The following is a 252716-nucleotide window of genomic DNA, read 5'->3' as shown; positions in this document are numbered from 1 at the left end:
CTTAATTGTAGCATTCTATAGTCTCTCTTCTTAGTTGTCCTATTTCGCCTACAGCTCTCTACATTTATAGGTTAAGTATATGTACCTTAATTGTGAAAGTTCTACTTGAAGTTTTAATGAAGATAGACAATTGATTTTTTTGTATGCATAAGCAGTTGGAAAGGGAGAATAAAGAAATATAGATGGAGCAAGAAGAAAAGATAATAGTCTGGTTACTTCAACTTTAACCTGCTCCAAGAATTAAAAAAAAAAATAATAATCAAAATAGTGGGTCGGACACAACTCCAGTTCAAAGAAATAGTCTGATACATTATTTGATTCTGCTAAAATTTTGTTCCACTGCCTTAATATACTTATTTGTATTTTTGTTTGGTTTTCATCAGCCGTGACTGTGCCTGATTTTTACCCACATAAAGTGAAACAATTTATAATAATGAAGAGAAGGTGTTTAAAAAAAATACAGGGTGGGCAAAAACGATACCTTATAAGAGTGAAGAGTAAATACTGTCACTTGTATTTTTCAATTTGACCATTCCAAAGCACATTTTACATGCTTTTAGTAAGACTGAATCATGTTTTAGGTTGTGATGAGTTTGACAAAGCTCCCTGACCTCTGATTTCCATTAGAAGGTGTCCTTTTCTTAGTGATGTCTATGTGACTATTGATGTATTAAGTCATCAATGCAGCTTTCTATGTTATTGTATTCCTCCAAGCTACCAGTATAGAAATCAGATAAGCATACTGAAAGAAATATCATTTCAGGAAAAGCCTAATGTGACTCTAATTAGCTTAAGTAATAAAGTTGTGTGAGAGATCTGTTTTAATGACCACATCTCCTTTTGAGTCTCAGTTTTAAAAGCCTTTTAGCTTATTATTTAAACAGCTCATCATAATGTCTGTGGGGTTTTTTTTGTTTGTTTGTTTTGTTTATTAATTTGTATCTTTTCTGATTTACTGAGTCTTTCAGTGTCAGATATGCTTTCTATTGTCAGGTTATTTGTATGCAACACAACCGTAATTAAGCACATGTCAACCTCTGAAAGAAGATTGATCTGGATTGAACATCAAGTTTTGGATTCATTGACAAGCCATGCATAGCCTCTCTGTATAATGTGAGCAAATCATAAGATCTTACCTTTTTTTAAAAAAAATTTGGAAATGGGGATTATAATATAATTTTCACATGCACAGGGAAACAACATTCACATACAGAAATCCAGTGATTGCTTGGACAGCACAAATGCCCATATTGCCACAGGTTTTATAATGTTTTATAATATCTGCTCTGTGCCAGTGCAGATTCAGATGCAGTCACCGGATGTTTAGAGTAAATAAATAAATAAAGGTTAAAGCATTATACTACAGTTCATGCAAACAAATCCCTACTTAACATATCAGAAAGAGAAATATGTTCCCACAGATTAACAGGCAGAAGTGTGACAGTTTTAATCCATTTTTAACGTGCAAGCATTGAGCACACAGGAAAAGCAAAATTGAACTTGCAAGGAAAATGGGCTAAACAAATTACTAGGTGTTCTGTTGCCATAAACTAAGAATACAGACTATTATACTGCTTCAATGCATGCTCAAAAACTTGTTGAGTGTCTGAGCATGTGTCTGAGTCCTTTGTGCAATTATTTTATACCTCCTGTTGCTCATTAACTCTGACCAAGCAGTTTTCTTTTCTGTTGATTTGTCATGAGCAAAAGTATGTGTTAATTTTTCTGTGTGTTTTATGCTATACTTCTTATTCTTCAGACTTCTTCATTCAAGGCCCATTCTGCCACTTTTTAAAATTTCTGTGCTTTTTTAACAGTGTGTTAGCCACAGCAACAGACTAAAGAAGGCCACCTATTACATAGCTAAATTGGAAAAGATCCCAGAATAAAGAAATTATTAAATAGAGCAGGAAAAAGTCAGCATATGGATGCTATCGATGCAGAAGAAAAATAGCCAACTGTACTGTGGAAATTCCCACTTGGAGGAGATACAAGGAAGCAGTGTTTGTTTAGCTCACACTACTGCCAATACAAAGGACCATCATGACCCATAAAGTAAACCCAGGAGGTGAAAGGATTGTCTCGTAAAGTGAAAAACAAATATTGTGAATTCAGTTTTCATTGTGACCAAATGTACATGAACAATGTATTAAAAACTTAGGCAAGATCTCTCAGTGTTACCATATGGAAGAGTACATAATCAGCCTAAGATCCAGCTTCTTCACAAGGTTGTAAGGCACCTTTAGTAACAGATATCCTCAATCTAGAAATAATTTCTGGAGTCAACAGCTGGTAGGAAGGCAAAATTGTATCAATTTGGGCTGGAAGAGAGACCTGTACACTTAAAAAACAATTAACCATCATTAACTCCCATCTGACTAACCATCTTTAATCATATTTTAATAATACTGCTGCATTTGCATCTCTTTGGGGATCACATTGAGATCACATAGACTCCATATCAAATTTATGAGTGAAATATATAATGATCTCTGCAAAATCACAGTAAATTGCATCTCTGAGTTGTAGCACTATGTCTTTATGACCTTCATGGATGAATGAGGTATAAACCCATGCAGATAGAAAACTCTGTACTCCAGTGCGCAAACTCGAACTTAAAAAAAAATTGCTAAATTGTCCAGAGAAAAGTAAACAGAACAGCCTGTGAAGCAGATAATTGAAGAAGGAAGACTTTTACTATAGTTAACCCATATAAATTAATTTACAGTAGATTTAATTTATTATTATATTACTCAAAAAGCCTACCTCTGAGCAAAGTGCTCTATTGAGCAAGAACATAGATTGCTGGAAGATGATGCAGGAGCTTATTCACCCTGAAAATGTGCATTTGTTCTGAGACGCTGGATTATATAACTCGGTGGCTTGTGTGTTCTCCATTTTATTCCTTCTCTTTCTTAGACAGGCTGAGGATGTTTTGATAACAAAAGATGTACAAGAGAAGAAACATGGTAGCCTGTGACTCGTGAATCATAGGCCATACTGCAGATCCCCTCCCTTGTACTGAGTCTATGTTATTGAGATCTTGAAGAGTCAGCTAAAGATAGATAGAATTTTGGTCCTTTCCACATACATTATCACTTTTAGCCCAAACACTAAATTTAGGAGCTTGTGCTTCTGTTGCAGCACATCTTTTTTTTTTACAACAGAGGACTTTTTGTTCCTTTGTTGAGAAAAAGAACGGCATTAAAGGAATGTTTTGAGCTTGCCTTTGTGTGTTATATTAATGGGGAATATACACACACATTCTAGCATCTTTTGTTCACAGCTTCATAACTAACTCGTGATGTTAAGTAACACTCAAATTCTGTTAGTGAATTAATATTTTAGCAGTATCTTCAAGAAATGTGTCCCACCATTTTCTACATGAAAATTAAATAAAAATGTCACTTCCTTAGCCACTGAAGGAGTAGAAACAGTTTGTGCAAACAGAGGAATACCATGGATCATAAAATAGTGGCAAAAAAAAATTATTTAGCTTTTAATGAACAAAATTAAACACAATCAAGTGAAATTTATCATATGGATTCTTGCCTTGATGATGGCATTCTGTCCTTTCATTAACTGTCAGACTACAAAGGTCATCAGCTGTACTTCCCTGCAGTGAAAAATAGCCATGGAGAGAGAAATCCAAAATGACGCGTAAGCACGCTGCCCCATCCTGCCTCATGGTATCTTATAATCCACAAATCATTCCTGCTGAGCAAGGACAAGTCTGAAACCACTTATGTAATACAGCATATAGATAATGTGCTTCAGTCTTTAGTATTAAAAGAGTTTAGTGTTGAGGAATGATTTTATTAAAATTTGAAGACATCATTTACTCTCTTACAGTTTTCATAATTGTACACAAGAGCTACAACTACATGAACCAATGCATCCAAACAGCATATGGAATGAGTATTGAGTTATCTTGTTTGGCAAGAGTCATATATAAGTAGTATATGAATAGACTGAAAATACCACAATGATTTATATTGTATTAATTCTGCCTGTCAAATGCAGAGCAGTTTTAAACCTATTTTATTAATAGTTCATATTTCTGCTGCTACAACACAAGTTAGCAATTAGGACATGTCTGTGTAAGACTCTGTGACTAAGAGAGCCCTCATAATCCAAGTAGTCAAAGGTTCATGTAAATAATGGAGTTAGGATATTTTAATAAGTTACACAAATAGTAGTTACTATATATCCTTTCTTTGACAGTTGTTAGTGAACTGCATAACATTGTAATTTAATTCCCTTTTCCTGAACTTTATGTTACTCCATTTAAATTCATCTTTGCCACAGTTTTAAATAAATTAAGTGTATCAATATCAGTTCCATACAAACAATGTAAAAATTCAGTTTCTATGAATTTTTTTGGACTTGAAAATTAATTTCTGTTATTCTAGAAATAATAACTTCCTTTCCTGGAGATATGCTTAAATCCCTACTTGAGTAGTCCTAAGTCTTTCTGAAATTGTGTAGGGAAATTCACTTTGGCTGCTTTGGCATTCTGATTTAAATAAATGCCAATCACTATCTGAGGAAGTTTATTTTACTCACTTCCTTTCTGTCAGCTGGAAGTCAAAAAAGCCAACAGTTCTTTGAAAGATGAGATTTAGAATCTGTTAGAATTTAAATGGTTCTGGTTTCACATCCTTTTATTATTTCAGACAAGAATGTTAATGATTAGACATCCATATTAATGTTGTAATAATTGTACTATCTGAAATATGGTCAAAGTTTCAACTGAAAACATTCCATTGCATAATGTAAAATGTATTGATTGAAAAAATATTTTCTTTTAATTTCTTATATTTCTAAACATGTCTGCAATTATAACATACTGTCCCAAATCTATTTTTATCAAACTAGTTAACAGGCTTAATTTGTTTGCCAGAACTGGAGTTCTGACAACTGTTTCTCATTTGGATTCAAATAATTTCTTCCAAAATAACTCTTTAGGGAGAAACATGAAAAAAAAAATGGAAAACAAGAATATTTATATATATATATATATTTAACAAAACCTTTCAGTATTTTAAAACCATTTCTGAGTTTCTGAAAAGCTCTGTTTCATGACACAGTGGTGGCATTAACTCTCTCTCTACCAAGACATTCAAACACAGGAAGATAAAATTTGGTATCTGTGACTGAAACTCAAAGCATATGGATCACTGATGAAAGTATTACAAGGGTTTATTTGTCTGTCTTAATCCTATCCATAAGGTACTGCTCATATAAAAAGTTCCTTGGAGTAATAATAAACCCATTGAAACTGCAGATGGGTTTTCTGTTTATGCCATTGGTGGGGGTTTTTTTGCTGTTGTTGTTTGGAGGTTTTTTTGACATCTTCAAACTGTACTTGTAAAAAACAGCAAGTAGAAAAGAAGATACTTTTCCATGTTAGTGTTAAATATGATGTGGCTGATTTGTAGTCTCAGACTGGAAGGCAGAGCATGGGCTGCTCTAGCTCCTGCTTGCAGGGCCATGCAGAGAATCTACTGCTCATTCATCCTCCAGCCACAGTAATCATTGTTAATGTCAGCTTTTCAGAGCAAATACTGATCAGGAAAGTCTTTCTGCACTCAGCAAGCAAAGGAATAGAAGCATCCTACCTTTTGTCTTTATCATTAAGAGAAGGAAGTTTTTTAGCAAGACTCAGGGTACTCAACACCAGGCATGAGTATCAGGAACATGAACTTGCCTACATCTTATGACCAAACCTGGATCACATCATGCCTTTCTAAGGGAAGTTTTTGCCTTGTCTGCTAAGGCACTGCCAAACCCTCATATACAATATTTAGTGTCCACCTTGCAAAAACTAGCAGGGATAATAAAGTCAATGAAAGATCAGGGCAGGCTATCATTGGTACAACTCTGTCAGAGAAAGATGTTCAAGAGATTTGAACATGAACAAATAAAATGTTATTTAACTGTAGTTAACTCCCACAGAAACATTAAACAAGATGTGACTGAAGCAAAGATTCCTGGGTAGAACCAGGGAGGTGATATTACTTTAAATATTCTTATGGCTGAAGTTCAGTGAATGAAAAATTCAGTGCAGTGTGCAATTTGTTGATACTATTGCATGGAGTCATACAATAGTCTCACAGAGACACAGAAAACTCTGATGGGGAATGAGGCTCACAGTTTCACGTCAGCTGAGCAGCTAGCCAAGCAAACTCATACTAAATAGGCTGATACCACTAGAATCCAGGCTCTGAGGAGATGCAGAAGAAAAATTTTAGGTATCATAACACTGACAAAGCTCAAGGAATCCTACAAGATGCTGAAGAAACAGAGAAGGGAAGTGTAGAGATTTTATTTATTTTCAGAAATTGTGATATTTCTGTTATTGTCCAAAAGTTATTTGACAAATAAAGTGCCATTGATAAATTTGGCATAAACAATAAATCCAGTTGCCATCCCTCTTCCAGTTTATAGTGTTAAGAATTCTGGTAATTCTAGTGGAATCTTCTGGGTATTGCAAAAGGGCTAATCCAGTTAGCATAGGTTTCCTTCAATAAGAATTCTTACACTCTTGTCTCTTATTTCTTCATATCATAAATATACAAAAAGGTGTTCCTTGAATTTTTGCAAAACCCTAAAAATGAATGTTTGCTTCTAAACAGCTGGATTACTTAAAAATCATACCTATGGCTATGTTTATGCCTTTTCAATGTCCCAAAGATGCCAGTTGTAGCCCACAGTGCAGCAGACTCTGACTCAACAGAGCTGAGAGCACACAAACAAGAAAACTAATCATTGTAATGCTTTTCCTTTTCCTAGTGTTCTGAAGGACAAATTGGGAATTTGGTGGTTTGTTTTGATGGTTGTATTTCTTTTGGGGTTGTGGGGCTTTTGTTTGCTTGTTTGTTTGTTTCTTTGTTTAAAAGTCATGTTCTAGTTTAAATAAAAATGTCCTATGGTCTGTGCTAGGAAGAAGGATATACTTTTAAAATAAATCCTTCTGGTCTGGTAATCTATCTTTGTAGAAATAAAGTACAGCATTTAATACTGCATCATTTACCTCTTTCTCTTGACACTTACAAACCTTTGATCTATTAGTTCATCCATTAATGCAACAAAAAGGTATGAGTTTCTAAATAGATGCAGATTGACTTTCTGTTTATTATTCATTATAATTTCATTTTCCTTCCACCCAGCCAGCCTCTTTTCTTGATTCTGAGTGACTCCTGCTGTGCTGTAAAAATACTAACACAGAAAATATGTCATTTTGTGAGTAATATTTTGTAATCCATTGAATCTATGCTTTTTTACAGTTCAGCTACAGCTTCATATTAAATGAAACCTGCACTCTGAGGGGTTCAGACAGAAGAATGATAGATCACTTCCTTTCAGAAATTCTGTATTTAAAATTCTGGCTTAGGTGGTTGTTCACAGATTGCATTTATCTGTGACTGAAAAAGAAAGAACAGTAGCAAATTTTAATTTACCTGTTTGCCAAAGACTTTGAGATCTCTTTTTCCTGGAAAATAGTAATCAGAAACTCATGTAGGATAAAGGTCAATTTGTGACCAATTGTTCAATAAAAAAAAAGTAACTCAAACAGATCAGCTTTCGTGCTTCACTTCAGTGGAAGCACAAAAGTCCCTTAAGCAGGTATTCGTAGTATAATATATTCTAAAAATATCTTTCTTATGAGAAGAGCAATGATCCCATATCTGTTATTTCCTGTCTTCCTGTTTGATCAGTTTTAGGCTAGAGTCAGATTTCATACGCTATGGTAAGCAAATCACTTAAGGGATAAATAGTGGACAAGTCTTAACTAAAATTTCTTGACAGTGAGCACAAGGTGCATACCTTTTGTTTGAACCTTTGCAAATCAGTTCTAAATCTTTCCGTACCTCTCCTGCCTGTCAACAATGTGGAGCACCAACATGTTGCACATATCTTGTACCAATTAAGTGAGTATTGCATGTGAACTAAATTGAGAATTGTTTTGTCTTTGTCATTCTGCTATTTCTTTCACAATTCTGTGACATTGGGAAATTTTCTTGACACCCCAAGCAGTCTGGTCATTCTCTGATCCATAGGAGTCAAAACTCCCACTCCCCTGTAATGTCAAGCAGCATAGTAGCAGGAATTGAGTTATTTCTTTGTGTTCATGCTTGTCAGATTTTTTTCCTAGGATAACATGTACCTCAAAAAAAAATCTGATTATTTCAGGCAGTCTACAAACATTTACTCATAGCTGTCTTGAGGTGGTAACCAGACAGAAATGTAAATCTTGTCTCTTACTGTCATGGAGAATTCATAGTCAGCAAAGGTCTTGATCAACCAGGAGTCCTGTTAGTGAATCAGAAACAGGGGACTGACAAAAACAGCCTTGCAGAGCACTCTTCTATGGGAGGACTTGCTCAAACTACAGTCATTGTTGGTGAGAGTTAGGGTTATGAGGCACCACAGGAACAGATGCCAAATAGGGTGATGCAATGAAGGTGCAGCAAAATTCAAGCTCCAATAAAATCCTACAGAAATTGATTCTTGATTGAAAACAGCAGCTGTCATCTCAAATCTTTAGATGAACAGGATCTCACTGCCTGGAGATACTACCCTGAACTCAAGAACTTCCTATGCTAGAAGGACTGTACTGGATGCAGACTTGTCCAGCTATTTATTCTTTTCGGCCTACAAGGCTTCTTTTTCTATCCTAAGCTCAGTCTGTAAGTAAGAGCATTTCCTACTGAGTGACTGTTTGAATATGTGCAGAATATGAGTATGTCACATTTTCTGTGATGGTGATGTGCTTTATTGTTCTTTGTCATGGAGATATATGGGAAGTGGCTGGTTAGCACAATATGCACTGCAGTTATCATCTGGTTCAACCAGATACTGCTTCAGAGCATCAGGCAATGAAGTAACATATGTTGTGTACTGAATAGTCTAAGTGACTGGCCAGCTGGGAAAATGGTCTTTTCCTGACCATTGGCAGACACATATGTTTTGTCTAGTCCAGAAAAAAAAAAAAGAGAAACAGTCACACTTACCTGTTAATGTCTGACAAGTCACTGTAAGCACCCATCATGGGATGCCTTAATTATGGAAGCATGTTTTTTTCCTATTATTGCACCTGTCCTCCTTTCATCTGTTCAGACTCATTGCAGGGCTTTTCCTTCTGTGGTTGGGTTTTTTGTTGCTGGTTTTGGTTTTTTTTTTCTCTCCCAGTCTGATCTAGCTGGAAAATTCTTTTTTTTCAAGGTTGTCTCTAAGCAACTGGGTATTGAACTGATCAATGCAACAAGTTTGCATCACAAAGTTAAAGCACACAATGAAACCCATTTTTGTTCTGAAACCACTGTGAAAAATAAACCAGCTTTGATACATTAATATTTGTTTAGTTTGGATCCTATTTGTCTTGGAGGGACAACTTTGATCTCCCTGCCTGTTAAAAATAAGGTAACAACAACTGAGATCAAAACAAACAGGCAGAAATGTCAGAAAAAGACTTAGACACAGTTTGAGTGAGTCATGTGGAACTATGGTCACACCACTCCAGCAGCCATCACCTTGCTTTTCTTATGGACCATCTAGAAACAGAGAAATACAAACCATGACAGATTACCAGAGCAGCAGGGCACATAACTAGAAAAATCATCTTTTCAGATGTTCTTCACAAATGTATCAGTACATAAAATGCAAGTATAAAATATGTAGCTATACTCATGCACAGATACAATTTAATCCATAGGTAATATGTATTCCATATAAAACATTTATTATAGATCTCTAGTGTTCATTAAAATGTGCTAACTAAAATTTTTGCAAGTGGTTGTGACTGGGTCAACATTTTTCAGTTTAGTTGTAATAGAACCCATAAATATAGAAAAGGGTGAAGGATTTTTTAATAAGAAATCATTTAAGAGTGCTTTTGGTGCTGTTAATGTCCCCTTTCATTAACATTCTTTTCTGTTTCCTGATACTGATTTACATCTTTAGTGACCCTCATTTGGTACAAATCAGCTATTTCTTCCTGCAGCTGTCACTCTACAGGAACTGTGTGCACATCACAGATGTTGGATCATTTTTCTGTTATCTATACATTGCAACTTAATGTCATATCAGGCAGAGGAGGATAGTCAAGAAATAGACTTCAGGACTCAAAGAAGTCTTTGGATTCCTGTCACTCCACATATCTGTCATGTTGATTTATCTGACACTTTATTTCAGATACAGTGATTTTTCTGCCTGAAGTTTTTCTTCATAAGGTAGCTCAGCTTGATAACTCAGAAAACTCAGGCTGTTTGCACTAAAAAGGGCATAAGATGTTCTAACAAAACTTAGTGTCACAGCAGGAAATGGTGAACTTCAAAATTTTTAGCATTTGGCTTTGATTGAGGTAAGAATCAAAAAGCTTGGGTAGATAACTGAACCAGTCTGACATCCTGAGTTAGTGATGTGAGGTTGAGAGTCTCCATTTTCAAGCTTTCTCAAAATATTTTTAGCTCTTTCCTGTATTTCTGGCAGAAAATTGCAAAAGAACAAATTCTATTCATGCAAGTGACAAGGCATCTGTGATTTCTTTGCTACAAAGTATTATTGAGGCCAAAATATGACACGATTTAAAATGAGACTAAACATTTATATGCAAAGCAGAAAAATTCAGAGCGATCACTCTAATGATTGACCCTAGTGTTCTGAAACATGTCAAAAATTTGTAAGAAAGGTCAGTCTTCATTATTAACATCATAAAAAATCCCTTTAGAAAAAGTGATTAGCAAGAGTTGCCGCAGGAGCCACTAGATAATACCACTAGGTTATATTGTAAATATACCGTAAATAGATCTACTGAAATATTTCTTCTGCTTTTTTTCTCCAAAGTTGTTTATAAAGGTGGTCGAGACTGTTTTCAATTACCTTATGTATGTACAATACACTAATAGAAAAGGAGGGTTGGAAGAGAAGTAAAGAGTTGAATAGGAAAGGACACATCAGCTTCTGAGGACCTTAGCAGATGATCCATCATCAGAAATACAAGTGAACTTGCTCAGATCAGATCCCTGGACAAATTACCTTGGAGAAAATATCAAATATGAAGATATTCAGGAAAAACAAATCAATTTCAGTTAACAGGTATTTTTCAAATAACCTCCCCCTATTAGTCCCTTGTTAGGGCATCCTATAAAAGTGATTTATTTCTTTTCTGTTAAACAGTTTCTCCTTCTTTATACCTCTAATATAGTATGTTGTCTATTGATCTAAATGAGTATATGACAGCAGAAACAAAACTTCAGAAAATCATATGAAATTTAAATTGAAAATTTCAACATTTAGATGGCTTTTACTTGGTCCCTAGGAGCTGGATTAGCAATTAATCTTCTAAAATTTGCACAAAAAGAGCAAGGGTAAACAAGAGAGATCAGAATAGTCAGGTTTGTTTGTCTCGAACGAGAGTCAGCAAAGAAACCAACATTTTTGGTGTAAGATTAGAATCTACATGGGTTTGTTGTTTTTGGTTGGTTTTTTTTTGTGATAATTCAGATCTAAACCAACATGTAGATTCTGCCCTGTGCTGAGCTGGAGTTCAAGGTGAAACTGTTTCTTAAACCATTTTCCACCTGAAGCTGCTGGAAGTGCTGCTGTTCATATCTGTGACAAGCTGTAAACAGAAAACTGGCCATTGGGCCTTTCTTTTCTTTCTTCCTCTAGAGGCATCACCATAGTATGCATGTCTGTCCCTCATGGTAGTATACAGACACTTTACGTTGCTTACCTAGAAGAAAGACAGTGCTTATGACAAATGCAAACACTATTTTTTTCAGAAGAAGGGCTTGAGCTGGAAACTGTTTGTACATGTTGTAAAATAACATCTGTAGACATGCCTGTATGCAAAAATGTCAGACATAAGTGTCCGTACACAATATTCATTTTCCTGATAGACATTTTATTTCCATTTTCTTTCTTCTTTTTTGATTATTAGCCCCACAGTAAAAGTTCTGGTTGGTTTAAACAAGTGATTGGATTAATTTAGGAAGACAAATATTTGGGATGAATATCCAGAAAAACTCCTGAGAGCAAACTGAATGATCAGCAAAGACTCCCAAAAGAAGCTGTAGAAACTCTGTTACTTGGGAATCTTAAATTAAAAGGTACTCTGGGGATCAGTTTTGGGAGATAGGCTTGATAACTAGGACTTTCTTACCATTAAGCTTGGAAAGACAGTCATTATCACCAGAAGTAGGAACACGGTTCATTAAAGTTTGTAACGAAAGCTGAAATACCTATGTGACATGAATGCTGATGAAATAGAAAATAATATTAACAGCACCAGACACTGAGGGAGTCTCAACTCTCCTTGCAAAGATGGGGGAAGAACGGTGCAGTGTGATGTTTTGTTCTTTTCACTGGCCCATGTGTTTCCTGTGTACCTCTCGTACAGATTTGACCTGAGGGTTTAAGCAGTTACATTCCATTCACCATAGTGAGCACATGAGGCTGCATGTCCATATCATTATATTTCTATGCTCCTTAAAAAGAAAAACATATTTTATATCAGGGATTTATAGCCAGCTCAGCAGGCAGAAAGACACATTGCAAAATAAAAATGGGTCGGGGGGAGGAAAAGAAGTTGTGAAAGCAACTCAGTAAGTGAAAATTGCAGAATGGTCAATTATATTTCTGAATTTAGAAGCCACACTGCTCTGACCTACCATCCCCTCTTCAGATTTAGGCTTTTTCATCCAGGACAGCTGAAACTGGGGAGATTAATAACATTTTATGTCAGCCAACAAAGAGTGGCAAGGTCACTTCCAAGACAGAACTCCCTTGTGTTGTCTGCTTTAAAGCACTCTGCAATATTTCTGGACCAAGAAGAGTGGGTAGGGCATTGGCTTAGCTCAGGGTAATACATTCAGTGACAGCTTTTGTAAGACATCCCACAAATCATTAAAGCTTTGGTCCATAAAGACATTTAGGAGCATCACTTCTGTAATTTAAAACACAAGCAAGTGGTTAACACTCTAAAGGATCAAAGACTAGTTTCCTTGTGCCTAATTCTACACACAGAATTGGGATAGGAGTACCTCCCAGCCACAGAGTATAAATGCATCAAGATTAAGACATTTCAGCACTGTGTTGATAGAGCCATAAATTCCCTGAACTAGTTAGTCTGTGTAGCGCATGCTGACACTAACGCAACAGAGAGTCTGGCCCAGGGACTTTAATTCTGCATTGCAAATTGTGATAACAGGTTCATTTAACCCAAGGAGAATTTAACTTAAGCACTGTCATGTACTTAGCATACTACAGAAATATTAAACAAAACTTAAAGGAGATTTAAAGCAGAAAACATTTCATATTGTATGAATAATTTAAAAATTGAAAAATTATTAAAATGTCTTAAAGTAATGAGTTAGTCAACCCTGAATCCTGAACTGATTATAGCTGTCACTACAGTTCCTTCAGTGTCCAGGTACTCTATTTAAAGTACATAAAATCTGTTTGATTTTATCACAATTTCATTTTCCACCTTAATTATATCAGGCAGGGTTAATCTGACAGTTAGAAACTCCTATATGCAGTAATTTTATGTGGGGGATTTAATTAAGCCGAGGGGATGGTGTTTTAATTAGCTACATAAGATTTACTTGAGTTGGAAATTCTTAAATTGCCTAGTGCTAGAAGCGGTGTGACATTTATGTTGTTATTAGCAAAGAAGGCCATGGTACTCATTTTGGCGCAAATCCTCGCTAATGTCTAAAGTAACCTGAAAATCTGTGCAATGCTGGTTCAATACTGGTGCCTAAAAAGATCCAGTTACAAAAAGCTTTCCTAACTGGTGGGACTTGCTTCAGCGAGGAGGCAAGAGAGCAAAAAAAGGGACATCTGGTATGTGAGTCCTTAATTGTTAGCATCCCAAGTGGTGCTCTCCAAGGCAATGTCCAGGCACAATTTAGGGTATAGCTTGCACTAGGGCCTGTTTGCAACAAGTCTGGAAAAAGCTGCTCTGCTGGTTTTAGTTGAAGTGAATCAATCCATAGCCATAAAGACGTACACAAAGATGTGCAGAGGTCCAAAGAACAGTTTTTGGCCCATTTTCCTTACTACCATGAATTTATTCTCCAGCTCTGCTGTCTGCCTCCTGTTTCCTCTTCATTGAGCCTGGAGAAAGGGCTGACAGTAAGATCACATTGCTGAGTGAACACGTCTCTTTCAAGGTCTTGGCAAGAAAGGAGAGAAAACTGGCAGCAGATACAACCCTGACTTCATCGCCTTCATTTTTTCTGGTAGACAAAGAATGCAACCCCCTTCTGACAGCAGCACCCTGTAGATTTGCAGACAGCCCTCCCTGACATATGTCCTCAAAATGTGCCTGCAGGACCTTGCTATATCAGCTTGGTTAGTCACTCATTATTTTCCCAGTATCTCCCCAGTACTGCAGCAGCTGTTCCAAGAGCTCCCAGGAGCCTAATGCAAGTGCACTCATCTCCCATCACTCTTGTGACCTACTGACACTCCCTTAAACAGCTCTTCAGCGAGAAACAGGGCACCTGGAAGACATTAGACAATCATTTTTAACATCTTTCTGTCCAGAGAGCTGGAAAGACCGGTAGTTTGGGTTTATTTGGACAGAGTAAGGGAATTCTTGCACAGGTTTTTTAAAGGCTTTTTTTAAAAAAAAACATAATTGTTTAACAGCTCTGCCTCAAGCTAATGTGAAATACTCCAAACTATTAAACTTATCAGTACGCTTATCTGCTATTACCAGGTGTGTTTTTCAAGTGAAGCTTAACAACAAAACCTTTGGAGACTACTTTAAACTCTCAGTGACAGTCTTGACATGACCAAAAAAGCCACGTTTCTGCTCCAGATGCTGAACTTTACATATAGCAATGGAAAAGGTGATATTTTTTAACTTATCCAAGTATTCTCTGCTTAGTAAACATCCTTCTGTGGATTGTAAAGCCGTGTTTGAAAATACTTTGTGCAATTGCAAAAATCAAATTGTATCCAAGAGAACGTCAGAAACTCTGGGCTGAGAAAGAGAAGAACTTTGCAGCCACATTAATTTCAGCTGCCATCATGGTAGATTTCATAATATAAGAGTAATATTTGCAGGATAAATTTCTAAGATCCAAGTATGTAACAAGAAATTAGAGATTCAGTAGGTATCACTATAATATTTTTTTTGCAGTAGATGCTAGGAAAACATTGGGTTTGTTGTATGTCATCTTTCAGAAATAAAAGGTCTTGACTGAAATATCGGAAAAGAACTCATGGGAAATATTTGCAGAGCCTTTTCCTTGATGACGTAGCTAAAGTAGCTTTGAATGATGACATTCTTCCTATGCAAAATTATCCTGTAATTTCATTGGTTTACATTACTCTCAGTAATGCTGCATAATGTTGATGGCAGAGAGGAGATATCACATTCACTATCCTTATACATATGGAGAAATACATAAAAAAATTGCAAAACAATTTGTGGTTCTATAAAGTGAAAGGTATGTAATAAAAATAAAGTATTTTGTTTTGATGTGATTCTTACAAAATATAACTTCCAAGAATGATGTCACTTTTTTAGCTGAGAGATCTTGGCTGACCTGGTAATGCCATTTCTGGAAATCCATACAAGATTACAAATAATTCAGCAGCATTCAATGGATTTGTGATAAAGCAGATAGGGAATGCATAATTCTGGTCTATTTCCAGCCAAATGTTAAGTCATGCTGATGCTGGGTGAGATACAACAATGGATTTTTAACTCATTGATTCATAGGGTTTTTTCCTGCACTTTATATTTGCACAAATTTCATGTTTATCTTTGCGGTAGATTTAATTCTTGTTAAATGTGTTGCTCTGATCATGTCAGGCATTGTTAGTGAATCCTGCAGTGTCCAAACATTTATAAGGTGATTTTTCTGCTCTATAAGCACACAAAAATGTTTAGGAGCACAGTTCTGTGATATGTTTTTGTGTCTGTATTATATTTAAGTTCTACACTAATGTGCAGGACTTTTCCATGTTCACACAATATACATTATAAATAATAATAATGATATTAAAACAGCCAAGGTGTCTGTATTAGTGTCAGTGCCAGTGACCACTGCTAGCTGCTTTTGTTGATACAATGAAAAAAGCTCCATAGTGAATTATATATAATAATTAGGGAATGAAGAAATTTTCTTCCTAGTTTCCACTGATTTATTGAAGGCTTAAAGATGGTACCCTGCTTCTTCATAGAATCAGAGAATAGTTAGGTTTGGAAAGGACCTTAAGATCATCAAGTTCCAACCCCCCTGCCATGGGCAGGGACACCTCCCACTAAACCATGCGTTGTTCGTTTACTTGGCTTTCATATTATCTGTTCTAAATAAATAGAATGCTTATTTGTATAGTATGTAGAAATATTTGTATAATATGTTTCTACTTTATGAGATGGATTTGTTCCACCATAAGTTAGGAAGAATAATGCAGATACTAAGACTTTGCAGAGGTATCTGAGAAGTATTCTGCTGTAGTTTTAGGCCTTATTTTTATTAGAAAATGTTTTTCTCCTATTTCAAGAAGGTTTTGTCTTCTTCTTATTTGCTTTAGAAGTTTCATATTGTTCTGTTATACAGAAAGGGTAATGGTTATTATTATTATTATTGTTGTTGCTGCTGTTTTTACTCAAAATATCTTTATGAGAAGTCCTCAGAATGAGAAAAATAACTGCAATAAGGTTGCTACTCATTCGGAATACTGAGTTTCTGCTCTCGTAAAAGGCCTCTTTCTTCTAACAGGAATCTTCCTTGAAGAAATACCACCTAATCCACATCAAGAAAAGGGCCTTGAACATATTTCATATATCACTGCTTACAGTCAAAACCATCAGTAAGAACAGACAAAAAAAGTTATTTTCCTAGAAAGTAGACCCTGGGAATTGTAAAAATCCCTTGTGTTTGCTGCAGAGCAGGAATGACAGGTCAAGGTTATCAAATAACCCTTCCTGAGAGAAGTATCCTCCTTCTTCCATATAGTATGCAGCACAGATGTTTGCATGGCTATATCGAGTGTAGATGCGCTTGGACTCTACACTGATGCTCCATGATGACAAGGCTGAAGCTGTTTCTGTGCAGAAGTCTTCCTACTGCAATAAAAGATTCGTGATATTAAAAGTCTAGCAGAAGAGGCAGTGTCCTGTAACAAAATGCTAATGGAGATCTTTGGCTTGGGTCTGCAGAGCTATAGTGAGTGGGGTGTAAGGCAGTGACTCTTGTTGTCACTTTGAATGGGACAGGGCAATATAGGGAATGTGCTGCTCCTAGCTCAGCATGATCCTTACACTCACCAAGCTGGGATCACAGAGAAGGTGAAGCAGTAAGGTAAAATATAGCATCAAAAGTCAACCAGGAAAGGGTTACTGTCTACCTGTCTGGTGTATGACTCATGTCTGGAGCTAAAGCTCATTCTGTGGGTTAAAAAAAACACAAGAAAAGCTGTCTGGAAAACAGTTGTATCATTTTGTTAGAGCAATAAATTGTTTTCTAGGGAAACAATGTTGGATGTAGTACTGATGCCTTCCGAGGGAGTGTCCTTCCACCCAGCAGAGAAAGAAGCAAGAACAAATCACTGCACATTCATGGAGGTCATACAGGAGGTGGACTGAAAGAAGGGAGGGAAGGGAGTTTTCTTTATGCAAAGAACAGATTTATATGTGATAATGACAGCAACATTTTGATAATGTCTGAGCTTCAATCATAAACTTCAATCATAAATGGATAAGTCTGATCATGTATTTGTTCCTCATATGCTTCAATGTCCTGAATAGTTAGTGTCTACACAGTAAAACTCAGCACCTTCAGCACATTTATGCTTCTGAAATCTTGGAAGATTTCAGCAGAAGTGACCATGTCTGTTTTCAGCAGGGGTCAAGAGAGCTTATGTGTGCAACAAAATGCCTTCAGTCTTGTACTTGAGTCTCTTTGGATCTTGTCTAATACTTAGACTTTCTCCCTTACAATGACCAGAAAGGTCCAGGAATTTAGCATTAAAATGTCCCTACCTTGATCAAGTTACTGGATGTCTCTCTTTATTTCCCTTCAGTCTTCCTTTGCACAAGTCTCTTAGTCTCCTTGCCTTTCTCTGTCTTTGTCTCAACCATTAAGTAACATGGTTTGCCCAGCCCTTCAGAAAATCCTACCTGGGTACCTGGCAGCTGCAGGCTCTTTGTTAGTGACCAGATGTTGCAGGGTATGGGGGTAGCTGTGGGTTTTACTGGGCTGCTGTTCTCTGCATCCTCAACATCAGCATCCTAAAACCAGATGCCACCCCTGCAGAAATCTCCTCTTACTGGACTATCCTGACTTTTTGGTTGAGTACCTCCTGCATCCCACCTCCTCTGAAAAGTTCACTGGGCTAACAAATGCATCTTGTGAACTTGATGGGGTTTTTATACTACCAGCTGGACAGCTTCAGTTTATACTATTACTTGTGTTATGTGGTCTAATATTTCCAGAGATTTTGGTAGCATTAATATTATAAGTTATGCTTTCAGAAAGTGCTGAAAATTAGACTTGGCAGTGAAAATTGCCCAAAAATTTAGAGTAAATTCAAAAAATCTTAGATATGAAGAACAGGACAGAAGAAAATTCTTCCAAAAGTCAGGATATCACAGAGGCTAGAAATGAAGCTAGATGAAGTTATTGCCTTAGTTCGTCAAACAAAAAAGAAGAACCAGGAAACCTCCCAAGAGATTAGCTGATGTTAGTGGACACACCTTTCTTTGTGTGGATATAACTAGGCAGATGGGGAGCCTTCTCATTGGAAAGGCCCAACACAGACAGATCTACATTGCTTGTAGAGTGGTAACTACACATGGATTTAATTTTGCGACCAAACCTAATGTGCATCTATAGCAGTTGTTAATGTTATTTACCATATCAATTCAGAGCTCAGGGAAGCAAGTTCCCCATGAAAAATGAATCACCTCTATTTGTTTTGTGTTTTATTTCCTCCACCCTCCTACTCCTTCAGTGGTCTTTATCAGCCTCAGGTTTCAATACCTCTATCAAGCAGCCTGCAGTGTTTCAGGTTTAATATCATTTTACCTTTCAAATATAACTACAGAAGACTGATGTGTTGGGATTAGCTCAGCAGGCTTGTCTGATCTATGTGACTTTAGCTTTGCAAGTATTTAGTCAATCAGGAGCAATGCTAAATGAGGGAAGTAGTGAGTTTTTTATTCTTCCAGACAGTTTTGCTATAAAAAAAGAGAAGCATTCTATTGCATGCAAACTTGTTTCAATACATAGAATCATAGAATGTTTTGGGTTAGAAAGGACCTTAAGATCATCTAGTTCCAACCCGCTACCATGAGCAGGGATGCCTCACACTAGACCATGTTGTTCAAGGCTCTGTCCAACCTGGCACTGAACACTGCCGGGGATGGAGCATTTACCACTTCTTTGGGCAACCCATTCCAGTGCCTCACCAACCTCACAGTAAAGAACTTCTTCCTTATATTTAACCTGAACTTCCTCTGTTTAAGTTTGAACCCATTATTCCTCATCCTATCACTTCTTTCATCTTCTAAACTCCATAAATGGGCAGACAGGCAACAACGAAAACATTATTTATTCAACTTGAGGAAACTGGCTGATTAGTTTGAAGGAAAGAATATGACTTGAGGATTTCCACAGAAAATAACCAAATCCAAAAGTCTTTTATTAAAAAAAGGTTTGAAAGCCTCCAGCTAATTTTTATTGAATGAATTATATTTATACTTTGCTATATGCAGGAACTCAAGTTTCAGACTGCCAAGAACACAGGATGGGGTCATATGGTTATTGGCTGGTCTATGCTTCAGCACAACAAAGTAGTCATTGAAGCATTTACTTTTGAAATGGTTCAGTGTATCTGCATTGACCAACACTGGTTAGAGTAAATGGCTCAGCTTACTCACACACACCACTCAAAAATATTCCAGACACCATTCCTCCCTTTCTATACTGTGCTTGCCATTTTCCAGGATACTACATTTTTAATAGCTTTTTAAGATATAAAAAGAGGGGTGATGTTCTGTGTTTCTTAGTTTGTTATGTTTGTAAAGAAATTCTGAAGCTTCTAAGCAAAAGTCTAAATAGTTTCAAAAGGCATCCAACATAGAAGAATGTATTCTTACTATTTTTTCTTCCCTGAGTTTGACAAGAGCTTAGACATTTTGTTTATGATCTGGCAGATGGAAGTTCAGTTCTCTGCTTTGCTGCAGAAATTTTTGTATGACCTTAAGCAAATCGTTTAGCTGTGGTGAAAAATGAATACACAAACTATAAATATAAAACTAAAAAAGTATAAAGGCAATAAAATGAATTGAGGATAATGATATTAAAGATTGTGATATATCTATCTTAAAAATATTGTAGGGGTTACTAATATATGTCATGTCATATTAAAGAGCATAAGTGAAAATAAAGGTTAGCAATGGGAAGATATTTCAGTATTAATCTTAAAAAAATACCATGCAATCAAATAAGTTGCATCTTTCAATATTAAGTAAATCCAAAACAACTGAATTTTTAGGAAAGCTGCATTGTACTTGGTAGTTTGAATTACTATCTTTGTTACTTGTTGAGACTGCTGTTGAAGGGTAGTCACTGTAAGACCATACAGTGAAGACTGGTTGATTTAGTATTGTTAATTCTTCTGTTTAATGCTGATCAACAATCTCTGCTGGGGCAGACTCAAGACACTGTCAGGCTCCTTCATTGAAATAATGGTGCCTGGACTACTTAGCACCACTGGAGATTTTGAATGTGTGTTAAACATTGGCATCTCCCGTATCTGGATTGCAAGGGTAGGATGTATCTCTCCAGATGTGGACATCTTCTTCTGAGTTAGTCTTGCTAAGCTGCTTTCTGGTTAATGGAAAGACATAGGCACTACCATTTCATGCTATAATAGTTTTCTACATCTTCTAGGACTATTTATCTCTGTTGTCTTTAAGGGATAATGCTAGGCTCCAACAAAGAGCCTACATTTTAGGTACCTAAAGTGCAGCTAATTAAATCCCATGCTTTCCTTTCTTACAGATCAGGAAAGGACAACTGGAGCTTATCCGCAAAAACAGTGTGTAACTCTCCTGCAGAGTTAACAGAGGCTATAGAGTTTATGTACTTGCACTAGTGAAGTCTCATATAAAAGACTTTCAGCTGCTTTAACTGATGCTCTTGGGATATTCTAAGTGGCAGAAATCTTACTGGAGAACAACAGCAAAGAAGTGACTTTAAAAGTGCTACTTGATGCCTTTTCTGTGTCTCATTTCAACATTGCGTGATAAGTCAGTGTGATACTTGTAGCATGTTTTATCTCAAGCTATCATAATAGTCTGTGACAATGGATTCACCTCATTAGGACTGAGAACATGTCTTCCAATTTCATTTGAAGCATCATGTATTTGAAATCACTGTTGTATTAGAGAAAAAACCTATTAGGCAATTGGAGTGGTCTCATGCAGTCTCTCTCTAACAGAATGTCTCTGCAGGCTCCAGGTGAAGGACTGCCAATGTAAGCAAGAAAACCAAATCCATCCAATCCTACAACCATCAGGAGATGTACAGAGACTTCCTCTAACACACCAGGAGGCTTCCTTCCTATCTTTATCCAGTTCTCTAACCAACTGCAGCTATGTCAACTAATCTATAAAGTGAAATTTCATTTCATCACCCTGACCATTTGGTTTATTTTTACCAAAATAGGTTCAACAATTTAAATAGTAGATCTTTGTTAGCCTTAAGGGTTCTTATTTTGTCTCAGTTGAGCTAGTTCAGCTGGCAGTTCTCTGGAATGGATAAAGGGCTGAAGAGATAAGCAGGTTGGAACAGGCTGAAAGTAGCACTTTTTCAGGCACTGTACTTGAAACTGAAAGAAGATAGGAGTAAGTTTTTACTAGCTAGTAATTTCAGCAAAACTCTCTGCAACTCTTTTCCACTCATTTTCAGCCAGAGAGGGAAACCATCAGTGATTCTGGCACCATAAACTCTCAGAAGGATCCCTCAGTGAAACATGTCTTGCAGCTTAATTCTGTTCTCATTGGTAATAGTGTCAGACTGCTACAGGCCTGCAGGGATATGTTGGGGTGGGTTTTCGTTATGCAGATAGCTATTCCATTAACATGTTCAAAACATAACCTCCCCTTGTAAAGTGAAACACTACTGAAGGAAATGTGACATTTTTCTGTAGATTCCAAATAATAAAGGGTTTTCTCCATCTGTCTCCAGTGACTCTCTTCTTTTATGTGCATTTCCAGCCCTTTCTAGAAGTGTGAAGAAAGAGTCATTTTGGCTTATCTTAAATTTAGCTAAGATAATCCCTTAAGGCTTTGAAAGACCTTTGAAAATCTGTACCAAAGTAGAAACATGAGAAGAATTCTGATTCTTGAAACAAGCACAAACAAGGAAATCTTGATTTCTAACAAAAAACTGTTCAACAACATATTCTTGATAAGTAACTAAGTTTTGGGTGTTTCCACTGAATTTCAGTTGAATTCCTTCTTGCTGCATTTAGTAACTTTTGGGGCTGTGTTTGATTTTAAATAATGTGTTGAATATCTCCTGGTTAGTTCTACAGGTGTTAATGGAATAAAAATAATGAAGGACAAGGATAATTACCTGTCATCCCCTAGAAAGTTCTATGAAGCTCATTTTGTTGAAAAGAGCTGTAAATAAATCTCTAGAAATATCAGCCAGCATCCAGAATATGCCTGGGGACTGTATCATAAAAGTAACATTTTCCACAGACTCTTTAGTAAGGTTCTAATAGCTGTTTTCTGTTTTACAGAACACTGCTCCTCTGTCTTCAAAATTAATTCAGCTTTCAGTAAGCCTGAGATTTTGCTTTTTCATTTATTGTCATATTGAAACTGTACTTTGCTTCCAACAGTATAAAACACTGTCATTTAGAATCAGAACTGGATCAGCATTTTCTTACCCTATCCATCTCTAAAACAAATTCCAGTTATAAAGTTTTATGTATGTATATAACTGTGATATTATTTCTTGATCTCATGGGTATAAAGCTTTCCACAGAGCCTCAACATAGCATGTAGCACAAAATCAATTTCTGAAAGTCAAAAATATTGTCTGCAGATACTTAAGTCATTTCAATCTGGCTAGTAAGCCTATCAAACACCTCTAGGTTGGCCTTGATCTGACTATTCTCAACTATGACTCACTTCAATATGGTTGAAGAGATAGATGCTGTGTGTCAGTGCAAGGTATTCCTTTCTCCCACATCTGAATTGTAGAAACATTTGGTCATCCACAAAGTGACCATTCACTGGTCTGAAAGTTGATTTTCTCCCTACGTTACTATAATAGCTCCTAAGCCATATGACAGTCCTGCAAAAGAAAATTATCCAGCTGGATACATTTCAGTTGAAAATGTAGTCTCAACATTTTGTAGAGGATGCTGAATGTTTTGAAAGAAAATGTCTTGTTATTCTGGAAATTAAACTATTTTAAACTACTCTAGGCAATGCCAGTCTCCAAAAATGTTACTATCAACATACGAAGACCAAGGTAATTTGTTCTGTACATAAATTCATGGCGGAGCTTCAGAGCAATTTATAGAGAAAGTAAACATCCTTCCTTATACGCTATACTTCAGCAGTCTCTTGAATCCACAAAGAGTTCTTTCAAGTTTTTTGCCACATAACCTTCTATGAAAATGTCTCTTATCTCATAACTCTATGGATGAATATAATCAATAGAATAACAGTTTTGTTTAATTGGATTTTAAACATTTGTTTTGAGTCCCAACAGGTATATAATTTTTATTTATTTATTTGTTACTGGCACTAAATTAACTTGTTCTCCCAAAGCGGTATAAGCAATATGTTCCTGTCAGTTCTTGCTGCTATTTTGTGTGTCAGTTGAGAAAATATTTCACAGGAATGTCTATTAATGACAATCTACAGAAAGCCCTGGCAGAAACCTGTGACATAAAAATGGTAAAGTCAGATCTAATTTCTACCAAAATCTTTGGGTTACTGTGTTAACGGCTTCAATAATCACATAACTTTTGTGCTTCATTCTTTTTAACACTAGTTAAGCTCCCATCGTATAACCCCAATGAAAAGTGATCTGTTATTTATATCGCTGTTAATCAGAAACACTTTTGGTCATTGAATAAATGCTTCTGACAGGAGCTGTGTTCAGAATCTGCTTTGAACAAGTGGTTGCACTAGATGATCTCTGAAAGAGCCTTCCAATCTCTTCCAAACTTCTGTGATTCTATTAACAGTGAATAAATCCATCAAATTTTATTGATTGCTAGAGCTGGAAATATAAAGAGAAATTCACAATTACCTGTACATCTAATAGGGAAGGAATTAAAAAAAACAATAAAATTCCTACTTTTGAAATTTAACAAATAGCATCATGCTAAAAAAAACATACCTGAAACTTCTTTAAATTTTCTACTTTTTTTCGTATTTTTTTGTTTAATTTAATTTAATTTTATTTAAAAACAAAGAATTAATGGAGAAAAAGCCACCAAACCCACAGCTATGTTTTTTTGTAATATAGGACTGTTTTCAGTACAACATTACTTTCTTCCAGCAAAAAAACAATGTATTTATTGGTCTTAAAATCTTGATTTATAAAGAAAAATATTTTAAATCACTGACTTTAATTTTATATCTTCTTTGCAATATTGCTCTTCTGCAGCAAGATAACAATCATTAGAACAAGTTCTGGAATGCCAAGCTAATTTTTTATATATATATATATGCATACATATATATATATATATATATATTTACACACACATTCTTTTTTTTTTTACCGTTTCAACATGCCTAATGCAGAAAGTAAGCACCTGTAACTTTAAAGAAAGAATACATATATTGCTGATCTGTTTTTTCTTCAGCAGTAATATTTTCTATAATTTTCAAATTGTATAAACTACTCTGGAGCACAAGACTGTGTTTACCAAAAGAAATTATGTTATCAGAAAAAAACCAGAGGCCTTCAATGACATTTTAGTCCTGAAAATAAATAGGAGTATGTAAAATCACTTGTTACATAAGATGACTGAGTCTAAAACCACTGACACATTCAGAAAAGGCATTATTATAAAGCACATTATGCAGTTCTGAGTCAACTACTCTTACTGCAAAATAAAAATCAGTTATTCTGCACAGCATTACAGTATCATATGAAGTCAAAGAGAAAGAATGTTTTTCCTGCAACAGGTTTGGGGTTTTTTTTGTTAATTGGTTGGTTGTTTTTTTTATATTTTGCATTAGTTTAAAAGATTATTACCCTATTTGTTATCGAGTTACCTAAATAATAGGGCACTGCTAAAAACAGTCCAGTCAGACAATAATCTATGGTATTTTGTTCTGTCTCATAATCTGCTTCTCCCTTACAGATGAAGGCAAAAGTGATTGAAACCAGAGCTGTATAAAACATTTAACATTTACATAAGCAGAAACTGATGTGTGAATGTTTTTACCATTATTCTGCTTACTGTCCCTTTATGAACATTCCTTAATTCTGAAAAGGCTTCTTTGAGTCACTTACTGAGCTTACTGTATTTAAAGGATAAAGGGACTTGTGTTAACTCAAGTGGGTAATAAGGGCTGCTACCCTTGGATCCACTCCAAGAGTATATTGCAAAATTGCAAAGGTGTAATCATGCTCTGAGAGAAGTGAAGGAAACTCCTGTCATGTCAGGGGTCCATCAGATGGATTAAATGGGATCTCCAGAAAAACTCATGAATGATTCACTTCTTGATTCACCAGGTTCAAACTCAGAAGGGAAAATACATCCATTTGAGTGGGCCCCTGTCCAAGATATTTCCCTACAGTTTTTACTCAAAGCAGAAAATAAAATTGGTTTTAAGTTCAACAAAGCAAATTAGATAAGTTTCCCAGCATATTGGGGAAGTAAATTTCTTCCTTATTTTCTGAAGGTGTATTTCATTACTGAGAAGTTTGCATTGTTATCATGTTATCATATTATCAAGGACTATGTGTCCCTGCTCGAGGACAGAGTTGGACCAGGTGACCTCCAGAGGTCTCTTCAACCTCAGCTGCTCTGTGACTCTGTGCTACTATACAGGCCCTCTTCTACTCTATGAACACTTATCTAATAAGTAGAGGAAAAACTGAAAGCTATCAGTAGAACTGAGCCACCTAAACAAAACCCTGTAATTTACCTATTCAAGGATTCTACCTATTTTTTCCAGGAGAGCATGTTTCTCCTCAAAACTCTGTACCCAAATGATGGCCTCAACAGACGTCTTAGGTATGCTGTGAGATCTCAATAGCTTAGTTGCCATTCCTGAGTATCACTTGTATTAACCTCACTTTTTTATTTCCCGCAGTTCAGTCTGAATCTAAATAACTATTCAAGATAAACAAGTACCACAAGAGAGTTTGAGAACAAACTGCTGTTAAATAGTTGAGTAAAATCAACACCAGTTATTGAATATATCTATTATTACTTTTACTATGGTCAAGTTAAAATCAATCCTGAAGTAGTTTTTTGATGATTAACTCAGGAGTGGAAGGATAGTTTAAAGTACCAAGTGGTCTTTCTCTCCAGTCTGTAAAAGAGTAACTGTTTTACATCCTGAATCCACCATTTATCTATATTAGTTTTTGCTCTCCAACAATTTTCTTCCTGTCTTTTCAAATCTCCATTCAAATCGGAAGCACTCAAAAGTACTGAAAAGTCATGGAATTATTTTATTTTCTTACTTCTAGAGCAAAAGTATGACTGATATTTAATTGAAGTTGCTTAATAGGCTACAAGGGGATTTTCCACGTGGTATTATTTCTCATTGGCTGAGCATGATGTACAGCATGTTGAAATCAGTAGAAGATGCATATTGGCATCACAGGATTAAGTGTCTCTAATGTGCAACTGCTATTTTAAACCAACTAGTAAATGTACCAACTAGAAACTTTATCACAAAGGAGATTACATTGTGCAACACATTTTATGGGGTTTCAAAACATTTCTTCATAAATAATCTATAAGTGAAATTTCTGTGTTGATTTTGTATTTTTTAAATTACATATCCAAATTTTATAAAAAATAAATAATCACAGTTTATATTGAGCAGGCTTGACTCAGACAAGGCTATCATCAAAAAACAAATACATTGCTTAAACTGTCTTTTATGCTAGTGTTTTTGCTAAATTCTTCTGAGGAAATTTCTAGCTTTCAACTTTCTTCTGCTCTTTGACCTTTTAGGAACAATCTCTGAGATCTACACAAGCATAATCTGAAGTGTTTTTGCTATTACACTACAGAATTAGTCTGAAACTTAGTCACATTGTCTATTTCCTCCAATATACAAATACTTGATATTCCATCATTCAAATTAATAGACCCATAGTAATTAAGTAGCATAACTCTTATAGATTAATCATGCAAAATTCTGGTTTACTTTAGAATCATGGAATAATAGAATAGTTAGGATTGGAAAGGATCTTAAGATCATCTAGTTCCAACCCCCCTGCCATGGGCAGGGATACCTCACACTAGACCATGTCACCCAATGCTCTGTCCAACCTGGCCTTGAACACTGCCAGAGATGGAGCATTCACAACCTCCCTGGGCAACCCATTCCTGTACCTCACCACCCTCACAGTAAAGAATTTCTTCCTTATATCCAATCTAAACCTCCCCTGTTTAAGTTTTAACCCCTTATCCCTTGTCCTGTCACTACAGTAAAATGATATTTCAAATAATATTTATTGATGACACATCCTGCTAGATCTGAAAGAAAAACCCCTATACTCTCAACAACCTCTGATGTCAGTCAGGTGGCATTAGATGCATTAGTTCAGGTTGCAATTATATTTGCTTCTTAAAGGATAGTTACTGTATTAAACGGACTGCTGCTTTCTTAGATACAACTAATTACTCAATAACACAAATGTCAGTATATATAACAGACTATATAGTGTAGGCAATGTGTTAGAGCTCCTGTGTTAAATGGTAAAGACAATCCTACTGTGGGAGCTTAACTAACAATAAGGGAACATTAAATATACCATATATTCAGTAGAAAGAAGTACCTACCTTAACTGTTATTTAAGGTAAATTCATCTTCAGCTCCCAATCATACCCCTATAAATCATTAGCATTTAAAAGTGGACTTCCTTTATTTGGTGTATTGCTCAATTTAGTTCAGCTGTCACTCACTCCTTTAAGCACTAATTAAAAATTATTCTTTACTTCGTTTCCCTTCCTTTTCCTCAAGATGTTAACAGATATGCACATTCATAAAAGCAATTATTAGGCAAATAGTCTGAGGAAAAGAAGGAAATCTCATTAACTGATAGACTAAAAAAAAAAGGAAAAAAGAAAAAAAAAATGAACACTGTCCCCCTGCCCTCTGCATCTAAAAAGCTACTCCAGAAGTGGAAGAAATTGCTTTTACATAATGGTGGATTTGCTGCTAAAGGTTTTTCTTCCTCCATCATTTCCTCTGCAAAGTGAAGACTATTTTACCATCAAAAGCAACACATAGTGTGAGATTTTTCTTTTTTGGCATTCTGAAATAGAGCTTTTACTACCTTCCTGAAAATCTTCCTTTACTTGGCTGCTTCTTTTTTTTAGAGCTGTGAAAAGATTCTCAGTGGCATAGGTTTTATTTCCTTTAGTTTTTTTATATATATGTATCAAAATAATAATGTAAAAATGTGGGAACTTTTATTACTTATCAAGCGATTTTCATAATTAGTATCTTCTGGAGGTGCTCTGGAGGAGAATTAAGGTGCAAGCACTCACAAGATTAAATTTTAGTGTTCAACAATGCTTTGTCTTTTCTATATTTGAAATGACCCTCTTTGAAATTATACATCAAATGAGCTGTTTGGATTCATAATACTCCAGTGACATGGTACCTACACTAGTTGAAATCATTGGAGGCTATGGCATTAAGTCATGCTGGGGAAGAATTAAGGATTAGATCCAAACACAGGCTGAAGGCAGAGCGGTACTGCCCACTGCCAGAGTTTTATGCATAGACCACCCTACTGACTCTGGAAGTGGGAATAATGACATTCCTTACTATGGTGCTGTATTCACATAGATGCAAGCATGCTGCTTTTGGGATATAATTAACTCTTTAGAGTAGTTTTCACTGGAAAACTATTTAAGTTACAGTGTGAAATAACCAGAGAATCTGAGCACGACTCTTATTTGATGGCACACAGAAGTAGCATAAGAAGGAATAAAAACATTTTGCAACTGGGTCCAACAAAAGCTTTACTAAGAGATATCTAATTAGACAACATTTAGAATGCACTTCTAAAATAGTATTACATTTTTCATTATTTCCTTGATTTTTAACTGCCAATACATCTCATCTGCTCTAATAAAATTTCCATGAACATTTTTTTTTTATAAGACCTGCAGGTTTGGTTGAATTTAGCCATACCTGTGACGGAGTGAGATTCTTCCTACCATCTTAGAATGGCACACATGGATATTATAACCCAAGGCTGACATTCCAGGTTGTCTTCTTAGTTAAAGGAAAGAAGTGGGGATCTCCAGGAAGGATTAAACTTTATCCTATAATTGACATGTAAAATTAGCCAGATATATTGCATTCTGGAGCTGCATTTTCTCTCTCTACCACCCTCTGGTCCTAAATTAAATTCTTGTCTACACAGATTCAGCTTGGAAACATGTTCTGGCACTTCTAGGGTGCATTTTATATGATCTGTCTTAGATGTCTTCTTCAGAGTGAGATCAGCCATGCCCTGCAAGTACCTACTTCATTCCATTGACTATAAATAAGATCTAAATGACTCCTTCTGTAGACAGAAACATTTGGCCAAATGATTCCCATACACTGTCTAATGTAGAGCACATAGCTGGAGGCAGAGTTAGATCATTTCAGAATAATGAATATCCCTGGTGGTTTATATACCCCCTCTGGGGCTATATATAACCAAGCATTTGTTGAAGTTGTTCTGATATATGTTGGCAGCCAAACTGGCACTAAGATCAAGGAAGAGAAGAGAAACCCTAAACCACATTTTATATTTCGACTTCTGGCCAGTCCTGAGAACAGGTCACACTCATTGAATCCATACTTCATGAGATATACATCTGAACTCCAATGAAGTTTTATCCAAACCCACATTTTGTCACAGAATAAATTCAGTTATATGCCAGACCTAAATTTCATGGCATTCCAGTCTGCAGAACACAAGGATGATTTTGTGCAAGTTTAGCCAAGTTATATATGAAAGCCTAGACAGTGTAGAAATAATATAAAGTTTGTGGTGCTTTGCAAGGTGAAGGGAAATTTTTGGGCAAATCAGACCGTCTTTTCACAGAATTGCTTGTGAAGACTGTCAAAAAGCAGTCTAGACATTTGCTACTTATTTTCATAATTTAGTAACACTAAGCTGTTTAGAAAGTTTGAGACATTAATGCAATGATTTTTAGCATTATTTTTTTCTTCTCCAACCTCACTAACTTCATCCATATCTCTTAAAGAAGCATAAAAGAGAGCAGTATCATCTTCTTATTAGGCAGATAGAAAACAGAAGGCATCAGAATATTTCCTAAGGATAAGAAACAGGCCACTGGAAAAAAATCAGAATTACAGAACCTGTTTTTCTAAGCTCTAGGCCAGGCTTCTTTACATGAAACAGCACCCTTTACATCGGAACTAATATAAAGCGTGCTCACATGCATTCAAGCACGTCTAAATCATCAGGATGTTGACATGACAGCATTTAATTTTCCAGACTAAATTATATTCCTTTTCCATTGCATGGTGTCTTAAAAGCCAGCGAATAATAGTTCTCAGGCAATGAATTTGCTTTCAGTGACATGGAAACTGAATATATTCCTGTGAATCTGTCACAAGGGCAAACAGATCTCAATACTGTTAGTTGGCCTAAGTTGTTGATGCATCATTTTAATCAGTGTTCCATATATATTGCATAGCGGAAGTTGATGCTGTAGTCTACATCCTGAGTAATTTTTCCTTGATACTAGGTGTGTAGGCACAGATACAAAATAACACAATGTCATGGCTTAACTTCTCATTTTAGTTGGCAGTGTTCAAAAGCACATAGAGGATGAAAACCTAGCTAAAATAAAGTGCATAGAAATTAGTAGTTAATGAGATATAAGTAGGGGGTCAGCTGACAGCATGCTCTGTTACAAACAGGTGGGAAAATGATTACTCTCTGAAGAATAAAATTATTTGTATAAGAAATATATGAATCACGTGGTTATAAACTCAGTATAGTACCCAGTAAAGGAATAGAACTTAAATAAATGCTCTGTATTTCTTGGACCCCAAAGCTGTAGTCTTAACAGCTCCAGAGCTTTGTATTGCACTTTTCAAGACTCCTGAGCTAGTTAAAGGAAAGTTTGGAAAAACATATTTAAAGAGCATTTAAAAAATGACAGCTTGCATATGCCAAGCATTACTCCATGGAGACTTGGGAAGGCCAAGAAATATGCTCTGCAGAGAGGCCACCTTGCACTGTGGATGTTGCACCTTGCCCACACTCTCTGCACACAATCCAGGCTGTGTTCAGTGGCAACTCCACCAATTCTGCTGTAATAGCAGTGTGTCTTGCTTTTGGCTGGGGATGTAATATTTCATTACTTCCATGAGTCTTTCTTGTTTCAGACTTACTAAAGCAATCAGGAGACGTTAACGGTATTTCACTTACCTATATAGCCTGAAGGAACTCAGGTGGGAATAAACAGAGGATTCCCGTTCTCATACGTCTTCCACAATACCAGATTGTCATTAAAAAGTCGTTCTGTCTAAGCTAACTTAAGATACAGCTACACTGTTTTTAAATTGCTCTCAAGGTTTGATTTGAAATTTTAGAGCCAAGTGGTGGGATTATCTTTAAACTTTCAGTCTGTACAGCTAAGGTTTGACGGGACGTGCTTGGCTTTCCCTGAGTAGAGTTAACGTATAAACCAATACATGGGCAGTGGAATAATGAGGAATTTGTACTAGAATGTGAGGTGTAAATTAACACCTAAAATAAAATGATAATAGAGAAATATCCTTACTTCCTCATTATCAATTTTAGATTGATGCATAGTATCATTACACAACTAGAATTTCAACATAATAAATTTGTTATATGGAATCCTCAGATATACATTTCATCAGAGTTATAATGTGTTTGTTCTATAGAATACAAAAGACATGAAAAATATATTTTATGACTTTGAATCGTAGAAACAATCCCCTCTGTCTAATCCAGAGTTTCTATTTGCATCAACTTTAGAAAGACCTAAAGTAGATAAACTAATGTGTAACCTCTCCTTTTCTCCCTCAGCAATGTTGTCCTTAATTGCCCATTTATCTGTTTCTCCATTTTTCTTAGGATTGCCTCCTATATACTGTGCTCTCCAAACACATCTGTAAAGGCCTCATCTCTTCCTCACTAAAGTTACTCCAGCCAATTCTGCTGTCAAACTCAGTGTCACCAATTACTTCCCTTATTCAGCTCTGCCATGCACAAGTACCTGTGGAAAGCATACATAATGGTATCAGTGTTTTTCCTGCCAGGTCCTCCACCCTCTCCTTACTATTTTCTATCCTTCTTGATTTATGGTAGTCTTTTACATAGCTGGGTTGAAGACTTTGTCATTTACAGTATTGCTGACCTCAGACACTTGAAAGGAATGTGTTAGCCCCTGAATAATAATGAGTTTGGTTTTAAAAATGCGTATTTATCTGATCATATTTATACATTTTATTTGCCTTCTGCAATCTTATATGAGACTTTGCAGTTAATGTTTTAACCATGAGGGCTAAGGTGGTTGGGTTTTTTATATGGAAGCTGAGATTCTTATATACAAATAATACCCTATGAGCTGAAGGTGAGAGAAAATATCAGATAACCCAAAAGATGTGATTAAATTGAAGTACAGTATTTATTTGTGTTTCGAAGACATCATTTAAATAAGAAAATTTTATTGCACCATTATTTATCCTCTAGAATCAGAAAGCTTAAAGTTTTTGTTTTGACTAAATTCTTTCTCTAGTGATCAAGAAATGATAGATCCATAAAAGCTGAACCTTGGGTGAAATTCTCCATCCTTTGAGGAGAAGAAAAAATGCCAAGACTATCACCCTTTCAAAGTTATTCTGTACTTTGGCAATTAGATATCAAAGGAAGTGTTCACTGCAGAGGTCTTTCAACCTCTTTTCTCTTATTACCACAGCTGAAACAAGAACTTGAAACTGGATCTGCTGAGAGAAAGAAAGAGGATTCTCAGCTACGACTGAAAATGTTGTTGCATAAAAACTCTGTGATACACTTCTCTTAGGGAGGACCTGGATCTTAGATGTGATATGAAAATACTATTGTATCTAGTGAGAATGAGAGTAAATGGGAAAACAAGTAGCTAACATGCTTAATTCCCCATGAACATAATACTAGCTTGAAGGTGTGTTCCATTAATGTGGTGTATCGCCATAGTATGGAGAGGATTTAGCACTGGGGAATATGATGCTCGGGTGCTACATGAAGTCCAAATCTACTTTCATGGTTTTCTTTTTAATCTGTATGGTGGGAGGGATAGAATATAACACAGCGTGTTTCTGCAGGTGCCTAGCTGAAAAGGGCAGCTTGGTAGATGTGGTTGTAAGCAAATACTAATTTTCTCCCACTCATCCAAATGATAACTGTAAATGTTTAAAATTTAAATTTGGATTTTTCTTTGAAGTTTGTCAAACTAATCTGAAGCTTTTCAAATACTTATGATTAATGCATACAATAATACTGCAATTTAATTTAGTGGCAATATGCTATGCTTAGCATTAAATACTTGCATGATTATGTTACTGATAGGTTATTATCTTATTAGGTACAAATGAATACATATGACAGGTCATATCCATATGGACAGATTTCAGTTCTTGGTCTGAAAAACTTACAGGAAAATTAATGTATCAGGTTTAATGTGATAGAAAATATTCAAAATTTTGTAAAATATATCTATGACCTTGTGTTTTGGACATTGTTGCATTTGCTGCATTAGGCAGCAAATGTAAGTGAAGGACATCAATGTGGTGCAGAGCTTTAGACTAAATCTTTCTAAATAAATATAAAAATGGGCAACTGGTGAAAGTCCTTGAATTCACCCCACCTATCAAGATGGGCAAAAAAAAACATCTGTTTGAGGACTCTAGATGCAGCTCTGAGAACCTATGTGTTATCTTGCATGAGGAACAGTGAAAAGATTGACAGTAGTAGAAAGATTATCTTGATGTAATTTTCAGAGAAAAAATGTCTAGCTGATATTTTAAAAGATGAGATAACAAAATGATTAGATTGAGTGAAAGAAAGTTACTTCCAATATCTGCCAGTGGAATGCAATTGTGATTCAACAGCAACAGTGGTCTTTTGAGATTTGACCAAAGGGGAATACTTGAAAAGCATAAAGATCAAAGCAGGTGGGCTAGGCTGTGGGAATCATATAGATAAAATTCCAAATCTGGATGAGTGGCATCTGTTGCTGCTAGCTTTTTGGCTTCCTTTCATTCCATCCAAAATACAGCTGCGAAGATTTTCTATCTTGTTCTTTCTATACTTCCTTACATATTAAGTTACCTTCTCTTCCTCATGTTCAAAACACTTTACAGGTTCACTTCTGCTTGCAGCTCCTCCTCTCCTCTTCCTACTCTCTGCAGCTTGCCAGCTCTCCTTTTCTGACAGGCCAAATTCATTTCCTCTGCTGTTCTCAAACCCTTATTTGAAAAGCCTTCATGGTGTTTTGATGTGTCAGGGAACAAACTTTCTTTCCTTGATTTGAAGTACAGAGGGATAACTTCCAGATAACTTCCATGCGTAATATCTATCAGCCCATGTCCACATAGGAAAGTAGAAGAGATAATGAGCTAGATTCCATGTAGGAAGGTATAAGGGGTCTTAGTACTTAACAAACCATCACAGATCAGGTAAGGAGGCAATTACATGTGGAGTTAAAGAAAGCTGAAGTGGTGTAGAGACACAATAATCAGGTTGTTTCAGTCTTAATGTTATTTAATTTGAACCATAGCTTTCTTTGAAACCAGAATAAACCTCTCTGATCAATACGAAGGGGACATATAGCAGCTTGTGAAGATTAATAAATTACTCTTTCATAGCACTTTTCATCAGTACATGTGAAAGCACCTTACAGGGAAGACAGCTGTTCCCACTTTGAAGAAGAGGAGAATGAAGTACAAATACCTGAGATCCATTTCCAAGCACACAGCAGTCAGTAGCAAAGAGGCAGAAATAAACCCAGGTCCTCTGAATTTGATCTTTGAGGTTTATCCTTTACAGCATGTGGCCAACTGCCTGTTGTATCCTACTTCCTAGCTAGGGTTTATAAGTGTAGTAGGCAACAAGAGATCAAAATTCAGTGTTCAGACCATGAGGTCAGATTTCCTATCAGGTTAGAACATGTTTATGAACTGGACATAATGTTCAGGAAAGTGCTCTAAAGTAAAGGACACAAAAGCTTTATTCTTTCCTTCCCCACCCCCAAGTAATTGAATTTACATTTTTGTTACATCTGGATAAGTACATCCCATAAATGGGTTCTTCTTCTAAAACTGGGGGAAAAAAATCAGAAATATTTCCTAATAAAATATTAAAAAACCTAAGTATCCTTCTTTTCAAGAAGGAAGAATCATTATTCCCAGTTAGTGGATCATGCTCTTTGCTTTCTAGTTCATCTGGCTGGGTTCAGTAGGAAAATAGTTCTGATTTGAACACTTTTGGAGTCATTAGGACAAAAAAAAAATCTCTTTGGAAAATGAGAAAATCAGGTAATACTTAACTTGTGCATTAGTTTGTACTCATTTATGAATTCCAGTAACATGGACAGAAGAATGAAATGAAAGTATTTATTTTAGACAGTTATAAATAAACTGGAAATATACTCTTGCCAACAGAAAGAGCTCATGGGGCTCTTTATTTTTGGTGTGCCACTGAAGAGAAGCTCTTGACTTTCACATATGCTTTACAATGAAACTGTGTTCAGGCTAGATAGTGCTATAAGGTCAATATATATATTTGGAAAAGAAAACTTGTGGAAGACATATGAACAATTTCCTTTGTTTAATACAGAGGGTGGTGTTAGGATCTCTTAAGAGAATGTATTGGTGGTTTGATTCAGAAAATGAATAAAAACATGACCTTTTGAGAACCAAAGGTTAATCTAACAAAATAGCATTCAGAGGAGATGTTATAACTACTCAGAAGCCTCACAGAACGGCCTGAGGCAATAACTCCCAAACAGTGAAGAGAGTAGCCCAAGTAGGATAAAAGCTTTTTATTTTTGATAAAAAAATACATTCCTAGCTGGAATATAAAGTCAAGGTCACATACACTATCAGCAAGTTGCATATAGGTTCTGTGCTTAGGTCCCCCAGGTTCTCAAGCACTCTGGGAGTAAAACCTAGATATTCTGTGACATTCAGGATTTTTATTAAACTTAAACAAAAATAGTTCAGTCTGCCTTGTGGGTTTTATTTTGGTGTCAAAGACATAGTTATTGACTTTTTCCTGTTGAATGCTAGTTTGTAGAATATGAAATTCGTATCATAAGTCACACAGAGCAGTGTACAAAGTCCCTATAAAATTTGTCAAACCAAAATGTAAGTGCAACAGGTAAATCCAGTGGATTATACTTTTAATTAATGTTAATTAGTTGTATTTTAATTAATGTTTAACAATATAAGACTTGTGCTGTGAAACATAATAGCTCTGCTTTTGGTAATGTGATGATACCAGCTAACAATTTTGTCTTCCTATGCTAACTAGCAGAGATTATGAGTAAGGATAGTATACAGTTTCTTCAGATACTTCTTAAAATTGTGATAATATTTACTTATAAAAAATTTATAATTTTATTTTTAGGGAGCACAAAAGATTTCCTTTGTAGCTCTAGGTGGTTTTGGGTTTTGGTTATTTTTATAAGTTTTCTACAGAGGTAGATTCATTTACTGTAGAATTTTTAGTTACTAATGATTATTGCAGGATCTGTTTTATGCAGCCAGAACAGAAACTATACGTCATATTGGGCAAAACAGGTGGTTTTATAATTATTATGTGATTTTTGCCCTGAAATTTTCTGGGAAAAATCTTAAAACCTAAATATTTCCTGTGCACTTCAGGTAAACCTAGTAATTTTAGTAAACTTTTTAGTAAATATTTTTAGGAAAATTTAGTAAATTTTAGAAATAAAATAAACCTAGATTTTTCTTTGTGTATTACAAAAATTATAGAGATACCTTCTCTGGTATCTTATTACTAAGAAAGCCACCAGTTTTCAGTCACTATTTTGTTCACAGTGGTGTATTCCATAGCCAGGGTGCTTCCATCCCTGCATGGGTTACCTCCATCTATGCTCCTGGCTCTTTTTGCTCTTCTTCAACTCTTGACTGGATGCTTTCAAAAAGTGTCACTATAAGCTGTAGTGTAAAAGAAGTGCATTGGCAAAATGATTAAACCTAAGTAGAGGAGCAGATGTTTGCTCTCTGGAAAAGCTTAATAATTTGGTATTGCATAAACCAATTATTTTGTTTTTCAGTTTTGGTTTGTCTGCAGTTCTTCATGAAATTCTGTGATTATTCTTTCTATGTTATGCTTCCATCAGTAAAATCTTTACTTCCTGACAGATGTTGACAGGAAATACCAAAACATGAATAAAACCTGAAAGTGTCTCCTGATATTTCTAGCTGTGTTATGCACCTGATTTCCCAACTTTTCTCCTTTTCCTTTTTCTTTTTTTTTTTTCTTTTCCTTTTCCTTTTCTTTTTTTCTTTCTCCTTCTCCTTCTTCTTCTCCTTCTCTTTCTTTTCCTTCTTTTCCATTCCCTTTTCCTTTTCCTTTATGGTTTGTCAAATCAAACAGCAGAATGATGTTCAAGAAATAAAGACATGATAGAAAAAATAATTTGCTGTTAACCTGAGCAAACTACTGCCCTTTTCCCCTCTCTAAAATAGGGATAGTGTTAAAGGATTTCTTTGTACAATGCATTGGGATTTACAGATCAAGTGCAATAAGAAAATGTAATACATGATTATGAACTTATTTATTCAAGTGAATGTTGTTTAATGTTCGTAGTATGTCACAGAAGATATTGTGAATAGAAGCAGATGCCTTCTGCCAATATCATCCATAGGCATCCAGACTCAGCAAGCTGGCTGAAAAATGCCAGTACCAAATATATGAAAGGTGTTGCATTGCACTGTTTTAAGATTAACAATTAGATTAACAGTTTGAAGATTAACAATTTTGTTGTTTTGTTTTTTTTTTTTTTCAGCAAGTAGAAGAGCTTAACAATCCAATAGTACTAGTTTTAAGCATGTGTTCCATTGAAACTGCAAAGAATACACAGATAGCCTGACTGGAATAAGCATTGATTAATCATACTGACAAATTGAAATAGATCAGAGCTCTGGATATAAGATGGAAGCTTAATCCTTTTGCCATATGGTTTGGAAACCATATGACCATTACAGTGGGATGTTGGTCTTAAGTGATCATCATGGTTGTCCAGTATAGAGTATGCCCTGCCGCTCATTAATTGGCTTAGAGGTTAGAGAAACAACTGAACTGTTAGAACAAAAGACTTGAGAATTGCTCAAGTAATTGCAAGAAGAGAGATCTGGAAGGAATAAGAAAGAAGTGCCTTCTGAAAGAACTGGTGATGAGACCTAACAACTTGAGAACCATTAGAAAGAATCATGTTCTTTGCTAAGAAAACAAATGGGAACAATTTGCCACAATTTGGCAAGAAGTCATTAATTATACTGAAAAGACAGAAAATGTAAAATAGACTTTATGTGGCTTATACTGCGGTAACTTAAGAATAAAATATTTAAATAACTTTAGGGATTGAACTTAATGAAATAAGAGAATAAAATGATTTGTGTCCAGGGTAAACTTGACATCACAGAACACTGGAGTCTGCTGACTTATCAAGCAAACTTGCAGAATAGAATCTAAAAAGATTTTTTGTCATGTTTATTTTCTGACAGGTGACTCTTAGAGGATTTTGTATCTGTATTATTCAGCGCTCTCTACTTACCAATCTTTCTATTACATACAAATATAAAAGTGATTGTAGTAGCCTCATAAGACACTACACTCTCTTCAACAATGAACTGTGAATAGATATCATTCAGTGAAGCATCAAATCAAAGATATTGCTTATAAGCCAAAATTTATTTTAGCTTGTTTTTTTCTTCACATTTGACTTTAAAGTTTTTAGTTGGTAAAATATATATTTCTACTAATAAAGAATAATAATGAATTATAAGGGACAGTTATCTTTGCAACTGCTCCTGAAAGTAACATTTAGTTTTAATGACACTTTAATACGTTTCCAAAGATGAAGAAGAAAGCACTTTAAGTAAGAAAGGTTGATGTGCAGGATAAATGCATGCTTTTTTAGTGAATTATTCCAGATAGACCTTCTTGCAAGCCTGCAAACTAAGGTATCCACTTTGTGCTTATCTATGAAGGTAAACATTATCCTAAATGCTTGTAACATTAGGACTTTACATAATAACTGCAAAAGCCTGACAAAAACTGTAGAAAAACAAACCATAGAGTAGAAGACAATTTGAGGTAGGAATTCTTAAAACACACTCACAAAAAATTCCATACATTCCAAGGATTATACATAGAATTTATCTAGCATACATGCAAAAGGTTCTACAGCTGAGTCACAAAAAATTATGCCTTTCCCACCCAAAGCCACACTTGTGCATTTGTAAGTAAAGTTTTCTTTTATACCATCAATGAATAATTACAATCTTTCCTTTATTTATTTACTTTTTTATGATTGGTGATTGTGGTTTTATGATTATTTCATAGTAATACGGATGAGAGCAGCTTTATACTATCTTTACATAATGATACAGGAATTATGATTCCAGTGGCTAACCTCCAGTATGTGCCATAGATATTACCACCTTATTACTTTTAATGAGGATTATTTCTAACCTTTTATTCCTGTTCAGATAGACTGGAGAAAAACAAAGGGATATGAAGGTCCCTGTAGTCCTCCCAGTAACATCACAAGCAACAGTGTGTTCAGATTTGACCATGGAACATGGGAAAGCCTTCTGGTATCACATCTTCTCTTCCTAATCAGATCAAGGATATGCTTGTCTCTATTTTTGTTAGTGTTGAAATAAAAGTATGCATACTGAAAGCTTTGTACTTTCTAACCACCACATCCACTGAAACTCAGTTCTCTTTGAAATAATCACTGTAATGACAAATAATTTAATCAGCTATTTCTTTAGAAAATGTCAAGACAGATTTTTAAGTATCTTTGTCGTGGTTTAAACCAAGTCCCCCAACTCCCGGAGAGTTAGGAAGGAGAATCCAAAGAATGTAGCCCCCGCGGATTGAGATAAGAACGGTTTAATTGCTAAGGCATAACACAAACCCCCTACTGCCATTTACTACTACAAATAATAATGATACAGCAAACAGCAAGTGAAAAGAATACAACACCCCACCAGCCACCGACCCATAACTCACTCCACCCTGCCCGGCCGAGCACCATGTGCTCCCTCCTCCATTTTTCTCCAGAGCTCCCCCCTCCAGCCTTCTCTTTCCCAGTATGCATCCTGGGCATCACGTGCTATGGTATGGAATACCTCATTGGCTAGCCTGGGTCAGGTGTCCTGTCTCTCCTTCCTCCCAGACTCCCCCTGGCTGGAAAAAACCTTGAACAAAAACACCCTCAAAACATGCTCAAACCATGACATTATCCACCCCTTATTCCATACCATTCACGTCATGCCCAGATCTCACATTTCCAATACACAATCACTCTTAAGTCCACCCCTCGATCATGAGACATCTCTATGTTGCATCTCTGGACTGATGGCCTGAAGTATCTGGGCCCATCAGGCTCAAAATCATTCACCGTCCCCTTCAGCAGTTCTACAGCTTGCTGCTGGGGACTCCATACAGCTGCCTTCCACCTCCAATGCTTCCAAAGCACTGGAGGGGCCCAGTGGATCAGATACCTGGCCATACTGTCCCACATGCCCTGCCACTCATGACTGTCCAGCCTTGGGAACAGTCTACTGGTGCTCCTATGTACTTGTCTAAACTTAGACAAGACCCAGACCTGACTGCTTAACTTTTGGGATCAGACAAAATGATTGTGGATAGAACACACTCTGTGTGTGTGCCAACAGGCTGATCCCTATCACTATCAGCAGGCAGGTCCCAAGGGCACCCAAAAGCCATTCAAAACCATCAGAACTCTCAGATGATGCTGCTGCACTTGTCACTGGGGCTGATGTAGCTGCCCTGCTTGCCAGCTCTCCCACTATCAGCTTCTCTTCTCCTGAGTCCGGATCTTCCTTCTCTGCCTTGCTGGGAAGTGCTGCGTGGTCTCCTGCATCCTGCTGGGGGTCGGCGGGTGACTTCCGGGGAATATTCTCGGCTGCTGCGGGGTTCGGAACGGCGGCAGGACTCGGTTCCTCCACTGCCTTGCTGGGAAGTGCTGCGTGGTGTCCTGCATCCTGCTGGGGGTCGGCGGGCGACTTCCGGGGGACACTCTCGGCCGTCAGAGGGTCGGGAACGGCCGCAGGACTCACCCTCCCCTCTGCCTGATCCCGCTGCTCAGCTACCGCCCTGCTCCGCTCCTCCCCCGCCTGCTCCCACTGCTCTGCCACAGCCGTTTGGCTCCCCGTGCCGCTCTCCCTGGCAGCCTCAGCTGCTGGCAGCTCCCGGGGCCGCTCCTTCCTGGCTTCACGCAGCTCCACACAGACGACGACGAGGATAAGGACAAGGACAGCGAAGAGCAGCAGGACGGCCTGGTACAAGTCCAAGTCCACGGCCACGTCCATCCCCCCCTGCTGCCGGAGCCCCACCGTATTACAAGCCTCCGACACAAACACAAACACATCCAATCCATACACCAAGTACCCGGTAAAATCCCGAAACAGCGAGATCCAGAGAAAAACCTCTAAGAGCCAATAAATCAGCATTGTGACAAGAGACCATAAATCCGCTCAGATCTGTTCTTATCTCAATCCCTCGTGCCCCACGTTGGGCGCCAAAAATGTCGTGGTTTAAACCAAGTCCCCCAACTCCCGGAGAGTTAGGAAGGAGAATCCAAAGAATGTAGCCCCCACGGATTGAGATAAGAACGGTTTAATTGCTAAGGCATAACACAAAACCCCTACTGCCATTTACTACTACAAATAATAATGATACAGCAAACAGCAAGTGAAAAGAATACAACACCCCACCAGCCACCGACCCATAACTCACTCCACCCTGCCCGGCCGAGCACCATGTGCTCCCTCCTCCATTTTTCTCCAGAGCTCCCCCCTCCAGCCTTCTCTTTCCCAGTATGCATCCTGGGCATCACGTGCTATGGTATGGAATACCTCATTGGCTAGCCTGGGTCAGGTGTCCTGTCTCTCCTTCCTCCCGGCCTCCCCCTGGCTGGAAAAAACCTTGAACAAAAACACCCTCAAAACATGCTCAAACCATGACAATCTTGATAGCCATTTTCATTTTTAGGTATTTAGGGATAATGGAGTGTTCAGTTAGGTGCCCATTTACTTTAATAGTTATGTAAATAGCACAAATCAGGAAGAAAAAAACAGGAGAAACAGTGAAAAAGAGATGACATGACTCTCAAAGGTGTCAGTGAATGACTGAATCAGTAACTACACAAAAATGCTTTTCTCTTGAAAAAACTGCCTTGTGGTTTTTTTCATGGTTTTATTGTTTAAGTATCCCTCTCAGCAATGCCCACTAAGTTCATAGACCTATATATTTACCCTAATTTGTAGTTATAAGCTGTATACTGGAATAGTAATTAGACAATAAGATGGGTACCAGGAATATGTAAACTGATTATGTCCCTCTGAATGTTACTAACTGTACAGTTATTTGTTCCAATTAAATGTGGGCATATGAATAGAAGCAAATTTTCTTAAAGCTATTTCTGCAATCAGTGGAGAGATGCAAAAATATTCCACGGCAATTTAGACTGAGTATCTGGCAGGTCATTAAATTCACATATTAGCCATACTGCTTTCTCAGTTCTCTGAGCACAGGAAGATTTAAAAAGTCATTCTTGTGTTTGTGTTTCTGTGCCTTTCTTTGAAGGCTCACTGCCTTTGTTTAGAAAGTGCTGCATAAAGTATGGGTTTCTGTCAGACTTGTGATCCCAACTTAGGCTTTGGAACTTCACTTGCAGTCAAGAACTTTGTAAGAACCTTAAAATATTTGTTCCAATATTTAGCATAATTAGCCCAATTCGGAAATGCTTGGGAACATATTGTCACTTCCTTAACTGTCACCTGTGACCATTTCATAATATATTTAGTGTGAGGTGTCCCTGCCCATGGCAGGGGGTTTGGAACTAGATGATCTTAAGATCCTTTCCAACCCTAACTATTCTATGATTCTATGATTGTCTATTTGAAGGTATGATTTTGATAAAAGCTGATGTGAGACTGTTATGGAATAAATTACATTTAAGGGTAAAAAATATCCTCTTGTGTAATACATGCTTCAGTATATTTGAATTTACAATTTAAAAAAAATCTTAAAGGTTTTAAACCTTAGCTATTAATATCTGGAAGAACTTCTAATTCAGTCAGCTAAATTTGCCAGTAAAATGAAGTGTCACTGAAGCTTTTTGAAATCTTTGAACTATATTAACCATTCCTTTAAGCTACGTTAACTGTTACCTATATAAACCCAATGAAGGGGCCTGTAGCATCACACAAGAGAATTTCTGCCACCTATCTTTATATAGACTGGAAACAAGCCACATGTAACCACATAATTATTAGTTATGCAAATATGTACAACCTTGATCCAAGGAACAACATTTCCAATGTTTGTACAACAAATAAACATCTGGTCTCCAAACTTCCTGAAGTGGAGAAAACATCCCTATGTAACAGTTTGCTATTTTCTCAAAAATCTCCTGTAAATTTTGGTTCATTACCTTCACAAAACAATTTAACCAACAGCTACTGCAAGCTGAAGTGTGCACACAAAGGCAATTCACTGCTGGTAGCACTGAACAACAATGCTTTTCAAATGACAAAGGGGAATAGGGAAGATTGCAGCACTGGTGGACAGGCAAGACCAAAGACCTTCAATTAGCAGAAGTGTATACATCCTTGCCTCTGGGAAGGCTGTGAAAATTGTATAAATTCGACTTTGAAGACTTGGCACTGTACACTTGGCATTGAATATATACTGTCAAGTATGAAAGGTACAGGCATATGGTAGAACACTCAAATATCAGATGCTTAAGGGTATGGGAAGTAACTACACAGAATTGGTAGCAGATGTTCCTTCAGAATACATTTGTATTTGGGTCCTATGGAAAGGCCCACAGCTTTAATGACAACTACTAATCTTTAAGACATGCAAATTTTCATGAATTCTGCCTTACCTGTACAGCTTGGTGTGTAATCCAGCCATTTCCTCATGACACATCTCAAGATAGTCTTGTCCTTTCTTCATAATTAGACAGCTACAGAAAAGGTCACAAAGCTGATCTAATTCTTTAACCATTTAAAATTACATGGCAAGGAAGGCACACAGCAAGCTTGCTGTCCTGGGCTTCAGGAGAGCAGACTTTGGCCTCATCAGGAAACTGCTTGGTAGAGTATGATGGGATAAAATCCTGGAGGCAAGAGGGACCCAGAAAAGCTGAATAATACTCAAGAATCACCTCCTCCAAGCTCAGGAGAGATGCATCTTAACAAAGAGAAAGCCAGGCAAAAATGTCAGGAAACTTGCATGGATGAACAAGGAGGTCCTTGACAAAATCAAAAGAAAAAGGATGCCTGCAGAGGATAGAAGCGAGGACAAGTAGGCTAGGAGGAATACAGAGAAATTGTCTGAGCCACCAAGAAACCAGTTTGAAAGGTAAAATCTCAGTAAGATTAAATCTGGCCAGGGATGCGGAGGACAGCAAGAAAAGATTCAATAGGTATGTCAGTGACAAAAGGAAGATGACGGAAAATGAAAGTCCTTTTCAGGAGGAAATGGAAGACCTGGTTACTCAAGACATGGAGAAAGCTGAGGTACACAACAATTTTTTTTGCCCCAGTCTTCACTGACAAGCGCTTCAACCACACTGCCCAAATCACAGAAAGCAAAGTTTAGGCCTGGGAGAATAAAGAACCACACACTGGAGATCAGTTTCAAGACCATCTAAGGAACTTGAAGGTGCACAAGTCCATTGGACCTGATAAGATCCATCTGCAGGTCCTGAGGGAACTGGCTAAGCCACTGTCCATCGTATTTGGGAAACCATGGTAGTCTGGTGAAGTTCCCAGTGATTGGAAAAGGGGAAATATAACCCACATTTTTAAAAAGGGAAAAAGGAAGACCCACAGAACCACAGACTGGTCAATTTCACCTCTGTGCCTGGCAAGATCATGGAGCAGATTGTCCTGAAACTATGTCAAGGCATGTGGAAAATAAGGAGGTGACTGGTGACAGCCAGCATGGCTTCACTAAGGGGAAATCTTGCCTGAAAAAAATTGGTGGCTTTTTGTGAGGGGGATATAGCATTGGTGGATAAGGGAAGAGTGACTGACAGCATGTGCAGGCTGGTTGACATTGTCCCACCAACATCCTTGTCTCCAAACCAGAGGGATGTGGATTTGACAGATGAACCACTTGGTGGATAAGAAAATGGCTGGATGGTTGCAATGGATGGTTTAAATGATTTTTCTCAAAACTTTTAGCAAATATTTTCCAGTAAAATTTAGATACTGTATCTGGCTTCAGTCTATACAAGGCAAAAATATCCTGAAGAGTCATAATGAAAAATTAGAAAACTGATTGTCATACTATGGTAAATTTGAAAAGGCTACGATTTCACCTGAAACCATAACCAGCACCTTACAAATACAGGAATAAAATCTAAAGTGTAATGAAGAGATTGTTTTAGAAGAAAACTCTGTTCAATATGTCATATTTGAGTTCTGAGTTAAGTGCAGGGGTCAGAGTGATGCATTCTCATTTCAGTCACCCCTTTGGCTTTCAGCAGTCCTCATTGTAATTTTTGTACAATTTATTGTCAAGATCTGTTTGAGATTCCTTGATCTTTCTCTGTAAGGCCACCTTCATTGTTCCAGTGTGAAGAGCTGTGAAGTCTAAGAAGTGTGATATCAAAACCTGACAAGTGATGAGAAAATAGTTATACTCTCAGACTAATTGATTCACACTAATATGCATTGTTTTTCAGAGAGGCTTTTTAATTACCCCCAAAATTATTATTTGTAGGTTTCTGCTTAAAAAAGTTTTTGAATATTCTTATAAATAACAGAATGAAGCCTGGAATTACAATGATGTACTTTCATTGTACCTCTCGACTACATTTCTTGATTTTTCCACTCCTTGATCTTTCCAGTAATTTAGCATTAGGCAGAGCTAGATATCTGAAGAGAACTATTGTTTCCTGTTTGAATCACTGGGTTTTTTTTGGCTTGCATTTTCTTTCTGTGGTTGTTGAAATCCATGGTTTCTTTCTTCCATTCAAACAGCCTGCTACAAGCTCCTCTGTGTTACTGACACAGCACCTTGCAGCCAGAGGGCCCTCTGTACATTAGTTAGACAGCAAGGATTTTTCTAATTCACCTTCCCTTTTCATCTCCCAGCTGCATGCTGTATTACTGTAATTCCCTTCCAGGGAAACAGAGCATATTGTCTGCACTAGAACTAGCACAGAATTTCCATAAGAATTAAATATGAACTTCCAGCTGTAGAAACACAGCCTTTTATAAATCAACTTAAATAAAAGTTAGGACTTTTCATCCCTGAATTTTTGGCAAAGGCAGAAGTACCAGAATCACTGTGCCACTTGTGTGCACTGGGTAGGAGTCTTTGTGTAAAGGAACTGAAATGATGAATTTGCTACCCACACCTCACTCAGTTCTTTACAGGTTTTTTTCCTGAGGTAGACCACACTGGATTCACAAAAAAATTTCCCTATTGCATAACACTGTTTCATCTTTCAGTAGAAAGTCAAAGACTAAATGGAACCTCACTTTAAATTAAATGCTTCTTAATAAACTAGACCTTTGTGAATGATTTCTTCATGGGTCAGGACTTTGTACCTCTATAGTTTAATATTAGTCCAGAAGAAAACTAAGAGGAGTGCAGTGATGTGATTTGTGTGACAAGCAATAGAAAAAGAATGGAATCTCAAGGATCTTCCTCGTATAAACTCATACTGTAAAAGTAATGCAGTAATACTCCTGTTAATTTTCAGCTAGTTATTTTCCTGACTCTATTTTGGTCTTTGTAGGTAGAATTAATGCCCCAGGGTCAGCTAGTTAGGCACCTCTGCCACATTACAAACTCTAATGAATGTATCCCTAAAATAGACCTTGAAGTTTAGATGTGAGTGCTAGGGGACAAAACGAAGGTGATTTATATAGCCTCAAGAAATCGGTGGCAGAGCTGCAAGCTAAGTGAGAATCTCACCACTTTTTCGCTTTTCTCTATTTGATAGCTACAGGGGGCCAATTTTAATGATACAAAAGTTAAGCAAAGCTGTTTAAACTGCTTATAAATCATTAATATTTTCATCAAAAGGTTTCACAAGGTCATTTTGAATTAATATTTAATTTAGTGTTGCTGTCCATTATGCACTGCATAGTCTAACATTGTGTCTTGTATGTAATACACCCTAGTTCACAGCATTATAGATGTGGCCACCCTCCTTAAGTGTGTCAGAGCTGGTCTAGGTAATGGTGTCAGCCAGACCATGGACTGTACAAAGTAGTTTTTTCTATTCTGAAGCAAAGAAGGATGAAAATGTGTCTTCAGGAGGACACTGGGTATTTCTCTGTGCAGTACAAAGTCAGCATACAGATCTGCACTTTTCATTCCCAGTGAAAGGGAAATGTTTCATGGAAGGAATAAGGAGAGTTGGCTGAGCAGATACGGGTGGTCTCTAGGTCTGCCAGTTGAGATGCTGGCAAACAGACCCTTTCTGTTCCACCTCACTTCTCTCCACCAAGGAATATAACTTCCATGTCTTCACTTGTCATAGAATGGCTTATAAGTGTTTCGGTTACAGTAACTTGCAATCATCAACAGAAGCATAGGCTTAAAATGTAATTATCTTGGTATCTGTGCAACGTTCTCAAAGATTATCATTTTTATATTAGGTAAAAGGAAAAATGTGATTCTGAATTTCCTATAAGAAAGATTTTTCTGTCTTGAAACTGAAATAGTTTGGGAAGTACATTGAGTTAATCATATTTCAGACATACAATTCACCTGTTATAAGTAGCATCGTCATCAGTATGTCTTTTGTAACTACTTTTTCTTAAAGGCTCTACGGCTAACATTCTTAGTTGATGCATTTCTGGAAATAAGCTTTACTTTTTGTTTGACTTTTATTCAAATAAAAGAGAACACATCTCGTTAGATTCCAGGTGCTTTTATGTCTTGAACACTCTTTGTTGCTTGGTTTGAGAAAAGAAAAATACAGACTTATGCTGATTTGATATTGTAAATATTCAATGCATATGTAAAAGACAAACATTAAGATACAATAATATACAAATAAAAATAAAATAAATAAATTAAATTAAATTAAATATAATAAGGAATTCCCAATGTGTTGTGAGGCTAATAAAGGCTGTTATCTTATGGATTTGTGTTATTTAGTATCTGCAGCAGTAACTATGGCAGGACACAGAAAATATTGGGAAAGATTTAACATGTACTGCTGATAATCCAGAAGTACACATGCTTTTTGTTGCCATGTTGGCAGGCCAGCCATCTGTCTCAGTGGAATATATAGTTCTGTCTGTCTGATCTATGAGTCTTATCTGTCTGAATTTGATCTGTTTTTCCAACAACAGGACTGCTAATTCAAATCTCTTTCCAATAGGCAGATGGCTATTTTCACAAAACTTGTAGGATTGTAATTATTTTTGTAGGATTGTAATTTTTTTTGTAGGATTGTAATTTTTTATTTGAAATATTCACAGGTGATTAGAAAGAGAATGCAGGGAACAAAATTAACAGATGGGTAGGGAGACAGCTAATGCTAATGAACAACCTTTGTTTCCTGGGAAAATAGTGCCTGCTCATAAAATGACAACAGAATTGTCAGTCATTAGTAATATTATATATAATATATCACAGATGTAGGGCATGTCACAGTAGGCAATTAGCAAGGCAAACACCTAAAGACAGTTGTGAAGTAAGCGCAGTTTTCAGAATATAGAGTAAAAATATTCATACAATGAAAGTGTCCTGCACTGCATATAAGAGTTCAAAATTCCTAATGTTACAAGTTCAATAATAACATCAAAATGGCATAATCTTTTTCATGTAGATGGGTGGCAAAGTGGAAGGAAATCAGCCCAGTCACTAGGGAAGTGAATTCCAAGGCTTGAGATGCGGGACTGGTTTGTTCTATGTTGGATGTAGCCTGGATGAAGTTTTGATTAGTAGATTCCTTAGGGGAAAAAAACCAACAAACCAGCTGAAGGCAGTGTTCTTGATCCTGCAGATTCCTTATTGTAAAGAATTATGTAAAGGAAGGTGGATAATGGGACACACTGCTGGTATACAACAACTTTCATACATTGCATTCTTTATGAGAAGCCAGAGAACTTCTAGAATTGGAATCATTTGGAGAAATAATGTCTTTTCTCATAGAAGGTAATTTACTGATCTTGCATTCAAAAAATGGGCTCTATACGTTCGCTGGTAGCCTGAGGCAATTAGCCTTGAGTTCCTCAGCGTAGAATGCATGCATAAACATCTAGGTAATGATGGGACTGAGGCTTCTATGTCACAGTGGTGTCTTGCCCATCTTGTCATTAAGGTGATTACTGCTTTCTGGCATTTTAAAATTAAATCCTAGTCCTATTAATTTAATTAAAACTTTACTACCTATATCTGTGAAGCTGTTGCAAATAGCATATTACTCATGAACCATTATTAAAAGTTACTGGTTTTTCCATTCTCTCTTTTTGTTGTTTTTTTTTTACTCACACTTTAATGACATATACAAGATCTAGAGTGAAGTCAAAACGTAAAGGCTAGCACATAATTTTCCAAACAGATCCTCTTCTGTATTTGTTCGTCCTTTCTGTCAGTCGTTTCTTAATGTCTTGGTGGTTTCTGCATCTTATTAACTAAACACTATAATATATTATTAAAACCAGTTTTCTTTTTTTTTAATGAAATAAGATAGTTCATAGGCATAATAAATATGGGTTTCAACTCAGCTTATATTGAAAAGCTTCTATCCTTTTTTAATACTAGGTGCATTCAGTTAGCTAAAAACTGTGCTGCAGTAATGTATATCATCTTTCTAATAAAACAGACTGAAATGTATGTATCTATTTGTTGTATTTATAGTTCCACAGTTTTTGAGAAGCAGAATTTCTCCTTCAATTTCCAGTTGTAGATTTCTTGAGAATATTTAGAAAACTACAGGTTCGATTGTTTTCTGCTCTTCTTGCAGTGGATGAAAATATCTGATCAGATTACACAACTTTTCTTTTGATCCATAGTTTCAAAGCAGATAATCCTTTCAAATTTAAGTGTGGGAGAGAGTACATTCTTCCACATTAATTTTATAGCTCAGGTTAGTTGGGGCAATCAAATTGTCCTTTTTTAATTAGCTTGGTAATGTTTTATGCCTGTGAATACCAAGGTTTGAACAGAAATATAAAATCTAATGTGGTAGGTATGAGCTTCTTAATGTGAAAAATAGCTTTGAGAGATGCTCTTTAATTCAAAATCAAAATCGCTGAAGTTGAATAAGACATATGATCTAATGTAAACAATAACATTTCCTCTTCAGAGAGAGGGAATGTCTCTCCAGTGAGGTCAGGCTGAGACACTTGGGGTTGTTATACCAGGGAGACCTTATTGGAACATTTCAGTACTTATACGTGGCTTATAAGAAAGATAGGAGTGATTTTTTTGTTCAGCCTGTAGCTATAGAACAAGGGGTAATGGTTTCAAATTAGAATCAGGTTTTAAAGTAGAGCAGGGTAAATTAAAACTAGATATAAGAAAGAACTTGTTTATGGTGAGGGTGGTGAGATACTGGAACGAGTCACCCATAGAGTTGGTAGATGCTTCATCCCTGGAAGCATTCAAGGTTAGGTTGGTCAGAGGTCTTAGCAACTTGATCTATTTGAAGATGGCTATGACTTATAGCAGGAGAATTGGACTAGGTGTCTGAGGTCCCCAACACAAGAGGGACGTGGACCCACTCAAGTGAGTCCAGAGGAAAGCCACAAAGATGACAACTGTTTCAAAATTCCTGTCAGGTAGAAACCCAAAGAACACACAGTGTCTTTGCATAGTCAATACTAGTTGCTGGCACTATATCTTTAAGTAATTCATCCAATGTAATACAGAGCAAATTTTAGAAATTCCTGATTTTCTGTCCTACAATTTCCCAAATGCAGGACTTACAGCCCAACAGATGGTATCATGTTTGACACCCAAACACAAAGATATAAAAATATTTTGGTTTAAATACTCCCTTGTAATCAGTTGAAAAATCCCGTATCTTCATCATACAAAAAATATTTTTCCAGATGACCTTTGGTTCTACTGACACATGATAATGGTGTTCTACTTTCAAATCTGTCATTGTACTTCAGAATCAATGAGAATAAGCTCTACCTCCTTCAATTGTATTATATATACGGCTTTTATTTGTATTTGACTTCTTAATAAAGTATTTTTTTCAGCAGTTTTGTAGTGCTCTTTATTTTAATGAAGCTGAATTGACATGAATCCTACCAGCTTTGGGGGAGCAAAGTTAGCAGGATAATAATATCCTCCACATAAACCCGTATAGGCAGTAATTAATATTTTGTTAGATGAAAAGGAGGAAAATTGTTGTCCCTTAGGACAACCCAGGGTCAATACTGATCTCCTTTAATTTCTGAATCCAGAATCTCAGTTATAGACTTCATGGGGAATGCTGTGCAAAATAATGTTGTCTTTTTCTTTAATTAAAAGCTTTCATAACTGGGCATTTGAGGCTTTAGACTTACCATTTACAAGAACTGTCTTTAAGATATTTCAGATATCCTTCTAAATATTTTACTTACTAAGATTGCAGTGACGTTTTGAAATACCATTTCACATTTATTTTATATTTTTTCTAAAAAGAACATATATAACATCAGTGTGGTTCTTAGTTCAAAAGTGTTCCTCCTTTAAAGTTGTTGGGGTTTTCCCTGTAATAATGTAGGGGCTTTTTGAGTAGATTGGGTGAACTGTAAGAATTATTTCTTACAGTTGCTTGGAATAAAATGCTTCTGCAGATTTAAGGGAAGGAAGCAAACCCAGCAACATTTATTTCAGTATTTTAATCTCAGAAAACACTTTCTGCTGTTTTTTTTTAATTTACAGGAATAATGTCCATCTATCATTAGTCTCTTATAGAAAGATGAATGAATCTACAACTGGTAAACCTTTTTAAAGAGAACAGTTCTCATCAGAGGTCAATCAGGAGTCAGAGCAGACATTTTTAAAGCAATTGAATAGGAGAATATTCCATTATAGATGTCAAGATGAGGTGTAAGTAATGTCACATAAGTTAAAGGTTAGGGGCTATTCCACTGAGAAGTCATTCACGGATCATATTTAAATTGCTCCAGACACTTTTTAAAAGTGTATTCACTCATAAGATTGCTGCTGTTCTACAGCAGTTGCAGCTACATTTGTAAGCAGTCTTGATTTGCTCACTACATTAGCATTCAAATTGCTGAACTAGACTTTTCCTTTAAAAGAGAAGACCTTAGTAATTAATTAAAACAAATCTCTTCCAAAATATGCTGTTTTATTAAAATTAATATTTTTAAAAAAACATTTACTCCTTCTAGAAGAAATTAAAAATAAGATTAGAAATTGCAATTAGAAATTAAATTGGAAACTAAAAAACAACCCCATTAAAATGTTACCAATTAAAACAGGTACATGTGAAAGCAAAAGTCTGAATGTTAATGTGGTGAACAAATTCTAGTATAAGAAAGACTGTTTGCTTGTTCATAAGCATACATACATTTAATAAAACTACTTTGAAGAATTTATTTTGATGGAAAATGTTAAGTCATATGCACAATTTGTTTTTTTCCAAATAGAAGCTTTCAGAAGATCAAATTAGATAAAAACTAATGAATTTAATTTATTTTTGGTTTAAGGGGAAAACCCGGAGTGTTTGTTTAAGTGCAGAAGATCCTGATGAAAAACAGTAACATAACAAACGTTTTAGGACCAATTCATGCCTTGGATATCTTTAGCTACATAGATGGATGTTTCAGTGGAAAGAATGTCATTGTTCAAACCTGATTAAAGCCAAAATACAACAAATCTACCTTGATTTCTGTTATAGCGATTTCAGAAAAAAAAATATTGTGATTAAGTGAATAAATGTCTTTGTGGTAGATGTATGATATAAATTATGTTAATTAAATCCCAGTTTAAATTTAAATTACCCAAAGTAATGATAACCACTTTGGATAGGGGTGATGGAGTATTTCAGATGCCTGCCATGGTCTTAGCAATCAGACAGAGCTTTCCTGCCATTCTACAACCTTTGCAAATCTTCCTTATTAAAATAGTCAGACAAAAGACTTTGTGGAGATGAGGAGGATTTAAATCTTAGTGAATATCCCACATATAATAAAGATACTGGAAACTGTTTGATTTGATTTGATCAAAAAAGATAATACCACTGTGAATTATTACAGTCATATTTGGCCAGACAGATGTATGCTGTTAGAGCATATTTGAAATACATGTTTTGAGGCATACCTTTAGAATTTCCATTTGGGAAAACAAAGAAAGCACTTTGCTTTGTGTATTACCCTAATCTTTTAGGAATTTAAAAAGTTTTCTGGATCCATCTGCAGAGACAATCTTTGAGATTAAGTGTTAACAAGACAAATAAATTGAACAAAATGCTTATATAATAATAGCTCTGTGTATTCGATCTGGAAAGGAGGGGGAAATGTCTATTTTCCCTTTGGGGATTTTTTGAACAGCTAACTTTCCAACTATACTAGTATTTGTGACTGTCTGAAATTATACAGATAGGTTTTTTGTTGACTCTCAACTGTTTTGTCAAATATAAGTTAAGAACTCTGTGATACTTCATGTATTTTCGTCTTCAGTCCCAAAAGGTGTCACAGCTGTGTTGGTAATTGCTTGGTTTTCATAGTGTCACAATTATTCATATTAAGTTTATTTAGGCAGTTTATGCCCCTTGTTCCTGCAATTTTATTAACAAGTTGGGAAAGACCTTTGGAATCATCAGGTCAACCTCAACACTCGAAGCAGGTCTAATTTTAAACTATGTAGCTCAAGGTAGCAAAAAGAAATCCTCTGCCTTCTCTTTCTAAAGATGAACAAGAAGAAAATAAATGAAAAGTTAACTTTTTGCTTTCACTGTTCCTTAGATGTAAGTTGGTGAAGATTTCTTAATTACATAGATTTTAATTTCAGTGTACTTCCTCTCTTTCCCTTGGTGATTTCACTGTTTCCGTGAGATGGGAAGCAAAATGAAGAAACAGTTAAGATGCTGGTTCGGGTGAGATTTCTGCCTGCTGCTCTGAGTGAAAACACGTTTTCTCACATGTTCCTACTTGTAATTCTATGTATTTCTTGCACTTTTTCACTTTCACTAGAACTCTTTGGGGTTAGTACTGTTAGTACTGCCTCAGCACCATCTAGTACAATGAAGTTGTGCCCTTGTAATACTGATCTTGATGCTCTGGCATAGCTTTCCCTCCTCCTCATCCCCTGTTGCAAAGGTGGAATAAGTAATGCCTCAGAAATGTGTCCTCTCAGCCACAATGTCTTCTGAAGTTCTTCTGGTCTCCATGCCACACATTCCAAGTGCCTTAATGGACTCCCCAGCCCCAAAGTACGATTAACAAAAGTCTACAACTTGTGCTATGAGAAATTACTGAATCTCTCAGCTCTGTTCATCTGGAGTACCCCACTCAGAGTTTATTAAGACTTGGCTCTGATATCATTTGTTTCCCAGCCAGGAACTATGAGAGTTATGACACAGGAGGAAAACTAAAAAAGCAGAACTGACATTGATTTCCATGTGTGCATGATCTTACTCCAAAGACTAGTAACATAGCAACAAGGGTTGGATTTTTTTTTCCCTCTTCTTTCTTTCCCCCTATTTATATGGCCATATTGATCTTTATATACTTTTTTTAAAAAATTTTTTTTAATTTATGGTTTATTTTGTGTGCTTCCTTTAGGGCACTGTGCTTATATTCAAAATAGAGGGTGAGTTAACAATACCTTGTTCACAGTACTCACTTCCAAATGTATTATGCTTATGATAGTTAAACCCTTATGCAGCATCTGGTTTTGATGGAGTTTCTGCTTTTATTCATTAATGTTGTTGGTCTGACCAGGTCATTACGTGTGACTTCATCTGATATCAAACAACATGGTTTAATTGGTTTATTGTACATCTGAACTTCAACATCTCGATTTCACTCTATACAACAGTTGTGTAAATTTCTTCAGTAACATCAATCAAAAGTAAGCTGATTTTTAGAGATGCATTTTATTTCCACTTTCCATTCAGGATCCCTTTTCATTTCAATACATTATTATCCTCTCCTAACCTTAGCAGTGAAGCAGAAGCACCATGTTATGTGTGAGCATTGAGACACGTAAGATGATAATAGCAAAGTCTTAGCCAAATTTTTGGGTATCCCACTCCCTGGATACTTCCGTATGCTGGGTTGTCATTGGGTCTTATTAGCCCTTGCATGAAGCTACTATGCACGACTACGAAAATTTCCAGATAGCTCAATCCTCAAGAAGCTGAACAGTCAGAAATGATAAGGAAGCATATGGTGGTTTAACATTTACCCTTCTGACAGTTTGGCAGGTACCTGTCTCAGTTTAGAATTCAAAGCTATGAAACCTAAACCTTTCTTTTTCCACAAGGAAAAAGCACAGATCAAATCCTTGACAAGACATGATTTTCTTGTTCTACTGTGTGTTCACAGAACCTTCTGATAGTGAAGCTGAGGCTGAAATTCTTTATTAAAAGAGAAAATGCTCCCATGTATGTTATTTTTCTCACCTAACTTCGCTAAAATCCCTAAGCAGCTTTTACTGGGAAAAAAAAGAGGATGAATCAGAGCAGGAACCTAGTTACATATTGACCTAGTTATTTGTAGCAATTTTGGAATCTGCTTATGAAAAAAATCAGGCTCCTGAAAGAAAAAGACTTAAGTACAAGTGCTCTATCAAATCATACTTGGCTGAAATACTTTTAGTACAAAATTTTAGTCCTCTTCCCTCGGACACACTGTCATGGTTTAAACCAAATCCGCACAGTTCGCTCACTCACTCCCGCCCTTGCTCCCCCAACTCCCGGAGAGTTAGGAAGGAGAATCCAAAGAATGTAGCCCCCACGGACTGAGATAAGAGCCTTTTAATAGCTAAGGTATAACATAGATCACTACTGCTACTACTACTACAAATAATAATGATAAAGCAAACAACAAACGAAGAGAATACAACACCTCACCAGCCACCGACCCATAACTCACCTCACCCTGCCTGGCTGAGCACCGACCGATATCTCCTCCATTCCCCCCCCAGAGCTCCAGCCCTTCCGGCTCTCTCCCAGTTACATCCTGGGCATCACGTGCTACGGTATGGAATACCTCATTGGCTAGCCTGGGTCAGGTGTCCTGTCTCTCCTTCCTCCCGGCCTCCCCTCCTCCCTGGCAGAGCATGAGCTCAGAAAAGGCCTTGAACAAAAAACACCCGAGCAGTAACTCAAAACATGCTCGCTATCAAGCAACTGTTCCCAGCCCAGAAGTCAAAACACAGCACTGCACCAGCTACAAGAAGGAGAAAAAATGACTGCTACGGCTCAAACCACGACACACACTTGCTCAGAACAAAATAATTCAACAGAAGCTCAAAGTATAAATCATGCTCTTTCTGTCAATCTTAAACCCTGCTGGCAGAGCCAGCCTGCCTACTCACCACTCCCCCTCAGCCCAGTTTATAACAGGCTTTTATAAGGACCAGGTGATCTTCAAACTATTATTTGATCCCGTGTCGCACATGTACAATTGTGAAGCAGCTGATTAGTTGCAGATGGAGCTGGTTTAAAGTTTAAGAACTTTAAGAACCGTCACTGTTTATAGTACTTAATACCAGACTTTAACTAACTGCCAGTGCTCTGATTATTTGTTTGGTCTCCAAATGTGCACATATTTAGAAATCGATAATTTCATATTTTCTAACTGTCTCATAAAGCTTTCCTGAACGTGAGCAGGGACCAAAAAGCCATGTAGATATCAGTTAGCTCAATCAGGTGGACAAAAGTTGCAACATGTGCTAGATTTGGATGTTACTGAATTTAAGGAATTTCAGTTGTCAAATGAGACCATCAGCAGTAGGAACTGGCTGAATAATTCTTTCACTTCAGCTTAGTACATATTAGAAAGAAGAGGTTTTGTTTTGCTATTATGAGTGAACAGTTTTTAAAATGAACATATTAGAATTTGCAGGTAGCAAATTTCTGTGTGTCCCGAAAGATAAGGACTACATTAGCATTGCTTAGATCCTGTATATCTGACAGGTGGCATCTGTTATTATGAAGAAACAAGGAGGTAGTAGAACTGATGAAGATTGAATACCTTATTTCTTTTAAAGAGTTGAGGGTTTTTTTTGGCCAGAAATTGTGTTACTACAGCCAGAGATTATACTGTTTGCTATAAATTGAAAATTATATTTAAAAGATTCTTCTACTGTTTTGATTCCTGGGAAACTAGAACAGAAACATATATGAATGAAAATACACTGATAAATTCAAACAGACATTTCAGTGTTCTGAATAATTTATTGATACTTAGAAAAGAACAGATAAATATGCAGGTGGGTAATTTTTAATGTGAGGTTCTCAATGATTTACTAAGAACATCTGCCAGTTGGTTTATATGTGCTCTGTTCAGTACTCATAAACTCATAAAGGAGTTGTCCTGAAGGAATGAGAGGACTGCTTCAGAGCAGGCATGATGTATACAGTGCGACACACATGCCAGTGCTGATAGAGAGATTAGATTTCTCTCAAGGATTGTCAAATACAAATGGACTTTTTCTTTTCCTTTCAGTCAAGTTGAAGTACAGTCAGAGGGTGAAAAATACAGAGCAAGGATTTGGTGGAGATTTTGAGCAGCTGCATAGATCCCCATGGATGAAAATAATTTTATGGGCTAGTAAAACTTTCTTCAACAATCTGTTGCAATTTCAGCAAGATGGCTTTAGTATAGGTTTTACTTTGACTGTATGTGTGGTTCCACTTACTTTGGCTAAATTTAGACAAAACTCATGAATGAACTTAATTCATGATGGGAGTCAAATAAGATTGCAACTCTTAAGTATATGTGCCTGAGGATAGTTCTTATCTAAATAGCTTGTGCACACTAATGTGAGTAAAATAGAGGAGAACTAGACCTTTGGTACAGGCGTATGTCACCAAAGACAGTCTTTATCCTGAAACACATGGTCTTGCAGTGGATTATAGCTGTCAAATGCCAGTGTATCCAAACAGACCAAGTCATTACAGCTAACTATGGGGGCAAGTGCTCCCTGAAATATAGTTGCTAGATGGAGGAGCTCAACAATACAAGCCCTATTCTGCATGATGGCAGGCACTACAGGAAAGGACTTAAATATCTTTGTAACTTAAAACAAGCAGTGCAGTCCCCTGATTTCTAAGGGAGTTCTCCCACACCTTAAAGGAAGACCATGTTTTACCACTTTGGTGTCCTGGGCAAGAGCACCCTGGTGTAGATTTTGAAACTTTCAAACATAATTAAGGTATTTCTAATTTATTTTATTTTCCTTTACTGTTATTCCTCTTTGGATGATTGGCAGTCCATTACAAATTCTAGTACTGGACACAATTAATTCATTTGATATCTTTGTACATATAATAAGTAGTAGCATTTCTCTATTATATGCTAATATTTCTATACTAACTTTCCTGTGCTGAAATCCTCAAAGGATACTTCAGCAAATAATGTAGTTATGCTTGAAATAACTGAAAGATCCCAAATCACTGTAATGAGTTTATTACTACTTAATGACTTCGGTATTTCCCATTATTTTGTTCTGAGCAAAGAACTTGTCATCACTTGGCAAGATAGACATATTTTCATCATTGCATGAAGGAGATTTTGCTTGTTACAGACTGAATCTGAACTCTTCGAAACTGCAGATAAAGATTTTATGCAATTCTCAGCATTCAGCCTGCAGACCCTATGTGTATCATGATCCTTTGTGTATTGCTTTGAAAAGGTTAAACTACCACTGAATACCTTGAAAACAGCAGGGGAAACAAACAATAAACTAATCCACCCACCCACAAGATTCTTCTTCCCTCCTCCTTCAACAAATCCTGGCCAAATCTCCCAAACAATAAGAAAGAAATGTTCAAGAGGAAGGTTGAAAAAAAAAATTCTAAATGGAAGATGTTTGTGTTTAGTGTATCTTTTGTCAGTTTAGCCTACAGCTATTCACTTGACTAAAAGGAAGCAAAGCTACAATGCTTATCTTCAAATCTTCTCATAAGTGTTCTTCAGGAAGATATTCAAAGCAGAATCATTCACAGTTAACAGGGGATGAAAGGATGATATAAATAGGACACAATGACTATGCTTTTGCTTTGTAAGATTCTGTGGGTTCTAATGTGCTTCCACTTAGTAGCTACCTGGCCTACTGTCTTTAGGTCTTTTTACAGTTTATGTCCACATTTAATGTCATTTTGCAGAAAAAGAAAGCCGTCTCATGTATTATAGTATTATCGTTAAGATAGTAGAACAAAGGGGAAAATGCAGTTTTAGTATATAGATCATAACTGACTGAAAACACTGTTACCTTGTATAAATAAACCAAAGTAAGGAAAGTTTGAGCTCTCGATTAGCCCTGGACAGATATTTTTTGTCTGTAGCAGGTGTAGCATTTTAAAATTTTCTTTAACATTCTTGATAAGAAAGCCTTCAATAAAGCACCTCTCAAGCTGAAGTTAAATAAACAAAGAACCATTTAATGGTAGCTCTTAATGCATGTTGACATAGTAGGTAATGGCTAATTCAACATAAAGAAGCTAATGAAAATCAATATGAGGATGATGCACGATCTGGAAAATGCACCTTTGACTTTCTACTGTATAATTTTTACCATGAAATCTTGAGGAACTTTTATTTGCCAATAATTTAGAAAAAAGAAGATTAAAGAGATTATTTTGACTTTAACACTTTGTCATTTGTCTTTATTCTCTAGTTAGACTTTAAGTCATTAAAGCACTTAATCAAAGCCCTAAAGTTAAGCATAATAGTGTTAAGCAGATGTTTCAAAGTAAGCCAGCTTGCCATTGTGTTTTGTTCAATTGGAAATGGATTATCATATAGCATGATGTAATACATCATGACCCTTCAGTTAAGTCACACAGTGTGGGACACTTGTGCCTTTGCTCTATGGGTTAAACAGCTGCTCAACAGAATTTTTGCACCAGCTGCATCACCTGGCAAGAGTGCCCTTAGATGGGGAGACAACTAACACTTCAGCCAAGGCCTTCCTTCCACCCCTCAGTGGTGTCATCAAAGTGATCACTACTGATATAGCCACTAGGTTGAGCTGAATCTCAGTATTTTACTTTTGGCCTATCCTGCCGTCACAGGTATAATTTTGGGCACACTGGGACTGGTGTAAACCAGCTGCCTCATGTACTAATAGCCACGACCTTGTAAGCAGCAGAAAAGTTGAAACACTTTGTGGCTGAACAAATACTGACAGTTCAAGGGTACAGTATTCCACATCCTAGGTGTATGATAAAATCAATTAGAGGTAGTTTTACATATAGTTCACTATACATCCAAGCCGCAGAACAGACATACCCTAAGTATATAGTATTTAAAGGGATTAGAGAACAAACTGCTCCCTAGAAGATGAGAAACATGAGCTGCAGTAATGAAAATCATAGCTTAAATAAAACCAAGCTGTTGTGGGCCCAACCCAGCATCTTTACTCTACAAACAGCCTGTGCCAAAGTCAGTGGGAGAGCTTGCCTTTGCAAATATGGAAAGATCATGTCAATTCCTTCCAACAACAGTCAGTACGCCTTAAAAATATGTAAAGGGTAATAAAAAAGCAAACAGTGTTTGAAAGCTGGTGTTACTTTTACCCCCAATGTAGGAAATTTGGATTCTGTATATTTCTTCAAATAATAAAATTAATCATTTTTTCACTCTATAAAATAATTAAATCACTTGGTAAACTTACATATTTGTTTTCTTTTTCATGTTTCTAACCTGAAAATCTACAAGCTCTTTGTTTAAAAAGCTCCACAACATTCCGTCTCATATTCTTCCATTACTGTGAATTCAGGCACAACAACCTTGTGCTATTTCAAGAGCTAGCACTACAGATACATTTATGTGTCTGCCAGCGTGTCAGGGTACAGATCCTGCCCAGATGAAGATGGAAACATAAAATATAATGTAAACCCATTTCTCTAGGCCTTAAATCTCCATTTATTTTCCACCTTTTAAAGAAAAATTGTTTCTCTCCCTAATGCTTTTAATGGTCTCAAATTTCTTTTGTTAACACAAAATCTACGAATACTTCAGACCTCTGAAGGCTTCCTAAAAGGGACATTTCATTTAACTTCCTAATCATCTCACATTTCTCTTCATAAATTTGTAAAGGTGTAAAACCTGACCTGTTACAAGTCATTGCAAAAATTTGTAATGTGCACATTTACAGCTGCAGCTTTAAACTGTCTTTATAGTTGATAAATATTCCATGAAAGACACTGCATTTACTGGAAGTTGACATATTTGTTGGTACATACTTTTGGTCATTGGTTTCTGTTTTTCAATTTCTTTGTCTTCTAAAGGTGCAAAGTTTGTATTTTAAGCATGTGCTACAGCAGGTGAGGCACCTGCTGTACAAATCTCTAGCACTAACAAGTATATGTGTGATAGTTCTCTCACCTGAATCCTTTCGATCATGTTATACTGAGCAGTACAACTTCAAAATATGATTGGAAACAAAATTGCATACAACTGAAGTATCACTCAGATTTGATTTTCTGTGAAATGCTGGCAGTGAAAATAGATATCTTCGTTATTGTTGTGGTTTAAAACTAAGTCCGCACAGCTTGTTCGCTCCCCCCCCTTGCTCCCCCGACTCCCGGAGAGTTAGGAAGGAGAATCCAAAGAATGTAGCCCCCACGGACTGAGATAAGAACGGTTTAATAGCTAAAGTATAACATAAATCACTCCTGCTACTACTACTACTACAAACAAGAATGATAAAGCAAATAACGAGTGAAGAGAATACAACATCTCACCAGCCACCGACCCATAACTCACTCCACCCTGCCTGACCGAGCACTGACCGATACCTCCTCCATCCCCCCAGAGCTCCAGGCCCTCTGGGTCTCTCCGGGTTACATCCTGGGCATGACGTGCTATGGTATGGAATACCTCTTTGGCTAGCCTGGGTCAGGTGTCCTGTCTCTCCTTCCTCCTGGCCTCCCCTCCTTCCTGGCAGGGCATGAGCTCAGAAAGTCCTTGGACAAACCAAACATTTGAGCAGTAACTCAAAACATACTTGCTATCAGCAACCGTTCTCAGCCCAAAAGTCAAAACACAGCACTGCACCAGCTACCAAGAAGGAACAAAATGCTACTGCTCAAACCAGGACAGTTATCTTTCAATATATATGGATGGTGCATCATAATGTGTGTCCCAGGGTAACAGTTTTGAAACATAATTTAAGCACAGCTATCAGAAGTGTCTCCTAGGCATACTTTTTGAACATGTTTCTTAGGGTGCATATACAATTTGTTGCAATCATTGGCAAGATAAAGTAACCAAACCTTACTGTTGATTTTTCTAGATTTTAACAAGGAGGGGAGAAATAAATGTAAATGTTATAATTTCATTAAGCAATACTAATAGTGATAAAATGATATTTTTTAAACCAAAGCATTATACATTTCCTTAAAAAGCCTCAAAAGAAACAAAAAAGATTTATACCTCAAAATTGTAGAGTCCCTGTATATTCCCATGTGTCACGGTTTGAGCATGTTTTGAGGGTGTTTTTGTTCAAGGTTTTTTTCCAGCCAGGTGAAGGAGGGGAGGCCGGGAGGAAGGAGAGACAGGACACCTGACCCAGGCTAGTCAATGAGGTATTCCATACCATAACACGTGATGCCCAGGATGCATACTGAGAGAGAGAGGGCTGGAGGGGTGGAGCTCTGGAGGAAAATGGAGGAGGGAGCACGCGGTGCTCGGCCAGGCAGGGTGGAGTGAGTTATGGATTGGTGGTTGGTGGGGTGTTGTATTCTTTTCGCTTGTTATTGGCTGTATCATTATTATTGTGTTATGCCTTAGCTATTAAACCATTCTTATCTCAATCCGTGAGGGCTACATTCTTTGGATTTTCCTTCCTAACTCTCAGGGAGTTGGGGGACTTGGTTTAAACCACGACACCATGTTTTAGTAAGATGGAAGTAGATTATCCTTGAAATCAGTGAGATTTACTCCAGGTGTCTTGTGAATTCTGCTTGATCCTGAGAATCTTAGCTAAAGCACTTAGTGTGGGAAATAGAAAACCAAGTGTCATACAACTTCACTATTTTCTGCTTCCTTTTATTGTTCTCTGGACCGAACAATTTAAAGGAGTGAAACACCTTTGGACTAAATTTTACTTTATTAAGATTTTTCCTAGCTCACATATTTGCTAGACTAAACTACCTTGCTTCTAGTGCTTTATTTTCAGAAGAGCTAGTAAATGTGTCTGTCTTCACTTCTATGCTTTCACTTGTGCTATTTTCCAGGTTTACAGCTTGAGCTGTGTCATGGTTTGAGCATGTTTTGAGGGTGTTTTTGTTCAAGGTTTTTTTCCAGCCAGGTGGAGGAGGGGAGGCCGGGAGGAAGGAGAGACAGGACACCTGACCCAGGCTAGCTAATGAGGTATTCCATACCATAGCACGTGATGCCCAGGATGCATACTGGGAGAGAGAGAGCTGGAGGGGTAGAAGCTCTAGAGGAAAATGGAGGAGGGAGCACGCGGTGCTCGGCCAGGCAGGGTGGAGTGAGTTATGGGTCGGTGGCTGGTGGGGTGTTGTATTCTTTTCACTTGCTGTTTGCTGTATCATTATTATTTGTAGTAGTAAATGGCAGTAGGGGTTTTGTGTTATGCCTTAGCAATTAAACCATTCTTATCTCAATCTGTGGGGGCTACATTCTTTGGATTCTCCTTCCTAACTCTCAGGGAGTTGGGGGACTTGGTTTAAACCACGACAAGCTGTTAGGGCCTGAGACATTTTCATGAAGTATTTGTCTTGCTATATCTACTGCTATAAATGCTTTGATATGGTATCATACTTAAAAAAATAAAATTTAGGTGCTATTATTGACTGTAGAACAGAGAGGTTAATGTAAAGAATTCTGCATAAAGTTAAATAGATTATGAAGGAAAATAAAGCTTCACTGTTGGTCAACACCTTAACTGCGGAAATTTCTTACATATTTTATTGTGAATGTGTTCGTCAATTAGTTTCTGTTTTCAGTCATTCTTGAACTGTTGCTATAAGAACAAAAAGTCTTTGCACACAGACCATACAAAATTCTTTGACAACGCAGAATTGCTGCAGCGTGTTTTTATGTAGATTATTTTTCCTTTGGCAGTTTTTCCCTTTTCGATATTTTTCCACTGCTTGTTGAATGTATCTTCTTTTTCACAACTACCATAACATAGGTCTAAAGTGAAAAGCTCTAAAACTTAAGACAAAGAAAAATACCTGCATTTTGCTATAATTCATTAACTTGTTCCAAACATCTAAAATGTTGATGATTGGTAAATACATTTAGGTTCAGATCTTTGCTTTTGGACTAAATTAAAAATTATCTTTCTCTTATTTTCTGCATCCCCTTTTTATGTTAATATATATTTTTAAACTGTGTAGACTTAAATACCTGTAATTAAATGTGATGCATATGTTCTTGTTGACTGAGGACATCTCGCTTTAAAAGTTATGTTCAAAGACCTGTTAGAGAGCTCTTTAAGATCTTATGGCTTTCGTTGGGAAATGGATCATCTTCAGTGGCTTTTGACTTTCAATTTTTTATGAGTTCAAAGCTGAAAATTCAAAAGTTGACATTATATGTTCCCATATAGGGTTTATTTTCACCACAGTCAGGAAGTTCATAATGATCATACAATCATAGAGAACAGTTAGGGTTGAAGATCACTCAGTTGCAACCCCCCTGCCATGGGCAGGGACACTTCAAACTAAACCATGTTACCCAAGCCTCTGTCCAACCTGGCCTGGAGCACCACCAAGGATGAAGCATTCACAACCTCCCTGGGCAACCCATTCCAGTGCCTCACCACCCTCACATTAAAGAACTTCTGTATATCTGATCTGAACCTGCCCTGTTTAAGTTTAAATCCATTACCCCTTGTCCTTTCACTATAGTCTCTAATGAATAGTCCATCCCCAGCATCCCTATAGCTCCCCTTCAGATACTGGAAGGCTGCTATGAGGTCTCAATGCAGCCTTTTCTTCTCCAGGCTGAATGGCCCCAACTTTCTCAGCCTGTCTTTATACAAGAGGTGCTCCAGTCCCCTGATCATCCTCGTGGCCCTCCTCTGGACTTGTTCCAAAGTTCCATGTCCTTTTTATGTTGAGGACACCAGAACTGCACACAATACTCCAAGTGAGGTCTCACAAGAGCAGAGTAGATGGAGAGGATCACCTCCTTTGACCTGCTGGTCATGCTCCTTTTGATGCAGCGCAGGATACGATTGGCTTTCTGGGCTGCAAATGCACACTGAAGCTGGCTCATGTTTGTTTTCTCATTGACCAACACCCCCAAGTCCTTCTCTGCAGAGCCAGAAGTGTAATGAAATGCTAAATGTGTTATCATCCTCAAGTGAATTTCAGATTCTCTATTTAAGTCTTAGGAAATCAATAAAAATAAGAAATAGTTGTTCATATTTATACAGGAATGTTTTATGAGAAAGCTAAAGAGTAGACTCTACAGCATGAGTGAAGTAAAACATCAGGTTGTATCAATTTGATAAAAATGATAGACATTTAATACACTATGAGAGCAACATAACAGATAAAAGAAAATAAAGGAAATGTTAAGATGTTTTTTCTCCTCACATTTTGAAGCACTTTCTTTACTTTAAAACATCTTTCTGGATCACAATCAACAGTATGCACCTTCTCATGATAGAATCTTTACTTCTGATCCCTCTCAAAACTTTTGATTCTAATATTAAAGCATACCAGCTTTAAATCCTTTTAGGAAAATCATGCAAGTTAAAATTATCTTGTTCTGATAGAATATATCACATTATTGCTGAGATTTCCAAGGGATTCCTCTAATTACATTATGTGGTTGGAAGGGGAGGGTAGAGTTTGATAAAGTAAAATGGGTGCATGATTCTGAATGTGGGTGTCTGCTTCAAAAATACTGCTAGTGCCTCATCATTGATCATCATTGCAAGCTGTAAGTATTCAGGAATACCTTATTGAAAATGTTAGAGGCTGCTGAATACACTCTTCAATGAACATGAGGCCATTGTGACTCTATGTCCTTGGTTCTCAATGAGCTTCTCACCAGGGACAAAGGTGTCCATCATTCTTTATGGATAACCTCAAGAAGGTGATTCCAGGTGTCCTTTTCACACTAGTTTACTGATGTTTCTCAGTCTGACTGTTACTCTGTGCGCTGCTAAGCTTCTATGTTTATGGTGATTAGCTTTTAATCATATAATTAATATGCATGCTACAAGTATTTTTTTCCTTAAATTGTAATTAATTGAATTTACAAAGTAATAATTACCATTCATGGTCAACAGCAGAATATAAATGCATGTTTCATCACAGACGTTTCGTGGGCTTGCTTCATAGGGCTGTATGAGCTGTTCCAAGCATATGTGACTATGGCCTTTATATCCAACAGCACATTGTTCTTGTATTTTCTATTCATTTCAATCCTATACTCCACTTATGAATAGTAGGGTTTATTTAATCTTTTGTACATACAGTCATGTTGTACTAGCTTTGTGTCAAAGGTAAAGAGACTTTTTTTCTTTGGACTTGATATGAGACTGATGTAAATTTTGCTCTGTAGAATTCCCTCCATGATTTATGTTTTATCCTTTGATAAACCCTAATGTTCTCAGAAGAAAAATCCTTACTTTTGTGCTTGAGTAATGGAAGTTTTATCAAAATATTAATCATTTTCCACTACAAAATCGTTTAGACTAATTTGACTGACAGTATTGAATAACATAAAAACAGAGGGCCCAAGAGTATTATTTGGTAGTCTGTTAGGATGACAGATTAAAAAGTGAACAGACTTCATATGTTCTTGACAGTCTGTTAGTTAGGAAATATATTTCAACTTTTAAGAATATTTTGAACCTTTTATATGCTGAAGGTTTCATGTCCTGCTGATTTTCTGCTGTATCATTGTTACGTGATGACATCTGTAACTGACCTTGGGATGGTGAATGATATAATGTTGGGACACTCATCTTAAATAACTTTGTTAGGAGATTCTTATCTATCAAGGGAGGCATATAGAGACTTATTTTATATTGACCACAGTTCAGATGGATAGCATCAGAAACTGTTTATGGAGTCAAATTTTTACATTCCTAGTCCATGTAGAATTTTTTAAGGGTAATATCAATTCTGAATCTTGAGTTTTAAGGAAAAAAAATCAAAGTTACTTTCATTTGAATACTGCAGAATCTGATTTTTTCTCTGGTCCAAGATAAGGTAGAATTTGGTAACAAGGTTAATGGGCCCCACAGGGCCAGCCAGATCTTCAAACCACAAACCATGCAGTCTGCAGCAATAAATTAACTTCCCACAAAGAAGTAGCTTTCTTTCACCCCATACAATTAAGTTTTGCAAAATGCTATGAAACCACTATGACTAAAATACAAGAGACAGGAGTCGATTTTACTTTGTGTAAGAATAAATGATATAATTTAATCTTTAGAGGATGAGAGAGCTTCTAATTTCTCCCTTATTGCTTCCCCACCCATACAAAAATGACGTTTTTGTGTGATGGAGATGTTTCATGAGACCATTAGTCTCATGAACTTTAGTAAGCTAAAGTTCATGGTCTTTTAGTAAACTCTGGCAAGAAAAAAAATAAAAATCAAACAGAAAGGTAATAGGGGACTCAACCCTGAAAGTAAGTTCACTGTCCTGTGATGTAGGTGCTATGGTAGGACCATCAGCCTGTACAGTGCAATCCTAATACAGTATTTCAGCACCAGTTATTAATCAATAGACTTTTCAAGTTTGTGGGTCAGGGTTAAGGGAAAAACAGTGATGGGACACATTACTGTGGAGATCTGTTACAGATCACCTGATCAAGAGGAACCTGTGGATGAAGAACCCTACAGACAAATAGGAAAAGCTTCACAATAACAGGTTCTTGTTCTCATGGGGGACTTCAACCACCCTGACATCTGTTGGAGTGATGGTACGGCCCAGCACAAGCAATCCAGGAGGTTTCTCACTTGTGTGGAAGACAACTTCCTTCTGCAAGCAATAGAGGAGCCGAAAAGGAGAGGTGCTGTGCTTGACCTCGTGCTCACCAACAGGGACGGGCTCGTTGGAAATGTGACTCTCCAGGGGAGTCTTGGATGCAGCGATCATGAGATGGTCGAATTCAAGGTCCTCAGGACAGTGAGAAGAGCGTGCAGCAAGCTCACTGCCCTGGACTTCAAGAGAGCAGACTTTGGACTCTTCAGGAACCTGCTTAGCAAGGTTCCATGGAATATAGCCCTAGAGGGCAGGGGGGCCCAAGACACTTGGTTGATATTCAAGGATCACCTGCTACAAGCTCAGGAGTGTTGCATCCCGACTAGAAGGAAGTGCAGCAGGAGGGCCAGGAAACCTCCTTGGATGGATAAGGAGCTGCTGAGAAAAATTCACAGGAAAAAAGAGGCTTATAAAAGGTGGATGCAAAGACAGGTGGCCTGGGATGAATACAGGGATGTTGTCAGGGTAGTTAGGGACCAAGTTAGGAAAGCTAAGGCCCAATTGGAGCTAAACTTGGCAAGGGATGTTAAAGATAATAGGAAGGGATTTTATAGGTATGTAGCGGCTAAAAAACAGACTAAGGACAATGTAGGCCTCCTCTGGAAGCTTTCGGAAGAACTGGTTACACAGGACTTGGAGAAGGCTGAGGTTCTGAATGGCTTCTTTGCCTCGGTCTTCACTGACTGGCAAAGGCTCTGACCGCACCCCCCAAGTCTTGGAGGGCAGACGCAGGGACTGTGAAAATCTAGACCTTAGGCCCACTGCACGAGAGGATCTGGTTCGAGACCATCTTAAGAACCTGAAGTCCATGGGACCTGATGAAATCCATCCGCGGGTCCTGAAGGAGCTCGCAAATGAAGTTGCAAAGCCACTGTCCATCATATTTGAAAAATCGTGGCAGGCAGGTGAAGTTCCCAACAACTGGGAAAAGGGAAATATAACCCACATTTTCAAGAAGGGGAAAATGGATGACCCGGGGAATTACAGACCAGTCAGTCTCACCTCTGGCAAAATCTGGGAGTAGATTCTCCTGGAAGACATGCTAGGGCACATGAAAAACAACAAGGTGCTTGGTGGCAGCCAGCATGGCTTCACTAGGGGGAAATCCTGCCTGACCAGTTTGTTGGCCTTCTATGACAGGGCTACGGAAATGATGGACAGGTGTAGAGTAGTTGATGTCATCTACCTGGACTTGTGCAAAGCATTCGACACTGTCCCACATGACATCCTTGTCACTAAATTAGAGCAACATCAATTTGATAGGTGAACCACTCAGTGGATAAAGGACTGGCTTCATGGTTGCACACAAAAACTTGTGGTCAATGGTTCAATGTTCATCTGGAAACCAGTAACTAGTGGTGTCCCTCAGGGATCACTGTTGGGACCGGTCTTGTTTAACATCTTTGTCAGTGACATGGACAGTGGGATTGAGTGCACTCTCAGAAAGTTTGCCGATGACACCAAGCTGAGTGTTTCGGTTGATATGCTAGAGGGAAGGAATGCCATTCAGAGGGACCTTGACACACTTGTGAGGTGGGCTGATGCCAACCTCATGTAGTTTAACCATGCCAAGTGCAAGGTCCTACACCTGGGTTGGAGCAATCCCAAGCACAGCTACAGGTTGGACAAAAAGGAAATTCAGAGCAGCCCTGCGGAGGACTTGGGGGTGTTGGTGATGAGAAAATGAACATGAGCCGGCTTCAGTGTGAGCTCGCAGCCCAGAAAGCCAACTGTATCCTGGGCTGCATCAAAAGGAACGTGACCAGCAGGTCAAAGGAGGTGATCCTGCCCGTCTACTCAGTTCTTGTGAGACCACACTTGGAGTATTGTGTGCAGTTCTGGTGTCCTCAACATAAAAAGGACATGGAACTGTTGGAACAAGTCCAGAGGAGGCCATGAGGATGATCAGGGGACTAGAGCACCTCTTGTATGAAGACAGGCTGAGAAAGTTGGGCTGTTCAGCCTGGAGAAGAGAAGGCTGTGTGCGTGGAGACCTCATAGCAGCCTTCCAGTATCTGAAGGGGGCCTACAGGGATGCTGGGGAGGGACTATTCATTAGGGACTGTAGTGATAGGACAAGGGGTAACAGGTTGAAACTTAAACAGCAGAGGTTTAGACTGGATATAAGGAAGAAAATCTTTACTGTGAGGGTGGTGAGGTACTGGAATGGGTTTCCCGGGGAGGTGGTGAGTGCTCCATCCCTGGCAGTGTTGAAGGCCAGGTTGGATGAAGCCTTGGGTGATATGGTTTAGTGTGAGGTGTCCCTGGGCATGGCAGGGGTGTTGGAACTAGATGATCTTGAGGTCCTTTCCAACCCTAACTATTCTATGATTCTATGATTTTGACATGGACAACAACATTAACATTTTCATTACACAGGATTTAGTATATATATCAGTGTATATATATACACACATATATACTGATATACACAATAATTATAGAAATAGTGCATCACTATAGGCTAATTTTAGTATTTTTATAATGAGTTTATGCTTTGGGAAGTTTATTTTTCACTGTGTACCATTAACTCTATGCATTACTGTATATGATAAATGTGTTTCATTTAATATGTATATGGTTTCAGTGCACTTTGTGCCAGAATATGGGTTATAAACCAAGTAGCACTTCATAAGATTGAGAAACAGAAAATGTTGCAGAAGCCATTTGCCTTCTGGAGTATATGTAGGAACTTCCATTACATAAATTCTCTTTTGTTCTGAAAAAATATTTAAGAGGACACAGTGGTTATCATTTATAATTTTGTCCCTTTTTTCTTGCAATAAATATGCTAAAGTTAAAAAATCTGGTAAAGTCTGCTAAAATGAGAATTTCTATATACAAGGGGATTCTAGTGTGAGGTGTCCCTGTCCATGGTGGGGGGGTTGGAAATTGATGATCTTAGGGTCTTTTCCTAACTATTCTATGATTCTATGATTGTACAGTGTTTTAATAGTTGCAGTGTGACCTAATGAAGTCCTTCAACAGAGGCAGAAGAGAAGCTAAAAAACATTAGCGCCTATAAACTGTTGGTCTAAAAAATGAGCTGAAGCATAAAAGTAAATAATTTCTCAGGAAGAGAGTAGATAATTAAGAATGTAGAGAGAAAACTAATGACTTCAGAGCAAAAGAGGAATCGGCAGTTTTTGTGATGTTATGAAAAATGAAGTGATTCCTGAAGCAAATAAATGTGTAAAACCGAAAATGACATATAGTAAAGCAACAGCTAATGGAAAGGGCTTGGAAAGCTACAAATAATGTAGAAGAGCAGATGAATGTAGAAAATAAACTAATCAAATTAAGAAATTAAATTATACATGGACATAGTATTAAAGAACAAGCTAATAGCAAAAGAAGAAATATAATTCAAGGGAAGACTGATCAAGGAGATAAAATTTGAGTCCCCTTGATTTTTCCAATATACAACTGTACACAGACAGATTTGGAATGAATCAAAATGCTTCTTCTGAGCTTAAAACACTTCTCACTTTTAAGAAGACTGAGATTAGTTTTTATCTAAGTGGTACAGAAATGCCCTTGCCTCCGGTTGACACTGAGTGTTGCTGAAATCTTGAATCCAATGATCTGAAATTTGGAAAAAGATTATTGTTCAGGTGCTTTTTGTAGATTTTTTTTTCAGTCAGAGAAAATGTTTACTGTTCTATCCTCACTGTTTTTCTTTAATATTTCCTCTGGAGAGCTGACAAGAACAGAATTCCTAATTACCTTTGTTGGCCAAACTTTTGAAAGAGGCAGGCTTTGAAGAGACTTAGAGAGCTAAGAGAGGTGAGTAGAAACATAAAATAAATTAAATATACTGTTAGTCAAAGAATTACAGCAAAAGTTGTGAAAACTGAATCAACAGCCAAAATTATGCAGGATTTGACAGAAAAAAAAGGTTTAAGATCTGCAATAATGAGATTAGTTAGAAAGTTTTATTTCCCATTTTCTCTGTAGAAAAGAACAGAGCTGTGGAGGGGAAAAGTTTTTCATGTTTCTTTTTGATAAAGTGATGAAGAATTCAGTAATGAAAAATTCTCATTTAGGAATTTATGCATAAAAAATTATACATTCTTGTCATGATATTTGGTAGCCAGTATTTCTTCATAAAAAGGAGACAGCAGAGAACAAAGTTTACAAAACGCATATAAAAGAATTTCTAATACAGAGATCTATTTTGATTGAATGAGAAGTAAAACTAATGAAAAAAATTCAAAAGTACATAATTTCTGTGTTTGGAAGATTTATAAACCTTTATTACTTTGACTACATCTATGTAGCAGACCAACTGGAATCTAAACTTAGTAAAATATTGAATTATCTTTACAAACTGGAGCTACTGACCCTTAACATGCTGCATACTCATGGTGAATGTGAGGCTAAGTATGTCAAAAATACTCAAGTTAAAGTTCCTCACCTCATATTTGTGAAAGAATTTGCATTGTTTTTCATCAGCACTTTGTTTGGGCCCTATACTTGTAAAGCAGTTTAACATGGGGTTCATATTCTCTAAGGTTAGCCATTTTATTGGGCTCTATTACCGAGCCATTTCAAGACTGATTCATCCCCTTCTGAAACAGGAATCTACAATGAGTGAAATGAATCACCCATTTTAGCCTTGTCATATCTTCTTCCTTATCTCTCACGGCTACAGGAGCTGGGCCAATGATGATGAAAGTTCAGTGAGGTCTATATTACCCTCAAGCATTTAATGAATTCTTTGTATCATGTTTAACATGGGGTTCTGTGAAAAGTAAAAAGATTCCCTGTGGTTTCTGCACTCTGTTGGGTGTAAGGGTAGGATAGTTTTCTAACAGAGGTAGTGATAATTCAGGACAGCTAACTAGGTTGAGTGTAGAAACACCATCTGAAAAAGCACATCACAGCTTTACACTGGTGGGGAAATTACACAGCCACTCTTTTATAATTATAGATTTCTAGACCTTCCACCAAGTATTATCCAGGGAGAACCAGTAAAGGCAAATAAATTTATAGTAGTTCAGTGGATTAAAATAATGGTAATTTCTGTATTGTGTGTTTACTGAATGTATAAGTCTCTCTTAAAATAAGATTATTAAAACAGCCTCTTACATTTAAGGAAATATCCAGGTTAAATTTACTTGTGTAAAGATAACTGTCTTGTGCATATATATGTGATATGCCCTTTGGCAGAAGCAAAACTAGTCATTTATTTAGAAACCACATCGTATTTCAAATGAAAAAGAATGTCTCTTATTTCCTAACTTTGAGAGATCATAATTTTTTTGCAGTGTGCTATCAACATTTCAAAAACCAGACTGATTAAAATAACAACTCTATTACATTACCACTCTTTTGGCCACTAAGAAGCTTGAGATGTAGATTAATTGTTCAGACATGTCTACCAGCGCAAGCAACCATCTATCAACTGTCTATAATCAGAAGTTATTATTCTGGGGTGATATAAATGAATGCTCATGCATTTTGCCACTGCAGAAAATGATACAATACAAGCACAATACAAGCTCAAACGATGCTCCTCATTTCCTCTCCAACCTTCTTATCTCTTTCAAGGTTCAAGTGGAATCTTTCAGGTCCTGCTAATTCCACTTTATCATCTCCCATTTTTCCCTGTCAGCAAAGCTGCTTAGTCATCAGTCACATTTCCCCTGTATATAGGTGCAATGGCTTTGTTACCACAGCTATCTCTGCACCAAACACAAGTCATATTCTTTTTTCCCTACTATTTTGAATGCTTAAGGCAAGAACTTCTCAAAGGAAGAAATTATAAGAATTTAATATAGTCACACAGAGTTACTCTCAGACTTATTCTCAGGCTGTTAGAGGTTTTCTTTCTGTGTTGTTAATCTGGCCATCTAGGTGTGACTGAAACCTTCAGAGAAATGATACAGTCTATGGCAGACTTGTGGAAGTTCACCCTAAAATACTAGGTTTCTCAAAACTGTAAACAACTAATACAAGGTTCATGGTGGAAATTACATGATGCTCTTAATAAGAAGAAGTGATATATCACCCTTAAATGTGAAAGGATGTGAACTACATTTACACTTTAAAAGTACACTTCCTGAAGTAGCTGAGAAACAAATCTGTTCTTGGGTCACCTAGACCATGTCTGCTTTATTTGGTGCTGAAATTGCTCTGAGAAGTTTCCAGAATCCATGTTTCCCTTTCACCTGACTTCACAAAACACACTAATCTTGCAGCCAGGACTCTGGCCACATATAAGCTGAGATTTATCACCAAGAATATTTTTTCCACCAAGAAACAGTATGTGGCAAACTTCCTGTCTAGTCCCACTGCTGTTGCTATTTTGGACTGGCATAAAAGGTCACTGCAGAAAGGCTCTGCTCATGAGCTGTCTTTTGTCCTACTGCCATTTTCCTTTAACTAACTTCAATCTGAAAACCTTGTTCCATGCTGAATGCTTTATTACCAAGCAGGGCTTACAAAAATAGCATAAAGAGACTATTCTATACAAGGAAAATACACTCACATTTCCAGTGTGCTCTTCATACAATCCATAAGTCAAGATGCAAGTTCTGGAACTATTTTTTATTGTAAATTGAAAAATTGTTATGTTCTTTAAAAGTATCCAGAAAATAAATAGATTCCTTTCACAAAAAAAATTCTATAGCTCTTTGTTTGCACATACCTAACACATAACAGGACAGCATAATCTGATACAAAGAGAAACACGCTGAGAATTTTATCAGATCCTACTCTACCTTCAGGTTGTTAAACAACTTTAGGGAAGAAATTTTCCTTTTTTTATGCTTTAATTTTTCTTCAGAGTTACCTTGAAGAAATTAGAGCTTTATACAAAAATTTGATAATGTTGAATGGTCAAAATGTAAGATTCAAATGTCGCAGATGGTGTATCTCATGTTCAGTGTGTAATTTATCACAGGATAATATTTGCAAATGGAAACGTCTTTAGCTGGCAACAGTCCTGTATTTTTATCTGTGTGAATGAGACAAGAAAAGCAGATATTATTTATTGAACTTCTTTTATTCATATATGAATAGTTTCAATAAAGAATTTGCTCATGATGAGACCCCCTTAAGCCTGATGAATTTACTATCACCTAAGATGAAAAGGGGAGAGAAAGAAGCACTGTTATCTCATTTCAAGAGGTAGAGAGTTACAGGCTTAGACACACAGAAAAGTTCCCACAGAGATAACAAGTTACTGAAGAGCAACCAACATGTTATAACTGTCCCTTTGTGTTCTCTTGGTTTGCAGCAAATGTGAAGTAATTCACAGAATACTTATCCTCTTTCATCACATATTTTGAGGACCAAAGAAATGTAAATCACTTCACACTTGTCACAGGCTAAGAGATTGAAGATAAACATTGCTGCAGATCAGCTATATTGGGTAACTCATTATGGCACCATGACTTGCCATGTGTCTGTGACTTGAGACCTAGATTGACTTTCTGTGCCAAACACTAAATCTACACTTCTTGAGCCTTATTTCCACGTCTAATCAAAAGACAAAATCAATACAACTTGTATATTTTTCCGGTGCCAGCCACGACAACAAGAGTAACTCAAGAAAGTCTCACTCTAAGGTATAGCTGGCCTGACAGGAGAAAAAAAAAGATATTGAATGTATTGAAAGAACTAGACATCCAACCATCATTTACAGACTCCAGAAGCCTGGATATTTGGATAAGCAACTAATGTTTGGAATACTTTTCAGTGAAAATAAAGTTGAAAGTTTTGGAAGCTAACCAGTTCTCCATCACTATTCATTATTATGAATAAGGTGTTATTCCAAACAACAGTCCTTTAGTTGACAAGATTAGCCTTGCATCTAATAATGCATCTTGAGGACAAGAGAAATTTCTAGTAATGCATCTGCAGCAGCTGCTCGGTTTTAGTGTTGTCACTGTGATTTTGAAATCTCTACTTCCATATGCCTTGTGTTCCTTTTATGATTTGTGTGGAATAAAGGCTTTTGGTTTGTATTTTTTGCTATTTGTTTTTTTCATAAACTATTGGAATAGAGTTTGACACTGGGAAGAAAAACTGGGATAATTAATACTGAGTCACAACACCAGCATAATCAATTAAATTTTTTCTTCTTCCATGACTCCTGGACCAATCAGAGGTCCATTTTCTGTGGAAGATCCAAAATACAGTCTTTTATGCATTTTACTGTTTACGATGGGTAAGATTTGTGTCATATTTGTTCTGATTATATATTTTCCTCTTTCAAGAAGATTAGGCAAGATGGAATCACCTGAGGGCCAGCACTACAGACTTCAGAGAGTGACAGGCAACAGATCGTAAATGTAGGACTAGGGAAATATGACTTGGAGTTGATGAAGGTGCTGTGAAAAACAAGGACTGATCAGCCAAGGTTTAGATGAAACAAAATGAGAAACTGCCTAGGAATTAGAGTGTGCACAAAGTTTACGGCATTTCAGAGAACATTGAAGTATTTACAGCATTGTGTGAAAGTCAAGTTCCACCTGCAAAGACACATGGGGGAAGGGGAACTTGCTGCATAAATATTTCTTACTTATTTTCTGTATTTCTTGGATAAAAAGAGTTCTAAAATGATCCTCTATATAAAAATAACTCACAAATTCTAGTTCTCTCTTTTATAAAAATGTAACCTTTATTGATTTTAAAAGCCTTATGGTCTTCTTTGGGGAGCTCATTATAAGAGGAAAGTCTAGATAGGTCTACTTCAAAGTAACAGCTAACTTCGAATTCTGTCAATACTTTTCAAAGCCAAGTCATCTGAAGTCTGTGCACTAGCATTTTGTCTTTCTGTTTGTGTGGATATGTGTCTGTATGCACACATGTATCTCTCCTAGAAGTGCAACTATATGTTTGTATGCATCTATATACTAACATACATAGATATAGATGTAAATATATAAATAAATATATATTCTTAAATACATCTATTACCTCATTCAAAAGAAAGTTGCTTAAAGCAGTCTCAATTTAATTTTTTATTTGCAAAATATCTTTTAAAAATACATTTCGGATGTAAATGCGTATCATACTGATTTAGCAAGAACAAAGACAGTTAAATGATCCCAATTACAATTAATAGAATTTCTTTCCCACTCTTGCTTTTGGAGGTACGCAAAAGTTAAAATTGCACACGTGGCTTAGACTTATATTTGAGTGAATGAGTTCTGTTAGCACAGTCATTAGGGTTAAATTTATGTGAACAGGAGACCAGGAGCAGCCTACTAGTCCCAGTGGATTCCTTCAGTTTGAATTCACAATTTGTGTAAGTCTAATTAGTGCTTTGGAAGTACAGTTTTCCACTTGGCAGGTAGACTACAATAGCTCTTTCAGAAATTCTACTCATTATGTCTTATTAGTATCAGGCAAGACAATATAAATCTTATTTCACAAGAGTTTTATAAGAATGCCTGTTAGGAAGTGGTCTTTTCTCAAATGACCCTTAGGTTTTTTCTCTTTGTGTTAGCTGGATATTTCTAGAATGCAGTCTTTAATATAGAGTGCAGTACATAACAGAATCTAAAACCATCAGTGTCTGAGAAAGTAATATTTCTTCAAGTTAAAGTGCTTTGGGGAAAAAATAATGCTAATAGTATTTCACCCAAAGACTAATGCAAATGAAAGCATTTTAGTAAATGCATCTATAAAATATCTTTGAAAAATTCTAAATGGCTAACTGTAATCCATTCTCATTCAGTCATGAAGTTGCACATCCTGGTTCTGGGGTGGGACTTTTGTTTAAGCTAAAAGAATGATTTTTTGTTCCATTCAGAAATGGTCTCAAATTTATTTTTTTTCACCTGGAAATTAATTAATCACCAAAACTTTACACATCTCTTTTTAGAGAAGCAGATTTTGATTTTTTAATTTTTCTAGAATTAATGTGCGCTCATTTAGATTGCTAGATGTGCTAGACATGCTAGAATACAGCATGTCTAAATAAATTTTGAGAAAGTATTAAAATTCTTAAGATATCTCTATCTTGTATAGTGAAAAAGGAAATTGGAAAATACTGTTAATTCTTCTCTGACAGAGTCTGAGTTTGAACAGTTGTCCTGTGAGCACAAGTTTCCCATGCTGCAAGACTACAGGCTCCTTCTAAACTGCAGCCGGAGGGTGACCCAGCATGTAGCTGGTGTTCTGTTGGGAATCTGAGCCATGACTTGGTAGAAATCCCATAACTAGGTCTGGAGTACAACCAGCTGGACCTGGGATAAGCTGTACAGAGAATAATTTCAGTACAAGGTATGGTAATGGTTCATTTATCATAACTTTGTATAGTGTTATTTTGGGTTTTATTGCTGTAGATGACCAAATCTGAACAGCATTAAATACACTGTATATGCTGTGATGCCATTTGAGTAAGGTTTGTGTGAATGCGAAAGTAATGGGCGTGAAATCACCGCATTGACAGGAAAGTGCACGTGATTTGGCAAGTTCACTATTCATGGAGCATATTCTATATTCAATATGAACTGTACAAGTGCCCAAACCTCCTATGCAGTGAAAAATCCCACAGAAAGCATTTGGTATTTGTTTTCAGGAACAAACATGATTGCTGTTCACTGCAGGACATTATGTAGGTCTTCATTATTGTCCACATTTTTAGTCTCAGCAAAACAATATATGTTTCTGTATGAAAACAGAGGCTAAGATGCCTTTGCTAGGTCCACATGGGTGAATGACTCATGCTGTATTTTAGGAACAGGCCAGTTTTCAGACCTTGATCACTGTCAACTAAGTAATGATGTGCAAAGCCAAAAAAAAAAGTAAAAAAAAAAAAAAAAGATTTCTTCATCTATTAAAACTAAGTACAGTGTACTTAGTAACAATGAAAAATAAATGCATGAGCCAAATTCTGGTTGCATACACAAATTTAACTTGTAATAAACTTTTAAAATGTATTTATGGTAAAGTACATGCAAGCAGACGCACCTCCCAGTTGCTCTGAAAGGGGCGAAAGTAAAGTGTATAAAGTCAATGGACTGCTCATTTTACTGATCACAGGTGATTTAAACCACAGGTCTCAACTGTCCTTATGTCTTGCATATCTTTTACACCCAAATATGATTTTAGCTTCTTATTTCTTTAATTTAGTATTCTGTTACTTTCCTGCTGCATATATGGGAATCATTCTAAATAAGTTCAAATATTTTGCTTCCTGTAGCTTTTTCTAAAGGTTTTCTTAGGTTACGAAACCTATATTCAATATTTCTGTCATATGCTGTAGAAGAGCTGATAAAACAGTATGTATAAAGCAATTAAATAATTGATCAGGCTTGGCTATTAAATTAATTTAGGTATTCTTGCTTCTTACCTGTTTTATTCTTGCAACCTTTGCAGGAATCATTTTGATGCTAACAGCTTTAAGTGGGATATATGAAAAATGCTTGCAATACATTAAAAAATTAGGCTTTATACAGAAGATTTCTTTTTCTTTCAACAAATCATAGAATCATAGAATAGTTAGGATTGGAAAGGACCTCAAGATCATCTAGTTCCAACACCCCTGCCATGCCCAGGGACACCTCACACTAAACCATATCACCCAAGGCTTCATCCAACCTGGCCTTCAACACTGCCAGGGATGGAGCACTCACCACCTCCCCGGGAAACCCATTCCAGTACCTCACCACCCTCACAGTAAAGATTTTCTTCCTTATATCCAGTCTAAACCTCTGCTGTTTAAGTTTCAACCTGTTACCCCTTGTCCTATCACTACAGTCCCTAATGAATAGTCCCTCCCCAGCATCCCTGTAGGCCCCCTTCAGATACTGGAAGGCTGCTATGAGGTCTCCACGCACACAGCCTTCTCTTCTCCAGGCTGAACAGCCCAACTTTCTCAGCCTGTCTTCATACAAGAGGTGCTCTAGTCCCCTGATCATCCTCGTGGCCTTCCTCTGGACTTGTTCCAACAGTACCATGTGCTTTATTATGTTGAGGACACCAGAACTGCACACAGTACTCCAAGTGAGGTCTCACAAGAGCAAAGTAGAAGGGCAGGATCACCTCCTTCGACTTGCTGGTCGCGCTCCTCTTGATGCAGCCCAGGATACGGTTGGCTTTCTGGGCTGTGAGTGCACACTGCTGGCTCACGTTCATTTTCTCATTGACTAACACCCCCAAGTCCTTCTCCGCAGGACTACCATGAATTTCCTTCTTGCCCAACCTGTAGCTGTGCCTGGGATTGCTCCAACCCAGGTGTAGGACCTTGCACTTGGCATGGTTAAACTTCATGAGGTTGGCATCAGCCCACCTCACAAGTGTGTCAAGGTCCCTCTGAATGGCATTCCTTCCCTCTAGCATATCAACCGAAACACTCAGCTTGGTGTCATTGGCAAACTTGCTGAGGGCACACTGAATTCCATTGTCCATGTCAGCGACAAAGATATTAAACAAGACCGGTCCCAACACTGATCCCTGAGGGACACCACTTGTTACTGGAATGAAACTCTTTATTTCTAGGTTGGGGGGGGGGTGTGTGGTTTTTTTTGGTTTTTTTTTTGGGGGGGGGGGGGTTCTAGGGATTTTTTAGAACAAGGACATCTGGTATAAATCTTATTTCCTCAGCATCAAAATTTGACCTAGATATTTTCTGTTACAGATGAGATGTCCTAGTCACAGTGAAAGATTTTGCATACCTGGATTTCATTTGGCAAAGTTTGGAAACACCTGGAATTGTAGACTCACAGAATGGTTTGGGTTGGAAGGGACCCATAAGATCAAGTACTAACACCCCCTCCCATGGGCAGGGACACCTTACGCTAGACAAGGTTGCTTAAAGTCTTGCTCAACCTGGCCTTGAATGCTTCCAGGGATGGGGTAGCCACAGCTTCTCCAGGTAACCTGTGCCAGCACCTCAGCACCTTCACCATGAGAAATTTCTTCCTTCTGTCCAATCTAAAATAACTCTCAGTTTAAAACAATTACTTCTTGTCCTGTCACTACAGGGCCTAGTAAAGAACTCTCTGATGTTCTTATAAACTCCTTTTAAGAATTGAAAGGCTGAAGGTCTCACCAGGGCCTTCTCCAGCCTAAACAACTCCAACTCTCTGCTTTTCTTCACCGGAGAGGTGCTCCAGCCTTTTGATCGCTTTTATGCATCTTCCACAAACCTGACTAAAATCAGTGCATGCACTTACAAGACACTCATAAGATATTTTCCTTATTGAACAGAAAATAGGCTTTCTTACCTCCCTACCAGAGGAGCCCCGATTTAAGACAAAACAGATCTAGTAGCTTTTTGGGGGGTGTACAGGAACTTCGTTGTTTCAAATAAAAACCCAGCTGAAAGAATGTCTCTTCATCTGAAAAGATGGGTTATATTTAGAACTTGTCCCAACATAATTGCACTGGCTCTCTGCAGTACTGTCACTGTTTCACACCTTAGAGTTTTTCCTAGCCTGTCAGGTGGGCTAGGAATCATAAGTACTACCACAGTAGTAGTAGAAAGTACAAAGCACTCATCGGCTTGCAAATGAATTGCACAAACTTTGGGATGTCCATGCCTACAATGACAGTTGTTCTGCAGGAAGAGAAATTAGACAAATACTACCACCACTAGCAGCCTTTACTCTTTGCTCCACTCTCATCCTGAGCGCCCCCAGATTGTTGACTGACTTTGTACTCCTACATTTCTGGACTTCCTTTCAAATGAAAGGAAGGGAAGAAACCAACACTCATTAGAATTTATCTACTAATGGGCACAACTTGGTGGCCCACTGCAGAATATAGCTGGCTCACAGATAATTAGTTGCCTATATTGTACAATGCGGTCTGAGATTACTTGCAAGCAATACTAGAGACAGAAAATTGGCAGTGGTTTTGCAGTGAGCTTTTTATGACTGTACAGAGCTTTATTGACTTTAGGGCTGTTCTTGGGTGCGGAAATCTGGCTTACATGGGATCAAAGTCATAATGAGTTATAAAGAAAGTTAAGAGAACTTTTCCCGTGTTTTACCAGCTGCTTGCAATGCCTGCTGATTCCATGAAAGCTGAATGCAAAATGTCACCTACTTTTTAATTACAAAGCCAAGAATGAAACTATGCTTAGCAAAACATAAAAATAGAAATCTCTGCAGACAAGATAGCATTACCCAACGTCTTGTTAGTAATTTGTATGTTTTAAAAAGAATTGCCAAGAACAAGTCACTGAAATTGCTTAGCAGGTTATATTTACCTTTCACAAGAATGTCAGATGGAATTACATTTTCGAAACCCTTTTTATGAGTTAATCGCAAACTTTGCAGTCTTGTCTAAAAAGGGAAGTTAGTTTTCAGTAAGGTAGGATGTGGTTTTACGGAACACTAGCTATCACACATTAACTCTCCATGTCAACAGTTTAGCTCTACAACTAGGCAGTGAGCCAGATATTTCTATTTTAGCTTTACACACAAAACCTCAGGTGCTTCAGGCACCTTTTCTTCAACAAACCCTTTCCATATTTTTCAGCAAAGTCTTATTTTGCTGCAACATTTCTATGTTTGTAGTACAAACTCAGTGTGTTGAAGCAGTTACAAAGATAAACTTACTGAATAGGGCATCATCTTAAGCTTACTTCTTGAAGAACAGGTATCAGGAATGTAACACCTCCCACCCCCAGTAAACCCAGGACACGGTTCTCAAAATGGTAGAGAAAAGGGAGGAGGAAATCAAATCATCCTCAGGGAATTATATGCACCACCATGAGATCTTCACTATACCAACTATGGCAGCTCTCAGGAAGCTCCTACCTTTCTAGGAATGAACATCTACTTTGACCAAGGAGTAGAAGCAGCATGGATGAGATGGTAATGCCATCACTGTTTCCAGCACAAATCGAAAACACAGCCCCTTACCAGCATCTATGAAGAAATTATCTCTGTCCCAGCCAAGACCAGCACACATTCACAGCAATTCTTTATTTCTTGAAGGAAACACTAGTGAAACATAGGTGTTAGGTTGCACACAATTATTGTACATGTACTAAACAAGAGAATCAGCATGCAAATGGATCTAAAGAAGTCCTTTCCATTTGAAGATTACTTTCACATATCAATACAGTTAATATCACAGCCACAATGAGAATCCAACCAAAGCCTAAAAGGCAATAAGAGTCTGAGAATAATCTATAAAGTTTATGGTGACAATCCAGCCTTATAGATAGAGATTTACATAAGTAGAATTGAAAGACCTTTTTGATTTTGATGTCATTATGTCCTTTTTAGTCAGGGAAACTGATGCTCAAAATTGGGGGCTTGTTTTGGGGGATTTTTTGTTTGTTTTTTTTTTAATTGTTCAGCAGCAGAAATGGAAACTGCATTAGCCTATGTGGTAAGCTAGTAAACTGTACAAATCTCAGGAATTGAGAGTTTTGTGGTTGGAAACTGTCCATTTGATGACACCAAATTGCAGCTAAACTTAGTAGCCCCATGCAGACCCCTCAAGTAGCAACTTTGTATTTTCATATCATTCAGTATTCACTGCTAATTCCTTCTTCTTGCAGCCCAGACAAATATTATTTTCTATTTTTTTTTACGTGAGGAAGAAAGTGGAGCAAAGAAATAATGGCTTTCTTCCAAGCTAAAACAAAATTCTCTGGGAGAGACAGGATTACTCTTGAAGAGTCCTGGTTTCCTGGACTCTGCCCAGGCCACTTTGTCGTTTCCATTACTTGAAAGGATTTAAATACAAGTACTCACCTGTCTGCTTAGTGTGTTTTTTCTAGGTTTAAAGTCAATGGTGTTAACATCACAGCATTGCTGACTTTTTTTCTCCTTTTTATTTCAGCATTAAACTACAAGTCTTCGCAGTAATGCTTCAGGACAGAAGGAGGCCACGTAGCCCTCTGCAGTCATTCCCAGTAACACATTGCTAATGTTTTCATTGCTTCAAAGTGCTTGTCTAGCACTTTTTGAATCATCACAGCTGTGGTTCCTGGTGCCATCTCAGATGATCCTTTCTCCATGTTAATTAACCCTTTGCATTCTGCTGATTGTCATAGTGCCTGATCTTCACTAGTTTGACCTTGTGTCTGTCAGCATTAAAACTATCATATTTCTTAGTTGTATATTTTCTCTTGAACATTTACAGTGCACAGAGAAGCATGAAAAGGGGTTATTAGAGGCCAAATCCATACTATATCTCCCACAGATATTGAAGCAAGATTCTTTTGAGTGTGGCAAGCTGATTCATCGAGTGTTACTTCCTAGCCAGTTGCACCTCAGCAGTGACCCTTTCAATTATAAAAATAATACTCTTAGGTTCAAGGCTCACATCTACATTTCACATTTCACTTCTAGTTCAGTGAAAGGTGGTGGTTACAATCAACCACATATATGGTGGGATTTGAGACCATCTAGTGTAGAATCCCAGCAGGCAATCAGGACTGCAAAGTTAAACAATTCTTGGAAATTTCTCACTGAAGTCTGGAGTACCAAAGACCTCATGAAAATATGAGCTCACAGAGATGATTTTAAGGAGGGGGGGCATCCTGTGATCTAGCTCCTGCTCTAAGTAGTGTGAAGATGCAACAAGGTGATTTGCATTCATGTTTTTAGTATTCCTTTGGGAGAACCTGGCTAAACTTAGAAACTTCTGAAGCTCAGCAGACCCTCTAAGCAAATATCAGCCAACTACATGCCCCTTGTGAGGCATCTGCTTTTGTTCCCATTGCATTTCTATAAATACTGATTAGAAGGCTATTTGAGGAATTATCATCTTTCACATAAGAAAGCACCAGTGACAACATGTTCTGCTGCATCTTGCATCTTTGTAAGGCCATGGCTCCTAGATTCTGGCTTACAGATGCTCTCATCTCTGAGTGAGGAACTTACAACTCTTGTAGACTCTCCCTGTGAGAGGCAGCAGATATAAATCATAAATGATTATATCCTGAAAAGCATTTTCTGCATATACTTCCTGTTATTTTTTCCTAAGCATTTAATATTTACTATTCACTAAATATTAATAGCACATCTATTACTCAAAATTATGTTTTCTCTGTGTATTTTTAGGATAAATATTTTGTGCTGTCCTTGCATACACATTTTCCAAAAATTGTTCATTTTCCCAAGACTTCTTGAATGCTTTCTCCCTAACTTTCAGTATCCTGTTTATCTGTTCTGTTATTTTAAAATATTAGCAATGTGTAAGAGTCTCCCCTTTATTTCAGTAGCCTTTCACTGTCTTTTTCCTTACCTGTATCTCTAGAATTTTTATGTTGTTCAGCAATTAAGTTCAAGCACAATAGACTACCTTTTACTTTGGATGCTTAGTAAAGTCTTGGCACCAGTAAAAAATTATGAAGTTCAAGGAAAAATAAGATTGACTCAAATATATATTTCCTTTTGTTCATTCTGGTTCTTCTCCATATTCAAGTTTTTCTTCTTCTAACTATGATCTGAAAAAGCATCTCATAAGCTGAAAAATAAGTACAGAACAGTTAGCCTACTGTTATGCATCTGCTTTAAAACGTTCAGTTTTAACCTGCTGAGCTTCACAACTATGTATTCTTTTTCCCTTGTTTGCAATCTGCAAACTGCAGAATTCTCTCCTAGTTGTGATCTAATCACCGACTCTTGCTCAGATGAGTTTTTTTCCAGTTTCTGTTTCTTTTTCCTGATTAATACCTTCTTCATCTCCCAGAGGTTTCTGCATTCTGTGGATGCTTTAGAATAGTTTTCAGCTGATCTTTAGATCATGTAGTTATCAAAAATGACCTCTTTTCATGGTTAGATTCAGCTTGGCTTCCACACATCTTGGCCTTTAAAGGCCACAGTGAGCATGTTTAGATGTTATTTGCCATACATTTCTAGATGATGTTTACCTCTAAACAGCAGGGGTAAGCCTGTGAGGCTGACCCTTCCTGTGCTTCAAGCCAGTCCATGGCCATGTGAAAACCAGCTGGCCAAAAGGCAGGATGCAGGATCTCAAGCTTGGGAGAATTTAACTACCCTCCTATGGCTCGCTCCCCTTTGGCTGTGTGTATGAGCAGGCCCCTCTTTGCCTGTTTGCCAAAGACTGTATCAATAAATTCTGTAGGAATACAGTCCTTGTTCTTCCTCCCTGCTGAAGACTACAGAGAACTTGTGCTGTGATATGCCAGCATTACTTGGCAATGCAGGATGGCAGTGCCTATTAAAAATGTGGAGGTCCCTCCAATTCCTCAGGAAATTAGCTCAGGAAATTAGCCTTCTATAACTTATCCATATTTCTCTTTCTTTTTAGACTTTGATAAATTTAAATATCCCTAACATGCTGGTTAGCTTTCAGGCAATGTCCAGTCATTCTCCAGAAGTTAGATTACACACATATCTGTTATTTCTTGACAAACAGTTAGTCTCTTAGCCATCTCTGACAAAACAATAAATTGTGGCTTCCTGACTTAAGGCTGCAAGTGTGTCCAGAGATGACTTACCCTGGTTTGTATCACATCCAGACAACCACATTGTTAGCAGTCATTTTTGAGGTGTCTGATTTGTGCCTTTCCCATCACATATATTACATCTCTTTCTTACATTTTGTTCAATGTGGTTGTAGCCATTGATCCTTTTATCTAACTGTGGTGAGGTGTTAAAAATTAGTGGCTCTATATACCTCTACATACTGTGCTCTGTAGTGGACATTTATCAGTAAGTGAATCTGAGTCTTACTCATTTCAGTGAGAATGGACTAGGTTTCTTCCCCTCAATAGTAGCTGTGGATAGGGAATTGGGCTTGTCTTTAACATTATTTTTTTTATGGTTAAGAGGTTTGGGTTGGGTTTGACTTAGCCTGACACCTTCTTGAAAGCTATTATTCCTGTTCTTCTCAGAGAAGCCATTCTGCCCTGTATAAAAAAAAACCCTGTATAATTTGATCGTGGTTCTCACTGCTGATCTTTTATGCTGAGCCTGTTTCCCCTGCATGACTTTCAGTTGTTGTATAATGTAACTTTTCCTGTCAACTCATAAGAAGCTGAGGAGTCAAACCTAAATAAAGCTGAGATAAAGACTTATATGTGATGTAAATAGCTGTGAACTGGTAGTTTAATATTGGCCGTTCATTTTTCCATACTGTATAGGACTGTGAAATCTGATGTTGACAGAAACTATGCAGTGCTCACAACTACCAAGTAAGCATTAAATTTAAACTTGATAATTTATGTGGGTGCAAGTAGAAGCCTGTGAGTGCAATGAAATAATTTAGTCTAATAGCAGCACAGTCTCTGATTTGAAGAATTTGAAATAACCACTTTAATTGTAATCACTGAAATGCAAAGCAACATACGTTTCAGCAATGGATTAAGAACTAAACTTAACCAAAGATCTATATAAAGAACTAGCAATATTCATACATATATTTCCTATAATAAATATTATTTGAATGATATACTGAAACCATTGGTGAAAAATTAAAATGAGACCTGTACAGTTTTAAACTACCCTCAAAATATAACATCCTGTTACTTCGTGGTTTACAGACAAATTATTAGACCCAAAAGAGGGGAAATTCTTATACCTGTGTCATACAGGAGGTCAGCTTTGATGATCGAATGGTCCCTTCTGGACTTAAAAGCTATGAATCTAGTACTCTTTCACAATGTACACATAAAAGGTCAAATTTCCAAACTGGAATATTTCATTGGAGGACCAGAAGTTCTCTCAGATGTCTTTAAAATAACGAAGGATGTAAAAGGACATAAAATAAGGACAGAAGAAAGAATACAAAGTAAACTAAAGTACGGAATTTCTATCCTTCGCCCAACAAATAGGAATAAAAAGTTAAGCATCAGAGCATGCTATGTGCTTCCAGAAGTACTTATGTGGCAGTACTTGAAAACAACTCCAGCACACAGCTCAAGCTGTGTTTTGCAAGGGATGTTTATGCATAATCACTCACCTAACAAGAACCTGAAATTCTTTCCTCAGGTGGAAAATATTTTGTGAACTGAATGTGTATGTGTCCCCCCATGTAAATACATAAACATAATTAAAGAGTAGCTGTGAGAAATACCAGGTTCAAAATTGCTACTCTCTATCTCACAAAATTACCACAGTCCTGATATTAGCATCCACTCTTCTGTACCCCTCTGCGAGTGAAAGGTTTGCAGATCAACATTTTAATTTTTGAAGTTTATGCTTTAATCCCAGTAGGGATCTCAAGGTTTAGAGAAAGTATCAATGAGGGTCAATCTTAAAAAAAAGGGCTATATGTTTTGGAGGTACCTTTTAGATCTTGTTTCTAACTGTGTCTTACATTATGACATTATACATTTAAAATGTTGTTTTATTATTTTAACACTAAATAGTCTTTTGATGACACAGTAGAAAATAAAACCCACTCCACTGCAAATGGTACAAGCCTATACCGTCTCAACAATCAATACATAATTTAGGTTCCTCTGAATATTTACATTCCTCATAGGTGACTTTTCAAAAACAAACAGAGAATATTCCTTCTCCTTCACCCAGATGAGCTCAGCTTCTTTGCAACATTGAATCCTTTATAATGAGGGGTTTCCAAGCTGTAATAAATAAATAATATATTTTAAATAATACTCATGTTGCATACTAATTGCCTCCATCCATATGATCTTTATGTTGTGCCCCATCAACCTCCACCACCTGATAAGGTTTAATTTCTAATCCATATTACTGTTTTACGACCAACTATCTGTGCCTGCAGATAAAGAAGTAGTTAGACATGATATATGGAAGAAAAACTGTTGAGCTAGAGCTAGAGGTGCTTTATTTAACTGACAGTGTTGCATATAGCATGTCTTATCCAAATATCCAAGAGCATTCAGATTTAACAGGCTGTGTGTTAGATCACGGTATCCATTATTGAAATTCACCTATGGCTGAACATACATCAAGATGACACAGAAGGTAGGAAGGCGATGAGGAACCTTAATAGCAGTGTAAGATATGTATGGGAGCAATTAGTTAAGTGAAATTTAGTCCAGGTACAAGAATTATGGCTCTGTGTCACCTAAATCTAACTTTATTGCATCTTACTCAAAGGATCGTATCTTTCAGAATTTCTGTAGTAATACAATATTATACTTTGATTTAGTATAGTATACTTTGTGTTCCTATACCTTATTTCTATTAATTATTATTAATTATTTTTCTGAATTGTTTATACTCAGAAAGCAGTGAAAAACAATGATGTCAATTTCTTTGTTTTCCAAGGTACCTGAGCTAAATCAATTTGGGTTCAAATTATGCAAAGTTTCAAAAATAAGATGAAGAATGGAACTCTTATTCTGTTTAATGAGAATTCCTATTTTAGAACTAGCTGTGATAACATCATAAAATTTCTTGCTGGGTTCCTTTCTGTAAAAACACAAAGCAGGTTTTATACAACTTTTTTGTACACCCACCCCTCTCCCCAACCCCCTCATACTTAGGAAAAGGACAGAAAGCCCTCATTGGCAATGACCATCTGTCTTTGTGTTCAGTGGTAGGTGCTAATTGGCACGGGTGAAAGGAGGAGGTAATAAACACTTAGCCCAGTGTAGCCAGCCCTCTTTGACTGAAAAATTGTTTGAACTTTACTGGATCTTCAACAAACAGAGCACTTTAGGGTTGCAAACAATTAGATTTTTAGCAATGTTAAGAACACAGTATTTGTGTCCATAGGGATATGGAAAAACATACAGGCCTGACTCATGGCTAGTTTTATAGCAAGAGAAAAAGAATCTAACTACTGGTACATTTTCAGCTGTTAATATAGCTTTTGTTTTAACATCTGCTGCTCCAAAAGATCAGTTTTGGTGCTTGTAACCTACAATCAAAATTATGTTTGAGAGAACAGAGGCTTTGGTGTGTCCTAAACTTTCATGTAATGCCCTGACTTCCCTGGAAGTTTCTCAAAAGTGATAAGGTTTAAAAGTAAGTGAACATCACAGTGTTGCTCTGTATATGTGTTTTGTATATAAGTGGCACAACATGACAGTCATACTCCATGTATGTCCTCAATAGCACATTTCTTTCCCCAGATTTCAAATTAGTACCACTGGATTCAAGAAGCTACCTCAGGGCAGGGAGCAACTGGCAGAATCAGATCCATTTGATATAGTTCTGACTTTGATATATTTTTGTCATTTTTCTAAAAAAGTGTGTCATGGGTTGAGCAGTAGCAGTCATTTTTTCTCCTTCTTGTAGCTGGTGCAGTGCTGTGTTTTGTCTTCTGGGCTGGGAACAGTTGCTTGATAGTGAGCATGTTTTGAGGGTGTTTTTGTTCAGGGCCTTTTCTGAGCACGTGCTCTGCTGGGGAGGAGGGGAGGCCGGGAGGAAGGAGAGACAGGACACCTGACCCAGGCTAGCCAATAGCACGTGATGCCCAGGATGCAACTGGGAGAGCAGGAGGGGTGAAGCTCGAGAGGAAAACAGAGGAGGGAGCACGCGGTGCTTGGCCGGGCAGGGTGGAGTGAGTTATGGGTCGGTGGTTGGTGGGGTGTTGTATTCTTTTCGCTTGTTATTGGCTTTATCATTATTATTTGTAGTAGTAATGGCAGTCATGATTTGTGTTGTGCCTTAGCAATTAAACTGTTCTTATCTCAACCTGTGGGGGCTACATTTTTTGGATTCTCCTTCCTAACTCTCCGGGACTTGGGGGAGCAAGGGGGGGGGGGGAGTGAGTGCACAAGCTGTGCGGATTTGGTTTTAAACCACTAGTTGAAAGTAAAGGTTCTAATTTTCAAGTGGGCAAAGTTTGAATATTATTATTTATTCCCATTTCTGTACCTATTTCACTGGTTCAGTTAAAGAAGTACATACCTTTAAATATTTTCATTTTGCCTAACTTCAAAGCTAATCTGAGCCTTTTTAGGTATGAGTTCTATAAACTAAATTTTAAAATCCCCCAAACAACTCTCTTCAGTAAGAGTAATATATTGAGCTGAAAAAATCACTGTATGATCTTTTGAAACAATTAAATTACAGCAATATTTAGTACTGCTAAATACTAAAACAAACAAAAATATTTTAGAATGTAACAAAAAAAAATATAGACTTGAGTGCTGATTGTTGAAATACTCAGTGTTCAACAGACACCTTGGGATTTCAAAATAGAAGTCTAACTTATACAGGGAAAAATATAGGTGAGACAAAATTAATCACTAGTTTCTGCTTGCAACATTGCTACTACTCCTCTACTTACCCTCACTAAATCCATTCCTGCCTTAATGCTTATGTTTCTCCATGCAAGCTCAAGCCATAAATAAATAGATATAAACTCAAAATTTGTGAGATTTTCTTTCTTTATTTCATAAATTTCAGTCATTACAGGAACAGTATTTCACTAAATACCTGTAGAACACATAGCATAAACAGCACTATGTCTTGGCTCTACTCAGCAATTCCTGTTGCTACTGATATCAAGAGAAGAGCCTGTATTGTTCATTTCTTATCCCAAACTCCTAGCATTCTCAGCTACATCTTGGTCCCAGAAGATTAGAGTAAGAAAATAAATTTCTAAATTTATATATTTGAAAAGTGACACTTGCTGGTAAAGTTGTCAGGATCTTATTATGTTTCTTCAGTTGGAAGGTTTATAAAAGTTACTTCATCCATATTAAATTCTGAAGTAAAATAGATTTATGTGGGAGATAACTTGGTCTCAGTTTAACATCCATACAGTACCCCAAAAGATTACAGTTCATGTCTAATTGAGCTTTTGCAGCACAGTCACAATCACCTACATGAGGAGATAAAAAAGATTCCATAACTCTAAAAGAGACAATACTTTATTCTGTTCTGCTTACTCCTTCCCTCTTGCTTTTCCTTCTTTTCCTTCCATTCCCTTTAAAGCGCAGACACACTGCTATTTAAACATTCCCACAGCAGACAAACATTAACATATTTTCCCAGTGATGACCTTGTTTATCAGTACTTCAAAAACTTAAAATTATATCTGGCTTTAGTTTTATAATAAAAATTATAATGGTTTTTGCAATTACAGTTGAACTCTTCCTATAAAAAAGGCTCAGTTCTGGCAGCTGGGAAAAGCATTGTAACACTATTTGGATAATTGTCAATATGGTTGACACAAAAATTTGATGACGCTTATAGCTGAGTGCATGGACTTCTCCAACTTCAAGTATGAAAGTCAACCTCCACTGTTAGGTCCATAATATCCTCTTGTCATCTGTGGAATGATCAAAAAATGGGATTTGCTACCACCCATTATCTAGCAGCTTACTTTATATTGTCCTGTTATGAAAAATACTCCAGGCCACCAACTTTTTTAGTGATACTAGCTTACCAGTATAAGCAGGGTTACTGGAGGAGCTGTAGCATATTTTCTTTCCCTCTTGTACAGGTCAATAGGAATATCTTAAAGTAATGTGAAATACATGTTACGCTCTAGCAAAATATGGCGTAATACTTCCCATTGAATTCATGGAAATAGGGTGCTCAGACTATATCAAAGTGCTGCTTCTGGTCTTGATGTAGGAACTTTCAGCCTCCCCACCTCTTCCTGATTCCCTGCAGAAATGTGATCATAAATGAACTGTCAAATGGAAATAATGCCTATACTTTTTAGGTAGCAAATGTTTTGCAACTCCACTTATTACAGAGTAGAAGTTGGTGTTACGTGTTTTGCCTAGAAGGCCATGCATTTAATATCTGAAATTACTTGCTGTGTCTTTCTGAAATACAAGGGAAAACCCCACACTTGTTATTTATCCTCATGTCTTCTCTCATTTTCTCTGAATGAATATGTTGAATCAATCCAATTGTTAGAGGGTGAATGAGAAAGAAGTTTAATCAGATAGCTTTTAAGGTAGGAACAATAGGGGATTAACATTGACAAGCAGGAGTCAGTGCCCAAAACCAAGAAGACAGTCCAGATTAAGTAAGAGCAAAGGGCACATTTTTTTTTTGTCTGATGCAATGCAGCATTTCATTCCCAGATTTGGAGCTTAATTATTTATTTTTTTAAATAGTTTTACAAAGAATAAATGAGCAGGCCTTGTTACATAATATTTATGGATCTTGGCTCTCTACTTTCATTCCTTCTTTTTTCTTTCATCGAAAAATTATACTGGGACATAGTTAATATCTTCATGTGCCAAGAGCTTTAGTTAGCTGTTAGCTGATTTTATCAGTCAAGAACAACTTGAGCTAACCTAGTCAGTAAATCATATTAAATCTTAATGCTAAACTGATACTTTTAGAACAAACATTTAGTTTCTTAAATACTAATTAAAATGTTGTCAGTTGTCTAATAGCACAACTAACCTTGACTATGATTATCACACTCACATGTCAACGCTTTCTTAGCTTATTTGACTTTAGCTAATGGCAGCATTTAAAAGATTTTACTTCAACTTTTTAGTAGAGAACATAAATGAGACAAACCCAAGTCACATAAATAAAAGAAGGCAGCAGATACACAGCACTCCACAGAGTGATGCGGTAATACTTTCTTACTGAAACCTTTTTTCATGTCAAAAGTAATCTAACTGATGCTGAGCAGGGACATTGGGGAGCTTTCCACAGAGAGTGGTTATACACTAGTTTGATAGCACTTAGTGCAAATAACAAGTGTCACAAAAGATTCTCACTCCTAGATTTTGAGGGAGCTTTTAGAGAAACAAAGAGTCCTACAACTGCTTGAGAAAGGAAACAGGAAAAAACTGAAATACCAATGTACATGCAAGGAGAAAAAAACTTCTGGCTTTCATCTGCTACGACACTGTTAACTTTGTGATTGATATTCTGTATCCATAGTCCTAAAAATAAATCAATGCACATTTTGAGTGCTGTCTGTTTGAATACACATCATTGTACATTTTTATGGTTTTAAGTCCTGATAGTGAATATTGTGTTTTGATTTTGCAGTTATAATGGGATTCATAGCTTCAGAGTCATTAAGAATAATATCAGTAAAATCAGTTAAGATCTATATTCTGCATAAAATAAAAGTTAAAAAGAAAAAAGTTTTGTCTGTAGTAGAGATGTGTCTTGAGTGTGTAATCATTTTTCTCTATGTTCCATCTGACTTGCAGTCTATTATTACATGTTGCTGGTAGCAACCTTAAAGCCAAAGAATGGCTGTGTGTTCCACAATCCCTTTGGAAGTTAAGCTCCTGAGAAGGATGGCTAGCTGTTACATAAATCAGATTTTACACAAATCACTCTGAATAACATAGCATTATAACTGTACTCTCTCTGGGGGTATGCTATCCATCAGGAAACACACAGCTTTTTCCAGCCACATGTAAGGAAGTGCCAGCCTGTCCTCAGTTCCTCCACAATTGTTTCTAGGGGATCTGATAGTTATAATGCATGGTGCTTGCCAAATGCACCCAGGTTTCCTGGAAAGTAGCTATAGCAATGAAAAAATATGTCAGCTAAGCTGAAGTCCACTGTCATTGCTAACATCAGGAATGTTGCATTGGATAATGTTCATTGATGCAGCAGAGACTTAGCTGAATTCCTCTGTGTCGGTTAGGAAAAAAAAATTAAGTAGGTTTAAATACTGATTTAGGCATAGGCATCATCAAAAGGATTTAACATCCTGGAAAATACCTGGAAAATATAAGGTCTGACAATAGCCTCTGTGCATAAAACTTTGACTCCAGCTTGGTAAGTATTGACATGTTCCTTGAAGGGAACAAACATATGTTATATCATGCCCTGTTACAGGTCTCTGATACAAATGTTATTCATAAACACCTTAAGTATCGTTAACTCATATAGTCTGACCTCCTACATAATTCAGAATATGTATAATTCAGGTATAATTCAATATGAAACATTATCTAATTTTTCCTGTATGGAAGCTACTTCAGGCAACTAAAGCACAGCTTCCAAAATGCACTTGATTTTATTTTGAGGTTTTAGAAATGGGGAATCCAACATGTCCTCCTATTCTGTAACATGATTGTGTTAAGAAAGAATACGAACCTTAATTTTTATTTGAATTTTTCTGTCAATTTTGTTATCATGGATTCTCATTTTGCCTTTCATCACAAGATTAAAGTATCTTTGATGTTTTTATTCTCATGTAGAGAAGGCTGAATCATAGCACTGGAAATCCTAATGATAAACAGCCATATTTTATATGAATCTGTCTTTTTGTCTTGTTTTCTCTTCTTGTTTGTGATGGTATTAAAGAAATGCACAACTCATTAACAGCTTTAGAAGTATCAGAGCAAGTATTGTTAGTCTCTTGATTCAAATTTCATAGTGTAGGTTGAACAACTAAAGGAACCATGCAGGCAATAACATTCCTTTCAGGATCTTTGTTTTCTAACATAAGATACATTCAATCAGTGGATACCATTTCAGGCTTTCTTTATTGGGATTTTCTTAAAGCTGGATGAATTACTTTAATTAGAATGAGTATCACCTGTGTCCAGGAATAGGCTTAGGGAAATAAATAGGAATAGTTGTGAGCTAATTTAGGTCAGAGTGAGGTGACATGACTTGACACTTACTTTGCCAGTTTTAGCAGGCAATACATTTTTGGACTGTTTTTGGAAAGTTTTAAAAATTTCTATCTTTACACAAAGATAGTGTAGGCTTTTTTAAGACTGATCAACAGACCAGAACTGCCTAAGAATGTGAACTCAGTCAAGTAAAATCATGAATATGATAAAAATAAATATAAGGACCTTTCTTGTCAGCAATTAACTCATCCTTTATCATCTTCTGTTCTCTAAAACATCTTTTTCCAAATCTCCACATAATAAGGGAATATCAGTACATTTGACCTTATCAGAGAATGGATTATAAATCAAAAGCAATTTTAATCTTTTGGATGTAAGTAACATGGTCAGGACTATCAGTTTGTGACTGACTTTTCTTCCTTGACACAAGAATATAGATTTCAAGTTATTTTAATCTAGATGGTGATTCTCATCAAAAAAGGAGACAGGAATATTATCCTGTGAAAAGATATTCCATGCTTCCCATTGGTTTTCTCACATCTTTTTCTGAATTATCTAGTTCCCACCACTGCAGAGGAAAAAATTCTAGACTTGACAAGCGTGATTCACTACAATAGTGGTATTTTAGGAGGCATATTAATCACTGACAGAAAATAAAGATGTTCATGATCTTGCACAGCCATGCTCTTGCATTCTCCAGAAAGTATTTACTCCTATGTATACTGGGGATGCTACTCAATTACTTTATCACAAACTTTCTATAACTAGGTGGACCAGGATCACATTACTGTTTTCTCCAAAGGCACTAGTGTGATTCTGCCTCGGTCTAACTCTTTCCTTTAAATTTCTCTTCTTCTGTACCTGAAAGAAATAATTAGGCTGTCCTGAAGACCCAGTTAATCCCGCCATACTCTGAACCTATTTTATTTCATTGCAAGGAATTTAAGAAATGGAATTTTTGTTTTCTAAATGTCTATTAAGTGTCATTATAGCATACACTGCACCTGTTACTTACTGGTTTCATTCATCACTATACTAACTCTGCATAAACTTTGCTGGGTTTTTTAGTTGTGTGGGTTTTTTTTATGAGCAACCACCTATAATTCTTATGCATATAAATTAGATTATTGAGTGAGGTTGCTTCTTATAAATCAAAAAGTGTTTATTTACCAAGGTAGGGAGAAAGATCTTGACAAAATAGGACCTTACTGCCTCTAAATGCCCAGTAGTTACTAGATGCAAATAGATATTCTTCTACCTGCCTCTCTCTCTCCCTTGTTAGTTGACTCTGCAAAGCTCCTGAAAGGACTGGTTGAAACAAGGGAGATCTACGTTACAAAGGAAATGTCCTCTTTATTGGCAATAACTGCATTAATCCGCACTTCTTTTGTGTTGATGATTATATCACAAACCCATGCAGAGAGAGGGAAGGCAACAGGGCATTGCTGTTGGAATTTTATACAGCATAAAAAGCAAATATACTGTTAAAGTAATATTAAATTATACTGACAAAGTGGAACTGAGAAACAAAAAATGTTATGACACTGAATAAATAACACAGTGACATAAAAAAAACAAGGATAAAATATTCCACTAAATGCTAAATATTTATTTATTTATTTATTTGTTTATTTATTTATTCCAATAGCTTAATAAAAGGTTGGGTTATAATTTTATTTAAATGTCAAGAGTTAACACACCCAGACCCGAAATCTGGAGTCCATCTGAGCTGAAAGACACGGGCCAGATAGATAGAAATTAAGCAAAACATTTCAGTTTTAAGGCTCTTCAACATGAAAGTTGAGAAATCTTGAGTGACTCTATGAAAATTTTCTGCCTGCTTGAAAGCTTGGGTTTTCCACTTTCTAAATATAGAAATGATCAGAAAAAAAAAAAACCAACAAAAAAAACCCCAAACAAACAAACAAACAAAAAAACCCACAAAAAACCCAAACAAAAATAAACAAAACCAAAAAACAAACCTATATATTTTTTATTGTAAGTAGCCCTGGTCCATAACCAAGAAAAACCTATTTTGAACTTGCTTCATAGTTTATTTTTCAGACTTTTCTTCTCATTAATTTCCTGTTTCATTCTGATGTAGTTCATTCATGGTATAAGAAAAGATAATATACAAGACTGTTACTGAATGATATTTGCCAAACCTCTGGCTTCATGCTACAGATTGTGTGAAAATGAGACAACAATCTTGCCAAGAGAGGCTCTTGCTAGCTGGAGCTCTCCAAGGCTTTTTGATATCACATTTTCTCCACAGCAAAGAAGCTCTCAAAAGCTCTCCAAGTCTGCCAGTGGGTCTGGTAGACTGGTGACTGTCCTTTAGAAAAGAGCACAGCACAGCATAATTTGGAGAATTTAGTACCTGACTGAATGTTTATGCTCTTTACATGACAGATCTTCTCCTTCCCATTTCCTGTACAAAGAGTGCATGATATATCTTAGAAAAATTGTAAATACGATGTCAACTTACACAGAGCCTTTTTTATTTTTCTTATTTTTCTTTTTATTTCTAAAGTAAAATTTGCTGTGATTATTTGGCACATGATCTGTATTCTGTCTCCTCACTATTTAAACCCTTCCAGGCTACTACCAATGTCTAAATTCAGTTGAATAACTATTTTATAAAATCAGAAATTTTATAATTAATTAATTTATAAGAGTCATTACTCTCCTACCTGTCTACCTACAGATTCTACAAGCAGAATTAATATTCCATGTTTGCAACTAGAAGACCCATGTAAAGCCTAAATGCAAATGATTACATGAATAAAGATTCATGTGAGCAGTAGTAAAACATGTTTAGTATTAAAGAAGTTAATTAATCTACTCATCTGTTTTATAATTTGTCGTGATAATTTTACATTTGAATCTTCAATGAAAAATGATGAAATTAGTTTTGAACTAAATGGTCGTGCAGAACAAAGTAATCATTAAGAAAAATTAAAACATATGGTGATATAATTTATTCCAAATATGAGTAACTCAGCTAAACAGTGAGAGTTTCCAATTTGGGAAATTGAATTCAAAAGCAATGTCAGCAGTAAAATGTTGTGTTAGTTTAGTATTTAGCTGCTTTCATTTTTTTCCTCTGTATTTATCAGAAAATATTTCTGTTTTCTATAGAAATTAATAAAAAAAAAACCCACAGAAGTCCTGTGCTGTGTGAAATTTATTATAATTACAATTATAATTCTTGTATACCTACAGAATTTTACACCTTGCATCTTCCTTGTACTAATGGTCAAAATTTAATACAAAAGAAAGTGTCAAAGTCAAATTTATCACATGATACGTAAAGTATTGTAAATGTAAAGGAGTACAAGTTGGTCTCAGAAATTTAGCTTTAGATGCTGAGAAAAGAAGGAGTAACACAATTTTATTTCAATACATTTGTTATCTTGGGTTTTCCTGGAGATAACTGAGTGGAAAAGAAATATGAAAACAATAGCTTCTGGCTACTTATATGCCAGCATTTGAGGCAGAGGCCTATAGCATTAGCCCACACTCAGGTGTGTCATAAAAGTCTGTCAGCTGAAAAAAAGAGAGGAAGGAAGGAGAAAAACATGACCTTTCTGGGTCATTCAGATTCCCATAGGAAGCCAGTGAGGCAGAACCACATCACATTGACTTGCTGGTCTGTGCACAATTTATCACTCTATTCTAGTGCAAACTTCATCAGTTTTGTACCATTATAAAAGTAGAAATCAATAAAAAAGAAGTTGTCCTTCAGATGAACAATATTAACAGATGTAGTTATACAGAGATTTCTCCTGTAACATCTTCTTTTAAAGGAAAAGTAACATCCCTCTATATTGAATATGATGTTAAAGTTATCACCTCTAACAAAAATATATTTGATTACTATTTAACTGTAGAAATTATCCATATGAAGAAATGTTAAAGAAGGGAAATAAAATGGTGGGGGAAGCCCGAGAGAGACTGAAATACATGCCTAAGAGCAAGTTATTTGCAACAAAAGGCAAATAATTATTAATTAGTCTAAACACTTTAACATTTTGTTTTGATTATGGTTTTATTATGAGGGAATTTAATCCAAAATATCCACTGAGGGTGCTAATAAACATGTCTGGTGTTAATAAAAATATTACCTTTAATAGAAGAAATTCAGACACAAATGCTATATGTCATTTATAATGTAAAAAGAAGTGAGGAATTTCAACCTGGAAAAGTATTTTCAGGCACTTTGGTCAATGCAGCATCACAAATGTTGCTATGAGCCTTATCATAGACAAAGGACAAAGAAATTTAAATGAGCTTTTTGCTACCAACTGGTCAATTAAATTTGGATGGCTGCAGAAAGCCCACGGGAATGAAGGGCAGCCTGAGTTAAGGACAAGATCCAAATTAAAACCAGTTCTCAAAAGTGTTGCTGATTATTTTTTTTATTCTTCCTGAGTGCTTTGTATTCGCTGTGTTCCAACTAAGAGTAAAATTACAAATTTATGAAGAATATGGTTCCAAAATAATATATTCCACAGAATAAAACTTCTAATTCAAATTCAAAACTTGCAGACTATAAAGCATTATAGTGATTTGTTCCAAGCCAAATCCAGTATGGAACATTAGCAGATGCCATATTTAATTTCTAGTTTTATTGTCCAGTGGTCAATGTGAAATATTTGCGCTGAGTCCCAATTTCAGCTGGGTTTAACACCCTAAAATGACGTGACATTTTGTGGCAGCCTCAGCAAAAAAAAGGACAGAGATAGATTTGGTTGTATAAAACCATGTGGTTCTAATGAACAAGACTGATGGTGTGCTTTTTCCCTCATCAGTATTGACATACACTTAAGCACCAAGATGTACACTTTCTCTCTCTCTGTGGTGTTGTTTATAACGTTAAATGAAGATACTTAGGCCCAATACCTGACAAACTCCTTTTTGAACTGATGGCTTTTCCCACTTCTGCGGTAGTGGAGACAAACCTGAAGTGATCTGCAGACATGAACCATCTGTGCCCATCCTTTCCAGAGTCAGACGTTCCTACTGCAGGAGTTTGTGTGTTCTTTATAGTTTCTTTGAAAATTCATAAATGTTAATTTCCTATAAAAATGATAAAGTAATGGTGGTAACTGCTCAGTTAAAGTCTAAAACTAATGAAGAAAGAAACCACAGTTGGTTAATGCATTTCTCATATCATGGGTTTTGAGAGTCATGATTGTGAGTCTTCTATAAAAATAATAAGAGAATAATCATAATAACATCAAAATCTGGAGGGAAATTTACAAAGAAATATTTATCCTAAGACAAATTCCTGAGAATATCTGGAGAAAGGACTGGCTCAATGACACAAACTTAGAATTAAGTCTTTCCAAAAGTTAAGTGCCAGTGAGATGTGTATATCTGAATTTATTTTTAGGGAGATAATTTAAATATATTTTTAAAACAGGATATTAGCTGTGGAAAATTACTGGCCCTTGAACTGAAATAAATAAAATATGACCTTCAGGACCAAATAATTCCTCCCATCTTACAGCTATTCAAACACTGAAGCCAATTGGTCATTTTTTGGGTGTCCAGCCCACAGAGGAATAAGCTCCCATCTATGACTGATCAAAATTTATGAATTTATAAATATATACTTTTAGTTGGCAGGCTTTCTTGATCAAGCACCCCCTTTTTTTAGAAGAAGATGGCAAATTTCCATAAAAGTGACAAGTAATAGTAATTTTTCTCAGACAGGCTTCCATTCTGCTGAGTGTTTTAGTCTGATGATCTGAACATGGGAACTGAGTGCCAGATCTACTGAGGTCCTGTGAATAGTGAATAACAGTATTTCAGTTCTTTAAAAGTGAAAATGAACATTCAAGTTTAATAGAATATGAAAGTCCTTTTCTTTGTCTCAAAAGTATATAAAAAAATATTGTTTCTTTTGAATGAAAGATTACATTGATAGTAAATATCAGAGGAAAGATCCAAGTTGATCTATGTCAAATAATTTTCTTGTCTGAGTTTGGCATGTGAACATACAGGACCACAAATCAACATTATACACTGAATCATTCAGAAAAAAAAAAATCAACAAAACCACAAATCTCCCAGTTTTAGATTCATAGGTTTAAATCAAATTGTGACATAGCCTAAAGCTGGATCTCTCACATCTGAACATTTGATCACTGCATTCTTGCATCAGTATAGGTAAGATGCACACTCTCGCCTTAACAGTTTTATGACTGTAATAATTTCCTTGCTATTTCCATGAAAAGTAGTTGTATCTGCAATAATTCCACCAACTCAATGTGAATTTGTCAGCAGGCAGGAGGCAATAGTCATTTTAATCAGTCTATGATATACAATAAGGAGTTTAATTCTGGATTAATTCTAGTCTGATTCTCTGGACTAGTGCCCAGTAACAGTAAGAGCATGTTGGGTGCCATCCTGGAATGTATTTTCCAGTTTAATTTCATCAGAAAGGAATCTTGTTTGCATCTTCTCCCCCTGCTCACAACATGAACCCAGGTATGGTATGTGAATCAGAAAATTCACTCCAAATAGTCCTGATCAATACAAAAGTGTTTACTTTGACAGATGCACCATTACTAGCCTGTTTTTTACCCAGAAAGTGCTAGTGCAGTCAAAACAGGGTATAAGTTCTGCAAGTTATACAGTTTTCCTAAGTTGAACTGTAGCAGTTTTCTCCTTCCCAGTAGCTGATGCAGTGCTATGGTTTGGCTTTAGTCTGAGAGCAGTGTTGGTTGCACACCAATGTTTTGGTTGTTGCTCAGTAGCACTTACCCTGATCAAGGACTTTTCAATCTTTCATACTCTGCCAGTGAAGAGGGACACACGAAGCCAGGAGGGAGCAGAGACAGGACACCTGATCCAAACTAGCCAAAGAGGTATTCCCTACCACAGTATGTTATTCCCTGTACATAAATTGGGGAAGTCACTTAGCAGGCACAGATTGCTGCTTGGGTCTGGCTGGGTATCAGTTGATGGGTGGTGAGCAATTGTATTGTGCAATACTTGCATTTTCTGAGCTTCAATTTCTTCTTTTGTTGTTTCCTATTACTATTATTATTGATATTCTTTCTATTATCACTATATTTTACTTTCTTTTAGTTATTAAACTGCTGTTATCTCAACATATGGGTTTTGCATTCTTCCCATTCTCCTCCCCCTCCCACCCAGAGGGGGGATCAGGAGGGGTGAGCAAACACTGCGTGGTGCTGAGTTATCAGCTGAGTCTGTACAAGTGGGGTTCTATCATTTCATAACAAATAATTCATGACACTCTCTTTGGATTCATAATTATCCCTTTCATGTAGACTTCAGGTGAATCTTCTCAAACTTGAGCATACTTTGACCTTGAGACCAGAAATTACCTATGGTAACTATTGAATATGGCACTACTTATGAAATAAGAAGGGGGCCAAATGAAATCCCAGAGAGGGAAGCAGTAATTTCAATTACAAGTAGGTCATCTTGCTTCCATTAACACAGTTTGAAGTAGGACAAAGAAGTCCCTTGGATAAGGCATTTTAAAGAAAATTTGTAAGTGGTACACATAAGCTGTACTGAAACCAAAGCTTTGGTCAGAAACTGAAGAATAACTAGTACTGTGTCATGGCAGAATTGGTTAATCTAACCTCCTAATTAGCATTTGTTTCCAGAAAAGTGAAATAACTCATGGGCACTGATCAGAATTTGCTCTCACAAAATAGTGTCTAACTGCTAAAAGCTTGCACTGCATAAACAGGGATAGCGAATTGCCTACAAGTGTGTCCTGCAAGAGGCAATAGACAATCCCCTTCACCTGCAACTGGGACAGGAAGGTGTCTTTAAGCCTGAATGTTTCATAACTATCCATTCAAGCATAGGCTGGGGGAGTCAGGAACACTTTCTTTCTCTGCAGCATAAGTTTCTGGATCCCATGCTGACCCTAACCTTATGAAGAACAGGAAGCTGATCCACCCTCGTTCTATGCATAAGCAGCTCAGCCTTCATGTCAGCCTAAGATACAAGGAAAGATGTGTAGGAGAGGTGTCAGTGAAAGGAAAAAGGGAGAGCACTGGGAGCAGTGTGCAACCAGAGGGTGCTGTAGCAGGGAAGGCTACAGGTGGTCTGCAGGTATAGGGAGAAAGGTATGGCTCCTGTCCCATGGATGAAAAGGGACAACAAAGAGAAAGGTCCCTGTCTTCATTCCTGTCCCTCTAAAATCTCTTGGATTCCATCTGAAAATCTTTTAATTGAGCCAATTCAAGGCTAATTAATATTTTGTTTGCTCACTGACTGCTTTTTGGACTGTTCCACCCATCCCTCTCCAGTCCAGGAGACAATTCACATCAATCACACATTTTGGCAGGGGACACAAAAAGGCTGCACCAATCTTTGTCTTACACAGCCTTTCAACACTATCTCTGTAGGCTTTGCATCCTCAGGAAAGCTCACAAGCCTTCAAAACTCACCTGGTGCCATCCAATTACAGAACCTTATCTTTGTTTCATAAAACGCCAATCTAGTGAATTGCAACACACCTCCCACAGTAATGTTAGAAAGTTTGAAACTAATAAAACACAGGGTAAATATCACAGCTCAGGAACTCAGTATCACAGGGAAACCTTTGGTCCACATTTAGAATGTGGTCAATCTGCACTGTAGTGCATTAACCCTAAGCAGTATGGACACAGGTCAGTTTGTGCCACTCCTGTAGACAGAGAACGTCCCCTAATCCTCTTGGTATTAGAGAGGTAACTTCCAAGTCTGTCCGCCTTTGCCTGCAATCACTTCTCTGGAACTGGCTTTCCTCAACTTACTCTATAAAATCAGTTTTTCACAACCTCAGAACTGATTTTTAACTGTACAGGTCCAAAAATTTGATCTCTATCTGGAAACAAAAATTACCACCTCTTAGAGGGGAATTTCTGAAACAGGAAAAACAAGTCTAAAATTGAGGAACAGTTTGTTCTTTCCTAACACTGTTACTGGGAACAATGTTTGGTTTTTTTTGTTGTTGTTTCATTTCTCATTTTTCTATTACTAAAAAATTCAGGATTTTGAACCCTGACCCAGCAAATCATTTACCATGTACTTAACTTAAAGCACATGAATGCCCCTGTTAAAATCAGTGGGACTGTTTGTAGTTAGAAGAATGAGTCTGCAGTATTGCTTTGGACTCCTGGAACAGAAAAAGTGTATTTTATTTATAGTGCTTTCAGTTCTCTCAAATAGCACTGCAACTGACTTGATGTAATCCCCAAAATCTTGTTACGGGAATTTAATGTATAAAATGGGGGGGGAGGGGGGAGTGTTGAATGAATATTTTTTGCGTATTCGCAGTATGCACCAGTAGAGTTACAATTTCAGGATATTTGGTGTTCTTGACAGTCCCTATTAATAGAAATTGAATCAAGTCATTTTACACAACCAGAAAATAAGGCCATTCTGTTTCTGGCCTTTTTGGTGATGCAATAATTTGGCTCTGAAACTTTAGGAAAATATAACTGAGGGAATAAGAGCTACACAGACTGCTGAAGTGATACACAGGAACCAAAATGAGTAGATTCTGCAGTTTACAGACCACTTTTGTATTCCAGATGATTCAACAACTACCCAACATTTTAGTTACTGTTATTTTTAAAACTTTATCACAGTAACTGCCATGGTAATTATGCTGAGCATCAACTAGCACAGCACCACCAGACTGTATAACTTGCTGTATTGTAAATCAGGCCTTTCCCCAGCAGCCAAAATTTGAGTGTCCTTCTGGTTTTGCCTACTTTAATTTTTCTATTTTAGGGAATACACATGTGCTTTGTGTTAGAGCAGGGAAGTCATAGCAGACTAACCTACAGTCTATGGTGACTTTGCCTTTTGGGTCGTGCCCTCCTTTGGTGTTGGAGGAAGATGGTCACTTCTATAAAAACAAATTATGACTCAGAGAATCCCTACAGAGGGATTAACCAGAGAAATGTTTTCACTGTGCCCTCACCAAGTGTAAAAAGTCCTTATGTAAATAGTCTTGTACTGGTCTAATAAATAATCTCTCTAATCCTTGCCTTGCCCATTACATACAAAGTGGTTTCGTAAATTCAAAATAGACATGATCCTGAGCCACAGCATTTATAAATCATGGCACCTTGGGGTGGAAAACAGCTAATGCCTCATCCGGTATGCCTCCCCAGCAGGGCAGGGTAGCCTAGCTAAAAATGCCCCAAATGACATGGCTTTGACCACATCCCAAGCCAGCCAGTCCTCTGCCTAATTCATCCTGCTGCCACAATGCTTTCCTTGATTTTTCCTTGATACCCTGTTTCATAGCTTCAGCCTCTCACTTTGAATTCAGCTCAGCTATGATGAGTGAACAGCTTTCCACATCCATACAGACAATTGCTTGCCTCCTGATTATGCTTCTGTTTAGTTGTTCTTTTGAATTGGGGGAATTTGTGTATATGAAATTTCTCTCTCAGTCAACACTGTACAGGATTTGTTTTTTTTTTTCTTACATCTGGCAGTTCTACTTCACTTCCATACAGCTATAAAACTGGATTTCTGAGTAGTAATTGTAATGACTGTAACCATTGGTTTTGTTCCTGGGACAATGTCAAATGACTATGAAGACTGCAGTATCTTAGCAGATGAGGACAATTCTTAATAATTATATGAATGATATGAATGATCTTAACAGGCAGACAGCAGAATTCCCTGAGATAAAGTATCACTTATCTAGTTGTAAAATAGACTGACGTTCCTCTCTCATTACCTCCAGGTTGTAATTTAAAGGATTAACTTAATGCTGCTTGATAACCTGTCCAGAGGCTTCTAGAAAGCTGAAGTTGTTGGCTCTTCAATGGAGAAAATTTATTAGTCTCTGGTTTAGGGTTTGGGTTGGGCTTTTTTTCTTTCTTTTTGCTTAAGTGAATGTGTCAGCAGTTTAAATAAATATCTGTCTTGACAGATGTCAAATGAAATACAATGATAATGACTTTATAATAATAATGAAGCAGATAGTAAAAAAAAACAACTAGTGTATGTAGTATAAGGAGCACCCAAGCTCTGAATGCAAAGCCAGATATTTTAACTACCTCACAGCAAAGGGCAGTAAGTCAATCAGAACATAAGCTCTCTTATATAGAGATATTATTGGCTATGAGACAGCATGGTTGTGGGTGTGTGTGGTTTTGTGTGTGTATGTGGTAAAACAGCTGGAAACAACAATGGATTTTTTTTTTTTTGTTTTCTCCTTTGAAAGTGATGATCTAGTTACTACTGGGGTTTCTGAAGACTTCAAGGGAAATATATCGTTCAGTTCCTACAGCACTGGACCCCTCATTACTTTGGGAGGTTTAGTACAGTATTTGAAAGTTTCAAAATCTCCTGTGCTTCCCAAAGCTGCCTACGGCTACAGGGAGATCAACCACTGGTCATCAGGAATTGCTGAAAAATACTGAGGATTTGTACCCTTCAGTACTCAGTGTCATAGTACCTAAATGTTAGCTGCCTGACAACTAGAAAGGGATTAAAAGCAGGATATGTACCTATGAACATCTTTAAACCAAGGAGAGAATTAGTGCTTTAACCACTATGACACTGAAGCATATCAGCTAAGCTGCTTTCAGTATTGCAGCTGAATATAGATAGCTCACTTCCAAGCATAACCCATATTAAATGCCCAAAAGTATGTCTTCAGATTTCATTCATCTTTCCTTCAGTTTCTGAACCTACATTGCTGTCACAACAAATTTAATCCATGCCTGAAAGCAGGTTACATCCCACTGATGCAAATCACAGCACACAGCAGCTCATCCTCTCTGCTTTTGGGATCTGTCATTGTGTATGTTTCCACTAATAGATGTAAGTAAAAATACAATCTAAGTGTAGCTCAGGACTTTTGTCCAAACTGATGATGTCATCACCTTGCTGAAGTAGGAATGTGGAATCCATTAGCAGGCAATAAAACCGGAACTGATTTTCAAATATTTTGCATGAAAATGCATTTGCAGCTTTAAAACCTGCAACTGATTTGTGGTCAAAATGATTTATTTTTTACAAATGCTTTCCATTTCACATTTAAGATGATAATTAAATTAAAAGATGACCACAGGCTTCAGACACGAAATTTGTATGTTACAGCTTTGTGTTTCTCATCAAGGAAAATAAAAATGTTTGTTTACAGCTGTTTCTGACAATGGTCAAAACACTTAATTCTTGTGTAGACAAATTAATAGCTAAGAACTGAAACAACTAAATGGCATCTTTAAGGCATTAAATATCATTCTTATATAACTAGTGTCTTGTTTGTTCTTTTGGTTCTTTTTTAAATAACAAAGAATCAAGAAGCAATCAATTGGAAGCAAAATAATTTAGACGGAGAACTACACAGTTTCATATTGTTCATTAAATAAAACATATTCCTCATTCTGAGTTAATAGGAAATATCTGATAGCCATAATTACTTAATATTAGACTTTTGACCATTATATTTTTATTTCCTGCTCAGTGATCAGTGGAAGATATGACATGCCATATTTAATCTTGATCTCCAAAAAACAACTAAGTGTTCTGTTTTTTTTTGCTTATTCTTTTGAGAGACTTCAGTAATTATTTAGTAGCAAAAATATCATCAAAAATACTTTCCCCTAGAGAAATCAGTAATTTGATTTTCATCCATAACTAACCGTACAGATTGCTGTGACCCATGTATTAATCTCAAGTCAGGCACATGGAGTTGATTTCAGGAATGAGACACACTGATATACTGATACGCCTTTTTTTCAGTACAACCAATAGAGAAATCCCTTAAGAGGCCGGTATTTGAAGAAAGAAGTGTTCCACCTGTTTTTTATAGGTTAACCAAAATATGAAATCTGTGTCCCAGTTAGTATTGACATCCACCTGTAATTAGTCATAGAAATTACATTACTGCAAGCAGCAGTATTCCAAGGACAGCAGTTTCCATATTTACCCATGAAAACCTAGTCTTTCTGGAATTAAGGAAATGTAATTTAATTGAAAATTCTTTTTCTTTCTCCAGAGAATTAATTTAACATGTAAGTTTTGTGGTGAGTTTGAAGTAGAGGTTCATATTCAGTCAAACGCTTTTGCTTAATGAATATTGTCTAAACTTGATCTTGGATCAAAAGGAGAACGTACTGTGTATAAAACAAGAGAAATTACACTTCCCTGTCCTGGAGACATTACCTATAAACACATCTACTTTCATACAGGTCAGGATCCACCACTTGCAGACAAAAGCAAAGACATAAAAAAATTCTAATCTGAAAATTCCATAGAGGACCAAGTTTTATTATTATTGCCTGCTATTCCCTTGTATCAAACAGGATCTGGCAACATTCCTTTGCTATCAGCATATCCTCCCAAGGGTCAGTGGGATTAGCCAGCCACAGTTCTGTTCCTTTCATTGAGAGAGATCCCAGAAGATATTATTGAGTCATTACTCACCTGCTGGATCAGCTTTGTCATGTTCTTGTTGTGTCTTGTCAGTGCTCTTAATGTGCCCACAAAAATTTTTATGAGTTGATTGGGAGTTATGAGGCTGCGGTACCTGCACTGTTCCATGACAAGCAGTTTTGTGATACCGTTTCTTCCACTATTGCTGATGCAAGAGAGCCAGTTACCGGTTTGCAAAGGAGACTGAAGAAGACATGAATTCCACCTCAAAGGCAGAGATTAGACACCAATAACAGTTACATGATATATAGATCATTCCTTCATCTTCTGCATCTGTTTTAAGGATGATAGAATTTGAAAGCTGTGTCAAAAAGAAATTAAATGCCCAGTGATAAGAAGTTCTTTAAATGCCTTTTAAAGTTTGTTCTATCAAATAAGTGAAAATATGATTACCTGTGCAGTACAGCTACCACAGATTACAATACTAGTGAAATGCAGGCATCATTAACTCTAGTGAAGGCCAAACATCTCCTTTTGGGATTGAACACCCTCTTTTGATCTGCCAGCATAGTCCAGTAAAAAAAGAGAGAACTCCTACTGCAGTTCAGTGTATTGTCATCAGAAGAAGGAGGCACTTCTGGAACTTTAAAACCTGGTTTTAAGTTATGGTTATAGCAATTCTTGGACCACCCCAGCTTTACATTTTCTAAACACTTCATTTTGCTTTATAGTTATAATGTTTAGAATTTGTTACTGGTGCTAGTAGCTGCAGATCTACTTATTTATATTGTGTTCCTGAGTTTACATTTCACTCTATCAGTTAAACTTAAACCACTTCACACAATATGTCAGAAGCGTTTGGTGTTAGATTGGTTTAAATTTACAGGCTCAATGACTTCATCAGAATTACTCTGGACCTGCAGTGGCTGTAGAAAATCAAACTGTGATCCACGGACTTTACATAGGATTTGGCAATCAAATTGTAGTTCCTTTAATGGACTTTACTGTACATAAACCATACAAATGTACACAACAACCTTATTTTTTTCCTTTCCTATTATGAAAACCTGTCATCTTCCTCTTTATGACATGTGTGATTATAGTGATTCTACCCCCACAATCAAACACAGGGTTTGCATTTGAAATACCAAATACTCTTTACTTACAGATTTCTCAGCACAATTTTTCACTTAAATGTCACCATTTACTTAACTGGAGATTTCCCTAGTGAAGCAAACTTAGGTTTGACAGAGATCTGTTGTATTTGCCTTATTAACAGAAAATAAGCAGTAAACCCATCTTGTTTACTCTTCAGGGAGCCATCACTGTATTACATGTGGGCTCCATAGCCATGGAACATCTGTGTTTGTACTCATCTGAATCCTAATCTGAATCCTAATCATCTGACTGAATCCTAATGTTTGAACATCTGTGTTACCATCCTTCTACCTACTGTTTAAAATCCTTTAGCAAGAAGTCTCTCAAAACACCCCTCAAGGCAAGACCGCATAACTATTTAATTGAAAAGATGCTGAGGCAAACAACTTGACTGCTTTGCCTGAGGCCACATTTTTCTCTTGACTTGAAATTGTATGTACCTTTCCACTTCTTGCTTTGTATCAAAACATCTTGTGTAAGGGTGGAAGGTTTGAGGTTCTTATACAGCAATTTGAGAATAATAAAGTGAGGATTTATTCCATGAGAAGATTATCAGGAAAATTATCAGTCTTCTGCATATACCAATACATGAATTTTTCCTTTCTCTTCTACCCTGTTAGGTCTCATTCTAGTGCAGACATTTTTCCCTGTGCTCAGCAGCCATTCACTGTTTCCCCATGCTGGCACCTTTTGCGAACAGTCAAAGCCTTAACATCAAGCAGCAGCTAAGGATTCTGCTTCCGTGCTCCATGGCCCTTCCCTCAGCAGGCAAGGGAAGGAGCCTGAGGCACCAGCATGGCCCACCCTGACTGGGAATCAGATTTCAGAGAAGAATGCTTTGTCCTCAGGCACAAATATGAAAATCAGCTTTTCGGGTATTTCTGACTCTACTGGAGCTCCAGCCCTGGGTCACATTGTGTTTGAGGAAGCCAAGGAGATGTGTAATGGCTGAGGATGTGTGGAGTTAGAAATGCATGTGAGAGCATGTGAACTCAGGTTGGTGGGAAATTGTCTTATTTGTATGTATGCTTTGTTTCAATAGGCCTGCTGTACCCTATGTCTTATGCAAATATAAAATAAGGCCCATAGTTCGCAGCAACTTGTTTTTCCCTTCCTCTCCCCAGTTCCCTTTCCCCAGCTGGAAAATTAAACCAGAAATGTAAAGGTTGGTAAATTGGTTTAGACTTGTCACACTAACTTTCTGGTACCACTTCAGGATGCCTGAATTCAGTCTGTTGAGCATCCACTATCTTAGCTGCAGCCAGGGAAAATCAATAAAAAATACCCCACTACGGCTTGGAGAGGAGTTCTACACAGAGGCAAGATTTTGGGGTTTATGCTAATACTTGCTTTTTTCACTGAATATGCTTTTAGTTTTCATAGTGTGAGCTCACATTTGGGTTTTGTGTTCTTTTTGAGAATACATATTAAATTTGAAGGAGTGTTGAGTTTCCCATATGAGGATCCTTCAAAGAAAAAATTCCATTTGGACTATTTCATAATCAGAAATGTTCAAATTTGTCAAACCTATGGTTAGAAAGACCAAGTCTATGAAAATTCTAATAATTGATTTTTTTTTAAGGAAAAATGCAATATTTCAATAAGAACTCATAGAATTACATCAAAAGGCAAATGAAAATCTACAGTCTTCACTAACCTCAGCAGGCACCAGATCGTGCTCCTTTAAAGCAGATTTTAATGGTCAAATGCATCACATTTGTATACCTCAGTACTACAGAAAGGTGCCAATAATAATAATCCCATTGGGTAGATGATAAACTCTTTCATGCTGAGGTCAGTGTTTGGAGGCAGAGCCTACATTACCTTCTCCACTGACAATGTCTCAAGTACACATGCTGAGCTACTGCCAGACAGCTGGCACATCAGCATAAAATTCAACACAACTTGCAGTGGTGTGCAAGAAATGGAGCAAATATCTGTGTGATTTAGCACTTGCTCCTGTGGTTTAACTGCTGTTGGCACAGTTTCTAGCTGATTTAAAGCAAGCCCAGGTATGTGTACGTGACCTGCTGTTGGCGAACTAACAGGTAGATATGAGGACATAAAACTCCCTTGATTTACTTCTGTCTTTTCACCAAAGTTGCTTTTCTTTTTTTCTTCTGACCTAGCAGTTCATATGTTTTATTCTCCTGGAACAGATCTGTCTTCTCCCATCTATGTATCCTGCTATTACAATTATTAGCATTTTACTATATTATTGTACTGCATTCTTTTCAGTTTGCTGGCATACAGAAATTTCTTATTAAAATCTTTTTCTCCAGATATCATTATCTTTTGTTGGCTACCAAATTTGTTTGAGTGTATTATTGTCAAATGCATATATTAATTTGAATTTTCCTTTCTTTGAGATTCTTTTTCTGTGTAAGACAATGATGTATAAAAACTCAGCATGACTTTAATGCTCCATTTCATTAAAAAAGTACAATTGTTAATGACTAAAGTGCACCTCACAAAATTCTAAGTCATTTTATGCTTGAGATCTTAATTACAGAGAACTTCATTCCTTAAATAATGTAACCCAGGCATAGATCTTGATACATAAAAATTTAGTTCCTGCCATGGGTATATTTGTAAGTTACGAATGACATGAAAAAGAGATGAAGTTTTCTGGTATTTGTTAGTTGTAATATAAAAGGTAGCTGCTTGACACTTGTAAATTTGATGCTGTTTATCATGTTATCACAGTGCTTGGCTCAGGTTTTTATCTTCTTTTTATATGTATGTATATATATATTTTAATACTGCCCAAGCCTACAGGCATCTAGTCTGAAAAGTAAATATACTGACATGTATAGATGACCTAAGTTTCCATACTTACGGACATTTAAAGTGTAATGGGGAGAAGCCACTGGGTAAAACAACAACTAGGGGAAAAATATCAAAACGGAAGCTTTTTCTTTAAAGTGAAGGACAGCTGGAATCTTTTTATTCTGATCCACTTAGTAGCATGCTGTTTAATGACTCTAAGAGATAATGTACTTAAATAGTTAATTCAAGGGTTGATCCTCCCCTGAAACTCAGCTGGGAACAAAAGCTGAAATGACTATTCAAAAGAGAGGAATGGGAGGAATTCTGACCCTTCTCCTGATGCTTTACAACGTGAAACCACGAAGCAATTGAGGAATCAGTGCACGGCACGTGGATTAAAATGCTTCCTAGAAGCAGCTAGTACTGTACACTGCCTCAGCCCTCCCTGAACTTTCTCAGTAAATACAGCAGCCTGACAGCCTGGCTTCCCCGCTGGGTGGATCCTGCAACTCCAGGAGGGAATGGCACTTCTTGTTTTTAATTAGCAAAGGTGAAAGGTGAATTAAAACTAGCTGCTTGGCAAGTCAGAGCAAGGGGCTGAGTTCTGAAGAGCACCAAGGAGGAGAGTGCTTTCTTCTTTTTTTTTTTCCCCTCTCCCTCCCTCCTTTTCTGAATGAATTGCCTTGCAGGAGGGACTGAAAATACAGCTTCTTCCCGAATCCACTGGCAGAGTTACTAAAGAGAGCTCAAGACACAACACTGCAGAGTGATGCCTTGGAATGTCCTCGCACTTTATAAACAATTGTCCTAGGGAGGGAATATTTTTACATGACATTTGCACAGCTTGACAAATGACTAGCTGAGACTGTGTGCTTCTCTGATGAACACTGAATTTCCCGTAGAGATACCCCACAAACTGACCAAAGAGGGATATCTAACTGCACTGGGAAAGTAGAAGTGGAACTTGGAGCCTTAAAAAACTCATCAAAACAGCAAACAAACAGCAGCAGTTAAGTGAAGAGAGCAAGAATTTCATCTTGGGCAGGATGGCATCTGCCCAGGACCTTTTAATCCTGGCACTATATGCCTTGTTACTAGAGTTACCGACTGGATGTCATGCAACAGATACAAGGCAGCCAAGGTTACGTCTGTCACATAAAGGTAGGTCAGTGTGTCAGATTTTTAAAGACTTTATACTAATACAAGTTAATTGGCTTCAATAAATGTATTACATAGGGGTTAAATTATGGTCTTTGACAGAGTAATATATTCTTGTCCAGAAATCTTGTGAATTGTTTCCTTGTCTTAAACTGTATCCATTATTAACTTTACTGAATTCAGGGAGATTTAAGGCACCCACAGTGATGATTTTAGGCTACTGAAATATTCCTCCACCTGAGAGTATGTTATATTTGCTTGTCATTCTGTTTTATTCTCTATGCTGTAAGAAGCATGTCTGGTCTCTAATGAAGGGAAAAGAAATGGAGAAGATAATCTGAAATTATTGCTGAATAAATATACTCTTCTGCATCAAGTAATCCTTGAACAATTAAATGTCTGTTTCACTTTTAGAATTCTATCCATCTACAAATATAGCTAAGGCAAAAGACTGAATTCCTGTGCAACCATATGATTCATTTTCTAAACTAGCAAGTGTCATCACACTATAATTAAAATGACTAACTGCCAGTGTAAGTCTGCTTGCAGTTTAACTGAGTTACCCAAAGAAAAAAAAATGTTATTTTTCTTGACATACATATGTAGAGTACTTATAACTTTTGTTTGCTTGTTTTAAATTATTAAAGAAGAATGAGTGCATGATGCATTCTTGCTTAGCTCCTTCAGAATATCTTCTTGTTCGGTGCTGGGTTGCATATGATTTAAACTCTTCCTTATGGCTTGATTTTAATCCTGTGTATATATAAAAGCACCTGCTCTCAACCATGACATTTCAGTTCTCTGTACATACGTTTGTATGTACAGAGAATTATACATTTAGATTATGTACTTAGAAATATATGACAGACAGTTATTGAGGTAGAAGTGAAAAAATGTAAGTGTGCAAGATAAACTGATGGTTGGCCAATCAGTAATGTTTTGATATTACCTCTTATTCAGAGATGAAAAGAAAATGCCTTTTTGCTGACATAGCTGGGAATGAACAAATGCTAATTCACTCAAGAGCATTTCTGTGGTTATGAAAGTGATAACTAAGCTGCAGCAGTGGGAAGTACATTAGGATATCTATTTTAAGTATAGTAAGATTTAAGAATTAGTATCAGCTACAGCTCCACATGTAGACAGCTTTAGTCTAAACAAGGTTTAATTGTGCTTTATATAGCAAGCTAAATTACCAATTATAAAGAAAGGAGAAGCTGAATAGGATAATTGGTTTGAATGTCTTGCTAGGAAGCTATGAGAAATGGGGTTTGCTTTTACAGGGCAGTGAAATATGATTTAAAGAAAGACTTGTCATGGAAAGCTGTCTTGTAAGTAAGCAATTAATTGCTCTCAATAAAATATATTATATGACCCCTTTAATGCATAAACCACTTCTTTTTTAGCCTGCACTTACAGAGTACGGTAGGAATGACTAGCAAATGCTGATTATATAATCCTGTCACATCTCTTGCTGTTGAAAATGTACACTTAAATATTGATTTATTCCTAGGTGTATTTGCTAAGGGTATTGTTATTATTGATATTTGTTTGCTTGTGAGGGGGTAAGGGAGATGAGAAAAGCACAGTATATGAGACAAATAGACCTACTGTTACATTCAGGACTCTGACTTAGCTGACAGTTTTGGCAAGCTCCCCATTATGGTGCTGCAACTATTAACTGCTTCTGTGCTCACTTCTAGAAATAATTATTTTTCCCCTGACTGGAATCAGTGTATACTACTGCATATTACTTCCATTTTCAACAGGGAGTCAATAATTTTACCATAAAGCATCATAGCTCTGATATTTTCAAGGAGATTTGAAAACATCAATTTCTCACAGAGGGCCAAACCTTTCCTGCCTGATTTCAGTTCATTCAGATCCAGTGACACAGAAAGATCTGTCCAAGTATATTCTCTACCATGAAAACACACATCACCATCTTATATTTCTCCTTGTACAATACCCTGTTGCATTTTTCAGACTTCTGAAATGTGACTGGTTTTACAAGCTGTGTTGCAACCAGGGAGTGCCTGGCCACATATCCCAAGCCAAAGGTTAGAAATGGCATACCTGCCTGCACCCTGGGAACAGCTATTGCAGTCCTCCCATCCAAAAGAATGTAGTGACCAAGCATGAAGACAATGAGTGAATGTTGTTGCTGTATTCACTAATCAAACAAGAACAGCAGGAGGGTCCCTCATCTTAATTGCATTTACTCCAGAGAAAGGCTGCTGTGGGTACCAGCTAGGCATGGGGTAGTTATGAAGAGGTGGTCATGCACCCTCTTCACAAAGCCGCTCCAGCCTGTACTGTGAGTTGTGTGATACAGACAATGAAGCCCATATGTGTAAATTTTCAGCATTGAGTAGCTGTAAATTTAGTTAAAAATTCCACTGCAAATAGCCTGGAACATGAAAGTGGGCAGGCCTGCTCACTGCCTCCCTTTGCAACCGTGGATGCTGGTGTTTAATTGGGATTCAGGCCAAGACAGGCTAGTACTAACTGGTAAATTAAAAGCTTTCATGACGAGTATGATGAGGTTTATGGGCATGACATTTTTTTCTGTTATGGATGAATTGCTTAAAACTGTTCTCTTTTAAAATCTTGTTATTTTAAAGAGCCAAGACAACAATTCCATGAGTCAGAGACTGTGATTTTTACAAATTCTCATTTTTTTTTAATTTTGCTTTTAAGTGATGCTCAGTGAAAGTGTAGTGGAATGACAGTGAATGAGAGCTTTTTGCTCTCATGGCAAACCAACCTTCACCTGCAGCGCATGCATATCTCCAAAGCCACTGCAACAAGATCATGTCCTAACCTTTGTGCAGAGGGGTCACCTGATGGATAGGAATACCACAATCCCCTTGCCAATTAAAAGATATAATGTGCAACCCCTGCTTGACTCTGTGGCCATTTACTCAGCTTCAGTGGGAGTTAAGTTCTGCATTCTTGAACTACTGTAAAACCTGTCAAGTTAATGCAAAGTTAATGGTATTTTTTGGTAGGGTAGAGGATGGTCTTTATTCACAGTAAACTCAAACACAAGAATTTTGCTATTCCTTTATATGGGATTAGAATTAATCCTGTCACACCAGTCATTTTATGGTTCTAACTTCATTTTTAGCAAGCTGAACTATATTTATAACCAGCTGTTTTTCACAAGCTGGCAGCTCGTTTCTATCAGAAAATTTGCACAGCAATCAGTACCACTTGTGGTATTAGTGGTATGATAGCATTAAAGGTCAGTATTTGATGATGACCAATGAAGATCTTGCTTGCGGTAATAATGTACTCCAATAGCTTCATGTTGATTTGTAGAGATAAAAGTGTAGTATTGTTTGCTCAGTATTAGAGAGAAATAAATTTCTGTATTATTAAGTTATAGGTTGACAACTACATTTAAAATCATTAGCTCATTTTACATGCAGTACAGGCTCTGCCTAATGAGGTGTTAATGGAAGCCAAGCTTCAGCCCTATTCTTTATAGGCTGCTGGTTAAATTCTTTCCCAGTGTCCCACAGTTTGAGTTCTCACAATGGGAAATATATAATTAAGGTGAAATCAGCACACACTGTATGTTAAAAATAAACTGTTTTCATTACAGATTGAAATGGATTGGGTTTCCAGAGGACAGGAGATATATATTTATACAAGCCTAATAGAGCTACACTAGAAACATGTAGGCCTGATGAGGCCATGAAGTATGTAATAGTATAAATCAAACATTACGCATGTTCTGCAGTGTATTTCTAGCTGTGGTTTGTTTCCTCTAGATTGTGAGTATGTAAAATGCAAAGCTAATACTGTATGAAACTGAGCTGCTGAGCTCCTACAGCAGTCTGTACAATTTTGTTGCAGCAATGGGACCTGGTATAGACAGTTATGTGGTGAAATTTGCAGATTTTTAGGGATCTGTTGTCTGTTTTACCCATTTACATTCCTCTGCAGTGACTTGAGGGATTTTGTCATCTCCTGATCTCAGGTTGTGTACCTATGCATTGGACACATCTTGTCTGGAAAAGGTAAGGTTAAGTAGCGGTTGTTCCTGTCTTATCCATCCAAATGTCTATCTTTAACACGCTGCAGGAACTGCTTTGTTACTTTTCACAGTAAAATCAAGAAGCAGCAGGCGGAAGGAACAGACTGAATTTAGAAGTAAATAATACAGCTTAGAAAATTTATTGTCCAAGCATAAATATTTCAAACAATAGCAGCAGACAACTAAGGAAGGGAGAGCTGAAAAGTTAAAGAAGAAAAGTTATCCTCTCCATGTTCATATATAGATACTAATATGTAGAATGTGTAATATGAAACATTTAATGTAGAAGGATTTTGGTTTGTTAGGGCTGCTTATTCATGTTTAAGGTCCGCTGTGGTTTGTTATAGCAGAAAAAAGCTTTTCATTGTCATTTGCAGGAGACAGACTTTCACCACACCTCCTATAACTTTCTTGATAATTGTAATTCACAATTCATTTTAATTAATACTAGAAGTTTCATCATGCTTAACCATGATATCCTTCTGTGTCTGTTCTCTAGCTAGGTGTCAGCAACATTTACTCAGGGATTGATGGTAAAACTGAGTAATACAAAGGTAGGGAATTTTTAGACAGATATTTGTGAATCCGGACCTAGGTAAGTACGTTAGAGGATTTTCCATTTGCTAATCATCTGGCCACATATATCATAGCTAATTAATAACTAGCCACATGACCCATAACTGAATCATGACTAATTCAGTTTCATGCACAAAAATGTCTATTTTATTTTTAACAGCTTTCACTGTAATAGAATTTTGGTTTTGAATATGTGGGAAAAATTAGTTTTCCTACCAAGGCAAATTTAAGTTTGAGAAAGATGTTAATTCATTATAGATAAACATCATCTTGAATGTAACAGAATAAGGATTTAGCCTGTGATCTGTGCTTACATGTAATCTAGATAAATCTGTGTAAAAAGATTACATGTGTGCATATACATACATACATATGTATGTATAAAATACATGTGTGTGTATTGAAAAATTGATTGAAGTTTGGAGTTTTCTTACCGTGAGTTAAAAACAGTATAATTCCAAGGGTTTAGTAAGTAAAGACCTGTGTTAGCCTTTATTATGACTCCACATCTAAATGTATTTGGGAATAAGAGCTGATAACCAAAATGATAATAAGCAATCTCTTCTCACCCAAATTGCCAAGTCCACATAGAACACAGTAACAGCTTAGAAATGTCTTAGGGAAAGATGCACAAATTTTTCTGCACCACTTGTGGGGTACATAGGAGAGCTTTAGCATCCCTTCTCTCACTGGACAAGTCATTTTTAACCAAAAAAATAAACCAAATTTGGGTTTACTATTCATATGTATCACAAGAGGTGACTAGTAGTAAGTTCAGGAGTGTTTCCAAGTAATCCTAGAGGGACTTACTCACAAAGAGGAATTTTTTGGCAGAGAATCCATGCTCCTTCCTTTCATAACTACATTTTGTTGACAAAGGCTTCTGTAAGTATTGCTGTAGCAGAACTCTGAAGTGATAAGCACCACCACCAGGGATGCAAGAAGCAGACTGTTTGCTGCGTAACATCAATCACTTTTCTGCTTTTGCTCTAAAGAACTAAGTACCATCTGAAGGTGCAAGACCAGAATATCCTGCATGCTGCTGCTTCTATGCAGCTACCTCCCTGCTTTCAAAGTGATAACACCATCTGCTATTTTAAACTCCTCATCAGATATTGTATTCATTATTGTTTCACTGAAAGCAAGTGTTACACTTTCTTTGAATGGAAATAGGATTAATGCTGTTTGTATGGTTTACAAGAAGTTGTGCAAGAGTGAGCATCTGTGTCAGACCTTTGAGAAACTTATGTTCAATACATATTCCAAAAGTGTGCAATGGGAATATTAAATATTATTTAAGCTGCCACCCTGGTTTTCTTCATGTAACCAGGCAAATATGATGAAGTTATAGCATGCAACCAGCATTAATTAGAAAATTCTTAATTTCTTAAAGAAATCCATAGCCTGCAGCGATAAAGATTATTATCTTTGTTTTACAGGAAAAAAGCCCTCTTAAGTATACTATTTACAATGTTTTGTGTTGGTTAGTTAATATTTAAAATTTAAATAATCAGTTAAGTATGCATGATTAAACATGAAACAAAATGTTGGAAAAAGAACGAAAAAACTGCATTATAAAAAAAATCAGTAGTGTAGTTTAGTTATAATTCCAAATTCCTCCAAAGAAAGGAGATAGATAACTCTGAAAAAAATAATATTTGAGAAGTTTTTAAAATAAAACCTTTTATTAAATTGAGGAAAAAGTAAATGGCCATCACTGAGGAACTGAATGACTTTACTATATATGTTAAAACAAAACCATCATAAATTGTCTCAGAGCATAGTTTCAAAATCAAATGTTACCAAACTATGTTTTCCCCACTTTTATCGTCTCACATTGACAAATTCCTTTGTCCCTTGTTTAGCCACACTGCTCTGGTGAATATATAATCTTAATGATGAATCTTTACTTCTCTTCTAGACTCTCATGCTTGTTTTACCTGTAATTTACAGAACCTCAGGAATATAATGGCATGTAAAAGGTTTCTTTTACAGTTTCTGTGCAAGTATGTACAAGAGTTCTGTAACCACAAAGATGTCAACAAAATGATGCCTGCCAAACATCTTTGCCTTGGCATGATACACAGACTGTGTGTGTAGCCAATAGCTGCAAAACTTGGATCACTCATGTAGCTGAAAAAAAAATTTGATGGCCTAAAAATTGAATCTCATCTTTAGGTTACTTTTTATTAGTCTCAGGTGAAAGTAGATAATTGGTGGTTGGTTATGTCATGTCTTGCTACCTTGTCTCAATATAGTACTTGGTATGCTTTATTACCTCTTCTGTCAATCAGAATCCGCTTAAATCTTATTAAAAGCCAACAGGAGTCTTCCAGTTACATACAAAGACTTAAGATTTGTCCTTGAATTCAGTGCAGTGTTTCAGACTAAAACTTCATTTGCCTGGTGGAAGTGCTATCCATTTACCTCATACATTTCACAGTACAAAATCAATGAAGTTCAGCAGGAAATAGCAATACTCACTGCCCTGTTGTCCCTTTGCCTTCCACAGAGAAACTTGGTGCCATATTACTTTCTGTAACTCACCTGACTGTCATTGTTTGGCTCCTGGTAATTAGATCTTCAATATCAAGAAATGGATTAAAGACTAAGGTTTTCAATACTTTTGCAGGTTAAAAAGTCAACATAAAGGAAACCCTGTAATAACATACTAGCAAAGACTAAATTTCCATAGACATATAACATCTAGCTTCTAAAGTTGTATTACCATTTTTAGTTTAATTTGCTTGATAGGAGTTTTTATATCAGAAACCTAGTTGTGAAGGGTATCTTTCCAGTCAAGGGAGGTTATATGACAGATATGAGATTTTTGTTCTTTGTGTGATCAATTACAACATAGTTCAAAAGATCCTTGAGAGTATTGTCAAAATACAGAAGAAATAAAAGGGAAAAAAATTGTTCCCTAAAAATAAACTCCCCCAAAGTCAACCAAACAAAGCTTATTAGCCAAATACACGAGAAAGAAAAAAAAATATCATTGATGAGCAGAAGATGTTCATTATTTATAAGAATTTGATGACAGGCAATATATAGTCTTGTTCAGATTGATTTGGCAGCAGCTGCTGCTAAAGTAAAATAGATGTTTATGATCCTTGTGAAATCATGTTGTTAACATTTCTACTTCATCAGTAGTGAAGAATTTCTGGTTTCAGGAAATTTGCTCATTCAGTGCAGCATGTAAATTTTATCCTCTGTTTCTATTTCTTTAAATCTCCCCCAGAAAAAAAAAAATGATTGCATGCAAATTCAAAAGGTACTAGACTGGATATCTCTAGTATAATAGTGGGGCTTTTTGCAATCTGTTTGCAAAATAATTCTCTAAACCAAGGAACCAGCTCTTGGAGGACAGGCATTCAGTGAAAGAAGACTTCACTCCTCTTAACATCCTTAATGTATCTATTCTCTACTTCTGTGTTTATTTTTATCTAAAGGATTCCTGACTTCATACTGTGAAGTAATTGAAGCTTCCATGGGGAGTCAAACAATGGGCTTTTTACTGTTGCTAAGTTTGCTTTATAGGCTTTTTTTTTTACAACACATTTGTTTAATAGGCCTAGTAAAATGGTGAATGCAGCTGTAAATATATCTTTTATTTGTTGATGTGCAATAAACATCACAGAGATGTTGCCCTTCTCTTACTCTGATCTTCTCGAAACTGGTGAAAGGAAATTGTACAAAATGAACGAAAAGTGCCTTAAACTGCAGAAAACAACAGTCCCCAAATACCTAAGGGTCAGTACCTTGTTTATCTTTTAACTGATGGTTTCTCCCAGCAGTGCTACTAAAACTTAATAATAGTAAAATAATAGGTTGCTCGATGTGAGGGAATTATTCCAGATAGCACTATTTGCTGGGGTCATCACTGAAGGTCATTTTTCAGCCAGAAAGCTAAAGGTTAGCAAGTGTTGCTCAATTCCATGAGCTCCTGCAGCCTTTTATTTATGATTGAGCTAAGTGCTTTCCCGTGTGTGTGTGGTAAAAGCAAAGAGTAAAGGAAAATAAACCCATTCTTTTTTTGTATTCAATATTTCATCTGAGTTAATTGAGAATGATACGATGTAAACCCTGAAAATATGTGTTGTCTGGAGCCCAGAGAGACATAAGCTGTCTTAAAGATCTTGTTCTTATTAACGTTCTTGCTGAAAAAAGAGCTTGTCTTTATCTGCTTGTGTTTACATGTAGTAAGTCATTATTTTCTCTGCTTATCTTAGGCATGACCATGTCCTTCTGCATATTTTCAGGTTACACAAGCATCTGAGGTAGTAATAATTTCTAAATCTGCTATCAAGGACATGTGAAAGTATTCAGCAGGTTGAACATTTATTGTAGCTTAGAACCCAGCTGTAAACAGTCCCAAGCTCTTTACTGATTCCATAGTATTCCTTGCTGAATTACTGAACCTTCTGTGGGTCAACACTCAAAAACTACAATAGATGATTTCACTTGTAAAATACTTGAATTCTTGCAAAGAAAACGCTTCATGTGTAGGAGGCAAAATAAACAGTTACAGTTCTCCAACATCTTTGAATGCAGCATTGTGTTCTTAAATTCTTAAGTGTTCTTAAATTCACAGTGTTCTTAAATATATGAAATGAATAAAAATAGAACAGAAGCCTTATTTCACTGTTACAATAGCAAACCTCTCACAAACTTCTGTGACTAAAGAGTTGACAGGATATTCCTTGCTCCTGGCTTTCTGAAAGACTGACGCATTTGGTTGCACTTAGCCTGGAAGTGTATTTCAGTCTCTCCTGAGCGTAGAATGAGAATAATTGTCAGCTTAAACCAGAGGCCTAGTTTTCACTCAGATAAAAGTAGGTGAGATGGATTTGAGTTGAATACCTGATGATAGGTCTAGGATGTTACACTACCAAGGATAAAGCCCTTTAACTGAGAATGACTTACTGCAGAGCTTACAAGCTGCAGCAGTATTGCCTTGATAAAGTATAAGTGAATATATTATTAATAAGTAGTGTGTCTTTGATCTGGTCTGGAAGATGAGGATGAAGGTGCAGTCACTTGAGCAGTGATTTGAGCAATGTAAGGGGTTACCCTAGCTGCTGGACACATCTATCTCTGAATCACAGGAATGACCCATGTGTGATACATCTGCTTCAGTGCACAATATGCTGACTCTGGTTAGCACAGTATGCTGATTTTGGTTAAGCATGATATACTGACTTAGGTAAAGCAGTTTTCGGAACAGCTTAGACTAAACTGATTCACTATCATATTGAAATAGGTGAGCCTCTCAAAGCTACCTGCCAGAGCTCAAGCTACTTTTTGGCTAAGAAGCAGTAATAAACAAAGGTTACATACAAGCTGTTTAAGTTATTTTCACTGTGCAAAAAGCAGCCTTATAGATCATATCCTAAAACTTGATTCTATAAATAGCTGATCATGTGTGTATCTTTAATCAGACAAAAGACTCCATTGATTAAAAGTTAAGTTGGGGTTTGTTTGCAAGATCAAAGTCTAAGGCACAGTTCCTTTGTGGTTGTCCTAGTAGAATGATTGATTAAAACAAATCATGACAAAAGTTCTTCTATTTTGCCCATACCTCAGGCATTAAAAAGCAACATGAAACTCTGACAATTTTGATTTATGTGTGTAATTTCATTTTCTGTTTTATTTTTTGAGTAAAACACTTCTGAAAAGGCTTGAGACTTTGTTACCAAAAAAATTGTAATTTCAGTAAATGTTTCTTATATGGGTTATATAGAACACTAATATTTGTGGGTACTTGTCATTTGGAATTGTGAAATAGATATTGCAAGTGCTATCTATATGAGGCCTCTATAATTTTCTTGACATGGAACAACCCTTTTGTTAGAAAACATACCAATTACTTCATAATATTATGTTAATGGATTGGATTTTTTTTTTGTGGTTTCACATTTACTGCTTTAATGTGTAATAGCACTAAAACCCTTGAGCTGTAAAATTAGATCTCTGGGCTGTTGAAAACTCCTTATACTCTTAATTTAAAAGTAAAACAAACCAAAAATCCTGCAGCATGGAGATCTGAAAATAGTAATAACTGATGTTTATACATTCTTGTGAAACTGTTCCTGAAGTGCATTGTGAATTTGACAGCAGCATAGAAATGGTCTACCCTAGGATAGCTGAAAGGTAACAGACATATTGACACGTACTGATATCTGATACTATTGCCTGGGAGTATTGCAGGACCCATGGGGAATATCAGATTTAGATTTGTCATGTCTTAGCATGTTTTTTACCTTAAAAGGAGTAAACTATAAATTAACATAAAAAAGTAGATTTCTAGTCTATGACAAAAAGGTGCTTCAGAGTTTTTCTGAATTAGTCATACATTATATCCCTAACTGAAATCCTGCTACAACGTTGTTGGTGTCATTTGGCTTCTGTGCTTGACTGTTCACATGATGGTAAGTTTCTGCAGACATTGATTTCTGTGAAAAATCTATCACAGTGGTTTTGCTTTGGTCCTTCATTCTGTAAGATCTGGTATTGCCAAACATTGTAATTTTGGTGGCAGAGGTTAGCTATTACCACATCCACCTGCGTCCTGTAGTTGTGTTTGTAGCTGCATTGCAGTAGCACTAGGTAATAGTGTGTTTCTGTTGGCATCGTGGAGTTCTGCAGTTGTTTTCATGGGGATTGAAATAATGCTGATACTACTTAGTCACTACAAGATTGTTTACAGACTTTTAAAAATGCATCTGAGAGTACTAAAGGGTGAAGCTAGCTCCCAAGAACAGCTTGTACAATTTCATTAGAAAGCCTTGAGGCTGACCTTAACACTGTTGATTGGACTTGTTAGCTGATGGGTTCCTAACCTAAGCAGTTACTGGTTTTTACCCTTGGAAAGACCTCACACCTGCAGAAAACATAAATGGTGAAACTCAATAAAGACATAACTGCTGGTAGCTCTTTTGAATGGTGAACATTAGAGATACAATGTGATTCAGAGAAGCCGTAATTCCCGTAAAACATGTCTGTGTGCAATTTTAAACCAAATCTTTTATAATTAAATATTTTTTTTGGGGGGAAAGAAGAGTCAGTTCTGGTTTTTCATTGAGAGTTTTTCTGTTGAGCTGATTGGCTCACCAATAAAGTGTTAATAATCTATAAATCTGGATTCACTTTGGAGTTTTATGAAAATTTTTCAACGAGCTCTTGTGATCCTCAGGTATTCAAGTCTTGCCAAATAAAAAAAAAAAAATATTTGTTTGTTTTTTTTCCCAGTAGAATTATCTAACCTACATGTGAGAATAAAACTTCCTTCTGGTTTTTTGCCTAGTGAAATATGTTTGACACCAGAAATAAGAAACATTAACAAGGACATGCCTCCGTGGCAGGACATCATTAAAGATGAAATAAACATGAAAAGTGAAAGAAATGTATTCTAGTCTCCTATATGCTTGTAATGCATGTCCCTTCGTCTCTCTTTGTTCTTTAACCTGTTAGATGATCTTAAGGTCCTTTCCAACCCTAACTATTCTATGATTCTATTAAATAGTCTAAGACCATATTCTCTTTATAACTAGCATTTTTAGTATCTCTATTTCTTAACAAGTCACTTAATCCTTCCAAAGTCACACTCACCTTTCCTCATCCCTAATGTTTTCCCACTGCAGGACACATAATGGTATCCCAGACACTAAAGTCCCTGTTTATAGCAACTATTTCTCTCTCATGTAACCTCCAACATTATTTCTGGAACTCTTTATATTCATTAACCCCATTTTTGGCTCCTTAGGTGGACAAAAAGTAGCAAAGGTATGATTGTTTCTGCATGTGCTTGTTGACCAGTCAGTTTACATATGTTGGTTGCCCAGTTGCCTGCTAATTGGATTAACTGGATCATTAATTTTGTTCTCTTATTTGGTTAAGGGACTAATGAAGTATTTCCATTCCTTAACTACTGATTTTCATGAAACTTGGAAAACGTAAATGTTTTGTAGACTACCCTTACTCCCCACCCTTTTCCCAATAAATTTGAAACTGATGAATGGTTTGTGTCCTAAGGAGCAGAGTGATCAAGAATGCCTGATTTTCTTAGGAATTTGGACTTGTTTTCATTAGAAAAAAATCAAATAATATTTACCATGACAAATCATCTCTTTCAATCCTTCCAAACTGGTAATTCTGTAGTGAAGTCAGATAACCTACTGTTAGTTTGGTGGTAATACAATTATCTTTTACAGTAGTTCCTATGGAAATTTCAGTCTTTCTCTGTGTTACAGGTAGTTCTTTCAAGGAAGTCCACCTCAGCCCAGAGCACAATTTAGATTTAAGATATTTTCTTATTATATGAGTTAAAGGCACTAAGTTTGTGTTTTCAAGGATTAAAAGGATTAAAAGTAAGAAATGTGTGGTTTGGTTCTTATTTTTATTGTCCTTTACCAATAATAAGGGATTGTGCCAGAAATGAGCATTTGGAAGAGAGTTTATGTGGTAGTCCCTGCTTTCAGATGGCCTAAGGTTTTTATCTCAGCCCTTCTATGTAGGATTTTAACGTGATCTTATTTTCAGGGGAGTCTTGGAGATGTGGCCTAAGGTTTTTATCTCAGCCCTTCTATGTAGGATTTTAACATGATCTTATTTTCAGGGGAGTCTTGGAGATGTATATACATATGGAGCTTTCTAGAAAGAGAATGCTAAAGCAAAAAAACAGAACTGCAAGAAGGCTGCCCAGATCAACACAGTGTTAAAGGAAAAGAATATGTGGAAAAAAAAGACCACATAATCACTATATGGCTGTGGGAGATGAAAGCCATTGCTAGAAAAACGTATGGACTGGGAATTTAAAAGATCAGATAGACAGCCTAGTGAGACAGGGCTATATCTAGTATAAAGCAAGCCTGCTATATCAATATCAGCTATTTTTCACCAAAACAATAATATAAACAGTTAAAGTCAAACAAACAAACAAACAAACTTATCAGGATAACAGATGACAAGCGTATACATAAGCAAGATTAAAAATAAAATCTATGGTTATCTGAGAATGTTCTAATGTAGGGGTAAAAACAAACAAAAGCATTCTCTATTTACTTTGTATTATCTTAGATGGTGTCCCTCTCAGTTCTGAGTGATAAACTAGTAATAAATTGTTTTATGTTGTGCTAACAAGCAATTTTATTTGTTAGTAGCCTCCAAAGTACTTCAGTGCAGCAGCATTTTGTTTAAAGTGCTTTGAGATACCAAGTCAGATAAATTAACCTTTTCCTTTTTATTGATTGTGCTGTAAATGCATTCCTAAAATTCTAATGTGCTGATGAAACCAAATTTCTCCTTAAGCTGCTGCCATTTATTTTTTTGTAATGTTTATCTAGATACTGTTAATTAACTTCAATTTTGCAGATAGCATAGGGATGTAAAAACAGGCTTTGTGGTCTCTCAGTTCCCAGAAACAGTAGCAATACTTTTAAACAGAAAATGACAGGCATTGCCTTTCAATTCTATTCTCCACAGGAACATTTACTTTTGCTACCGGTATTAATATTAATAAATATTAATTCAGAAATCCCATATGAACTGTCTTAGCAATGCTGAGGCATCCATATTAATAAAATGAAGTACAGCGGGGATTTTAAGTCACAGGTTATGAAATGTAAAGATTTTTAAGAATAAGCTTTAATTTCTAAAAAATATAGTGCTCAACATTGAAGGGAACTCTTGAAAAACAGCATTTTTCCAATATTACCTAATATTGGACAAAATGGACAGTAAATTGAAAGAAATTTGCACTTATTCTTTGAAATATCGCATGCATTTTTGGAAAGCCTGATCCCCCATTTTAAGAGTGCCCAAGTTTGGCAAAATTGCTTTTTTTTATGAATGTCAATAAGTGCTAATAACTCCTTAATACTTATCAGTGAGTTGAACTGGTACTTTTTCTCTAGGACAAAGGTTTATCATAAATACTTGAAAAAAAATATGTCTTGAAGAGGCATTTGCTTAAATTACTGTTGCAAAGAACGAGTACAAGGAAATGTTAGTTGCTCATTTATTCCAAGGTAGCCCGGGTGATTTACGCACCCTTCTGCAGATAATTTATCTGGTTTTGAGTTTGACTACTTGTTCTTCAAATTTCACTGTAACTTTGCAAATCACAAAGGAATCAGGGACACACTCAGTTCTCAAGAGTTTAGTAAATCATGTGGCACTAGGGTGTACATTCACAGCCTGCTGCGAGTACATTAAAATTGCTTTACAGAGTCATTGCAATTTGGTGCCAAATTCAGAGGCACCCTTTTATCACAGGTCAGCTGATGCATGTTAACTTCTCATTTTATCATAACCTGTTCATGCATCAAATCCCCATCAATTCATGTGTCATGGCTCTCTTTCTTCTGTTGGCCTCAGTAGACTGTTTCTTTTTTAAAAATGTTTTTTGATTGATGGAAAAAATAGAAATAAAAAAAATCTAACACTCTTTCTGCTTTGTTTTGTTGGGTTTTTAAATTACTTTCATGATTTTTCAGGGTCAAGGAAAATGTATGATAGATATCATGCATTTGTGTAACTTCCAGCTATTAATAAAAAATAAATTAATTTTAAATTAGTTTTGCCCTTTTTATTTTATTTTTGCATATTTTGTTTTTGGAATCCAATGTCTTCTGAAATTTCATATCATAAGGTTAATTTTCTCTTTCCTGTTTTTTTTTTTTAATTTTTAAATATTATTCCTCCTCTAAGACAGCTAAATTAATTCTGATGCAGTCACTATTACTTGTCTCAACTTTGATTGTTTCCTTCAATATGTTCCAAAATAAACCTTTCCAAGAAAGAATCATTTAACATGCAAAATAGAACTTCCTTAAATGTTTTCTTTTATTATGCTAGATAATCAGTGTACAAGAGATATGTCCAAGACATTTTCTAATGTGATATTATTCTTTTGTGTTATCTCATCGACCTTGGCTAAGAGACTTCTTGGCCAACATCATTAATATTCTCTCCACTAGAAGTAGTACCATACCGTTATGGTACTCTCCATTGTTCTGTACAGACATCAGTTTAAGAAATAAATAAATTTCTGATATTTTAGAGATGAACTGGAGAATGGCAACAACTAGAGGCAGGCTTCATACTCCTCATTAAAGTGGCAGGTACCTGTTTGTTATGTCCTTCTGATATAATCAGGATTAAACTGATGACCAGATTTGGTATTCAAATAAATATTCCTCTCTTACCCAGTTTTCTTCCCCTCCTTTGTGTTTTGGGACTTTTCAGATCAGTTATAACTTTTAACACAGTCCTGCTGCGAGAATCATTGGCAGTATACTCAAACTACCTTCCTTTGGCACTTTTATTTACAGATCTGTCTATGGTGTTCAGATTGTTATAAGAATTTGGAAAATGTGTTGTGCTTTGTAGCCAGTACTGATGTCTGGAATATTAGTAATTCCTGAGAGTACTCTTAAACCAAGCATTTGTTTTAAGGCTACTTTACTTGGGTGGTGCTAGACTTCATAACCCACATATGTCTTTCCAAATACTAATGACATTCATTGTGAAGATTTGTCAGTGGAAATGGGAATAGAGGCATCAAATTGTCAGTCAACTGCAGAAGTTATCAATAACTCTAAATGGTAAACATTTCAGACCAGTGGTAGTTAGAACACTGTTAATCTAGTTAGATATGGAGAAACTCCTAAAATTTCCTGACAAAATATCCATTATTTAAAACATTTGTCTGAGAATACAACTTATTTTATTTTGGTAATGGAATTGTTGAACTTTTGGATCCCAAAGGTGTCAACATTTTTTCAGATATGAGCTTTATTTTTCATTTGCTCCTTTAAAATTCCACTGCAACATTGAAAAGCCTAAAGAATTCCAGTATCAGTATGTGTTCACTCTCAGACATGGAAAAACATCAACTAGTTAAAATTATTAAACTTTTGATCTGAGAAAAGTGTAAGCTCTTAATCTGCAATGAATTTCCGGGTGAAATTTATGCTGCCAAATTAATAGTCTGTATTTCTGGTGTACTGTTCAGGCTATCCAGAATTTTGTAGCAGATGAAAATTTTTTTCTGTCCTTGGATAATCTGGGAAGACAGTGATATAAAAGAACAGAGCAATAGATCATTCATGACTACTGAATAAGTGTCACATTTTTGTTTTCCAAGGTGAGCATTTTTAAATTGAATACCCTTTTCTATCCATTTCTGCTTTAAAAGCCTACAATCCTTTGGATAATGATGACTAATGGTATAAGAATATGTGGGATTTGTTCTGAGTTGTCAAAATCAGTACATAATGAATTCAGAAATAAGTGATGAATAATGCATTGTCGTACATGTAATTTCAAGATTAATTTGTCTTTCAGCAGATGACCAGATATTTCTACAAAAATGTTTCATAGGAAAAGGAGAAGAAAAAGGACAAGGTTATCCTACTTGCATATATCACATTTGTATTAATTTTTTTGCATTCATTCAGGTCATTCAAATCATATTTGAACTATATATTGCACACTGAAGCTCAAGTACAGCATATCCTCTGAACGTGTGTTTGGGACTTCTGCTAACATATCTGCTGACTCTTTAGTGCTTCAGTTGGCTGAGTCTCTTCTAATCTTTTCCAAATTTGGGGGGAACTTGTGTTTTTGGAAGCTTAATTAGTTTTGTTTTCACTGCATCCTCACTGCAAATTCAGGACAGAACTGACTCACATACCACAGCCCAAGCTGGACTTTTTTTCTTTTAAGTACTCCTAAACCTAGCCTAGGCTTTTTTGTATGAATGAGAGCAGAATAAAAGCCCAAATTAACAATGTAGTGAAGATGTGTTAACCTATCAAACATTGCTTCATTTTTTCTGTTAATAGCTAACTAAATCTCATGGAGCTATTTGTGGCATGCTGATGAATTTGTACTCTTGGAAAGTAAATCTGAGTTTAGGCCCTCGTGGTAACTAATCACATTCAAGCAGAGCATTCCCTTCTGATTCATAAAATAGTATGACTAATTTTTCAAGACTTTAATGAATCCACACCAGTTTCTGATTGTTTATGATTCTGCAGTCCATATGAGCTATCGTGCACTTAGGACTCTACAGCTGAACCTTTACTGGAAAAGAAATAGTCTGTGAGCATGCTCTTAAACAATTTCAGGTGGTCAGGAAGAAAGGAAAGGGAGAAAGTCATTCCCTGATGCCTCCCATCCCTTCCCTCTTCTCCCCCCAAAACACAAACCAAAACCCACAAAACCAATCATCTCTAAAGAAACACTGGATTTGGCTTCAGGATGATACAGGTTAACGCATCAAAACTGGTCAAGTCTGTGCCACTGTGACACATTTCCCCTGGCATGGTTGTTTAAAATTACCTCAGCAGGCTTTGTGCCTATACATACTCCTATCTCTAACATGCTACAACCAGAATAATGATGGGTATATTATTCACAACCTGTTGTGAGAATTTCATGTTGTGAGCCTTCTCATTACTTATGAGATCCAGGTCATCACAGCAGCAAATCAGAGAGCAGCAAGATGAAGAGTTGCATCTAAATGATAAATTATTGTCAGCTTAATCTTGACCTATGTTACCTGTATTTTTAAACACTGTCCCATATTGCCATTAGAGACACATATCCCCTGGAGGAGGGGAGGTCTTTCTAATATTTAATATCTGTAATCATTGTGACAGCTGGGTTGCCTTCCTCAGTAGGACAGTCTTGATCTAACTAAAATCATTGTAATTCTGTAAGATCATAATCCTACATTTGAGGTGCAAATGTACCTGTGAGAGACCTGTGGAAAAGGTATGATGCTTGAAAGCTTGTTGATTTTTCCAACTGTTTTGGCATTCAGAGCTGTAGCTTCTCTTTTCCTTACCCACATTCTAGGAAAATCGTTAACACACTACAATGAAAACATGGGAAGTGACTGACTTATTTTGAAACTAGTCAATAGCAAAGATTCAAATAATGGCACCCTCCAAAACAATTACTTGATTAAATAGAAAACCAAAACAAAGAAAGCAATGTTGTGAGATATTGAATATTTGGATAATTTATCTAATATCTCTGCTATTTCCCTTGTAGCTTGTTTTCACCCTTGTAGTTATAACTAGGATCAGAAATGGAAATTTGAGAATATTCTAGAGGAAGATGCAGAATTACAAAAAAACATCCCTCAGATAGGATTTCCTTTGCATATTCATCCTGTCTTAAGTCAGGCCAATAACTGTGAATTTCTTACATTGCTAGTTGTATGTTTGGAAGTATAGTCTGAGGTAAGCAATTTTAGGACAAATTTGCTATTTGGAATTGCTGGAATGGAAACTAATGTTATCTCTCTGCATCTACAATTGGTCATTTCAGGATGGCATGCATAAGTACATTGAAAACAGATTTGAACTGGAGAACTATATTGCATTACACTGCACTCTGCTCTGACAGAGTCTGACACAACCTTAAATTCCCACTTGGCTTTAAAAATACAATTTTTCAAAACAGCCTTTTTTTTTTTTACTGCCTCAAATTTGATAAGGAGATGTGTTTCTCTTGAAATATTGTGTTATTACTAATTATTATTATTACTTAAAATAACAACAATAACTGCAGAAAATTTTAAGTCTGGTCCCAGACAGATGCAAGATAGATGAAACCAATTGTATGTATGTGTATCTGTATATTTCTACTCCTTATGCATACACAGCTCGCCCTATGGAAAATAAAAGTGAGGTAGATTTAATGATTTGTTTACATATCTTTGAAAAGTTATACCCTTGCTCAAATGAAAATATAAATTTTAGTTTAAGTTAATACTGCTTCTTTTTGAAATATGTGACAATAGTACAGATATAAAATAATCTTAGCATAAAAATTATTCTCACTTTTTAGAGTATGTCAATGATCTTTAGAGAAAAAGCCCATATACTCCATGGGTTCTGATTTGAACACCTTGTCATTTACTATTTGCTTCTTGTATTGTTTTGGATTTCATAATTCATTAAATATACTTGTTGTCTTTATTAACTATTGTATTTTTCAGTATGTTCTTTTGTTACTTGTAAGGCATAATATGATTGCTGTTTTCTTGTTCTCAATAAGTAGCTTTATAAATTGCTTACTAATTTTGTGATTATATTGAGAGATGAAAAGTCTCAATTATTTGTAATCTTTGTATAGCTAAATACAATATTTCAGTATCATACCTTGGTATTTAAATAAGATTTCCTTGCCATTTTAATACCACTTAAAGTTCTAAAGCCAGATTGCTTAATCCTATGGACTGTCTGGGAAATAGATGAACTGTTATAATATGAAGGTTAGCATATCTTAGCTTTGTAGCTCACCCTGACAGGAAGAGCCATTAACCACTTTGTCCTTCTCCCACCAGTAAATCCAGACTTTCAAAAGGCACCGCAGAACATGCTGCGACTTAAGCAACAAAACTCATCTTTTCAATTTTCTCTTCAAGACCAATTTTTAGTAGCCTGTGGGACACTGAAAGTTTGTACAGAGTGTAACAATTGCCATTCGCTACATGTGATAGGGAAGCAGAGATCCCTGGTGATTCAGCTTACTAGTGAGTAGATCCATGGAATATAGCCAGTTTCCTGGACTATTAATTAAGTCAAGGATATAGTTTTCTACTTCACTATGGATCAGCTAGACAGTTAATCATTCCTATACACATCTTGTGGAGAAATATTTTTTTCACCCTATATATTGAAATAACATGTGTCTTTCACCAGGAGGAAGCTCTGTTTTTCGCCTGGAGTGATTATTCAGAGAGAATGTGATGTTCATAGCTAAAAAAGGCTGTTCAGTTTTCTCCCACTCAGTGGATTCAATTGATTAGCTGAATTCTATTTTAACAAAAAGGTTTGTAATGCCAGTAATATCCAACATAATCATCCAGAACTGGGGCCTCCAGAGCAGAAAGTCAGCTTCAGTATTGGAAGAGTTTGCTTAGGAGATTGCACAACCCGGTTTACAGCAGTGATTGTTTCAATAAGAATATGTCTCTTCTCAACCTGTACATCTTGAAGTGATTGATTGTAAAAAGATGTTTGGGCAAGTGTGTAATAATAACCCCTGAGCAAATTTTGTTCACACCTGGCTGTTTCTATAACCTTTCTATAGAAGAGAAACCTGAAGAGTCTGAGACATGTTGTGTCATCTGGCTTAACTATCTGCTCTAAGTATTTGTAAAATCACAGTTTCACAACTTCTGTGTGATAAATCAATGTAAACTTTGTAGCAGTACAGTAGGAACAAGTTGTGGTGATGACAATGATGATCACTTTATTCTTTAATGAATTTTATTCTGTAAAATACACCTGGCATTTAGATCATCACACTTCAAACACCTTTCTTCCTGGGGTGACTACACGTTTACTCATGAAGCAAATATTTCAATAGCACCACACTTTTCATCTCTCTGAAAGAATAGTTTTCGAATGTGGGATATTGAGCAATGTAGGAATTAAAATTTTCCTTGTTATGCTACATGTACATAAGTTTCTATTTACACTTTCACCAATTATGCCAGTTAGTGGGGTATCCCAGCCCTCAATTTTAATATAATCAAACTACCTACCATTGCCACTCAGTGCAAATTAAATTACATCAAAATGGCAAATCCCTTGCAATTTACAATAACATTTTCATTCAGTGTAAATTGATGTATCAGCCATAACTTCAGTGGATCTACATCAATTCCATTTCTTTACATCAGTGCAGGTTCAGTATACCTATTTCTTGCTTGCCAGCACACATACGAGATGATGGATGATAACTAAGTGGAAGCCCATTTCCCCAGTATAAACAAAATCCTTACGGGTTTTATTTTAAAAGGAAGATATTCAAAACATAATCAACTGAATTAGAGCATAGGATGTATTTTTCTGCATCAAAGTGGACATATTTTTTATAAAAATTACCCATCATCCTGGCAAAGATTTGAATTTTAAAAGACCAATTGGAAGAATAAACAGTTGGAAGCATGCCCCCTGTCGTATTAACTTTCCTTCAGATTCAGTTGCCAGAGGAAGTTCTAGTCCCTCTCCTTTTAACTACAAAACAGGTGTGAAAATGAAGGACTGCAAAGAAGCAAGTCATCCTATATGTGTCAGTATGGGTTAGCTTTTTATTTTTTCTCTTTACCTCAGCAAAGTATGTATCTAGCCAGAAAGTTGGAAGAGGGTGGCAGGCTTGCAGTACTTGCTAAACAGGCTCAAACAAGGTTTCCCATGTACCAGTACAGACCTTTGCTTTGTCTGTGATTAGGAGCAACCTCTCCTAAAGGCTGGCATCTGCTTGACATTTTCAAACTCTTGTGTATAAAGGCAGTCATAACACCTGGCTACCAAGCACAGTGTTTTGCTTATCATATCCACTCAGTCTTTGGCCTTTCTCATTAATTCACAAGGGAATTATTTATTCACTAAGTTTACTAATAACTTGAGCCACTGAAGTAAAGATCAGTTCTCCATTGTGTTAGATGTTGAACAAACATGAGAAAAGAAAAGGTTGCAAATTCACCTGTCTCCCAGTTTAGGTGGAACTACCTAAACAACAGTAAGGAAATCCTACTACCTATCTGAAAGATTCTTTATCACAGTTACCAGGGCCAAATTAGAGGCATGAAATTTAAAAGCCTCATAATCTAAACTTTCCAGTTTTCTTGATGGATATTGATATATACTTTTGTATGGCTAACTGTGTTTAGGTAGATGTTGAAAACTAAACTCACTAATTGATATATGTGGAAATTCAACTGCATACTTTTAGTTAGGTTTTGTTAACTGGTATGAGGAAATAATTCTGTCTTTGGGCTCTCGTTAAATAATGTTATATACATATATATTACTTAAATAAAGTTAGTTTTCTCAATAAACATATATGTCTAAACCCAAATATTTATCTAGCAGTGCCTGTAATATAGCATTTCCTCTAATAATATCTCTGGTACAAGAAAGAGTCTTCATATCTCTGACTATTGAAATTGTGCAGCCTGTAGTGTGCACACAGGGTTAGGATAAATTGTTATAATATTCTTTTATATCCTTCAAATTTCAAAGACATTTCTTATTTAGCATAATTCAGTACAGCTATGCTGAATGCATACACATGTCCAGGCTTGGTGCAATTTCACTGTCAGTAGACTCCTAATTTATACAGGCAGTTCTGATACCCTTCTATTATTAATGTTCGGTTTTCATCTAATGCACTTTTTTTTACTGGGCTTTGAACAAATGTATGAAATATATCATTTTAGCTGTTACTCCATGCCTGAATTTTAAAAAGAAAGAAAAGGAAATGTAGGAAGTTCTATCCTATTTAACCACAGCGTATTTTTTCCATCCTTAGGGGAAAAAAATATTCTGGTTGAAAAGGATACTCTGTTATATATGGCATAATGTTTTCTTTGACTTTAATGGACTTCACTGTTTTAGAAAGCACTGGAAATGGAAAACTTTAGACACTAACAACTTAAATGGCATCACATTGCTTTTATTAGAAACAAAAAACTTAGAGAGTGAGAGAAGTATAGATTCAGCACTGTTCCTATCTTTGAAAAGAGATTTCCAGGATATGATTCTTTTAGAAACATATGTAAGTATGTTTCATTAACATACTCAGAGACATTTAATGAGTAATTAGTTTTAAACTGAGAGAAGCAGCTGTCACTTTAATAGTTTGGATAAATATAGGGACTCTGCATGCATTCAGTTTTCAGAAAGCATTAATGTGACTTGATATAACAAATGAAGAGCTTCATGAGATCCACCCAGCTATGCTTTAAAAATTTTAGCATAATTCCCAATTATCTACTAAATTAAAGTATTAAATATACAGACACATAACTAGAAGCACAACATTTAAGATGCCATGTCTGGAATATCTCTAAATTTTAACAAGAGATTCCACTCGATCCATTTGCATTACTGATAACTGTACTAATAGATTCATCCCTACTGACTTACTGTTTCATAAAAAGACTAATGTGGATTGATTTTGCAATTATTTGTAGAAAGGGTTTTTTGATGGAAATATATAAGAAGTGTAATTTGTCATAGAATTTTTTTTTACTTCATAAAATATAATAATAGAATCTCAGAATGGTTTCTGCTGGAAGGAACATTAAACATCATCTAGTCTAACCCCACTGTCATGGGCAGGGACACCTTTCCCTAGACCAGGTTGTTCAAAGTTCTGTGCAACTTGACCTTCAACACTATCACGGATGCGGAATCTACAGCTTCTCTGGGCAAATAAAAAATGTATATTCTACCAGAAAAACCTATAAGAGTACCATAAATCAGCATTTTTATTTTCAGGCAAATGTAACTTGAAAGCAAAATATAGTTTTCTTTAATTTAGACATTTATTTGAGTTAAACAGTAGACTACTTCTCCTATTGGTGACTTACATTTTTTAAGCAGTTTCTGTTCATGTTCAGATTCTAGTTTAGTTCAAGTCTATTATAACTCAGTATGGTATAGCATTAATCAGTGGCTGTGTATGTGCAACTTTGTTACTGATGCTTTCATGTTAGCTACCATTTTCAATGAAGGCTTTGGGATTTCGGTGACCAAGTTGTTACCAATCCACTCAAATCCTTTTGAAAATCCTCCCATTAACTACTGAATTCTCCTAATGAATAAATTCTGAAAACATCCATGTACTTCTAAAATGATATAATGTAGCCCTTTGAAATGCACTTGTCTTTGAGGAGAACAACAGGTGATTTTCAAGAGAGTTTTGTTAACTCTTTGAACAAACTACTTGAATTTTTTATTCTTTTAAGCGTAATTCTAATTTTTTGCTACACATCTAACAGTTTAACATCATTCAACTATTTTATTGTGAGAAAAATAGGAAAAGTTTTTTAAGACAAGAATGAATTATTAAAAGATGGCTATGAAAATTACTATCTGGCAATATAATCTAGCACAGCTTTTGTTTATTATTCTCACTAAAATAGTTTATATATATTTAAATTTATGTTTTAAATTTTATATCACTTTTGTATAAAATTGTCATAAACATAGCAATTTAAACCACAAACAAATGTTTTTCTAAGATTAGTTGAATTACAATAGTCTGCCTTCTCTATATGTCTTCAGTTATTAACATTTTTAATGTTATTATTGCCTTTATCTCTTCTGGGTGTAAGAGAGATTAGTATGACATTTGTACAAATCTATAGCAAGATTTTTCTGTTCCCAGGGAGCACAGCTTGGCTTCTGTCTGAAAATAGCTGTAGTATTAAACTCAGTTTTGCTTGCATATCCATATACTGCCTGTAATTGCTGCAAAAATAAGTATTAAAACAATTTACTATTCTTCTGGCAACATCCATGGGATTTAATGAGATGGCTCTCATGTTTGTAATCTTGACATCTAGTAAAACTTAACTCTAAAATTCTATTCTGAGCATTTAGTTAAGTTTTTACATGCATAGATCAAATTCTTTACTTATATTGATTTAATCATGCTGAAAAAAACAATTATTTGTCTGAAGCATATACTGCTGCACAGACATGAATGATACTGTGATTTACACAAGAAAATAGTGTTCAAAATCTAGTTTATGAATTTGTAATTACACAGCACAGAAGATATATCCATATGTATGGTGAATTGCAGACATGTTTGTAATTTCTTAGAAACATCCATTTGACATCCACATTGACTTTTGAGCTGTTCATTTTTAATAGGATATATTCTGTTTTCTCTTTATCTTTGTAATCAGCTCTGTAAAGGCACTTCTGTTTGACTGGAAAAGAGCATTCAGTCAGCAACTAATTGACTCTTAAAACTTCTCTTGCTACCAAGAATCCACTAGTCATGGTATTACTATTGGGTGGTCAAAACCACATATTGTTAGCATTTAACTGAAACTAATTTAATTCCTATGGACTCAGTTTGACAATAGCTAATTATGACATTTTTAAGAGACATTTTCATATTCTTGCTTTGTTCTGAAATATCTATTTTTGTAAATAAGAATCTTATGTTTTAATCCTATTTCACTGTTTGCAACAGAATCATGGATTGGCAGGGACACCCTAAACTTATGTTTTTAGCATCAGTCTGTATACTGATCTGTATTCTTGCATATTACCCTTCTGTTCCCTTTGTGTAAAGCAAAAGATCACAGAATCATAGAATGGTTTGGGTTGGAAAGGATCTTAAAGTCATCTAGTTCTGACCCCTGTGCCATGGGCAGGGACGTTTCACAATAGATCATGTCATCCAAGGGTTTGTCCAACCAAATCCAAAAGTAAAAATAAAAACGTTCTCTAGAGGTGAGGGTCTACCTACTATTATTTTTTTCCTTGGTATTTTAACATAGTCAAAACCCTGTGATTTATGAAAATGAGAATAGGTTTATTGTTTTGTTAAATAATTTAATCTTCATCATACCTGAGGCCTAAAATTGACCTGAAGTTTGGTTTTGTATTGTCAGAAACTGCTACAAGTTCATAAATAAGGTGTGTTATCCATACTAAGGAAGGAATTCTTGTCAACATTTTTATCTGTTTTCTTAATATACTAACTTTAAGTCTATGGTAAACACTATTTTCAGTGAGACCTTTGAATATTGCCACTTAGGCTAAACCCTGAATTTAAATGTTTCCATGCAAAGTCTTGGAGTAAGAAGTTCTCCTTGCCATCAACAATTTTAAAATTTAGAGAACTACTCATTATCTAAACAAGAAATTGCCAACAGTCGACATTGGAAGATCACCAACATCTTGAGAACTTGAGAATCCTGTACCCCAGTCGTGTACTTTGTATCCTTTCTTTGCTAAGGCACTTTTGCAGCCCAACAAATTCTTCCCCCACATTGCCCCAACCCCACGAAACTCTCAATGTTCCAGTAACAATCAGTCATGATTAGTTAAGTTTTTATGTTTCTTGTTATAGAAATATTTTCTAGATATATAAATTCATTGAAACAGAACCATTTTCAGTTTGCAAAATATACAGGCTTGCCAGCAAAGGCATCTCTAAGAAATGCATTAAAACTATTGAAGAGAGTTGTTTTATGATGTCTCTGCCCAGTTCCGAGATTGATAATTTAAAAATTAATTATTTGCTGTTATTCAGATTTACTTTGATTTGTAATTCACAAAGTGTTATTAAAAAAAATAATTCTAAAATGCATAATATTTTCTTTACCAATTATTTCATTGCAATTTTACATAAAAATGGACATAGAAGGTTGTATTCCATTTGGGGTTTTTCATTTGTTTGTTTATTTATTTTTTTACCTCCTCATCAATGTTGCTACCAATCAGAAAAATTTTACAGTTAAGGAACAATGAACTGTGGAAACTTTTATCATAATGGGCATAATCTTGGAAAGCAACTGGCCAGAAAGTAATAAAGTGGAACTATTCTACTGTACAGAGCACTATTATTAAATAAATATAGGAAGAATTTCCTTTTGCTATATCTATGCTCTCTTTCATGAAAAAATGTCTCATTAGGGCCATCAACCACTAAAAGCTTGATTTTAGAAGGTATTTAGACAGATGAAACAAAAGAACAAAAGAGAAGTTAAATTCTGCTTCATTTTTATAATCTAAATTGAACAAAAATTGAATAAATTACGTATACTGCTATCTCCCTAGTGTGAGATATGAGAGAATGAACCAGAAAAAAAAAAACCAGCAAAAAAGAAGCTCTCTCAAAGTATTGACTGATTCAATACAAATTATGCTGCTCCACTACTCAATTGAGGCTCTTGTCCTCTGCCCTGTTTTGGGGCACAGTCTCCCTTCACATGTGTAAGTTATGTATCTTAGCCTGAAAGCAGCCAACATGTTGCCAAATATACTATTTAAAGTCCAAACAAACTAAAAAGTTGCAGCATGCTAGTCAATAGGAAAAAAGGCCAATATTATCATATCAGTCTTCAGGTAACGGTTTCAGATACCTGAAAGACAAGACTATGAAACTTCTTACATTTTAAAGGTAAACATTTTCTTTCAAAATAAGAGAAGAGGTCTCAAGTTTTCTTTCTTGACATACCTTCATTTCCACATAACTTAATAGGTAGCACATTTTTTTATTGGAGATATGATGTCTAAACTAGACTTCCTTCCTTGGCTGATGCTAGTTCAAGCCTCTGCCCTTCACCTACAGTGGAGACTTTTGACACTGTTGAGGACTCTTGCCTCTCCTCCCACTGCAGCTATCTCCTATTTGAGTTGTTAAAGTCAGGATACAAGTGAAAGTAAGGCTAGCATATGGTAACCTGAAAGCTATAACAATACCCTGGCTAAGGAAATTCTGGACATAAAGAAGCTGAAGTTCTCCACATATTTAGGCAGTTATATGCATATCAACTTGAAGTATTTCAAACTAGATTCTAACTACTGTTTTCACTGTTATCTTCATTGCATTATTTTATTACACAGCTAGTAAAAACTGCATGTATAATCATTACTGTAGCACTGAATTTAGCTTTCTCTGTGATTGCTGTGACCCTGTCTTGCATTTCACATCAATTCCTCCTTTAAATTCTGATCAGGAGCCCAGTCGTATAAAAGTGTGCAAAAATGTCAATATATTCTTAAGTTGTTCTAACAGGTTATTCTCGGAACCTTAAAAATCAGCATTTGCAGTGAAAGCATGAGTCTCAGAGACGCAGATCCTACTAACTGATTCAGACTGGGGCTTGGTGATTCAGAAATTCAGTTTCCTTTACTTTGAAGATTTTCAGCTTTCACAAGCCTGTTCTGGAAAAGAAAGTTTGGTTTTTCTGAAAAATGAGGGAAAACCAACAATAGATAAATAAAAGAATGTCTGGAAGCTTAAGTTTTCTTCAGTCTGGATCCCTGAGAGCCAGTGTCAGTCCCTGGGAAACTTTTTACCAGTAGCTAGCTATACTTGTTTATTTATATATCAGTAATGTTTTTACTTCTTGGATCCCTGAAATGCATGTGAAGCTTAGAGTTTCTTCTGGGCTCTCTGTCATGGTCTTAGTGAAAATGATTAGATTAAGAGTAAGATCAAAATGCCCACACTAAAGGGTAAAACTAGACAACCCACAAACACTGTACTCCTTCGTGAGCTTCCCAAACTGGCAGGTCTGCTTGGAGCATTGAGCTGGCTCTGTTGCCTGCCTAGCCCAGGTAACAAGCTGCGGACAGGGGATTAACTCTGTCATTGGCTTTGCTCCTCCTCTTGCTGGCCAGTGTAGCTGAGCTGGCATGGAGGTGGGACAGTAATTTACTTGTGGAAAAGACCACAAACAAATGGAAAGGTTGTAGGAGCAAGGAGGAAGCAAAGAAGAAATTATGACTCAAAGGGATGTCTATGAGTCACAGTGTTTCCCTGGGCTACCCAGGAGTTACATGCAGCCTCCTGCTTGGAGTGAACATAAAGGCATAATCTAGTTCAACACAAAGCGAGCACTGAGAACTTCTGTATATAATTATCAGTTTGCAAATAGTAACTTCTTAATGATGTTTCTGGTTTTGTGTGATTTCAACGTGAGTTGAGGGCATCTGATGTAACTGGCGAAGCTATTAGAAAATCTGAGGTCATGATTCTGCTTCATTTCTTCCATTGTATTCATTATGAATTTCACAGTAAGAAGTGCAACTACAACTGTACATATCACAATAGTAATATAAAGGTGTGGTTTCTCACTCCAAAGGGGCTTACAGCCTCACTGATGGACACCTCCCAACGGAAACTAAGTTTTAAAAACTCGTTTAGCATCAGTACAGCTTGGTGTTTCTGAGGAATACTGAGATTCCAAGGAATTCTGAGGAATTTTTTTTCCACAACTTCACTCTAGTGGAGAAATTCAGGTGTCCCTGTATTTCAGGATATGTTGAAAGGCAATAACATTCAAATGTTTTAACAGAGATAAAATGTTAACCTTTCTGTGACTATATCTACTGAAGAAATTCACTTAGTCCCACAGTTATCCATGATAAATCCCTTCAGCTCAGTATTAATCCATTCCTCCTTATGACGGTAATTATGTTTAACTAGTGTTCTGAATAATGTTCATATGAATCAAAGAATACACCTACAAAAGACAACTAGGCAACATTTTTCTTTGCCTTACTGAATATCTGCCTTCATAGAATCATAGAATAGTTAGGATTGGAAAGGACCTCAAGATCATCTAGTTCCAACACCCCTGCCATGGGCAGGGACACCTCACACTTCATCAAAGAAGCAAAATATGCAACACCTTGAAAAACTTCTTTACTGTGAGAGTGACAGAGCACTGGAACAGGTTGCCCAGAGGGGTTGTGGAGTCTCCTACGTTGGAGATATTCAAGGCTCGCCTGGACAAGTTCCTGTGTGATGTACTCTAGATTACCCTGCTCTTGCAGGGAGATTGGACTAGATGATCTTTTGAGGTCCCTTCCAACCCTTGGAAATCTGTGATTCTGTGATTTCCAGGTCCAATGCATTAGTCTTTTGTACACATGATTTGCTGCTTTTAAATCAAGACTGGGGAAAGGCATGTTAGCCTTTGCTGTAATCACAGTCTGAGTAACACAGCTAAGAACTGGACCTAACAGACTTTCAAGCATTAAAACTTCAGTGATACACCAGAAGAATTTTTATAAAAGCCCATAAAGCTTCAGTAGTATTCCTAGTAAAATAGGGAGAAAATGTATCCTTGAATTAACAAAATCTAACTTTTTAGGTGATAATTTAGTATTCTTGAAGTTCTGAGAACTTTGCCAGGACCAAGTGAGGCACTGGAATCCAGGTGCACATTTAAAAGAATAACACCTTGGCATTATATGAAGGTGGAATAGTTGGCAGCTTACTTTTTCTGTGATGTTGTATTCTTCTGATACATTAAGATAACAGTGTTTGCAGTTGTGTTTATATGTATATTGATATAGTATGTATATGAGTGTACACACACACTTTAATGTGTGTCTTTATACATAGATAAGTATGTATACATGCATGCACACATACCTCTAAATATTTTATTTATAAAGATTCATTCTTGTTTAAATGTACAATTCTCATAAAAGCTCTAGCAATAATTCTTCTTGTGCTGTGGGTTAGCACATGTATTTGTTCAGCTATAGTCTTATGCATGTGTTGTATGGAGTTTGCATTCACTAACTAGTGCACAATATATATTTAGCTACCTTTTCTTATTTTTCATGAATGTATGTTTTTATCATTCATGTGTTTTCACTTAAATAAAAAAGAAGCAACTAATGTGGGAAAATTCTTACTTACACATAGAACAGATATCCACCATCAGTTAATTATTTATGTATATTACTTAATATGTTTCTTGTACCTTTAAGTATCAAAGCCTCATAGTAAGAAATTTACATTTCTATAAGGAAGTTTTGTATTACAATATGGTTCTCTTCCTCAGCACTGAGGTTCCAGCTGTCTTCTCTGTTGGAGTGGCCATACTTCTTCAAAGGGAGAAAAATCCTCTTTTGGGGAAACAAGAAAGAAAATACATGCATTCATAGTCCAAAGTTTCTGCAGTAGGCTTCCAGTTTACCATTTAGCTTTCTTAAGAAATTAGAAAGATGCTTCTGTTTGTGGTATAAATACACATGAAAATGTGTCCAAAGAGAAGGCACTCCACCCTGCCTGAAACTGCAACAGATCTAGGAACAGTTTCTGAAACTCTTTTTGTTCTGATTTACTAAGACAAAATTATCAAGCTTACATTTTTCATTTATATTAATGCAAAGATAAACTTTCATCAACTTTCAAAGTGTAAAGGAAACTGTAATTACACATTTATTCTTTTCTTTTTTTTTTTCTTTCTTTTGGTGTAAGAAAGAAGCTGACCCACACTGATACTAATGGGAGAAAAGCAAGAAGAGTTATTCTGTAGCAAAACTTGACATAATCTTTTCATTTCATCCCAACATTCTGCTATATTCAGATACCAGAACTTCACAAAAATAAGTGTCCCAGTAGCATAGGCTGCACACACTAGTGCTGCAAATGAAAACTTTTGGAAAACCTTTGTTTCAAGGAATTTTAATTATGGCTCACAAGGTCATTCATGTTGAGACTTTATATCATGGGCCAAACTTCAGATCTTCATGAAATAGGATGTGTAACTTTATCCCTAGTATAGAGTTCATATGCTGCTGATTATAAGCTTGTAAACAAATCCTTCATATCTCTGCTGTCTGAAACAGCTTTATAAGGAGTTTATTTTTTAGCAAAATAAGAATAGGTGACAAAGACAAATTGTCTTGAAGTATGTGTGAGAAAGCTAAGCCCTCAGTTTGTGATGAAAGAGTATAATCAGAAATATCAGAACTCTTTAGAGTGGCATGATGGGTGTACTAGGTCACATCACAGTTTCCCTGTCAAGGAACACTACCATTTGGCTTCATCAAGACACAAGATGACTTCCCTTTACATTTTTCTCAGCATCTAGTTTCCTTTCTTTTCCTTTTTCCCCCGTGCAGACACACTTTTTATAGACTCTAATGGAGTTGAAAAGCACTGAGTAAAAGTCCTTGCTCACCAGTTTGTAAGCTCCTTTAACATATTTGACAATTTGAATGGGCAAAATATTTATGAATGCTACAATCTCTCAAGGGACTTAGACAAGTCATATAAAATTTGAATCCAGGCTCTCATGTGGACATTATTAATTCGATGCAGGAGATATCATAGTGATTATTTTTCTACCCCTTATATGCATGTGTGAAGTTGGTTTGGTCAGTGTGGCCAGAAACAGTGGATTTCTGTCTTATGCTGCTTTTTTTACTTGAAAATGCATAGTTCTTTTTTTCTTTCTTTTACTGAAAAGAACCATTCTGACTCATCTGTCTCTCAGTTTATTTGATGTACACAGCTTGTCTTGTGCTTTAAAAAATAATCTGACTCACTTGTGTAATTTGCTCTTTTAGTCTGCGTTTATCATCTTTGCTTCAAAGAGCATTTATATCTTCAACTGAGACTAAATTGTGTTAATTAGGAAAATATCTAATGGCATCTTGCCCATCACCATGCCTGAATGGCCATGTGAAGAAATTTAAAGCAAAAAAAGAAGTAGTGTTTCTCTTGAATTCAGATCAAGTGCTTCCAAAAAAGCCCGCATTGAGTAATATATCTTTTTTAGACACAGTGAATATAAGAGACAAAAACATAATAAGACAGATTTGGATGGAAATTATGTAGACCTTTTTTTTAATAATGAGAATAAATAATTGTTGGGAGAATTTTCTAGTCAAAGTGGTGGAGCAGCTACAGCTGGATTTTTTTTTAAATCACGTACTTGAGCTCATCAGGAAGTTATTAGGCTTGCTGCAGAAATTACTTCATTAAATTTTATGCCTTGTGTAATGAAAGAGGTCAAAACAAGTAGTCATAATCATTTTTAGTCCTCACTTGCAGGTGAAATTGTGGCCAAGTGAATCCAGGGCTGAACTCCTATTGATTTCAGGAAGAAAAATATTTTCATCCAAACCCATGAATAAAACTTTCAGGAGAATGATATAAACCTATTTATGTTTTTGCTATGGTAATAAGAAGCTATAGTCTTAATTCTACTTTGTACCAAGCGATTCGAAAGTGCTTGGTAAACTGATAAATTCAGTGCATAATGAAACAAAGCTGTTCCTTCAGGAAAAATACCTGTTTGGATATTTTAATAGCTTTGTGCACTTTATGCTTTTTTTGTGATAATAATGGGGTCATGGTATACTAATAACTGGAAAATAGGTTGTAGTCTGATAGGTTAAAATGAAAAATTTTGCTTATAAGAGATCTACTCATGGACTTTTTAATCATATGAATTAGATATGAAATCAAAGTGCTTCAGTATAAATTGTGGAGCATAAAGACTCTACCTGCAAAACAGTTCAGAAAAGCCCCCAAAATTATTTACATATTTTTTGCTGCTCTGTTATTTTCAACAAAAATTCTGGATCTGGGGGAGTTCTGCACAGAAGGACCTTGAAAGTAAAATGAAGAGGCATTCTAATGGGAACTGTTTTTATTTGACAGAAATGAGGTGCCCCCAGAAACTTCAGATAAACTGCGTGCTCCACACACAGTAACAGCCTCTGTTTCAGATTGCTTCAGTTTGGCCCTAGTTTTCCTACCTTATGGAACTGCTTTTCTTGGTATCAGCATTCTGTTTTCAACTATTTTTAATTATTTGGGGTAATTTAGATTAGACCCAGAGCATCTTTGCACAACTGGAAGGTGATCTGCTTCTCAGGATGCATGCTGTGACTCATGGAGCCATAATCACTAGTAACTTAAAATAAATGGATTGTTTGAACTGGAACAGAAAGGAACAGAACAGAATGGAACGGAATTAGAATGGAGTAGAATGGAATGTAATGGAAAGAAATGGAATGGAATGACGACTTCAGGTCTGACGAAAAGTAACTAAGCATTAATATCTTCATAACCAGCTATTTTGTAACTTGTTTGGTTATTAGTTTCATTCTCACTGAATTCATTACAGAAGCCCTTAAATATGGCGTTACAGTATTAGCTATGTAGTGAGTTAATGCACAGTTATCCTCTCGGGAGATGGAAGTAAGATATTTTATTATCATTGCCTTGTGTGCCTTTACCAAGGGACAAAAATGAGATAAATACTCCCTTTATCACATTTAGACAACAGATGAATGTTCTTATGGAAATTTAGCATCTTTCCATCTGGATTTTCTTAGCTCATTATGACTAATGCAAGTTCCAATAAACTTGCTAAGATTTTATGTAATATTGGGCTGTATACTTACTATATTGTAGTATGATAGTGTGTGTGTATATATGTATATACACACACATATACATATAGGCTGTACATATTAAGTACTGAGGAGCAGGTCTTAATCCTCTTCTTGTCAATTACAGAACTTTCTGACTTCCCTGTGACACAGGTTTAGGTCCCTGCTGTTTTTTTTCTTTTGCTAGTTAATGCCTACATTTTTTAGCTACTTCATATAATGTAGTGGAGAGACCCATGCAATTTAGAACTCAAAAGGCTCAGTCTGCTGTAGTGACCTTTAATTGCTTCTGTCTTAAAACATTTTGGTATTTCTAAGACATGGAATCTTTTTCTTTTCAGTGCACATGAAAAGGAATAATGTTAGTGTTTTGCAGTTAATTCAATTACTTTCCACTTGTGAAAATGCTGACAGGATTTCTGATCTCTGGAAGAAATGCCCTGACTGTAGAAGTGATTGGCAGCCCAGACATAACTTATAAATTGCAGCTGAAATTAAAGCATTTTATCGTCACTCATATATATCCATCATGACAAAACATTAAGCAATACTTTTAAGCCATTATTACAGTGACTTGATTTTCAACAGCAATTAATGACCAGTTTGTTAGACAATGTTCTCAGTTGAATCACGGAAAAATCAGGACCTGCTTCATTAATCGACAAGACTTTAATACGTTTGTGACAATAAGTCATAGCTGTTGTTTTTGAAATACCATAGATATATATTTTTTCTGATTTACATCATCCACAAGACCAGTATTATCAAAAGACTGTGCCAGGTACATTTCATATAATCTAAAAAATATGACAAAAAAAAAGTGTCATTATCTGCATGCTGGAGAAAGTAACTTCTTATATTAAGAATAAAATAAAATTTAAAGTGTTATTTAAAGGTAATAGGAAAATAATAAAACTTTGGCAATAGTATAATAAGAAATTCACTTGGGAAATAAAGCATGCCAAAAGAAATTATGAAACACAGAGAAGATAAAAGGCCTACTTTAAAATACGGTTAACTAAGGCTTACAGTTGTCACACCTAACTTTACTTAAAGACTCCAGTTACCTCATATTTTTACTGTTGTCTGTGGAAAGAGACACTTTTAAAGGACACTTCTAAAGGTAATTAATTTGACAGGTGGGCTGTATTTCCACCTCCAGGTGGCTAACTTTTGTGGTTAAGTAGACGAAGATGTAGAATTCCTCTGTACCTGTTTAGACTGCACATAAAATTTTTAGACAGCTAACATTAAATTACATGAGTCTCTATTAGCTCACCATTTGATGATATTAGTGTGAGTACATTACTGAAAAAATATTCAAGAACAGTGAAGAAACTAGGAAGGGTGGAAAATCCCACTTGGCAAATCAATTATTTAATCCCATTCTGGATTTTGCAGACATGTGCATGAATCCTACATTAAAAGCTAGTAGAATAGATAATAACCACGTATTGGAGTCATATTTAAAATTCTTAAAAAGACAAAATTAGGAAACATAAAGGATATAAGAAAAATTTTGAACACATGAACAAAGTAATGGCTTAAAGAAGCAAAAGACATGCTTTAATATTATGTGCAAGAACATTTATTTTTCCTTTATTTCATTTTTTAATTTGTTATATCTATCCTGAGCAGCTAGCATAATAATATTTAGTCTTCTAAAAATTGGTATACCAACCAATTATGAGGGCATTCTTAACTGGATATATATGTGGGCCAGTTTGTGCAACTAGCTGAAGGAACAGAAGGTTTGACTACGACCATCCTGAACTCTCTTAAGCAATAGCGTTTCATGGGTTGCAGAAGCAGATTTCTCTATCCATTCTTCAGCTCTCTGTGGGGGAAAAATGAACACTTTCTTCTCAAGGCAGCTGAGATCTCCTTGACCTATTATGCCTTCTCAAGGAATCATGGGAGACTGAGTCATCTCTGAATGTCTGGAAAGCAGAAATGATGCTGAGTTGCCATAACTCTTGCCTTGACATAGTATAGAATATCAGTTGAAATTCCTTATACATGAAGGAGAAAGGTTTATGTTTTCAGCAGTGAACATCCAAAATATAATTGCAACTGATTTTGAACTGAAAAATAGCATCTTAAAGATGTGGAAAAAAAAAAAAAAAGATTAAATCACAGTAAAATTATATACACTGAAACATAGTCAATCCACATGGTGTTCAAATTCTTTTTTTCATATATAATAGAACTTCAATTATCTTCAAATACAAGCTAATAGGAGATATGAGGATTGAAATTTACTAGGAAAAATTAAAGGAAAAATAACTATGTTTACATAATTGAAACTTCCCTTAGTAGCATGAAAACTGATGTTTCTGTACTTTTTTAATAAAATTCACTTTTGCATTTTGTTTAATTTTAATTAATAATTAACTTGAGGGTTTTTTGCCAATTTATCTTCTAGAATGAGAGTTAAACATATACATTAGTTCATCCTTTTATGAAGGAGTCAAAACTTTTCATTACTCTGAGAAAACTCTCAGTTATTAAAGATCCATTTGTAGCTCAGTATGTAGCTTGTTTTTAAGACATAAAGTTGTGCATTTGTGACATATCTTAAAGGGTTATTTTGTAATATCCATTGTAACTAGCAAACAGTTGCCAAATAAACTTTGTAATTACTTTTGTCATTTTAGTGCCTACAGGCCAAAAAAAGTAAATATTTTTATAAATGTTTCTTTGTTATGTCTGTATTTAATTAGATTTATGGATATGATTTTCCCTATCATCATGCACTTTTGATTACAGCGATACCCGTATTAGCCTGTATTTTGAGGGATTTAAGTCTTAAATATTCACCATCTGTTAATAAAAAGAGATTATCTCACTGTATTTTGGAGCAGGTATAGACTAATTAGAACCAATTGCTATTTTTTTTTTTCTCATAAAGAACTCTTCAACATTCGACTTACATAGACAGAAATGTGTCTTCTGGCTGAGTGCAGTTTTATTGGGTCATTACTTAATCCATCAAAGATGTTGATTACATCTTTTAATAACTGGAATAGTTTAGAAAAAAAAAAGATTGACTTAATGATATGGTAGTTTTAACACAAAGCAGGCATTTAAAATCTAAGATGCTGCCTGGAAAGGAAGAAATTGCCTGGAGGCCATGGAGAAAGCATTGTCTATTTTGGTGACATATTTCCTTATTGCTGCTTTAGCACAGTTTACAGCTGGCTCCTGTTTGTGCTTGCGAAATCTTCTAAGCATTATGGTACTATTTCTCTTGACTAAAATAAAATGAAGTGAAACTTGAGATTTCTGTACGAACTTTGTGTTGCTAAAATTATATTCCTATGAGTATCTCTATAACAGTAATTAGTGGATTCCATGCCTCAGTGATACTAGTTTTGAGATGAGTATATAATGATGTAAAAAGACTATGTGGTACAGACTCAAAACAAATCTTCTCTCTGAAGTAAATGCATTCTCTGACAGAAGAACAGCAAAATATAAATTTAAACTTTTATGAGGAACTTCTGGAGTCAGTTTTAATTACGAAGCTCTTTGTCAGACCTACAGAATTTATAAAGAACAAAATCATCTCAAAATATCGTCCTTAAATATTACTAGATGGCCAGATATATTTTATCAATTTATCAGAAGAAACTCTTTGTTGACTTTAAATTAATGAGGTGTTCAGTGCAAAATAGATAGTACATAGAACTTAGCTCTTGCAGAACAAAATGACACTGGCCAAGAATTATCATGATACAATAAATCCAGATTCACTTTTGTTGAAAAAGAAATAAAATCTATTTCAGGGAGAACCAGTTCAATAAAAGGAATGGTTAGAATGTATAATTTAACTTTTCTTGTGTAATATTTGGCTTTTGTGCAATAATTGTAAACATTCTACACTAAGGAGCCATAACATCTTAGATAAGATTGTGTTGATGGGTGTTTTGCTTACTTTTTTTCTTAAGATTCCATGTACATGAATTTATATTTCCCAAGGTAGGTTTCATTATTTTAAAACATGCACAGACATATAGGTTGCATCAGTACAGAATATACAATTTAATGTGGACTTTTCTCGTAGAACATTTTAGATGGTTTAATCAGGCTAGGCGAAGGAAAAATCTGGTAAAATCCTCCAGTTAGCTGAAAACTGTTGGTTCTCATTCTGAATTGTGTTTCTATTGTTTTCTTGGCTAAATACCTTGAAAAAAACTAAAGACTGAAAACATGAATGTTAAAATTTGCTTCCTAAAGCTCTGGTTCTACTTCCATCAGATTGGTATTTATTATTTTATTTCAGTCTCCATGTTTTCAGATCTTGTGACCTACTGATAACCCGTTAAAACTTAAACTTCCAGGAAAACAGGAAAGTAAAACATTATTCTTAAATGGATTGTGCCAAATATTTTAACAGAGTAACTGAAAGGGATCTGGAAGTTTTGTTTTTAATACTGCACAGGAGATATTACTGCAGCTCAGCTATGCATGAATAGATGATAATGGACATTTAGGCAAAACCTAATCTTGAAGTTTAATCTATAGCTAGCATGCTTTTGTTTTCTTACCATAGAATCATACTGAAAATATTTCAGATGCTTTATAGCTTCTTTATATGTTGGTTTGTTAATGCAATGAATCTGAGAGGACTACAGACAGGAGAAAAAAATACTGTCCTGGGTTCAGCAGTAGCAGTCATTATTTCTCCTCTTTAGTAGATGGTGCAGTGCTGTGTTTTTGTCTTTCAGCGTGGCAACAGTGCTGATGATACCGATGGTTTTAGCTGTTGCTAAGGAATATTTAGTCTGACCAAGGACTTTCTGAGTCTCATGCTCAGACAGAGAGGAGGGGAAGCCGGGAGGAAGCAGAAACAGGACACCTGACCCAAACTAGCCAAAGAGGTATTCCATACCACAGCACATCATGCTCAGGATGTAGAACTAGGGGCACTTACGTGGAAGGGAGATCACAACTTGGGTCTGGCTGGATATCGGTCGGTGGGTAGTGAGCAGTTGTATTCTCTTCCCTTGTTATTTCCCTTATCATTATTATTATTGGTGATAGCAGTGGTGGTTTGTGTTATACCTTAGTTAACTGAACTGCTCGTATTTCAACTCATGGGAGCTACATTCTTTCGATTCTTCTCACCATCCCTCTGGGAGTGAGGGCTGCGTGGTCTGATTTACAGCTGGTCTTAAATCATGACAAATACCAAAACCATAGTCTGTGTCAATAGTCCTATCAATAGGTTGATAAGCAGATTCTGAGATGCAAAGATATTGAAGACAGATGGACCAACAATATTAGGTAAAGATTCTTTAAAAGTCAATTTCTAACTCTGGAACTGACAATGAATCAGATTAATAAAAGTTATGAAATCTATCATATCAATAACATGTTTATAAAAGAACTAACAAATTCTTATGCCAACAGCCATACCCGAGATTGTCATACGGGCATCCTATATAACCAATGAAGAGAAATAAGCACTTCTGGGGTACAGTTCGTCTTAGCAGTGTTGGACTTCTATAATGATGATTTGAACAGCTGTCTTCCTAGAACAATTTAGTTCTCTGTTGTAGAGATATTAGACAGCTAGAATATAACTACAGATCAGACTTCTGAATTCAGATGTCCAACATTTAACATCAGATTTGGTAATGTGCTAAGCATATATCACAAAACGGTCAAAGCTGAAAGGGACCATCAGAGGTCATCTAGTCCAGCCTCCCTGCTCAAACAGGGTCACCTAGAGCATATTACTCAGGATTATGTCCAGGTGGCTCTTGATTATCTCTAAGGAAGGAGACTCCACAAGCTCAACAAAACACATATCTGCATTTTCAGGAAAAAAGTTTCTAATCTTAAAGTTTTGTAGTCTGTGGTGCAAGGACAATGTCATTAACTTGTCCTTTAAATGTGGTCCTGAAATCTTATGTGAGAAGTACTATGGAAGTATTCTATAAATACAAAAGTGAAAGCAAAGCCAAGTCTTCATACTTCTTCAGCAGGGCAAGTATTGCCCAATGCCTGCTCCCCAGGAAGCCTTAACAGCAACTTTAGCAGTTTTTAATGGGCTTTACTGAAAACAATTGAAATTGCAAGTGAATTACAATTGCTACAAAAGCTTGAGTTACCACTACAATTTCTGATGGCAATTTCCTCGGCACTTAGTAAGGTTTTGAAAGTACTTTAGTTGCAATTAATAGAAATAATGGTGTATCTCTAATTTCCTTTGGCCTAAAAGGAAAACAATCTTGAGTCTGATTGACGTAAATTCTAATGGCATTCTCGTGAAGGTTAACCATTTTTTTTTAAAGAAGTAAATCAGGTTGTATGCCTTTATTAGCACAAAACATGAAGCATGCAATTATTTGGCTAGCAAGTAAATAGTAACTGGCAAACTGTGTAGACAATCTGGAGCTCAGATATTTGGACCTCCCTGGTGGTCCCAAAGTCTGCAGTGAAGACTGAATAGCATAGGGGTTGAACTATTCTTGCAATTGAGTAGGTGGTTCTCTGCAGTTCAGAGCTAAGATAAATAACTAGCAAAGGCAGGAAAATATTTATTGCCACTACCCACTACACATACTACCACCATACATAATGTACCGACATTGTGACTGAAAATAGCTTTCCTGGCACAAAGACTATCAAAGTATCACATTCTTCACCAAAAATACAAAGGTCTGTGGACCAAACAGCATGGAAATGACATTGCATATAACATCTTAACCATGTCTGTGTCACTAAATTCATTGTAGAAGCACATATTCATCTTACATAAATTCAGGCACCTGTAACGCTTAAATTAATACTATGGCCTTACTAAATTTCTCATGCAGTCAGTGGAAAAATATGGGCCTTTCCAGGGTCTATGTTGATCTTAAGTAAGTTAAATTACTCTTTGAGGGGCATATTTCTCTCCATTAATTATTAGGGAATTTAGTTACTGGATATGTAGCTTGGATGTCTCTGATAAGTTCTTACTCAGGGTGGAATGACTCTGAATCCACATGACTCAAGAAATTACCAAGCAGAGACCATTAAACATTCAGGATCTGAAGCATGAATTGGTCTCTCAGGCTGTCAAAGAGAAGTGAACAGAAAAAAATTTTTTTTTTCTTCCTGAGGTTCCTCTGAAATTCAATCCAATATTAGTGCTGAGTATGACAACCTTAGGTCAGTTAAACATGCATGTTTAACCTAAAGCACTTGATTTGTCCAACTTGAATTGTTGAGTTTTACCATTAAACAGTTTTACCATTAAACAAATTTTTGAGTTTTATCATTACATATTAATTACAATTAATGACCTGTTATAGGAGGTCATATATGATATAGTGTATAATTTCTAATCTGTAGAAACAACACAATTCAATCAGTACTCAACCTATCTTCATTGCCTTCTCTTCTTTTGAAAAAAGAAATTTCAGGGGCCACAGAAAGTCAAAAAACAATGTGTAGCCATTCCAGTTAATTCTTCTCATCTTTAAGAAAGATCCAGTCTGTATCAACCATACATACTTTGGCCTTTAGGAGGTTATAACTCAACTAAGTGCCAAACAATAAATCAGTGATTATTGTTTCAATTAATGAGGAAATGTCAACGGACTCTGTACCTCATATCCTGAAAGTTATGTGGAATCTTTAGATTAAAGAAATAAAGATTTTCCTGGGAAGCATGAACAGAGTCTTAAACTCCAAAGCAATGAACTATCTGTTAGGCTGGGCTTAAATGCATGTTTGCTCATTTGGTTACACAAGCAGTCTCTGTCTTCACTGACACACCTTTTCAAGCCAACTGAATGGCAGTCTGCCTCACAAAAAAAGTTTGTAGTGATTTTCCTGCAGTATCCTAATAAATTGTTAATAATAGATAAAGATGTTTTAATTAAAATAAGGAAAGTTAAGAACTTAATTTAAGGTATGTGTTCTCATTATATATATATACATATATATAAATAAATAGAATTATAAAATACTTTTGATGAAGACCACTGCTAAAGGTATAAATTCTCATATGCTGGAGCATCTGAATGACTGATACAGTTACTGACATTTAAGGACTTTGTGGTCTTCATTTTAAATCACAAGTATATATTTATGCATTTACACCCTTGAGCTACCCTATCAAAGACATCTTTGTAAGTTACAATATTTTATCAAAAATAAATTAAAATTGTTCTGAATGCTACTGAAATAACAAACTGAAGCCATCCATCTGGAATTCATTTTACTTCATATTATGGGCTTTGTGTCGCTGCTGTCCAATTTGACATCGAAAAGCACAAAAAATAACATTGACATAAGGATATAGTTATGTTTCTACGTACAGAAGCAGATTTTTTTGCTGTTATTTTCAGAGTAGTATCCTTAGAGTTGGCACCCTTAACTGGCTTTCAGAGAAAAATATCTGTAGCAGGAATGTTAAAATGCAGCAGCAAACCCCTATGAAATAAAAAAGCTGTCAGCTCAGCACTTGCATTGTACCCAATGGGAGGCTGGGAGGCTAGGAGGCTGCAACTGGGAGACATGCTTTCCCAGACATGCTGTGAGCAAAAAAGGTAGAATATACGTCTGCTAGCTACATGAATACTTTTTTTCTTAGGGCAGTAGGGGATTTTTCTTTAATATACCTAGTCTGTCTCCATCAAAGGAGAATAAAATAATTTTTTTCTTTTTATTTCCTGAAGCCACATTCAATACACTTATATTTTTAAAAACATCTAGGAAGCTTAACCTCCACAGTGGCTGCAGCTGTGAGATCTTTAAGTGTTTGAAAGAAAGAGTATAAAGAGCACAATTAGATCACTATTCAGTAAGGAATGGGCAGAACTTGGAGATGATCTAAGAATAACCCAAAGCTAAATGAAAACTTGCATTTGATAAAGGTAGTAATATCAAATATGGGAATAAAAAATATTAATAACAATAGACTTGTATAAGCAAAGTACCTTCACTTGACTTAGAAAGAAAAAAACAATAAGGAGTTTGATAACCTCGACTCAGAAAACACAACTTTCTTCAGCCCAAAATATAGGCTTATACAGCTACCTAAAAATATGTCTAAAAGACAGATAATAGGTATCTCATTTAATTCAGAATATGTTTATATATATGGTTGAAGTGATTTATTCTTCACATATGCTTATGTCTTCCTACTGATTATTTGAAACCTAAAAGGCTACTTTACACTAGATGCCTACGTTATGGTTTGCTAAATTTAGGTGTAGTGTCTTTACAGCTTAAAAGAAAAAAAACAGTCCTTAAAACATCGAATTAAATCAACAGTGAGATGACTCTGAAGACAGGTTCATCAAAGATAAATGCACTGACTTGTACTAATTTATTGTTATTCATTTCTTCAGACAGATGAAATGTTGTAGAACAAATGTGACTGGACTTCAGTAAAATATTTAATATACTGCTATAAGATGTTATTAGTCAAATAAGAGTTAGGGCTGGACAGGTATTAGCACACACCTTATAAAATAAAAAAAGAAAGGAGAGAACTGTGCTTGAAGAGGGGCTTTTTTTTAGAATTCCAGAAGAGTTATTCATGGAATGTATCTTATTTAAGAGACTACTCATTTATGGGCTTGGCATAAAAACAAGCAGCATGTGAATGAAATAATCAGATAATGCACAAATTTAAGGGTGACCTAAAGAAAAAGGTCTTAGACTGAAATAAATTGATTTAAATGATAATAGTACTGAATGCTTTAGCTGTGGACAGAAAGTTGTGAACAATAACAAATGACTGTTAAAAGCTTTAGCTAAGTTTTTTAAGACCCCCTAGAAAGGAGACAATGGAAGTCGAAGGGCTGATCCCAGAGCAATTAGCTAGACAGCTGGACTGGCTGTGGAAAAAGATGCTACTAAAATCTGTTAAGCAAAGTATTTACAATAGAATTGGGAAATACTAGTATATGAGGTGTGGGTAAGACTGAATTATAGAGCCATGGATTCTAGGGTTGTTTGAACTGTGGAATATTGTTACAGAAGGCATGAGTAATACTGTTAACAGATGCCAGCCCAGTGTCAGTGAGGATGCTGAGCCCTGCTTCCCATATGGAGCGCTAAGAAAAGCTTCATTATTACCTACTAGGACCATGGACTGGGACTCGCAATAAAAAGGTAGAAATTTTGTGCAGCTTTGTAAATCTCCTCTAGCTTCCTCTTTCTGACACAAGAAACCACAGCAAAGCTTTGTGAACACATGGTGCCCCTGCTGTGGTTCAAGAGCCAGAGTTACTGACATTTACTCAGGAAAAAACCTAAAGCAGCGTGATCTGAAAAAAGGTCTCAGGTTGGTGGTGCATATGGCTCACAGTACAAGTGTGTGGTGCAGTGTCTTCTCCTTTCCTCCCACTCATCACAGCTCATGCCATAGAAAAATCCTGTTTGAATTATGTAGTAGCTAGCTGGTAGTAAGCAGCTGCAAAACTGTAAATTTAGGAATATGACCTCAGCTAAAAATGACAAGCAACAAAAGAAAATGAACTTTGGGGGACAAAGAAACTATTTCTGTAAAACTGCATCCAGGAATAAGGTAAAGAGAAAGTGAAATAGCAAATATATTTTACTACAAAGTTATTTTCCCCAAGCAGACTTTGTGTCAGAGTTTGCCATATGACATCAGCAAATCTTCGAAATGAAACAGCATGAATGTGGCACTAAAGTGTGACCAGAACACAGTCACAGTTATGCTGATAGAACATATTTTCAAACAATGGTTAAACAGCAGGGAGCCCATTTACATGTTTATCTAGTCTGAGAGTTACTGTGCACTAAAGGTCAGCAGATGAGACAGATACTTTCTATTATTTTCTTTTTTTCAATTTTTATTTTTTTTTCTATGGCTTTGTATTTAGTGTCATTAGCCTTTAGAGAGACTTCTGTATCATTTACCTGTGTTCAAGTGTAATATGTTTAAAGTATTACATACACTTTCCTAAATATCCACAATTTCTCTTCTGCTTTACAGAATTGCATTAATCCATTCTCAAGGGCAATTTTAGGGTAAAGCAAAGGAATATGTACAGCAACCTTAGATCAGTAGGGGCTTTTTTGGCCTTTTGTTTGCGCTTCAAGCAAGGTTACAAAGTTTAATACAATGAAGGGTAGATGAGGATGGTAACAGCAGATAGGTTGCTATCATCATAACAACAAGTAAACAACAGACCTCTTCTATCTTATTTAAATTCTTACTATTTCATTTTTGTGATGAATTAAATTTATATTTTTTCCTGAGGTGGTGGTCTTCAAATATATTAAAGTAAATGAGGAAACCACCAATTTCATGTTTCTAGATTATTGACATATTTTCCTGAGAGACATCATGTTTTTTCAGCCTTCAAACAAGCTTCAGTGATAAGAAGCGACTGTTACATTTGGAGACATTTTTGTTTGTTGAATTATACTTATTTTTATAGAGTTACAATCCAAGAATGCTGAACCGTTAAAAAATTATATTTGTATTTAGAATTTAAGTAAATGCTACATTAACATCTGATCCGTACAAATATCAGTGCTTATCTTCTACAAAGAAATAAAAAAATATTGAAAAAATGAAACTTGGATATGTGCTTATGCCTGTATATTGGAGCTTCTTATAAACACAGAGAACATGCCCAGAGGTCATTGACAGAGTTTTATGTAACAAATAGTTATATTCTCAGTAGAATTTAGGTGACTGAGATTACATCAAAGTTATTTTCCAACTTAGATCAGAAATAAGGGAAATGATTGCCTATTGTGTATGGGTACTTTTGAAGACTTTAGTAAGATCTCAATTTCTAAACAATTCTGAAAAAATCTTAGCATACACCGTATTTTTTCAAACAAAACTGTGTTACCTATCATTGAATATAAGCATGTTGCTCATTACTTGAAATGATTTCATAGAATCATAGTCATAGACTTATATAATGGTTTGGGTTGGAAGGGACCTTAAAGAACACCCAGTTCCAAGCCCCCTGCCACAGGCAGGGACACCTTCCACTAGACCAGGTTGCTCAAAGCCCCATCCAAGCTGCCCTTAAACATTGCTAAAGGTGGGGTATAAGCTCATTGTTTAAGTGTTTTTTTTTGGTGGTGTTTGAATAATTTAATGTGTTATGTGTTGATATTACTAATGAAATTTTTTTTTTAGTGGCACATTTTTCACAACAGTAATAAACTATGAAGAACTTGAACAGTTTCTTAAAGACAAGTATTGAAACCTTTACTGCTGGAAGTGTGGTGGGAATATTTGTGCCTTATTAATAGTTAAAAATATTGAAGACAATAACATCTTAGAGCTGCTATTAGGCCCATATTAATAAATTCTTATTTAAGAATAATTGTGATGGCTTTTTATTTTTCCTAATCTTATCTGAATATATTTAAATGTGATCCAGTTATTAAAGACCTAAATAAACATAAAACTTAACAGAGAGTTGTGAAAGATTTTATATTTCCAAATATTATGAGCAATTGATTACAAAAATGAATACGCAGTACTGTTTAAAATTATATCCACATATAAAGCAGAAGCACATCAAAAGGATTATGTGCTTCTGGTAACCTTCAGGACTGAATGTTTTACTTATACAACTGAATATACTGATAGAATTAGCTGTGATCTTTTAATACTGTTGACATTAGTACTTATGAATGATAATATCAATCCATTTTCATGCTTTGAGATGTACATCAGAAGACTCTGAGGGATCACATATACTATGTCACCTGGTCAGTATTAGAATTATTCATAGTCCCAGATTTTTGCCAGGGTCAGCAGAAAAATGCCATTCAAGATAAGCAAATGATTTAACTTAAAAATCATCCTGCATTCTCTTTTCAGTATCAGAAAAATATTTCAGAACAATTAGCTAATGGATGTAAGGCAGTGGAAAACATATCTGTAACCCTCTTGTGGGGCTAATTAACTCCTTCATGTTACTTTGATGTGGTTTTGTAGTCTAGATTGTTTAATATTGGATTATGCAATTCATCATGTCTACATTATAGAGTGGAAAATATAGCACTATGCCTCCAGCAAAAAGTGAGCGAGGTTATATTGACACGTCAAAGTTGATCCTGCAGCGCACTCAAGATTATTATTAATTTCTTCAATTAAAAAAGTTGGCTTTTGTAAATAAGATGATGATTTACCACATAGTTGAAGTGAGAAGACAAGGGTTAGCAGAGGCATATTAAACTGTTTCATGATTTAGTTGAGTAAGAAGTTAGCAGAGTTATACTATTATGGTTTATAATATAGATCATATACACAAGAAAACAAAAATCTTGAAATTCTAAATAATGTATTCATAATTGCAGCAGTCATTTGTAGATTGTTCCTTAAGGAGGCACAGGATGCACTTCCCTCCTTACACTGAGTAGTATATCTAAAGATGTACTCTAAGCAGCAAGCCTCACGTTGGGGCCACATAAGCCTAGCAGTTCTGAATGTGTGGAGCACTGGTGATAGAAAGAAGAAACAATGAAGCAAAATTCTGTTCTTGACTCCAGAACAAGTTACAGTTGCTAAGTTACTTATAAAAAATTTTTCATGCAACTGTACTGTTTTCCCTAGGGACCATAGTTTGTGCCTGCATACAGTATCATATGCCTTATGAATATACACTTACTGTAGAAAACAGTACAAGGAGATTATGCTGGGTAAAAGTGACCTGTCTTCCATCATTTGAAGCAATTATTTTATAGATCATTGCTGTGAACTAGCCTGTTTTGTTACAACCTGTATCATGTTTCCCATGATACAGATTTCCTGGGGGCTGGACATGCCTTTATAATGAGACATGGATTAACTCAAATAAAAGAAATTTCTTAATTTTGCATTCCATACTCAAGTGCTTTCTGGATTAAATATTATTATTACTGAGCTATGTGGTCAGCCTACGTATGCCAAAGCAGCTTCTAACTATATTTTAATTAACATATTACAGATATGCTTTACTAAAGCTGTTGTTGATGGTAACTGAAGTTGCCTATACTCATTAATGTTACTGTGGTAACATTACCTGTGCGCATTATTGCCCCTTGGCTACATTGCAGCAATGTTTACCTACTACTTCTTCAAAATCAAAGGCGAAGAAGTGGGCCTTTTGTTGGACACTTGTGGGATTCTTGGGACAACAGGAACTCTTCTCACTTAGCTCTCTCACCTCTGTTGCAGTGTATCAGTTAAATAATAATTATTCTATTCTGTAATAGAAGAGATATGTAATGAAAGAAGAATTTATCCAAATTAAAACAAACCTAGCAGGGGTAGATTTAGTAAAGGTTACCTACAATTTTCAACAGCAAATCCAGAGCACTGAAGTACTGACATATGATTATCCCCAGTATTTAAATTTTTGATGCTGTTCTTGGCAACCATGGAAACTAATACTCCTCCAAATAATATTTGGGCATAGTTAGGAGACAGTACAAGGACCATTATACATGGGGGGGGGGGGGGGGGGGGGGGGGGGGGGGGAGGGTGGATGACGTTATGTTGCTTGGATATGAAGAAAATAGAACAACTTAGCTATATGGATGTATGCCGTGTGGCCTTTGAGCCATAAGATGGTTTTATTTAGTAATACTTATGCAGCCAAGGAAACCATAGTCTTTCACACTACCAGGACCTACTACAGCATTAATACTTTTCAAAAAGAGTAAGTGGCCACAGTTTCACACCTGTCCAGGTTATAAGTGCATTAGCTACAACTCTTTGTTATTGATGTTATTTGTTCTTATTTGAGAATAAAATTAAGCAATTTAGATAATGCTGGCAAGTACCAAATATAATTAACTAATTTTCTTCTGTAATGACTCCTAATACAGAGCTGTTTGCTATGTTTACTCTTTAGTACAAATGAATTTTAATTCAGCCTCTGAAAGCTATCTCTTGGCTTGTTCATTTACATTTCATAATTGAATTAATGGAATGCAGAATAAAGAGACCATTATTCAGAGTGACTTTCCTTCATAATTTTTATTAAATATCATAATTTTTTTATCAAACTCATCCTTGCAATTAATTATGTTATAGTTTCCTGCATTCATCAGCATGCAAGAGAAATAGCACCAATTTTGATTTTTGTGATCACATGAAAACATTTATCAAGTTACTATTCTGGTTACTTCACAAAAATACATAGAGTCCAACAACAGTTCATAAAAAAGATAGAAAATAAAGCTCTTTTATGGTATATAGTTTGATTAATCTGTGCATTCATAGTATCTTGACATTTATAGCTATTTGCTTCTTTTATGAGAATTTTTCTTATAGCATTTATATGCAAAAGGGAATTAATCATCCTTCCAGTTAGTCAACTTTTTTGTCATTTACCCACCAAAAAGTCTTGGCCTTCCAGGGAGTGTTTCCAATAAACACTCTTGTCACTATAATATTTGGTTTCTTCATCACACACTCATTTTTCATCTCTCTTGCTAAAACTATTTTTTTTCTACAGCTTATATGGAGTGTAACATTCATAAACTATTTGAACAGAAAAAGCTATTGGTAGTCTGTTTTGCATTTCACATGTAATAAAAACAGTTTCAATTTGAGTTGACATATAGGCACTAATGGTGTTCTTGCAACGGAAGAAAATAAAAACAAGTATCAGCATTGTTGGAATCCTATACTTGTGTTTGACAGACAACTTCAGTGTTAAGTGACAGAGTATGTGGTTTGAGTCTATGTCTGGAAGCAAGAAAGAGCAAAAATAAATTAGTTAAACTACAAAAAGTGAGAGAATCCACTTACACAGAAGCCAAATGGTCACTTTTAAACTATTATTTTACTTCTTCATTCTTCATGTGAATAACCTCACAGAGAAGCGTAAAGAGGCAAAAGAACCTGTAAGGACCTGTCACCACCCCTGTGGCTCTCACCAAGGCTTCTTCAATATTTGACTCTGCTTCTGTTCCAGCATTGTAAGTTATGCTCTTTGCACACTAACAACTGTCTCTGGTGCTGGCACACAAGGCAGAACACAGAGAAGCTGCTGCATGGTGTGCAATGGGCCACATTCATACAATGAAAGAAAAAGAACAAAGAACTTTTCAAAATCTGTTACAATACTCAACTGATAAAATTAACTCACTATTTCAGAGTGAGAGATCTTTACAGAAACCGTAAGCAAATTAACTGTTAGTTTTAAGTTTCATGAGAAAAGACATTAAACACTTTGGTGTTGTGGGGGAACAACAAAGTATTTGTATCTATCAAGTGAACTTGTTAAAAATCTGCCACTGAATCTGTCTGTAAAATGTACAATCTTATCTGTAAGTATGGATGCTGTTAGAAATAGCAATTATTGCTCACAGCACTAATAATTGATGCTTTCCCAGTAGTCACTTCATGTTCTTTTCATGACTTAAAAAGTTCTAGTCTCAGTCATATTCTTCTTGCCTTATTCCCCTTGATTTTTCAAAGGCAAGTTCCCTCTATCTGCCTTGAAGCTCAGGGGCTTATGTCTTTTGAACTTCTAGGTGAATAAAATACCTGGCAAGCAACCTGACAACCATCAATCAGCTTCCAATTTCAAGGCAGACTTTTCAGTAAGCTGAGCTACTTTTCAGACTTTGTTAGCTCACCAAGTCTACCCATCAGATTCCTATGTGCAAAGCACTGGGTAGACCTGTGTAATTATCTAGCACAGCAACTCCATTGTTGCTATGTCATTGATTTTCGGAGCAGTCCTGATGGTGCCCATTTAACATGTTTTTTCTACTTAATATGTCTTAAATAAACATTACCAAATCTCTTTTTTCTTTTTAATCCTTTTTCCTCAGGTAAGTCAGCACAAAACTAGAGATTCTCAGCAGCCCTGAAAGTAAAACCTGCAACCCCTCAAGTATAGACTGAAGTGCCCAAATGTGAAGATCAGTTTTAAAATGCTGGTTTTATTCCTACCCTGGAATGCAGCTCAGGTGCCACTGTCCACACCATTAGCAACTATATTGTTCCCTGTGCACACATAATTAAGCAAACCTCAGTAAAGTCCTTACTGACAGTAACAGACAAGAGACCTTACTGAAGTCATGGCAGTGCATATTTTAATGCCATTATTGCATTTTAATTGAAGCTGGTCTCCCCTTAACATACCACACTTAACCTCTAGGTGCAATACAGTGTATAAGAGTTTTGATATTGTTGCACATTAAAGGTGAGGCATGAAGCCAAAGCTAAGAGCTCCTACCTCCCGCAGAAAGGAATATCCTCCTTGGAATTCAAATATTTATAGCCAGAAGATACCCTTAGTAACAAGTGATTCAGCTTTCAACAATCTCCAACTCTTCAGAAAAAGAGAGTAGATTATTTTATGTTAATGAATGATTAGTATTCTATTTCTATTGATTTGTATGCATGAGAAAATACATAAGCACTCTAGTACCACCGTCTTTTCTTGTTTATAATATATTAAACAGTGTCAAACTGATACTTACAAATCCTTAAGCTTGACGTGGATTTGCTATTAGCTAGTTTATTATCTAAAAAAACTATAGATCTGTTTGCTGTTCATCATTAGCTATTATACAAAGAAAATCACAGTTTCCACACTTGTTACCAGTGGTGGAAGCAGGAGAAAAATACGCTTTCTCACAACAGTTAAAAGAAAATTTTGTTAGATTGAAGTTTGTCAGTCATCAACAAGCTGCCAGATGTTTCCAGCCTCTTGTTTGTGAGTTTTGCTTCTGTTAGAAACAAAGTTTGCATAGAACTAGGTATAATTTTAGAAGGTCAGTTGCTTATGTCAAAATTAATTTATGAAAGAACAAAAGGTAATATACTGTGTAGTTAAACACCATCTAACCTAGCCAAACGTATGTGTCAAATCACAGGGTCAGCTTAAAAATCAGAAGCAATGACATAAAAGTATTTAAAAGATAATGAAATAAATTAAATTAAATTTGATTGTTTCTTCTTCTTCTTTTTTTTTTTTTGCCTTCAGGGTCTCCATGGTTCTGTCATATGTTCAGCATCCACAATCCCAAGAGAAACTTGCAGTTTAAAAACATTAACTTCTCACGCACATTCAACACTCCAGTCATAAGAACTTTTTGAAAAGTCTTTGATGCAACAGTTACATTAAAATGATTAAAGCTGACAGTGTTGTGAAACACATTATAAATTGAGTATAGCAATATATTGCACCTGTGTTGGCAATTTTAGCCTATGTGAGAACAACAACCCTTAATATTCTTCTAACATTAAGTTCATGAAATTGGAAAGATCCAGTTTTATGGAAAATAATAAGACAGTCTTCAGGTCACTTAACAGATTGTCACCAGGCTCTGGTTAAAGAAAAATAGGAAACATGACTAGTTTCTTAAAAAGTTTCAGTACACTTTTTTTGTTAATTCAGGAATTTTTTGCTAATTCAGGATTTTTTTGCATTATAAATATTCCTTTAGCCCCTTCCAAAGATTAAAAGATAAGTATCCTATAACCGTTTATTTGTTAGAAGAACAGCTTCAAAACAACAGAAGTATTCTGATTTGAAAAGAAACCAAAGTATCAACACATCAAACATTATTTTTCTAACCCATATGTGTTAGAGTTGTATAGAAACAACACGAAGTATAACACTGAAATGATGTTACATCCTGAGTCAATGTACTGCAATGTGCTAATATAAATATTTAAGTTAATTCTCTGACAAGAAAAACTCCAACAAGTGAAAAATATTTTTGAATATTGGTACACTTCTCTGCATCTTTCTTATGCTTAGTGTCTGATTCCTCAATTTATTAGAGGTATTTAAGAGGAGTGAGGGTAAGAATAGGTGAAAAACAGTTTTATCATTGCAGAAAAAGAACTTCACAGTACTGCTGATGGTGCTATTCAACTAATGCTTCTATTGAATCATTATTTAAATTTGCAAGATACTGTTCATCATTAACAACACAAAGAAAAATCCCATAAATCTACAATAGAAAAGCTTTCCAATTAAAAAGACAAAAGCAGACTTTGTCTTCCTCTTTGTTCTGTATGTCATTTCTAATAAAGATTGGATAATAGAAATTCATGCTAAAGCTAATCTTTTCTTTACAATAAAAATACTCTATAGTGCAGGAAAAATTATAAACATTTTTGCTCTGGCTGTTTCTTAATCAAAGAGCATATCAGTTACTGCATATTACTGCAACATTCCAAACATTAAATTAAATTATAGACAATAGAATTAAGTACAGTTTACATCTGTAGGGCATTAAAACATGAGGCACATTCAGCAGTTTATTTATTCCCAGTAGAACTATCCCTGCTGAAATAGTGCTGTTAAAACATTCTTTCCTACCAGACTTGGCTGTTTCAAATGCATTCCTCAGGCAATATACATATTTAGCTTTTAAATGTGACATGTAGAAATCAAGCTTGATTTTCTTGGATGGCTTGACTTTCTTTAGCTGTGCTATGGTTTAGGTAACCTTATCACTCCCACATTTCAACCCTGCTACTGGATCTATACAAACAGCCTGAAGAATGCTTACTCAACAGGGTTACAAACAAGCGCCATAGGTCCACCTGTATTAATACATTTTGAAGTCTTCTGCCACTTACTACATATGATTAATATGTAAGAAGACACATACTGTGGAGGCTGAACCTGCAATCTTTAGTCTAGACACATGGATCTGTAGAATTTGAATTGAAAATTACACTAGTAGTTCGATATCAATAGAACTCATTGCAGTCATAAAAGAAAGGCCTACAAATACTATAGTAGGTTTGGGTGTACATTTTTTAATTTATCTTAAAATTATTTGATAAACCAGAAGTATTTTGGATTTTAATAATAGGCATCATATCTTCTTGTCCCTAACACTGGAAAATTATTATTGTAATTTAGATCAGGAGACTGCATATATAAATCAGGAACCGAAATATAGTACACCAAGAGCCAGATTCTACACAGGTATAAGTGAAACTTATATGCCAGTGGAAATAGGCAAAATGAACTAAGCTTAACTCCTACATGTCTGGCCCTCGGGATCTGTTTCAACAGTACAAAACTACTTGCAATTTGTAGTGCTATCTTTTGCATAATGTTCATGCCATTTTCTTTGGCTGCTATAGTTTTTTTTATATTTGGAGACACTGAGGCTGAATGGCACAATTGTAACTGCATCCATCCATTTCAGCACTTGTTACATTTTGCTCAAACCACATATATTTCCATTCCTTTTTTCCCCCCAAAAAAATTATTAGATCTCAAGAAAAAAAATCCAATACCTTCAAAGAGTTTGCAGCTTGATGTGAAATTTGATCTTTATAATTGTGTGTTGAGTTCTGTGACTAGAAGCCCAAATCAGATGTTATTGAAGGACAAATGAAGGTGATTAAGCATAAATTAATCCAAATTTCCTAGAACTCTTGTGTAATGAAACTTCTAAATATTTACAGTAATATTCTGGAGACTTGTTTACTTGTTTTTTCATTTAAAGATATATGAATGACATAGGAATATAAAAAGGAGGTAGGGTAAGTATTTGACATGAAAGGATTCCTTCAATGTTTTTTTGTACAACTTACTTGAAGTAGAAGATGGTATTTCAAAGCTCATAATTCATGTTAAAGGCTGGATGCTCACATTTTTGTTATAAATGCAAGAACAGGGGCACCTGGACTTAGTAGAATCCATAGCTGCCTTGGCAGTGTCAAGGAATCTTTGCAAAGAGGACAGATTTCAGCAGAGACAGCATCTATATTGATGTCTTACTATAGCAGCACATGTAAATCCCTATCATAGAAAACCATCAACAGCCGCACAGTGAAAAATAAATTCTTCTAAAGAACTTGCCTTCTGATCTTTACAACCCTTCTAGGAGAGCAGGAAAGAAAACAATGGAAGTTCCACTGAGCTGTAAATTACCAAAAGGAAAATTCTTTAGAGAAGAAACTGTAATTGTTCTCAATAGCTATTTAGCATTGTTTATACCTATTCAGGTAATGCTACTGTCAATGGACAAAAGAATTTATAACCACAGATAAAATAGTTATTGCAAAATGGCATTAATAACAGTACCAGGCTAGACATGCATAGAAAATGTTTAGATATAAATTAGCTCTGTGAAAACTTTTAGATATTATCTATATTTTCTGGAGTGAAACTAGTTTCAAAGGATAAAAAGAAAGAAAGAAGTTGCAGAACAAGTAACACAGATGGATTACCACTTTCTTTTATGAAATTTACATTTGACCCATAATCTTGTGAAAACACAGATCCTCATTATAGCTATTGTATTTGTACCTTTATTAATAATTTGTTGGTAACACCTTTATTAGCATAGTTTGAGATAGCAAGCAGCCTTGTTTATAAAATGAAACTTTTGAATTTATGAAATAAACTTTTTAATATACAAAACAAAATTTCATGTATGTGTATAAGCATACATACACATACACACAAACACACATTCTGTGAATTTCAGAACATTTTCCTCAGATGACTGTACTCCAAAGAAGATAGATGTAAATATTCTCTTTTATCTTACTGTTATATAGAAATATATTACTTGGAAAAGTGACACATCCAACTAATGATCTGGTATAAATACCCTCTGCATGTAGAAAACAGTGTTCTATAGTGTATATTGTATTATGGAAAATGAAGATAAGGAAATAACCTGGAAGATATCTATTCCTTTTCCAGCTAGTGTTTGGCTATTAACTAAAGTAGGTTGTCAAATGCATCCTCTCATCTTTATTTAATTGGTTCATTTAATAGCACTTATAGTGCTTGCTTTTGCAGATTATTCCGAAGCTAATAGAACTGTCACATTATTTCTATCCCTACTGTTAATGACCCAACACAATTCCTTATGTCGTCATTAAAGTACTTGCTGTTTCTTTCATGATTTTCTTCTTTAAAAAATAAGTATATATAATTGTGTTTTGCTTTAACCACCTCTTTTTTTTTTCATTGCTTCCAACAGTGGAAAATGGGAAGAAAACGTTTTATTCTTATCATACACTCAACTTGCACAAGTGTATGAGATTACAAAAGGTGCAATGAAGACCATTTTGTCTTGTGATATAAATATGACACACATCATGGCCCATGTGTTCTCTTGGTGCCAGCCATCCACTGATATATGAGTTGTTTATGTGACTCTTAGATTGTGAAATATATCCTTCTGTTGAAATCAGAAACTGTTTATATAGATGATTTTTATTTATGTGGATAAAGCTGGCATAAGTAAACAAGCTATACTGCAATTACATCTACACAAATTAGAATTTTCTAAGGTTTTTCCTGCTTTTCATTTTTCTCTATAAAAAAGTTGTCTCACTGCCTTCAGACCAGACACCATTTTACTATATCCTACAAGGATCAGAAAAGAATAAAATGTTCCCAATTCTTTACTTCTTAAAGAGAGAAAATTCCCCTGAACTTCAGTTAAACTTACATAGCAAGTGGCAGAACTATATAAGAGTAACATTTTTCCTTTAAGTATTAATGAAATAATAAAAGCTTTTAGTTAAATAATATATGTTTAGGACCTATTCATTCCTAAATGTACTTTTTTGTGACAGTTTGATAAATATATTATTCTATGACAAGCTATTTCATACAGTTCATGTTTTTTTTACTTTTTTCCATTGTATCAGGTATAGAAAATTGTATCCTGCTGGTGCGATGTGCATCAGGTATTGCAAAATTAATTTGTCCTCAAATAGCCTTATGCTCATAGTAATGTACAGAATATAAATTTCTGTTTCTATTGTATTCTAAACAAAAACATTGCTGTCAGATTGAGTAATATGGTACTTGGTACATATAGTTCTAATACAATATCTTCAATTTTTTCATATTTATATTGAAGATAATTTGGAAGTAACCTTCCTATCTCAAAAACCAATATTTAGAAATTTTCTTGTAAAAAGTTTCTGTATGTTGTCTTCTATGTTTCTTTTTTTCTCTATATCTTTCCATCTCTACATACTACTATGAAAAATCCATAGCTGCAAAACGAATGAAATACTCTTTTTTTGCAAAAGCTCCTTTGATTTTAAGGGTAGTTTTATTAAGGTCTAGTGCAGTTTAGAGAGAAGGATGTCATGAGGGACAGTGTGGAACTCTTTACACAATTCATACTAGTTACACAACCATTAATAGCTGCCTAATATTGACTTTTATTCTCAGGTTACACTACTTAAGATCAACTGTTGAGGTCTACCGACTCAATGTTAAATGGCAGAAACATGACTGGTTTTGACTGCTAATATTTGCAAAGTGTTATTGATTCTGAAAGGTTTCAAATATGTCCCAAGTTATTCAAATAAAGCTTTTCTCTGTCTCTTTCTTCCAAAGCATTTAACTTGGCCAGCATTTCACAGATAATTAGGCATACTGTGTGAGAAACAGTAAAAGACAACAAAGATCCTTAAAGATCTTATTTCTATGTATTGCACTTCATTACAGTGCTTAAAATTGCAAGCATTAACAAAGAACAACCTTAACTTAGGTATAGAATGCATTTTGGGTTGGAATATCACTTTTTTTTTTGGAATATCACTTTTTTGGGGGTTGGAATATCACTTTTTTTCAGTGATATCCAGTGATAGGACAAGGGGCAATGGGTGTAAACTGGAGCATAGGAGGTTCCACGTTAACATCAGGAAGAACTTTACTGTAAGAGTGACAGAGCACCGGAACAGGTTGCCCAGGGAGGTTGTGGAGTCTCCTTCGTTGGAGACATTCAAGGCCCGTCTGGACAAGTTCCTGTGTGATGTATTCTAGGTTACCCTGCTCTTGCAGGGGGGTTGGACTAGATGATCTTTTGAGGTCCCTTCCAACCCTTGGGATTCTGTGATTCTGTGAATTCATTTACATTTAGCTATGTATCTAGTACTTAGACTTCAAATTTGGAGTATAAAAATTACTAATTTTAAATTATATGTGCTTAGATTTTTTTATAAAGAGCATTCATAAAGGATTTTTAATGTAATTTCTGAATGCCTCTTTGTTTTGTTCTGGTAAAAAAAAAAAACCCAGCAGAATAAATATATTAAACTACACATTTAACATTGAACAAAACAAAACCTGAATATGACATATCCCACCTACAATCTAAAAGCTTGAATTCTTGATAAAAGTCTGTCTCATAATAAAAGCCATAATTAAAATAGAGCAAATAAACTGATCTTTGATACATTCAGTTTTCATTATAATTTAAGAGCGTTTGGTCCATATCAGGAAAAGCATGATCAAACCATGGACACGTTAGTGCTGGATAACTCAAATTAGGTAGGTCTTCTGAACACACTGATGTTTAACAGATGAATAGTTGTCTCTTTTCTGTGAATTAAACCCTTCCAGAGAAGCTATTCTGTTTAATTAAAAAGAAGAGACTTTGGGGTAACAGTGTACTCATTTCTACATAAATCCATTCACTGCTGTTCTGAGTTGCTGTTCTTTGTAAAACTTGTGTTTATTTCAGTGTGTGAGGCACAGTAAATCTTTTTAAACTCACCTATGGATTATTATCTCAAACTCTGCAACTACTATGAGTAATTGATTTGCCAGAAAAAAGTACCTTTAAAGCTTCCTTTCATCTTTTTATTTACTTCCATCTCAATTTTTCCCTCTGCATTTTGCTTTTCTTACAGTGTCTCCTTTCTCCTCCATTCTGTTTTTTATCACAGACTTGATGATTCTGGATAGCCTTATGAATACTGTCAGTCACCTGCAATCTTGCCCAAGAGCATATGCCCCTGAAAAGCACATGGGATATTTCATTTTTATCCATCTTTTTCAGAGGAAATTCAATTTAACAGTCATTTTGAATAGCATAAAACCCTGACTTCAGGCATCTTCATTGTAAATGAAAGCACCAGATTCTCTTTCTGTCAAAACACTGGATCTCTGCAGAGAAAGAATTCTACCCTTCCCACACTGGTGTGGTAATAAGCATGTAGTAAGTGGTACACTTACTTACTTACTTACTTAATAAATCAAGGCCTCAAGAGACTGGACTGTCTGTGTTTCATCAGAAGGTGGCAGTGATTATTTGAAACATATGTATCTTCTATACTTGCGTTTTATAAATCAATTCTTCCTTGTTAACACTATTAAGATATAAAACATAATGCAAAACATGTTCCATGAGTATAATTTATAGATGACATTTCTTTGTATACTTACTTCCTTAGAAATACATTTGGTAAAGCAGATAATGTGCTCAAAGAATATTTCATGGATGCATATGTCATCCTTAGACTGGAACAATTTCATATTAAAAAATTTGTAGAATCGTAAAATCATAGAATCATTGAATAACACAATGGTTTGGCTTGGAAGGTTCCCTAAGGATCATCTAGTTCCGGCCCCCTGACATGGGCAGGGACAACTTCCAATAGATCAGGTTGCTTAAAGCTCTGCCCAGCCTAGCTTTGAACACTTCAAAGGATGGGGCATCCACAGTTTTTCTGGGCAACCTGTACCAGTACCTCACCAGCCTCATAGAATTTCTTCTTTATATCTAATCTAAATCTACTCTCTTTGAGTTTAAAGCAATTACCCCTTGTCCTATCCCTACATGCTCTTGTAAAAAGCCTCTTTCCATCTTTCTTGTAGCCCCTTGTAGGTACTGAAGGCTTTTCTGTCTTCCTGGAGCTTCTCTTCTTCAGGCTGAAAAAGCCCAACTGTCTCAGCCTGTCTTCATTAGAGAGGTGCTCCAGCCCTCTGCTCATCTTCATGGTCTCCTCTGAACTTGCTTTAATAGGTCCACACCTTTCTGTTGGAGGCCCTGGAGCTGGAAGTAGGACTGCAGGTGAGGTCTCACAAGAGTGGAGTAGAGAGACAGGATCACCTCCCATGACCTGCTGGTCATGCTTCTTTTGACGAAGTCCAGCATACTGTTGCTCACATGAGTAAACATCATTCTATCTTGGACTGAGACCTGGGAACTTATAACAGCAATGGTATTTTCATAAGCATTGAGTATGGTTTAACACTTTCTAACACAGCTACGTATTTGAACTGCATTGCAAGAGAACACTTCGGAGATATGTGCATGGTTTCTGAAGAAAAATCACACTGAAAAGCTAAACAATAATAAGATTCAGAAATTGGTAGGGTCACAGATACTATTGTCAGAAAACAGTTGGCATTTCAACTACCGCTGTTATTAAGCAGGTATCTTAAGTGCTTCCAGCTGATTTAGAAAGAAGTTTTCTTCTAAGACAATCTGCTAATTGGCCATCATTAGCCTATAGGTTTGCACTTGATTGAATTTTTTTAAGCATTAGTTACAGTAAATATATGATTGGACTGGCATGGAATTCTGGAAATGTATCTTAGAACTGCAGTAAACCAAGCTTGTATGAAGATTCTGTGTGATGTTTTTTAGTTTGATATACAGTGTAGAATATTCCAGCCAGATCTAGAAACATGAAATACTGTGTAAGAATACACTTTTCTAGTAGTATGTAGGCCTAAACCACAACACATATCAATACTATAAACCCTGGTAGATTTGTAATTATTATATTTCTGTTGTTTAGTAATGAAACCAGATCAGTTATAATGGCACTAACTAAATATGTTAGTTTGCCAGCAGGGAAGAAAAGCTAAATATTTGCTAAATGTGATAGAGTACATGTATGTTATGGTATACATGTGATATATAAAAATTTGAAATGGAAATAATAAAGATTAAGACATGATCTAACATGATTAGCTGTGTTAAAGACTTTCAAATTCCACTGAAATTTCTCTGCCAGAAGATGAGTAGAATTAGAGGAAACAAAAATACACCCTATGATTTATTACATTTCCAAGTTATAGTTTTTTTCAACTATTTTAGAAAAAAGAAAGATGAGAGTTTTGTATTTCATACAGATTGAAAATATTCTTGTCTCCCTGTACCTTTTAATTTCAGAAACTTTTGCCTCTGTAATTTTAGCAAACTCAGAGGGAAAGTTCTTTGAAGTTTTCACTATAATTTAAACTTCATCACTAGATCCACACATTTGGAGGAAGAGCATCAAACAAAGCTATTCATGTACTTTGCTGCACCAGCTCCCTTCATGAAGCCAATTACATTCTCCAAATATAGCTAGATAGCAAAACTACCTGCTGCGAAGAGCAGAGGTTGAATCGTGTGAGAGTAGTTATGGACTAATGGGTTTTTGCTTGTCGTTACTAGACTTTGCTTTCTATCTCCTACACTGCCAAGTTTCTGAGGCATCTGCCTGGCAGCCATACAGATAAAACCTCAAGCAGAGAGAGTTCATACTTCAGTCTCCCTCACAGCCTTTTAAGTTTACCTCCTACTGGTTCATGTTCCCCAAATAAGACACTAAAATATCTTACGAAGTGTGTTTTAAAAGTATAGTGGCACTTTCAGCATCACTACTACTAAGATCTTTTAGTTAACTTGCACTTAATTCTGCCTTGTCTCAGATTTTGTCAGGGAATCTCTGGTGAGTTTACACTGTCTCCATTTCTATTGTTCAGCCAGTTTGGTTGTTTTCTGTTTCATCTGAGTTAATGTACTTTTACACTACTTGTCAATCATCATCATGACTTCGTTATCATTTTTGAAGCAGTATACATGTCTGATGGCTGTGAGCACAAGAAAGCAGTAATAATTGCTAATAAATTCTCTCATGTTCAGCAGCATAGGTGTTTTGTTTTGTTTTTTTTTTGGGGGGGGTGATTTTTGATTTTGGTTTTTTTTCTGCTGTGTAAGAAAGCTTCTGCCTCCTGTTACCAATTTTATACAGAATATTGCTAGTTAGAGGTTTTAACCTTGTCAGAAAGATCCAACCACTTGTAAAATTATATTTTTGTACTTCTGATGGATGACTCTAGGGTACCCTTGAATAGTAATCTACCCTAAAGTACAGATGCTTTACAACTGAAGGGTACTTGCATTGTCTGATCTTACTATTAACCTGAAGTTCATAAACTGTGTCACAGACATTTCAGACTCTTCCCTATGTCTCCTTTTGGTTTTCTTTTTGTTTCTGTCTCTTCCTTTTCACGTGGTTAACTTGTCACTTGTCAGCTATATAGCAAAGAGCTGAATAAACTAAAATTACATAAGGTTCACCAAATTCTTATAAAACTTATTCCACTGTAATATTTATACTACCGGAATATGCTGATAATTGGAAACATAGGATGTCATTCAATTGTTCACATTGCCCAGAGTTTTTATCTGTGGCCTTTTACATTATTGATGAGAAGAACGCAACCCCAGTCATTGCCTCTTCTTGTAAAGCAGCACTGAACCATCCACCTTATGTACTCAACATGTTCAAAGTGCAAGACTCATTTGTCAGTGCCCTGCATCTGGAAAACATCTTTGCCAGAAGAATGTTCTCCAGCATGAAGTGGTGTGGGAGGTGAGACTATATTTCTGTAGAATTTAAAAGGGGAACCAAAAATTTTTATGGGGGCAAAAAAGGGCAAAAGCAATAGATCTGTGCAGTTGTGATGATGTAATGCAATGGAAAACAGAGCACAGTAACAGCAGCTTTGTCATTCCCTGAGGAAAAAAAAAGTCCTATAGTGACATTTATCTATATTCAAGGTTCAAAGTTTTATCTTAGTCATTATTTGCTTGGTTTCTGAGAACCTGTTATAAACAAAATCTCTGTGTACTCTGGCTGGTTTAAAGCACCAATTATGTTTTTCATTTAATTTCCTAAGCATATTTTAGTTATCGGGACTTTTTATTTTAAAATATCAAAATAATATCATAAAAGGTTGATTTTTTAATAGAAATTTCTATTTTAACACAAGCTTAGAAGATAGAATTACATACTGATGATTAAAACATTGAAGAAATCAGCTATTATGAATATAATTACCATTTCTTGACAAATGGCTAACAGAATCCATCTTGTAAAAGAGTATATAACATGAATATGCTTACCATTGCAGATGTGCTATAAGAGAAAGTGTATTAAGCAAGATCAGTCTTGATTATTTGCCAGCAAGCTCTGGCAGATAGATAACAGACCCTCAGGTTTGTTCTTGGCATTGAAAGCAGCAAGAAGTAAGATTTGTTCCCTTATGAAGTGCAATCTGGCAGCACAGACTTGCTTTAAGGCTTTCACAAGTAAGTGAAGTGCCATGTAAGAATATGTAAATATTGAAACAGTCTTTCCTTTGTTGAGTAAAATATTCTTTGTACTATAATGGTGTGGGTTTAGTTGTGGTGTTGAGCTTTTAGATTAAAAAAGCAAAACACTATATTACAAAGTTGAATAACATTGCCACAAATCTGGGGATCAGTACACAGAGGATACTCTAAGCTCTGCTTTTACCAAAAGACAGAAGCAGAAAAGGTCTTTTCTTTTTTGTCCTGTGTGTTGAGCACTTACTTGCAATGTATTCTCCCTGAGCAATACATTTTTTTATTTCTTTACCCAAGATATTTTTAGAGAAAGTTTTTTTTTTGTTACAGAAAGCTATAGAAAATCAATAAAAGGAAGCATTTTACTTAGCTGAAAACTTTAGCCATTCCCATGTAAGAGAGGAGCCAAGGGTTTCTGGTCCATGTGCTGGAACAGTTTATATAGCTTATCCACTGTTTAATATAAAATGCATAGACTATTTTGAGCACTAGAGCCAGACTTCTTTCCCAGAAAAGCAATTTAGATACTATATTAGAGTCATGCTAGTGCTTGTTCGGTCTTCCTGAAGCTTGAATACTTTGTTGCACAGCTTCAACAGGAAATGGAGAAAGCATCCATCCTTCCCTACCAATCTAGTAGCTAATAGCTTGTGATTAAACCTCCTTATGGAAAAGGAAAGATCTGAGTTTCAATCCATTTAGAAAAGGAAATTGAACTCATGTCTGCTATTTCTCAGGTGACTGATTTAGTCACTGGTATATTTCAAACAACTTTAGGCAGCACTATATTTTCTCTGGCCAGGATCTGGCAGTCACACCTGATCTTTAAGTGAGCTAAATGTGCTCAGCATAAAAGTAGCTATTAAACCATAGTACTAGATAGAAGAACAACTGCTTCTTTGGGTTATGCTCAAGTTTAGGCCCTGATCTAGAAAATGGATTATTCAAATTAGGGGTGTCAGCATGACCAGGAGGACAACTCTTGACACATTGAGGGGTCTACAGTTGCAAGGTGACTCTTGTGAGCATAAGCTTCTTCATGGTAACTGAGGGTAGGTTTGGGGGGAAATTGCTTTTCAGTTACTGATGGTATCTCAGCACTGCAGAGTGCAACAATCAATGAACTAATAATTCAGTAAATGGCTGTGCAACCTGTGGCTTCAGCAGCTCAAGTCTGGAAGCAGAACAGCTGCCTTTCTGCAGTTCTACACCAATGTCAGTTTTGAAGGGACATAACACTACATGAATGACATCCTACTGCTCCAAAACTTGGGTCACTTACAACATGGTGAGATTCACTTCCCTAGAAATGACAGCCATAGTGCCATTTAGGCTCCCAGATAGCCCACGCATCCTGCTGGCATTCAGATGGTGCTGTAGTCTATTTGCCTACACTATCCTAACATCTCAGATACTCTAAAATGCCCAGAAATCCTACTATCTTTTAAAGGAACTACATAACACTACTACATTTTGTTTCAGTAACAAAATCACTCCCCATATCCTACTACTTGGTGTTTTCCAGCCCTACCAGATGTCAGGTTCATTCCTGTGCTTGTCTCTACATTCACAGCAAAAATCACGCCTGTACAGCTTTGTTGGAGGTAGTCCTAGAAATATCCCTTTTTACAAACTTAATCTTGAAAGATGTTTAATATTCTCAACTTTCATTTAAGCCAATGAGAGTTACAGGTGTACTTTTCAGGACTGAGTCTTACATGAGTATTTACCAGTTTATGCGATAACGTAGAGAACTGTTTATCATGCCTTGTATTCTCATAGAGAATATGTGAGTGATATCTCTGATTTAAGAGAAATGCTGTCTTATTTATGAAAAATTTGCCCTCAGGGCAACATGGAAATAAATCAGGGGCAGCTTCCACAGTACCCTTTTGTGGGCTGTACATAACTAGAATTTAAAACACAATGCTTTTCACTCCAAGACTGACTCAAAAATAAAATATATTGGATGTTTTATATTCTTGCAACTAAAAAGTGGCTTTATTCAGGACCAAAATAACATTTCTAGCTCTGCTTCCATTCATTTCTAATCTGAACAGAAACAAGCTATATTCTTCTGAAACAGAAATCTGCTGGATTTTTCTGGTAAGAGAAGCTTGCTTTGAAAGCACCATTTCCACATTGCTATGTAGTTCTGTGCTGAATGTACTGCTGTCAAAAGGTTATCTGTCCACTGGCCAGTATACATGACTTAGACAGAAAAAGCTTTTGTTCTGTTCATCATGATGTTTCTTTCTGTGACTTAGTTTTTCCATTTGTTAAATGAGGCCAGTCACACCCAGGTACAAAGTGTTTTGGCCTCTACTGTTAAAAAATGTTACAGAAAACCTAGATATTATTTTTCTCCACAACTCTTCAATAGATTCTTTTTGAAGATCACTCAGGAAAGCCCTGAATTGTGAGATTGAAATTTTAGTATCACTCCTTTGATATAAATTTTATCATCTAGGGAAACAGCTTTCAGAAACTAATTGTTTTCAGCCTCTGTGAACCTGAACCAAACCTACCCAATAAATAGAGCAAAACACATTTATCCTATTGCTAAATTCCATTATCATCACATATAAAATATAAATAACAATTTAATATTAAAAGAAAGTGTGGAAATTAGCTGAATTAAATTAATATCCTTATTGAATATTAGATTTGTTGCCTTGGCTCAAGATATTTCTTGTCTTTCCTATAATTTAGAATGTAAGCTATCTCATGAGGTAAATTGGCCAAGCTAATACTTTTGTGGGCAAGGTAACTTCAAATTCAAATAAAGAATTCAAATCTCATTTGTTTGGAACACTTTTTTCTCGGAAAAAAAGAATTGTTAATAGTGATTACGAATTTTGGTGGTTTAGCATTTGGGTACCTTATGAGGCTTCATTCTCAGGTTAAACTTACACATCAATTTTTTGAAAATCACGGCATATGAGGATGACATATATGGCATCCTAAGTAGATGTCATAGTTGTAGACCCGTGTGAAGACTTAGTCTCTTACAAAGGGTAATGGGTTAAAACTTAAACAGGGAAAGTTTAGACTGGTTATAAGGAGGAAGTTCTTTGCTGTAAGGGTGGTGAGGCACTGGAATGGGTTGCCCAAGAAAGCTGTGAATGCTCCATCCCTGGCAGTATTCAAGGCCAGTTTGGAGAGAGCCTTGGGTGGCATGGTTTAGTATGAGGTGTCTCTGCCCATGGCAGGGGGGTTGGAACTAGATGACCTTAAGGTCCTTTCCAACCCTAACTATTCTACAATTCTCTGTAGGACAAGTCCTCTTGCAGAAGACCAGCTGTGATCTCTGTGTGGCTGATAAGGTGCAGCAGGGGTGAATGAACATCATGTGCTAGTGCAGCACATGAGCAGGAGCCTCCACCCCAAACTGGATGAAGGCAACCTGCTGTTTTCAATAGCTCTGGGAATATCCCACTTCTTCCAACATCAGCTGCTGGGCCTGGGACACATCCAAACAATTGAAAAAGTTACGTTTAGGGATAGCTGCAAGGATAAGCTAATTTAGTTTCCTTACTAGAAGTGGTTTCTTCACAATACAAAAATTTGCCACAATAAACATAAGAACATAGTTCATTTCCCCTAGTCCCAGCTCCGCTGTTTTGGAGCAGTTCTAGAGTACTGTCTGTAATTACCTCTTTGGGGGGCTTCCCAACAGCAAAATAGTTTTCATCCTCTCTGACCTGCTGCAAGGTCAGGTGTGCTCTGCACCATCTACTCCAGAGTGCAGAAAGACCTCAGTGCTTGCCTCTTCTTCCTTCCTAAGGCCTGATTCCAAGTTTCTGCAACATTACCCAGGATGAATTTCCCTTCCTCTGTGGAAGTGACTTTAACCTGGATCATTTTGCAGCTAATCCCCAGCTCATTTCTGGACAAAATCTGTAATCGCTTGGAAACTGGTGAATACACATTTTGCAGATTTCATACTGTTCTCACTGAATTTAGAGGTAATATTTTCAGTGAACTGAGTGAAGACAGTGCTCGGCTTAAAACAAGCAACTCCACCACCTAAAAATAATTAATCCAGAACAACGCTCTGTACTGTGTGTACAGTAAAAAGCTGCAGTTTGATGTGCCTAAATGAAAGACAACAAGAAAATTTCCAGTAATTTATTTCAATTTCCATCACTTCATTCATTTGTTCCATTTGCAGTTAATGTCTTAAGCAATGTTTTTTCATTGTCAGAAAACGTTAAGGAGAAAAATTGTTTTCATACCTCTATATCTCATATTTTGAGCAGAATTTATGATGTCAAGATACATACACAAACCTCCTGGAGAGCTGGCTCATTTTGAAAATTATTCCCAGGTGTTTTGCGTCTCTTTCTTACTCAAAGATTATGCAATCAGCATTTTAATGTCCTACAACTTCTTGTCTAGTTGCCTAGAAGAATATGAAAATGAAGCTGTGAAAGCTAAGCTGTTTGGTATTCATCACGCACACTCTGATTGTGTTTCAGAGCTCTGGGATTTAAACAGGACGTCAGTCTTTCATAGCCCATTTGGATATCTTGGTCTTCATATAATGCTGCTGGATGAGTATCAAGAACGACTGTTCGTGGGAGGAAGAGACCTCTTGTATTCCCTCAGTTTGGATCGAGTCAGCGACAACTACAGAGAGGTGGAGTAAAAAGCTGTCTATTTTAGTAACTTCATGTCATAATGTGTAGCACAGAATGTCAGAGCTTGCATGATTAAAAGGGAGATAATGGAGGTTTGGTAGGTGGTTTGTGCATGTACATTAAGGTCACCTTTATATTTGAGATAAATACACTAATTAGCATTTTTTTCCCCAATAATAACCCATGAGGCTCACTCTAGGTGAGGGGATCTGAAGGTCATATAGCTATTTCTCACTGACTTCCAGCATGTCTATGGTGGTTTAGAGCATTTCATATTCTGTGCATACCTGATTTCTGTATCTCTACTATATTATCAAGGAATAATTTCTCTCTGGTGTTTGTGGGGGACTTTTCCATAGCAGAAGAGAAAATCTAAAAAATAATTAATAAAATATATACATATAATATATACACATAATAAAACATATACATATATATGTACAATATATACATACATACATACATAAACAATCAACATGTAAACTGCAAGAAGTTTTCAGTAGCAGCAGCTGATTTTTAGCCTTCCTTAGGAACTGGATTTTGCACTGGCTCAGGACAGAAGTGCTATGAAGAAACCTGCTCAGTAGTCTGTGGGAGAAAGGTGGTTTAAGTCATAATCTTACCAGAGATCTCAGTACATCTTAGAAACCACAACTGGTCTGTGGATTAGCAGTTGGAGAGGCAGTTAGAACTCATGTGAGTATTGGCTTTCTTGCTTCTTTCTGCCTTCGGCACCTGGGATTGGAAATATTTGGTGGTAAAGGAAGCTGGTAGGAGCATTGCTCCTGCCCCAACAATCTTGACTATGGATAAATGATGTCTTGAATTATTTCAGTGTTTTCCTTATATACTTTTGATTTTTTTTTCTAATGTATTTTGATGTATTTTCATTCATTCTCAAATTAATGAATGAATGAGAAAGTGAGTAATAAAACAAAGCCCCTCTGGAGAAATACGATATACCTCACTGATGCTTCAGATTATTTTCCTTTTACCCCCTTGCTGTAAATGAATATCCCTATTCTCACACCAGCACTGGCCAACTTTACCATAAGCAACCTTGCTTATCTCCAAGTATAGTTAGCATATTCCACTACTGCGAAAAGATATCATGCGGTTTATCCTTTTTATAAATATTTGGGAAAGGCAATCATAGATATGGGGAAGCTAATATATTCAGGGAGGCCATTTGAAAATTTATCTACTTAAAAAAAAATAAATAAATAAACTCCCCAAGCAGCAATACTGCACATATGCTGAGCTTTGTTCTTGTACAGTGAGGTATGAGTTAACTCTTTTCCATTTGATAAAAATTATTTATATCCTGTGACAAGATATTAGAGCTCAGGGATATGAAAAAATTTAGGAAGCAGTTGTTTCTATAAAATATGTTATTTTCCCCCCTCTCTTCTTCCCCATTTGGAAGTAAATCTGTATGAAGAGAGATGGCAGGATAGAGCACTTTATGCTTCTGTCCAACTACATTGTCCCATCTGGACAAACTCTTGAAGTTCATTTCTTTCTTTTTTTTAGATGGAAGATCAGCCATTTACTCTGAAAACATACTCTGTCTTTGAGACCTATGTGCAGAGTATGACTAATTGGTGGAAGTGCTTCTTGCCTGCTTGCCTGCTTTTATGATGTGTTAAAGATGAGAAACTGGAATAAATGGAGCTTGACCTCTCATGTTTAAAAACATGACCTCACCGGGGCTTAGCTCCTTGGAATACAAATGCCATGATCCTTTTTTCTTCTCTCAGTGCTCAGTCAGTGCATATCTCATTCTGTGATAGCAGAAGAAAATTTGATTGTCCCACAGTACTATCAGCAAATGCATGGAATGAGATATTTCTTTTATATGAGAGCTTAATTATTGAGATACACTGGGGGAAGTTCCTGGTCTTGAAAGATTGGTTGATTTATTATTACCACAGTTCTTTCATAATCTGTCTTCAACTATGCGTTGGTTAGCCTTTAACATTTCCTTTCAGACTGAAAACTTCAACTTAATTAATTTAAAACACTATTTATAATCTAATGAAAGTATAGGAGTGGAGACAAGTTCCTCAGTTTTTTTATCCCTCTGGTAACCAGGATGGGTCGTTAGCTTCAAAAGAGATATTTCATTATGTTGGTAGTTTGGGTTAGATTTGTATAGATCTTTTTAATTTTCTATGCTCTAGAAAAAAGTGCATGTGTTTTAATTCATTGCAACTCATTTTTCCACATTTTACAATATGAATATCTTTTCTAAAAACCAAACTAAACACCATTCCAAATTAGAGTGTGGCCCTTCTGCTGTAAAATGGCCCATTAATTCAGTTCTAGCAAGCATATTAAAAGTGCTCCAAAGGAAAACAACAGTATGCTGAGTGGACAAAAAATGCTTTCGCATTGAGACTCATTGACTAACCAAGTAATTTAGCATTTCTAAAAAACTCAACTTGAGAACATAGAATCATAAAATAGTTAGGATTGGAAAGGACCTCAAGATCATCTAGTTCCAACCCCCCTGCCATGCCCAGGGACACCTCACACTAAACCATATCATCCAAGGCTTCATCCAACCTGGTCTTGAACACTGCCAGGGATGGAGCATTCACTACCTCCCTGGGCAACCCATTCCAGCACCTCACCACCTTAACAGTAAAGAATTTCTTCCTTATATCCAATCTAAACTTCCCCTGTTTAAGTTTTAACCCGTTACCCCTTGTCCTATCACTACAGTCCCTAATGAATAGTCCCTCCCCAGCATCCCTGTAGGCCCCCTTCAGATACTGGAAGGCTGCTATGAGGTCTTCACGCAGCCTTCTCTTCTCCAGGCTGAACAGCCCAAACCTTCTCAGCCTGTCTTCATACGGGAGGTGCTCCAGTCCCCTGATCATCCTCGTGGCCCTCCTCTGGACTTGTTCCAACAGTACCATGTCCTTTTTATGTTGAGGACACCAGAACTGCACACAATACTCCAAGTGAGATCTCATAAAAGATGCACATAAAGCATGCATCCAATAAATCTACATTTAATAGACTATATTTTTGGTTAAGGTTCAGTTCTCTTCAGCTTTGAAATGTAAAGCAGCACTCTGAAAGGCCGACTATAGTTTTTTCACATAAACTCTTACTTGTTTAGGTATATACCTACCACCATCATTTTAAGCATATATTACCCTGACTATTTTTCATATCCAGTAAAGAAAAGACTTTCAGGGAGAAAACTACTACTGTCATTCTTGCATTGGTTGGAGAATAAGGTTGAGCTCTCAGCTGTGGCATAGAACTTCCATGCCATTTTGGACAGAGTCACTTCTCTATTGCATTTCCTCTACCTACTTTGCTTTATTTTTTTTGTAGTCTTTGTATCTCTCTTTTCATATAATACACACAGAAATTTTCTTGCTTAGAGTATTTAACACATCTTTCCATGAGTTGTTTTTTTTTTCAAAGAAGTTACTCATATGTCTGGGTTTCTGTATGAAGAACGGCTTAACACTAACAGTAGCAAGAAAGAATATGAAACGTGGATGTCAATGTTTACAGAGAATTAAAGCCATAGAAGTACTTGAAATCCATGTATAGCCAAAGCTAGGAAGGTACCATTCACATGACCTTTGCTTTCCCTAAGATCTCCGTTTGACACCACCTTTGGAATCATACTTTACACATACTAACTTTACATATTTGGGATTTGATCCAAAGTCTTTAAGACTTTGAATGATCCAATGCACTGATAGAGAACTTTCTTGGAAATACGGTGCCAAATTTATTTTTAAGAGTATTGCAGTTCATTGTGATTGGTGCCAAAGCAGATCTTTGTTGACAGCCAACTGGAACCAGTGACAGTAGTTCATCACTGATCTAACAGCCCACAGTGTAGGATGACCTTTGTTTCTACTTTTTGTCTCTTGGAGTGAAAATGAACTGTGCTTCCTATTTGCCCACAAACTCTTTACAGATCCTCTTTCTTCCTAGCTTTTGCTCCAAAGGGCTTATGAAGGCCTTGCTCTGTAAAGAAGCTCTCCTACTTCTGTAAATAGGCTTTTGCAGAGAGATTTCAATGCATTATTTCTGATCTACTGAGAGATAGCTCTAGGTTAGGACTTATGTCTCTTCTGTAATAAACTATAGAGCCCTCATAATATATCCTGCCTCTAGTGAAGCTAGCCGTATTTCCACTCCAGAGTTGCCTGAACACAAGACTTCTAGAGCAGGGCTTGTTTGTGATTGAGTACCATGTAGGTATATACATATATTCAAACTGAAATAAGAAACACACTGTTTAGCAGTGAGTTTATCCATTGGTGGTTACGTATTTGTAGATAAATATCAATAATATCCAGTCATATCCAGATACTTTTTTGGAGAATTTGTGCTTCAGCCAAACTGAAGTTATGTGTTAATTAAACACTATTTATTGACTTAAACCAGGAATGGGATAGTTGAATTGCTTAATTGCTCTGTCATATATTAGAGTTCAGACTAGCTGAGACAGTAGTCTGTTTCAGCTTGAAGTGAAAGAATGAGCTCTATAGAGAGCTCATGTAATTTCTTTAAATTAGTTTTCACTAGATATGCCATCCTGTTTTTTCAGGTTAGTGACTGAATAGGGAAGCTGTTTAGAGACACTAATTAGTATTCCAGCTCCAATTAAACTTTTCCCCATATTTGAATTTGCTCAGTAGCTGCTGCCTGTAGTGTTGTATAATTCTATTTTTTCCTATGAGGAGTACACATAAAAGTAGCTTTTTCCTGTCATTTAAATACAGTGCTATCTCAAAGATGACAATATTATGGTGCAAGATGAGAAAAAAAATATATCACTAAACAAATAATGAAAAAAATTAGTTCAGAGTAATCTGCAGAGGTGAAAAAGCTTGAAAAATTATGTCCAACCCAATAATCATGTCAAGCATGTAGCCCTGTGAAATGTGCGTTGTGATGTTATTCCAGTTTAAATGCACAGCAAAATTTCCCAACTACAGTTATTGACAGCTTAACAGAAGTTTTTAATCCTAGCAAAGAATCAATGTTAAAGCTGTTAGTTTTCATGACTCTAAAGCATAAACAAAAGGAAAAACAGTATGTGGCGGGTTAAAGGTGACCATTACATCTGATTATTATCTAAATTTTCATACAGTGCGAACACGTCCTGTGTTATGTGAGTTAAGTAAAACAGCAGTATCACTGAGCACAGTAAGCATACTTTGGCAAAGTGTTTCTTGAGCCACTTACTATAATTTCTTTTCAGATGTTCATAACAAAGTCTTGTGCAGCTTAATACACTTGAGGGAAGGGATGCCACCCAGAGGGATCTTGACAAACTTGAGGATGTGAACCTCGAGGTCCAATGAGGCCAAGTGCAAGGTCCTGCACATGGGTTAGGGCAATCCCTAGAGTATCAATAGAGACTGGGGAATGAAAGGATTAAGAGCAGCCCTGCAGAGAAGGACTTGGGGTTGGGAATATTGGTGGATGAAAAACTAGACATGAGACAGCAATGTGCTGGCCCATGAAAGGCAATTGTTTCCTGTGGTTCACCAAAAAGTTGTGACCAGCAGGTCAAGGGAAGTAACTCTTCCCCTTTACTCTGCACTGGTGAGACCCTACCTGGAGTGCTGTGTCCAGCACTGGTGTCCCCAGCAAAAGAAAAATATGGGCCTGTTAGAGCAAGTCCAGAGACAGAGGAGGGCCACAAAAATGGTTAGAGCACTGGAATACCTCTTCTATGAGGAAACACTGAGACAGTTGTGGTTGTTTATACTGGAGAAGAGAAAGCACTGGGGAGAGCTTTTCACTGATAGTAGCCTTTCAGTGTGTAAATAGAGCTTATAAGATAGAGATTTTTTACCAGGAAGAGACAAGGAATTTAAACTGAAAAAAGGTAGTGTCATATTAAATATAAAGAAGAAAATTTTTATGATGAAGGTGGTGCAACACTCAAACAGGTTTCCCAGAGAAGCTGTGGACTTATTCAAGAGCACGTTGGACGGGTCGTGGAGCAACCTGGCCTAGTACAAGGTGTCCCTGCCCATGGCAGGGTGGGTTGCTTACACTGCATCTGTTTTTCAACATTCCATACAAAGTGGGGGCATTTGGTTACATCTGTGGCTTTTTTCTCTTGACTTTGTATATCCATTTAATTCGATATGTCTTAAGTGGAAAATGTGTATGTAAAATATATTCAATAGCACTGGGACTAGGTATCCAAATACCAAAATAAACATCTACACACAGTTTATTTAATATTAGATTACAGAGACAAGTGTTTATTCCCTCTGTTTCCTGTGGCTTCTCTGTTCCCAACAGCCTCCCACACCTGATAAGGGCAAAAACCCCGTTTTAGCCTGTTAGAACTTTGGGAAGTGGAAGCTGCGACTTCAAATTTTTAGTTTCAGGAGAACCTAGAGTTCATATCACTTAATTCCTAGTCTTTTGGGTTTAGGACAGGCTGCTGCTTATTCAGTTCTTGACCAGTGAGTAAAGTAAATGATGCAAACACTAACAGGCTGCTGTTGACAGGAATAATATATAGCTGACATCTCGCTTTTAAGGCCAAAGCCTCAAGGATTTAAAGTTTACCCCCACTTCTCTTGCAACTTACTTTTCTTATAGTTTCTCCCTAGATTTTCTTGAATTAGAATTACTTAAAGAAAATGAAGGTAATTCAATCACAAAAAAAAGGCAGAAAAAAGCCTAGCAGAAGAACTTAATTGTAAAATGTTTTTCAGATAAATAATTTGTGATTGGACTATTGACAAAATGTCTTAATGATGGAATCAGTTTTTGATACGTGTTTAGTTTCAGCCAAACGATATCACTGAACATGTTTTTGTTTTCACTTTTAAATGTTCTAAGAAATAAATTAATCATTCCAGTCTGATCAGTCATTGTTTATTATTGTTTTCATCCAAACAAATCATGCATCTGGAATGAAACATGAATTTTATACAGCTGAAAAAAAGTCTTGTGTAATTTGGCTTCACTTCTAGTAACTGGCTGTGAAGAGCTGATCCTTCTCCCCTGAGGTTGATTGCTGACCCTTACTAACTTCAATGTAAACCCTTTTCTTTCCTAACTCTCACTTGAAGTAGGAAATCTGTAGCTTGATGTAAATACTCTATGTTGAAACTCACTGACAATTTAGCAGAGATATTTCCACTGAATTCAATATATTAACTTCCTTTAAATTCTGCTGACTAGTATTAAGTTTTCTGTCACCCTCAGCAAGCCAATTATATTTGAACAAAAATGTGTCTTACAGTATTGTAAACTTTTATAGATATTTAAAAATAAACCTGGACTATTTCACTTGAAAACTGTTCCAGTTGTAACAGAAACTTGTTTAAACTTTGCAACATACAATAAATGTATATATAGTATGGTGAGTCAAGACTAGAATCTGTGTGGGTGGGGAACAGCTTTGCTGAAAGGAAACTTGGAGTCCCCATGGACAGCAAGCTGAACTCGAATCATCAGTGCACTGCTGCAGCAATGAAGGCAAAACAGATCTCGGGATGTATCCACAGGGGTATTACTAGCAGAGAGGGAGAGGTGTGATTCTCCCATTCTACTCAGGGTTTGTGAAGCCTTATCTGGAGTCCTGTGGCCAGTTCTAGTCACCACAATTCAATGATACGAACAAACTGGAAAGGGTCCAAAAGAGGACCACAATGATGATCAATGGGCTGAAAAACTTGCTCTGTGAGGAAAAACTGAAGGAGTTAGGTCTTTTGTCCATGGAGAAGGCTCAGAGGAGACCTAGACGCAGTACTCAAGTATTTAAAGGACAGCTACAAACAGGACAGAGGCTTTCTCTTCACAAGGAGCCCCATGGAGAAGACAAGTTGCAACAACAGAAAATTATTTTTTTTACTGTAAAAAAAAATTAATCACTGAAACAACCTTCCCAGAGACACAGAGGAGTCTCCACCACTTTATAAAGTGATTTAAAGGTTTTAAAGATGTCGTGGGACAGGATGCTCACCTAGGCTCCCTTTTCCATGAAAGGAAACCTGAGAAGGGACCTATTCAACGATCCTAGAATTCTGTTCTATGAGCCTTTCACTTGAAAAGTAACTGAAGAGCTGGACTGACATGATTCAACTGCCAATTGAATGATTTTCTATGGTTTTGGTTTGTTTTTTTCTCAGATCCATTGGCCCAGTACACCTCTGCAGGCAGAAGAATGCATAATTAAAGGAAGAGACGCTGTAAGTATCATCGATTACAAATCAAACACACTTTAATTACACCAGGGGCTGGTCCAAAGCAAGTGTTCAGGCATCCTTAAACTTCAGAGAGATCAATGCACAGACATAATTCTATGTGTTGCATCTTAGAACTGTGTAACAGATGTGAACACACTAAACTGTTAGTTTAATTGCTTTTCAAACCAGGTCATAAACAGGCAATGAAAACTTTTGATTATCTTAGCTTTCTTTTAATAGATTTTTCTAGAGATATCAAAGAAGGTACCTTAATAAGTTCCCTTTCCAATTTTTATTTCCCTTTATTTTCATACTCATAAGATACCTTCTATGTTCACATTTTTCACATTCTAATTTATCATTAACATTCACATTCTCTAGAGTACTTACAAAAAAAGCTAAATTATTAGTAATTATAAAATACTCTCAAAATGTTTTGCCCTGTAGGATTTATGGTATATAAATGAAAATATCCTGTATTAATGAGCCTGAAACTGTGCTGGTTTTGTGATCCACTGCCTTAACTGTAACCAGTTCCTGGGGAAAGACCTGAAAGCTCACTGACATACAGCAGCTGATATCATTGGCACCACAGGATGAAAGCTCTTCTGGATGGGAGTTCTCTTTAATTTTGCAGTGTACCAAGCCCGTTATCTGCACCTCATAAACACATAGCAAATACAGCACCTAATAAATTCCACAGCTGAGAGAGCTCACACTATACCAAAGGATTTGAAAATGATGATAGTTTTACAGCAACAGTGACAGGAACGTAAGACACAGAAGGGCGCGTACAAAGTTTTCCCACAGACATAGCAAACGGGCAGACTTGATGATAACCATAGCATATTCCCAGTGAAGATTAGGAAGCTATAAAGATTTCTGTTGAAGTACAAGCATGAGAACTGGCCACATCAAGGGAATAGGTGAAAAAGATTGCAAAATAATGATAATCATAATAAAAAACAGCATGATGCTTCTTGCACACATGTGGCCTAGGACTAATCCTTGCTGAAGTATCTTAAAGTTCATTGCATTTTTCTGGATGCTTTTGTACCTTTCAGAATTTCAGGTGGCTTTTGTTGAAAATGTTGTTTTTCTACATTATCCAAACTTTATGGTCATATTAGATGAATCCCAAAGCTAAATTCTTTGAGCTTTATTTAATACTACCTCTCACCATAGGCTGCTATTAGTTAAACCTGTGTCATATTTCCTTCACCACTTCTTGATGTGATTTATTTTCTGAAATTTTGACGACAGCCTTCGGGTCAAATATATACAGAAATAAGTACTTTTCTAATGTAATGTAAGGCATGTCCTTCAGACTTGAGATTAATACTTTTTTACAATCCAATCTGTCTTTTTAAGTCTTCAAATTTGCATTTGAGTGAAGTCATAATTTCAGGAACTCCATCTATTTCCTACGTCTTTCTGTAGTGTGAAAGTTTGGTGTCTCTTTTTAAGAGAAAATCACAGAATTTGATTAATCACAGAATTAGCTAAGATTAATAAGGCTCCAGAAGTGGAGTCTTTAAGAAAAAGATGTTAAAATTGCAAAAGCTGGAAGTATTGTAATACCAAACAATATTCTCATCCTCACATAAGACCTAATTATGTATGGGACTATGTGAATGAGTAAAATTAATTCCAGAGAAATCTTAGCAATTTTCATTAGCATGCTCAGTATTCAGTAAGCTAAATTGCTCAACCTGAATGGAATCTAAATTAGAATAAAAACCCCTTCCTTATTACTTTTCGGTTTTGCCTTCATGTTTGTAGCCATAAATCAATATTGATTTAGCATGTCTTAACATCAACCCTGTCCCATTTCTAAGTTCTGAATGCTGTTTTCTACTGTAAAGTGTCAGAAAAAAATTACTTATCAGTGCTCGATTTTTTATTTCCATGTTTTTCTTTTTTTTTTTTTTAATTTTCCTGCAAAATCTCTATCTGTGAAAAAGGTTTATATCTATGCAAAAGGTCTGCTAGTCCAGGCATAATTAAGTAGAACTGAAAATGTTGTAATAAGCATCTCAGTGTTGAAGGTACTTCACGTGTTCTCTGCTACCTCTTTCTATGTTACAGAACAGGCTACTTCTACAAGCTTTTACAGTCTTTAAATGTTATCAGTTCATCTTGTAGCAGTAAAACTGCAAGCATTGTAGACATAAGCACGGTTTCAAAGGTCTTGTAGCAGGATTAATAAGACAGTTAGAAAAACCTTGTCTTAGTCTTAACTACATGTGCATCATCTTAAACTCAGGCCACAATATTCTGATGTGGGTCTAGCCAAGGAAAAATATCTTTCTGCTCTCATCTGCTGTGCCAAGAAACACACCTGTTAGCCTGTGGTGTGGAAGCTTTTACCCTTGCAATTATTTTATCAGAACTGGAAATCATTCAGATACAGAAATCAAATTCTGTAGTGATGACTAACTCCTCCACACTGAGAAGTTTCAGATGAGTAAAATTCCACAGATCTATTAATAAGTGTTTGGAGCCTCCTAAAGGCATCCACAACATTTAATTAATTCACATAGTATGAAGAAAAGTTATTTTAATGTTCTTTTGGCTGATTCATCTCTTCCTTGTTATGTGTACAGGATATTATTACTGAGGTCAGCAGCAGTGCCTAGTTGCCTGACATTTCTCAGAGTAGCATCTATATTAATTTGTTTATAAATTATAAAATCTAGCTATTTGGAATAGCTTTTTTCTATATTTGGTACTTGCCTCATCCTATAAAGGCACACAGGATAAAAAATGTGTAATTCTTGCCCATTTAAAAACAAAATCCTAAGATCCTCTGCAGTACTTTTGAGACAAAGCTGCACTCGTATGTGGATAAGAAAGGAAACCATGGAGTAAAGACCAAATCACCACTGAGAGAGAAAAGAGGGGATGTCAGGAAGGTCATACTTGGAGGGGAGGGAGAAACAGGAACAGCAACAGTGCCCAGTAAAACATTTCTTTAAAAACTGCAATCTATAATAAAATTCTTACATATCACCATTCTGCTGGCTCCAGTCAGTAAATGTTTGTGAGATGTATGTACATAGTGGGGATTTCTGTCTTTGAGTGCTGATTGATGTATAGAGGCATTCTGCTGACAGGCAGGGTACTCAAAGAATTATCATACACTAGCTGTGTAATATGCACAGTTTATTAAACAAGCACACTAAAGTGAATAAAAACATTAATGCAAACAAACAAGTACACTACTGTAAATTAGGTATATATCTCTATATAGTAAATAAGTACAATAAAGCAAATCAGAGAGATTGATACATATATAAGTAAAGTACAGAGGAAAATTAGCAATGCATCAAATAATTCCTGCATGGAGACAACAGATTAGGAAGAAATACAACACAAAATAAAACCAAATCATTATTCAGGCCCACACTTCAAGTTGGGAAACCCCTTTGCAGCTGATGCCAGTAGTCTCAGGAAACTGGGAAAATTCCTACACTCACAGGTGAGGCTTCAGATTTGACTACAAGAGGATCCTGCTTTTATACCCTTAGAAAAACAATGGACTTTATGCCAGATCTGTAATTGTTTAACTGTGGGGCCATGCAGTTCTTCTGATCTTCCTGTTGTCCTCACTGAAAGCGTTGGTCAGGCGTCCCAGTGCAGCCAAGTATGAAGGTCATAGAACAGCTGCACATCTGCCTCTTTTTATTATTTTTCATTAATTTTTTTTTAAATGGAATAAATTAAAATTAGTTAAGAAGTGAGAAATCCATAAATTAAGATGTTGCAAGGTTGATTTTTCCTTTGCATGTACATAATATTCAATTGCACAACAAGTTACCTGACCGTGTAATTTCTTTCAATTATCATGGTGTAACTTCAAGGAGAATGACTAAGGAGAATCATGTAGCAAATAATAGTTTTTCATTATGACCCTTATTTACTTGTTGGAGCAGCTGGAAATCTTGTCCTGAATGTCACAAAGTTTTGATGAAGGAAGAAAGAGGGTGTCTCAGGTTTGAACCCAATGTGGATATGCAAGAGTTGAATTCTACTCATGGTCCTGCTGCAGACTCATCTTCTGTTTTGCAAATGGTTAATAAGATTCAGGTTTGTTCTCATTGTAAATATAGCAGTTGGGAAACCAACGTAGTTAGCAGCAAAGGACAGGAAATTTTCAATAAGGAAATTCCTTCACTCATATTTTGCGCATTTGTTTTAGGATAAAATTAACTTCCTTTTGGAGATGTCTGTCTTTCTGTGTTAACTACTGAAAAAGACTAGGAGAATAGCACAAATTACATGTCTAAACTTTAAAATGCCTAAAATTAGCTAAGATTAGTATGATTATAATTATCTTCTTAAACTTGATGCAACTGCCTTAAAACCCAGGGTCTGAGTTGCAGAAATGTTGAACAATGAATGGAAATGAACAGGAATTTTGCTCCAAGCATAGTAATCATTGCAAAGTGTTACACACTCTGTAAAGGCAAGTCCCAGGAGGCTAAAATCAATGGATACTTTTATCTCTCTGTCTCCATTTCTAGTTGAGCACAAGAAGGATAATGACCCCACATCTCAAAGGGATGTTTGAAATTTTTTTAATTGTAATATTTATAAAGCTGCAAATACACTAATGAGTCTCAGAGCATTGCCCTGGGAGAAATTAATAATTTCTTCAAAGGAAGATTTGAACACTGAGAAAAGATAAAGGATGTAGCTATACAATACTAAAAAAAATTTTATTAGCAATTAATTATGCAAGAAATTAATGGTGCAGTAGTATATCTTTTCTGTTATTTAGTGTTCTTTTTCTTGAACTAATATTTGTTTAACTTGAGAGGGAAGCTATTTGCTGGCTATTCACATCTCATGCTCTGAGTTTAATGTCTAGTGAATCTAATAATGCTCAGTAAAACAAATATTTAGATTTGCAGAATACCTTTGAGATTAAAGAAGCACAGAAGTGTGTTTTATACATTAATAACTCCTAACTGCTTAAGCATGCAAAATGAATTGTGACAAACCACTGCTTCAAACTTGCTTTTTTCAAGTCAAAATTATTCAGCCATTAAATTGGTGGCACTGAGGTATTAGCACAAAGTGGGAAAACTAACATGTTATATTTAACAAAGTAGAAAGTTTTGATATGCAAAATGTCATCTAAGGGCACCTAAGATATTAAAAATATAATTTTGTTAAAATACTGATATTTTCCTAATTTTTTTTATATAAACAAGGATGAATGTGCAAATTACATCCGTGTCCTTCACCGATATAACAGAACACATCTTCTGGCTTGTGGAACAGGAGCTTTTGATCCTCTCTGTGTTTTTATTAGAGCTGGACATCCATCAGAGGTAAGAAATTTATTTTACTGTAGTAACTCTTTGGGTCTGGATTCCACCAAAGCTTCTATGATTAAAAATAAATATTTAAATTTAAGTTCTCAGAGTTCTCTTACAAACCATACAAGAAATATTTTCCCTGATGAAATGTAATACTGGTCTAAAATTCAGTTTGTGACTAGAGGAATTGAATAATTCTTGAAAGCATATTTTAGGTAAATATGCAAAGAACTCAGAGTTATTTTCATCTTAGAGTTTTATTAAGTGAGCTGATACAGCAATTTTTATTAAAAAAATATTAAATGTTTGTCTGTTTTTTAGCTAAATCTGTATTTTTGTGAGTTTTGTTTTGTTTTCCATTAAATAATGCACCATATAACAGAATACACAGACATAGAACAATTAGGTTTAGAAAGGACCTTAAGATCACCTAGTTGAACCACCCTGCCATGGCAGGGACACCTCACACTCGCCCAAGGCCCTGTCCAACCTGGCACTGAACACTGTCAGGGATGGAGCATTCATCATTCTTTGGACAATCTGTTCCAGTGTCTCACAACCCTCACAGAAAAGAACTTCTTTAATTTGAACTTACCCTGCTTATGTTTTAACCCTTTACCCCTTGTCCCACCCCAGTATCCCTATAGTCCCCCTTCAGATACTGGAAGGCTGCTATGAGGTCTCCACGCAGCCTTCTCTTCTCCAGGCTGAATAGCCTGAACTTTCTCAGCCTGTCTTCATACAGGAGGTGCTCCAGTCCCCTGATTATCCTCATAGGCCTCCTCTGGACTTGTTCCAGCAGTTCCATGTCCTTTTTATGTTGAGGACACCAGAACTGCACACAATACTCCAGGTGAGGTCTCACGAGAGCAGAGTAGAGGGGCAGGATCACCTCCTTTGACCTGCTGGTCATTATTCCTTTCATGCAGCCCAGAAAATGGCTTGCTTTCTGGGCTGTGAGCGCACACTGAAGATGGCTTATATTCACATTAGTTTGATGGGAAATGGCATACTTTAATAATTCTTTGTTAACTTCAACTTCTTAGTATTGATCATGCGTAGCAAACACTTCAGCTCCTTACTGATGCAGCTGAGAGAAGAACATTAAGTGCAGCATTTAGCTACATAATAAATAGTTGATATGAGCATGAACTGTGTTTAATGTTTTGTGCAGCTGAACTTGGATAAATTGTTAAAACTTTCCCGTATCTTAAAAAATTAAAGCTAAATTTTGAATTCCATTAATTTTTTTTTCTGAGCTATTCCACATTAAAATTACTTAATCAGTTTATAATGGGTTTCCCCTAATTCTTTTTCTCACAAATTTCAGCTTAAGCTCTCCAACCCAAACTTGTTTTATTCTGTCTCTTAACATCATTCCTTAATTGTTCTACTCCACATTTACCTGACAGTTTTGTACCTAATAAGATAGAGCAGCTAAAATTCAGATTTGTCCCATACTTGCAGTATTGTTTATTGGTCTGTTAGTCACAACAACAGCAAAAACAGAGGGCAGGGACTGGAGCTGATTTAAAATAAGTACTTGGCTAGAATAAACTATAACTGCAGACATTAAACTCCTTAAAATGTATTTATATAAATCAACTAAGTTATTTAATTTAAAGTTGGGGATTTTAGTGTTTTGTTGGGTTTTTGTGATAAGCTTTTCTAGGTAAAGATGCATCCCTTTGGCAAATTAAACTAGAATCACATTACCAGAAACAGCCTCCAAGGATCCAATCAATACTGTGCACCTCCAACTGCTGTCAAAATAAGAATCATCTCAGAAGTTAAGAACTCAGCATAACACCTAATTTGAAATAATTTGGTTTGCAGAAACAGTCTTCTGAAACTGAAGAAGAAACTAAATGTTAAGCATTAAAATAAGGGAACTTTTCATATCTTCTTTGCTCCTCTCATAAACTTCCTGTCAGGCTTCCTGGTACAGTTTGAAGAAAGCAATGTCTGTATATTTATGAAAACTATTTAAGAAATCATAAGCAACAGGCTAATAAAAATAGAAACTAAACAAACAAAAAATGAGAAACAAGACATATTTAAGAATGTGTGGGCCATGATCATCCCTTTATATTTCATCTTCTTCCCTTCCTTTCTTTTTTTTTTTTTATTCTCCCTTGCGAAACTGAGGTTCTAAAATTTTATCCACACTCCAGTCATGGGAAAATTACCATTTTTGTATTTATGTAGACCAACAGGAAATATGTTTGTTGCACTAGTAAGTAGCTATATTAGTTTCCATTATCTGAAAAGTTGACTATCTGGATTATAAAAGACAGGTGCCATGTGTATGATAGGTTAAAAATAACACATGGCATGTGACTGAGTAGGTAAATTGTAATCTTGCTGTCTTTGACTGATAAGAATATCCTGTAACTGCAGGAGTTGAAGGGACAAGATCCTTCATCACAAAATGCCAGTTCAATCTCTCTTTGCTGATCTCTCTAGTCAGAGTATCCCGATTCTATGACTTCCAATTACTGTCTCCCATTTCTTCCATTTCAGCTCTCTGACTTCTTTCTCACTGTCTGTCATAGAAGGGAGAGTAACAAACGAAACAGTCTTAATGTAACAACACTATTCCATTTCTAAACAGAACCCAAATACCTTTATTTAAAAATTAGTAAACCTCGGACTTTTAATTTGAAGGACAAATACTGGTTTCTAGTATGCAGTTATATGCAGTTAAATGCAGTTCATGGTATTCAGCTGGCTGAAATTAAATTTTTTTAGATATTATTGACGTTTCTTATTAAATATATTAAATTTCAGTCTAACTAAAATATATCTTTGATCAGCAAATTAACTTGCTTCTGAACAGAATGTCTTTAAGTAGCACCACGTGTATTTGAAGCTTATATACAGTTAAACAATGACACTTTACATGTGTTGTGGTACATAGTGTAGAAGGCAAAAAAAGACTCCTTATAGCAGACTTCTATGTATGTAGATATATAGCTAATGCAGCATATGAAGCTAGATTCATTCTTTCATACGGAACTATGAATCAGCAGTATCAACACAGATGATATACTGTGGTCAGGGACCTTAACCATAAATTTCTCAGTGCTTCCTGAGCTGATGGAGAAAGGAAGATTCAACCCTCTCTGTAAACACAGAGTTCTTAACTTATAAATTGTATATACATACAAATTAGAGATATAGGCATTTAAGAACATGATAGAATAGTAGGATATTTTTCTACAACCTTTTCTCTTCCAGCTTTCAGAGCAGGCCAAAGAGAACCAATCTGTTAGAACAAAATATCCACTTGATACTCCTGATCCTGGTTGCTCCCTAGTCCTCTGTTGCAGGAAAATTTATTTTGTTGTTGGCTCGCAACAAAAGTTGATGTAAGGTCATTCGCTTCTGAATAGCCGTTTGTTAAGAAACCAAAGCATTAACATTTTTCCTTTGAACAGTGGGAATATCCCAAAGCTATGACTTTGATCATACTGTGTGGCATACTGATACAGTATTCAACATGTTTTTGTGAGCTGCAATACAGCTTATGAAAAGGAGCTACAGATTCATATATTCTTATCAAAACCAGGTTTGAGCTGTGCCTTGCAGAACACTGAGATCTTGTAACAAACAGCAAAGCCAAAAGGACATATTTATGTCAAAAACTGGGCAGAATTTGATTGTCTCATTGGCAGATCATTAATCTTTGGAACTTACTGAAAAACAGAATCTATCTTTCTCAAAAAAAAAAAAACCACAAAAAAAAAAACCACAGTAAAAAAGTCCATTCCCCTAGCCAGTCTCCTAGAAAATATTAATCTTATTATGTATTAACTGAAATGTGCTGTAAAATCTTTCACAATCAAATCATACTGTGATACATTCTATATGTTGAAATGGTTCTTACACGCTTTTCATGTTTTATAGAAATTTAATGACACTATGCATTTTGTCTTAATATAAGTAATTATATTTGAATATGTTGACAAAAAAAGAAAGAAAACCCAAGAAGCAATAATTATTGCATTTATTTAATTCGACTTCAAACTTGTTTTGTATAACCAGAATCTAACTAAACATATTTTTCTAAATCAATTAATTTATAAATTCTATGACATACTATATGTCAATTTGAAAGATTAAATACATAAAGTCTTACTGCAGTTGTTCTACTGTAATACTGGTTTAATTGAATTACTTTGGAGTTACAAGCTGTTCACTTTCGTACAGATGTTGCCAGATATTACAATTCTAAAAATATGCAAGTATAGTCACTGACAGCAACATGCAGTTTTTTATCTTTTTCTCCCTTTCTAATTACTTAGACTCTGATGAATGTTGCTTCCACAAGTTTAAACATTTCAGCAAATTACCCCATGTTTTTTTATGTCATTTAGAAATAAATTACAAATTGGGAAAATAAGAGTGCTGATTTTGCAGACAGAACAACTATTGATGTTTGTAAAAGAATATATTTCAAAATCTTGCCCAAAAATCTTAAGCAAATTTCCAGCCAGTAAGTGAGTTCATTAGCACTGACTTCATGAAATACTTTCAAAGGTCAAAAATTCATTCAGGTCAGAAAAAGTTGGGTTCCTCCAATTTCTATTTGTCTATCATCCGTTAAGGAAAGAAGGTTCATGTCATTGAAATAAACGTAATTTTTCAGAAGAAAGCAAGACTCAGAGACCCTCCATCCCAAATTTCTCATGATGAATAGAACATGAATCCTTCTTACATACTCTGTGAGAAAAACATCTGAGATTTCAAACCAAATATAGAAGATGAAGAAAAATGCAGAAAAAAATTTACTCTGCTCCTGTTCTTTCCAAATTGGCATTTGTCCCTCCTGTTAGCCTTGATGCCAATGAAAGACATCTGGAGAAGCATCTGGATCTGGTCTTTTCCCCTTGCCTGTATATAAACCCAGTTCTGGCAGGAGAAGATTAGTACTTGAATAAGTGCATACTGTCTCAGTCTGTTTCTCCACATGTATCTGCTGGTACTCCTCTACTGTTCTATGGATCAAAATATGCTACATGAATTATGATGAACCTTAAATAAATTGGATGAGCTATCTGCAGTCAGGCAATGATTTTATCTGAATGAGTTTTCTATTCAGCAAGGCAACAGGTTTTAGGGGTACTCCAAGAACATTCCAATGATCCAAACTGCACTATGAGGGATAATGGCTTTAAACTGAAAGAGTGTAGATTTAGCTTAGATATTAGGAAGAAATTTTTTATTGTGAGGGTGGTAAGACACAGGAACAGGTTGCCCAGAGAAGTGGATGCCCCATCCCTAGAAGTGTTCAAAGCCAGCTTGGATGGGGCTATGAGCAGCTTGGTCTAGTGTAAGGTGTCCCTCCCCGTGGCAGGGGGTTTGGAACAAGATGGTCCTTACCAACCCAAATCATTCTATGATTCTGTGATTCTATGATTAAGTAACTCACAAAGCACCTTTAACAAGTCCACATGCGAGTCCCACCAAACACGGCTGAAGAGATTACCTGCCATCACCCCAGAACTGCCAAGACCACCACTAAACCATATCACTGAGGGTCTCATCTACATGGTTTTTGAGCACTTCCAGGCATGGTGACTTCACCACTGCCCTGGGCAGTTTGTTCTGATACCTGATCACCCTTTCTGTGAAGAAATTTTTCCTGATATCCAGTCTAAGCCACCCCTGGCACAGCTTAAGGCTGTTACTTCTTGTTCTATCACTTGTTACTTGGGAGAAGAGACCCACTCCCACCTCACTACAACCTCCTTTCCATGTAGTTGTAGAGAGTAATAAGGTCTCCCTTGAGCCTTCTCTTCTCCAGACTAAACAAGCCCAGTCCCCTGAGTCATTCCTCATAAGACTTATTCTCTAGACCCTTCACCAGATTTGTACTTTTCTGAATCCACTCCAGCACCTATATTCACCTCCCTACACCAAACAAATGTAGGCAATATGACTTCCTCAGCCCTTGCTTTAACAGACTGAAGTTGAACTGACATGGAAATTAAGAGAGAATGTTCCAGTCTATCTCAGTTTATATTTTACATGACATAATTCTTCTACTCTTGACTAGTATTTGGTAATGTCGTAATTCTTTCAGCTTTTTGTTAAGAAATAAAATCGTATGCATATATAAATCTATTATTTTAGGATATTGTTTCTGACGTATTTTTATAATCAAAATAAACAATGACCTGCCCAGTTACTCCCTCTCCAAGTATTTTTCCTATTACATCATCTCTACCCTCAGTCTGCAGAGGATTAAAGAGAAGGAACATCTGGTTTCACTGACCAAACTGAAGTGGGTGTTGGTCACTCCTTCATTAGATAGAATGTGTGACAAATTCTTGCCTTGAAAATATTTGCTCAGAGACACATTGTCCCTCTGCATGAATAAAACCCCACTAGCTAGAATACCATCCACTAAATATTTTCAGGTTTTTCAATTCACTCTATTTATGGGATTAAATGTTCAATCCTAAATACTATGACATTGCTTATTTGTGATAGTCTTCTGCATCTATACTTAATGTGAAACTAGTCATTGAGATGAGTGATGCATTATGGGTGATGTGATGATCAGTGTCAAGTGCTCATATATATAGAGCACTGCCAAATAAGCAACAGTGTCATAGAATATCTCACCGGGGGTCCTTTACATCATCTAGTCTGAATGCTTACATCACAGGCTGTCAAATTCCATCAAAACATCCAAAAGCACAAATTTCAGTTAGAGTATTTCAGGATTTGGGAGTTAAATATGCAAATATTTCAAGAGAGATTAAAATAGTACCTAAACTCAGAGTGTACATTAATTAAGTGAAGATTATCCCTGTGTTCATTGTATGCAACAAAGATGCTGTGTTGCAGAAAGGAAAAGGAAAAGGTCAAGCATCTTCTTGTGAAGCAGGTTGAAAAAGTTACTTCTGAACCAATGCATATGGTTATGCGAGAAATTAAAGTTCATCAGTGTTGGCTATAATAATTACCTTAGTGAAAAGCTGTTTACACAAAGCTAAGTAAGGATAATGAAGAAATACTAATTCTGTTCTTCCCATGCTTTGCTAGGGATGGAATAATGTGTACTGCACAAATAGAAACAAAGACCAGAAAGGATCATCAGAACATTTTATGTGGTCAGCCACACATTGCAAGGATAATTTCTCCCAGGTGTTGGCTTCAAACTTTTTTAGGGATATTTCAAAGAATCCAGATAACAGTAACACCATTATTTCTCTGGTAAGCTGTTCTAATACTTAACAATGTTCAGTTACAAAAAAAAAGCCACTCATTTAAGGTGAAATTTATCTAACTTCAAATTCATGTAATTTAAACTTAATATGCTTTTCTTAGCAAAGTTGAAAGTCTCCCCTTATCTTTGCCACATCTTTTCCACATGTAAGTACCTATGCAAAGATCAAGCCACCTCTTCCTTTTTTTTGATAAACTGGATACATATAACTCCTTAAACCTCCTATCACAAGGATTCCTCAGTCATATTTGTGTCCCTCCTGTGAACTTGCTGCACTACTTTCACATGTTCTGGAAGTGCAGCCACTAGAACCATGGTATTTGATGGTGTGTATACAAGCAAGATGACTTCTCTAACTCTGTTTGAGGTTCCTCTTTTCATAGACTCAAGTGCTGAGCTCTTGGCACAGCATCAAAATGAGAAATATCTTTTTAGCATTTCACACTTGACTCAAAGTTCTTCTCAGGGGCACAAAGTTATCCCACTTCAGACACTTATTTGAGGCACCTAATTAGCAGTCTCATATGACAAGGTCAATGAAGAGATTTCTAGAGATGCCTGTCACTGTCAGCTGTAACAAGGCACCTGGGATGTCCAAGATCCTAAATGAGGAACCTCAGTCTAATACATGACAGTAGTCTGAGAAGGATCTGAACTTTCCACTCTCTAGGGCATTCTGATGCTCTTCAAATACAACTTGTATTCCCTATTCCAAGATATACTTTGGACATGATTGTATTAAAATCGACTTTGTTAGCTTCTGACCTTTAAATCAATATTCAGAGCATTCCATAAGCCAGAGCTCTCATTAACCTTTTCATTATTTATGTTTCCTCAGTCTTTTTGTAAACTTCACTAGGAAGAAATCATATGATTGTTTAAATCACTACTTAATAAAAAAAATCATCTTTCTATCAAAAATAAAATGTAGGGAAACCTTCTATAAAGGAGGATTCACCATTGCATACCTTATAACGCCTATACTATGATCAGTCCATAATTCATATTCATATCATATAATTCTACAATGCTCATTTTTTTCATCAAATAGCTATGTACTGAGTCAAATGCCCTGGAGAAGTCCAAGTATTCTGTATCAGCACAGTTGTTCTTATCAGTCACTCTTACACATTTCAACAGACAACAGGTTTGTTTGACAGTACTCTCCATCCATAAAATGAGGTGAGTGACATTCATTACTTTTGAATACTGTCTAAATATGTCCATACGTGAAGTTTAAGTTAAATTTGGCAGATTGGTACAGAATGTGAACTGATCAGCCATATGAAATGAATTTTCCATCATATTAGACCTTTCTTTTGCATGATTAAACACAGGTGGTTAGGAGAGAATGAATCAACACAGAGAAATAATACTAGTACTCCAAGGAAAAGGAAATACTCCACCTGTGTGGTAATTTGGTGGGGGTAGGTAAAACATTTCAGCTCTCATCATCATAATAACTTTTAGATTTTGACACCCTTATTTATGAGAGAAAGCATTGTTCTAAGTGAGGGCACCTGGTGCAGTCTATGGCATTGTTTGAGCAGTGGAGGTACTGTTCAATAAGGTGTTAGTCATCATAATTTAAAGCAGCAAAAATTGAACAATGACAGGATTTATAAAATGTACCTTTGGTATTGTATAATTCCTCTACAAATTATGACTGTAATTATTCTTATTTGACTGAGATCTACCCAGGAGAATTACTCCACATTGAAAAGTGAACTAAAAAGTACTAGTTGCAGTTCATATGTGCTATCAAGAGGCAGTGGATCCACTCCTCTGCCGTTTCTTCCAGAATGGCCCACTTTGGCATAGCCTGTTGTCTGCAAAAGGACTGTTGGTTATCTAAGGCTCCATGCTACAGGGATAAGCAGAATTTCCCCAGGTTATCTGTTTTCTTTTCTCCATACCTAATACATCTGTTGCTCAATTCATCAACAAAGCCTGGATTCAAAAAATAAAGTTGTTTCTTTTTTTTTTATTTTACTTTTATTTTTATTCACAACCTTAGTCCCCATTTGTTATGACAGCAATCATTAGATTAAAGGATTTTTATTTGGCATTTGCTCTGATATGACCTTCACAATCTCAATACAAATTTAGCCTGTCAATATAAAGGAAGAATTAAAGTCTTGGATAGGGAGACTCTGTGTAAAGACTGTGCAGTTCCCCACAGAAATTCCTTCACTTTTGTATAGCAATTTTGTGCTTTCTTTAGCTCCACTTTCATCTGGTCATTAGACCATGTATCTCCATATACAACTATTCAAACAATTTAATTCTACAGATCCTGCATGTGGTTCCTGGAAATTTCATGCCTGCTACCACTCCAATGTAGTATAATCATACTTTATTTTTCTAATGATCCTATTCTATGCCATGGGACATTAATGAGTTTATGTGTCCAGTTTATGGTCATGCAAAGGTGTGTCTTCTAAAATTCTGAGCAGTTCAATCCCTTCTACTTAAACATTCTGAACTGCCAAAGATAAATGTCTGTGATTTCTGTATGTGGGGTGGCTTGTTTAGGTTTTTTTGATATTTTTTTCCCTGTTGCCAGAGAATTTCACACGCATTAAATCAGGAAAATGTATTATTTCTGTCACTTCAGGCCAGATATTTTGACACAAGTCACAAATTGCTAATCCTTTTGCAAATGCAGACAGCAGTCTGACATAACTCCAGATTTTAAACATGTTTTCAGATTAGACCCCAATGTGTCTTAATCATTTAACTGTGGAATAAAATGCATAGACCTAAAAAATACATTTGAATTTTTAGGGAGGATTTAATGTCTGCAATATTTTATGCACTATCATCCCATAGGACGACTGATCTTTTCAGTGCGTCACTGGATGGTAAAGAGGATTGAAAACAGATCCTCAGAAGAAATACTTCCTCCCAAATAATCTTAATTATGTCAAATAGCAGAGATCTGACTATTTCAGCCAGCTCTTCAAGGATTCTATTCTTACTATTTGAAAATAAAGTTGAGTGAACATGGAAGGTGTAATTTTAAAAGTTGGTAATCCTTTGACAAGAAGCAGAACAATTTTTTGGCAGTGCATAGATCCTTTTGAAATTTGGATTTCTATAAGAAGATGTAACATCATGAAATGAAAGGCTCTTTCCTTAGAGCATTCTTGTGTTACCTGTATATCTGCATGCCTGTGTTTACTTAAATAGGCCAGTAAGTTGCAATAGGAACTTATAAGTAATTGGAGCGCAGGATCATGCATATAAGCTCCATGATATTGATTAATTTACTGCAGGTTTTAGATTTTTAATTTCTAGAATGAGTTAGCTGGATTTATATCTATTAGACACCTACCTGCTAATACATATTTTTCTTAGCACCAACATTTAGTTTGCTTAAATACAAAAGACTATATGATATGAGATGTCTTTTCAGGCCTGACCAAGCATGTTATTTTCTGCTATTATGCAAAACCAAAATATTTTACTGTATATTTCTTTTAGCATGTGCCTTCTTAATGAGGCTAGTGTACAGACTAAGGTCATGGAGTTGAGAGTTTGCTCTGGAGGCTTATATTTGAATTATATTTTCTGTTGATTTATGGACATGTTGTGTGATTTTTCAGTTTTTTTTTTTTTTTTATGGAGAAGCCAAGGTTCATATTTCCTAAAAGAAGCCTCTGCCTAGTGTAATCAGTGTGTCCTTCCATGTCACAAATCAAAATGCAAGGATAAGTGAGTATACAAAAAAGAAAAGAATGTAAAAAGTGTTATAAGAATATACAGAGCAAGAGAATATTTGCGAAAACGTTTCAGGTGAATTTATACTAAAAAAATGTGGTGCAAAAGAGAATGGAGATCAAGATGAGATATTCTATCCATTTCACTTCACTTTCTATTGTGGTAGGAAAATTTCTCTGGTTTCACTCAGTATTCAATTTCTTAACATGAGAAAAAACATCCAGTTACACCAGTGAAATGCCTTACAATCTTATATTTCAGTAATTTCTAAATAAGTCCTTCAGCTCCTCATGTTAGGCAGTATAAGTGCACATGGGTACATACGGATGTGCAAAATGCAAGACTATAAAGGTGCAATGTTAAGATTGTACCAGACTTAAAAATTATTTGAAAAAATGAAAAGTACATATGGGCAACAAATGTTTTCTTTGTTTAGAAAGAGCACACCTGCTATGTTAAATATTTTTAAATGTTATTTTCTACAGAATAAAGTCTGTCACTGTCTTGGAGATTTCATCAGTTACATTCATTTCCATGGCACTAAAGACTGTTGATAAAGCTACATCTGTATTCTACTATGTACTGAACTTGGTGAAGGTTTTAAATCACAGTTTTCCCTATGTATTACTCTATTGTGAGACCAGGGCCTCAGCATCATTCTCATAAAAAGCAAGGGCAAAATTGCAATGGACTTCAATGGATGTGGTCTGTAAGAGGATGCAATCCTGCAAGTGAAAATTAAATTTACAGCTTTTATACAGAGGTTGAAGGAAAGCTTCAGAATATGTTGACTTCAGTGCAGTGATGTGAACATTCCCTTGGAAGCCATCTCCCTCCCAAACCCTCTTCATTTGCAGTTGTTGATTTTGCTCTGGACTTCAATCTTCCACTTCTGATGGCCTTTGCTGAAAGCTCACTTTACCAGGTCAATCAGCCAGCCAATCCATTGAGATGTCCTTTCCCTGTGGAGTCAATGTCTCCCAGTATGTCCCATCCCTTCCAAACAGCCTACTTCCTCAAATATGATCACTATGATCAAATATGGTGAATATTTGATGTTTACACATCCTTTTTGATGATTTAAGAACTACTTGAAAAAAAAAATGTGCACTAGCACCACATGGCTTTATTGAAGTTTTTAAAATAAAGTTTCTCATAGCTTCACACATGCAAACATCTCTATTTAATGTTTTCCTATTGGATGAACTTTGCATAAGAACCTTCTTGTTCATAGTTTTCTTTTTAAAAGTCTCAGATGTATGACAGTAAATGAAACGCATCGAACAACTCTTGCACGTAATATCATTCTTACTGTAAGGTTGAATAAATACGAGATCATTACACTAAGAATTAATTTTGTCCAGTGAGTTCCAGTAATAATGCGTAGGATAGTCAGTGTTAACAACTACATTCACAGAAATCTGCATTGTCTCCCCCAAATACTATTTATTATTGCACAATATAGGTAACATGAGCATCTTAAAAAAAACAAAACTAAAAATGCCCCCCAAAATAACAATAATTAAAAAAACAACCCACAGACCAAAAAAATAATAATAAAAAAAAAACAACAACCAACCAAACCAACAAAAATAAGTGCTAACCACAAAAAGGCCAAGATGTCTTGCAAAGCAGACCTTGGTTATAGTGTAGGAGAATATGCATGCATAGCTAAGTATATAACTAAAAGTTCTGAAATGGTTTAAATTTCCTGTTAAAAAATGCCAGTATGATATGGTTTACTTTCTTGTTACCTGGAAAATAATAAAAATGCAAAGGGAAAGATGCCCTTACAAAAAATGTAATTTTTTTTTCTCTTAAAAATATTGTAAGAAAACCCAGACAAAGCCTCTATATTCTTAAGTCCCTGGTTTAGTGAAAAGATACAGCCATTTTATCAACATTAAGAATAGACTTAGGTACTTTGCCGAATAGCAGTGAAAGTAAGCATATGTTTTAAATTAATCACATGCATAAATGCTGTCTTGAATCAGAGCAAAGCAGCAATTGGCATTAGAGAAAGATATTTTCTGCAGCAAAGTTAAATGCAGTCTTTTAATTTTAGTGTCTCTCTTTGACCTTTTCTCTCCTTATTATTTAGAGCCTTCTTTATTCTTCATTGTCTAAAATTATCCATTCATATCAAGTTAATGGCAAAATGCTTGATGCCTTGGAAAAATCTGTTTCTTTTTAAACAACATTATTATTTTAATAATGGTTGAAAGTGCATTATGATTTCTGAGTCATAGGTATCATAAATCAAACCCATTTCTTTTCCCAAACTACATGTAGAAACTTGTGATTCCACTTCCAGCCCTCCATATGTATTTTTGCATAAATTTTTACCAGTGAGATAAATTGCAATGTTGAATTGCTGTGCTGGATAACCTGTGAGGAAACTGCCAGTTTTCTTCTGACATTTCTGAAGGGATTCCAATGTCACAAAGAGCAAGGAGGGTTAGAATTACGGCATTAGCTTTCAAATCTGATTATTAATGTGCAACACTTATTTCATTTAAACTGGCATTCCATGGAAGGTGACACACCTAACACCTGATCTGCCACAGTGATGGGAGGAAATTATTGCAACCATGGAATATTTGGTATCTGTCCTAAAAGGTGAAGGTGGAAAAATCTTTCTTGAAGCAGACATTGCTTATATTTTTAGTGACTTTTCAGACAGTGAGATACATCTGCAAGCATATATGAGATACATATCCTGCTTTCTATCAGAACTGGTGAGTTTATATTATAACCAGTACTTATATACTGGTTTTATATTAAAACATCCCCAAGTTGCACTGAGATCCAATTTTTTTTTGTCTACAATCAGTGTTAGCATTAAGCTACAAACTGTATTAAAAATTACAGCTGTTAAAATGCAGAAAATAAAAGGGATGCTATGCATATCACTTCATATTTTCATTCAATGGTCATGTAGTTTGCTGTTTTAAACACATTCATGGCATTAATATTTAAAGAGATGGGTTTATCTTTACCTTTAATTTCATTGTAACTCTTAGGGGAATAGTTAACTACATTAGTGGCTTTTTTATTATGATACTATAATTTGCTGTACAGTGACACAAAATATTTCCACATCATCTGGAAGACTCCCATGTCAGCCAAGTGTTCCTGATCTGAGCATCAGCAGCATTTTACTCAGAGAAGACATGAATATGTAATATTGGTTATGGCCATGATGGGATCATGTCTTGTCCTGTAACAAAACAAAAAAAAAACGGTTTCTATTCCCTATGTAGGATGAAATATGAGCCATGAAATATGGATAATATAACTTATTCAAGTGTTGTTTCCAAATAATTTTGTTTTCACAGCTGATCACTTTACCTGAGTCTATTTTCTTATGAAATCAGCATTATTTTTTTTACTTTTTCCTCTCACAGACAAGACCATTTTTATTCTACTGTGAGGAAAAATGAGCAGAAAGCAGTAAGACTAGAAAAAGCTACTATATTTTAACTCTCTGCTTATTTCTCCACTTACTTCTACATCTTTCTCTATATTATTTTATATCTTATTTATTGAACATTCATTGACAAATAGTTTGGTTGACATCCCAGAAGTGAAACTTTTTCATGACTAAGTTTATTTTTCATATCTGATTAGAGAATAAATACTAGTCAGATTGTTTATAGAAATATTTTCTTTACACCATATTTTACGACAATTATGGCCCCTTGTACTTTTCCACAGTTTCAGGACTTTTTCTTTCCTTTCCTTAGTTCACCTCACTCTTTTTTTTTTTTTTTTGCTTTTTCCCTGATGTTGACTCAAAATATTATGGTATTTGGTTATGAAAAATAGCTGGTATGTGATGTTTGAAAAGTATGGAATGGGGCTGAGATCTTTGTTTGACATTTACCCAACACCAGTGGGGGAATAGCTACTTCTGGCATGCAGCTGAAGCTGATATAGCAGAAAATAATGTTCCTGTACCACTAGTATCTACCCCAGATGTTTATTTTCTGCTGTATCAGCTGTAACATCAGGCATTAATGTGCCAGGGTAAGCCAACACAGGAGCTTTTGGAGAGGTGAGATTCTGTCTCATTTCCCCATGAGTTTCAGGACTATTACTTAAATTTTGTATGGTTTTTGCTTGCTAATTTTGTTGTGGGGTGGCTTTTTCACTTCAGGTAGACATGAAATGAATGTCTTGTTTTTCCAGACCTGCATTTTGAGTTATATCCCATTTTGATAGCAACTCTCTAACTAATGGGAATGCTAATTTTTGATCAGAAGTTACAGCAAAATGGCATATATGATTTACATGGATTTGGGGTCCTGTCACATATAATTTTATGCTCTGCAAAACCTTTACCTTACTATATTAGCAACATGAACCTGAGATGACTTTACTGAACAGGTTGCATTTATCCAATCTTCTGATATAACGTACATTTCAATAAACTTTTGGGAAAAATTGTTACATAGAACTAAATTTACTAGACTATCAAAACGTTTACTAGTCACACACTTGATGACTGGTAGTATACTTTATGAGCTTTCACAGATTTCTCTCTATTTGCCCTTCTATTCTCCCCCATATCTGTGTTTGTAGTATGTGTTTTTGTTAATGTATGAATTACAAACATAAATCTTGTTTTCACTTGATATTTTATCAGGGAATTAATCAGCTCTTTTGAGAGAGCTGGGACAATTATAGCATTGCAAGTGAAAATCTACATAGTAAATTCTTTCTCAGCTTTTAAAGCCTTGTGCAGACAAATTAAGTTGCCAGTATTCTTTTAATACTTATATTCTGCTAAATCCACTGCAGAAATCACATCTGCTCTGCAAACCATAACTGTGAACTCATTCCTAAACAGACTTTTATGAAGAAGATATATAAACATCTCAACTTTATCAAGGAAAGATAACACAGCATAATATATTTAAGAACTACTGGCAAAAATATTCAAAGAAGTAAAACACATTCCATGGCTAGATATCTATTTAATGTTTAGATAATTTGGAGAAAAAATAGAGGAATCTTCACTCTCTTCTCCCACAGAAATTAAATAAGTGAAATTTTAGTGCATATATTAGTGATACTTTTTGGGTTACTGCACACAGAAAGGTGATTTGTAGAAACTTAGAGAATTTTTACTAAGTACATCAGTAAGCAACCATAATTGTGTTTTCTCCCTTATGAAGTTGGCCCATTACAAAGGTATAACAAAGTTAAATCTCATCTCTAAGAACTTTTTTCTTTGCCTGGAGGGTTTATCCTGGTTTCTGTGATTCTTTTTTTTTTTTTTTAAGGATCATCTGTTTCAACTGGAATCGCACAAATTTGAGAGAGGACGAGGCAGGTGCCCTTTTGACCCCAGTTCTTCCTTCACCTCCATCTTAATTGGTAATGATCTTTATGTCACAAGCTTCATGGTCCTGTCAATATGTCATTCTGAGTCTTCCCTTCAGCACACCAAAGTGTTGTCAGTCTTCTACTGCAGCCTTACAGATGTCAGACTTAATCCTCATGGTGCTGTCCACATTAATATTACATCCCAGGCAGCATTAACTGCAGCAAGGGTGTCTCACTGAAGTGATTAGATGTTATATGACACGTGCCATCCTGAAGAGGTAATTGATTGTTGTGTGATTTTAGAAATAATAATTTCCTGCATTTCTTCAGAGCAAAGCAATATGTCTAGATCAATCTTTTCCACCACTGAGACAAATAACACAAAATTATTATTTATCCACTGAGATGTAATCTGAGTAACAAGCATCTTGTAAACATGTGAATTTAACTGTTGTTGGTTTGGTGGGGTTTTTTCATTAAGCATTTATTTTTCATATTAATTACAGGTTTTGAGGTTAAAATAGATTTTTTTCAACACTGCCTTCTAAAAAAACAATCCAAAACTGGTGATGCTTTGCTAGGAGAGTTTATCTTATACTCAACAATTATAAAAACAGATTTCAAACTCCTGCAGTGCCAGAAAGGCATGCTGAGATAGTGCTCTTCTATGTCTTGCTGGTGAGCATATCAGTGTACGGCTGGGACATTTCAAGTTGTAGTATAGCAAACCATATGTTTTTTCCTTTGTAATGTTTTCCTGAAAACATTTCGTGATGTCAAGCAAACACAGTCTTGGCAATATTAGTACATTGACTAAAAATAGATTGGAACAGCAGGTAAAGGGTGAAAGCTAGATGAACTTAGGCAACAATATCTGGTTTTAGAAAACTGAGCATTCGAAAGGTATAGCTGTTAAAAGAAAGAGCTAGAAAACAAGAGGATAAGTTCATATAAACATTCAAATTTTCAGGGATAAAAAAACGTTAAAAGGATTTTTAGGGCCCTTTTATACTTACATTTGATTTCATATTTTAAAATTGGACAGCTAAACTCCGATTAATGATTATAATGATATAGCTCACCCACAGTGGTGAGGAAGTATTGATCATGAGTGACAGATGTATTTTTACATGCTAGGTTTATTTGTTCCTTTACATTAACAAATTACTTACAAGAAAGATCTTCACAAGTAAAGTCAAATCTTTTAAATCGAAGAAAGTAATCAAACCATTATTCATTTCCATTAAAAAAAATGCAGCTCAAATTCTTAAGAGTTAGTGGGTTAAGAAGTCATGAAAGAATCTAATAAAAAAAGATGCATTTTGGCTGACATTCCAAAATCCATGAAGCACAGGTTGTTACACTTTTCTTCCACCCTGATTTCTAACTTGTTTCTTCAGCTTTTAAGAGATTCCACTTTTAGTCTAGGAACAAAGACTCATCCCATGGAATTTGCTATAGGCCTGAAACCTCACGGTCTAATCTTGAAGCCCTTCCAGCCTTTCCTCATACAGAACTAAGTAAATAAATTGACCTGATCATGTTCCTACTGTGACATCAATGTGAGTTTTATTTGCTTAAATGGAAGCCAGATTGTTCAAGAGCACTTCAAGATTAATGGTTAGTCCTTGTGCTTCTGGCCTATAGATTAGTTCGCCTGCATTGTGACAGGTCCTATGGATCCTCACAATTTTATCTGAAAGAGAAATCCATTAAATAAGACCTTCCCTGATAAATGCTGATCAGAATCTTGGGCATCTACTGACAAAGACTTATAAGATCAACCCGAAAAACCTAAACATTTTGTAATACAGCAAGATTAGGAAGAGAAAATATCTTTTGTTTTTGTCAAATCACTGATACAACATAAAAAAGAGAAAAAAATTTACCTCTTCATCAAAACTGATATGACCTGAAAGACCTCCATTGGGAATTCTATAATATCAAGTGGTCATGGAATCGTATTTTAGAAGCATAACAAAATTCTTCAGTGAGTTTATTATCTTATTAATGCTTTCATATTTTTTATACTACTGGAATTGAACACTTGCAACACTTGGTAAAATATCCTAAAATGTTTGTATTTCCATGTATTTTAAAATCTTCTGCAAACTTTACTAAATAGAGCTTGCAGAATAAACAGAATTAATACTGCTTCTTAAACTCCAGAAGCTATATCCTTTATCTCTGTAGGCATCCATTTGAAAAGGGTAGAAGACATGGAAAAAATATGGTGAATATTAAGGAATCTTTTAGTTAATATTTGAAAATGAGACTGAAACTTCTAATGCCAAGTGCCCTCTGAAGGAAGGGATGGTCATTTATTCAGCTGAGCCCTGATTCCAGCTCATGGTGGCTATGACCCTATGACAGGAGACAACAGCTACACAAGGCACTCTCAAGGACTGGTTTTCCAGTCTTTCCTACAGTTCTTGGGTGTTCCATTCTTCCTCATGCACTCCAATTTTCTTAGAAAATGAAATCTCTCTAAGGAGCAGGCCCTTAAAAGCTGCATCCTGGAGCTGCCTCCACTCTCCCATGTAGGTTCAGCCAACGTGTATGTCCTTGAAAAAGTTTTATGCAAAGCTGTTAGTTAAGGCTTTCTCAGCTCCTCTTATCTCAGCTTCCTCTTCTTCCTAGCTAAACAGTTCTAAACCTGCTTTCACCTCTGCAACTCCAATTAACACAGCAGCCTACACCAGTGTGGCTATTGACCAGTGGTGAATATTAGACGAAAAAGAAAATTTGACATACCTCTGATAAAAGTTTAAAAGCTTTTAAAATCTTGATCTTGAAAACATTTACCCCATCACTAATTAGAACCAGATTTAGCAAGATTAATTTAGGAAGAAAGAGAATTTCTTGTTCTGTATCTCTTCATGTGTTTCAACACATCCGTTAAATACCGACTTCAAGAAAACAATAGTTCGTGACTTGGCTTTAAAATCAAACATCCATGCTGTCATAAGTTTTACTGCAGGTTATCTGACCCAGTGGTAAAGTAGCTTATGATGAATTTCTCAGTTTATGAACAATTAACTTCTAGCAATTTATTGTCAGCATCAGGAAACAGAATAGATGTTGGATGGCAGACAGGCTGAATAAAACGTATGTGTTTAGATAAGAGGCATATAAAACTTTTGGACTTCTATTTCTAATGAACTTTCCCATCTGCTTTCAATAGCAAAAACTACTTTTGATATAAGATCACGCACACTGATTAATTTAGACCATACTAGCTCTTGAAAACTGAGAAATCAGTTTATGTCTAGGTTTTGTTACCTGCAATATATCATGTGCAAGTGATGAAAAAATTTAAACTAAAAATGAATATGGTTTTCTATCCAGGAAATCCACTCCAATAATATTTTCTGGGTTTACAGTTTTAAAACAGTTTCATGTATTTGTGCTTTTTTCTTTTATTCCAGACAATGAACTAAAATAAATACATTTTCTCCTTAAGCAGAAGACAGAATACTTGACTGACAGACACAAAGTACAAATATACAGAGGAAGTTTACCAACTAAGCAGTAGCTAATTTCTTTTGAATTTGTTTTTTTCCTACTGTGAAAAGTGTCACTTCTGATAAACGTGAAGTAGTATTATGATTTTAGTTGTCAGTCAGTAATAAATGGCTGACAGTCAAAGAAATGTATTAAAGGTGCTGCTTACGTTCTACTCATTATGCTCTGCTCCTTTATTCATAACATGAATTTTATGTTTTAAACAAATAAGACTACTGATAAACAGTAGCTTATGTTTGCATTACCTTCTAGTTTGAAGTAGGTACACAAAACATGTCAATAACAAACAAAGAAAACACACTTCTAAGGTGGAAGCATCTTATTTTAAAAAAATCCCATGTATATATTAAGTTTTTTTAAATTAAATCATATGCTCCAATCTGGTTTTGCTTAAGGGTCATCATTTAGGAATTCTTGGGTTTAGAAGAAGTTTGTATTCAGTTTTTGTTAATATTTTTTCTCTGAAAATAGGGCAAAAAATAAAGGTCTCTTTTAAGTCGTCCCCATTGAACTTTTAAATTATTTGTTTTCTTGAAAAGTATGATAGCTAGAAAGTGTGAATGCATCACTTGAGCCACAACTGGGTTCTGAGGCCCATGGGATTTTTTGTTTGTATAAATAAGGAGAGAAGAAAGTTTTTATTCTTATTTCAGCAGGATCAACCAGGTTGTATTGAAACTTAAACTTTAGCAATTAATTTGTCAAAGACATGTGAAGCTGAGATTAGACTGGAAGAGGGTAGGAGTGAAGTTCTGTGAAATTGCTCAGTTGATTTTCACTGGAAGAAACTGGTTTATCAGTGTGATGTGCAAATAGTATAAACCCTTCAACCAAGGCAGGAATGAGTTGATATGTAGTAATAGCTTTACAATGGAGGAGAGATTTGTAGAAATCTTGCTAGGATTTCTTAAATCTCAACCTCAGGCTGTTTCTAAAACTGTAATTATTCAGCACCTGATAAAACCTGCAGTGTTCAAAATTTGTAACGTGGATATAAGCATGTGCAGAAGTCAACTAAAGAGGGAAAGAGAAGATCCTTTTAATATCAAAAGTGTAAAAGATCTCAGAATTATGTTGAATGTTCTTGTGCTGAGATCTTTGCCAGTCACACTCACAAGTATATTCTTATTGCTTTCCCTAGGTGAAGTGACCTGTCTTCTCACACCTGATGCTTGTGTTCAGTTTAGTAACATTTCAGGATAAAAATCAAGTTTCACTTCCATATCTGTACAATCTCTTTCATGGAACAATATTCATCCAAGACTGGAACTTCAATTTTTCTATCCCTAGGATCTCACAGATAAAATCAGTCAGAACTTCCCCAGTATACAGTAGAATGCCATAGCAGCAGGTTAGCTATGTGTAGTAACATTTTATACCTATGCTAAACAGAGGGAATAGGCTACATTGGAGATATTTAAGGTCTGCCTGGACAAGCTCCTGTGTGATGTACTCTAGGTTACCCTGCTCTTGCAGGGGGGTTGGACTAGATGATCTTTCAAGGTCCCTTCCAACCCTTGGGATCCTGTGATGCATATCCAAACTTCTGAACATCTGGAGTTATATTTGATGATCCTGATCACCAGCAATATGTGCATATATGCATTCTCTGAATCATTTACCCTGCACTGATGTATTTTCCAAGATTCGCTAGGGTGTTGAAAATAAATATGCACCACATTTTATATTACACATCACCCTAAATAGAAACAAAACCAGCCAGTCCTAGATATTTTTCCAATTGAATTCTTAAAGCAGGATTTATGGCTAATATAACTCATTAATCAGGCTTGTGAAGATTGTTCAGATACTAGAAAATCCTGCTGTTTAATCAAATTTGTGTTGTGTAAGCAATAAAATCCTCTACTAGTTTTGAGTAATCTTAACTTCTACTGATGCTATGATTTATATTTCCTTTTAAAATCACTTGCCAATATTTTACTCCAAATCATGACCATGTATTTTACAAGGCAATATCCATTCTTTATGTGGTGAAGTGTAAGGCAAAAATGCCCTCAGCTCCAAATTAACAGAGGTTTCTGAACCAGCCCCAGCCGCCAAAATACAAACTTTTCAGAATAATTTTTCAGTCTTATGGTATCATTCAATTCATATATATCTCTTAAGAGAAACAGAATTTACACTTTGAGGAAGACCAGCAAGAAAACCGTTGTTTTTTTGCTATAATCCTGTATAATCAAATTTCCTGCTATAATCCTGCCATCAAATGTAATTTGAATGCATCAGTGGTTTTTATTTTAATTAGCAGGTAGGACCGTGTCACTGAAACCTCTGATCAGGTTAGCCACGAACTAGATTATCTTCCTTTTTTTTTTTTTTTTAATGCAGTTTAATTCCTGCCGTGTTATTTTCTAACATAAGGATGCCACCTAGTGACAGTAACTGTCAGCTTCTGAAACTCGGCCTAAAAACTAGTCTAAATCCGCAAGGATGTAAAACATATTATTCTTAATGCTTGGACAGATAAAGGGAAATGCACCCGTGAATAACTAATAGGTAGATTTACTGCTGGTATTTCACTAAAGTAAAATATATCCAATATCACAATTTTAGACGGGTCGAATAGAGAGGGGGTGAATTTTTGAATACACGTATGATTTATTTGCACTTTACTACATACAGATTTTCAACAGTTAGTGGCAATCATCATATAATTTCTAATACTTTCCTATGCTTGCTTCATTTGCTATCTAAATCCTATGAAAATGGGACCCAGTTTCTGTTCCCATAAATGTTTCAGGAAATATTCATCACTAGTTGTGCAGGATGACATCTCAGATCCTGTCCCTACTCTGTTGAATGTTTTAATGGTATGAAAACAAGTTATTGTCAGATCAGAGTAAAACAAGCTATTTTTCTCTGTTAACCAAACAACTAAGCTAGCAGGATGTATCTAAACTGTAGTTAAGTGGAACAGCTCCAGAAGGCTGACTGAAAAACCCCCTTGGCCTCATAAAACATGTGCTTGCTTATAGAAATAATTTCAAAAGTAGTAGGTTTTGCTTCTTATCTCTCCAGCTGGGGAGATAACTGCCTCCAGTATTTTCACTATGTGCTTCACTAATTAATCTTTTTTTTCAGCCATGTTTTGCACAGAGCCAAATCTGATAACTGTGCTCGGGAAACTCCCGTGTTTGAGGTCCACTCTGTGGATTCAGGTATAGTTTAGCCTTGAGCTGTATCCATGCAGTGTCGCCCAGATCAGTGGTTCAGTGAAGCCATGACTATTCTTTTCCCTAGAACTGCATCCTCTGAAACTTGCTATGTTTCCCATATTCTGGCTCATAAACCTAATATGTATCTTCCAGTTCTGGAACCAAGTGATGTATTTTTTCTCATTAGCAAGACCAGGACACTTTTGGAAATGCCTACAAGTAAAGCAGTGGTGATAGACCTTGCACTGATGAAAATTTAGATAGGTGTCTCTGGGGCTAGGCACTGAGTGACAGTGAGATCTTTGAACTTAGATGCCTGATGTGGCAGAAGTTAACATGGCAGATGTAGTTAGATGTTAATTTAAGGGATTCATGTATTGTGTGTGAGTCTATCCTGAAGTCATTAGCTCAATTCTGAAAATGAGGCTGAGCCTATAAATGAAAGTTAAAATTCTTGTTCTCATGCCGTTCCAACTGTATATGTTGCAGTGCTGGTAAGAGCAACATCCATATGCTCTTTAGACCATACGTAACTTACTGATTTGCCTTACTTGAATTTGAACAAATTCTAATGCGCCATGTTTATAATGCAGTTTCTGTCATAGGCAATGAAATTAATACATAGAGCATTACCAAATTGTTTTGTTTTTGTCCTTTAATGTACGGTCTGCAGGTGGTGAACTTTTTACTGGTCTCTACAGTGACTACTGGGGAAGAGATGCTGCCCTATTTCGCACCATGAACCGCATGGCCCATCTCCGAACAGAACCTGACAGTGAGCGCCTGTTGAAAGGTATGGGAAGGAAAAACCAGAGGTGTTTCAGATGACTAAACAATTTCTGTTTAACCAGAAATTAAATATTTATTGTTCATGCACACATACATCCATTTGGAGATTAAGTTGTGTAAACTATTTTTTCATTAATTTTTTCATTAACCCCCTATCAGGATGATTATATTGAAATCTTTACCTTGATTACATTTTGGATTTAACAAATGGAATTTTTAAATAACTCATTTTTTACTTTTAACATTGCTCTTAATTTCTACTCTGAATGTTCTATACTATGTCATGATATGCTTTATATAAGTAAAATACACTCTATTTAATTAATGGGAACTTCTCATTAGAACACACCATTCTTTTTTTTCTAGATGAGATCATTTCATCTTTATGTTGCAACTAAACAACTCAATCTTTACCAAGTTGTGTTGTAAAGAGATGTCATGCAATAATGTAAAATAAAAAACATATGATGATCATACAGTTAAATGAAGCAAAGTTAAACCAGGTAATTTTAGAGAAGAACATTTGAGCATTCCACAATAAAAACATTGAGAAAAATCATGTGCTGGGAAATTTGGAAATTGTTTCCTACTCTTCAGTGTGAGATGTCACTGAATTTCAAAGTTTCTGTGAAATGGAGAATCAGAATCTTAATTTGTTTTGCTCCAAATGTATTGTGATATTTCATCAAATTTCACAGCAATTTTCTCCCAAATCAGAAGAGAGAAAATAGTTCTTCTGAACACTTCTTCCTACATGAATCTCACCTAAGACTTGACTGAAACACTTTTTTAAAAGACAGTTTGAGTCCAATACCCAGATCCTTCCTGAAATGAGCATTCTAACGGGATATATAAAAGACAGGGTAACAACAATCAGGTGGATGTCCACAATACACAAATGAGGTTTGTCTTCTCTTCCATCTAGAAGTTTATTTTAAAGAGAGTATTTTCTAAATTATTGTCTCAGACTTTGCTTTTCATTTTGTCTATACTTGAAATTTTAATTGGCAGAAAGGGAACATTTTAAAATCTATATTTAAAAAATAAATTATCAAGTTCTGTATCAGTGTCTTAAAATGAAACGACTGTTTTCACACAGAACAGGAAGTTAGAAAACACTTACCCACTGCTTCTTAAGATATCATACTATGTGTGACTGACATACTCATTTAAAGAACATGTAGAATCTTAGCTACAACTCGGTGTGATGAAGTCATTCACAGGTCTGCTTGGTGTGGAGTTAAAAGGTATACAGGCATGGACTGAAGTCTGAACTTAAGTTTCAACTTTGCAGCAAAATGGCGAACCAAGAAAAATTTTGAAGGCCTTTATTTCATGACAAAGATACACAATGCACCTTCTATCTTAGAAAATGTATGTTCATATATCATCTTTTAGCTGAACTACCAGAGCTTTTTCTTTATCTAAAAGGGTTTTCATCTGAAGTTGAAATTCCTCCACTGGGTTTATATGGGATCAGAGATTGTAATGTGAATAATAGTGCCAGGTTTTAGCCTAAGCCAAATTAAAATATATAAACCCTGGAGAACTGGACTGGAAGAAGGTCTTTTTCTTGCATGCATCCAAAGAAATATTGATTTGCGTATTGGAGAAATGAGAAGCTTTACATTAATGTATTCCACATGGTCTGCAGATACTCACCCAGAAAATAATAGATTTTTTCCCCTATTTTTATCACCCTATACCATTAGGTATCTCTTTGACTGATAGATCCCTGAATTTTTAATTTTATTTTTTCTTTGTTGCCAGCTGATTTTAAGAATTGAAATCTGTAAGAGAATATTTTAATAAGCTTTTTCAATTTATTTTTGTTTTCTTTTAAAGAACCAAAATTCATTGGCTCATACATGATTCCTGACAATGAAGACCATGATGACAACAAAGTGTATTTCTTCTTTACTGAAAAAGCATTAGAGGCCGAGACAAGCTCTCATGCCATATATACCAGAGTGGGACGTGTATGTGCGGTAAGGTCCTTCTTCTGATTCCCCAGCTAAATCAAAAACAAGCAAGCTTCTTTCTTTGGTCCTTCTTCTCCAGGCAAATATGGCATCTATTATGGGAGTGAGAGTAAGCTACAGGCCTGAATTAAAATACTACCTCCAAACAGCCTCAAGCATTAGAAAATTCAGAAGCAATCTGAAATCTGGGCTTGAAACTGAATTTTGCTGAAAGAGGAGGGCAAAGTTCAGAAAACTTGTCATTCAGTTCCATATCTCTCTGGCTGATACGTGGTAGCAATAATAGCAGTTGCTCACAGGACTCTCTCACCATTCATATTTTCAATTCAAATCAAGCGTCCATTGCCTTTAGTACTGGTCTAGGTCCATGGCCTCTTGCAGCTCCCATAGCTGACATACACTGTCATCCCCTACATTCCTGGTGACAGGACCAGGCCAGCCACCAGTTACCTCTGACATTTCCTCTTGCCTTCCTATTCTGTCAGCAAGAGACAGACTTAACTGACCTCCATTTGTGCAGGGTTAATGGCTGTCCCAACAGAAAGCTGAACAGGACAAGAGACAATGGGCACAGACCGACACATGAAATTCTGTATGAATGTAAGAAAACACGTTTTTACTGCAAGCGTGGTTGAACATTGTCACAGATTGCCTAGAGTCTCCATCCTTGGAGTTATTTAAAACCTCACAGGACGTGACCCTGAGCAATTTGCTGCACAAATTGCTCAAAGCAATTTGGTTTGAGCAGGTCAATTGAACTAGATAATCTTCAAAAGTCACTGCCAAATTCAACTATTCTGTGATTCTGTAAATTAAAAAAAAAAAACACCTCTTTCTGATGTATGAATGATAGAAAGAGTGCAATGTCAATCATCTGTAGAGTGTTTTATAAATAGTAGTTAATTAATGTTTTAATTTTGTGTCTCATTTATCCTCTTCTCAACATCAATTAAGGAAAATTGTGCAGATAGGAAACTAGAATAAAGGGGTGACTTGTCCAGCAAATCAGGTTTCCCAGAAGAAGCAGAAAACTCATGAGGAAAGACTTTTATTCCTTCCACTGCCTTTCACAATTGTCCATTTCCCACTCAGACCACAGTCCTAGTGTGTTGATCCTATCTCTTTTTGGCTCCCTAGGCCTTCACGCAGGAAGAACTCAGTTGCTGGAGAGGAGTACTTTTAACATATGATCTCCCAAATCAAGCTGCTCATAATTGGTCCTCTCTGAACAACTAATGAAGTTTGGGTGCATTCCTTTCTTTTTTTACTGAACTGTAGTAAAGCTGATGAGAGGAGCTCTCCCATTCCCACTGGGACTACTTCTGCTTGATTAAACGAAGGAAGGAGTTTATTTTTTAGCATCTGATTTTGTTTCTAAAAAAATTACATTCCCCCTCCTAACTGCAGGGGATTCGTTACTTAAAATACTGGGTAAAGTGTAAGATTCAAGTAAAAAAATCTTCTGTCACCTCAATGTATGGTATATGTCACATATGCTCACAAGCATATTACCCATTAAAATTTCTTAAGGAGGGCTCATGTGTAACTTAACACATCTGACATATACAAAGTACCAAATTTCAGCCTAAGATGTTAATGTCCACAAAGCCAATTGGCTTTCTGAGTTCAAGCCTGCATTAAGATCTGAAGGAGAATTCTTTGGTCTATGTTCGGGTAGACGTCTGAATAGATTATTTTAATAGTTCACTTTAGTCTGAAATATATCCACCTGAATGTCTTATCTCTAGCCATGGGTTAAACCAAAATCCCACAGACCTTTCTATTCCACTTGTCCAAAACTCCAAATACTTTATTATCTGGACATTAACTTCACAGCTGTATACTATAATTCAGATTCGATTTAATGAATACAAAAAGAAAATAGCTAGTTGATGATTCAAAAACTGGTTTTTCCAGATTTTACATTTTTGTCTAAGCTGTGAGAGGTTTTGTAGCACAGAGGCAACTACAGCATATATTTCAACTTTTCTGAGAAAAACAAAGCTCTGTTTTTGTGAGAGCTCAGTGTGAAGCTGAGGAAATCAATTAATTTCAGCAATTTAGAATTGAGTTGTGGGAGGGGTTTTGCAAGTCTAATACAAAGTCTTCAACAGTCAGTTGCACAGCCTACCTGAATACAAGGCCATATCATTGAGGATGTTACCCAGAAGTTACAGAACCTGATTACAGATTGGTACTAAATGCCCTATTCTCTTAACAGTCCAAGATACTCAATAACAAGAACAAGATGAGACAGCCATAACAAAGCAGGAATTATTTAAATTTATTGAGAAATTTTTAGAACACCATGTAAGGAGTTGCCCCAGGCTTGCCCCAGCTGTACCAGCTCTATAGATAGATTCAGGGCTTCAGTTTCCAAACATGTTTATCTAACCCTGCACTGAGCTCCTAACACAATGCTAAACTTTGCCAAAGTACGCAGTAAATCCAGCTAACAAAAAAGAGAGAAATAAAAAAGCTTTACAACAGCTGTATAGTTAAAACTACACACGGATGTGGTACAGAATTAAAAAATTCTTATAAACCCACAGCTCTTAATGAGACCTGGAGTTGATCAGTGCAATCCTGCTTGGAAACTGACTCCAGAGAAAGTATACTAGTAATAGACATGTGGTTTGAAAACACATGCTTTTGACATTAAAAGATACCATGAGCAGCTAATTCAGCAGAGATGTTTGTGCTTCTAGACTTACTCATTCAAATTACCATCAGTATTTGTTTCTCTTTACACAGAATGATATGGGAGGCCAGCGAATGCTCGTGAATAAATGGAGCACCTTCCTCAAAACCAGGCTAGTTTGCTCTGTGCCTGGGAGAAATGGAATTGATACGCATTTTGATGAATTGGGTAAATATCCTATACTGCAGTAAACTTAAAACCATCATACAAAACGCACACTTTCATAATAACACATATGACTGTCAAATATTGTATTTATATACATTAACAAGGAATGGTTGTTACGGTTTTGTTTCCAGTTTATATGAACTTCTATGTATATATCATCAATTGTGCCTATATGTATCGCATTGTTTATAAAGTTTGCTTTTTAAATCTGCATAAAATTAAATAGCATATACAACTAAAATAGGATTACACTTTTGACAAACAATGAAGTTTCTCTTTTGGGGGCTGAGAAAAGTAATCTGCTACCATTTACTTTGAGTTTAAATTTTTCAGAGGATGTTTTTCTGCTGCAAACTCGAGATAACAAAAATCCAGTGATATTTGGCCTCTTCAACACTACAAGGTAAATAACTGGAAGAAATAATAAAAAGCACAGATTAATGTTTGAACAACCTATTGAAGAGAGAGAAGCTACATGATAAATATCCCTTAGCAAATATATAGTAAACAGTTTAATCCCTGTTATATTCACAGCAGTCTTCCTTGCTAATGTAAAAACTACTCTGTGACACTCAGGAGCTTGAAGTCTTATTCAGTGATCCATTCTATGTGGATCACAAATTAATTAAATGTTTCTCTGCTCGAATATTTTGTAGTGTCAAAGTATATGCACTCCGACGTGCTTATAAGAGCATCTTATCAAAGCTACTTGTCTTCCTTTAAGAGCTTCACTGTAATTCAGATTTAAGTAGATAAAGCCTAAATTCCTACTAACTTCCGAGTGAAGCTGGGATGCTGCTGGGGGCCTCTTCCACTGCAGCCCAGTTCAAGCACAAGCACGTAGTACCATTTTTTTTTTGAGATCCAACTGTTTTTTCAGGATGTAAATGGTAGAGCAGCTGTGCTTTTGCCACTATCTCACTCTCCTGATTTATTTTTTTCTTGAATAAAGTGAAGCCAATCTGATTCTTCAAGGATGCCTTAGCATGTCCTACTGGCTCCCTATGCCATCAGAGAAGGGCAGGCACCTACTTAAAATGTTCTGGATCACCTTCTGGAGTCTTCAGAGGTGATTTTTTTATAGAGAGCACCGACATTTCTTAAAAAAAACCCAAAACATAACCCCCCACCACCACCCAAAACCGTGAATTGCTTCTGTGCAATAAAGTGAGTAAAATTTATAAGTAAATTTTATGTGGATTGATCTACATAGAGTGATCTTGATGACTTAATAACATCAGCCAGCATTCCCATTCAGTATAAAAAGACTCCTGTTCATTTCAGTCAGCAGTGGTTGATTTCCATATTTCCAAAATAACAAGAAAAATCTTCGAGAAAAAAAAATGGTTTACTGTTTAAGTCACTAATCAAAGATATATAAGACCTGGATTCAGTTCTCTGCACTTTGTGATTATAAAGATGTGATTCAGAGCCTTTGTTCTCTATTTTTAATTTTGCGGGTTAGAACACAGAGCATCCTTAAAGAAATATTATAAATATAAATATAAATACATTAAAGACTTTGTAAAGAATAATGAAAGCAACAGTCATAAGAAATGCATATAAGAAAAAAAAAGTAGTGTTTTTCTCCCTGAATACTGTTGAAATTGGATTTATTTTTAACTACACAATACTACCAATATTATATGTACAGAATGTGACATACCACTTTAATAAAGTCTTTGAATTTTACTTCATAGCAATATATTTAGAGGATATGCTATATGTGTTTACCACATGGCAAGTGTCCGAGCAGCTTTCAATGGACCATATGCTCATAAAGAAGGACCTGAATACCACTGGGCTCTATATGAAAGAAAAGTACCTTATCCTAGACCTGGTTCTGTAAGTACAATCTATTTTCCATTGCTTTGCTGTGTACATGAGCATGGGAAGAAAAAGCAAGCTGCTGCTAATATAGAAATCCTCTTGACTTCACAGTCCAGGGTATGTTTATTTGAATATTTACATACTCTACATTTTTGGAAAAGTGTGAATGGTTCAGCAAATTTTAATCAAGTACTAGATGCACACATTTCCCGAAGAAAAATTGTGGAATTGATTATATATGGGCTTTCAAAATACTGCTGGAACTTGAATTTAACAACCTTGTGTCTAGGTCCAAAGGTCTCAAAGCTTGGACCCTAGGCAATAGGGGCAGAAAGAGGCATCTCTAGAAGATGGGTCTGAAGCTGCATTCAGAAACAGTAAGTGCATTACCTGGGAAGAAGCCTCACTTTCTATTGAGCCTAAAATAACTGTCCTAAATTTGGCTGCTGACATATTTTTTGCATCTGACCCTTGATAACTTTAATCTAATTGCCAAAGAAACAAATGAAAAGTCAAATTTATTAAAGGGCATTGAGTGAATCATGAGGGTTTTTTCCTAATGGAACTTTCTGGAGAACAATAAAGAAAATAGAAAATAAAGCCAGGATGAACATGTACCTATATTTACATTGAAATATATATATATATTTAAGATACATGCAATATTTTCCAATGTAAATAAGATCATTACTGGAAAAAAACAAGCTTACTCAGACCAATTCACTTTCCTTCTATTGTTGCTGAAACTAGGGCATTTAATGGTGTTAAGGGAAGTAAAAAAAATTAAAAAGATGCTCCACTATTTCAAGATCTGGTGGTTCTGGTTCCTTTTTTAAATCTCTTTTTCTAAAAGGATCATATTTCAATATTGCCATAATTTAGATTGATGTGCAGGTTAGGAAGTGGACAAAGATTTTGTTTAAAAATAACTAAACAGAATAAATATGTTTCAAGTCAAGGAATAAATCCTCCACTACCCGTGGTCCTTCTCACATATAGGCTCTTTCTAGAAGCAATGGAACAGCTTCCTCACAATGCATTGTTTTGCTTCCAGGCATCACGGGGTGACATTTTATTACCCTCAAACAAGGTTCCTGAACTTTTTAACATTCTTGTAAGTGTAACATTTACAAAGTATAGAAACATTAAAACAATGTTGCAAAGAACCAAACTCAGCAAAATCACTCATGCTTTCAGTTAATTTTCACACAAGTTTCTTTACAAGCTTCTTTTTTTTTTTTTTTTCAATTGACTTTAAGTGAAGGAAAGAACTGATGTATTTTGAAATTTGAATTAATCTGGCAACTGTTGTAGCATACTCTGCAATCATACAAGTGCTGTAGTGAGTTGCTTCTGAGAGTTGTTAGGTTTTCATTTAGTAAATAGAAATTTTGGAGGAAACATCAAACTCATTACTTAGAGACAGGCAATTAATTTCTACAAGGAATTCCTAATTTCCAGTGGATTTCTCAAAGGTATCACAAGTAATCATCTCAAACACTTTCCCATTTCACTCTTGTTTTAGATGTTTCTGAAGTTTCCATTTCTTTAGTATATGAGACTAAACCCAAGTCTGGGGGGGTGAGGAGACCAGTCCCGTGCTCTGCACCGCTTGAGAGAGCTCCCTTTGCATTGCAGGGCCCCATCAGCATCTCACACAGAAAAGGCACAACAAGGGCCTTCCTCACCTTTCCTTTCCTGCTGTGAGTCAGGAGAAGCCCCGCAGCAGGGGATGTCAGGCTATCCCAGAAAAGCATCACATCCAAGATTTCTTTTTCATCCCATGACTTTTGGGAATACAACTAACACATCCAGGGTAGTTGTCATCTCTTGCAAAGCTGCTTTTGTTTACACTTGCAGGTCTACCCGTTATCATGGCAGCATAATGCAGATTGGGTAAGATGCAAAGATATTTATAATAGCTGTTTGCCTAAACATCCCTAGTTTTCACACTTCATCTCTTCTCCCAGGCTAGCGGCTTGCTCTCTTGAGCTTAACAATGGAATAAACAGTTGCATTAACAGAGCACTACTTTAAGTGCTGTTTTTCCTTTGCTAACTGAATCAATATCCTCTTTTGTACTAAAATCAGTCATTTGCAGAAACAAGCATTGCATACAATTCATTTATCACTGAATCACAGGAATGAGGGGTGAAAAGGCCTATTAGCTTGTCTAGTCCATGCAGGTACAGCCTTTCTCCCTGTAGTATGATTTTAAATGTATGTCCACTCTCATTTTAAAATAATGATTTTCTTTGGACCTAGAGAAATAAATAAAAATGCAGAAGTGAATTGTCCAAAAAAGAGATTATCTGGGATGTAAACATTATGAATATGATTTTGCCATCTTGGCCAATAAGTTACTGCTGTAGTAGTGCTGACATCAATACCAAATGGTTTTGTTTGTTTGTTTGATGTAGATCAAAGTCATTGGTATTGAGTCAGGATAAAAATCAGATAAGCAAATTACCACATTTTGAACAAAATGGTTCAATTCAAAGGAATTATTTGTTTTCTATTTCACATTTTGTCTAGCAAACCTATAGTTTTTACAGTTATACTAATGGGGCAAAACTATGCATGGATTGCAGAGTGACTGTATATTTTACATATATTATATGACCCAAGTTCTTTAAGCAGTATTTTTTTTTTTTCCGGGCACTAGAACACCTCATGTATGTTATTTGGACCAGCATTAAACATGGGCATGAATTCAGTATTAACAACTACAGCCCTTACATTGATATCTCCTAGCACTGAAGATTAAATTATGGGGTTTTTGCAAGAAGGAGAGAACACTGAGCTAGTGTTTCAGCAAAGTTGACAATGATTTACAGAAAGGCTGCCCTAAGTTCCACTCACTTTCAATGCTTCTCTCCTTTGGCTCCCTTAGAAAGGCCGCATTTGGGTCAGACTGAATTGCAGCCACCCCAACAGGCAAGACACAGGGGCTGAAACAGATAGCAAAGCACAAGTAATTTTTTCAGTGTCATGGAACAAGTTAGGTCTTTTGTGGGTGTTAATAAATTTAACCATATCTGTCTCTGCCTGCTGCAGAGTACATCAGAGGCTGAAGTAGCTGGATCTGCCAGATGCATAAAATTAATACAAAGTATTAATCGAATAATTTTTGGCTGCTCATTTGGGGCACAATTTCAAGGTCTTTTTGGTGTTTTTCCAGTAGCATAAAGAAAAGGCACGTTTTGGGCTGTAGTCCACAATATTAGGTTTCACATCTAATGTCCAGCTTATTGGTAAACTCAGTCCCACTACCTTTTCCATTAGAGGAGTGACAGTGACAAAAGGCTGAAAATTGCCTATTCTTAGGCATCTCTGAGAGTCAGCAGTCTTTACTCTTAGCTAGTGAATGGGTAAAGATGGAGTCTATAAGGAATGTGAGTAGAACTTAGATAATAAACAGAAAGCCACTGTTAAGATTCACACAGGTCCTGACAGACTGCAGTCTGCTGCTTTCTGAAGTCTGCTTGCAGCACTGCATCTGCCACAATCTCTGCTTGTGTTTTACTGATTCTTTTAGTGCATTTAGACTGTGATGTTTTTGGGAATGACAACCAGTTACCTCAAAAATGGTGTTGATAGCCTTTACAGACGGATGCACCTACAGTTTCCTTTCTAGACTACTCCATTTTATTTAGTTAAAAATGAAAACCCTGTCAAAGATTATTTTTATTAAATCTCTCCAGGGCTAGCACTTTGCAAAGGGAACCTGGCAATGCCTATTCACTTGATATGCTGTGCAGTGCATGGCAAGCAGAGTCTTAGCCTGTCTTCATGATCCAGCTCTGTCTCCTTATTGCAAACAGCCGGTGAAATTCCATCACTAGGTTGATTAGACAATTACTTTAAAGTCAACATTGAACAAATACTTTCCTGTAGCTAAGCCCAAAAAGTGGAAACAAACATTACCCCACTTAACAAGTGCAGGAGTTAGTTATTGACAATTACAGCTGACCGTAAGTTTAAAATTACTGTTTCCAGTAAACATAAAGATTATTTTATTTCATTTTATTGATTGAAAAATCCAATTTAAATAGGGAAAGGCTGCTACTGTGGCTTTCCTTGAAATGTTTCTTAAAACCACACTATCTTATGAATATTTGGAGAAAGTAAATGGTTATTGAGATACTTCCAAGTTGATCATAAATGGTTTCAATTAGACATCATGAAGCAAATTGGAAATGTAGAATCTATATGCAGTTAGGGAACACTCTATCCTTCACAAAGAATTCTAAAATTAACTTCTCTGTTTAATGCATTAAATTATCCCTATTTGCACATTTGACTGACAGAGTAAGTCTCTTTTAAACAATCATTGATGCAAAGTCTATTTGCTTTGCAAAACAGTAGATTGATCAATACAAACATTGGTATTTCAAACTGAACTGTGATATGCAGTACTGTCCTCATGAGTTACGAATTAGAATCAAATGTAATACTGTTAGAATACCTGAAATCAAGGATTACTCTTGCTGCTGGCATAATTTTTAAGTGTGCTTCACTTCTTATGGCAGTACATTTTGCAATCAAAAATAATAAGAGTAGAGATTGATGTCAAGCATTGGTGTTCTGCTGATTTTGCATGGTTGTGTCTCTACCTTTCTCCTAACTGCCAGTGGCTATTTTGATTACATCTTCAATATGAATTTGGGGAAGGCACTATCTTTTGTCATAATCCAAAAGTGTCACTATTTACTCTGCTCTTAGAATGCCAGAAAGGGAAGAGTTAATTCTTTCTAAAACTTGCAATGCCAAGGCTCAGTTCAACTTTCCCTTTCTTGACTTCTCACAATTAATAATTTACACATTTAAAAGCATAGAGTTCATCATCCCAGTTCTTACTGTACCTGTTTTTGTGCCAGGTTTTCTGTAGACTTTCATCACCCCTAAAAATATGACCTGTCTCTGACAATTTATTTAGAAAAACTTCAGGATAATCCATGTTTTATATTTCTGCAGTGTGCCAGCAAGGTGAATGGTGGTCTGTACACTACCACCAAAGACTACCCTGATGAAGCTATCCATTTTGCCAGGAGTCATCCATTGATGTATCAGCCCATCAAGCCTGTTCATAAGAGACCAATATTAGTTACAACAGATGGAAAGTACAACCTTAAACAAATAGCAGTCGACAGAGTGGAAGCTGAGGATGGGCAATATGATGTCTTGTTCATTGGTACAGGTAAATTAAAGAAAGTGAGGAAGATGATTTAATGGCGGGGGGGTGGAGGGTGTTAACTGCAGGATTAATGGAATTAATTTCTGCATAGTCTAAAAATAAAAAAAAATCAATACAACATTCCTTTTTAACAGTCATTCTTAACATAATTGCACGAGTCTTTGAATTACAGAGGAGATTAGTCATTCTAGACATGTGTTTTACTGTCCTGATAACATTATACAGAAAACTAGTGGTAGGGAAACATTTAAAAACTAAGAAAAGAAACTTAGATACAGGACTCTTTCTTCCTTTCTTTCTTTCTTTCTTTCTTTCTTTCTTTCTTTCTTTCTTTCTTTCTTTCTTTCTTTCTTTCTTTCTTTCTTTCTTTCTTTCTTTCTTTCTTTCTTTCTTTCTTTCTTTCTTTCTTTCTTTCTTCTTTCTTTCTTTCTTTCTTTCTTTCTTTCTTTCTCTTCATTTCCCTCCTTCCTTCCTTCCTTCCTTCCTTCCTTCCTTCCTTCCTTCCTTCCTTCCTTCCTTCCTTCCTTCCTTCCTTCCTTCCTTCCCAAACAAGAACCTCAAATTAAACTCCTGAACTGTCCTTATTTTTAAAACTTTAGAACACAATCACATATCTAAGCATATTTCTGAGCTGAGACTGGAGACCTGAGAGAAACAAAGGGAATTAATATGATTTTCAAAAAAAATCAGACCGAGTTACTGGCTTTATTCCACAGTTTATTTTCCCCAGTTCTAGAGACCACAAGTCTAGCTGATACCATTAAAAGAAACTGCCAGCTTCCAGATTTGGGTTATAACACAGATCAAGTAAGGAAGGAGGAAATATCCAAGTTTCTTAAAAAGATACTGTTAGAAGTTTTCTGCCAAGCTTTCTTGGGTTTTTTTTTTTTGTGCTATTTCGTATGTTACAGACATACATTTTCACAAGGTAGAGAGAGCTTGTTTAAAGAGGATTTGTAAATATCTATCAAAAAGTATGGTTAAGGTAAAATAGATTATAGTATTGTAGAATTGCACTAACTCGAAGCAATCAGAGGGAAAAACATATTCTAATGGTATTTGAAAAATAAGAAAACTGAAGAAAATAGGAGGAAAGCCTGGAACAAAACAAGACTTTAGTCACAACTAATCCATCTGGAAAAAATCCAAGGATTCATTCATTCACATTTTAAGAATTTAACAACAGGGGTTGTATCACAAATAATTTTGACCATTTTGTCTGGAAAGCAGTTACAGTGAATTATTTTTTACAAATGTAATTCCTCCAATAAGCACATTTCAGTGTTGAGATCATTCAAAAGAAGCACGTTTGTACAACAGCAAAGGCTTATTTATACTAGTGCTGATTTCTATGGTTTAAATGGCCTCAGTATGGTTTTGGTATTGGACTTAGTGTGGTCTATAAAATATTGTGCCATGTGCCACTTATTTCTGTACAGCAGGTTTTAAAATGGTGCCTAGATTTTCTCATATTTTCCACTTTATGATTGAGATATTGTATCAAGTACCCTTGTACACAAATCCTCTGTTCAGCAAAGTTGAATCCAAAGGGATTTAAGTGTGTGTGTTAGAGCTGTGCTGAGTGGCACCCAACAGCTGTTTAGTCTTCTTGAGATGTCTAATCTCAGGTGACAGGAAATTCCAGCATAGGAATTCCGGCTTTAGAAACTCTGAAACAAACCCTTCAATCTCAGCTCTGGCAAAGCCCCAAACAAAAAATGCACTGCTTCTCTTAGCAATATAATGTTAGAAAGGGTTAATCTTTTTTTTTATCCAAGTCCAACACCTGCTGTGTAACATAAGTAAACAGGGTCTTACAGCTGAGCAGGAGTTTCCTTAGGGTAGCAGTGTAGGTTAGAAAAGTGCATAAAGGCAAAGTCTAAATGTCAGGGCTTTCACGTGTCTGTCAGCAGGATTTGAAGAGGGACTTATGAAAATCAGATCTCAGAATGCAATTTATTTTTACTGTTCTATCACAAAATGAATGCCTTTGATTATATATTCTGTTTGAGAACTGGTGTATGACCCCAGTTTAATGGTTCCTCTTTGTGTTTGCCCCTTTGATCTTTTACTGAACATTTTTCCCAGTGCTTGTCTGCTTAATATTTCCTCTGTAAATCAAAGGTGACTGAAAGCAACAGAAGAAAGGAAGTGATATTTGCCATTGTTGATGACAGATTTTCAAATTAAGGAAAGCAAGACTATTTTAGTAATAGCAAGAAAAAGCTGAAGTGGTAGAAGACCAGATGCTATTTGTGTGTTTTAATTTCCTGCAAGAGTTGTAGTCACAGAAAAGCAGATAAATCTAAACTCCAATATGCCTTAGAATTTTTTGAATGTGCAAGTTTTTTAGTTCATCTTCCTTTGATTAACAAACATCTTCAGCTCAACACCAGCTCAGTTTCCCCAGCAGAGGGGAAGAACTGGGGACAATGAACCCCTGAAGTTTTTTGTACTCTTGTTCGGAACAATGGAACTGCTGCCAGTAATTAAGGATAGTTAGCAGTTTCTTAACTAGTGTAAACACTGATCCTATAATTAAAGATACTTTGCACTCTCTGGTCTTGATTATATCAGCTCCTGCCTACTCTCATTTCTCTTCTTGAAATAAGGTCACTCTTTTTGCAGCTCACCAAGGAGTTATGACCCATAGTTTGAAAAATACATATGACTTCATTATATAGCTCAGGGAGATCTCAGTTGACTTGTATTTGCCAGGAACAAATTGTCATATGTGTCTATTTTCTAAGAGAAAGAATCCTTGTCACTAACCACAAGATTCAACTAACAGCACATATTTGTAAATTTATATCCATTATCAATTTGAAAAAGTCTTTTAGTGTATTTGAAACCATATAAATGTTTTGACCAATTATAAGCTTTAGTTTTGCTTTACTTTGTTTTTATTTTTTTACCCACTCTCAGATAATGGAATTGTGCTGAAAGTTATTACAATTTATAATCAAGAGACAGAATCAATGGAAGAAGTGATTCTTGAAGAGCTGCAAGTATTCAAGGTGAAATGTGCTGTATATGAATCATATATACAAGTCATGAATTTTCTGTGGAAATAAATATCTAAAAAAATCTGAAGATAGCGAAATATGTAATAGTTGTGTGCAGGAAAAATTCTAATGATCCAATTATTTTATGACAGGAAAACTCTGTTTTCAACTAAAGTTTTTCGGGAGTTATAGTCCAAGTACTTTCAATACATGCATAATGCATATTGCAACCTTTAATCAGAAACTTGATGCATTTAATTCAGTTTTCTCTTATATCCAAGTAAGTATTTAAATAAGTGCAGAATGTGTAGTACATGTACAAAAATGTGCCTACTACAATCTTGAAAGCTTAAAATGAAGTCCAGAATAAAAAAAAAAAAAAAAAAAAAAAAAAACAACACTAATCCTCAGAAAGTGTGAATCAGTTAATCTGTCTTTATAGTGGGCAAACTTGAGATCTAGTGAGGCAAAGTCTGTTCTATTTAAGAATGCTCCATATATAAAGTTCAGTATTAAACATGGCAAAGCTAATACAACGAAATCATCTTAGAAAGTATTCACATCCTGCCACATTAGCCACATAGGTAAAGTAGGAGACTAATATCCAAACTTAGATATTCAAACCTGGCACCTGTATTTAGGCAGTGTAATCATTAACTTGTTGCCTGGTGAAAAAATCACAGAAATCGCCCCTCTTGATAAAGCTGGTTTTCAATAGACCTATTAGGGGCTATGTTTTGCCATTGCTCCAGGAAGTATGAGCAGAGGGCAGACAGGGCAAGGCTAAAAGAAGGAATTCCTGCTATTTTTATCTTATCTTCAATGAGTGTTTTCTTATAAAGACACTCCACTTATCACTTTCAAGTAGGACAAAAGAGATTCTGTGGTGGCAAGAACTAATACCATGTTTGACAGCAAAATTGTAGTGCTCCTATGGCTCCAATAATTCTGAATTAAGTGTTGGCTGGTTGTCTTTAAATAAGCTCTTTTAAAGCGATACAGTTACAATTTCCTCTTTCTGTAGCATTAGAACTTAAATAGAAGAAAAGTATCTAGCAAAGCTGATATAATAAGTAAACATCAACACTAATTTACCTACTTTCTTGTCATAGAAAAAAATATACTATTTTTTTCTGAGCAAGTAATATTTCCTGTTTTCTAGGTGCCAGTTCCTATTATTTCTATGGAAATTTCTTCAAAAAGGGTAAGTATTGGACATGTTTGAAATGTGAAGATTGTGACTCAAATGTAAGTAAGCTAACAATTGTATAGATAGACAGATGTGCATCATCTATTATGATATTTTTCTGATACATGTAATCATTTTGTAATACAAAGTGGTAGTTACAGTCTCTGTTCTTTTATGAATCATTTATATTTTTCAACTCTAATGTTAAATCTCCTTAGTTCACACAATCATGCTTATCAAAGCAAGTAAAAAACAGCCTGTTTCAGGAGTTATTGGCATAGTAATCACAGTAGGGACTAGCTTGGTGGATATGGCAGCTCACAGAAAAGTTCCTTGCTGATAAATGCAGACAGACTTCAATCCCACAAGCATATCAGTGCAAAAAGAGTCTTGCTGGCTCTCCCACATGTTCAGCTGCTCATGAAAGGCAGGGTTTTTGGATGTGACTCCCTTTTGGTTTTCTGCTAGTTTCTGCTAACCCAAACACTCACTTTATTACTCTTGTATATAGATTCTGATCTGTACCGTATTATCATATCATCTCAGGATGAAAACATTATAAACGTAAGATCTTAATAGATCTTAGACACCTGGTGCAACATAGGTGCACATAGAGAAACACAAATAACAAAGAATGAAAATTGCATTAATAGGAGGTGTGAGTGTGCCCCAAAAGATCATTTTAGTATTGGTGTCTATCAACTTTCTGTAGGTAATGCAGAAAGACAAACTCCTCTGATAGTGACTCAGGGGAGGATCTTAAGTGTAAATGTTCTGAATTATTTCTGGGATCAATCTATTTTTCCCCCAATCACTGTGAAAGCAGCTTTGGAGACTAGATTTTCTGAAACTAGATTTTCTGCACCTAAATGATTACTTAGAGAAAGACTTGAGTGTCATTGCAGATATTTGCATTACCTTTAGCTACCAGTGAAATGTCATGCTAAAAGGGTTGTGTTGGAAGAGTAAAGAGGTGTTACTGTATAAAAAAGAATGTAGTCTTTCGCCATTAGATCCTGCTCCCAAGATGGCTGCTAACTTTTCTAATTCTAGTGTCTGGAAAATCTGAAGAAAATGATAAAAAAGCCACCAGAACAATCCAGTGGTTGAAGAATAAATCTACTTGTGAAAAGTAAAAGTAGTTTAACTTTTTCAAGATATCAATGAGAAGACTAGAGAGAACAGTATAATCAAACATAAAACTTTACCAAACAAAGTGACTTCCTAGTGTAAGTGTATAGAGATTCTTGAACACTGATAGCAGAGAAATATGAGATTAAATAATCAAATTCAGGTTGTTGTATGTTGATAAACTTAATCTTGAAATAGAATAGTTTTCTGATACTGAGGACAATTAAATTTTGGAACATGTGTTAGGGACAGGGTTGGCACTAGGTAATGATCAGAAGCATAAGAGTTGAGTTTATGTGAAAAATGTTATGTAGCTTGAGCATTTTGGCTGGTATCTTTTGAACCTGGATTTCGTGAGCCTGTGGAGAGCTGCTTGCTAGCTTTGTTGCAATATCCTTATAACACTAACCAGTCTTCACTAAGTCAGCGGTACAATAAAACATTGTGTTTCAGGGCTGAGCTAGCTATCTGCACTGGCTGGGAAGGAATGTTCTTCTTTGATGTTCAGTCGGCTAGATATAGGATGCTTCTTGCCTTCCTCTGATGGACCAAGACTTAGGGTAGTCTTCACCCCTGCTAAAAGATGAAAGAGAAAAATCCCATCTCATATGTCTAATCGAAAGTGTTGCTCAAGTATTCTGGGACAATCACACCGCAGCCTTTACAGACAAGAAAGAACTCTCTGCAAACAAGGATCCTAGGTTTCTTTTTCATTCCAGTTGACAGACTGAGCTCCTGATACTATAATCTGGTTTATCTCAGTTGAAAAAGCCTTCAAGTGTTGTTATTATCAGTCTCTTCCAGGCTCTTCCCCTGACATTTCTGAAAGTTAAATTTCTGTGATCTAAACAGATATAGGAGGTGTAATTAGGGAGTGAGAATGTACTATCTGGATTAAATTTCATTTTTTTGTGATAGGTAAATCAGACTGAATGAGCTGCCAGTATTTTCCAGCTTTAAACTATTTTAAAATATCAGATTTTGAAAGCTTGGTCTAAGAGTGGGAATTATGGACAAATTTTAGCCATCAGGGTAGGCACAGCTAAAGTATTCATTAGGAATCTTTTCTCTGACTGGTAAAACCATGAAAGTGAGCTATGCAGAAGCAGTTCCTATAGCAATGCACACTGCATATTTCTGTATTCAGACCATTTACATTCACCAGCAACAGGATTTTTTTTTTCAAATCCCTGTAAATTCAAGCTTTTCTTTCCCCTGAATTCATTATGCCAGCATTTCAAGAATTAGATTGATCATATAATCATAGAATCATAGAATAGTTAGGGTTGGAAAGGACCTTAAGATCATCTAGTTCATTTGATTTGAAAAGGACATTTATGTGAACTCAGGAGATTTCAAACAGCCTTAACACTAATGCTGCAAAGAATCCCCAAATTCTGCAAATAAATACTAAATAAATAGATTATGACTGGCTAATTTATAAAGAAAGACTGCACAGCACCAGGAAAAAACAAACAAACACACAAGCAACAACAACAAAACCTCCAATCATCTATCTCCTGTGCACTGAGGGATTATACAAATCATACAGCACAACTGCTTAAGTGTATATGTGATCATACTGTAAGTAGCTAGATCAGGAATTACACTTACTTGACAATTCCCATATTAAGATTGAGGTTGCTTATAGTTCTTGCAAATTTGAATTTCTTTGTTTAAAGTCTTTCATGTCAGGTGTTTTCTGCAGATATGTTAGGTGACAGAGAAGTGTAAAAAGGGAAGCAGTGGAAACAATCCCGAGGAAGAAAAATAAAATCCCACTTATTCAAACATCGATCTTACAATCTGAAACTTCAGAAGTGAGGAAATGCCAAATAAACTTGTTAATTTTACCTTCCTTCTGTTCTTCTGTCCTCATGCGGGAGAGTTTAATCTGTAATCAGATATTTTCCCACAGAGTAATTCTGCCTCCCTCCGGGCACAGGCTGGATACACAGCTGGCAAGCAATGATAAAGCTAACATTTCTTAAATAACTCCATTGGTAACAGAAGTTTCAGTAGAAATTCTCGGAATTTAATCGTATGTGATGTGTTTTTTTCCCAGCAACAGCTCTATGTTGGATCTGAGTCTGCCATAGCACAAGTGAAGTTCCACCAGTGTAACATGTATGGCACTGCCTGTGCTGACTGCTGCCTCGCTCGAGACCCATACTGTGCCTGGGATGGGATCTCCTGCTCCCGGTACTATCCCACAGGAATGCAGGCAAAGAGGTGAGAACTGCTGCATTGCATTATACCCTTTTTTGCAAAATACCTTGGTAAAGTGTTCCTACTGCAACACAAACTACTTTTTATCTCCTCCCCACCCCCCCAGAAAAATAACTGAGCAGGGAGAAGATATGTAGGCTACTAGTTTATTAGCACAATCTTTGAGAATTGCGAAGGAGAGAAAGTAACAAGATGGCATAAACTGCCGTATCAGAAATATTTCCATGAATGAAGCAAAGTCACATACTAATTATTTGCAGTAGGTTTTAAACAAACCTCTATTTCCTTCTATATATTTTGGTGTGCAAAAGAAAGATGCTTTACAACATCAGAGACATAGTTTGGTAGTATTATAAAAAAATATATCACACTGCAATAACATATGTAACAGCATTTCCAAAAGAAAGCAAAGAAGAATCTGTCTTAATAGTCAAATACCTTCACAGCCAAAATGAAACCAGAGTATCTGCTAAATTTAACGTTAGGTTTAGGCTTTCTCCAGTAAATTTATAAACCCTGTACAAACCTCATGAAGTTCAAGAAGTCCAAGTACAAAGTCCTAAAAATGGAGGGTCTTGCTCTTATTGTGCACACCTTATCTTTCCATGAACCTGGAGGCACTAAAGCAATGCATTGCTGACTCTAGCCAGGCACAGCAGACATTTCTGTGGATTTTCTTAAAAGATAATGAGCACAGTCACGTTACATTGGGTAACACTACATTTTGGTTAAGGCACATTAAAAAGTAAAAATGAGTAGCACAGCCAATGGCTCATCATAATTAAGAATTTCTTAGACATATTGCACTAAGGCATAGGGTAAACCAAGTCGGAAACCTACACCACTTTTACAACCATGATTGTACAGTATTCTCATGGCTTTTGCAAGCAGACCTAATGGAAGAAATGACCTCTGGTTGTATCCTGAATGTGAGAAGAGTCTGGCTAAAACAAGAAGACCCCAAATTAAGACAGATGGGCAGCTGTGTAGCAGGCCAGGGAAATTTACTTCCTACCATATAAGTAAAAATTGGATTATCATAATTATAAAGCATATGGGTTTCTCATCCAATGATGTATAAGACATTTGGGAAAGGGAGGGGGTTAAAGTATTTCCCAGCAGCCTGCTAGGATGCTATATCAGCATTTACCTTGTTCTGAAGGCTACTTATTGTCTAAGAAAAGATAAGAGAAACTCACTCAGTCGTGAACTCTGTTGTACATTTTTAACATATTTCTCACCTAAGACAATTTCCAGAGTAGTAGCCTCTAAGTCCCCTGACACATGAATTTATCCAGGGTTGAGTGATATGGGCAGCACCCCATATCACATTTTCCTGTCCCTTACCTCCCCAGCATTCAGCAGGTCAGTCTCTAAAAGAAGAAAACACTGCTGTTATCATCCCCCTTCTCTTAAGATAAGAACTGCATCAGTGAAGAAGGATTTGCACTCAATTGAATGATCTTGATGTCTGCAAAATTTGTTTTACATATAAGAGTTTAAGGAACAGCCAGAGAGGGATGGATGGCCTTTGCTTTGCTCACTTTGTCTCATAACTGAAGATCAGAGCATTTTAAACTTACAGACTTACAATAACTGTGTGGTACATGGAGAGACAGGGAGAACTACTCAGGCTATGTGTATGGAAGCTGTTTTAAGTTACCTCCCATTGGGTACCAAGTGGACAGCACTGCTGGAAAAAGTTCTCACTAGACAACATAAAGTTTTATGATGCCAAGTGACCCTGAACAAGTGATAACATTGCCATGGCTGCCTTTTGCTCCAATCACCATTAATGCCACATACTAGAATGTACATATCTTAATTTGGCCTTGTCTCTGGGCTTCATATTTCTGCTCAAGCTGTACGAGTAATGTGAGTACAAAAGGCATTGGAGAGCACTTTGCTTCCTCTGTTCCTGGCAGCCCTCCCCCCTTCACTGGGACTCACAGAGCTGTGCCTTACATTACAGCACACTTGAGCTGGTTTCAATACCACCTCTATCTATCTGTTCAAATGTGGCCTTCATAGAGTGTATATTTAGGTGGGCCTTTGACTTGTAAGAAGAGCCCTGCTAGTTCAGTAAGAGCACCTCTAAGAGCTCTCTTTTCAATTCTATTCTTTCTGGTGAAGAGTTGAAACAAAGCAGAGATGTACAATGTGTCCTTCCCACTCTGATTCAGATGTTATCTGCTTTAGATCCTAATGCCTCTAAGGCATGATAAGTGTTTAGAGAATAGAAAAATAGAAAAACTGTAAACTAAGGCACTAAGGAACAGGATAGAGAGATAAATGTAGCATAAATACAGAAAAACTGTCTGACAGCTGGTACGAATTTGTTAAGCTGTGAAAGTCTATATTATAATTCCTTTTAAATGCATAGCCTGGGCAGTTAATCAGATAGAGGGTTTAATTAAGGACAAATAAAAACTGAACCTAAAATCCTGCATCTTGATAATGGTGGTACAACATCATGCAATGTCATGGTAGTTACAGGTGCATGGCTCCTGCATACTGAAAATACTTAAGAAGCCGAAGGAAATTATACTACATCCAAATTCCATGAGTACTTCAGAAAGTAGAGGTCTAGGATTTCAGGGAATGTTTTAGTCCACTATTACCACTGCAATCTGACATAGGCAGGTTCAATTTTTACCTAAACAAGCACTAAATTCTGCAAGTAAAATTCTTTGCTGTGCCAGCTCACCATTCCGGCCGAAAAGGGGCTTTAGTGATTTTAAAATGTCTTTCAGTTTGGGTAGGTCTTCTGATAATCTGTGATTCTTAAGCTAATATTAGGAAGCTGACAGTCACCCTCCTGCCTCTTCTCCCTCTCTGGTCTCTTTCTCTACCATCCACTCCACCAGTAAGCACAAAAACATGCTCTTGCACCTTGCAGCTAGGTGCAGGTGCTATGCCAAATATCTTTTTGTTATAACATTTTGTCCAGCAAATCCTGACTGAGTCTACTCATTTACTTATGCAAACCACAGTGATGCCTTTTTTCCCTGAGAAAACTTTTTGATTTCACCTTATCTATCCCAGGGAAATAATAAAGAAATATGGAGATAATGGTGATGATGATGTCTACTGTATTGTTTTCTTGCAGATCATTTTTACCAAGCTCCTGAAAGCACCGTTACAGACTGAGAGCTAATTCATGTAGTTATAGATTGCAAAAAAACACTTCCACATATTCAGTACATTTGCTAGTCACTAAAATTTTTTCCTTGTGGTACTTCATGTCAGAAACTGTCTTGTACTCTGGAATTCTGAATGAAATGCTTATTAAGAAAAAGAATACCAAATACGAGGCTTATGTCAGTATTTGTGAAATAAGTTTATCTCCCAGCATATCCCTCTCTTTAAGCACCTCTGCCCATTTTTTCCTTCTCTTAAAAAAAAGTAACAGGTGAAAGCACTGGTAAATGTTATCTTCCCCAGTCTTCACACACACAACAGTAAAACTTCATCAAACAAACATTTATTTTTCCAGACTAGTTCTGACAAATGGAGATTTATCCTATTTTACAGGGAGATTACTTTAGCTCTACAATGATCTTCAGGACTTAAAAGTAAATAGTACATTTCTGCTAACTGTCCTGTTCCTGATAGGTAGGGCTGCTGGGCCTGATAGAAACAAGGTTTTCTTGTGGTTTTTTTCAAAGACTAATGTCTATAATATTTGTGCAAGAAAATGTCTCTTCTGAATAATCTGTGTACACAGATAAACAAAGCTGGTGGCAACATTATTCAGCACTGACACTGTGCAGAGTCAGTGTTACAGAGTAAGCATGGCTGTAGTAAGCACTGTAATGTATACATTACAGTGAGAACTCCAAGGGCATGACAAAGCTCTGTTGCTATCTCAATCTCAGGTTTTGTTTAATAATATGCATGCATTTTTAGCACTTCTGCTGAAAAAGCCTAACAGTCCCTACTGAATTTGCAGATTCCCTTGAAACAACAATGACAAAATGTTGCTTCTGCTCTGAATATCAGTAAGGATTAAAGACATCCTCTCGGTCCATCAACACCTCTGGATCAGAAGTTCATATGAGTGACAGAATTCAGGAAATAACCCCTGTTTACTGAAAGTTTAGAAATATGATGAGTAACATGCTTCAGCAAGATCCTTAAGTGTAAATCCACATTGTTTCAGTAAATTCAGTTTATACCAAATAAAAAATGCTGGGTTTTGCTTTTTTCTATCATATATGATTTATAGTCTACATATACCTGCTAAGATTTGCTGCCTTGCATATTTCTGTTAATCTGTTATGTATGGCATTGGTAATACCATGTAAAATTATGCAAATATAGGAAAGGTACCCTTAGCACAACTAAACCTCAGGTTGTTGGAAATACTACATATGGCAAGATATAACATTCCAATAGACTCTTTTTGTTTCCTTAGTACACAATCTTAATTTTATTTATCAGGACACTCAGAGGAAAAAAAATTGCTACATAAAAGCACAGCTTTTCTGGGAATGCATTGTACAGTTATAGTTTTCATTACTTTTTTTTTGCAAATGCGTATAGAATCTCAAAGCCCAAAACTCACAACAATTTTTCTCTCAAAAAGCAATTGCATTATTTCCAGGTCACAGCTAGGGCTCCCAGGTTCTCACCACAGTTCTGCCAGTCGCTCACTTTCTAGGAATGGGAAAGTCATGAGTGTCTGTTTCCCTGTTGAGAAAAATAAGCTTAACAACTGTCTGCTACACAGATGTAACAAGGAACTTGCTCTGCTGTTTGAGATTCCCAACTGAAAAAATAACATGTCAGCAAAGGATAAAAGAACTACCATTCACATACATGACAAACTGTTTGAAACTAATAAAAGAACATTTCCTTGGCTTCCAGAAAGAGAGAACCCAAATATAGGCTAAAGGTCCCTTTGACCCTTCCTAGCATTGAATGTTTCCCAGTTGGCTCAGAGGGTCTTGGTTAGTAGTTACAACATTAGTGTAGTTAGTAATGTATAAACTGGACATATAGTTCTGCCTCTTCCCCAGACAATTGTGTTTCTTTTACTCGGATGTGTGATTCCCAGTAGCTTGAGTAGAGAGAAAAAACTGTTGCGTAAATGTTTACTTCTCTTGACAATCCTAAGGTTTTAGGAACCAAGATTTAGCTCCTTATATTTTTAATGAATGCCACTTTAAAATAAACAAAACAATTTGTAAGCTAAATGTGTTATCTCAAGCACTTCCATCTTTTCCCCTCCAGACGTTTCCGCAGACAAGATGTTCGACATGGAAATGCAGCGCAGCAGTGTTTTGGCCAGCAGTTCATTGGTAATCTACTCACACATTTACAAATTACTAGCAAATGCCTGGAGCAGAGAGCACAGGCTTTGCCAAGAGTATGAGCCAGGCCATGATATCACCCAAGTTCTTTTACTGGCATATTCCTGTAACAACTTGCAAGAGTTATGGGAGCCCATGTCATCCAGGTCTAAGCATGACTTTTTTTTGATGGCAGGTTAGGTAGATCCCATAGAGTTCATGTAGCTCTGCAGCTTTGTCATTCAGACTAGGGATGTGGCTAATGTACCTCAAGGGCTTCCAACAGAAATGCTAGGGAAAGATGGGCCAGGGATAAGAAAAAACAGGCCTGTATCCTGAAATGAATATTAAATACTGCCAGGACACTCAACCAGAATTGAAGCAAAGACATGGGCAATGACATGTCAGAACACAGATGTCTATTTATGATCATCATCAAGATTTGTCCTAAAAAAAAGATTGATTACTGTGTCTAATGCTGTTTGCTTTCCAAACCTCAAAAAGTGATGATTTCGAACATCAGTATTGAGAATGGTAAAACAGACAGAAAACAGTTGTCTGGACTTCTGCAATATTTTTCTGGATAACAGCGATATATTTGTAGAAGAAAATAAAAATCAAATATAAAAGGTTCTTTTAGATAGGTATTTTAATATATTAAATATTGGATAGATATTTTACCAGAGATAGATTCATTAAAGTTGAAGTCCATAATACAGTAGATATTGGAAAAGTGTATTCTAATATGAAATATTAATTATATCCTAAGTTTGGCATACAACTGAAAAATCACAATGATAACAAACCCTGTATTTTTAAGGCATAAAACTGATTCATTTCAAGAACATTTCTCACTGCTATGGAATTAGAAGTTTCATTAAGACAGCTGGACTCCTCCAGTATAACATCTAGCTTATCTTCCTGTAGATGTTTTATTGGATGCAAAAGCAGAATTGACTTTTAATTAATTTCATTCACCTTGTTTTTATTGGCACACTTGGGCCAAAACTTTATATGTGTTTTTAACATGCATATGTGTAATATTGGTTAGGGTATTTACAGGTGTTAAGAATTTCATTCTGCAAAAGTCTATGTGCTCTTATTTTCATCTGGTGTGCTCAACATGAGAAGGACATGGAGCTGTTGGAGCAAGTGCAGAGGAGGCCACGAGGATGATCAGCAGGTGGAGCACCTCCCGTATGAAGACAGGCTGAGAAAATTGTGTTTGTTCAGCCTGGAGAAGAGAAGGCTGCATGGAGACCTCATAGCAGCCTTCCATTATCTGAAGAGGGCCTGTAAGGGTGACAGAGAGGGACTTTTCATCAGGGACTGTAGTGATAGGACAAGGGGTGATGGATTTAAATTTAAACAGGGAAAGATCATGTTAGATATAAAGAAGAAGCTCTTTACTGTGAGGTGGTGAGGCCCTGGCACAGGTTGTCCAAAGAACTGGTAAATGCTCCATCCTTGGTGGTGCTCAAGGCCAGGTTGAACAGAGCCTTGGGTGACATGGTTTAGTGTGAGGTGTCCCTGTCCATGGCAGTGGGGTTGGAACAGGATGATCTTCAGGTCCTTTCTGACCAAAACCATTCTGTGATATTTAAGCATGTATTGAATCCTTTTGTTTCACAAAGTGACAATAAAATAGATGGACTATTCATAAAAAGCCAGACATAAGCAATTAGCAGTGTGAAAGGCTGAGATCTGTTTCTCTGTGTATGATTTTAGCTGAGTCACAGCACAATTCAGTCCATTTATTTTATGACCAGATCCTGTAAGAGTCTGAGATGATGGGAAAATTCACTTAGCAGGTCAGATCTTCACCAGACACTGCTTTTCAGTCACTATCTGGTTGGATCTGAATTAAACTTCACTCTTAAAAGTAAATATACCCTGAATATCAAATGTAACAAGTATTGGCAGCAGCACATGTTTTTAAAACATTTATTCTTCTTCCAGGTGAAGTCCTTGAGAAGACTGAGGAGCGACTTATTTATGGAATAGAGTACAACAGCACCCTTCTGGAGTGTACACCACGGAGCTTACAAGCAAAAGTAATCTGGTTTGTTCAGAGAGCACATGATACTAAAAAGGAAGAGGTATATATTCTTATAGACTAAACTTTTAAGTAAGAGCCTGCTGTGAGGAATATTACAACCTCACTGACACGTGGGTGTCAGGGGAAATCATTATGTTCATCTGAACTAACAGACCTGAGAGTTTCATCTGGTGTTCGCATTCAGCATCTTGAATGCAGATGTTAGAAATGTAGTGAAACTTGAGTTCAGATCTCAAAAGAGAATACGTCACTTCTCTTAATATGTTATTGCAGAGGTGAAATGTGCACGTCCCTCCCAATGTTAGTCTAGCTTAAAGCTATTCATTCTTGCAGACTCATCCACTATATTACAGAACCTTCTGAAAATGGGTGTTGGTGGATTCTCTGCCTCTTTTACATATAGTTACTTGCTATAAAAGTGCTTCATAAGTGTTACTATATTTATTTCTCTCTGATACACATCAATGTCGCTATCCTCCCTCAGTATGCGGAAGGATGTAGGGAGAAAAACCTGACTACCAAAGGATAAAGATGGTTGCCTTACTGCCTATCAGTTGGGCTCCACTGCAAACGTGAGACCCCAGCTTAGCCACAGACATATGAAGATCTCTCAAGTTGGACTCATCTCATAGAAAATGCGGACATTTACAGTAAAGAGATCTACCTGTGATCTAGTCAATGTAGGAGCTGTGGGGGGAACTCAAACACCAAACTCAGAACTGAGGCTTTATGATCACAATGGTACTGCAGTTAGATAATACAAATACCTGCGAATGTCACCTAAAAAAACTTTGTCAATGTATAAGAGAATTTGCAGAGAAGGTATTGCAAGTCAGCTGGCAAATGCTCATTTTTTTTCCATCTAGTAGTTTATTTGCATGTTTCAACCTTATTTTCCTCTGTGATTAAGACACAGATGACTACCCCATCCTGGGAAAACAGGGAACTATCTGCTTTACTGTCTGTTCTTCCATGCTTGTCGGCTTCTCTCAACCTCTTTCCCTTCATGGCTCAATCTCTTATTTTTTCAAGTAAATATTTTTGCTACTTAAAACCTGCAAATTAGAGGATCCTGTATCTCCAATCTGTCTCTCAAGTATTATGTTCATGAAAGTACAGTTCAGAAGTAATTGCACTGGTTTAATATAATAGTAAAGGCCTGTGCTCTACAACTGGACCAATTTGTTTTTCAGGTGAAGACAGATGACAGAATAATCAAAATGGATCTTGGCCTCTTATTCCTGAAGCTGCATAGGCTGGATGCAGGGACCTATTTTTGTCAGACAGTGGAACATAGCATTGTTCACACTGTCAGGAAAATCACCCTGGAAGTAGTTGAAGAAGAACGTGTAGATGAAATGTTCAATAAAGACTATGAGGAGGAGATTCCTCACAAAATGCCATGTCCAATGCAGAGCAGTATACCTCAGGCATCAAAACCATGGTACAAGGAATTTCTTCAACTAATAGGTTACAGCAACTTCCAGAGGGTGGAAGAATACTGTGAAAAAGTGTGGTGTACAGATAAGAAGAGAAAAAAGCTGAAAATGTCTCCATCAAAGTGGAAATATGCCAACCCTCAGGAGAAGAAGGCAAGGATCAGGCCAGAGCATTACCGGTTGCCCAGGAACATAGCTGACTCTTGATGGACAAAATCCATCCACTGTTCATGGGTGAAATTTTATTTGGACTTAAGTAAGAGGGAGAAATCAGTTTTGGTTTTGGTAAATGACACAGGTTTATATGTATAAAATATTGGGACTAAAAAATACTATGGTAAGTTATACTGTACACTCATGACGACAGTTTAGAAGCATTTTTAATGAAATCTTCTTAACTATCTGATTTTAACTAGGTGAATGCAATCAGAGTTTTGCATTAGGGAGGACATGACAATCTTCAGACTTTGAGAGCTTGAATCAGTTTCTTGTGTGGCCCATGCTTGTGCTGTATATTGTTGCACATGATTGCATATTTAACAAATTCAAATGTCTAAGCATTCACAAATGGATGAAAAACAATAACATATGTTTTCTTTGTTTCACGAATTTCTCATGCTTCTGAAAGTGGCATGTCTTCAGATCTTTCTTTTTGATTGTGACCTGTCTGAGTTTATCACTGAGAGCAATTGGTTGTGTTAATACAGTGTACTGCCATTTCTAAAGATAATGAAGGGAAATCTTATTTACTTCCCACCGTTTTTTGTCTTATCAGCCATTTATGAAGCACAATGCGCTCTCATAGCTAAATAATATTTCCTAGCAACTTAATGTAAGTCAAGTGCATGCTGAGAACACAAACAGAATTAAATTCTTCAATTTATCTATATAGAAAGTTGGAATAATGTTTTAGGAAACGAGACTATCTTGTCTCTAGTAATGGACGTTGCCCTAGTAGTGGCACGAATTAAGGGAGTGCCCTCTTGTGGCAAAATAAAGCAAAATCCGACATTGTCATCTATTTGGAGAAGTATAACCCATACCCACAGAAAGTTTATTTGCACCTCACACTTACAGTCTTCATGTGCTAAATCCAAAGATTTAGAAGGCATTTTAGGAAGTAATTCATACTGGAAAAACAGCATTTTAAGTAACGCTTTGTATTTTTAACATGCTTTTGGGATAAAATGCAGTCATAAAAAGTTAGGATGCAGGTTAAAAAGAAGAACAGTGTTATGCAGCTGTGTTTCTATAGTTTCAGGGTCTGATGGAGGTAAATCTTTTCCTGATATGTCATCTCTGGTCAAAGGCTTTTTTGCTGCTCTTGTGAGTGATACCAGGAGAGGAGATCAAAGAAGTAAGTCACTTACAGTCTAGGGCTTTCAGGAATTACTTAAAAAAAAAAAATCTTTATTTAAGTACAAGAAAACAGATGAAGAAAATGAAAAAAAAAATACCAACATAAAAAACAAAACAGCATTTCACTACTTGAGATATCTGATACTCCAATGTGAATTGGACTTTTTCTTATATTGAATTTAAAAAAAGATATGGAAGTTATAGACACAAATGATTCATTAATAAATTAACTCCTCAAATGAGAACATGATTCTTGTAGGGGAAATAGCCAAATTGATACAGATATTGATGTAACCAGGAAAACATACAAGAGATTCACTAACCACAAAAAGGCTGATGTTTAGCTTCAACTTGTAATCAGGAAACAGAATTTAGACATAGTGAGCATTAACAGACTGGATAACAGAGATTTTCTAGGTTTGTTGTGTTAACAAATACAGCAATCACTGCTAACCCAGTGTTTTCCAAACAGGCTGTGTATGAGAAAATCTCAAAGTTGTTGGCAGGACCAACAATCTTTGCTGTGCTCCTATGGGGACAAGAGACTGTCCTGGTGTTTGAAAGGGGCCCATGGGCACTCTCAGCAACCTGAGTATCAAAGAAAACAGGGTTTCATCTTATGTCAGTATAATGGCAGATAACTCTTTCCATCAGCCAGTTGTGTTAAGGAAATCAACGCATCTGAGGGTTTGAACTTCTTTTAGCTAGCATGCCTGTCTGAGAGATGGGTTCAGACACTATGCACAGCTTTGCGTAAATTCACACAGTTGCTGACTTTGATCTGATGCAGGAGAGGATAAATTCACTTTTCCATGACAGTTTAATGGAACCTAGCTGCTGGGGTCCTCTGTTTGTTTACACTTATATTGAAAGTACTGGCACTGAAGGCTGTGGCAAAGAACATACACAGAAAAAGCATCCCTGGTTTGTGCTTGTGCTTAATCCCTTATACAATCCTTGGTGGAAGACTTTAAAACAACGCTGAAAATAATTTTCTGATGAACTATGAAGTCCACTTCTTTTCAACAATAATGGGAGTCATATTTTATTTTTTCTGATTCATTTGCTCATATCTAGTGCCAAAAGTACCATTCATGGACCATTAGAAAGGAATAACAGCATCTCAGCATGATGGGATAAATATAACTTTGTGTCTCGTTCTCTGATATTTCAGGTGGAAATCATGTGATATGCAAATCAGGATTCTTGATTTATTATGAGTATTTTTAGCTCCCCATCTCTTTAGTGGTTACATTTGGAGAACTGCATTAAATTTTTATTTACCTTTTAAAATTTAAATTTCTAGCTCACACATTGCTACTTTCATTGGTTGCAATGCCTGTGAGAATTCAGAACTACAAGGTCTTGTTCAAAGAGTGCTATGACAGTTCTAAGAGTGCTATGACATCTGTAGAAGAAGAGAAAGAGTGACTGTGTTTTGGAAGGATATGCACAAATGTGCTTGTACACAATGTTATTTAAAATGCTTCTATGTATATTTGGGGGGCATTGTCTGCTTCTTTTCATTATGAGTTTGATGTATTTTGTATGTGCATGAACTGGTCAAATTATAAATATAATTAAGAACTGTATTTGACTGAAACAATCTGTATTATATCTCATAATTTATTTTCACCATTATTAATTATATGCAGATCACTATTCACACGTTGTTATTTACAGATGCCCTTCACCATGCATTTTATGAGCAGAGATCTCAGGGTCACAGGACAGGGTCAGATCCCAGGACAGAGAGATATTAGTATACGGCTGCCGAGTGGGAAACTGGTACAGGGTAATCAGTATATTTAGTCTGTTAATGTCAGGTAGATTTGGAAAAGCCATTGATTAGAGCATTGTCTGCTTCATGAATGTATTTTGAGAATGGAACATGGTCACTGAAACCGAGAAGATTCTAACTAATACAAATTCACTGAGAAACAACAATTTGGATAAAGCTTTGAACTCTGCTCTGCTTCCTGCCGAGGTACAAGCCAGATTACTTGCACTAACACTTTGTTTGTTCCTGCTCGTTTGTTGCCAATGAGATTACTGTCACCTTGTACAAATGACTGTGTTCTCAGATTCTGTTGGGACAGGAAGACAGGAGACTGCTAGACTGCTATGGAATTCCTGGCTTGTCAATCTCAAAATAGGCTTTTATGATCCACACAATTTTTCTGTACCATGGAACATACCTCTTTATGTAGAAAAGAGAGAAAAAGAATTGCTCTACACCCAGGTACCTGAATAGCACAGTTAACAGTCATATTTGAAGAAGTGCTTGAATCAACATAACTAACATAGTGTCATGGGTTGAGCAGTAGCAGTCATTTTTTCTCCTTCTTGTAGCTGGTGCAGTGCTGTGTTTTGACTTCTGGGCTGGGAACAGTTGCTTGATAGCGAGCATGTTTTGAGGGTGTTTTTGTTCAGGGCCTTTTCTGAGCACATGCTCTGCCGGGGAGGAGGGGAGGCCGGGAGGAAGGAGAGACAGACACCTGACCCAGGCTAGCCAAAGAGGTGTAACTGGGGGAGACCTGGAGGGGTGGAGCTCTGGAGGAAAATGGAGGAGGGAGCACATGGTGCTCGGGCGGGCAGGGTGGAGTGAGTTATGGGTCGGTGGCTGGTGGGGTGTTGTATTCTTTTCGCTTGTTATTGGCTTTATCATTATTATTTGTAGTAGTAATGACAGTAGTGTTTTGTGTTGTGCCTTAGCAATTAAACTGTTCTTATCTCAATCCGTGGGGGCTACATTCTTTGGATTTTCCTTCCTAACTCTCCGGGAGTTGGGGGACTTGGTTTAAACCATGACACATAGAGTTTCTCTTGTTCTTTTATTTTCTTTTATTTTGAGGGGAGTGGGATAGAAATAACATTTTTTTTTTCCCATAAAAAAAACAGTCAGTCACTTTCCCTTTTTTAAAAGTCCATTAATCTACTTAGTTTGCACCGGGGCAGTGAAGCTGGATTTATTTATGCTACTTTATGTCTCTGGGTCCAAAAGGCACGAATGTCTCTGAAAGCTGCACTGTCCAGATAAGAGGCCCTGCATATAAGCATTTCTGCATTTGTAACCTAGCAGGATGTCTGCAACACCTATCACATCTGGAATCCTGTTCAGTTCACCAAATTGCTGCTTTTAAAGGAGAATTCATATCCAGTTAACATGGGTATTTATCCTAAATGAAGCCATGATTGACAAGTCCTGCCTTTGGGTGATATTTACTTTTTCCTTTATTAATGAGGAAAATAAGTTATCTGACTA

General features: G+C 36.1%; 1 protein-coding gene across 1 annotated transcript; it reads left to right on the top strand.

The window, feature by feature from the left end:
• The first annotated feature begins 114010 nt into the window (after positions 1-114010).
• On the top strand, positions 114011-251054 carry SEMA3E (semaphorin 3E). Its single transcript, XM_005148378.3, has 17 exons — positions 114011-114490; positions 182392-182552; positions 190701-190760; positions 195977-196096; positions 212336-212429; positions 219753-219872; positions 221714-221856; positions 224605-224719; positions 225053-225122; positions 226420-226564; positions 231527-231749; positions 234672-234763; positions 235914-235955; positions 239137-239303; positions 244536-244603; positions 246554-246693; positions 247847-251054. Exons 1-17 carry the CDS (start codon positions 114376-114378, stop codon positions 248297-248299), a joined length of 2328 nt encoding a protein of 775 aa, XP_005148435.2. The 5' UTR covers positions 114011-114375; the 3' UTR covers positions 248300-251054.
• Positions 251055-252716: the final 1662 nt, after the last annotated feature.

The sequence above is a fragment of the Melopsittacus undulatus genome, chromosome 5, assembly GCF_012275295.1.
Source record: "Melopsittacus undulatus isolate bMelUnd1 chromosome 5, bMelUnd1.mat.Z, whole genome shotgun sequence".
In the NCBI taxonomy this organism is placed as follows: domain Eukaryota; kingdom Metazoa; phylum Chordata; class Aves; order Psittaciformes; family Psittaculidae; genus Melopsittacus; species Melopsittacus undulatus.
Note: the sequence above shows the minus strand (reverse complement) of the source record. Positions and strands in the feature narration are given on the sequence as shown.

Bases quoted from the DNA above. Each gene is read 5' to 3' on its own strand.
- SEMA3E (XM_005148378.3), top strand. From the start codon at position 114,376: ATGGCATCTGCCCAGGACCTTTTAATCCTGGCACTATATGCCTTGTTA. The intron at 182,553-190,700 runs GTGGAGTAAAAA...TTTTTTTCTCAG, and splicing joins TCAGCGACAACTACAGAGAG to ATCCATTGGCCCAGTACACC. The intron at 235,956-239,136 runs GTAAGTATTGGA...TTTTTTTCCCAG, and splicing joins TGGAAATTTCTTCAAAAAGG to CAACAGCTCTATGTTGGATC.